The 234,690-nt window shown below is 45.7% G+C and overlaps 2 protein-coding genes, 3 long non-coding RNA genes and 2 other non-coding genes across 18 annotated transcripts; 2 read left to right on the top strand and 5 right to left on the bottom strand.

The window, feature by feature from the left end:
• Positions 1–27,649: 27,649 nt before the first annotated feature.
• LOC113939352 lies at positions 27,650–37,252 on the bottom strand. Its single transcript, XR_003525202.1, has 4 exons — positions 37,119–37,252; positions 36,655–36,829; positions 29,322–29,718; positions 27,650–27,985 (listed from the first exon to the last, which is right to left on the bottom strand). It is a non-coding gene; the product is annotated as an uncharacterized LOC113939352 (long non-coding RNA).
• On the top strand, positions 35,504–138,118 carry TEX2 (testis expressed 2). Of its 5 annotated transcripts, none has more exons than XM_027625273.2 (12): positions 35,504–35,653; positions 77,881–79,537; positions 97,839–98,039; positions 99,108–99,447; positions 100,702–100,949; positions 111,845–111,991; positions 116,559–116,658; positions 124,820–124,952; positions 130,680–130,799; positions 132,378–132,587; positions 134,528–134,648; positions 136,431–138,118. In XM_027625273.2, exons 2-12 carry the CDS (start codon positions 77,906–77,908, stop codon positions 136,551–136,553), a joined length of 3,375 nt encoding a protein of 1,124 aa, XP_027481074.2. In that variant the 5' UTR covers positions 35,504–35,653; positions 77,881–77,905; the 3' UTR covers positions 136,554–138,118. The 5 variants fall into 5 exon arrangements, with proteins under 5 accessions (XP_027481074.2, XP_027481073.2, XP_027481075.1 ...); XM_027625272.2 differs by having other exon boundaries at positions 130,674–130,799; XM_027625274.1 differs by lacking the exons at positions 134,528–134,648; positions 136,431–138,118 and having other exon boundaries at positions 124,820–124,900; positions 130,674–130,799; positions 132,378–132,447.
• On the bottom strand, positions 129,941–139,002 carry LOC113939353. The gene is made up of 3 exons (XR_003525203.2): positions 138,851–139,002; positions 132,656–132,732; positions 129,941–130,270 (listed from the first exon to the last, which is right to left on the bottom strand). It is a non-coding gene; the product is annotated as an uncharacterized LOC113939353 (long non-coding RNA).
• Positions 139,003–139,016: 14 nt separating this feature from the next.
• On the bottom strand, positions 139,017–139,150 carry LOC113908389. Its single transcript, XR_003515463.1, has one exon. It is a non-coding gene; the product is annotated as a small nucleolar RNA SNORA76 (small nucleolar RNA).
• A 28-nt stretch (positions 139,151–139,178) lies between these two features.
• LOC113908141 lies at positions 139,179–139,668 on the bottom strand. The gene is made up of 2 exons (XR_003515364.2): positions 139,482–139,668; positions 139,179–139,268 (listed from the first exon to the last, which is right to left on the bottom strand). It is a non-coding gene; the product is annotated as an uncharacterized LOC113908141 (long non-coding RNA).
• On the bottom strand, positions 139,347–139,416 carry LOC113908365. Its single transcript, XR_003515441.1, has one exon. It is a non-coding gene; the product is annotated as a small nucleolar RNA SNORD104 (small nucleolar RNA).
• Positions 139,669–152,710: 13,042 nt separating the features above from the next.
• Positions 152,711–234,405, top strand: ERN1 (endoplasmic reticulum to nucleus signaling 1). 8 transcript variants are annotated; one of them, XM_027624825.1, is made up of 23 exons: positions 152,711–152,912; positions 178,946–179,066; positions 197,921–197,954; positions 198,958–199,030; positions 203,250–203,322; positions 205,818–205,940; positions 207,136–207,237; positions 208,078–208,339; positions 209,614–209,692; positions 210,501–210,666; positions 214,188–214,306; positions 216,818–217,009; positions 218,450–218,714; positions 219,474–219,564; positions 219,844–220,033; positions 220,829–220,928; positions 221,216–221,415; positions 221,870–222,017; positions 223,254–223,381; positions 225,683–225,806; positions 226,236–226,303; positions 226,844–226,873; positions 234,157–234,405. In XM_027624825.1, the coding sequence occupies exons 1-23, from the start codon at positions 152,856–152,858 to the stop codon at positions 234,259–234,261; spliced, it is 2,850 nt and encodes a 949-aa protein (XP_027480626.1). In that variant the 5' UTR covers positions 152,711–152,855; the 3' UTR covers positions 234,262–234,405. The 8 variants fall into 8 exon arrangements, with proteins under 8 accessions (XP_027480626.1, XP_027480628.1, XP_027480627.1 ...); XM_027624827.1 differs by having other exon boundaries at positions 234,153–234,405; XM_027624826.1 differs by lacking the exon at positions 234,157–234,405 and adding an exon at positions 232,693–232,764.
• The last annotated feature ends 285 nt before the right edge of the window (positions 234,406–234,690 follow it).

The following is a 234,690-nucleotide window of genomic DNA, read 5'->3' as shown; positions in this document are numbered from 1 at the left end:
ACTCAATCTTTGAGAGTCTTCAGGAGAAGCTTTCTGAAAGTTGCTCAGCCAGAACTCAGCTCCTGAGCACAGTTGTTTTTTAAGACTCTCCGTGTGTGTCATTAGCATGTTGAAGACAAAATCTCCGCCATAGACCGAATTCTGCCCTTGCTCACCACTGTGTGGCTCAAACGAAAAGGTGAACTGCAGGGAAATGGAAGCCCAGCTCTTTGAGGATAGTCTCCACAGCTGGGGCCCACAGGGTGGGGGTGGGTAGGATATTGCAGCTGTGAACACCCTGAGAGTAGAGGCAAAAAGTTGTGAGAGTATGCGATTTTCTGGAAGAGAGTCTTAGCTTTTATCAGTTTCTCAGAGACAAGGTCCAAGTTAAGAACTACAAAATAATTAAAAACTTGTGTACGCTCCATATGATTTGATGTCTGTTAAAAACCCCAAAAGAGGGGCGCCTGGGTGTCTCAGTCAGTTAAGCATCTGCCTCTGGCTCAGGTCATGATCCCAGGGTCCTGGGATGGAGACCCTTGTCGGACTCCCCTCCCTCTCCCTCTGACCCTCCCCCCTGCTTGTGCTCTTGCTCTCTCTTTCAAATGAATAAATAAAAAATCTTAAAAAAAAAAAAAAAAGGAAGAAAGAAAACCAAACCAAAAGAGTGGTTAACCCATTTCTTCTCATGAGTCTACTTTGTGGGCAGTTTTAGGTCCAATATCCCCAGAGGAACTTAGCTCACCTTGAGGTAATTGCTCAAAATAAAGAAATAAATGGTGATTTCTGTGTTAGAAAGAGACAGCCCTCATCTCTCAGAAGTAATGAGGTATTAGACTATTTTGGGTTTTTTTTAATTTTGTTTAAAATTTTATTTATTTATTTGTGAGAAAGAGAGAAGGAGAGAGTAGAGAGCACGAGAGGGAAGAGGGTCAGAGAGAGAAGCAGACTCCCTGCTGAGCAGGGAGCCCGATGTGGGACTTGATCCCGGGACTCCAGGATCATGACCTGAGCCGAAGGCAGTCGCTTAACCAACTGAGCCACCCAGGCGCCCTAGACTATTTTGGTAAAGCAAAGAAATAGGCAGTAAATTAATTTAAAAACTTAATAGTCCGTATTTCTAAAGCCTGAATTGTCCCTTCATACAGATTTTAAAATTCAATGGGAAAAAATTTGTATTTCAACATGAACTTTGAGAAGAGAAGAGAAAAATGATTTCCCATGTTTCCAGAGGATGAAGGAAAAGGCAAGTTGCAATAGGAGATTAGCTACCAGTTGACTCTGTGACCTTGGAGATGTCACACATCTTCGGGTTCTTTGCCTACAAAAGAAGGTATATTCATTTTCTAGGGCTCCCATGGCAAATTACCACAAACTCTGACTTCAAATAAGAAAAAATTATTCTCCCACTGCTCTGGAGGCCAGAAGTCCCCAGTCAAGTTGTCCACATACTCCCTCCAAAGGCTCTAGGGAAGACTCCTTCCTTGCCTCTTCTAGCTTTTGGTGGTTGTTGGTAATGGATGGTGACCCTTGGCTTGCAGCTACATCACTAATCCCTGCCTCTGTCACATGAGGCATTTTTCCATATGTATCTGTGTCTGTGTCTTCACATGGCCTTCTCATAGACACCAGTCACTGAGTTGAGAGCCCATCATAATCCAGTAGGACCCAATATTTACTATTTCCAAAGAAACTCACATCCTGAGGTTCCCATAGGTAGGCATGAATTTCGGGGAGACATTATTCAACCCAGTACAGAAGGGATTAGAGAAGATAAGCTCAAATCCTTGCAGGTCTGACTTTCCATGTTTCTAAGATGCTCCTATAAATAGAAAGGTATGGCACCAGTGATTTACCTGAAAACAACATAATCTTCGGAGCCATCTCAGTCTGGTGTTTGCTCACTGTGCTTTGCTCTCTTGTGTTTGGTGTCTCCACCTCTGAAATTATCACTGTATTTCTGTCTCTAACCTTCTTCATGTCCTCACTCTCCTCTCTCATCCTTTCCCTGCCTCTTCTTTCCTTTTCCCCCTCCATTTCATTTTTTCCTCTCTCCCTCATCTGCGATTACTTGGCCATAATACAGAATTGAAGTTTATATATTTCTTTTTTTTTCCTTTCTTATTCCTTTATTTCACTGTGAAAGTTTTCCTTTAAAAAAAAAAACTGAAGTAAGCTGACACACAGTATTACATTAGTTTCAGGTGTACAACATAGTGATTGAACAATTCTGTATATTATGCTGTGCTCACAGCAAGGGAAGCCACCATCTGTCACCATACAACACTATTATCATTGACTAAATTCCCTATGTTGTGCCTTTCATCCCCGTGACTTATTCATTCCATAACTCTAAGCCTGTGCCTCCCACTCCCCTTCACTCATTTTGCCCCTCCCCCCACCCTTTTGCCCTCTGGCAACCATCAGTTTGTTCTCTCTATTTATGGGTCTGTTTCTGCTTTGTTTGTTTTGTTTTTTGGATTCCACATATAAGTGAAATCATATGGTATTTGTCTTTGTCTGACTTATTTTGCTCAGCATAATATCCCCTAGGCCCATCCATATTGTTGCAAATGGCAAGATCTCATTTTTTAAGGCTGAATAATGTTCTACTGTTGACATATAACACATCTTCTTTATCCATTCTTCTATTGATGGACACTTGGGTTGTTTCCATATCTTGCCTATTGCAAATAAACAATTGCTGCAATAAACATAAGGGTGCATATATCTTTTCAAATTAGTGTTTTTGTTTTCTTTGGGTAAATATCCATTAGTGGAATTTCTATTTTTAATTTTATATATATATATTTTTTTTTTCCATACTGGGTGTGGAGCCTGATGTGGAGCTTGAACTCATGACCCTGAGATCAAGACCTGAGCTGAGAGCAAGAGTCAGATGCTTAACCAACTGAGCCACCCAGGTGCCCCTTTCATATATTTCTTATATTTATAGATGAGTTTTATATTCTCATTTATTTTGAGAGTCAATGCATGGAATAGTTTCTATTTTTCTCTCTCTTTAGGAAAAAAAATGCCTCCAAAAGCCTGCAAAGTTGTTTTTGGTTTCTGTCTATATTTGAACCATTGGTGGATTATTTTTCCAAAGGTTTATTGGATTCATTAGGAAAAAGTCCCCAGTTGCTTCCTTACTTCCTCCTGATCCTGGGATGTGCTAGTTTTCCTGGAACCTCTTGGCACAGGAAGACCTGGTTTAGTGCCAGAAACTATTCCATTAGTTTCTGGTACAACTAACACTCTCCTTCTCAGGGCTCGGCCTGTTCAGGCCAGAATCTGCAGCACAAGAAAACCTCTCACTGTTGGGACTTTGAAGGATCCTGGGACTGGGTCCTAGGAAAGGCAAAAAGATGCATCAGACAGACATGGTCTCTGGTACTTGTGATACTTTGCTTAGAGAAGTAATGCTTTTCAGTCACGCTTTTTAGGGGGAAAATGCTAAAATGTCGAATGTTCACAGTAATTATCCCTTTCCAGTGTTAGTGTCTACTCAGGAAGTGGATCCTCAGATCTGGAGAGCTTCGGAGTCATTGCAAAAGGTCCTCAAATGCATAGGGACATATTTATATCAACCTACAAACACTAAAAAGTCAATTAAACTCATGTGGGAGCTTTTGCAAACTTTTTTTTAAAGATTTTATTTATTTGAGAGAGAGAGAATGAGTGAGAGAGAGTGCACATGAGATGGGGGAGGGTCAGAGGGAGAAGCAGTCTCCCTGCTGAGCAGGGAGCCAGATGTGGGACTCGATCCCGGGACTCCAGGATCATGACCTGAGCCGAAGGCAGTCGCTTAACCAACTGAGCCACCCAGGCATCCCCAAACTTTTTTGTGTTAAAGAAGAGTCCTTACACCTGAACAGGTTGGGAGCTATTGGTCTACTGTATTCATCTCCGAGTTTGTCCGAGTTCCCAATGCCATCTTGAGGTGACGTGCTTGTCCAGCTCTGGTAAGTATGAGTGTGCGTGAACACACACACGTGTGCTCACCCATAGGCACACATGCACATGTACAGCACACTAGAGAACAAGGATGCCCCAGCCCTGCCCCTGAACAGATCCTGTGCCAAGACCAACACAGGTGCTTCTCTCTGTTTTGTAGGAAGGTGTTGGCATACGAAAATATGATATTTAAGTCAAAAAGTGAAAATCAAGACAGCCTGACTCCAAACAGTCCACTTATCACTTTTGCTTATCAGATTTTACTCAACAAACACTGAGCATCTGGCTTGTGTGAGACTCTGCATATTCCATGGCTGTGCGGAAGATGCCAAGGTAAGCAGACGCCCCAAAGAAACTGGAGCCCACAAATGGCCAGCACAGACCAGAAGGCTGTTACAGGCCTCCCCAGCCCTCAAAGATGGCACCCCTTACCACACAGCAGGCTCATGACAAACCCAACCAGGTCTTCTTTCAAGATGGAAGCAGCTGATCTATGTAATTGAAGCAGAGGGAAACCAGGCCGTTCAGGCAAAAGCCCAGGGTTTGATCAGTGCAGAACCCAGCACCAGATGATGGCTAAGGCAACTTGACACATTGCAGGTGCAAGCTCTGGGCCCTCTCACAGCCAAGGATTGTTAACATGGTATAACCAATGCCAAGTGGAGAAAGAATATTTTGTGTGTGTGTGTGTGTGATGCATCTGTGATGGGCAGAGGCACAGTGCGGTGGGGACTCAGTTGAAGACGTGGTCACAGTGAATCTTATTTTTAAAAAGCACCAGACAGAAAAAAATGCCTTGGGAAATATATTAAGTATATTAAAATGTTTGTAAATGCTATATCTGATAGGGGACTTATACCCAGAATAGACAGCAAACTTCTAAAAATAATAACAAAAACCAAACAACCTGATTCAAAATGAGCAAAGGAATTGGATTGATAGTTCTCCAAAGAAGATCTATAATTGGCCAATAAGCACATGAAAAGATGCTCAACATCACTGATCGTTAGGGACTGCAAATCAAGATCACAAGGAGATACCTCCCACTCATTAAGATGGCTTCTATCAAAAAAAACCCAGAAGATAAAAGGGTTGGCGAGGATGTGGAGTAATTGGAGCATTTGTGCCCTGTTGGTAGGAACATAAAACAGCGCAACCACTATGAAAAACAATGTGGTAATTCCTAAAAAAAAAAAATTAAAAATAGAATTACCACGTAGTCTAGTAATTCCACATCTGGATATTTACCCAAAAGAATTGAAAGCAGGGTTCAAAGAGATTATCTGTACACCTATATTCATAGCAGCATATTCAATAACTAAAATATAGAAGCAACCCAAGTGTCCACTGATGGATGAATGAATTAAAAAGAAAAAAACATGGTATATACACACAGTGCAATATTATCCAGCTTTTAAAAGGAGAGAAATTCTACAATATGTGACAACATGGATGAAACTTGAGGACAGTATGTGAAATAAACTAGTCACAAGAAGACAAATACTTTAGGATTCCACTGATAGGAGGTACTTAGAATAGTCACAATCGTAGAGACAGAAAGTAGAAGGGTGGTTGCCAAGGGCTTGGGGGAGAATGGAGGGGATTATTGATGGATAGAGAGTTTCAGTTTTACAAGATGAGAAGTGTTATGGCGATGGATGGTGGTGATGGCTGTACAACATTATGAATGGGCTTAATGTCACTGAACTGTACATTTAAAAAGTGGTGAAAGTGGAAACTTTATGTTATGTGTATTTTATCACACATGGTGCACACACATATACACACACACAAATTTTGGGGTGCACGAGGCAGAAAGAAATGCCTTGGGAAAATTTTTAATTTTACGTATTTATTTGAGAGAGAGAGCGTGAGCGGGGAGGAGGGGGAGAAGGAGAAGCAGACTCCCCGATGAGCAGGGAGACTGATGCGGGGCTGGATCCCAGGACCCTGGGACCATGACACTTAACCGATTGAGCCACCCAGGCGCACCCCGGGAAATCTTTAAATTAAAAAAAAAAAAAAAGACCAAAGGTCTATAAGAAAACATGTATTGTTTGTTCATTTGTTCAAATATTTTGGCTAGATTTCATTCCTGGGGTAGTCAGAGGCTTTGTAAAAGAACCGGGTTTTGAAAGCGCATCAGCAGAAAACAGAGCAATTGTCCTTGCTTGGTGATGGGGCACAACTTCCCAGCCCCCAGAAGAGGTGAATTTGCTGTACGTGCGGTCTCTCTCTTTTGGACACATAACAAACCCTAGCAAATATGTTATGCAACTTGGAGAAACAGATGTTGTTTCCTCTCCTGTTCCTCTCTGTCCTAGAGATACTGGGCCTGGGGAGTTCCCTGCGGGGAAGTGAGAAAAGGAAAGAGATGGTTTGTAGGCAGAAACTCAAATATATGTTGAACATGAGAAAATCCAATCCATGAATTGCCCGGGGTTCAATGTTGATCAAAGATTTAAGACATCAGGGGCACCTGGGTGGCTCAGTCGTTAAGCATCTGCCTTTGGCTCAGGTCATGATCTCAGCGTCCTGGGATCGAGCCCCGCATTGGGCTCCCTGCTCCGCGGGAAGCCTGCTTCTCCCTCTCCCACTCCCCCTGCTTGTGTTCCGTCTTCTGCTGTGTCTCTCTCTGTAAAAAAAAAAAAAAAAAAAAAAAAGATTTAAGACATCAGATATTTGTAAAACATGTTCTTGGATGTGTTGAACTCTGCATTCTTCTAGACTCTCCAGTTTCTGTCTTTATTTTCAGCAAGAGCATCAGAATAGAATTCATTTGAGCCGTAAGAGCCAGCATGTGATTTAATGCTATACTCTCAGTCTCCGCAGATGAAGGGCTGGCATTCTTTAACTGTAACTTTGGGTATTTTGTAAACATAGGCCAGCTTGGAGCCCAGTGGATGTCACACGGAGTTCTCCTGTACCAATTCCTCCTGGAAGTGAGTCCCTGCTGAGTGCTCAGGCTTTCTTAGGTCAGACAATGAACACTATGTAGTCCCACGTGCTTCCTGTTTAACTCAGCTGCCAAAGAAGTTAGAGCCAAATCCTGCACCCCATTAGAGTAATTAACTACTGTCAAGTGCCTATTACGTGGACTCCCTTTTCCTTTAGATGGTATCTCTTGCATTTTGATTCCTAACTGTTCCATTTTATATGACCTTTAATCTTGTCTGCCGCTTCAGATCCTTTTTGGAAAAGGCCTAAGACAAATAATAAAAATTAAAAATGTAACTTCAAATTTAACTGATAGAAACAAGTCCTGTTTTTAAATTAGGTTCACTTAGAAGACTAGGGACAATGTCCCTCCAGTCTGTGTGACCACGGGCAAGTCTTTATCTTGCCTAAAGACCCGCAGTTCATTTCTTCACCAGCAAAATGAGGTGCTGGGGCTCTGTTATCTTGAAGGTTCCATGAGAGTGCACATTTTCTTGGGCACCTACTATGTGCCAGACACTGCTTTAGGTGTTTGGGCTATATTGGGGAAGAAAATAGACAATGATTCCTGCCCTTGTGGAACTTAGATTCTAGCAAGGGGAGACAGAAATAAGCAATAAACATAATAAGCAGATTATAGGGTATGGGAGAAGATGGTGAGGGCTCCAGGAAAAAGGACCAAACAGATTGAAAGGTAATGGAAGCAGGGATGGGGGCAGGCGGTGGTATTCAGTAAATATTCAGGGTGGTCTGGGCAAGCCTCATTAAGAAGTGAGATTTGAGGAAAGGCTGGAGGGAACCAAGAGAGTTAGACAAGCAGAAGGACATCTGGGGGAAGAGCATTCCAGGCAGAGAGAAGAGCTAGAGCAAAATCCCTACTGTTTGGAGCAAGAAAGCCAAAGGGCTGGGGTCTAGGCAGGAGGACATGGGAGCAGCTTCCTTGCTGGTTACGGTAAAAAGTAAAAGTTGCCTAATTGTAAATAGATATGTTTGTTCACATGGTTGTTCTAAACCCCTGCTCCTCAAAGTGTGCTCTGCAGACCAGCAGCATCATAGTCATTCCATGGCTTGTTAGAAATGCAGACTCTAGGGACCTACCACAGTCCTGCTGAATCAGAACCCTGATGAACAATATCCCCTGGGGATTATGAATCATATGTGAGAAGTCATGCTCGAAAGAATAGCATCTTTATAAATATGTGGGCATTTTTAACATCATATGTTTTACCAAATAAGAGCCTTATCTGATTGAGACAAAGTGGGTTTGCTTGCCTTAAATTGTCTTTCCACTTGTATGGTCCAAGGGCTGCTGAGAGCGCCACCTGGTGGTGGACTTGGAAAATTTACATTTCTAGGACAAGCATCACATTTAGGATTCAAATACTGTATCATATTTAAAGAAATTGTAGTTTTAAAACAATTGGCTTGGAATTTTCAAAGTCTCCATGTCAGAAAAGACTAAATGTGCGGAGAACTGCTCTAGATTAAAGGAAACTCTTTAGTTTCAGGGAACTGAATGCAACACGTACATGATCCTGGATGGGATCCCAGGCCTAGAAAGAAAAGAAAAGAAAAGAAAGAGAAAGGGAGAAAGAGAAGTAAAGAGAGAGAGAAATAAAGAAAAGAAAAGAAAAAAGCTATTAAGGGAATTAGTGGGCCAATTTGGAAAATATGAATTTGGAATGTGTATTAGTACTAGGGTATTAAATGTTAGGTTTCCCAAGCTTGATAATGTACTGTGGTTATGAAGGCTATCTCTGCTCTTAGGGGATACATACTGAAGTATTAGGAATAAAACCATGATATCTGTACCTAAGTTTCAAATGATTTAGCAAAAATGGAAATTATACGTATATAATTTCCAATTTTGTATGTATATATATACACACACAGGGAGCAAATGGGCAAAATGTTAACAACTAGTATGAATCTAGGTGAAGGACATACACATGTTCATTGTACCATTTCTTGTCACTTTTCTGAAGGCTAGAAATCTTTCAGAATAAGAAAGAGAAACTAGTATCTTTAGACCCACTTCAAGTTGCAAGAAACTACTTGGGCTCCTAGGTGGCTCAGTGGGTTAAGCATCGGACTCGATTTTGGTTCAGGTCATGATCTCAGGGTCCTGGGATCGTGCGCTGGGTGAGGCTCTGCGCTCAGCGTGGAATCTGCATAAGATTCTCTCTCTCTCTCTCTCTCTCTCTCTGCCTCTGCCTCTCCCCCCTCAAATAAATAAATAAATAAATCTAAAAAAAAAAAACACAAAAAACAAACAAACAAAAAGAAACTACTTAAGGAGACCAGGGACCTGTGAATCAGGTACTATGAGCTGGGGTCAACTTGAAGGTCAAGCCCGCGAGCCCACGGAAGGCTGAAGCGATCAGCATCCCACCTCGCTGGGACACGGAAAGAGTAGAAGCAAGACACCGGGCTCAGTCTTGTGTTTTCAGCCCTGCATCTCCATTTCTGCATCTCTCATTCATTTCCTCCAGGGATCATTTCTATAGTTTGTTATTATAAATTACAAATATGATGTGCATTTATTGTGGAAAGACTCAAACAATATAGAAGCACAGAGAGTAAAATAGAAAAATCCCCATTAAAACCATTTCCCCGCTCCTGTACTCCCTGCCTAGAAATAACCAATGTGAACAGCTCCTTCCCATCTTGTGTTTATTTATAAACCCTGGCTATGCACATGTCACGAGGACAGGGGTTTTGTGTCGCTTGCCTTTTTATCCATGGTGCCCGGCCTGGAATAGGTTCTCATTAAATGTTGGTTGAATAAAATAAGTATTTTCTTTTACATAAATGGGATCATTTTGAACATGTTTTTCCTCTGCCTGCTGTTTTCATTTAAAGTAGATAGTCTCCGTGTGTCTGCACAGCTCTGCCTCATTGTCTTTTTTGCCTCATTATTTTTAACTGCCTGGTGCAGCCACCTGGTATCCCATAATAAGGAAGGACCTTCACTGTTTAACCAGTTTGCTCATTAAAGGGCACTTTCCCCCATTGCAAACAGCAGGGACAGTTCTTGCAAATATCATTATGCACGTACTTGAGCATTCCCTGGGATAAAATTTCTGGACTGGAACTACGGGTCAGAGGATGAGCACATTTAGAGTTCAAATGGCTCTCGTCCTCCTTTGGACTCAGTCACAGGTGGTTCCCTTCTGCAAACGTCTCTTCCCTACCACACTGGAGCCCACGAAGACCCTCGGCTCCTTGGGCATAGGGAGGCAGGTTCCATCCTAAGGCAGGAATGAGCTGGCCCAGAGAGGCTTCTGGTGCAGGTGGGCCCAGACTTTGAGAAGCTCCGCCAGCGTTTCTGGAGGCAGAAAGGGGAGAAGCGTGAAATAGGACAACCAAGTTCACTGAGCTTTGAGCTTAGGTGGTGGGCAGCTCCCTTCTCGCCTCTACGGTGGGTATGAGCATCTCAGGTCGAGGAACCTGCCCCTTGGCTGAGTCTCTGGGGAGAAGGAAACTCATCCCTCACACAGAGAGAGAAGCTCTTCTAGGAAAACACACCAGCAGTGTGAGCCCTGGGAGAATGGATGAAGTGACGGGCGCTCGCAACGTGGGCAAAATCACCAACGATGCGCAAGAAGAAAACGGGTCCGTGTGTTCCTAGGCCTGAGTAAACAGTAATTACACCTCAAAAGCTTGCTAAATGTCTCTCTTAAGGAATCAACCCAGCAAGGCAATTTTTCTTTCACATTTAATAGCAACTCTTCCTGTATCCATCCAAAGTGGCCATAATCACGGGTCGTGATAAAGACAGCCACCCTCATAAGCTGTTGGTGGGAGAGGGGAGTAGCACGGTCTTTCTGAAGAGTAACTCCTTCCAAGAGCTTTAAAAACCTTCCCACCCTTTGGCTTAGTGAGGCCATTTCTGGGCATCTATCCTGAGGCAATAAAGAGACCCACAGACAATATTTATCTATGAAGACACTCGTCATAGCTTTGTTTATAGTACAAAAATATTGGAAATCACCTAAGCAGTCACCTTTAATGAGGGCTGTATTTTAGAATCAACTGGAAGTTTACTAAACCCATGTATATATACACACACACACGCACACACGCAAGCACACACATGAACACGCACAATGGGGCAGAAGTCAGGTGGCCTAGCTCCAGGTGGGGCATCTCTATTTTTAACAAGCTCGAGCAGCTCATTCTTATGCGAACACCAGTTTGAGAATCGGTCACCTGGTCCCTCTTGCAGGTTTTTCTTTAAGTTTGTTTTTATTATTATTATTATTAATCTTACAGTGGGCTTGAATTACTTTTATAATGAGGAAAATATATTACGAAAATAGACCAGAAGACAATAGGAAGGCCACCTGGCCAACACCAGTTGTGTCCCGGGCCCCATCCAGGCGTTGGTTCGGAAATAAAGAAAGCACAGTCTGGCCCTTCATGAAGTTCGCAGCCTTCCATGGGAGATAGCCATGGGAAAACAAATATTCTTCAATATACATGGAGAAACGTGATGTACTAGGTAAGTGTGCGGTACACTGCAATCAAGGCAGTAATTAGATCTGGTTACAAGCCCTGGAAAACCACTTCCAGAACAGGAGACATTTCAGCCAGTCCTTGAGGTGCATAGAGGGGAGAGGGAAGGGGAACATCCTTCTCGATTGAGGAAACAGCCCATGCAAAGACACAGAGGCATGAACACCCTCACATATGTGAGAAAATATGAGCAGTGAGGTGTGGCTGGAGCAGAAATCTGCACAAGGCACAGGAGGAGGTGAACTTGGGAGAGGCAAGTAGGGCCAGCTCTGGCGCTTGTGCACTAGGTTAAGGACCTGCAATTTGAGCTGGAGGGCCAGTGGTTCCCAGACTGTGTGCCAAGGAACACCAGTCCTCCTTCAGATTGATGGATAGATGCTCAGTGTGAAGGGTCCCGTGGCAAAATGCCTTTGGAAAACTCTAGGTTAATGTGTTCTTTGACTTCAGTGGCAGGACGCATCAAAGCCTTTAATAGACTAATATGTCAGGGATTCTCCAAGACAAGGCAGCATAGGGAATATGCCTCCGATTTACTTAACTATAGACCCACCACCACCACCACCCCACATATACACACTTCGTTGCTGTTGATATTGTTTTTTAAAGAAAGCTCATAATTAACATCTTACACAGTGGTGTCCCCAGGGGCAGAGTTTAGGAAATTCAGCTGTGATCAGTAGGATGCCCATGAGGAAAATCAGTGAAATGAGAGCAGCACAAACTTAGGAGTCCCACAGACCCGGGTTCAAATCCTTGTTCCCCTGTTTACCAGCTCAGCAACCTTGCCAAGTCATCAAAGCAAGGTGCCTCATCAGTAAAGCAGGAGCAATAAAAACTACCTGGTGGCCTTTTGGAGAGGAAATGAAAGTACAAGCAAGATGGCAGACACTCGATAGGGTCTAAGTAGTTGACGATCACCATTAGGATCTTTCCATCTGTGTTTCAGAAAGATCCCTCAGGTGCTCCGCCAAGTTTAGGTCTGCAGACAAAGGAACTGGCCTTGCTGCTGCCAGGACGGGGCAGTGAGGCCAGGGGGAATATCCCGCCACTGTGAGAGGCAGGAAATCGCAGGACTGGGTGGCCTGATGGAGCCAGAAGGAACTATGGAGGGCACCCCTGAGTCTAGTTCCAGTGGGTCTGGGGGTTGGTGGGAACTGTAACCAGGAGAGCAGCACTTTAGGGAGAAAAAAAAATGAATTGTTGGGTGTGTGAAGACCCCTCTGTTGCACTCAGGCGCTTCTGTATGACTTAAGCCTGGTGCTAAAAGCTTCTCTTTGATTTATTAATTTTTTAGAATTGTAGACACAATGATTACTCCCAGTTTCAAATTGCATTTCGTGTTGCTTCTCTTTGCCAGACTTAGAGGGTTTTTATCATGTCTTTTCCCCAGCCTATAATAACAAAAGAAAGGAGAATACATTTCAGGCGGGGAAATGAGTTGCTCAGCTCTTGCCTGGAGATTGCCACAAATGTGGGTGTCCGGGGGCTGTCCCTGAAGAAGGGTGCTGTAGTACTGCAGCCATGGGGGGGTGGGGGGGAGGGGAAGCGCTGCCCTTTGGATGCCAGGGGCACTTAGATGTTCCCACCCCGAGAGACATCAGCAACCCACTGATGAACCTGTGTGTTCACCAGGAATCCACTGCTCGCTATAAAAGACAAATGGTAATAAGAGGACTCTGCCAGACGTGTTGCAGAAGGCAAATCTGATCCTCGAGACCTCCCAGGAAGATAGCTCAAGGCAGCCCCATTTTGCAGGTGAGGATAATGACGCTTCCCTAGGCTAAGCCACTTGCTCGAGGTCATACAGCTAATTGTGGCAGATCTGAGATTCCAGCTCAGGTCTTTCTGGTTCCAAAAGTGCAAACTCTACTGTTCCGTGTCCTCATGTCTTTGGAGAAGGGCACACATAAAATGCTTGGCACAGTGCCTGGCACGTAGTAGACACGTGGTAAAGGTGAGCTAATCCTATTATCAATATTGTTATTCCTAAAACTCAGAGCAGGGTGGCTGCCAGGCGTAGAATCTGAGAACTACTGCGTCCCCCCACCCCCTAGCCCCATGTTTGTGTTGAGTGTTCTCATCAGTGTTTCCTTTAAGCTGTGTTGCCATTAAGCACTTGGAGCCAGAGGAAAACCTCTTCCTCTACCCAGTGTGGGAGTTTTACAGGCAAGGAAACCAAAAGCTGGGACTTGTCAGTGAGGAAGACAGAGGGGGACCTGAGCTCAGATCTCTTGACTCCCTGGCTGGGACACCATCCACTTCCCTGACTGGGCAGCTTCCCCGTTCCCAGGAGGCCTGCTGTGGACTAAGGCAAAGGCTCCAGAAAGCCTCCTTTAACTTGGCTCTAAACCTACTAATCAGGATGTGGGAGGCTATTTAATTGTACTGATGATCACAGATTATTATCATTATTATTATTTAGAGGGGGAGGGGCAGAAAGGGAGGGAGAAGGAGAGAGAAAATCTCAAGCAGATTCCACATTGAGCAGGGAGCCCAACTCAGGGCTCGATCTCATGACCCTGAGATCATGACCTGAGCCGCAATCAAGAGTCGGATTCTCAACAGCCTGAGCCACCCAGGCACCCTGGATCACAGATAATTATTGCAGATAATTAGAGATGGCTGTTACCTAGCTACTGTAACAAATGGGCACAAACTGTGGCTTAAAGCAACACTTGTTGTTTTTTTTCTCTCTCACGATTCTGAAGCCCAGAAGCCCAAAATCAGTATCACTAAGCAGAAGTCAAGGCATGGGCTGCAGTCCCTCTGGAGACTCTAGAGAAGAATCTGTTCCTTGCCTCTCAAAGCTTCCAGGGGCTGCTGGTTCCTTCACTGTGGCCACGTCACTCCAGGACCAGCATCTTCACATTCACGTCTCCCTCTGTTCTGTCTTCACATTGCCTTCCCCACTGTGTGTCAAATCTCCCTCTGCTTCTATCTCATAAGGATGCCTGTGACGGCATAGAGGGCCCACAGGGATAAAGGAGGAGAACTTTCCCACCTCAAGTTCCTTAATCACATCTGGGAAGATCCTTTTCCCATATAAGGTAACATCCACAGGTTCCAGGGATTAGAATGTAGCTATCTTTTGGAGGGCCATTTTTCTTTTTTTTTTTTAAAGATTTTATTTATTTATTTGACAGAGACAGCGAGAGCAGGAACACAAGCAGGGGGAGTGGGAGAGGGAAAAGCATGCTTCCCGCGGAGCAGGGAGCCCGATGCAGGGCTCGATCCTAGGACCCTGGGATCATGACCTGAGCCGAAGGCAGACTCTTAATGACTAAGCCACCCAGGTGCCCTGGAGGGCCATTTTTCAACAAACCAGAATAGCTAGATAAATTCACCTTATCCGATAGCTAGCCTTGAAGGCCCTGGGGAATGGGAGCTGGAAGGAGAAGGTCAGACAGGGAAAGAAAGGAAGGAAGAGAAAGACAGGGCAGAAGCCTGGGCTGGGCTCATATCTAGTTGGCCACACAGCCCCTCTGAGTTTCAGGGGTGCTGAATAAGCAGTCCGGGTGCTGACAAGATGCTCTCTGGCCAGGGTCAGCAAACTATAGGCCACCACTGGCTGCCTGTTTTTTAAAAAAAAATGTTTTATTGGAATACAGACATGCCCATTTGTTCCATATTGTCTGCCATTGCTTTCAAACACAGTTGAATAGGCAGAGTTGAGCAGTTGCAATAGAAACCATATGGCCCACAAGCCTAACACTATCTGCCCTTTAAGAAAAACGATCCCAATCCCTGAACAGGGAGGTGAGAGAAGCAGGGAAATGACTCTCTGTTCCTTTTTCCCCCCTGTCTTTTTTCACTTTGTGTTTCATTTTGGGTAGTTGCCAATGCTATGTCTTCCAGTTTACTCATCTTTTCTCCCTCAGTGCCTAATCTGAAATTAATACCATCCAGTGTATTTTTTTCCCCCTCAGACATTGTATTGCTTATCTCTAGGAATTTAGTCTGGATCTTTTGTCCTATTTTCTATATCTTTACTAAACACGCTCATTCTCTTCTACCTTCTTGAACATACGGTGTATTGTAGCTGTTTCTGTGTCCTGTCTACCCATTGTACTATCTGCAATTTTTACATCTATTTCTACTGTTTGCCTTTTTTTCTCATTGTGGGTCATATTCTTCTTCTTTTTTGAATACCCGATAATTTTGCAATGGATATCAGACTGTGGCTGTACCAGTTACCAATGTATTCCCTCGCAGCTACAAATGTATTCTTCATCATCCAACCTGGACTCTAAGCATTTCTTCTTTACAGCGAGCACCATATTAAGCTTTGTCAGTAGGGGGCGCTAGAGGGACACTGTAGGCAAAGGGGCTTCTCTTCCTTACTCTAAGGTACATCTGTTGGCTTTTTGTTCCTATTGCATAGGGCTGCCAGCAGAGTATGGGGGACATCGGGGAGCCCACCCCCATCAAATTTTGGCAGCCTCAGGAATTACAAGGTTTTCTACTCTGGCTGGTAGCAACATGGACTATTCCTGGTCCCATATGAGCTCCAAAGTTTGTTCTCTCTGTTCCACTCAGGTGGTCCTTTCTCTGGCTTCTAGTAGTTTCTTCACATGTTTGTGCTGATCAGCACTTAGCTGATGATTTGAGTAGGACCCTGTGCAGATTTCTGGAATTTTCTCTTTGTGAAACTTTCTCCTCCAGGTCTCTACCTTGTAAAATAGCTGCCCTGGCCACCCAGCTCCCCCTCCTCAATTCAGGGAGACTGCCAAATTCCATCTGATTCCCGCTGCCCACACCATGACCTGCAAACCCTCCAGGCAGTTAGTTGGGGCAATTGCAGGGCTCACTTCATCTGTGTCCCATCTCTCAAGGGTCACTGTCCTCTGCTGCCCAATGTCCAATGTTTTGACAACCATTGTCACATATATTTTGTCCAGTTTTTAAGTTGTTTCAGACTGGTCCCTGGTACTCCGTCTTGGTCAGACACGGAAGCCAAATCTCCTAATTTTAAAATATTCATTTATTCATTGCATGCACAGAAAATTACTGAGCACCAGCCATCTGGACGCATCAATGAACAAAACACACAAAAATCTCTGCCCTCCCAGAGCTTACATTCTCATGGCAACTGATTAAGAAAATCTCTAATGCTGTGTGAGCCCACAAAACATGTTCTGGTGTGGACCACCAGTCTGTGAGACCCCCTCCCGATCTCCCAGTCCCTGAGCTGTACTCAACTGCAGCTCTGCCCTCTTTCCTTCTCTCCTCTGTTCAGTCACAGTGCCCACAGCTCCAGACATGGCCCCTCCTTTTCTTTCCCAAGATAATTAATAGAATTCTTCAAACCGCTTTATCTGTGCATGCCTGTGGAAAGCAGCATGATGAATGCCTCCAAAGCCTACAAAGTATAATTTATGTTTTTAATTAGATCTTTCTAGCATCATGGAAGGAGTTTTCTTCCTTCCTATCTCCGCAACATCACACTTGCTCTTTAGTAAATAGATTGAGATCAAAACTTGCCCCTTGTGGGGTCACAGATAACAGGCCTAATCATCACCTGGCATCTGACAGCTAAAAGCCAAGGTCTTATTTATGGGCCCTGTTACATACTAAACCACCCCCCTTCCCTGCCAAGTTCATCTTTTATTATTCTGTTTTAAACTGGGGAGATAGCCAGCACCACATCCATCTTCTTTTGCCATACCGCCCAGGGGGTACAGACTGGGTGATGGCCATAAATATTTATGCATATATATTTAATAACAGCTTGATTGAGATATAATTCACATGCTATAAAACTCATCCCTTTAAAGTGTACAATTCGGTGACTTTTAGTATATTCACAGAATTGCGCCACCATCGCTACCATCAATCTTAGGACATTTTTGTCACCCCCAAAAGAAACCCCACCCCCCGATAGTCACTCCTATTTCCCCTTAACTCCCCTGGCCCTAGGAAACTACCAGTCTACTTTCTATCTCTGTGGATTTGCCTTTTCTGTGTATTTCATATAAATGGTATCAGACAGTATGTGGTCCTTTGTGACTAGCTTCTTTCACTTAGCGTCGTGTTTTTAAGGATCACCAAGTCAGTACTTCATTCCTTTTTATTACCAAATAAGACATCATTGTATTGATGTAGCATATTTTGTTTGTCCATTCATCAGTTGATGGACATTTGGGGGCTCTTATGAATAATGCCGTCAGGCACATCCATGCATGAGTTTTGGGATGGTAGGCATAAATACTTAATGTCAATTTCCATCAGCACTTCCGTTGAGGATGTGCTTGAGACAAAGTCTGTGAAGGTGACCACAAAAGCCAGCCTGTGTTCTGACTGCTGCACCGAAGGAGACTTCAAGGAGAAAGAAGTTAGGCGAACAGGCTGCTTCTTAGCAAATTCAGCCTAGTAAACAAGAGTTGAAGACTTTGCTTTTTGCCAGGCACTGAGCTGGGTGCTGGGGCTGTAGCCTCCTGCCTCCCCTCTCTTCCCCTTATTAGCTTCTACTCTCTGCTGGACTCCAGGGTGCTTAAGGGTCTTCACCTAGAGGGAGAAGCAGGTGCTTGACTTCAGAATAGCTCCTGTCCTGAAACAATAGTAGCCCATGAGAGGGGTGCTCAATCCAGTTCTGGGAAATCAGGGAAGATATCTCAGAGGGGGTGACTTCTGTTCTTCCCATATTATACTCTACAAATTTCTTTTTTTTTTTTAAAGATTTTATTTATTTGACAGAGAGAGACACAGCGAGAGAAGGAACACAAGCAGGGGGAGTGGGAGAGGGAGAAGCAGGCTTCCCGCTGAACAGGGAGCCCGATGTGGGGCTCGATCCCAGGACCCTTGCATCATGACCTGAGCCGAAGGCAGACGCTTAACGACTGAGCCACCCAGGCGCCCCACTCTACAAATTTCTAAACCTACAGAAAGCCTTACATGCTCATTACCTGGGTTTAAGGACTGTTAACATCTTGCCAGATTCTTTTCTGGACAATTTTTTAGGTAAATTTCAGACACTGTGGCAGTTCACCCCTAAATACCTCAGTACAATATTTTTTAATGAGGATACTCTCCTATATACAATACTCTTATCACCACCGAGCATAAGTCATAATATTCCTTTAATATCCAGTTTATATTCAAATTTCTCCAATTATTTAAAAAAGATTATTTATGGTTGCTTTGTTTGAAAGAGGATCCAATTCAGGAGGGGGTCCCCTTTAACCTCCAACATGAAGGGAGGCTGAGGGGGCTCTGTGCACAGAAGCAGGTCCCCAGAAAATTTGCAGGAGGAGTGTGATGTGCCCAGAGCCTGGGGCTGTGAAGAAGGATCCTACTGGTTCTTGCAGTGGCCCCCAGACTTCATGATGTCCCCTCAGGGTGGGAAGAACTTGAAACCTTCCTTCAGCCAGGGGAGAGGTCCATCCATTGATCAGCTGCTCCATCATGGCTCACCTTGTGCTCTCGATGGGGATGGGCCCTACCTGGACTCTCAGGACAGTGCTCTTTCTACTGCCTCATGCTTCTTCCTTCAAGACAGGAGACCTTCCTTCCTTAGACATGCTGGGACGCGAGGACAGTGGCAGATCCTGACTGTATAATGGCCCAGGATGGCACTCTCGCTTCCCCAGATCTCCAGTGGGCTGCTGTGGCACCCCTGGGTGACTCTTCAAATTGTTGTGTTGGTCGTCACACAAGGAGAAGAGAAATAGTGGCAGTCTTTGTTCTGAGCCCTGCCTTTTGAGAACAGCTATGTGCTCCTGATGTGGGCTGGGGGCCACCTTTTGAGAGAGTCATATCCCACTTCCCAGCAGCCACTCACCCATTTCTTCGGAGATGTCGCTTCTTTCTGTGATGGAACCTCATTCAGACTGCTGGCCTTGAGTCCACTGACAGCCCTGGATGTGAGTCCTCCTGGATGCGCCAGAGGGGCACTTAAACTCAGCCAGCAGGGCTGGAGGGCCCCACTGACCAGCTCTGACTGCCCCCAGCACAGCGCTGTGAAGCCCAGGCGTTAGGTGCAGGACTGGGAGGGGTCCTCCTTACTCATCAATAGAGCGTCTTTCCAGGCAGTGCTCCAGCTCAAGCCTTCCCTTCGCCAAAACTTCTCTATCAGCTTACTTCATCAGGCTCACTCATCAAGCCCTCGAAAGCTGGATAAGCAATCCAGGAAGCCACTTCTCTTCACTCATTCATTCAACATATTATGTATTAGCACATTTTGTTTGCCAGGCACTGTTCTTGGGGCCAGGCACATGGGGATGAGAGACAAAAAGTTCCCACCCTTGCAGGATGACATATAGTCCAGTGCATTCATTTGCAGTTAATTGATTTCAACCAAGACACGGAACAGCCAGAGCACTGAGCGCCGGTGTCTGCTGACCCGTGGTGGACAGGGTCAGAACAGTGGTGTGGTCCATGGTCCTAATGACCAAGTGGTCCTTGGACCACCAGAAACATCTTGGGTGCCTGCAGGGATGCCCACTTCAGGAAACCCTGATCCATATCGTCATGCACTAGCCTTAGGACCTAGAGACACAGCCCCTGTCTCGACAATTGGCCTTGCCTGGTCCCCAAATGCCTCAGGCTCCCACTACTCGTCCTTCCCCAGAGAGCATCACCTCTGTAGATGGTGGAGCTTACCCTTGTGCTGGGTGTTCCACCTGGACCCACTCTGGGGGGTGGTTTGAACCCTGTATTTTAACTACACCTCCTAGGTTCTTTTTCAAGATTTCAGGGTTGTATCTTTTTGAAAGCATTATCTCAAGATACCCATCTATATATAATAGTAATGGTGATAACAGTTAAAATAATCACTGCTAATAATAGCTCTTATGTATTTTAAGGGCTCCGGGCTTTGCAGACATAAAAGAATTATAATTAAATTTAAATATAAGTATAATTAAATGATTATAATAAATAATTTAATCTTCACTGCATGATGGCCCTGTGAGGTAGGTATAACATTATTATCTTCATTTCACAGATGAAACTTAGGGTTAGCAAGGTTAAGGGACAGATCCAGGAGGAAATCTTCTATCCGCCTCCAGAGCCCTGTTTTTAACCGCAATGATGTCTGTGTTACTTTTGGATGTGTTTGAAACAACACCGTACCCTGGAGGAAGTTTTCCAGACTCTGCAGGAAGAAGAGAGAGACTGGCAATTCCAGAAGGGACATCATCTGGAGACTCCCAGATCCCTAAACCTGCTGAGGTTTTGTGAATTACAGATTCCCAGCCGCTGCCCTCCCCCCCCCCCCCCCCCCCCGCAGACTGCCTGCATCAGAATTTCTGGGCAAAAGCAACAAAACTCATTATGTCAAAGTTCCCCAAACGACTCGAATGCAGCTGATCCAGGCGGGAACCTCAGGGAAACTCAGGTCTACTCCCTCCACTTCACAGGAGAGGAGGCTTGGCAGCTGGTTTAGCTCCTTACAGAACAGGGGTGACCCGGGAAGGATCTGGTGTGGACCAGCTATAGTGACCAAGGTACAAGTTCCTCCTGGGAAGCTCAGGTGATTTTCTGGTGGGTAGGTGTCAGCTGGGTTTTCTCTGCACTGGCGGTAAACCCTAGGACAGTTGGGCTATTCTGTAAGTTGGACACACATGGTGAACACAAGTTTCCAGAAAGGTTCCGACCGAACACAGAATAGCCATGGGACAGGTGAGTTAGATTTATGCAGGATGTCACATGGAATGACATGAGCCTTGTTTCTCACCTGAGGACAATTACATGAGGTCCCCAGGATTCCCCCCATGCCCACAGACTGAAATGGACCTTGAATTAGAAGTCCCACAGCAGGGGGTACCTGGGTGGCTCAGTTGTTAAGCATCTGCCTTCGGCTCAGGTCATGGTCTCAGGGTCCTCGGATCGAGCCCTGCATGGGGCTCCCTGCTTGGCAGGAAGCCTGCTTCTCCCTCTCCCACTCCCCCTGCCTATGTTCCCTCTATCTGTCAAATGAATAAATAAATAAATAAATAAATAATCTTAAAAGAAGAAGTCCCATGGCAGAAAATTCAGCGTGACTTTTATGCTGCGTATGGAGCTGTATATACCATTGTCCCCTTAATTCCACATCGATTTTTGTCTAAGTAGTTGCTGAGTTTGATCACAAGGTGGCGCTAACGGGCTTGGCGGACGATAGCTGGGGGCGGTTAGGCATTGAGGTCTTTAAAAAGAAACACTCGCGATTGCTCAGCTTCTTAACTGATTAAATCTTACATTTTTTTCCCCTGCTCTGCACTTTCCAGTTGGTGAGGGGGACCCCCAGTCAATGATAAATCGTTATTTTAATATATTAACTCGGACTTTTTTTTTATATGGTTGTGACTATCTGATAATGTAATTGCTTAATCATTTTTAAACTTGATATATTTTTCTGTTACTACAAGTTCTTCATAAACACATTTATTGCTGCACATTAAACAGCGACCATATATTAAGGGTTCACTTGGAACCAGGCAAACATTAGCTGAATGTTTTATGCGCATTTTTACAGAATCTTCTCAACAGTGTCTACCCACTTAGGTGGACACTTATTACCCATATTTTATCTGCGAGTAGAAAGATGCTTAATTGCCTTTCTCTAATCATAGTGCTATTTCATTGGGTTTTACTTAATGATTCACCTAGTGTGTCCATTTCATTTATTGCCAAATTTCATTATTTTAGATAAAGCTTCAGAAAACATCTTTATGCATAAAGCATTTTCTGGATTCAGGAAATATTGCTGGAAGTAAACTTCTCACATCTAAACATTTGTAAGGCTCTTGATAAAGATACAGCACCAAATATGAGAAAATTTTCAGGAAAACAATCTCTGGCTGAATATTTTATGATATTAAAGAATTATTGTTCACTTTTCTAGGTGTGTTAATGGTATTGTGGTTCAAAGAGCCTTTCCTAGGGGCACCTGGCTGGCTCAGTCAGTGGAGCAGGCGACTCTGGATCTCTGTGTCATGAATTCCAGCCCCAGGTTGGGTGTAGAGATTACTTAAATAAGTTAATCTTTAAAAAATAATAATAAAAAGTCTTTCCTAGAGATGCATAGTGAAGTATTTACAAGTGAAATAATATCTAGAATTTAGTAAAAAATAATCCAGTTGAGGGAGGAGTAGGGGATTAATAAAAGCAAAAAATTAAGCATGCGTTGATCATTGATAAAACTCCATTATGGGTACACAGGTGTCAAATATGCTCTTCTTTCCACTTTTGTTTATGTTTGAAAATTTCTATGATAAAAGGTTTAAAATATAACCATAAAAAAATCTTACAATCTATCAGAGACGCCAGACCCATAATTCCTATTCTGCCTAATTCAGTGAGAAAGACAGGGAAAATAGCGTAGCTTTCCAGAATAGTTTGCTCATCTCTCTCTCTCTCTCTCCCCATCAAACAAGAGTTAAGGTGTCCCTAAAACCAAAACATACCAATCACTTTTGCTAAAACTTTTCTTTATTTTTAATAGGATCATAGGGCTGGAAAGGGTCTTTGAGATCTGGTCCTCATTCTTCTAAACGACCTCTTCTGAATTATAATCAATGCTCTATGACAATATTGTGCACCCACCTCCTAATCCTAGCTTGGGGCAGGCTTTAAGTTTCTGGAACTGTCCAGCGTCCCCTGCCTTGGGGGCAACCTCACCTATCATTTTAAATTTAAAAAGCAAAATGTTTTGTGTGTTCTGGAAGAGGGTAAGCATTGAGCATTTGGAGACTCCCTGGGAGAGGTCCCAGCATCACAGTGAAAGAGTTAGTTAAGCCCTTTGTCATTCTGCTTGCACCCCTCCATGGTTTTACTCCTATTCCTCCCTCCTGGCTCTTCTTCCCGGAGCCTGGCACCTTCTATCCACACATCCGCATTCTTGCCCACATATCCTGATATGTGGGTTTCACCTGGCCAGCTCTGCCAGTGCGGGCCCATCACCCAGCACTTGCTCAGTGCAGCTGGTCCCCAGGCGGTAGACCCAGAAGAGGAGGTTGGGAAAGACTGAGAACACCCCTCTCTAGGTCTTATTTTTTCAGTCTTCAAGAGTCCTTATCGGTGGAATCTAAAAAAACAAAACCAACAGAACTCATAGATGCAGAGAACAGATTGGTGGTTGCTAGAGGCAGGGGTTAGGAGGTGGGTGAGATGGGTAAAGGAGGTCAGAAGATATAAACTTCCACTTACAAAACAAATAAGTCCTAAAAATTTTAAAAATAAAAATTAAGTAAGTCCTGGGGATATAATGTACGCCATGGTGACTATAGTTAATAATCCTGTATTGCATATTTGAAAGTTGCCTAGAGAGTAGATCTTAAAAGTTCCCATCACAAGAAAAAGCCCTTTCTGTAACTATGTGTGGTGTTGGATGTTCATCAGTCTTACTGTGGTGATCATTTTGCAATATACACAGAAATCGCATCAGTATGTTGTACACCTGAAAATAATATAATGTTATATGTCAATTACATCTCCATTAAGAGAGGCAAGAAAAAAATACAATAGGCACTTAGTAAATATAAGATGCCTTCAGCTTTTACTAGATGAGTAATTATAAATACGTTTCTTAATATTTGATATTTAATATTAGATATTCTGGGGGGGAAGAGTCCTTAAGGGGAACCAAAATTTAGCACGCCCCTCCCTCTTTTTTTTCCCCTGACTTGGCCAGGGAAACAGGAATTTCTACCTATTCCATGTGATTTAGGAAATAAAATCCTTCAGGGGGAGAGAGTTCACTCTCTCAAACAGTGCTACTCTGGTTTTTATTAGGTTTGGTGGATGTTGGATACAAAGTCATTGGTGTCACTACTCTCTTCCCATCATACAGAGGAAGAATTTGTGTCCTTTTTCCCAGGCCTTGGCGACTCCATCCTATGCATTCAGAGTTTGCGCCTCTTTTCTCTCACGGGGCTGCTTTGTTCCCTCGATGGGACTTGTCAGGGTGAAGCTTCTGAGGCCTAGAAAGAACTGATGTCTGTCCCACCACCGTGGAGTGAGAATGAAAACTCGGGCTCGTCCCAGCAGCCTCTAGCCTAAAAATATCTCGACTGCAGGAACTTTGCCTGTCTGTCCTTCTGGTCGACAAGGCTGGAGGCAGGCAGGACCCTTCCAAGCTCTAGCAGGAGGAACACGTATCTGTAAGAGCCAAGGTGAGGGGAGCTGATGGACGTTTCCCCTGGCCTAATAGTCCCAGAGAGGGCCCTTCTTATGATGGCCTGGTCCTGCAGAAGGAGAGAGACAAGATCTGATCCCTGATCTCCTGGAGCTCACCATCCAGGGGCGGAGATGCCAGTAATGGCTTGAATCACTGTAATGGTCAGTGTCACAGAGGGGATACGCGGCAGCACCAGCGGGACCTAGACCACTCTGATTTACAACCGGGGCCAAAGGAAATGGTCACCAGGGTGACAGGGCTCAATTTCACCTTTAGAAAAGGAAGAGGTCTTGCGAAGAAGGAGGTAGATATTGATGGAAAAGGTTGAACAAGTTGGGATTTGATATTGATAGATCTCTAGAAAGGGAGAAAAGGCAAGGAGGCTTCTTCAAGTTGTTCCCTGGGCACTCCAGCCGCATAAACACTAACCAGAATTGCAGCAGATACACAAATTCTATAGCCAAGCTCTTGAAAAGGTCACTGAGATATAATAACAGCTCTGTGGGAGCCTTGAGGGATGCCAGCCAGGCCCCAGACTGTCATGTCCTTTAATGTTATGGCAAGCGGGTCCCCTCCATGGAGACTGCTGCCCGTCATGGGCGCCTCCTCCCTGGCGCTCTACCCACGGACCAGATCCTTACAGATGAGGGCCAAATCTTCTTATCAGGATTTTATGTTTTTGGCATCAAACTATTCTCTGTTGCCCAAACACCACTGGAACTACAGAATGGAAATAGAGAGGGGTGGAGAAAAGAAACACCAGCCATCCTATCACACTCCCTCATATCAATGCGTTAAAATTTCCATTTCCAGCCCGTGTGCCAGATGAAGAGAACAGGCCCGTGGGGACAGTGTTTGGTGGTCAGAGCAGACATCCCAGGGCCTGCCCTGGCCAAAACACCCCATTCTTACATTTCCCGGCACCAAAGGACAGATCGACGTCCTGCCTGCTGGACAGGAAACAGACCACCAGAAATGTGTGCCCTGACCTGGGTGGCCAAGATTGCGGTCTCCGTCGCAGCCCGGCTTGGAGGAGATGTGAGGAACCAGACTAAGGGAGTGAATTTTGGATGAGGTGAGAGGGAGCCAGCAGACGTTTTGGAAAGGACCGAGTCAGGGTCAAGGAAGACAGAAAAGCGACCTGAGATTTGGCAGAGCGCAGATACCAAGGATTTGACAAGCATGTTTCAGGGGAGCAGTGGAGGCAGAAGCCTCAGGAGCAGGTTAAAGAGGGTGATACAAGAGGAGGAGAATTTTTGGAGAAGTGGTGCCGGAAAGGATGGCAGAGCATGGGACCGCGTGAGGGAGTCTTGGGCCAGAAAGGAGTTTTCAGAAGAGAGCTGCTAGGGCATGTTTGTGTGTTGGCGGGAATGATCTAGTAGAAGGGAAGAACCTGATTATGCCGGAGAAAAGGTGGGGGGGTGACGAGAGCAGCAAACTCCTAGGAAGCCAGCGAGGTTGGCCTTCAAGAGGACCGAGGACAGGAAACAGAGAGTATGGGTGAAGGTACCACAGGTAGACTGTTGCAGAGAAGACTGTGGGCTTTCTGTCTCCCTGGGCTGGAAGAGATGAGGCCAGCAGCTAAGAGGGGGAAGGCGGTGTTGGGCATCGGCAGGGAGAGCAGTCAGCACTGTCCTAGAGAGCGGGAGCATGAACCCACTGGGGAAAGGCAGCGTTGCTGTCTGGCCTGGCCTGCCCATGGCGGGTCAGCAAGGATGGATTTAAGCTGGAAGCACTGAGTGAGCATGAAAGCAGAGTCCCTGTGAGTGCTGCTGGTGGCTCTGGGGAAGGAAAGAAGCAGACACATTGGAGAGTTTGGATGTGTCTGAACCAGGACTTGCTCGTGGACTGGATGTGGCCAGAAGAGGATGGAATCAAGAATAACTCATTGTTCTTGACTCAAGCAAGCAAGTTGGAGGGGGGGGAGGGGGGGGCGTGGACTAAGATGGGGGTGGCAGGGACCAAGAGCTGCATTCGAGGAATTTTAACATGAAATGACTATGAGGCATCCACGGAGACAAGCAGGCAGGTGGGGAAGGCTGGAGAATAAGGGGGAGGGTTTTCTCCTCTGCTCTGCTCCACAGTGTGTGAGAACAATGCATGAGCTGGGTCTGGGTGTGTGGCATCACCGTCCTGACTTGCATGAAGAGGAGGAAAGTCTCCAGCACTAGACTACAAGCTCCAAGCAGGGCCTGCATTTTATTCACTGATGCATCTCTAGCGCCTTTGAGAGCACCTAGAAGGCCCTAAGTTTTAATCAATATTTTCTGTCAAGATAGATAAATAGCATCATGAGCCCCCCCTAGCCTCCAGAAACTGGGTGACTTTGGAAAGTCTGGGACAAATACCTTCATAGCTTCATGAGAGAGGCCTTGCTAATTACAATGATGACAAGGATTTGGGGATGACTTATAGTCAGGGAGGACCAATTGCTCTTCTGAATAATCACTTAAATGGGTCACACCATGATTGCTCAGAGTGACACAGGTGACAAGGTGGATGTAGGGGTTAGGGTGGGGTGGGTGATCAGCAAATGGGAGGAAGGCAAGTTTAATTCCACCAGAGAGCTGGGTTTGCTTTGTGACCTCAGGCTAACTACTTGACTTCTCCCACACTTTTAATTGTTTTGGGGGGGGTTGCTTTTTTTTTTTTAATGGAAGTGATAGAGATCTACCATCCCAAATGGCCATAGGCACCACTAATAAAATTATGGCACCTCTGTGACAAACAAGGGAACCTGAGAAACCAGAAGCTGACAAGAGCTCTCAGAAGCAGAGACATTGTCTCTGCTCTAGGAAACTTAGCCAGGTGCCTGGAGTGTGTGTACGCCACAGGAAGAAAGAAGAAGGAACTGTGTGGGGTAAGGAACAGAGATGCCACGGACAGTGGAGTCTTTCTACAATAGTAAAGTGACCACCTGGCAGGCAGCCAGGTAAACAGCCATAAAACAATAGACAGATGGAAACACGCAGAATGTAGGGCATGGAATGGTCTAACCTCTGTGATTTTATAGGAGACTGAAGCCCAACAAAGGGCATCCATTTGTTCACCAGGCATTTCTCAAGAGCCAATTATGTACCAAGTGCTGGGCCAGTGTTTTGGTTAAATATTGCTGCACAACACATCACCCCAAAACTCAGAGGCTTGAAACAATAGTCATTTTATTATTTCTCACACATCTGTGGGTCAACTGACCTCAGCTGTGTGGTTCTTTTGCTCCATCGGGTGATGGCTGAGGCTCCACGTTATTTGGGGTGAGACTCAGCTAGAACCTTCAAGATGGCTCACTCGCAGAGATGGCAGTTGGTGCCGACCTTTGACTGGGAGATTACCCGGGTCTTTCACCTGGCATGCCTCGGTTGTCTTCTGTATGGCTTCTCCGCCTGGCTTGGGCTTCTCAAAGCATGGTGACTGATTTCCAAGAGCCAGGGAAGTGGAAGCCGTCAGTCCCCTTAATGCCCAGGCTCAGAAGTCCTGGAATTCCACTTCTGCTGCATTCTATTGGGTGAAACCCAGTCATAGTGTATATATTAGTTACCTCCTGTTACATAACAAATAATTCTAAAACTTAGTGGTTAAAAATGATGATAAATATTTATCTCTCTCAGCTTCTGTGGGTTAGTTAGGAAATATGGAGCAGTTTTGCTGGGCAGTTCTGACTTGGGGTATCTCATGAGATTGCAGTCAAAATGTCAGCCAGAGCTGTGCTCATCTGAAGGCTTGACTGGGACTGGAGGATCCATTTCCAAGACGGGTCACTCACTGAGTTGGCAAATTTGGGCTTGCTCTTGGCAAGAGGACTCTGTTCTTCTGGACGGGCCTCTCCACACCTTGTGTGAATATTCTTGTGACGTGGTGGCTGGCTTCCCCAGAGTGAGTGATCCAAAACACCAAGGCAGCCCTTTACAAGCTAGCCTCAAAGGCGGACTTCATCCCCTCTGCATGCTTTTTTGTCACATAGACCACCCCTGATTTGCAGTGAGAGGAGACCATGAAAGGACACAAATGACCAGGAAGTGAGGATCACTGCGACCATCTTGGAGGCTAGCTACCACACAAGGCTAGCCCAAGGTTCCAACGGGCGGAGAAATAGACTCTACCTTTGGATGAGGGGAATGACCAAGACTTTGTGACCATCTTTACTCCTCCAGAGCCAGGCCCTAGGGACTTAGCAGAGGACCAGACAGAAGAGCTTTGTGCTTACAGAACTTACAGTCTAGACCACAGTCTAGCTCCTACAGCCCAGGACCACACAGAAAACTAGTGCCAGAGAATGGACGTGTCTATCATTTTCCTTATACAGATGGCAAGCCTGAGGCTGAAAAAAAAAAAGCCAATAATACGCCCAAAGTCATCTAAGTGGCAGAGCTGAGACTAACACTCAGACCCTTCTGACCCCAAGCCAAGCCCTTCTTTCCCTTATTCTATACTGCTGTTCATTATAGCACAATGTTAAATTTTAAATAGGGAATACAACATTGTGTATAGTATAAAGTAACAGCAATGTAAATCAAACTATGCTTTTAAAAAGAACAGAAGGAAATACAAACAAAATACTGACAGTTTCTAATAAGTGGTAAGAAAATGAGTGAGGGTTTTTTTTTTTCTTCCTTCTTCTAGGTTTCTGGTTTTTTTTTTAATACTCTAAACTGAACTATCACTTTCATTATAGAAAACCCCAAACCATTTCCTGCCGTGGTGGATCACATAGGCCCAGGAGGAGAGAGGGGTGCTGGGGGGGTTGGAGGGGGAGCTGGGCATAGGGGGTGAGGAAGGAGCCCTTCACCTGTGGATTTTGGTTCTTCCTCTGCTGTGTGGCTGTTAATTAGCTCACCTGTGCAAACAAAGCTGAGCCTTCCACTGAGGTGTGGGAGGAAGAACCTTGTCCTAAAGAAGATCTGTGCCTCCCACTCTCCAGGAGTGGGCAGGGCAAAGGAAAGTAGAGGGCTGATGTTTCTCCTTCTTAGTGGGATATATCTATAATGCTGTTTTCTGGTCCAAGATCAAGGTGACTTCCCCTCAAATATGAGCTTACATACTGACAGAATATTTGATATTGATGCTTTCCTGGAAACTCCAAGATAGGTAGTCACTGTAGTTAAAACTAGTTGTTTAAAGTATTGAGTCCTTTTTTTTTTTCCTGCGACCATGTGATCTCTTCTTTCACTTTTATATTTGAGGCTTAAGCATGTCATTCCATTGTCTTCTTCCATGGCCAGAGTGTGTTTTCCCTGGAGTGGAAAACAACAGCTTCCATTAATTGAGCACCTATTACGGAGAGATGCTATATTAAGCACTTATGCACACATTTACTCTTTACAATAGTATATGATGTGGGTATCTCAATTTACAGATGAGAAAACAGGGCCGCAAGGAAATTCAGTATCTTCTCCAAGGCCACATGGCTCGGAAATGACAAAGGCGAAACCTGAGCCCAGGTCCAAATGGCCCCCAAAGCCACTCGCCTAATGCTGATTCCCTAAAAAGAACATTATGACATTAAAAGACATTTGAAAGTTTATATACTGATATCCCAAGATGGCAGTTTGGTAGGGATTGTACAAGGTTCTCTTTTTGAAAATGGACTTTGTAACAGGAACGTCTTAAGCACCACTTGAGAACGTCCAGCCCCGGCTGCAGGGGCCAGTTCGTGGTTATACTCCTTCCAGCTTCCCAAATATTTCCTTTGCCTAAGCACTCCCTCAAATACAGACCATCCTTGTCTTCTGAATTGCAGAGGTGTTGAGTAGAATAGATATGTGGAAATGGCCAGGACTAGCAAGTCCACTTTCATTTCAATTCTAACAACCTGGTCAGGAGCTAACATTTCCCACTGACTCGTGGGAAATATACCAGGGTATATAAATATATAATATATAAATCTCCTTTTCAAGATTTAAAAACCAAAACCAAAAAGCCCAACCTTCCCCTATGTTTGGGTGGATGTATGTGTCGTTAAATGGCCAGCTGAGCCCTCCCATTTCCGCTACTTAAGGGGTGATGTTTTCTGGTGGGGACGAGAGATGCAGGGCTGGGGCAACCCATGTTGGCTGTACTCTTGACCCTCTCATCCCTGGAGTTAGAACTGTGCTCCAGGGTGATTCTGGGCAAGCTGGAGATTGAATTTCCCATGCTGCCGTGGGGCAGTGGGCCCGGTGGTTGGAAGGCAGCAAGGATGGTGGGTGACATCAAGGTTATCGGGAAAGCAGGGGTGTAACTGTTGTACTGTGTATTCGTTCTCTATGAGCCTTTGGGGCGGGGGGAGCTGCTGAGAGGCAAGGCTTAGAGTGGGCAGGGAAAGGGAGGGAAATATCAGTCTTTCTCCCTAGAAATTCCATTCTGGCTGTTCCACATCAACTGGAAGCCACCATTCCCCCAATGACCCTGGGAATGACAGAGCTTTGAGACAATTGTATTTGAGAAACCCAGGTCTCACATGCTAACTAGCAGAGTAAACAATCGACATCACCTTGTTGTTTGCTGCTCCATGATGGCTGGGAATTATTCACAGAGCATCAGCCCACTGATGGAGGCCTCTCTAAAGCCCCCGAAGACTTCCCTCAAGCATCCCTTCCCACAGATGCTCATGTCTTGATGATGGTGTGAGTCCTGATTATTAGCAGGTTTTTATTTCAGAAGGAAAGTCAGATGAGAATAAGTTCTCCCCACTCCCCCCACATCACCAGCGCTGGTGCAGAGTAAACAGAAAGTGCTGGAGGCTGCAAGTGGCTGATCATCCTTCATACGGAACCAAGGGAGGGGAACCCAGGAGTTGACCATCTTCAGAAGTTCCAATTCTGTGGCCACACCTGACCTTGTCATCACTCAGAATCATTCTTCTGTGAAAACCTTGCCCTCAACCATCCCACTCCGAATGAAAGCAAAGCTGGTTCTTCTCATCTCTCCTGCCGCCACGTATTTCCCCCTGCCTATCCCCTCCTCTTTGGATTTCCTTCTATCTCCATCCAACATAGAACCCAGGACCCATCACTTCAAACCCCCTGTTGTCAGTATCCGAGCTGTTTTGTTTCCTTTTTTTAAAAAGATTTTAGTTATTTATTTGATGGGGCAGAGGGGGAGAGAGAGAGCACAAGCAGGGGGAGTGTCAGGCAGAGGGAGAAGCAGGCTCCCCGCTGAGCAAGGAGCCCGATGTGGGACTCGATCCCAGGACCCTGGGATCATGACCTGAGCCCAAGGCAGACACTTAACTGACTGAGCCACCCAGGTGTCCCCAAGCTGTTTTGTTTTCCTCCTGTTCCTGACCCTGTAAATTCATGACTCTGGATTCTCCACACCTGGAGCTGCCTAGCCCTCAGCAGTCCCGGGGCCGCCTCAAGTGCACTGGCCCGCGGGGCTGCCCCGAATTCTCCTTCTCAATCCAGCAGCTCCCTCTTTCATTCCTCTCAGAGGCTTTTCCAGTTCTTCACTGTTTCCTTCAAAACCCTGTTGTCACCTCCCACCTACTCTCAAGAGATGATTTTGCTTCTCACTTTAGAGCTAAAAAAATAGAAGCCAGCAGGCAGGAATTTCCTCAACTTCCTGCCTTCCACCTATGAATGAAGCTGCACCCACACCCATTCTTAGCTGCATGGAGCTTACTGCAGTGGAAGAGTGGACCCCTCTTCCTGCCCCAGGACTGCTCCCTTTCTGGGAGCTCTGGGGGTCCTCTGCATTTCCAGGCCTACCTACACTGCTTTGGTCGGTGACCCAATAACCAGTCTAATTTCCAAATCCCAAGATTCACTCTTCAGACCTCCTCCAACTTGGACCTTCTGAGGCTATGTTGCTATTGACCACTTCCTCCTTCTCCAGTATCTTCTCCCTTGGCTTTGGTGACAACACTCTTTCTTGGGTTTTTATTGCCTTTCTGGTTTCTCTTTTGAATAGCCCTCATCTGGCCACCCCTAAAATGTCATCTGTTCCCCAGGGGTTATTAGTGTTTATTCTGTGCCCCATAGCTCCTGGGCTTATATTCGAGGAAGCCTATCATGGTCTATCAACTTGCTGATCTTTCTCTACTAATCTAGTGCCCAAATTCTACCTTTTTTTTCTTTTAACACTTTTTTATAGTTACCTTTGTCTCCGTCCCCAGTGTACTTACTGAGCTTTCTGTGGCTTGCGGCACAATGGATCCCTAGCCTTTGTTAGGCATACAAGTGGATAAACTTTTTTGTTTTTGTATACGTCACAACCATTTCTCCCTTCAAAAGTGCAATGTAGCATCAAAACACTGAATTAAAATTCTTAGAGCATTTTTTTTTGTTTGTTTGTTTAGAGTTTCAGGAGAAAATAGGGATTATCTTGAAACATCACAATGGGGAATAATTCAAGTATACCAGAACCTAGGTAGGCTTAAGCTGCAGTCCAGGTTGTGAGAGAGATCAGGTTGATGGCTGGGGACAAAGTGGGGGGCAGATGTCAGAATAATATAATAACTTGGGCTTGAATTTCTATGACTTCTACCTCTACTGTGGGTACAAAAATTTATTTTACTTTGTACAGATGTACATTAGAGCAACTATTTGGGGGATAGAGTAAGGAATCTTGTTTGATATCTGAATTTAGCATCACAATTCCTGAACTTTGTCACAGGTCACCATAATGAGTACAGATGCCAAGCTCTAAAATGACTCTTTTCAGGGGTGCCTGGGTGGCTCAGTTGGTTAAGCGACTGCCTTCGGCTCAGGTCATGATCCTGGAGTCCCGGGATCGAGTCCCACATCGGGCTCCCTGCTCAGCGGGGAGTCTGCTTCTCCCTCTGACCCTCCCCCGTCTCATTCTCTCTCTCAAATAAATAAATAAAATCTTTAAAAAAAAATAAAATGACTCTTTTCATTTACAAGTTCAAAGTCCATGTAGATTCATATATATGTTCTTTATTTGACTGGATTTTCATACCAGCCCAAGGAGGCAGAATTTGTTATTGTCCCATTTTATAGATGAGCAATCCAAGGATCAAAGAGACTTACTTATGTAACTTGTTCAAAGTCAAACAGATGTAAGTTAGAGCAATGAAACCTCAACTCCAAGGCAGTGCTTCTATATCACGCTTTTGGGGAAGATTAGTGATATTTGCTTCTTTTTGCCTTTCGAAGTTATCCATCCTGTTTCTGGCAGCAACAAAGGGCATTTTGGCAGGCACTGGAGTAGGAGGATCCTGGTCATTAGGGTCATGAATGCTGGCTCTTTCTTTAGCTAGCCTTGTGATCTTGGACACGTCAGCAATCCTCTCTGGGCTTCAGTTTCTGCATCCGTAAAATGGGGAAAATAGCAATCCGATCTACCACACAGGATTACTCTAAGGTTTCAAAGAATTAATATGTGCAAAGCCCTCAACATAGTACGGCGCATAGTGTCCTCTTCATAGGTTGGAAGTGTTAGATTATTCTGTTATTATATATTCATTTGTCTTTCAAAGCATCCAAATGCCTCACTTTTCAACAAGAAGGCATCCTTCTTAGTGTTCCTGCTAGATCTTATTGGCCTCTAGTTTGAGGTCAGATTGATAAGGTATTAATTAATCTAATATTTATGTAGGGCTTGGAATGGGCACAGAGTGGGGTGGGCACTCTGAGATGCACCTTGCCAACTTCCAAGGACCCTTGCAGCAGTGCAGTTTCAGGGCCTATCCCTCACCAACACCCCACTGAGGAGGGTAGTTTAAGATATGGCCAGAAAGAGTCTGGGGCTATTTCTTGACTGATAATTGCTCTTGTTGCACATTTCCAGATATCCATGAATGGAGCCCTCTCCTGTTGAGACAAGAGTTCCCTTTCCTTTGGGAATGCCAAAAGGATACATGGTAGTACCAAGGAAGTGACATCAGCAACCCAGAGACTTAACACTAACTGACAAGGCTGATCAATGTGTGTGTGGATCTGTCCCTGGCAAACACAGCACCCAGCAGATATTACAGCAAAATATGGGGTGTTCTGTGGAGGCCATTTGCTCCTCATAGGAGGGATCCAGGTGGACGGGGCTGACCTTGAAATTGAAAGCAGTAACTTCTGGGTCAGATGTGTATCTGGGACACGGGGGATGAGGAGAGGAATGTGGCTGGGAGGGTGGGCAGGGCTCAATCCATTGGAAGGAAGCTCCAGAGGGGGAAGGCACCCTCCTGGGCTTATGACTGGGTCTGGGTGTGTTTGCCATTAAGATATCTGAGCACCGTCTCACCAGTCGGAGAACAAGACTGGTTTGTTGCTTCATCCCAGCCCAGTTCCCTTCAAATTCAGTTCTTAGCATGACCCACTCAGGGAACTGCTCTGAGTTTCTTTGTAGGTGACCTCCAGCCCAGCTGGAAAGTCTCCCAGCCATGTTATTGATTTTGAGGATAAAAAAGTGTAGCTTTATTCTTGACAGTTTGAATTTGAATTTCGTCACTATGATGGACTCGAAACATGCACCTGAGCCTGTGTGGATCTTGTTTGTACCACCTACATTAGATTATCTTGGGGGAGGAATGTCGAAAAATGCGTATTTTCCCCAGTCCCATTCCAGAAGTGGGGAATTAGAGACTCAGGTGGGACCTAGAGATCTTATTGTTAAAATCCGCCAGGGTGAGACTGAGAATGTGCCTTTTTAAGTGAATTTCTGGGATTGGACGGGAGGCATGAGGGCCTTCTAAAACCCAAATTTGAATAAATATGCCCCGCGTGGGACCCCTGGTTCTCGTAGCCTCAGTTTCTCCCTCCGACCGGGGCAGGTTCTGTCTCCACTTGTTTGCTAGGCTGCAGGAAGATATAATTAGTAAGTGCAAAGAACTGAAGAAAGCGCGGCAGCCGGGCCGGGAGAGAAGAGAAGCTCTTACCCCTTCCATCCGGACTCTTCCAGGTAATCCTGCCACAGCCCCTCTCTAGCCCCTTGGGCGGCGGTCCCTTTAACAGACCTGACCAATCGAGCGCCCATTTCCGCGGCCGCTCCCCGGAGCGCGGGTAGGGGCTGGATTGGCCGGGCCTGGCGCGCGGCCTGCTCCGCCCCTGCCGCCCTCTGGTTGGCGGCGGCGGCCGCGGGCGCGGGGCGGGTCCGCCGGCGGGGCGGGGCGGCCGGTGCCCGGGGGCGGGCGGGCGGCAGGACAGCGGCCGGAGCCCGAGCCCGAGCCGGAGCTGCGGCGGCCGTGGAGCACGGGCGCCGGCGCAGTACAATGAAGGAGCCAGCGGAGCCGGGGTGAGCGCGACCGGGGCCGGGCGGTGGAAGGAGCGCCCGCGGAGAAGGCCCGGGCTGGGGGCGGCCCGACCCCGCTGGGTCCCGGCTGTGCCGGGGGCTGGCGACCGTTGGTGAGGCGGGGCGCGGTGATCGGGGCCCCCTCAGGGCTCCGCCCCGCTGTCACGGCCCTGTGTGGACGGCGACGCCCACACGCGACGCCCCCGGGCGAACCCCTCTTTCCTTTGGGGTCGGGTGTGGCGGTTTGGGCTTAACCCGGGCCGGAGGCGCCGGCCAGCCCGTCCCCCACCCTCCCCCCACCCCAGCCTGCCGTCCCCAGGCTCCGGGCTCCCGGCTCCCGGCTCAGCCCGGGCCAGGGAGGGCAGTCCACACGCAAACTAAGGGAAAACAGCTTGTAATTTTATGAATGGGGCCCCGGGTTCCTGCCGCCCCCCTCGCCCACGTCACGAAATGCTTGCAAGTCGAGAACCGCGGTTACTTTTTCGCGGATCTGTCAGGGGCTGACTGCGCTCGGGTTGTTTTTCTCCCAATTCCTGGAAATCGCGGGCTACCGTGGGGCGGTTTGCGTGCCTTAGACAGGAGGCAGCGGCGTGCCGAGAGCTGGGGGATCGGAAGGTTAACAAGTGACATTGGGCTGAGGCCTAACGCCAGGTGTCCTGCCAAGGAGCGCGGGTGTGACGGTGGAGGTTGTGGCTGCTGGCCGCTGGCTAGCACGCCAGCGAAACCCAGGGACCGCGAAAAGGAACGCACAGCGACTCCAGTTGCACCATGCACGCTGCCCAAATTGGACGGCCGACGCGGGAGTTGGTGCAGGGGAGTTTTCCCCTTTTGAAAACGGTTTTTGGAAAACTTAGACCCTCAGTGGGTTGATGGTTACTTAACGGTTGTTATGGTTACGGGGCATCAAATGTAAGGGCAAAGTCTGTTTCCACCCTCGCTCTTTCTCCAAAGCTATGAAGTACTTTGTCACTACGTTTTACAGACACTGAACTGGGAGGACATACTTTTTTAGAGTTGAAGGGAAAGCGTGGGCTCCTTGAAGGCAGGGGTGGTACCATATTCCTGTTTGAAGTCCATCATGGCTGCTCTGCACGAGAATTGAAAAGGACCAGCCTTCTGCATGTTTTGATGATCCTCATCAAAGGATTTAAAGGAGTCCTTTCAGGAGCCAGATGTACACTGGAAGAAAAACAATGAGTGACTTTTATATGGAAACCGATAAGGAAAAACAGAGAGGCAAATGATCCTTGAACTCCAGGGTAAGGGGGTATTTGAGGAGTCTAGGTTTGAGGGTTTAGAACTGGGTGACACCATGAAGCTTATCTCATAGGTATTGGAAGAGTGAAAAGGCCATTGCTGTTAGCTCTTCTTTAACCCTTAACCTATTTTGGTATTTCAGATTCTTCCAAGAATGGGTAGTTGGTCTAAACTTATGGAAAACATGTAAGCCTCCTAAGGAGATGGGTACCGAGTGGGTTTTTTGCCAGACAGTTTCTTTCACACAGGCCTCTCCAGGAGTGTCAGTGAAGGCCTCCAGTCAGCATGTGGAGGGCTCTGGGTGTACTGAGCTTGGCCTGCCCATTTATCTGCAGGAACAGGAGCTGTGCCTGAGAGGAAAGAGATTAACAACCCGATTCAAGTCAGAGGATGGTAGTAATGGAGACAACAAACAAGTAACCCAGGGGCTGGGACAGAGGGAGGGAGGGAGGGGAAGTGCAGGAGTTTGCTTGGGCTGAGTTCCTGGGGCTTGGAGGTTTGAAGAGAGTAGAATGCCCACCTGTGAGAGGTTTGGAGATATCACATATACCAAACGTATTGTTTGTTCATTAGAGATTATGTTTTTAGAATACTTCTGGAAAAGCAGCATAAGAGATTAGGCTTTCAGATAGAATAAAGGTACAGAATGTTTTGGAGTTTTCGTCTAAAAGAAATTGCATGTAGTTGAAAAATATTCATTCAGCTAATTTTTATTGAGTCAGTAGTGTGCCAGAAACTGCAAGGCATTGTGGGTTGTGGTGGAAAAAAATCAAAGCAGATGGAGGGTTTGTTTCTACTTGCCATATGATTCGCCTTCCCTCCAAGTCAAAAGCTCTCTTCTGAGGATGTTCTGAAATCCTTGAGGAAAGAAAGGGGAGAAATGCACAGAATATTACTTAATGTAAGAACAAAACAGAACAATGGGAAATTCTTCCCACCGTAGTTCACTTTCGGTATCAAACTGAAACTTTAAAGAGTGGTTTTCTGTGTCAGGTTTGGTATAAGATTATCTGCATCCTCATATCTATTGACCAATATCTTTTCATGGTGTTACTTCCTGTTCTTTCTTTTTTTCCCTTTCTCCTATCAATTTATTGATTCAAAAATTTGGAAGTTCATTAGACAGATACTGTCCTTGGTCTCTAGGTGCTCCCACCTCATTTTCTTCACGCGAGCATCCCTCAGCATCTCCTTTCCTCTGTCTGATCCTTATTCTCCCCGGAGGGTCCCCCTTGGGCATTGTTGAGGTCACAGGGAGTGTTTGTTCTTTGATTCTGTCCCCAAACGGAAGGCAGTTAGTATAGGGGCGCCTGGGTGGCTCAGTCGTTAAGCGTCTGCCTTCGGCTCAGGTCACGGTCTCAGGGTCGTGGGATCGAGCCCCGCATCGGGCTCCCTGCTCTGCGGGAAGCCTGCTTCTCCCTCCCACTCCCCCTGCTTGTGTTCCTTCTCTCACTGTGTCTCTCTCTATCAAATAAAAAAAAATAAAAAGAAGGCAGCTAGTATAGAAAATAGAGCATTTGTTGAATTTCAGCTCTGCTCTGTACTACTTTCTCTCTCTCTCTGTCTCCAGGAGATATCTTTATCAATATTAATGTAGATCTTCTCCAGTCCTTGAGCAACCCTCTATGGGAGATAGATGATGGTAGTCTCATTTTGTGGAAGAGGGAACCGAGGCTCAGAACAGTATAAGTAACTTGTCTAGAGTGATAAGCTGGTTAGATGGTGGAGCAAGAATTTCAGTCTAGGACTTTCTGATTCCAAAACGTGCTTCTTTCATTGTACTGTATTGCTTCTCCCAGAAGAGGAATAGCAGTTCTGGAACAGTGCCTTCTTTGGACATACGAAAGGTCAGGTTCAGAGATGTTCAGAGAATTGCCACAGTTAATGTGCTTATGGTGGACCAAGAGTTATCAACCTGTGTACTGCCTCTCTGCCTGGTACCTTTTTGGGTCATTCATGTGGCTGCCAGGAAATTTGAGTTTACTGCTGTGAAAAGGTGACCCGACTTACTGGGCATATCCCAGTGCTTCCATTTAGCAGCTCGTGACTTTGGGCAAATTATTTTTTCTCTCTCTGTACCTCAGTTTCTTTATTTGTAAAATGGGACAGTATTCACATTCCAGCAATGGTAAAACAAGTACAGTTTGTCTCATCTTAACATTTCTGAAGAAAAATATAGTCTTTTTATAAGATATTAAATATTACAATATAATATATAAGATATTAAATAGAGAATTTAAAAATCTTTCCATTGAAAGGACTGACTAAACAATGATTATTACTCATTCAGTAAATATTTGAGCATCTACTGGAGCCAACCATTGTGCCTGTCGTTGGCAGCGATGTCCATTTTTGGTACATAAAATAATGTTACGTCGTAGTAGTGGGGTCCTAGATTAGATGAACTACAGTAGTGCATTCTTTATTTTTTAAAATATTTGCGAGAGAGAGCCTGTGCATGCATGAGCTGGGGGTTGGGGGCAGAGGAGAGGGAGAAACAAACTCCCCACTGGGCAGGGAGCCTGACACGGGGCTCGATCCCAGTACCCTGAGATCATGACCTGAGCCAAAGGCAGACGCTTAACTGACTGAGCCACCCAGGCGCCCCAGTAGTGCATTCTTTATAGGTAGTCACAGGGATTACATGAAGTCGCTCCTGTGCCTGGCACATAGTGAGCACCCAATATCAGTTGATGGTACTGAATGACAGGGTTAGGGTTAACTGGTGGGTGGCTCTGGCATAAAGCTGGAGAACATCTCATAAGATTTGCCACTTGGAGCCTAGGCAATAATCCATGATCTGTGGGCCGGAGGAAAGTTTTCCATTTTGCCTGGAACTCTGTCCTTTGGCTGACTCTTGTCCCCATGAGAAGCATTAACTTTAGGAGCTAACGAGCCATGCACAGACAGCTCCCTTTGTCCTGCCTATTCATTAAGGTCTTTGTCAACTTTAAATCCCAAGTTAAAAATAAATATCATTATAAGAAGATTGAAAACCTACACTGATGTGAATAGTCTTACATGTGGATTTTAAAGCACCTCAAGGTTATATACAAGATTCTGTGTTTCCCCTTTCAAAACTCCTTTTAATGTCTAATTGCTTTGGGTGAAGTGTCATGAGATGCCATTAACCAGAAGGAGCCTAGGAGGTCATGAGAGTCCAGAAGCCCTTGCCTAGCACTGGGTGAAGTAGAGAGAATTCTGGTGTGGGCATCAGAAGGCCTGCTCCCAGTCCTGGGGCTTTACCTTGTTATTGTGTGTGTTCTTGGGCCCTGGGCGCACGCGTCTGGGTCTTGAGGCTCTCTTTTCAAAATGAGGATTTGTTTTCTCAGTCTCCTCCCCTGACTCCATCCAACACAGTATCAGAGATTATGTGAGTTTATGAACTAAGGATCTGAGAAATTAAATGGCCGAAAGAAGTTCCTTCATTCAGGCCTCCCGAAGTCTCACTTGGGTGTTTGTGATCCTGCTTTGTAAAGCAGAAAACAGTAGTCAGGTGATAACAATATGAGTAACTATCATTTATGGAGAATTGCTGTGTGCCAGGCATTGTCTGCTTTTCAAACTCACATGGCCCTGTGAGTAGGAGAGACCAATGTCAGCCTTATTGTAAAATGAGAACACCGACGTTCAGAGTAGTAAGTACCTTATCCGAGGTCACACAGCAGAGAGGAGGGCTTCTGCCGCTCTCTAGTGCGAGCTTGTGGTTGTTTCAGGTGGACTCTGCCTCGTCTTCGTATCCTCTCAAGCCACGGGCCCTGGAAGTTTTCCAGTTTAAAAGTAGGATTCCTCCTGCTTTGAGGTCACACATCTATCAGGTGCTGACACCTGTTTAAATTTGAGTTCTTGTTCAGGACATCTGCTGTGCATTAGGAGAACTTTGTTCAACCTAAAGAATAGCCCCTGTGGGAGTTGCAGGTGACCTAAGTCCTTGAAAGGCAAGGTTTTTCTTTGGTGAACTGAAGCCACAAGCTGGGTCACTGTGAGCATAAGTGGGACCGTTGAGAGCAGAATCCAGTCCTTCGGTGTGGAAGCTGGTGGGATGGGAAATGTGGGTGGGCTTTGAAACAGATAATCTTTCCCTTTTGGGTTTGCCTGGAGGGTTGGTTCTAAGGGCTTTTCCCTAGGCAGGTTATTGGACCTAACAAATTGAGTGCCCTCCCTGGCTTATCCTATTAGTTGAAAAGGGCACAGGGCGAGCGGAGCCCTCGTCAGTCATGAGCTTATTAGGGATTTGAGATTTAAACCCACCCCTTGGAGCCCTCCTGCAGAATCACAAGAGGCATTTCTGAGTTTCGTTTCTCTGTTGTTTCTTACAGCTGGCGTAAGCTGGCCTGTTTTCTTACACAATTTTAAATTCTTTTTTACATCTGCTGTCTTTTAAACACTGTTCCTAAAGATGGTTATATTTATCATTTGGGGCTTGAAATAGAGAATTTAAAAATCTTTCCATTGAAAGGACTGACTATACAATGATTATTACTCATTCAGTAAATATTTGAGCATCTACCGGAGCCAACCACTGTGCCTGTCGTTGGAAATCCAGCGGGGAGCAAAACAGATGTGGTCTCTGCGGGCACATAGCACATTATCTAGTCCAGGCAATAAACAAGTCAAGAGATGTATACATTGTGTCTATAGATTACATTGTGGTAAGTGGGAAGGCTTCTTCCTCTGAAGGGGAAGAACAGGGCACTGGGAAGGAAGAAAGGGAGGGAGCTAGCACCTGGGAGTGTCCAGGAAAGCATTTCCGGAGAAGCAGCCTGTAGAAAGTATGGATGGGGAGGAGAGGAGGAGGTAGGGGAAGATGAGTCACAGGGAGAACCGTGCAAGGTAGAGATGAAGAGCCCGGGCTCAGGAGGCAGGCACTTCTTCAGGGGACTTGGGGATTTCTTAGGCTCCTGGTGCCTCAATTTCCCACCTCCAAGTGGCCGTTAGGATTGAAGGAGCTGATGTCTGGGAAGTCCTGAGAGCAGTGCCAGGCACGTACAAGAAGGGCTGGGGGTAAGGGTTTGCTGATTCTCACACAGTGGGGATCTTGACCTGGAGCGGATGAGCTTCTGTTCTTGGTCAGCATTTTCCACCATTCCATGTGTAAAGTAACCACAGGGCTGAAGATGAGACGGAGATGGCTAATATGCACATCTGCTGGATGCAATCTAAGGTAGCTTGGTGTTGGATGCTCTGTGATGCGCTAACCATTGAGCACATGTGCTGGGGAGCACCTGCCGTGGAACCTCAGCCCCATCTGCTGTGGGTGCCATGTTCAGCCGGAAGCATTGTTCCTCAGCTCCTTCCTACAGTTGTCTGCTTTGGTGTTTGATATGGAAGGTAGATTTTTAGCCTCCGCCTCCACCCCCCCCATTAAGAGGAGGCAGAGGCCAATGGCCTCATTACCAGGTGATCAAAGGTGACAACTCAGAGTTGCTAAGTGCAGTACCCGCCTGAACTCATGCCCGATGAGATTTGGTGTGGTGCTTTCTTGGGGAAACAGCCACACCTCGGGATCATACAGGAGGAAAACTTCATGAAACGAGTCACTGGCTTTGGTTCTTTGGGCTGGTTTGGGATGTTCAGTAAAATAGTAGAAACCCAGCCATATCAGAGTTTGTAGTTATCCTAGAGTATTTTGTTAGAACTGATCAAATTTGTATATAGTTGCATTAGTTCCTTTAAAAAAAAACTTATTCTGGAAACATTTTTTAAATTTACAAAAGTAGAGAATATATAATGATCCCCATGGATCTATCATTGTTTCAATAATTATCGACATTTGGCTAATCTTGTTCCAAGATAGTTTCAATTTGAAGCATTGTTGGTGGATTTTCTGTCACAGTATAAATGTATCTTTGGAATATAAAATTATATGGTAGATATGGTCCTAGAGGAAAAAAAAATTACTGCATGCTGCCTAATTACAGCACTGGTGTTAGTAGTTGAAATTCAGAATCCTAAATGAACATTTCTTGCAAGCCCACATAGACTTGCTCATGAAAAGTGCGCATCCCTGACTGGACTGCATATGGAAGACTATAACCTTGGGGTCTCAGATTGGAGCCCCATTCTTCCGATGATACACTAAGTGAGAACGATGCCTCCTGAGGCTGGGACAGGAAGCCCATCCACACTAGAGGGCCACCCTTGCAACTTGGCAGGAGAATGCATTTCAAGTCTGGGTCAAAGACACAGAACATGCTTCTTTTGTAAAGACGGGCCTGAACCCACTGGACAGCTCCAAGGATGGAGTCCCATGGACTCCTTTCCTCCTTATTTCCCTTTCTGGATTATTCTACTCTAAAAACTGTTTGATTCCTTCAATGAACCCAAATTTTAAAGAGCATATCTTAAGTTTTCCCTTGTTTTCTACCATGCTTGCATTCATTCCTTCATTCCTTCCTTCATTCATCACCCAACAAACATTTGAGGAGGCTGTGCAGTGGGTCAGATAGTGTGCAGTATACAGCGGTGAGCAAAATTGACAAGGTCCTTGCCCTCCTGGAGGAAGGAGAAAAGCAGAGGTCTACTAAAAAATATGTCCTAAGAAATAGAAGTGCTACAAAGGACAAGTGCAAATGGGAGTGAGGTGAGGGGGTGGAGCTGTTTCCTGAAGAGGCAGCAGGTGGTTCAGTTCCTGAAAGGCCTGGTCCCCTTCCTCCTGGGAACAGAAAGGTGCCTGGAATATAAAAAATACGAGAGAGGTGCGGGCCCAGCTGAGGCAGAAGGCGGGAGGGGCTAGACCATACAGCACTTTTCAGAGCATGGATCTTACTCCATGAGCCACAGGAAGCTCGCATAGGGTTTTGAGCAAGGACGTGGCGTGCTCCTATTAGGATTTTTTTTTTTAATTTTTAAATTTTGTTTTTAAGTAAACTCTGCGCCCAATGTAGGGCTTGAGTGCAAGACCCTGAGATCAGGAGTCTCATGCTTTGCTGACTGAGCCAACCAGGTGCCCCCATATTAGGAATTTTTAAAACCACTTCCACTGCAGCGGGGTGAATAGATGAAGTCACTGTGGGGAGAGCCGTGGGGGGGTTGCTGCTGTCTTCCAAGCAAAAAAGGTGGTCGTTAGGACCAGATTGGTGGCAGCAAGATTGGAGAGAAAGAGACCATTCAGGAGAGGTTTAAAGATAAAAATCACAGCACTTGGTTAAGGACTAGGTAAGGGCCAGCTTGCATTTGCAGTGAAAAGAAATGTAAATTACTTCAGGCAGAAAACATTGGCTGTGCATACTCTGCAACTCACTGGTTCCCTTGGCACCTATTTTTCAGAATTTCTAGATAAATTTAAAGCTGTTCTCCTTACTTGCTCTTAAATCTAGTCTTGAAAACTGTCATCCACTTTTGACATATTCATTGAGCATCTACTATGTGCTGGGGAGAAATAGGTGAGCAAGGCGGCCCAGGCCCTCAGCCCATCTCCTCCGCACCTCTCCGTTCTCCAGGCTGGGGTTGCCTTACCTCCTGAAACCTTCATATGGGCCAGGTTGCAAGGGCTTCCTGTCCCAGCCTCAGGAGGCATCACTCTTGTTGAGTAAGTCATCAGTAGCACAGGGCTCCAAATTGAGGCCTCAAGGTTAGTCTTCCATATGCAGCCCACAGTCAGGGACGTAGTAGTCTTCCTCTCTATCTAGAAGGTAGGGATTGTGCCCCGTTCATATTGGTATCTCCTCCCTCTCACACTCCCCACCCCCTCCAACTCCCATCAGCAAACCAGAGTGCTCCGCCCTTGGAGGTATTCAGCAGGTGTTTGTTCATAACCCCTGGTACTACTCAAGAATAATGCTAGATGGGCCCTAAAGAGGGCTCTGGAGAGCAGGAGGAGGGGAAGAATCTTCCTGATGTTGGGAGAATCCCCATTGGAGAGAACGAAGGCAGTTGTGTTTAGACCTAGCCCTGCAGATGGGCAGACTTGCCCTTGCCTTGAGGCCAATTTCTAGATGAGGGGAGGAGTCTTCCTCCTCAGATCGCCTGTCACGTGGGAGGGAATCATAGGAGACATCTGGGTCTTCACCGGAACTTTGAAGTTCTAAATAGGAAATGTACTTGAGGCAGAGAAGGTGATTAAATTTCCTCTACAACTTTTGTGATTGTGATTCTGAGAGAGAAAACTGATGTGGGATGTCATTAGCTGGTTTCCTAGGTAACTTTTTTTTTTCCCTTTGTTTTGTTTTGAAAGGATGGATTGGGTTCCTAGACCAGGTCCTCTGATAACCAGAGAGGAGGCATTTATTGAAGACAAGAGTGATGTGTTTTCTGGGAGACTTGCAAGTCTGGTTGGGATGGCTTTAAGCTTAATATTAAGGGGATAGAAGAGAAAAGTATAAAAAAAGAGTATGCAGGAAATTTGCAGAACGAAATGACATAGAAACCTCTGTGACTCAGCAGCAATGTGGGCACCAAAGTGGTGCCCAGAAACTCTCAAGTGGAAATTAGCCGCAAAGCTGCTTGAGAACAGCGTGGAGGGAAGGGGTCAGGAATCTGTCAACTCATGCCTGGGGGTGAGCAGCCAATGTCTCCAGGCACTGGAAACCTTAACATCACAGCCAGGTAAATAAGTGATCTGCTGGTGGGTCGGATTGGAATAGAGCAAAGTGGTATGGTACACCTGGCCCCAGAGAAAATCCTAGGAGAGACTTCTCTGTGTGCCTTGACCACAGAAGGCTGGCAGCAGGCCTTCCAGTCATGACGGCAAGAGCAGGTATGTATTGTAGGACTGCCTGTCAGACTGAGGTGGCAGTGATTTTGTTCCATAGGCAGATCTTAAAAGAAGCCCCTGGCAGATGTAGTAGATTGGGAAGACGTTTGTAGGTGAGTGTTATTAGAAGTGGACCACGTGGTAAATTTTAACACTACCTTGCTGATATTTTACCTCTGAGAGCAGGTAGAGGGAAGTGTGTGTGTGTGTGTGTGTGTGTGTGTGTGTGTGTGTGTTGGTGGGGAGGGGTGCTGTTTGGACCTAATGATGACAAATAAGGAAAAGCTGGTTGACGGTGTGGATAGGGTAAAGGGAGCCTGTGACCGTGGCCCAGAAATAAGCACAGAGCTGGGGTTTAGGCAGGCTGGCTCCACAGCCCCTGCTCTTGGAGCATCTCCTACCTCCTGTTTCCTTTGATGAAAAGGTTGGAACTGCTCCCTACATTAGCTGTACAGGAACTGTCTTGGTGTCCTCAAATCCACATGCCTGTTGGAAATGACCTCTCAAGTATCAGGCCATAGCTATGAGTAATTTGATGTGACTCCTCCTTGGTCTCCCATCTGCCTCAACTGCCCCCCCTCCCAACCCTCCCCCCCCCCCCCGCCCCAAGAGTTAAGAGTAGAAACTGTAGTACCTGTCCTAGAAGTCTGAAGGGAGTTGTCCTCAGGGAAAGTTGAGCTGCTTGCCCTGGCTAAGTTCAGAGGCAAGATCCAAGTGGAAAATAATAGAAAACCCATGGGAAAGGAGTTGCTTTTGTTTTAATTTCTCAGGGTAGGCTAATGTCTGTGGGGATATGATGAGTGGTATTCGATCCTGTTGGGGTAGGTTAATAGTAAAGCAGGAACATTAATTTTTTTAAGGCTAAAACTCCTAACAGAAATGACTATTGATCGTACTCTGAGCCAGAGACTAAACTCGTTTGGTCAGTCTAGCTTTTGTCTTAAGGTTTGACTGCGATCAAGAGGGGTGTTGGCAGAGACTTAACAGCCTGAAGCGAATTTTATTTCATGAGGTCTGATTTGTGGTATGAAAGTCTTACGGAAGGAAAAAAACCTATCTTGAGTTTCTGAATTAGGTGATAGAGTTGCTTTGGCAGCAAATGTAGGAAGGGCAGGGCCCAGAATTTTCTGGGGCTGGTGATCAAGAGGTCCTTCCAACTATATGAATTTATAATGCCAGAAGTGTTAATCTCAAATAATAGAATTTTAAACATGTTTAAATTATATGACCCACAGCCTAGAAGTCTTCCAGGAATTTCAGGTTTAGCTATTTCTAAGTCCTAGCTGGACTGTGGCCTAAGAATTTTAGCCATTTTGTGTGATCTGTCAGAGTTGATCCATTAGCTGCAGTTTTCCCTCCCAGAAGCATCCTGCTGCTCCTTCTAGGCTCCCTTGAACAGCACTGCACAGAGGGGGTGGGCACTGTTGGTTGGTAAATGTTCAGTGAGATGGGTACTTTATAGCAAGCTCAGGAAAAAAGTGTGATTTTTTTTTTTTTTGCCATGTTCTTCTATTTTAGGAGTTCATACAGGTGCCCCAATGGGTGTTTAAAGAGGAAATGAGAGGTTTTTGCCACCGTAAAGCAGAGTGGTTACCTGGGTCAGCCCTGTCAGTTTGTATTTCTGCCTGTTGTTGTAAGGTGGGTATCCTTATCTCTCACTGTTGTGATGCTATTGCTTAGGGAGGGAGTGACCTTGCAAGACAAGCAGGAAGCCCTGAAACTAGCTTTGGAACCTTTCATCCAACCAGCTTGATGATTTCAAGACAAATTCTTTGGGGCTTGAAATCATCAAACGGGTTATCCCCACATTGAGTTAACATGGGCTGAGTATCCAGTGATCCCTTGAGCATTCAGCAGATGATGCTGCTCCCAGGACAGTGGCTGTGCTTGGGGACTGTCACGGGGCAGGTCCAGACTCTCTCTGGCAGTGAAAGTCAGTTTTCTGTGAGTCTTTTAAAAGTCTTCACCCACTTTGTCATTCTTTTTAAGGAAGGTCTTGAAGAATCTTAAAGCAAGTATTTGCATAGCATGAAACATGATAAATTTTTAGTTAAGAAATGGTTAATTAGATTTTTTTCTTTCTGATTAATAGCTTAGAAGTCAGTGTGCCAGTTTTTCTTTTTTAACTTAGGCAATCACTTAAGTATATTTTGGAATATTTGCTTTTCAATTTTTCGGTTGTTTGCAGCATGTCTAGAAAGGAACCACCTATTTTCCCATTAAGGTCTTGGCCCAGGAGTAAAAAAAAACCCGTGAAGCTTTGGGAGGCACTAAGGACTGTTGTTTTCTTGAGGCAGGATTTCACCTTGCTCTCTCTCTTGTCCTGCCCAGACTTCTAAAAGACCACACACCCACCATCCAAAGGGTGTACATCAAAACTTTATACTTCTTCCTCAGAATAATGTAATGAGTTCTTTGAATCAGAGTTTTTAACTTTGAGGAAGAGAAGGGAGAAGTCTGTATCTGCTTGCAAATTGAATGTGAACTCTTGCGGGTATTTGTGTACTTATATTTGGTGGTGGTAGGGTCTTATGTTCGTCAGCCTTTCAGACAGCTAAAGTCTCTGTACCTCTCATCTAGAGAGCTCTAAAGCCGGCTTTTTAGAAAGGAGGGACCAATTAACAGTAGGGGAAGAACCTAGAGCACAGACTGTAGCTTCCTGACTGGTGGGAGCCCATGCACACACGCCTGGCTTCTCACTAGTCATACCTGGCTACCCCTGGGTCCCGAGAGCCTCTTTCCTCCCTACTGGCCCCTCTCCCCTCTTCAAATCTGTAAGGTATCCTTTGTTGGGAGAGCACTGGATGAACTTGTCCTACAAGCCAGGTGCCACGTGCCAGGATATTTTGTCTTTGGTTTCTTTAGTCACTTCCTTTTGTTCAATGTCCTAACTGCCTCCTAACTTCTTGTAGGCCTCTCTCCTCATTTTTCTTGGGTTTCTCTCTTATACCACCTTCTCTTCCTCCCCTCCTCCTCCCGCTCCCTTTTTTTTTTCTTTTTTTCCCCTTAATGTGTTCTAAGTTAATCTGTTCCCTGCCATTGGCTTTTCTGTTCGGTCTGGTTAATTCTTGTCTGCAGCCAGAAAGGGTGCACTGAGCTAGACCCTGAGCTAGACAGAGAACCGGGAGGCTGGTCCTCCCAGCCCTGTGGTTCTGGATGGTGGATCCTGCCCCTCCCTGGGATTCCTTGGGGTCCATCCCAGAAGTCCAGCCATCTGCTCTGGCGGCCTCCACCCAGCCAGGAACACACACATGGATTTGCTGTCACAGGCCCCTGCCTTTCCTTGTGGACCTCATATGTATCCTATCATGGTGAGCTCGGTTCATGAAAGTATTTTTTTTTTTTTTTGGTTTTGTTTTATATTCCTTATTCCAGTTGCCAGAGGCAGAAATGACAGAAGTTATTGCTTCCAGAAAGACTGTTCTTCCAGGGGCAGGCCAATATATAAGGGAGCACTGGTGACAAATGTGCATGATTGCAACAGCAGACAGTTAAATTACGGTAAAAGATGGTCATTTTCTTCTACCTTTGGTAGTTTAAGCTTCTTTCCCTCTCCAAATTTCTCCCCATGCTCTGGGGGGCTAGGTGTCTGGCCCTGAAAGGGTTTGGGAGGAAGGTCTCCTTCTCTTGCTGCTTTTGAGGATTCATTAGCCCCTTGGCAGCACTCACCTTCACACGGAGGTGGGCATGTGATCCAGAGGGCTCTGCTTAGGAAACCAGATCTCTTAACTGATAGAGCCATCTCATGAGCTGGTAATGCAAGCTATTGGTAATTACAAAAAACCTACCGTGAAATTCATCTAAAATTAATGAAGAGTCAGCACTGTGGATTTTAAATACAGAGGAAGTTATGGCATCGGCTCTCAGTTATCTGAGTAGCTTATTTCTTGCTTGTCTTTACGCCTTTAGCTGGCTTCCCTTTGCACCCCATTGTGCCCGTGGGCTCCCTTCCCACTCCGCTCTGCTTGGTTCACATTCCTCCCACACGGACCCATTTTAATGGGAAGCTACCGAAAAATACTGTGCCTTCCCACATCAGTTGTTTGGGATTATCCATTCCACTTTTCTCTTCTGTGAACACAGAGAAGTGAAAGGTCCAGTGTATTTAAAAGAAAACAGTAAAAATGTATGGAGAACAAACACATGTGAGTGAAAACCAGCTAGATGAATAGAACGTGTCTCCTTTTCCTGACACTGATTTTTTTTTTTTAAGGAACATTGTTCAGTACTTCATTTTGTGTGTATGTCAACATTTGAAGGTCTCTAGATCAGTAATTACATAGACTGAGGTAAATGGTTAAGGTATTTTGAGGCTAAAATTTGTATTGCTTTGGTGGTATACTTTATAGGTATATCATCCCTTGATTTAATAGGAAGGATCTCTGGTCTATATGTGCTTTTATGTGACTTGAAAAGCAACTATTCCATTTAAACAGATTGCAGTTAGGACAGTGGTTGTGAGACATCTCACAATAGTACCGTTCTCAGACTGTTGAGATAGAATTGTCAAATTATAGCAAATAGTGTTAGAAATAATTTTGCAGTTTTCTCAGCAGATTGTAATTTCTCCTTCTGTACATCTAGTTGTTCTGGAAATAATAGTGTAAAGGTACGTTTTTCCAAAACTGATTATTTTCCAAATACAGTGGTACCTTTTGGTTTAGAAGAAATGATAGAGGAAGATTGTGGTCCAGGAGACAAGCAGAGAACAGGGTTTTTTTTAGCCTTTTTTATTTTATTTTAAATTTTTTATTGTTATGTTAATCACCATACATTACATCATTAGTTTTTGATGTAGGGTTCCATGATTCATTGTTTGTGCATAACACCCAGTGCTCCACGCAGAATGTGCCTTCTTTAATACCCATCACCAGGCTAACCCGTCCCCCCACCCCCCTCCCCTCTAGAACCCTCAGTTTGTTTTTCAGAGTCCATTGTCTCTCATGGTTCGTCTCCCCCTCCGACTTACTCCTCTTCATTCTTCCCCTCCTGCTATCTTCTTTTTCTTTTTTCTTAACATATGTTGCGTTATTTGTTTCAGAAGTACAGGTCTGTGATTCAACAGTCTTGCACAATTCACAGCGCTCACCATAGCACATACCCTCCCCAATGTCTATCACCCAGCCACCCCCTCCCTCCCACCCCCCACCTCTCCAGCAACACTCATTTTGTTTCCTGAGATTAAGAATTCCTCATATCAGTGAGGTCATATGATACATGTCTTTCTCTGATTGACTTATTTCACTCAGCATAACACCCTCCAGTTCCATCCGTGTCGTTGCTAACGGCAAGATCTCATTCCTTTTGATGGCTGCATAATATTCCATTGTGTATATATACCACATCTTTATCCGTTCATCTGTCGATGGACATCTTGGCTCTTTCCACAGTTTTAGCCTTTCTTTTGTTATACCTTTGGCCACATTTTTGAAGAGAGACTAAGAATTGCCATACGTGTGAAAGAAAATTGGTAACTGGGTAGACTTGAAATGAAAGTGAGATTTTCAGAGTAACAAGGTCCACTTTCTTACGTGGCTTGTAGATGAAGGATGTGAGATCACAGTAGGTCTAGCAGCTGGGGTTGGTGGAAGTGGAGAGTTCATGGAATCTGAAGGATATTTAAGTTGGTATGATATTTAAATTTCCAAGTTAGAAAAAGCTCATCGAGAACAATGGTTTGTTAAAACCAAAATAGAAAATAAATTTTTAAAAAATGGAAGGGGGAATGTGCATGTATGCATCTTATAGGATATTGAAAAAAATTTTAAATACCTGGGACACAGTTTGTGGAGGGGGCCAGAGCACAGTGGGAACAGTGCCTTAAGGATTACATTTGATGTAGAAGCACTCAGTCAAGGAAGAAACTTGCCCAGGAGGAAAGTTTCTGTGGAGATGTGCCCTGCATTTTGAGTGAGTGATGTACTGGAGCATTGCAGACTCAACACTGATAGTGATCATTCTTATGAAGCTGGATAAAATAATGTTGTTTCTGAGGACAAAATAGTTGTTCTCATGAAGTGTCAGAGCCCTACAGTGGAAAATGCCAACAGCCAAGAATCCCAAACAAATTCCAGAATCAACATCCTAGGTGCAGACCTCACGCTGACGTACCATCTTGATTTACCTTACTGTGAGGTCCAGTGGGTTCTTGTTGGGCACCCCAGAAATGCACGGGATCCATACCCACCAAACAGGTGTTGCAGCTAGTACTTTGGCTTCCTAGTATTTTTCCTGGGAAAAAGTGTTTGATCTGGAACAGTTCCCAACTGGGTAGAAACCTTGCTCACCAGAGGTGGCTCTGAGAAACTTTGGTTTCAGGCGCCTGGGTGGCTCCGATGGTTAAGCATCTCCCTTGGGTTCTGGTCATGATCTCCAGGTCCTGGGATTAAGCCCCGCATCAGGCTCCTGGCTCAGCGCGGAGTCTGCTTCTCCCTCTGCTTCTCCCTGCTGTTCATGCTCTCTCTCTGTATCTCTCTGTATCAAATGAATAAATAAAAAAACTTAAAAAAAAAAAAAAAGAAACTTTGGTTTCCCAAAATAACGGGTGAAGTTCTGCTACCCCTTAAAAGTGTGGTGTTTTAACTTTTGGAATATATGCCCCTTCGCGCCTCTGAACACTAGAAAACCACACATGTACACACAGACCCAGTTTGGCCCATAGGATGTGAAGAACCCTTGATGTAAAATAGTAAGATGGAAGGTTTTGAAGAGAATGTGAGGAAGGAGTTTGGTGCTGGTACAGAGGCCATTTTCCAGGGGAAGGTAGAGGTGGTCGCTTGGGAGTGTACTTTGTGTGTTGTTGGGCAGTAAGATTTAGCAGGGCTTGAACACGCAGCCAGGCCTGTTTTGAGAGAGTTGTACACTCTGAGAGTAGTGCTTGCAGAAGGTGCAACTCCCTGCTGCCCTCGAGAGCTGGGCCCAGTGTTTGCTGTCAGAGGCTTTTTGGAGAAGGTCTTTGTAAGTGCGGTTATTTTGTATGCGTATATCACAAAGCAGTACCAACTCTGCATTTATTTCCCTTGTTACTCATATCCTTTTCCCCTTAAGAAGACTGATATGGACATTGACCAAGTGGGTTTTAAGAGCCTAAAATTAATTTGTTAGATAATTGCTTGTTATATAAGTTATAAAGGAGGCATTGCATACTTTATTATGCACAACATGATTTCAGAATTCTCCCATTTGAGAATATATATTTTTAAGAAAGTGCTTTATAAGAACTGCATGTATTGGATTTGCATCCTGCTTTCAAATCCTCTGCTCAACTTTCCAGTGGGGCTGGCATATGAGACAAGTTGGGAGTGGGGTGGTTCTGGTCCAGAGGCAGGCCCAGGAGCCACAGGTGGACACCTTAGAGTTCTGTGGGTGGCAACGGCTCTGCGATGTCCACTTCTGAACCCCTGCTAGATGGTGACTTGCAGAGGAGCTCTTATTTATGCCGTCAAGATAGATAGGGCGCCTGGGTGGCTCAGTTGGTTAAGCGTCTGACTTCGGCTTGGGTCATGATCTCTGGGTCCAGGGTTTGAGCTCCCCGTTGGGTTCCCCATTCGGCGGGAAGTCTGCTTGTCCCTCTCCCTCTCCTCTCTACCTCCTGCGCTCCCGCACGCATGCACACATGCTCTCTCTCTCTCTCATATATAAATAAATAAAAAATATTTAAAAAAAAGATCTAGAAGTCACCACCACCCAGAGGTATTCCCTTTTTCTCCCGAAGGATCCTTTTCTTTGACAGCAGCTGGCTTGGAATTTTGGTTTCCTAGAAGAAATGCATCTTCCCGGCAGAGACAACATTATATATACACCGTGGTTCTGTGGGAAAACAGAGTTGGGAAAGGCTTGTGTTCCTGCAAAGGCTACCACCCCGTAGAGATGATCTGGGTATGAAGTTAGATCTCACTTTCTCCTAGCAAGTGTTAGAATATGTTACATTCTGGAGCTAAAACCTGATGTCCAGTTGCTAAAAATATACTGGGCTAAAATGATATATTTATTTTCTACACCATATGGAATTCTCTGAAAAGGACATAAACAGGTTACTTAGGTATTAGGTGCCGTGTTCTTTCATTCATTCAACGAATAAATATTTAAGTGCCTACTCTGTAGGGCGTATGTTCTGTGGGCTGAGAGGTAACAAGTAGGTAGCCATGTAACACAATGTCAGGTAGTAATACCATTCTTTTTTTTTTTTTAAAGATTTTATTTATTTATTTGACAGAGAGAGACACAGTGAGAGAGGGAACACAAGCAGGAGGAGTGGGAGAGGGAGAAGCAAAGCAGGCTTCCCGCAGAGCAGGGAGCCCGATGCGGGGCTCGATCCCAAGACCCTGGGATCATGACCTGAGCCGAAGGCAGACGCTTAACGACTGAGCCACCCAGGTGCCCCGTAGTAATACCATTCTTAAAAATAAGGGGATGGGGAGGCCGTGCTTTTAGGGTAAAGTGGTCAGGAAGGTTTTTTCTGAGGAGAGCTTAGAGCTGAGTTCTGCCATTGTTTTTACTGCAACCAATTTTGGGGAGTAACAGTTGTCTTTGGGGCCATGGAATTCAGTGAGGCTTCTTTGCAGAGATTTTGACCAAGTAATTTGAAGGATCTTTTGAGGAGTTGGGACTTTGGTATCAGTGACCTTTTGAGAGAGTGACTGGCCTTATTCTGGTTGGTACCCTCTTTTCCTTACTGTCAGTTTTCCTGTGGCGGGAACAGGAGAGAGGGTTGCCTCTGGCTGTCATCCTGGCTGTCCAAAGCAGCAGACCAAGCATCTCCCTGCTCTTGGGTTGGCTTCGAGCTTGGCCACTGAACCTTGCTTTCTGACGTTTTGCATGCCCAGCGGTCTTTAAAATGCGCGAACCGACCCTTCCCTTGTTGCTCCACAAGGTCTGACAACCTGAATGCTTTCCCTGGAAGGGTCACCACATCCAGAGGCCGGCTGACCTGAGTTTGGCCCTGAGTCCCAGACACAGAGGCCTGGCTACAGGCTGAAGGGTTACAGCTGTTGACCTAAGGCTATTTTTTTTTTCTCCTCAGTGTCCTTTGTAAGCATTGAATCACAAAATTATAAAACAACCTTTTAGAAAATAGTTTATACTTCTTCCAGTGACGCTATCACTGTCCAAAACCTTTTCTCACACTTGGGTCCTGTTAGTTAGCCCCACGGTTCTTCCCTGTACTCAGTAGTCCCAGGATACATTAATAACCAGTATTTGCATAGGGCTGCGATGGACAGACCCAGGGCCATACCTCTGCCCTTAGTCCTCACAACATCCTGTTGTTATTGCTGCCCCTTTGCAGACCAGGAAACTGACCACACCTGTCAAGGAAGGAAGGGCACTAGTCCTAAGAGGAGAAGCCTATATAAAGGCTAGTGTGGAACCTCTTTCATCCCCACACAGATGCTGTGAGGTACACTTATTTGTCCCCTTCTGTAGATAAAAAACTGAAGCGCAAAAAGATGATGTAACTAGCCTGAGGTCACAAGCTGGTGAGGGGCAGAGCTGGGGTTTGCTCCCCGTCGGATTTGGAAAAGCATGCTCTTACCATCCTGCCAGGCGCCTACCTCACCTGCCTGAGGCCGCCTGTCCCTTGCTCCCTTCTTCCCTTTGTCACTCCTGCTCTGCCCTCCCCTCTTCAGTATCACCTCAGCCACTTTGCCTGGTACCTGAGCAGGCATCCCTGAGTCTATGTCAGGCGGGTGGGCGGTGCCAAGTTGAGCAGTGCTTCTGAGATCCCTGGAGGGCTCACAGACTTTACACATTTGTGGACGAAGAGCTTTATACGCACACAGACATGCGTGTATGTGTATACATATACTTACATACGTGTCTGTGTGGAGATACAGAGGAAAATTAAACTGTCACTCTAGCATATCAGACATTCTTACGTTTCTGAACATTGTGTAAATCAGTGTAGGTACTAGTTTGTGTTTTTTCCTCATTTATCATGATTTTGTTTGCATATTGCCTCATTTCTATATCATGCACATACTTGCTATTTGTTGTTTTTTAAAAGATTTTATTTATTTATTTGAGAGAGAGCGTTGCATGCGCACACGAGCAGGGGGAGGGGCAGAGGGAGAAGCAGACTCCCTGCTGAGCAGGGAGCCCACTGGAGGCTCCATCCCATGACCTCGAGATCATGACCTGAGCCGAAGGCAGATGCTTAACCAACTGAGCCACCCAGGTGCCCCCATACTTACTTTGTAAGGACTATGTGATATTTCCTGTTAACACACCTAGGGTCCTTGGTTGACTGATTGAGTTGTTAAGCTTTGGGGCCTGGCAAGGAATGTACCTGATAGCATTTCTTCTTGGGAAAAAAGTTCTGAGTTTGGCTTAAGAATAAGTCGTTTTGCAAAATTGTTCTGTAAATTAGAGGCAGCTTATTCACCATAATTTCAGTGGATTTTGGTTGGAAACATGTGTAGTAGACATTTGATGAAAAACAAATATTTGTTTTTTCCAGATTGGAGTTTACATTTGGATCCCAATGTTATAAGCAGTCATAACTAAGACTTATAAAGCCTTTTTGGGTGTGATTTACATGCCTAACCAGGCAAAACCCTTTTCAGAAGCTAAAGCAGAGAGGATTGAATTGACAAAGAAAACTTTTTAGAAATTAAGGTTATCTTGAGGCTAAGGATGAAATTGACGGGTGATCACAGAAAACACCTTCCGAAATAAATATCCCAGCGTTTGACTTCTAGAGCAGAGGATTGACATTGAGCAAGTAGCTGCTGTTTCCTTTTCCCTGTGGTGTTGTGCCGTCATTAAAGGGAGTTGCCCAGACCCGTTTGCTTTGCATTTCTGCCCTTACTGGCAATGAGGCCTTAGGCTAGTCTCTCAACTTCTCTGTCTCCTAGTCCTCATTTGAAATGAAAACACAGTTCCTGCCTCTTAGGGCCAAAAGATGGAATGAGGAGTGTCTTCATGTATCTGGGACTTAAATCTTCAATCAGAGTTGTTCTCCGTAACTCAGAACTTCAGATGAATTAGTGCATGCCAAGTGAGCTGCCTGGACGATGCCAGGACTCCCCCCACCCCCCACCCCGCTCCTCATTTTAGGAAACAGTTATTTTTTCTGCTCCAGTTTGAAGTTTCTTGGTTGCTGCCTGGTTTAAATTAGGGTCCCAAAAGTAGAAGAACTGTGTGCGTGCGTGTGTGTGTGTGTGTGTGTGTGTGTGTGTGTGTGTGTGTGTGTGTGTAGAATAGTAGATGGCATTAAATTTCTCTGGAAAGATGTTCCAAAAAAGTTGAATGTAGGCAGACATTTCTGAAATGGTTTTATTGCATATGTTACTTGCACAGAATTGTTAGAGGTTCATGACTTCAAGAAAATACTTTGTCATCCAACAATTTCTCTCTCTACTGTTTGGTTTTTAAAATTTTTTAATTTTTTTTAAAGATTATATTTTAGAGAGGGGGAGAGAGAAGGGGGGAGCACATGTGCAGGAGTGGGGGGAGGTGCAAAGTGAGGGGGAGAGGGAGAGAATCCTCAGGCAGACTCACCACTGAGCACAGAGTCGGACGCCGGGCTCAATCCCAGGACCCTGATATCGTGACCTGAGCTGAAATCAAGAATTGGATGCTTCATTGACTGAGCCACCCAGGTGCCCCTGGTTTTCCATTATTTGTGAGGAACCATTTGTCTCCCTTCCTGGTGGATGTTTAATAGTATCAGTTATTGAATCTGACATCCACCCATGGAGGCCACCAAGTGTCAGACTCTTAACGATGTCCCAAACTGAACCTACTATATTCCCCCTAAACTGATCCTCCTCTTATTCCCGGACTTGATAAATGGGATCGCTGACTACTGTCTTGTAAGCCTAAGGCTTGTCCTTAAAAGTACCTTCTTCCTCGTTCCCTATGCCACCCACAAGTCCGACGCATTTCATCTTCTCTCTCTCAGTGTCTTTCATCTTCACAGCCACCTCCCTTGTCCGAGCTACGGTCACCTCTCACCTAAAATGTAAGAGTGTAACTGACCATTCTGAGTCCTTTCTTGGCCCCTCCCGGTCTGCTTTCACACTGTACCCAGAGTAAGCTTTTCAGAATGTCCATCTGATCACCTGCATATTGCCTCTAGACCACATATGATAACCCTTCAGTTGTTCCTCATTGCTCTTGGGATAAAACCTGTTCCTCAGTGTGGCCTTCAAAGTCCTATATGACTTGGTCCCTGCCCACTTTTCCAGCCTCATGCTGTGTACACTAAACCCACATTCAAGGGTCTTTCTTTGGGTCCCTCCGTTAGGCTGTGCTCCTGCCTCAGGTCCCTTGCTCATGCCATTCTCCCTTGTGGACTGCCCACACTACCATCCTAGCCAACTCTGACTCATCCTTGAAATGTGAGCCCAGTTCCCGCTTGCTTCCATGACCAGTCCTCAAACTGATTGGGTCTCCCCACTGGCTATACTCTCTTGGCACCCTTCATGTTCCTTCATAGCTCTTGCATTGATTATTTGATGGTCTCTGCCCCCTGTCCTTCTCTAAGCTCCCTGAGGGCTGTTCCAATACTGTGCTGCTTTGTGCATTGTAAGGCAGGACGCAAATGGCAAGTACTGAATGCAAAAACGTGTCTCTGCTCTCAGAGCTTAAATTCCACGTGTCCAACTAGAAAGGTTTGGCTGAGATTAAAATGTTTGTGCAAACAAACCTGTACCAGTGCATAAATTGTGAAATCAAGAGAGCCTTAGATCTACGATCAACTCCAACTGCTTGTTTTATATACATAATAGAGAGGAAAAGGAGTATGTCTTTAGGTGTTGTTTTTGAAGTCAGTTTCTGTATGGTAGTACCTTGAGACATTTAGATGAACACTTCATGGAGTGGTTTACATAGGGAAAATCTGTGGTAGCAACTGCCAGAGATGGTTAGTATAAAAGGGAAGGCAGAGACATCAGTAAAGTCACCAGGTAATCAATAATGTGGGTGGAACATTTGCTACAAACAACAGCCTCATCTGATGCCACCTCTCACTGTCTCACTGAATTCCCAGCTAATTGTGACCAACTTCCCTAAGATGGAAATATGTGCCCATAGCACACAAAAAGGGATGTGCAGTATTTTTAGGGTTTTCTTACGATTTTCGTACATACAGTAGAACACTTATATACAGCAGTGATATAGGGGGGTGGGTAGAACAGGTAGTGCTGAGGGCTGATACGGGCCACCTGGATTTCTTTTTGCTGTAAACTGTGGTTTACTATAAGAAGGTCTTCCCAACGTGGAACGTATTTCCTTAATAGGTTGATTATTATCCCAAGCAGGCTTTGTGGGGCCTGTAACAATAGAGTGAAGAATAAAGCATTTTACAGCCGGTTCTGTGAATTACTGGGACTTTTTAAAAAGTACTTTTCATTGCTTTCCTGAGTTGTCTTTAGACTCAGGGTCCACCCTGGAACTGGTCCTCCCCCCCAGACAGTGTGAAGGTCTTTGTCTTTCAGTGATGGGCTTGGCATGCAGCCAGTGCTCAGTAAATGCTGAATGGATGGAAGTCTTTCTTGAAGCACAGAGCACCTGTAGAGAGCTTCTGTTGTCCATGGATTGATTTGTCCTTGGAAATACCTGAATGAGGCAGTTAGTAGGGGTGTAGAGCATGGCCTTGGAGCGTGAGCCCTAGCTCTGCTAGTCAGTGGTTTTGTTGCCTTGGTAGGTTGCCCAGAACACTTTCATCCTTTTTCCTCATCTGCAAAATGTGGGAATAATAATAGCTCCTACCTCACTGAGTCATTAGGCTTCAATGAGATCTTGTTGGTAAGGTCCTGAGGCCTGGCATGTATAAGAGTTATCAGAATCCCTCTGTGATACATCCTCACAAGTCCAGATCGTGTCTGACTTGGATCTCTATGGGCCTCGGCCCTCCTTTCCTCTGAAAAATAATTCCTGCCGCTTTAGGTGACAGGGACATGTACTGCTCAGTACATAAATGGTATTCTTTACCATGGAAATGTAAATGGCTGTCATAAAGTTTTTGAAGGAAAAAAACTTGTATTTTCTGAAGATGACCATGATACATCTTTATTTAAATAGAATAACTGCCAAACAAGGTCTTTTGAGAACAAGTAATAATACCCCTTGGTATACTTCATCCTGTCCACGGGGAGAGAGCATCGTGGTTAATGATAACATTTCTCATGCTGGTGGTGCCCAAACTTCACAATTTATGAAGTGCTGTCCCATTTATTCTTTCTCCCAGCAATTTGAGGGGTGAGTTTTCGCCATCACGCCCCTCATTTGACAGATCAGGAACTGTGGCCCCAGTGAGGCTGCTCCTGAGCTGGGGCTCTTCGCAGTTAGCCTCAGCTGTCCCGGGCTGTGCTTTTGGGTGTTGAGTTATCTCGGTGGGATTTTATGGTATCCTTAATCACACGTGGATAGCCAGAAAATTCTGCTCCTGTTTTGGCATTTTGCTTTGGCAGAGAGTACTCTCTGAGGACCCACATGAGCTGGAAAACAAAGCCCAACAACAAACTGAGCACTGATCATCCGGAAAGGGCAGGACGCTGCTCTTAGGCAGTTGCTGGACCTATGAACGGAAGAACATCAAGATCACAACTTAACAGCGTTCACTCCTTTGAAACGTCAAATGGAGCCCCATAACAGCTGTCAGGTTTATATTGCCTCCAGAATTAGATTAGGCAGTTTGGTTCCAAGCTGTGTACTCGTATTTCTGGTTATGAAATGATCCTTGTGCATATTTTCCCTTGATCTGCCAAGAAATAGCTTTTTCTCGTTACTTTGTGCATCCTAGTTTGTTTATTTCACTTGCCCTTCATTTCTGCCTTCTGTCCTGCTTTGGGCCTTGAGACAGTGATGAAACAGACCTTCAGAAATGGGCAGCTGTGGAGGCCCTGGCTGGGGTCAATTCTATACCGAGGGTCCAGGCTTGCGGGGGGATAGGACCAGCCCCAGGAGATGAGGTCACAACTCAAGGGGCAAACGGTGCAGTCGAGGGTATCAAAGATCAAGAGCAGAATGCAATCCAGTTATGTCCTGTGCCCATGGAAGCAGGGGCCCACCTCTGATTCTTCATCTGAAATATCTGAAGTAGTTTACTGATTAACCTTGATGGAGGTGGGCCTGCCCCCTCCACCTTTTTAATGTAGGTTCAGAGCGGTCACCTCTTACAAAAGAGTTGCCTCTAAGGTAGTGCCTTCTAACGAAGATGTAGACTGGATTAACTAGTTACTAGTTACTGATGCCGAGGAATAACTGACACTGTATCGCCAGCTGAGTTCCTGGTGATCTCATGATTTCATCACATTTTCCCATGTGTGTAAGTTAGTAAGTAAGTATACTGCGTTCCTGATATTCCAAGTTGATTTAGACCAGTGAGCCTCAATTCCGTGGTAGGTATTGGGGCATGTGTGTGCACATACGTAGGCTGTGATTACTGGGGAATTTTTTGCCTTCTAAATCCCCCCTTCTCAATTATGACAGGTCCTGAGATGGGGAGGGGTGGCTGTCTCATCTGCATGAGTACATTTCCTCGGATTTTCTGGTACACCTCCCCTCCGCCCAATCCCAAAATGCACTTGCCCTTTGATTACTAGGGAGAAGGTGCTCAGAGCTGGCTGATCAGCTGTCTCACTGCAGTCTGCCGGGTGTTGCTGATCTAGGCTGGTGTTTCCAACCTGAGATCTACAAAGGAACCCATGGAAGCCAGGGGGCCATTTTCAGTATTTCAAAAGGCTTAATAAAAATTATGCATTTACCCAGGATAAGGACACAAAAGCTACTCAAGTTATCAAGTTTCTTTTCTTCTGTTTGGAATTGCAAGTCTGTATGGTTTCATGCTGATTCCATGTTCTGATTGGCTGTGGATTACTTAAGAACTTCTGAGACAGGATTGGTCTAACTCTAGACATTGTTATTAGAGCTGGTATCATTCCCCAAACTGAATGTTCTTACTGCCTTTAGAATGAGGTTGACCTTGACTATCAAAGTTAAGCAACTGATTGTTTCTTGTTTGCTTAGCAATGTTTATCATCATTACACCTGTGGCAGTGATTTGCTTTCATAATATTATTTAAAACCCTTTATAGGGCACCTGCATAGCTCAGTCAGTTAAGCATCTGCCTTTGTCTCAGGTCATGATCCCAGAGTCCTGGGATCGAGTCCTACATCGGGCTCCCTGCTCAGTGGAGAGTCTGCTTCTCCCTCTCCTTCTGCCCCCTCCCCATCTCCCGTGCGCGTGCGCTCTCTCTCTCTCTTTCTCGCACACACACGCTCTCTCAAATAAATAAACAAAATTAAAATTCTTTATGAATTAGACTATTGGTTAAAATTTGGATCAGCATTGAAATGCAAAAATAGTAAACAGAATTAACCAATTACTATTCAACTACTATTCAACATCGTTTGTTAGAATTTTGGCAAAAACAAGTGACCAAGTGGGGAAGGGAGAGAAAAAAAAGAGGTTGGTGGAACTGCAGATCTCATTCAGTGCCTTTATTTTATTTTTTAAAAGATTTATTTATTTTAGAAAGAGAGAGCATGCACACAAGTGTGGGGAGCGGAGGCGCAGAGGGAGGGGGAGAGGGATTCTCCAGCAGATTCCCTGCTGAGTGAAGTGCCTGATGCTGGGTTTGATCCTGAGACCATGACCCTGAGCCGAAATCAAGAGTCGGACACCCGACCAGCTGAGCCACCCGAGGTGCCCCCAGTGCCTTCATTTTAAAAGTGATTCTTTTAACCAGCTCTGCAGTAAAAGCAAAAAAGACAACTCACAGTAAAGCACCAGCTGTTAATCTTTAGTCTCTGTAGCTTCCGAGGATCCGGTTGGCTGTGCTTTCTTTTTTTTTTTCTCATGCACACCCTCCCAAGTTCCACTTTTTCATGTTGTGCTACAATGTATAGACCTTTCCGTATTTCTCCTTTGCCCCTGTGTTTGTAATTCTTAATGGTCACAGCTGCCTGAGCTAAACCTGAAGCCAGACAGGCTGGACAGTCTAGTTTGGGTGGTTAGAGAAGCCAGGGACAGGCTGTTTGATCCTTGAGAACGTGGCCAGGCGGGGTCAACTCCAGTCTGCATGGATAAAAAAGATGTGCTCTTGCCTGCTGCAAATGCTGATAATAATAATTTACATATGCCAAATGTTGTTTCTTCATTTTCCCAGCAGCCTTTCTGAGGTGGGCACTGTCATCTCTATTTGATTTGTAGAATGAGGAGAAAGAGGCCTTTGGCGATAATTTGTCCAGAGTCCCACGCTGGTCAGCGGTGCAGCTGGGATCTGAAGCTGGGTCAGTTTAACGCCAGCATTTGAATTCTTAACCAGGTTTCTCTGACTTCAGAAAACTCACCACCTTCCACCTTCCTCCTCACAACAAATACATCTGTTGTCTGCATTGAAGTCGCAGAGGCTTGATATTAAAATAAGATGGAGCAAATGCAGGCGAGCAGGAGCCCCGGGAACCTCCTGTCAGCATCAGACCTTTGTTAGTCCTTCTTGGGGCAGAGCGGGGTGAAAAGCCAGCCCACAGGCTTTTCTTTCGTTCCATCCTGTAGTTGGCCTTGAGGTTTCTCAAACTTGCCTGGGCACAACAATGACCGCATGAGGTCACCTGAAGCGTTTATACAGTACTTTGTGGGGTAATCTTGGCTATTGGTAGCTTTTTGCCTTGACCTTAGAACCTAATCCCCACTGATGAGTGGCCACCACGTTCCAAATTAGAAGTTATCTTTGTGCCCTGTTCTGTCCTCCGGACATATTAAAAATGTTCCCATGTTCTCCCTGATGCCTTTTGCCATGGCGATGCTTAGAAGTCATCGAAGCGATTCTCCCGCTTCCTGGAGGGGGCCCAAGAAGAAGCGTTTCCTCTGACTGCCGCCCGGCCCTTATGTGTCTGGGGGCAGGCAGGTCCGATTCCTCTGTTTTTCCAGGGTCTTGCTTCTGTTGAATGAGAAAATTTTACGCATGAATTAAAACAGACTCATGTCCTTGGGCTGGATTGGAAATTGGAGTTCAGACTGTAGAAGTCTGGTTGGGGCAGGTGGGTGAGAAGTGTCTGGGTTTACACTCTGGGCCTTGGGCTTCCTATTCTCTAGAATTGTCTTTTTCTGGAGTGTGGACAGGGGGCCCTAGTTCTAGGGTCCTGGCATTATCTGAATTCAGAATGTGGTTTTGTTTTATGCTCTGTGTGGTTGGAAAGGTGCATCCGTAGCACACTGACATTGTGGATTGCATAAGATTTGTGGGCCCAGGAACCTATTTCCCATGTATTTTCCTTCAGGTTAAATGGATTTTGAATTTCAAACAATTGACTTACTGATGAACTTTTGAGACTCAGTCTAATCTTGGGTGAGAACTCACTTTCTATGATTACTTGTGTGGCATAAATGTTGTAGGAGGTCAGCTGAGAGGCCAGAGTTGTCTAGGAGGAAGGCCTGGGGTTCAGTTCAAGCATCACTAACTTCGTGGAGGATATTACACTTGACGAGGCAGAGGCAAGAGGGGAAGGCATTTCCAATAGAGGGAGCTGCATGCATGGAGGTGGGAAGGAGGATGGTTTTCACATGAACCAGTGGCTCATCAGACCCAGCCAGAATGTTGGGAAAACGTTGGAGAGTAACTGAAAGTAAGGTTGAGTAGATAAAGGGGCCTGGGTTATGTTGGACCCTAAAAGCCAAAGAGATTAGATGAGACAAAAGATAGGTTTTTGAGCAGAAGAGGGACATGATGAGAGTAGTGTTTTAAGAAGGCTAGCCTGGCTGCAGAATGCCATGTGGGCTGGAGGCTGGGGACGAGGGATGATACCAGAAAGAAATGTTGAGCTATGAGGTGACGAAAGAAGAACTCAGTCAACAGGACTTGGGGAACAAAAGAGGTTTGGAGGATAAAGAAGAGGAGAACATCAGAGGTGACCTGTGGGGGTTGGAACCTTGGTGGTTGGAAGATCAGTGGCCCCCTGATGGAGGAGTGGATGAGAGGGAGTTAGTGTGGGGTCCGGTTGGGTGGACAGGAGTGAGGGGACAGATGGGTCCATTTGGTTTAGAATTAGGCCTCTTTAGACCTGGATAGGATCTGTGTGTGGGTGTAGATTAGAGAGGAGCAGCTAGAATTTCTAGTCAAGGGATGGATTTGTGTATATAGTTGGGTATGGGAGACAAGATGGCAACTCCTACCACCTTCCCAGTGAATTAGGGGCAAGGCCATCTGCTTAGTGGGAGAAAAGAGGGAGACAAAATTGGAGGCCTGGATGAGAGAAAGGCCTGGAATCACACCAGTGGGGGATCTGACCAGAAAATCAATGAGCTATTTCAGGAATTTCCTGGAAACAGCAGTGTCCTAGGTCAGGTGGGCATGCTGTAGTCACCTCCTGACTGGGGTCTGGAGCAACCCCTACCCAGCCCTCTCCCCGCACACCCTCCCTAGCTGGGACGGAGACCCCTGGCAGTGGGAGTGACTTGGAGGCCTGGGGGTGGGGGTGTCTCACAGGCAGTAAATAGCAGTGTTAATGATTTAGAGAGGGTGGTACAGATGGTGGTTTCATCTGAAAAACTAGGCCAGCCCCTCTCTTACCTTGCTCTCTTGCCCCATTAAAAAAAAAAAAAACCAGGCAGAGGAGGAGGGGGGATCATCTTTTGTGAGAGGGTATGGGATTGTGTCCCTGTAAGCATAGGTGGGAACCTGGAGGAGGTATAGTTTGAATCCACAAGAGGGTGAAGCTTTGTTGCCACAGCACATGCAAATGCTGGTTATCTGCATCTCATTCTTAGTAGACTTGGCAGACTGTCCACCTATGACCAGAAGTGAGGGATGTTTCTACAGCTGAGCTAAGTAAGACAGGGTCTAGAAGTATTTGTTAATGTGAGATGAACTGTTTCAATATTATTAGAAAAATATTTTGGCTTCATTGCCTTAGGCACATTAATCATTTTAAGTGTATTCTGGTTCCCTTTGCTTGACTTGAGCAATTGCCAAGAATTTCTCTGGGCAAAATGAAAATGTAGGAACTCTAAGCAGGTTTTGTTCCATGAACATTGAATCATAGAACCATAGACGTACAGAATTTAGAGCTTTCTGGAAAACTTCTTGAAGACGAGGAGGGTCCCCTCAGTTTACAGTGAAAGGACCCATGGTCAGGGAGGTGAAGTGGATGAGCTTCATCACTGTCACTTGAGGGTCTTGGTCCCTCTCGGAGCTCCTGGCCCTGCTGCCTCATGGCTTCACTCGGTATGAATTTTCAGTGGCTGATTCTACTACCAACTGAACAATTATCAAAATCTCACACTTGGGTGGAACTGTTGGGCTCGGTCATATCACTGGGCTGCCATCAGCTCAAGTCCTTCCCTGTCACATCCACAATGGTGGTTGAGTAGGTTGGGGGAATGTTACCCGGCGGGGGCGGCGGGGGGTGCGGCTATAGACAAGTAGTCCTCTTCAGAGGGAACCACAGTGTGGCCAGTTGGCCGTCCAGGAGTGTGCCTCTACCAGGAACACAGAACCTCGTTGACCTTGCAGGTCTTGAACATGGCCTTGGGTTTCTTGCCGCCTCCTCTTTTCTCATGGTCTGTCCTTCACTTGGAATGTACTCTCAACCCTGAGTCTTTGTGGTCACCTGTCAAGTCTACAAGGGCTCTGGGGCAACCTTTCTTCAAGTGGTCTTCTCTTACCTCCACCCATCGCTTCCTCTCTCTCAAAGAGTTTTCTCGATTTGTGAAGAATATGAAATACTTTCCTCACATGGAAAAGCTGAGCAGTCAGTTGATACTAATGGATTCAGATATGTAAGCTAGGTTTTCTAGTTTACTAATATGATTTGGAGGGGGAAAAAATCCAATGCTTTCCTGTTTATTGTAGCTAGAAAAATACAGAGAAATGATTGTTCCTGTCAGTTTTTCTAAAGAGTTTGATCCTTGTGTGGGGACCAGAGAACAATATGCATGTTATGTATACCATTGTCTTCGTTTTCTGCAATGATTTCAGAGACTAATGCTCTTAAGCTGATGGAATGAGGAAGGCTTCCTTGTGAAGTGTAAAACCCAGAAACTATAAAGTAAGAGATTGAGAGATTCAACACCTCAAAATCTAAAACTTTGTATATCTAAAAATTAAAAGAGAGGTCAGAGATGGGGAACAGTATTAGACAGTAGAGAAAATGGTAACTGTCCACGACTCATAATGTGAATAAGAAAAACCCTTGAGCAAGAACTATGAATGACCAGTTAACAGAAGAAGGAAAACAGATGGGGAAAAACGTGAAATGATTATTGAAGCATTGAGATGCCTTTTTACCATTGATCAGATGAACAAAAATTAAAAATAATGTTCAGTCTTGACAAAAGTTCAGGGTGGGCACTTCATACACTGTTTAGCAAATCGGGCAAATTCGCAAGATAGTTCCAAAATTGTAAATATGCACTTCCTTTGACCCATCAGTTCCACTTCTAGAAATGTATCCTGCAGATAGACTTGCACTGTACACAAGATTTATATAGAAGGCTTTTCAATATAGCATTGTTTCTAATAATGAAAATGCAAAAAAGTCAAATTTCTATCAAAGGAATGAGTAAGTGGATGATGATATATCTGTACTATGTAGAGAAAGCATGTGTGTATGTATACCTGTCAATTTATCTATATAGGCATACGAAAAAGTCCAAGGAACAGTGAGGGGCGCCTGGGTGGCTCAGTCAGTTACACGTCTGCCTTCAGCTCAGGTCATGATCTTGAGGTCCTGGGATCAAGCCCCGCATTGGGCTCCCTGCTCAGTGGGGAGTCTGCTTCTCCCTTTCCCTCTGCCCCCGCCCTGACTTATGCTGTCTCAAATAAATAAATAAAATCTTAAAAAAAAAAAAAAGAAATAGTAAGTGAAAAACAAACTGCAAAGCAGGATGTAAAAAAAAAAAAGATAAATAGCTTTATGTGTTTGTGTGTATTTATAAATACAAACAAAAGGACTGGGAGGAAGGATACTTTCTTTTTTTCTTTTTTTTAAGGAAAGATACATTCCAAGCAGTTGATTTGAGGGGAGCAGTTTTTTGTTTTTTAAGATTTTATTTATCTGAGAGAGAGAGAGCACACAAGTGGAGGGGCAGAGGGAGAGGATGAAGCTGACTCCCTGCTGAGCCGGGAGCCCGACACGTGGGACTCAATCCTAGGACCCTGGGATCATGACCTGAGCTGAAGGCAGACGCTTAACCGACTGAGCCACCCAGGCGCCCCGGGGAACAGTTTTGGAAGGTTTTTACAATGAGCTTGAAACTGTGTTTAAAAAAAAAGTGCAAATGTATAGATGCTATGTAACCCTATAATTTCATTTCTAAGACCTCGTTTACTGAGGAAATAATCAGAGGCAGTCAAAGGTTATGTACAGAATCATAACACATTGTAGCAGTGTTTGTAATAGCAACAAATTCCAAGGAATATCCTGTGTTGAAAGGGTTATGTTATGGGATATTTATTTTATGTAGCTATTTAAAATCATGTGTAAAAGAATCTCTGTTGACTTGAGGAAATACTTAAAAGCACAGTTAACATGTAGGGAATGCTTGCTTTGTACCAAAGAGCATGCTCAGTGCTTTACATAAATTGTTTTATTTAATCTGAAGTCTTTTGCCATTCCCATTTTACAGATGGAGAAACAGAGGCTTGGTTAGTGTAAATAATTTGCCCGAGGGTCAGACTCCTCCCAGGTTGGTGGAACTGAAGCCAAAGGCCTCCCTGATACCCATATGCTAGATTACTTCACTGTAATCTTGTGTATAAAAACAGATTGCATGCATACATATGGTGTGACTCATTTTGTAAAAATGAATATTTCTGTGCCTTAGTTTACTCATGGGTAACCTGTGGGGGATGGGCAAGTACAATTTTATATCCAAAGATCGTGATTTTATTTTAAAGATGGACATGAATTTACATGTAATTTTTTTCCAGATTATGAAAATATTTGGAAATACCTAAAACTAGAAAATAAAAATTACTGAAAGCAAAACTGACATTAGTGCTGCTGGCCCCCCTCTGTTTTTGCCTGCTGTATGTGTGGAATGAACATCTTTTTTTTTAAGATTTAATTAATTTATTTATTGGAGAGCACACATGGGCGCTTTGCAGGCTTGATCTCACAACCTTGAGATCATGACCTGAGCTGAAATCCAAGAGTCAGACGCTTAACCAGCTGAGCCACCCAGGTGCCCCTGGAATGAACATTATTGAGGAACCTACTGCAAAATTGGTTTCTGGAAAGTTCTTAACCAATTATGTTCCAACCATTAGGGCAGTAGTGGGTTTGTCTCAATGTGCCGTTGACAGCATCCCGCATTATATTTTTTTTAAAGATTTATTGATTTATTTGAGAGAGCGAGAATGAGAGAGAGAGAGTACATGAGAGGGGGGAGGGTCAGAGGGAGAAGCAGGCTCCTCGCTGAGCAGGGAGCCCGATGCGGGACTCGATCCCGGGACTCGGGGATCATGACCTGAGCCGAAGGCAGTCGCTTAACCAACTGAGCCACCCAGGTGCCCTCCGCATTATATTTTAATGATGGAATGATGGCATTTGAGGACCAAAATTGTTTCACTGATTTGTTTCTCAGCTGATGTTTTTAGTGAGTTGACCTTCTTTTGTTTGTTTGTGTATTGGCCATTCGAACTTCTGTGTGAATTGCCTGTTTATGTATCTGTTGGTGATGTATTGGGAATTACCTATTGATGATACCTTCTAAACTTGATCATTTAAGAACTTAGGAAAGACTATCAGAAAGTTCTTATAAGGGGAAGTTTCACTCTCAAGTGGAATGCATTTTTCTTACAGGGATGAATTAGTGGTGTATAGTTAAAACCTGATTTCTTAACCTCTTGGGATTGATCTGGCTTTAAAATTTAAGGAATGAGGGGCACTTGGGTGGCTCGTTTGGTTAAGCATCTGCCTTTGGCTTAGGTTATGATCCTGGGGTCCTGAGATCAAGCCCCTCAGCGGGCTCCCTGCTCAGTGGGGAGTCTGCTTCTCCCTCTGCCTCTGTCCCTCTCCCTGCTCCTGCTCTGTCTTGCTCTCACATGCTCTCTCTCAAATAAATAAAATCTTTTAAAAAATAATAAAATTTAAAGAATGATTGGTGAAAGGTATACGGCATTTCTTTGTATTGCTTTTGCAACTTACTGCAAGCCTCTAATATTTCAAAATCAAGTTTAAAAAAGTTCAAGTTATGGTAAAACTCAGGCTCCCTCCTGTTAGTACTCGTAGCTGGCCTTGATCATTCTGACAGGTAGAGCCAGAGGGAGGTGGGAGGGAGCAACACTGGACAACAGATCCAAAGCCAAACAAGGGCAAGAGCACTGCCTTTTTTGTTTTTTTCAACTTGGAAATTATTTCAAAATTTAAAATGGTTGCAAAAATAAAAACTGAATAAGGAGCACTATGTACTCTTTCCCAGATTTGCCTGTTGTTAACATTTGACCCCATGAACATCAACTGTTGAAGCACGTTTATATATGGTGACCGCAGCCACTAACAACTCTCGTCTCACCCTCCTCCAGATTTCCAGCCCCAGTCTCCTGGGTTCCAGGCATTCATTTACCTGAGCAAAAACATCTACACCCAGTTTCAAACTTCTGAAGAACCTACAGGGGTTCTGTTTCCTAAGATTTAAATATAGATCCAAACGCTTAGCCTTTTAAGGCTTTGAACAACTCAGATATTAACCTTCCTCCGCTACCCCCCAGCACAGCCCTCAGCTGTAGCTAACCCAGCAGTTTAGCCTCCCTCTTGTTTGACCTGTTCCCACCTCAGGTGCCTTGCCATGCGCTGCTCCATATCTGCAATATGTCCGTAGGCCTTGTGCAGTTGTGCTGGAGGTGTGACCTGGTTTTGAAGGGGTTCCTGTGAACTGAACTTGGATTTCATTATTGGGACCAGCTAGCAGTCTATAGAGCAAAATTCTAACTGTGTTGATGCATTTGAACACCTTTTCCTCCACGGATATGGCCCTCTTCCCAGTTGGGCCCTCTTTGTGGCAGGAAGAAGGTCCATGCATTGGCCGAAGAGGGTGGACGTGGGTTGGAGGAGACTTTTTGGGGTGTGGGTCTTGGAACCTAATAACTAATGGGAAAGGCATTCTGAGTTTCTGATAGGGTGCCTTGGGAGGGTTGTCTGTGCCAGAAATACTTTCTTTCCTCTCTTTTCTTTTTTTAAATGAAACTAAGGCCAGAGCTAGTTCATTATCTGTAATGTCAATATTGATTTTGTTCGCGAGGCGGAGTATTAACAGATTAGAATGGCTGCTGGCAATTCTCAGCCGCTTCACTGAATTTAAATGAATCAAGAGACAGCTACTCGAAGGCACTTGAAATTTTTGGGCTCAGTCAGACCTTCCTGTTATGACCGATTTGACCAGATTCAGCTGTTTCCTCTGCAGCCTTAAGGCTTCTTCCTTTAGAAAGATAAGAGGTATTAAACCATCCTCTGCCACACAATGCAGCTTGCCTCTTTTCCCCTGCTAAGAGAAGTTTTTGAATTAAAACTATTGACTGACACAACCCATGCTAGCAGGTGGCACTCATACATCATACGTCCAAGTGCAAGTTTGTTCAGAGGCAGCAAATATCCAACAGGCGGAATTTTACAAAAACAAAGCATTTTAATAATGATCTTGAAGGATTAGTGATGTTTCTGAGAAATGAGACATATTCCAGACAGGCTTGCCTCCTAAGATCTGCTATATTACTGTGTGCTCTTTATCTGGAGATTAGTTCAGTTTTCAGTCAAAATTGTTCTCTTCCCTCCTTGCTTCCGTCCGTTTCTTTTTCCCTCCTCCGGTGCTTCCTCTAATCTAGTATGTTATTTAGAAACCAATAGTAATGATAGTAATGGCCACATCACTATTTGGTGTTTTATTTATTTATTTATTTATTTATTTATTATTTTAGAGAGAAAGAGTGTGGGTATGTGTGAGCAGGGGGAGGGGCACAGGGAGAGGGAGAGACAGAGAGAATCCCAAGCAGACTCCCCTCCAAGCATGGAGCCCAGTGGGGCTCAATCTCAGGACCCTGAGGTCATGACCTGAGCTGAAATACAGAGTTGGACGCTCAACTGACTGAGCCACCCAGGCTCTGCTCACTATTTGTTTCAATGTGGGAGGACCAAGTGAATGAACTGCTGATAAGTGAGTGACCTGGAAGGAACTCTTTTCTCTTTTTTATGGCTCTGTAGGACACCAGGATTGGATTGTTTCAAAGACAGCTGGAGGTAGGAAGGACAATTTTTATTAGAAAATTAGTCCCCCCCCCGAAAAAAAAAATCACCGGAATTCAGGGAGGTTATTATATGAGTTAATAAATGCCAACATTGAATCTTGAAATAGCTTTTCATTTTTCATTATATAGTCTGATTTATTGTTGATTGGTTTTTCATGGCTAATTAATGATAACCTTTTTGAGTGACTAGAAATAAAATAAATTTCATGGATGTTTCATATTCTAACTTTGACTGTACTAAGTTTGAGAGCCTCATGGACTTCATGATAGGGAGGGCAGTTGGCTCCTGGCTTCCTATGTAAGGTCTTTGTTTTTTATGAGTTCAGGTTAGATGGGAGCTGAGGCATTGATTTATTCCTTGTTTTTGGACTGGATAGAATAAAATCCAGCATAAATGCTAGGGAGAGAAGCCCTTCTTTGAGGCTTTCTCAGTCTTATTTATTTATTTTATTTATTTATTTAGAGAGCGAGCACAAGCCTGTGCCTGAGGAGGGGGAGGGGCAGAGGGAGAGAGAGAATCTTAAACAGGCTCCACACTCAGTGCGGCGAAGCCTGATTTGGGGCTCAATCTCACAACCCTGAGATCATGACCTGAGCCACAATCAAGAGTCAGACACTTAACAGACTGAGCCACCCAGGCGCCCTTTATTTATTTATAGAGAGAGGAGGCTTTCTCAGTCTTAATGAGAGCAATGGCCATCTCTACAAGGCATAGGAACTTTAATGGAGAATTGCAGTCAGGATCTTAGGAAAGACCCATCAGCAGAACAGTTTGAAATGTCCTTTTTCCCTGAAACCTACCTGACCAAGGCTAAGGTTCGGGGAGCACTGGGCTCTAAATAGCTTTCTTTTTTGACCTCCAAGAAGTATGAGAGCATATATACAATTACATTTGTTACCTGAGAATGTAACCACATGGCAAAGGCTGAAGATCAATGAGAGCTTTTTGAGTAGAATTGTTTTCATTGGCATGCTAAGTAGCTCAAAGTATTTTATTATTTCATTGTAAAGTTTTTTTTTTTAAAGATTTTATTTATTTATTCATGAGAGACAGAGGAGGAGAGAAAGAGAGGGGGAGAGAGAGAGAGAGAGAAGCAGAGGGAGAAGCAGGCTCCCAAGGAGCAGGGAGCCTGATGCGGGACTCGATCCCAGGACCCTGGGATCATGACCCGAGCCGAGGGCAGACGCTTAACCATCTGAGCCACCCAGGCGCCCTCATTGTAAAGTTTTGAATGAATATTTTTTAAAATATTTTTTAGTTTGAATTTATGGTAAAATATGCATAGCATAATATTTACCACCTTCACTGTTTTTGGGTGTACAATCCAGTAGAGTTAATTAAGTATATCCACATTGTTATGCAACCAATCCCCAGAACGTTTTCATCATATAAAACTGAAAATGTGGACCCACTAAACGACTCCCCATTTCTCCCTCCCCCAGCCCTCAGTAACTGCCATTCTGTGTTCTTTTTATTTGAATTTGACTACTTGAGATACCTCAAGTAAGTGGAATCATTCGGTATTTGTCTTTTTGTGACTGGCGTACTTCGCTTAGTGTAATGTCCTCAAAGTTCTCAAATCTAAGAGGGCCCATTTGTCTCTTGTTCACTTGTTGCTGAGTAGATGTAGCCCTTTGGAGTTCCAGCTCATTGTGGAAGGGTCTTCTGTTAGTGCTCTACCTCGGCCGGCCCTGAACTTGGATTTCTGCTCAGGAGATCATTAAAATTAAAGTTCCAGTTTGCCAGAATCACTCAATGTCTTGAGGGCTAACGTGGCTTTTCTAGAACTCTTCTCTGGGTTCCTGTTTGCCCTAGCCTCAGCCTGGTTATTCCTTTCCCAGTTGTAAAAGCTTGAGTGCTTTCCAGAAGATTTTTTTTTTCTTTTTAATATCGAATTCAGTGTTAGTTATTTTCAGCAGAATGGTGGGCCTGATAATAGAACTTGCCTTCCCAGACGCCTCTGCTACCCCCATCCATTCTGGGGCTGGATGTGATTAATCTTTAAGCCCATTTTGCTCGTGACCAAATCAGACTTTTGCTTAAACGTGCACCTCTGGCAGGAAATCCTCCTCTGTGGCAACATGAGCTATAGGCCCTCCCCCCGCAGGACTCAGGAGCCGGTGTCAAAGCCCAGGGTCCTGTGATCTGCTGGTGGCTTTGGAAGAAGGAGACCTGTTGGGAAGGAAATTTCCTTTTCTGGACTTTCAGTTCCTGAGGGCTTGATAAGGTTGTCTCCTTGTTTGGAGTCCGGTTATAATTGAGTTGGAGTAGAGGGCAGGAGCTAGTTACTTTTTTAAGGTGCTAGATTGTCAGGTGGATAATGAGATGACTCTTAATTTCTCCACACAGCTGGTCACAGGCTGGTGGCTGAGAACTGAGCTTTTAGTCCCTGGGAGACCTGTCTGTGAGGGAGCACAGGGGGTGGGTACCAAGTCCAGGACAAAGCAGTCATAAAGCACATGCATGACATGCTGGAGGAGGCAGCCTGCTGTGGTTAAAAAGGCTTCAGGACATCAGTGTCAAAAGCCCATGTCTAACTATCCCTCCCTTCCCCCTTCTCGGTCAGGTCCGTGGCCTTGGACAAACCACGTTATCTTCCTGGGCAACAGTCAGGTGCTCTTTTCTCTTGACCTTGGTTGTCCTGCAGGGCTGTTACTGTGGGAGGGTCAGTATTGCTGGCCCCAGCAGCCAGCCACTGGAGGACAGAGAGGAGGGAGCTTGCAGTAGTCCCCGGGAGGAGGCAGTGACCCACTTGATGGGTTGTCTAGAACTCAAACCATTGACTCTGGTTCCACCACGTTCAATTATCTAGCAATTTTGGTCCTAGAAGCAGCTTTTCTTCAATCTAATCCCCTCATTTTGCAGATGAGCAAACAGGGCCCTGAGATTTTCTTCTATTTAAACAGTAGTATTGCAGCTGTGGCCTGACAGGGCAGGTTTTATCAATGTTTTATCACATTTTATCAGGTAAAATAGATAAAACACAAACATAAAAATAAGCCTACAAAAAACCCGAATCTGGTGAAGTAGAGCAAGGCTTTGGTCAGTGCGGATGCGGGGGAGAAAGACACTGGATGGTAAGCCAGACTGCCTGCCCTTAGCTGGCTCCCTGGCACCCAGCTCTCCGTGGGGTCCAGCTTGGGCCCTACTGGCTGACACAGGCCTTGAGACAGTCTGATCAGAGAAGAGCAGAGGCCCCTTCAACTGGCAAGTCAGGGGGCCCGACTGTGTGGAGGAAGATTGGGCAAGGAGGCCCCGATGGTGGTCCTTCCTGGGCAGGTGCTTGCTCGTTGTACCGCACGCTCCTGGATACACTACTGTTTTCTGTTTTCTCCCTTTGGCTGCTGCCTGGACCGGACTTTGCCTGCGGATTCCCAGGCCATCCCACCCTCAACTATAGACAGGCCTCTCCACTCTTGCCTTGCCTCCCAGAGGACTGACTCACACTGTTCAGCCCCCAAATCATGCTCTGTCTTTACCCCTGTGCCCGCAGTCATTTTAACTTGTAGCCACTGCTACCCGTGAAGCAGCCTCAGAACAGCAGAGACTTACAGGTCATCCTTTATGTTATTAAAACAATTTAAAGATTTGTATTTATTTATTTGAGAGAGCGAGAGAGAACTAGCAGGAGGAGCAGATGGAGAGGGAGAAAGAATCTCAAGCCAACTCTGCGCTGAGTGGGGAGCCCGACACAGGGCTTGATCTCACGACCCTGAGATCACGACCTGAGCTGAGGCATGGGACGCTTAACTGACTGAGCCACCCAGGTGCCCTGTTATTAAAGCAATTTAAATGAAGCTTATTTTTCAGCCTACTGAGAATTATCAAGTATCAAACTTCTCTTTTTAAATTACCTTTATAATTTTCTTCTTAAATTACACTTATAAAACTAGGTGACAGTTAAATGAAAAACGTGTTGCACTTGGTATTTTTCTTCTTACTAAGCTTACAAACCTGTTGGTTTAAAGGTAACCGGGAAGGATTGTCCTGGACCTGAGGCTGTGTGTCTTTTTAACTTGCCCTCAGCTCCTGGATTTAAATTGCTTTGTCTGCCCATAAAGATCATTCTCTTTTCCTGAATCTGTTGGGGATAGGAAAGCCTGAGGGTCATGGTGAGCATGGGCAAAACTCTGTTGGAAAGTTGCTATGAATATAACTTCTCTTAAGTATTGATGCTAAAAATGTGTAGTTTCAGATGTGTCCATGTTGTGACTGTGCTCTTGAATGGTCGTTCTGGTCATCATTGGGGTATTTTCTGCTCTAGTGACGCAGGATCACTGTTTGCCACCCACACCCCCACCAAAGGTTTACTTTTTCTCTTGTTGGTAGTATGAGGTGCCAGCATTTTGCACATGAATATTTGACAGAAGACTCAAATATAGGAGTTCTTCAAACTAAAGAAACAAGCACGCAATGTAGTGTTGATCATCTCTCGTAGATTACTTGTATAAGTGTGTTATGTTGGGTTGTGTACAATCATCTATAAACATGTAGGATTTTAGATTTGGAAAGAACTCGTGATCCTCCATTTTACAGATGAAGATTCTGAGAACCAGAGAAGTTTTGGCTTGTTCAAGGTCCCACAGAGTCAGCTGGAAAAAGAGCAAGTGCCAGAAGCTCTATTTGCCTGCCAGCACGTATATACCAGCAGCTCCCAAGGCTGCGCTTGCACTCCCCAGGATGCTGCTCCTGTACTGCTGGTCTCCCCCTGCTCCCCAGCACCCACCCACCCTCCTGGAGGTAAAGGCCCATTTGGCAGGACACATCATGCCCATGCTCATCTTACACCTTTTCGCTTCTTTCTAATCATGCCCCTTCTGCCACAACCTGCCCGTCCATTTATTATTTAATTTTAATTTTTTTTTTTTTATTTGAAGTAGGCTCCACGCCTAGAGCCTGGGATCTGAACTCATGACCCTAAGATTAAGAGTCACATGCTCTATTGACCCAGCCAGCCAGGCGCCCCTTCCCCATCAGTTTAAGAGGCTGAGCAGGTATCCTGCTTCCCACACTGGTCTTAGCTTCCTCAGAACACCTGACGTTCATTCCTCAAGTGTGTTTTAGCTCCTTTGATAGGGTCTCTTTCCAGATTGTGGTGTTAATTTCCATTTTGTAGGGTCTGTCATGGTGTGTGGTGTCTAGTAAATGGGCCTTTAGTGAATAGGGAGAGAGGTAATGTACTAGATATCACAGGGTTGGCTTGGTGTCTTCTGTTTTGCTGCCCAGCTTTTCAGGTGTCTGTCTTCTCCCCAGCTGGCCGCTGAGGTCCAGAAGGGCAGAAAGCATAGCTTCCACATCTCTCACCATAGCCCTTAATGGAGTTCTTGGTGGTGATGGGTTACAGCATTGAGACTTAATTTTCCTGCCCTCTGAATCTTGGGTTCAGTTTAAAATATGTTTCCTTTATCCTGAAGCCCCAGAATATGACCATGTCTTCATGGCTACCTAAGTACTCTGCCATTTGGGGAATAAAGGAGCCAACAGGGTGATAGCAATTCATCTAGAGATTTCCCTTTCCACCCTTGGAGACTTTGCTGCTCCTTCTCTGTGGCAAGATAGTATGAGTCCTGGTGGGAGAAGCAAGCCACATAATTGTTAGGATTGCTGGGCAAATAGCACTGGAAGCAGTGATCATCCTGGGTTGGCTTTTTATAGCTAGCAAACAGTGGTGAAGTTTTTGTTCCAAGATCCTCAAAATCCCCAGGCTACTGCATTCTATTCCGTTGGACTTCTGAAGTAATGCTGGTAACATCTATTGTGCAGGTATTTCGAGTGTTGAAATATAGAATAGCTGGTAGAAACAAGCCAGTTAAGAGGGAGGAAACAATTACTCAGCTGTTGTGAAGTCAGACAGATCGTATGGCCTTTATAATACCGGTTTGTAGCTTGCTCATAAAAGAGAATGCCTAACTGGGATTTATCTGGTGAAAATTAAACCATCAAACCCGCTCAGGTGAGCCCCAGTGGCCGTCTGCCAAGTAAAAGCATAATCACCATTTGGAAGGGAGCTGTGCTCCAGTGCGCACACGATAGCCTCTCCTGTGCGGAAACGGCTCTCTGACTTCCAGTTTCCTTGCTCTTTCCGCAGAGCCTGAGCCCTCGCGAAGCCGGCGATGACAAGTCTGAGTGGTCGCCATGCCGAGAAAACCATTGACATGCCAAAACCATCAGCCCCCAGAGTGCACGTGCAGAGGTCCGTGTCCCGAGACACTATCGCCATTCACTTCTCGGCATCCGGGGAGGAGGAGGAGGAGGAAGAGGAGGAGTTCAGGGAGTACCTTGAGGAGGGGCTGGACGACCAAAGCATTGTAACAGCGCTCGAAGCCAAGGAAGACCTCTATCTTGAACCCCAGGGTGGCCATGACTCCTCTGGCCCTGCCGCCCAGCCCATCCTTGCAGATGGACTGTCCGTGTCCCCTGCCATTTTGCCTGTCTCCAAGAACACGGTAAAGCTGCTGGAGTCCCCTCCTCCGGCAGTGCGAGTATTAAGTACGGTGCCATTGGCTCTGTCCCCAGGGTCATCTTCGTCAGTCCCCTTAGCTAGCTCTCCCAGTGTGTCATCCCTTTCTGAGCAGAAAACCGGTTCTTCCTCCCCGCTGTCCTCTCCTTCCAAGTCTCCTGTCCTCTCCTCCAGTGCCTCATCTACCCTGTCCAGCACCAAGCCCTTCATGAGCCTTGTGAAGTCCCTGTCGACCGAGGTTGAGCCAAAAGAACCCCACCACGCCTCGAGGCACAGGCACTTGATGAAGACATTAGTCAAGTCTCTGTCCACAGACACCTCGCGGCAGGAGGCAGACACCGCGTCCTGTAAACCACCCGACTCCAAGCTCAACTTGCACCTGTTCAAGCAGTTCACACAGCCACGCAACACAGGTGGGGACTCCAAAACTGCACCTTCCTCCCCACTGACTTCTCCCTCCGATACGCGCTCCTTTTTCAAAGTGCCCGAGATGGAGGCTAAAATCGAAGACACTAAGCGACGCCTTTCAGAAGTCATATATGAGCCTTTTCAGCTCCTTAGTAAAATTATAGGGGAAGAAAGTGGCAGCCACAGGCCCAAAGCCTTATCTTCAAGTGCTTCAGAGCTCTCCAATCTTTCCAGCCTGAACGGTCACTTGGAAAGCAATAACAACTACAGCATCAAGGAGGAGGAGTGTGATTCCGAGGGAGACGGCTGCGAGAGTGACCCCAGTGTCCCCAGAAGGGACCACCTCAGGGCCTCAGATGAGCCCTCAAGAGAGGTGGAGCCGAGAAGCTCCCACGTGTGCGGCCTGAAGGACTCAGGCCTGAAGACGAGCTCTCTGGTTCTTGAGAAGTGTTCCTTGTCTGCCTTAGTGAGCAAAGAAGATGAAGAGTTCTGCGAACTGTACAGCGAGGACTTTGATTTGGAAGCAGAGGTAGAGAGTACAGTCGATAAACTCCCGGATATCCCTCTCAAGCCCGAGGTGCTGGCGGATGATGGTCCAACTCTTGACAGTGAGGACGAGGCCCACTCAGCCGTGCAGCACCCGGAATTACCAGTGAAGACCCTGGGCTTCTTTATAATGTGTGTCTATGGGTACCTCATCCTCCCCCTCCCCCATTACGTGAGCGGACTCTTTCTGGGAATTGGTCTTGGATTCATGACTGCGGTTTGCATGATTTGGTTTTTTACACCAAGTGCTCATAAATATCACAGATTACATAAAAACCTACAACACTGGAACACAAGATCTCTGGATATCAAAGAACCGGAAATACTAAAGGTAAGTCTCTGCAGCCGCTGGTGAGCACATGCGCTCTCTCCCATACAGCCTGATTTTTAGATCCAACTTCATTTTTTTAGTTGATTGCCATGGGTTTTCACACAAGCAGTGTTTTTGAGGCTTTGGGATCTCTTCATTCTCCGGCCAAGCAAGAGACTTCTCTGGGAAACCTCATTCTAGTTCATGTTCAGCAATTCACCAAGTTTTTCAAGGTCTCCAGGGTGCTAGAGAGTAGCATTTACATCCAGTTCGTATTTCAGTCTCTCTCTAAACTTTCCAGGGATTTGCTACTTGCTGAGGATTTGTTATAGCTGAGTCTGCTAGGATTGCATATTCTTGAGACCCTGGAGGAGGGTTCAGCGCCCCTGGAATGCCAGTGAAGAAAAGGAGGAAGAGAAGGCAAATTGGTGTCATGACTGGCCTTGCTGGCACTCCTCCTTCCTTTGTGCACCATAAGATGGGGGCTGGAGAAAGAGACCTCACTCCCCAGTGTGCAACAGTCTCGGGATTTGGGCCCCCCCTGAGGGTGCTGGGATGATTCATTAGGGTGGTATGTATATACGAGATATAAACTTACAGCTGTAGCTTATATAGTTTGTAAGTCACTGGCACATATACACATTTTATATATATATACATATGATTTTTTAATTGTGGTAAGATGCAAATAACATACAATTGACCATCTTAACCATTTTAAAGTGTACAGTTCAGTACATGAAGTACATTCCCATTGTTGTGCCCTCATCACTACTGTCTGTCCCTTGTACCCCTGAAGCTCCATACCTACTGAACAGTAACTCCTCATTTCTTCCCTCCCTCCAGACCCTAGCAACCATAGTTCCACTCGGTCTTTTTGATTTTGAATACTCCTAGTGTCATATAAGTGGAATCAGACAGTATTTCTTTTTGTGACTGGCTTATTTTACTTAGCATAATCAGAATTAGTCAGAATTTCCTTTTCATTTAAGGCCAAATAATAATTCCATGGTGTGTATATACTCCATTTTCCTTATCCATTCATCCAACAGTGGACACTTGGGTGGCTTCCATGTTTTAGTTATGCTGAATAATGCTGCTATGAACATGGGTGTATAGATAGCTCTTTGAGATCTTGTTTTCAGTTCTTTTGGGTGTATACCCCAAAGTGGGACTGTTGGATCTAATGGTAATTTTGTTTTTAATTTTTCGAGGAATTGCCATACTGTTTTCCACAGTAGCTGTACCATTTCACCTTCCTGCCAGCAGAGCACGAGAGCTCTAATTTCCCCATATCCTTGCCAACACTTGTTTTCTGGGTTTGTTGTTTTGGTTTGGTTTTAGGGTTTTATTTGGTAGTTTTTTTGGTAGTTCAAAGCTGGTTTCATTTCTCTTTTAATAGGGTTTTTCTCCCCTCTGTTTAAGTAAGAATGCTTATAAAAGGGCAGCATCTCTTTCTATTGCAAAAAAATAGAAACAAAAACAAAAAAGCAAAACAAGGGGAAGAATGCTCTAAGGGTCCAAAATACTATTTGTTTTCTAGTTTCATAAACTTTTTATCTTATTCGAAAGAAATACACGGACAATGTTTTTTTTTTTTTGGTTTTGTTTTTTTAAAGATTTTATTTATTTGACAGAGAGAGACATAGCGAGAGAGGGAACACAAGCAGGGGGAGTGGGAGAGGGAGAAGCAGGCTTCCCGCTGAGCAGGGAGCCCGATGCGGGGCTCGATCCCAGGACCCTGAGATCATGACCTGAGCTGAAGGCAGACGCTCAACGACTGAGCCACCCAGGCGGACAGTTTTTAAAAAACTCAGGAAACCCAAAGAAAAAAATTATTTTTTTTTGGTCATACTAGTGGGAAGGAATTAACGATTTTGTTATATATCTTGGTTTTGTTCTTTTTTTAAATTTCTGTGAGTATATATACACCACACGTGTGCATGCTCACTCTTTTTGTTTTGACTTAATGAATCATGTATTTGATTTTTTTTTATTTCTTTCCCATGGCAGTATGTTATGGGACTTTCTTTTTTAAGAGAAGCTGATGCTGAGTCTTGAGGATATGACACATTTAAGCTTAGTATTAATATATGAAGTGGAGTAAGAGTGACTCATTATGGTTGCTATGCTTTTTATAGGGTGGTGCTGTGACTGCCTGAGTTACATGCGCTGTAAGTCAGTTAGTATAACTTTAGCAAAGAAAAATGGTACTTCTGTATTACTCCGATGCCTAACAATCGTGACATTCAGTTTTTTTTTAATTCTTTTTTTAAAGATTTTATTTATTTGACAGAGAGCACAAGCAGGGGGAGCAGAAGAGGGAGAGGGAGAAGCAGGCTCCCCGCTGAGCAAGGAGCCCGATGCGGGACTCGATCCTAGGACACTGGGATCATGACCTGAGCTGAAGGCAGCCGCTTAACTGGCTGAGCCACCCAGGTGCCCCATAACATTCAGTTTAAACTGGTTTGAGCCCTTGACTTGTTTAGGGTGGCTTCATTACTGTTCAGGAAAAGTTATATCTTAGCCTGGGGTCTTCTGTTTGGTGTACTGGGCTGTTTTTAGAAACCTGGCTAAAGGGGTGCCTGGGTGGCTCAGTCATTAAGCATCTGCCTTCGGCTCAGGTCATGGTCCCAGGGTCCTGGGATCGAGCCCCACGTCGGGCTCCCTGCTCCGCGGGAAGCCTGCTTCTCCCTCTCCCACTCCCTCTGCTTGTGTTCCCTTTCTCTCTGTCAAATAAAATCTTAAAAAAAGGAAACCTGGCTAAATACTTTATTTTATAAAAGGAACACTACTACAGATTAGAAGGGTAGGTTGTATGTATATTGTAAGCCAAAGATTTCAAATGCAAATGTTCTTTGGGCTTAATTAATTTTACTGAGTTGGAGATCATACTCTGGGGAACCGTTTAAAAAATATGACACTTTAAACATTTAGCAGTGTTGACGTTAAATTTAGGACTCAATTGTTGTGATAAGAAAAGGAAAGTATAGTGGAGTCTATCTTCAAGCATCTATTTTCTGTTACATTTTCTCATTGGACATTGTGCTTTACTTTCTGTAAGAGGTAGGATAACACTAGCTATTGTAACAAATTACAAGTTTGTTTCTTCCCTGTGGAACAGTCCTGTTTGGGTATTCCTGGTGGGTGGGTGGCCATGCCCACATGTTGATGCAGGGGCCCAAGTTCCTTCCATCTTGTGGCTCAGCAAACTTTCTTAAAAGGCCACATAGTAAATATCTTATGTTTGTGGGTCATAAAGTTTCTGTTGCAATCACTGAACTCTTTATTGTAGCAGGAAAGCAGCCACAGACAATGTGTAAATAAATGGGTGTGGCCCATTTATAGAAACAGGCCTCAGGCTCAGTTTCTTGACCCCTGCCTAGGGTATTAGAGTTCTTTGCATCCAGCTGGCAGGAGAGTGAGAGAGCAAAAGAAGGCCTGCCTTCTGATAATGCCTGGACCTGGAAGTGACACACATCACTTCTACTCAACATTCCATTGTGAGCTAGTCACATGGGTCCTCCAAAATGTCAGGGGTCCTAGGGAATCTGGGACTTGGCTGGTCAACTTCTTCCCAGCAACAGCTATGCACTGTGGAAAGGGGTGCCCAAAGTCTGAGGCACAGCTTGCCTTCTCTGCCTCACTTTCATAGTACTTATAAGATCCCTAGTTATATGTATGTTTATTGCCTATCTCCTCCAGTCCACCATAGGCTTCATGAATGCACAGGCCATGTCCATCGTGTTCATCGTTGTGTCCTCAGCACGTGGCACATAATGGGCACATGATAAGTACTTATTGGATGAATAGGTAGGTAGATGGATGGATGATGAATGAGTGAATGAATGAATGAGGCTTTATCCGGAAATGTAGGTGGTGAGGCAGTATTGACCCTGTCATCTCCTAATGAAGTTGCTTTTTAAAAGAAATCCCTGATACTTAAGGAAAAAATTTAGTTGGGTTGAAAGGGGTGGTCTTTTAAGAAGACAAAAAATAATTACCAAAAAGTACAGGTTATGGAGAGGTTTTTCTTTTCCCACTGCAGTGGAAAAGCCAAGATGGTCCATTTTTGACAGGATTCGGAACTTGATTACTACTTAGAAATCTCTGGCAGCAAATCTGCTCTTCTCTTACCTGTACTGGCCTCCTGAATTCAAAGGGAGAAAAGACTGCTGGCATCTGCCAAGTAGAGCATTAGAGAAATGGGGATAGTGGCAAGTTCTAGATTTCTGCTCTCTAGATTTACGGCTTTAAGAGTGATGCAGGAGATGGGCCTTGGTTTCTTTATAAAACAGATCTGTGAACCTGTTTCTAGGGTCGGAAAAGCCCCTTTTTGAAAATAGGCTTGATTTAGGGAATTAGCTGTTTTGAATTATTTTCTGTGGAGGATGTAATGGTGCAGTTCTTGAGGGCAGGCATGGAAACTTAAAAAAAAATTCACAGACATGGGTTATAAAACCTGCCCGTGATAAAGATCTCTACTATAGAGGCCCAGCATTGACAGTGATCCTCTGTACTTCGTGCCCTCAGTAGACTGTATCTGGGAGCCCCATGAACCAGACAGGCAGGAGGGTTAGTACTCCAGGACTATTTTAGGAGACTGTGTGTCTTTAAACTTCAGAGCCATGTAAGTTCTCAGTGATGGGTCCAGGACTGAGAGTCCTGAGTCCTAAATTGGCTCCATAAACAATTCAGAAAGCATTGCAGTTTTTCTTCAGTGAGACTTCACATGAAGATGAAAGGGAGGAGAAAAGTAAAGCTCTTTTGTAGTTTATCCAGGTGATTTTACTGTTCCATCCACACTGTGGACACTTGTATTTAAAAATGACCCCATTACAGGGGCACCTGGGTGGCTCAGTAGGTTAAGTGCCTGCCCTTGGCTCAGGTCATGATCCCGGAGTTCTGGGATCAAGCCTCGGGTCGGGCTTCCTGCTCAGCGGGGCGTCTGCTTCTCCCTCTCCCTCTGACCCCCCTGCCCATGCTCTCGCTCACTTTCTCTCTCTCTCTCAGATGAATAAACAAAATATTTTTTAAAAAAATGACATTTCTGCAGTGGTGAGTATATGGGTTGGAGAGTCACAAAGACTGTTAGCAGCCAAGTACTAGCTGTTCTCAAAAACTGATATGTGGTTGATTAGGCCTCATGATCCTCCACCATCTCTCACTCGACGCTGCCAGTCAGCAGCTCTCTCGTCTGGGATGGAAGCAGTCAAAACCTCTGGAAGCCCAAAGAGTTGTCACCAAGTCCACAGAACGGCTCTTAGAACCTCCTCCAAAGCCTGCTTGTTCTTAATGTTTGGGGATTCATACATTATGATTTCATACATTCATGCTGCTGATGAGAAGCAGCAAGTAAGAGAAAGGTGGCTACACAGGCACCAAGTGACAAGTCGAACGTGTGAGAGCAGGGGGGAAGATCAAAATGCTAGGAGACACTAATATGACTGAAAGCTTGGCAGTCTGGGTATGTTAGCTCAAGGTAGAGCCTCGTGTGCTGCAGAGTCCCAAGGGCTTCATTTTGAGCAACAACCCCTGTGTGGTAACCTTCTGGGGGTTTTATTTTGGGTCACTAGCTAGATACCCTGAGCTGGGGACCCTGGGAAAGAGTGGGTTTGGGCATCAGAAGAATTGCATTTGGGATGTTTGTTTTTGCTGAGCATTCTTAACAAGTTGGATGCTTCTCTAAGAATGAACTTGTCACAGGAAGCCTGGGTGGCTCAGTCGGCTAGGCGTCTGCCTTCTGCTCAGGTCATGATCCCAGGGTCCTGGAATCGAGCCCCGTATTGGGCTCCCTGCTTGGCAGGAAGCTTGCCTCCCCCTCTGCCTGCCGTTCCCCCTGTTTGTACGCTCACTCTATCTGACAAATAAATAAATAAAATCTTTAAAAAAAAAAAAAAGAATGTACTTGTCACTTGACCAGGAGTGTACTTAATTCAGTGCCATTCCTGTACACTGATGTTTCCACATGTCTGTAATGATAAGCTTCCTGAAGATTTCATAAGGTTCTTAGATGTATGTTTGAGTGTATGACTCATGCAGTTTTAAATTATATTCATGGGTAAATTCTTTATCTCAGACTTACAAACCACCCCACAGAACACAACAGTAGAATGTTGGTTTCCAGAGTGATGATCTGTCTCTCTCTCTTTTTTTTTTCTAAAATTATTTTAATGCAAACATAAAAAAAATCTGTCTCTTTTTAAAAGATATGGCCCATGTCATGGGGCGCCTGGGTGGCTCAGTTGGTTAAGCATCTGCCTTCGGCTCAGGTCATGATCCCAGGACCCTGGGCTTGAGCCCTGCATCAGGCTCCTTTCTCAGTGGGGAGACTGCTTTTCCTTCTCCCTCTGCCATTCCCTCCCCTCCACCCTGCTTGTGCTCTCTGGCTCTCTCTATCTCTCCATTAAATAAATAAATAAAATCTTAAAAAAAAAAAAAGATATGGCCCAAGAAGTTCAACTAAAATTATGTTTCCACCATTGCAAGACTAATAGAAATGAATTTTAGAGAACCTTTTTTCCTTAGGTTATATCACATTTGGATTTTTAGTAAGAGGGATAGATTTTTTATTTATTTTTTTAAAAGATTTTTATTTATTAATTTGACAGAGAGAGAGACAGCGAGAGGGGGGACACAAGCAGGGGGAGCTGGAGAGGGTGAAGCAGTCTTCCCGCCGAGCAGGGAGCCCAATGCGGGACTCGATCCTAGGACCCTAGGATTGTGACCTGAACCAAAGGCAGACACTTAACGACTGAGCCAACCAGGCACCCCGGGGATAGATTTTTTAAATCATTGCAGTCCCTAAATACAGGCTTTGGTTTTGATATGTAAAAATGATTTCGTAAGGAAAACATTATAAATTTTGAGAAGAAATTCAAACTTGTAAATTTAATCTCAATTTCATGCAATTCTTTTAAGAAATTAGAGTGTGCAAATCTTAGAAGAGAACAGCCCCATTACAGCCAAAAGAGACTTGGGTTGCTTTTTGTTGGTGTCTTATAACCCCCAATACAGTGAGTATGAGAAATAAAACATTTCTTTCTACATTATACTGAACTGAAAATATCCTGCTCCCATAATGGGTCACTTGAGTTTTTATGGATGGTTTTTATAAATATGGCTATTTCCTAGTGTCCCTTGTTGCTTGAGTAATACCAGGTGAGATGTTTCAGTGCAGGCAGCCCTCACTTAAAAGCAGGTACCCATGTTTTAAAGTTGGGTGGAGAGTTAATGGTGTAGAAAATGCTTCCTGAATTCCATAGGAACAGTGAGGTTAAGGAAGTCAGGTGACTCCAGAATGATTTTTCTTGAACTTTTACTTTCTAACTTTTTATTGTAGAAAATGTCTAGTATACACAAGAGAATAGTATAATGAAACCCCATGTACCCAAGGCCCAGCCTCAGCTTCAACAATTATTAACATTTTGCCAATTTCCCACTCAACTCTTTAGCTTACAACATGGCTAAACAGTAATTCTAGTTCACTTACATATGACTAAGTTTATAGCATCATTTCCTTGAGAAAACATATTCTGGATTCTGGCTAGCTATTCCAGGACCATGCTTTTTAGTTTTGTTGCAGATTTCATCTATGGAGTGAGGAGAGAGGCTGTGGGCGTAGTGGGTCTGAGAGTTCTCAGTCATGTTTTTTGGGAGAGTAAGGTATTAACCATGAAAAAAAAATCAATGCTAGATATCTTTTCACCTCTAAAATTTATTTTAATATATAAAAAGTACTAAGTTCATCGAAGACTGTTCTTATTGTACAATAAATAATTAGCCTTTGAGGGGGAGGGGCATAGGCAAAGAGAATCTTTTCTTTTTTTTTTTTTTTTTAAAGAGAGAAGGGAGTGTGCGTGTGAGAGGCAGGGAAGGAGAGAGAGAGAATCCCAAGCAGATGCCACACCCAGCTCAGAGCCAAAGCAGGGCTTAATCTCACGACCCTGAGATCATGACCTGAGCTGAAATCAAGAGTTGCAACACTCAAGCAACTGAGCCACCCAAGTGCTCCAGAAGATAGAGAATCTTAAGCTGTATGCTGGGCAGGGAGCCTGATACAGGGCTCAGTCTCACAACCCTGAGATCATGACCTGAGCTGAAATCAAGAGTCAGATGCTTAACCAACTGAGCCACCAGGCACCCCAGTCATTAGCCTTTAAGAAGAAGTTTGCCGTATCCCCCAAGACAAGGAGGTTGCCAACAAGATGGCGCCAGAGCATGAGCCTGTTAGTGTGTTGGTTCCTGAGGCTGCAATTGTGAACTGTTTTCATTCTTTTGCTTCTTTTCAGTGGTCTCCAAGATGGGTTGCTGAAGACACTATTCGAGAAGGAAGAATTAAAAGTTTCTATTTGTATATATTTTTTACTCTAAGAAAGTAATAGCCTTGCTAATATTTGACATACAGATGACCATATGTTGACCTTTGCCGAAATCCTTAGAAGTTACCAACAAGACTATTTGAAATGTGGATTTTATTCTTTATCATTAGTGATGAGCTTCACCCTAAATATATATATTATGCATTGAGGTGTCAGCTGAAGAGAGTACAAAGCTGTTAGCAAGGAAAAGCTAAAAATTAGCAGAAGGCTAATTATTTCGTCTTTTTCTCTTAATTTATATTTTTTACTTTTTATAAAAGCTGTAATAGGGCAACCCTGTTGGGACCCCTCTCACTCTTGAGAGCTTTTTCTGTATCTTCACTTAATAAACTTATATCACTTTACTCACAAAAAAAGCTGTAATATATTAGAACATGTATATAATTTGTAAGTAAATGGATATATTGTGGGTATATACTCAAAATTTTTTAGCTGGTAGGATTGTGATCTAAAAAGTTTGGAGACTACTAATTTATTGGCTTGTTAATCTATTATAATTTCAAAATTTGTTAATATGATTTAATGTTTATCATGTGTTTTTTTTTAAGATTGTATTTATTTGATAGAGAGAGACACAGCAAGAGAGGGAACACAAGCAGGGGGAGTGGGAGAGGGAGAAGCAGGCTTCCCTCTGAGCGGGGAGCCCGATGCGGGGCTCGATCCCAGGAGCCTGGGATCATGACCTGAGCCGAAGGCAGACGCTTAACGACTGAGCCACCCAGGTGCCCCTGTTTATCATGTGTTAACATAAGTCAGACCTTGATTATTTCAGTGGTTCATCTGAGATCATGTTATTTTTCTGTCAAATTTGAATGCTCAGGAGCGCCTGGGTGACTCAGTTGGTTAAGCATCCAACTCTTGATATCGGCTCAGGTCATGATCTCAGAGTCGTGAGATCAAAGCCCACATTGGGCCCTGCACTGGGTGTGGAGTCTGCTGGAGATTCTGTCTCCCTCTGCCCTTACCCTTCCTCCCTCTCTAAGAAAACATTTTTATTTTTGAATGCTCGTTTTCTCTTACTTTTTACTATTTGCCTGTACATTCTAAAACTGTTCTTTGGTCACCTGAATTGGGTAGATGCTGCCCTGAAGGATGGAAAAGCTGAGATAAAGGCCATTTTGCAGAGTCTGTGGCTTTAGCTCTGACCCCAATGCTTCTAGTGATGTGGCCGTGAAGGTGACCTTGGAGCAGTCAGTTGGAGGATGTGGATGGTATTGATGCTGGTGCTCCTCTCCCCAATGGACTTTTTTCCCTTCTTGATGGTTTCTTTGAGTAGCATTTATTTTGAATGTTGACTGTTGGCTTAAGGTTGTCATTCATAGTATGAAGTCTATACGTCTGTAGGTTTTTTTGTCTTTTCTGGGTAAAATCAAATTTGTATCTAAAGTTATATAAATTTAAGTAGACTGTTCCTGCCATAGTCTCTAAGTCCATGATCTGTGAGATCATGTTTTAACTGATGATCCAGTTCTAAACCATTAATCCATCAAAAAGCGTCAAAACCTGCAAAGAGAAAAATCTTGCTTATGCTTTAGTTTGGGAGACAAAAGTCCCCGAGCTTTTTTATGGGCTTCAGAGAGGATTTTCAGCAGGAGGGGCCTCAGGCCCTGGCTCTGTCCTTATGTTTAGGATTTGTTCCTTCCCTGACAGGCTAGATGAAGGAATGATGCCCGGGAGCTGAGTGACAGGCAGCCTCAGATGCCAGCACAGCCATGTGACAGCACAATGTCAGCCCCACGACACTGAAGACAGAGAAAGCCCCATCGCTTCCTCGGGCCAGAGGGCTGGTGCATTGCTCTGGTCAGCACAGCGTCAAGCTGACCAAGAGAGAGCATTGGTCTTGACCTCCTGGCTGGCACTATAACTGAAAGTGAACACAATAGTAGTTCTTCCAGACTTTATTATTTTGCAAAAGGTTAATTGCAGCTTTTAATCTTTCCAAGTATTAAATGAGTCCCTTTATAGATTGTGGTTTATACTTTCAGCCAGACATGGCTTCTAAGCCCAGTGGAGAATTGGAAGAGAAACCCCTGACCTTTTACAGACAGGATCACAGGACCAGTCTGTGAGCCAGGCAGCTGCAGGCCAGCTGACTGTGGTCATTGTCCCCCAGTGCGTGCACTGTCTCCATTTTAACAGCTCCAGCCTCTGAAAGAAACAAGGCTTGTCTGAGCTGCTTTAGTGTGGGTTGAGAGCATCTCTGAGTTTTTAGTTGAGCTGTTGAAATGGAATGAGTTGCTAACTATACACTATATCTCTTTATCCCCACTCCTATGGCCCATAACAAAATAAAATTGGAGAAACATCTTACTTGGTAAAAAATGGAGGGTTAAGAACTGTAGAACAGCTGAGCAGTAGACAGCTAGGCACTATATGGGAAACTGGGGGGAAGGCATTGAAGTTGCTGCATGCTCTCAAGATCTGATATTTGACTGCTTAGGTCTGGAAATTGTTTGCAGCTGAATCCAGGGGGTTGGTCAAGCTACAGGAAAAAGTTGGCCGATTGATGGTATCAAAAAGCAATGGGGTTTGCATTGGGAGATCACTTTCTGCAAGGGCAGCCTGCGTGGTTTGCGGTCAATAGGGTGCATTAGGGGTCAGAAGCAGGAGAATCATGCCTGGTTTCCTCTTGGCCCGAGCCTCCCAATGGCCATCAGTATCCTGGATGCCTGACTGATGCAGGTCAAGTAGCAGCCCCTGTGAGTCTGTCAAGGTTTCCTATCAAAGCTTGTAATGTTCTGGAAGGAGCCCTGCATGGGAGTCAAGAAACCCGAGCACCAGTCACAACACCTACCTCTCTCTGTTACAGAGAAGTGGCTAATTCAGTTTCTGTCCTGAAAAGCTTAAACATCTTTTATTCTAAGATTCTTCCTGTTCTGTGCTATTTTGTGCAATTATAACTTGGTTTTCTCCTTGGGAGCAGTGACCAAGCCTTCTTCAAAGTAACCTCTGCCAGTCTCTGCACTTAATAGAATCTCAGCTCCTTCTGTGCTTCTCTCTGCTTATGCAGGTAGAACAATATTCACAGGCCGTGAAGGGCACACCAGCTTGTCCTGCTCACTTGTGCTTTACATACAGATTTCATGTAATCCTCACGGGTGCCATCTGAATTAGGCTACATTCATGTATTCAGTCAATGAACATTTGTTACAACTCTGATTGTCTTGTGGTGTTTGTACTCAAGTAGACCAGGCAGTTAACAGATACAGTGATAGGAGGAAGGTAATAGAGAACAGAGCCTAGGTGATCAGAGAGGATTCCAGGGAGAAGTGTCACCTTTGCCGTGACGTGGGGGATGACTAGCCAGACCGAAGGTGGGCCATGCCATGGTGGGGAGGTAGGAGCCTGGGCCTCGAAGTCAGGTGGACTTGGCTTAAGTCCTGGATTTGCCACTCTCTGGGCCACTTTTTTTTTGTTTTTAAACCCCTCTTTAGGCAAATCACTTAACCTCTCTCACCATTTTGCTCACTTAGAAAATTTTAGGTAATTGGCAGAAGTAGCTAATGCACCTGAAGTGCCTGGATCATAATATGAGCTCAGATGTCAGCTATTATTACAAATATTAATATCTTAAAAATCTTACGGGTAAGATTTGTTCCTTTTACTATATATGCAAATTGTACCTCAGTAAAGTACTGTTAGCATGGAAAAATTCATCACGGCTGGAGCAGAGGGTAAGGTGGGGACGGGGGAGGCATGAAGCTGGGCAATAAGCCATGTTAGACTTTCTCACTGGCAAGAAGACCAAGGGTCTAAGGATAAGCTTCATCCAACTTGGCAGTTAGCAAGTGGCGAAGCCAGGATTGGAACATAGGCGTGTCAGACTAAGCAGTTCTGCTAATGTTTGTGGGTGGGTTGCAATGTTTTGACCAGCCGTCTGTCATGTATGGTTAAGGGTCGGGCCTCACTAAAGCTAACAAATGATTGTCCACAATAGACATGCAGTTGAAATCCTGATTCGTGGGTTGTATCTATTTGTTGGCAGCCATGGGCTTTAGCCTCTGGTAGCTCCTGAACACAAAGAAAAGAAAATGGTAGAGTAGGAAGCAGGCAATGTGAAGATAAAAGGAAGGAGAAGCCACAGGGCCCTTTGTGTTGTAATGCAGCCACTGGTGATTCTGAGGAGCGTGGGGAGGAGGAAGCTCAAGCCAGCCTTGAACCAGAAGAAGGGAGGTTGGAACCCTGTGGACCTTTCCTGAGGAAAGGCATCTCCTAGATTCTCTTCCTAGGCCTACCCCTGCCTCTCACCAGTGTCCTCTCGTGGGGCAGGTGTGGTGTTTTGTTCCCGAACTGTGTGGGACTTGAAACTCTCTTTTCTCCTCCACATACCTCTAAATCAGGTTGTTCTAATATTTCTGCAGTTTGGTGAGTGGTAGAGGTAACCTGCTTGTTATCTGCCAGAGCAGTCAGCAAAGGATGACCACATATCATCTTGGAACTGTGGCCATGTTGGGATGTCACAGGCTGCAGCCCAGCAAAAACTCCAGAGGGCTGGCTCTCTGGCTTGGGTAGGAGCTCAGGCTGCTGGGTCGAGAGCAAATCCCTGAAGCACTGGAAGTGGTTGCTCTTGTTAACCAGATACAGGGAGTTTACCAGGAATAGTAACCATGCAGCAGTTTGTTAGACTAGTACGAAGTGATGGCTCTTCACCAGGTGATCCTGTAAACAGATGAACTGAAGCAGTCAGTGCTTGTGTCCTAACACGTGTGCCTGTGTGTCCTGTCTTCTTTTCTACTAAAAAACAGATGAATAAGCTAAAAGCTTAATGTTTGTTTGCAAATTGAGCATCTTTTAATGACCTTATAGAACTATAAGAGTTTTCAAAAACTTTAGCCTTTTACTTAGATTACTTTTATTCCTTAGTTTTTAAGATTGCATGTTAGCTTTTTTTTTTAAGTATGTATATATTTTTAGTAATCTCTACACCCAACATGGGGCTTGAACTCATGACCCTGAGATCAAGAGTTGCATGCTCTTCTGACTAAGCCAGCCAGGACCCCACCTGTTAGCTTTTTAAAGTGGTTTTGAATTTCTGAGATTGAATGTTGCATCTGAAGATTACTTAACATTATCTTCTCTCATGTAATTTGGTAAAGCAGCCAGTAAAACACAGCATAAAACTGCATGTGTTGTAAGTATCAGCGAGAAGGGCGCCTGGCTGGCTCAGTTGGTAGAGCATATGACTCTTGATCTCGGGGTCAAGAGTTCGAGCCCCATGTTGGGTATAGAGATTACTTAATATAAAATAAAATTTAGAATCCTGGAAGTGTCAGCTAGAGAGGAGGATTTTGATCATTCTGCTTGAGCCAGGTGTCTAGGTTCGAAAAGCCAGAACCTACGAATTGGATGTGTGGTAATACAGTAGCCACTGGCCACATAGGGCCATTGAGCCCTCGAAATGCAGCTTGTTCAAACTGAGATGTGCTCTAAGTATGAAATATGTGCTGGATTTTGAGGAATTAGTACAAAACAAGGAATGTAAATATAATTAATAATTGTTAATGTTATATGTTGAAATGATAATATTTGGATATACAGTTGACCACTGAACAATGTGGGGGTTAGGGGCACTGACCCCCTGTGCAGTTGAAAATCCTTGTATAACTTTTGACTCCCCCAAAACTTAACTACTAATAGCCTGTTTTTGACCAGGAAGCCTTACCAATAACAGTCGATTAACACATATTTGGACAATATATGTATTGTATACCATTTCTTAAAATAAGCTAAAGAAAATCATAAGGAAGAGAAAGTACATTTATAGTAGTATACTGTATTAATTGAAAAAAAAATCTTCATTTAAGTGAACCTGCACAGTTCAAACCCATGTTGTTCAAGGGTCGACTGTATTGAGTTAAATAAAATACATTGTTAAAATTAATTTCACCTTTTTTCTTTTTATTATGGCTACTAGACAATTTAAAATTATGTATTTTCATGATGCATATTTATGGTTCATATTATATTTCCATTGGACAGTGCTTCCTTGGACAGTTCTGCGTTTTCTGACTTACTAGGAAAGGCAAAACGAAAGCAATTGGAGAGAAACAACCTTTTATTCCCAAATGCCTCTTATTCGTAAATCAGTTAACCTGTACAGTCTCAGGAGTTTCAAAAGCGGAAAATCTTTACAGCTCACATTACTCTATTTCTCAGAGACTGTCCTGTTATTTGAGAATAACTTCATAATATGCTTATCTTTTTTTTTTTTTTCAGCCTTTCTAGTCTGGTGATGATGACAACTGTAATGCAGGGTATTTTGTCCAAAATTCCAGTATCATGTTAATTCTATTGACTTTTTTACATGTCCACTATAATTTTACATAGCCAGAAACAAATGAAAAATCTTTTATATGGAGATATTGTAGAAATGTGTGATTTACATCAAATTATGATTATCAAAACTCAAGAATCAGTGATAAAAGGTTTAACATCTCAGCTAAGATGTAATTATGGATCCCACAGAGGGTATCACACATGCCATGTATCCTCAAATAGCCTCTATTCTAGGCAGGCGATGTACACTCAGAGTGAAATAATTCAAGAAGAGCAATCCCTAGTGGGGACTGTATGGCTAAACGGCTCATAAATGACACTGATAGAAGTTTCTATTTTAATCTCATTGTCATTCCCTGGCCCTAAGAAATTCTTAAGCACCAGCCCTTCCATCCCTCCCTCCACAGATTCTTCTTGGTTTTAGTAGCTCTGCAAGTAAATACAACCTGGCCTTTGAGCATGGCTCTGAAGCAGCCCAGAAAAATCAGATCTGCTTCAAATTCTTTATTAATCTAGTTGCCTTTAGAACTTTAGGCCTAGTAAACCTATTTAGGTAAGAAAGTATTTTCTGCAACCAAATTGGATAAAAAGAAAACTGTGGATTATATGCCAGGAGATCTTTAGCAAAAATGTTGTTTGAAACATTTTAGGCAAACATTGTTTAAAAAGACAAATGTATTTATAGAAAATGCATATTTTTTATAGTGTTCATGGAACATTCACCAGATACACCATATTCTGGGCCATAAAAACTTAACGAAGGTAAAAGAACTGAAATTATAAAAAGCATGTTTTCTGACCGTCATGAAGTTAAACTAAAAATCAGTAACAGAGAGATATCTGGGACATTCCCACACATTTGGAAATTAAACATACTTCTCATTAGCCTGTGAGTCCAAAGATAATCACAGGGAAGAGGAGAAAATATTTTAATCAAATGAAAATACAACATATCACAAATTGCAGCTGATGCAGTGTTTAGAGGGAAATTAATAACATTAAGTGCTTATTTTAGAAGTACAAATTACCAATATTAGGACTAAAAGAATATTGCTAGACTCCACAGACTTAAAAAGCGTAATAGGGAAATATTACAAACAACATTATGCCCAGAGGTTGGGCAACTTAAATGAAATAGACAAATTCTTTATAAGACAGAAACTACCAAAGCTCATTCAAGAAGAAATAGCCTAATTTCCAGTAGAAATTAAAGAGATTGAATTCATAGTTAAAAACCTTTCTACAAAGAAAACTGCAGGCCCAGATGGCTTCCTTGGCAAATTTACCAAGCCTTTAAGGAAGAAATATTTTACACAAACTCTTCCAGAAAATAGAAGGAACACTTCCCAACTCATTTTATGAGGCTAGCTAATATTGAAAGATATTGCAAGAAAACTATTGACCAATTTACCTTATGAACTTAGGGTGACAAATGAACAAAGTATTAGCAAGCCAAATTCTGTAATGTATAAAAAGGATAATAATAGTACTGTGCTGTTAAACTGGCTCTCTGGATCAAGAGGAAGTCCTCTTTGTACCATTCACTGATTTCCATTGTATAAAAACTCCCACAAACTAAACAAAACAAAACCCTCCCACCATGGCCAATTGTAAGCTACCAATGTGAGGTCACTGACAGCAGAATCAGGAAGAGATGTGTAGAATTAGCTCTCCTGAGCTGGTGTGACCCAACTTCAGCACATCATGACCAATACATAATCTTCCCAAGAATGCAAGACTGGTTCAACGTTCAAAAATCCATGAATATACTTCACCATAATAACAGACTAAGGAAAAAGACAAAAAACTATGAACCAAAGAATGTCCTTAGTTCTAAACTTAGCAAAATAAACCTACCCAAACTGATGCTCTGACTGTACAGTCCACTTCAGGCCCCACAGTCTCTTTGTTGCTTGTCCACCTTTTCATTTCATTGCTCTGATCATTGCAACATCTAGATTACACCCTCTTTCTGTGACCACTTGCTTGCCCATTCAAATGACATTTTTAATAGAAGCAGCGATGCATTAGGAGGTGGGAGAGCTACTCCTAACTCATGCAAAACAAAAACAAAAACCTACTAAGATATATAAAACTATATAATTGTCTCATAAATTTCACACACACACCCCATGGCGAAGTATGTTTGTCTGTTTTTACTTACATTATGTAAGTAAAAACATTACTTACATTCAGGGTACTCTTTGTGACGACCTTTTAATGGTTACTCCAGCAGGGTTGTCACATGGTAAAATGAAGACCTAATTCTCTACTGATTTGGGAGCATCCTTGAGTCAAAAATCCTGTCATTTTTTAAATCTTTGTATCGACTCCTGACACATTACTTGGCACATACACTCAGTGCATGTTTTGATGAATGGATAAATAAATAGAATTCTAAGGATTCCTCATTTGCAGAGGCTCTCAGGTCAAGACTTAAGTGTGAGACTCAAGTACTCACTGTGGAAATGGCCATTCTTTGAAAAGAATGACATTCCCAATTGCATTGTGATTTTTAGTACTTCTCTGCTCAATTCAAAAACATTTATAAAATGAGGGGAGTAGAGGGGCGCCTGGGTGGCCCCTTAGTTGGGTAAGCATCTGACTCTTGATTTCTGCTCAGGTCATGATCTCGGGGTCGTGAGATTGAGCTCTGCATTGGTCTCCTCATTCAGTGGGGAGTCTGCTTGAGATTCTCCCTTTCCCTCTCCTGCCCCCCCCACCATGTGCACATGCTTTTTCTCTCTCTCTCAAATAAATAAATCTTAAAAAAAGAAGAAAATGAGGGGCATGGAAGAGAATCAATTAAGATTCCCTAGAGAACTTTTTTTAAAAAGATCTGGGCCACTGTATCATCTGAAAAAGGACTGTGGGGCAGGTAGAGGATTAAATGATGAATATTGATCATTGCTATGAGAGTAGCTTTACCATAATTTTATGTTAGGCTTTTGTACACTGCCCATACACTTTAATATGTGTGCTCTTTTTGAAGATCAATGTATAAGTAAGTACATTTATGTTGTTGGGGGGGGCACCTGGAGCACAATTTTACTCATTTAAGTTACTATATATCTTTGGATTTTGACATACTGTTGATTATAACTATAATTCTTAATGCCTAATTTCTGATCATCTGTGTGATTTAAGTGATCTAGAAATGGCGTGGGAGTGGTAGGTCTCAGTTCTGGAATGATAGCATGAGTTAGTATGATCTGTGAAATTCCAAAGATGTTTTGCAGGTGAGCTGAGAGGAGGGTGAGTTTGGCTAATTTAAGAAGGCCAGACTGGGTAGGATTATTCACCCCTAGAGGAGGTTAGGCTGAAAGACTTGCTCGATTTACATGAATAAAACTTCTGCGTTTCCTGATTTGCTTGTTATCTTTTAAAAAAAGAAAGAAAAGAACATTTTATTTAGAGAAATGGACATTATCATTATCCTCCCAAATCCAGATTTTTAGTTATCAGAAACATAGCAGATTATAGCTCCACACTGATTATCCTTGAAGCTTCGCACCTGTCTTAGCAACTCCTAGTCACCAGTGAATTGATACTTGCATCACAGTCAGGTTTGGTTTCAGTGTCCCGTGTACCTCAGATCTTTGTTTTTGTATCGAATAAGATTTATGTTTATTCTAATTTTACTAATGGAAGTTTTTCTCCATCAGGGATGGATGAATGAGATTTACAACTATGATCCAGAAACTTACCATGCAACTTTGACACATTCAGTCTTTGTCCGACTTGAGGGTGGGACCTTAAGACTTTCAAAGCCCAATAAAAATATATCCAGGAGGGCAAGCTACAATGAAACAAAGCCAGAGGTTACCTACATCAGCCAGAAAATCTACGACCTTTCAGACAGCAAGGTGAGCCTGGCTAATTTGAGAAACTAAAATGAAAGAAAAGCATTTGGAATCTTGGTTGTTTTACTGTGTTTTTCCCCCTCAAAAGGGTGTGTGTGTAGTTGTGTGTGTGTGTGTGTTTGTGTGTAATTTAGGGCACTACCTTTCATGCAAATCACCCAAGCATCTTTTTAAATGTAGATTCTATTTCAGCAGCTCTGAGTGGGGCCTAAGAGTCTGCATTTTTATGAGCTCCCAAGTGATGCTTTTGCTGCTGGTGGTCCATGGACCACACTTTGAGGAGCAAAGGCATAACACACTCATCTGACTTTGAGAGTTAACTCCTAACTTTTCAGTCCAACAAAAAGCTAAGTATAGTGGTGCTAGGGTAATAATGAATGAGGACTCTGTAAATGTGAAAATTATGGATATGCAAAATAATTCCATTTGATAAGTGTTATATACTGCTGTTGTTAAGAAATGTAAATTGTTGGTTATTTCAAAAAGCTATAGGTTTTCTGTTGTTATAACTCATGTGAGTGATCTTTAAATTTACCTCAAAGGACAGAAGTATTTAAAATAGTTTTTGTATAAATTTTCTCCTAACTTGAGACTGATAAACTTGAGCTTCCCATCTAGATCTAGTTTGATAAATTCTTTTTTTTTTTTTTTTTTCAAATTTATGGTTGGTCCAAGGTCATGAAACTTAGTTGATGATAACCTGCTAAATAATTTTTGTGTCACTGTTACCTGAAAATTACAGATATTTAATCATGGAACACTACATCAAAAACTAATGATGTAATGTATGGTGATTAACATAACATAATAATAAAAAAAAAGAAAATTACAGATACTTGTAACTCTTGCAAAATTCTAAACGTCTACTTCTGGAATGAGTTTGAAGAGTAACAAATCACTTCTAAAACTTAATCCCAGTTTCTATAGTCATGTTGTAGACAGGTGGTAATTTTACACTCATTGTTTTAGCAAAAAGGCTATAAAGTTTGCATTTGTGTTCTGCATAATATTAATGCACAGTGTGGCCAGTTCTTAATTTTGTATGTCAGTCATCATTTCCCTTTCCTGTAGATTTATCTTGTACCCAAAAGTTTGGCTCGAAAACGAATCTGGAATAAAAAATACCCCATTTGTATCGAGCTTGGTCGACAAGATGACTTTATGTCTAAGGCCCAGACTGATAAAGAGACTTCTGAAGAAAAGCCTCCAGCTGAGAGAGAGCTGGGAAGCGAGGACCCTAAGAAGCCACCCCATCCTCAGGAGGGAACACGATCTAGCCAGCGAGATCAGATACTCTATCTCTTTGGGAGAACTGGCCGAGACAAAGAGGAGTGGTTTAGGCGATTTATTCTGGCATCTAAACTGAAGTCGGAAAGCAAGAAGCCACCTGGTGTCTCTGGAAGTAAACCAGGTAATGACGTGTGTGCTGAATGCTTAAGTAGTTTTATAGGGTCCATAGGAGAATGGAGAGAGATTCCCAGGTAGAAAGGAAGGAAACCCACCCTGAGCCGATGACCCTCTGCCACCTAAGGAGTGTTCTCAGGACTCACTTACCTTTCAGGCTGGTCATTGCAACCCTTTGCACCAGATCATTTAACCAGTGATGGGACAGCTTGCAGATGTATGATTTTTGCCTTTGTTGGTTCCTTAGGATTATATTTATTTGTACATACTGTGACTCTGAGAGAAGAAACATCAGGAGAACCCTGGTTGTGATAAGGAGGCGGGGAAGTCAGGGCAGCGTATCAGGCTAGTGTTCTCAGGCTCCCGGCCTTGAACACGCTTCTCCAAGCCTCAGATCACCAGAGAAATGCAGAGTCTGTGGCCTCCCGACTCACATTTGTGCTGATAAATGAGCCTCTGCTCATTTCCTGTCCTGCCCCGTGTACCCCAGTTGGGCCCTCACTGAACCTCTCAGTGTCCTCCAGACAGCCTGGGCCCTGTCTTCACTTTTTGCATATGCTCCTCCCTCTACCTGGAATGTTCTTCCCCCACCTGCACCAGGAAAATGCCAACTATTTCTTCAAGAAGCAGCTGAGAGGACTCTACCTGTAAAGTCGCTACTGGGGCTTTCTTGGGCAGAGGTAGTCACCTCCTCCTTTCTGCCCTGAAAGTCCTTCAGTCATGCTTCAGTTGCCATGGTTATTATAGAGAGCCGTAATTTATGTGCCTAGGTGCCCAAATTCAAGGGCAGGGATTATGTCTCATTCTTCTTTTCATGTGGAATTGGCCCAGAGAAGGACTTGATAAAAACCTTTGTTGAATGAAAGATGACAGGTCTGGAATTGCCGTGTGCTGTGGGCGAACAGTTAGCTTGCGGCCCACTTGCCATTTGTCTCTGGGGCTGTGGCAGTTCCATATTTGACCCTCAGTGGTCACCAGGAAAAAAGAACAAGGTACTTAACCACATGGACTTCATGGCTTTCAGTTCCTCCGAATTGTTTTAGAGAAGAAGAAAAACCGTTCTAAAAAATGAGCTATTATTAGAGTGGGAGGTATTTCTCAGGATAGGAAATAGCCTTATAAATATTTTTTTAAACAATCATTTGTTAGCATGTTAGCTGCTTGTCAGCTTAGCCCAGGGCAGTCTGTTCACTGTTGCGTTGACTTTGCAGTCATTTCCTTCCCGCACGTTAACAGCCCAGCCGGCCTCTCTTTGCTGCAGGGGTTTTGCCCTCATACAGCAGACACAACAGCCCCTCGGGGCACCTGACCCACAGCCGCAGCAGCAGCAAAGGCAGTGTGGAGGAGATTATGTCGCAGCCGAAGCAGAAGGAGCTGGTGGGCAGCGTGCGGCAGAAGATGCTTCTGGACTACAGCGTGTATATGGCCAGGTGTGTCCCCCAAGAAAACCGAAGCCCCCAAAGGAGCCCGGTGCAGAGTGCGGAGAGCAGCCCCACGACTGGGAAGAAGGTAAAGCTGGCTGCCCAGGCCGTGGCTTTTCTGCTTTTCTACTCAGACTCATTTCTGCAAATGTAAGCACTTGGAGCGCTTCCTGTGTACCAGGCCCTGCCCTAGGCACTGGGGACACAGTAGTGAATGAGACAGATGCGGGCCTTGCCCTCAGGGAGCTTGTGCTCTTGTCAGGGAGGCAGCAAGAAACAAACAGCTGGTGGTGGCAAGAATTAAAATAAAGCCAAGGCTGGAAGTGGGGAGGGTGGAAAGTGGCCAGGCTGCTATTTTAGAGTGGTGGTCAAGGAGGGCCTCCTTGTGGAGGTGACGTTTGGGCAGAGACCTGACCACAGTGAGGAAGTGAGCTGTGGGATGTGTGTGGGAGGAGCTTCCCTGGTTCGGGGGACCGGCCCCGAAGCAGGGGTATGGTTGGAGTATTCAAGGAACCGTGGTGAGGTCGGTGAGGTGACGGTGAGCAGGGCACAGAGAGGCAGGGCCTCATGGGATCAGTTCTGAGGAAGATGGGAAGCCCTGGGAGGGTTTTGAGCAGGGAGTCATGTTGATCTATTTAAGTTTAAAAGTGGCTGTCCGTGGAGAGTGGGCAGCAGGGGGAAGAGAGTGGGTGGGGGGCGCTTCTAGCTCTGGGGGATGAGGCTGTGATGAGGGACAGCAGCAGGTGCTGAGAACGGCTGTAGTTGGGATCTGTGTTTATAGGGGAGCGGCTGGATTTGCTGATGAATTAGGTGTGGGGCGTGAGAGAACCAGAGGGGCCAAAGATCCCTCCTAACCTTTGACCTGAGCAACTGGGCCATCAGTAGGGAAGTTCTCAGAATCGTTAGTAGTAGAGGTCTGATTCCTCAGTTACCTTTGTAGTCTCAAATTCTCAGACTCATTAGCGATGTCCAGTGCTTTTGAAGATTTGCCACAAGCATTCTTCCCACAGCGTAACAAGCTGGCCATTGACTCAAGATCATCTGCAGTGAGATACTGTAGTAGAATTCCTCTGATCCCTTCAACAGTCTTGCAGACGAGATGGGGTTCTCTCCATTTTAAAGTAGATGGAGAAACAGGTTCACACGAGCTAAGTAGCTTCATTTCACAGTTGCTAAGTGGTGGCGTGTACAAAACCAGATGACACTCCCAGGCCCTCAGCTGCCACCACGGCCATGTTGGTGGCCGTTAGAAAGCTGTGCCGGCCCTACACCACTCACATCCTCAGCACCGCGCCCAGCCTGTGCACACACAGCCTGCTTTCCTCCCGTTCAGTAACCCACGAGGTGTTTGGCCTCTTACAGTGACCGTATCTCTGCTCTTAATGGGAAGCACTTGGTGACGCCTTCTTTGTGTTGTTAGCCAGTCATGGGTTTTGATTCATTCCGTTGATCCTCTCCAGTGGAGAAGAGACCCCTGAACCCTCATCCAGCTGACTTTGGCAGGCCAAAAAAGACCCTGTGCTCTGCTGGCCCCTCACCCACTGCCTCCACCCTCTGACCTGAGTTACCAACTGAGAGTGGGAAGTAGGCCTTCCTCTAGGCTGGAGTTGGGCAATACAAAACTATTCTAGGAATGTCCTGTTTACCACCCGTGAATCCCCCTACCCCAAATTCCTTTTCTCCCTGGGTTGTCAACTGTCTGAACTCTCATCGGATTCAGGGAAATCAGGAGGAGCATTGTATACTAATGTAAGAAAATTACCCCATGAAATGCTTGCTTTTTAAAAGAGTTCCTTAAATTAAAAATACAAAAACAAAACCATGTTTTAGAGCATCGTTTCCTCAGTGTGTGTTGCATGTGTTTGTCGTGTCTTGTCATCGCTGGAGTCTCTGGAAGCCCCAGGAGGTGCTGGGAGGCCCTGATGGCCCCTAACTGAGCCCCCTGACCCAGCATCCCTGTCACCCGGGGGGGCTTCTCTAGTGCAACCGTCCTTTCTGAGTACTTGGCATTTACCTCTTTAAGCACCAAAACGTGTTTTTCCTCTTCTAAGTCTGATGAAAATCTTCAAAAACCACACTGCATTTCCTGGCCCCCTTAGGCAGAGCAGGCAGGGATGATTTCATCTTGATAATTTAAGGGCTTAACAACAAACAGAAATTCAGGCTTGTCGTCATGCAGGCCTGCTTGAGGTCAGAAGCCTTTCACCGCCATCTGAGCCACCCCAGGCTGTTGATTCTGCAGTAGTTTTCTCTCCATTGTCAGTTGGCTGGTGTTGGTATATGGCCTAGCTGCTTCTCCTTGAGTGCTTATCCCCATCTCCCACCCCTCACCCCTAATGCAACGATTCTAGTCTGTGTGGGCTAGGAAACCAGAAAGCCAGAATTGTGTGAACGGGATAACTGTCCTTGGAAAGGGGGCTTTGCAAGAAGGTGCATGGAGTCTAGTGCTGGGTTCCCACATCCCCTTGGCCTCCCTGAAGCACGTGTGGGCCGTGTCCTGGCTCTCAGGGGTGGTCTGCTAGTTAAGACCATCTTGAATAAGGTATGGGCATGTGTTATAGTTAACTATTACTGTGTAACAGCCCTAGAAGTCGTGGCCTAAAACCATAACAGTTACTCATTTTGCTTACCAATTTGTAACTTGACCAGGCTTGGCAATGAAGGCTTCTCTCTACTCCATACAGCATCAGCTGAGGAGGCCCCACTGGGGGCTGGAGGAGCTGCTCCCAAGATGCCTCACTCGCATGGCTGGCACATAGATGCTGGTTGTTGCCTGGGAGCTCACTTCTCCGTGTGGCCTGGGCTTCCTGCAGCTTGGTGACTGGGTTCCAAGGGCAAGTCTCCCTTGAGAAAGAGCCAGGTGGACACCATATCACCTTTTATAACCTTATCTCGGAAGTAAAATAACATCACATCTATCATGCCCTATTGGAGCAGTCAGCACACCTTCCCAGGTTCAAGAAGGGGCAGAGATTGCACTTCTTGCTGAAGAAGTAGCAAATTCTTGGGAGAGCATGTGGGATGAGAAATATCGTGGCACTGTTTTTGGAAAGGAAGATCTGCTAGTTTCCTCTGCTACTTTGATTACTTTTAACGCTTTAAGGCAGTTCTTAACTAGTTTTATTTCTTATTAATTTTGCAGTTTGAGCACACGAGGACCTTCTCCCTCCATTTTTAACTTGTTATGTTTGGTGCCTATGAAACATTAGCATGGTTCCAGAGATCAAAGCTGTACAAAGACCTACTCAGAACAGGGCCGTCTTCCCCACCCTGTTTCTTCTGTTCTTCCATGCTATTCCCACTCACCCCCTCTGAAGTAAGCCAATCTCCTTAGTCTCTGGTTTATCCTTTCTGCCTTTATTTTCCCTTCTTAGTCGAAAGGTAGCATATTATGGATACCCTTTTGAACATTACTTTTCCACTTACTAGTACATTCTGGAAATCACTCCACATCAGTTCATAGATGTCTCTTCCTCCTCTTGTTTTTAAACAGCGCCAAGTACTTGTTCCATCGTACGAATGTTTCATAGTATATTCATTCCCTCTTTTATAAGGGCATATAGGTTTCCAGTATTTTGCAATTACAAACAATGCTGCAGTGAGTAATTTGTGTATTGTGTATTTTTGTGCTGTTCAGGGTGTATCTTCAAGGTGAAATCTTAGAAGTGAGATCGCTAGATCAGAAGGTAAATGCACATGTAGTTTTGTTAGGTATTACCACATTCCCCTCTATAAGGGTTGCCCCAGTGTTCACTCCCACCAGTAGTAAGAGTGCCTGTTTCCCCAAAGGCTCACCAAATGTGGGCCCTTTGGATGTGGTCAGTAGTGTTCATCCTTCCTGCCGAAGACTGGGCCAGGTTATTTCTTAGGGTCCATGTTGCCTCTGATATCATGAGTCCAAGAGAAACTCAAAGGGCTCAGAGATACAAATGAACCTTTGACATCTCTTCGGGTGACACTGTCACATCATCGTCAGGGTCGGCCACCAGCCAGAGCTTACCCAGAGGGAGCTTGGGACACAGCTCCAGCCTTTGCCTCAGCTTCTTCTCTCCCCACTGCCCCCCCTGCTGCTGCCTCTTGTAGGCCATGGCCAGAGCATCTCTTCCCCTGAGGGCTCCACGTCTAATGGCAACTTCCACCCGCTGGGCCTCCTTTCTCACATGGCACCTAGTGCTAAACTAGGTTTGGGGGAGAATGAGGCCACTGGTTCACAGGAGCCAAACCCAGGATACAATTAGTAAATATAGACAAGGTTTGTGTTAAAAAGTGCTGAAATACTTTTGGTGTTTATTCTTACTTATAATAATTAAAAACATATTCAGGGGATTCTGCATATCGAAACCACTTTGGAGCTCAAAATTGGAATTATAAAATCACTATTTTGGAGGAAGGGCCTGGTTCTCTAGATGTTTAGTGGTTAGTGACCAGTCACTGAGCCCTGACTTGCCCTCATGACTGCTTTGTCCCATAGCCACAGACTGTGCAAGCCTCTGAATCTCCAAACCCCTGTGGTGTTGGTGCCATTTTCTCACTGTTCAGGCAACTTAACCTCTAGAATAGTTGTGAGACCATGAGGCTGGCTGAGGAGACTAGAGCTTTATTGTCTTGTCAAGGTAGTGTGCTTGGTTGGAGGAGATTTTAATAGTAATTCAGAAAATAAGAAAATAAAGAGACTCTCTTTTGAAACTAATAATACACTGTATGTTAATTGAATTTAAATAAAATATAATTTTTAAAAAAGGAAACTCTGTTTTTAAAAATGTCTAAAGGTGGCATAGTATTACCCCTGGTGTGGTTACCTCAGAAAGGGAGACTGCACAGGCTGCCTGCAGATTTGCTCAGGGGTGTAGTAAGGCCCGGGAGGCTGCTAGTTCTGTGTGCCCCAAAGTGGCCTGCCTGGGAGAGAGGACCATCAGTGGGGCAGTGCTGTGCCTGTCCTCTAGGCAGGTGCAAGACTCCAGTATTCAAATTGTGTCACACACTTCCACGCTCATTATCCAAGGAAGATCCTAAACGTTTAGAGATAATGTAGGCTTCCCAGGTTTGGAGAGTTCTGTCTTCATTATTACTAGTTGTACTAATTATCTTGTTACCTATAAACTGGATCATGAGATATTACTCCCTGTTTGCAGTTATCAGGAGATGAGAACCCGAAAAAGCAAATAGGAATCAAATAGAAACCAGGAAATCTTAATTGGTGGAGTGGTTTTCCAAGGTTTCCCTTTCCTGCACAAAGTCACCTTTTCAGACATTTAAAAGTAGAATTGAAAAGTGCTCCTCATACAGTGAGTAAAAAATCTGAAGCCATAGAGCCAATTTAAACATAAATTTTAGAAAGGATCCAGAAAAGAGTGCCAAGACAATTCAAGGAATGGGGAAGGGGAGGGAAAGAATAGTCTTCAACAAATGGTGCTGGAACAGCCGGTATCCACATGGCAAAAGAATGAAGTTGGACTCCTACCTCACACCATACACAAAAATTAAAAGGATCATAGACCTCAATGTAAGAGCTAAAACTATAAAAGTCTTAGAAGAAAACATAGGAGTCAATCTCTGTGGTTTGGGGTTAGGTAAAGCTTTCTTAGATAAGACACCCAAAAGTACATGCAACCAAAAAAAAAGATAAACTAGATTTCATCAAAATTAAAAACTTTTGTGCTACAAACAATACCATTAAGATAGTAAAGAGACAACCCACAAAATGGGAAAATATCTGCAAATCATATATCTGATATTCTAGTACCTAGAATAAACAAAGGATTCTTAAAACTGAATAATAAAAAGGTAAATGACCCAATTAAGAAATGGGCAAAGGGGAGCACCTGGGTGGCTCAGTCAGTTAAGCGTCTGCCTTTAGCTCTGGTCATGATCCCAGGGTCCTGGAATCAAGCCCCTCATTGGGCGCCCTGCTCAGCGGGGAGCCTGCTTCTCTTCCTGCTGCTCCCCCTGCTTGTGCGCTCACTCGCTCTCTCTGTCAAATAAATAAAATCTTTTTCTTAATTTTTTTTTTTAAAGATTTTATTTATTTGACAGAGAGAGACACAGCGAGAGAGGGAACACAAGCAGGGGGAACGGGAGAGGGAGAAGCAGGCTCCCCGCAGAGCAGGGAGCCCGATGCGTGGCTCGATCCCAGGAGCCTGGGATCATGACCTGAGCCGAAGGCAGACGCTTAACGACTGAGCTACCCAGGTGCCCCAATAAATAAAATCTTAAAAAAAAAAAAAGAAATGGACAAAGGATTTGAATAGACATTTCTCCAAAGAAGACATATAGATGGCCCATGAGCCTAGAAAAGATACTCAGTCGTTAGTCATCCAGGAAATGCGAATCAAAACCATAATGAGATACCACCTCACAACCACTAGGATGGCTAGAAAGAAAAAGATAGTAGCAAGTATTAGTGAGGATGTGGAGAAAGTGGAACCACTGTATGTTGGTGGTGGGAATGTAGAATGATGCAGCTGCTGAGGAAAACAGTTTGCTTGTTCCTCAGAGTAAACGTACAGCCGTACAATCCAGCAGTTCCACCTCTAGGTATATATCCAAGAGAAATGGAAACCTGTGTGTGCACAAAAACTTGTACACAAATGTTCATGGTGCCATTATTCACAATAATCAAAAGTGGAAGCAACTGAAACTTCCATCATGAGTGGATAAAGTATGGTAGATGCACACAAGAGAATGTTACTCTGCAATAAAAAGGAATAGTGTGCCAATACCTGCTACAGCATGGGTAAATCTTGAGAACATTATGCTTATGAGAGAAGTCAGTCACAAAAGAATACATATTGTATGATTCCATTTATATGGACTGTCTAGAATTAGGTGAATTCCCTGAGAGAATTGCCTGGGGCTGGTGCGGGGGCTGAGGGTGGGGGGGATGGGGCTTGTGGGGACGGTGGTGGCAGGGATGGAGTTGGGGAAGAGTGGCAAGTAACTGCTAAGGGAAACAGGGTTTCTTTGGGGGATAATTAAAATGTTCTAAAGTTGATGGTGGTGATGGCTTCCCAACTCTGTGAATATGCTAAAAACCATAGATTGTACTCTTTATTTTTTTTTTAAGATTTTATTTATTTATTTGCGAGAGAGAGAATGAGAGATAGCACGAGAGGGAAGAGGGTCAGAGGGAGAAGCAGACTCCCCGCTGAGCAGGGAGGGGGGACTTGATCCCGGGACTCCAGGATCATGACCTGAGCCGAAGGCAGTCGCTTAACCAACTGAGCCACCCAGGCGTCCCAGATTGTACTCTTTAAATGGGTGAATTGTGTGTTATGTGAACTATATTTCCATAAAGCTGTAAAAAACTATATTTTATGTGAACTATATTTATATTTATGTGAACTATATTTCCATAAAGCTGTAAAAAAAAAAAAAAGATACAAAACCATGTTAATTTGATCCAATTTTATTTTTTTTTTAAGTTCTGTATCCTAAAAAGTTATATACATTGAAAAAAGACTGATAGTAAATAGAGGAAAAATGTTTTAAATAATTATATTTGTGGGGCGCCTGGGTGGCTTAGTTGGTTCAGTTACTGCCTTCGGTTCAGGTCATGATCCCAGGGTTTTGGGATTAAGCCCCACATCGGGCTCCCTGCTCAGCGGGGAGTCTGCTTCTCCCTCACCCTCTGCCTGCCGCTCTGCCTACTTGTGCTCTCTTTCTATTTCTCTGTCAAATAAATAAATAAAATCTTAAAAAAAAAAAAGCCAGGGGTGGCTTTAAAAAAAAAAAAGAAAGAAAGAAGAAATAAATAATTATATTTGGATAGGGGGATTTTGGGTGTTTTCTGCAATAAATATGTACTGTTTTTATAATTGGGGAAACATCTAACAGACCTGGGGGAAGGGTCTTCCATTGTGCCTTCTCCTGGACCCAGTGGTCCTTTGTGGAACCCTGGTGGCACCAGATTGTGTGTGACCAAACCTTAGGAGCGGACGTACTGAGCTCTCTTTGGAACAAAAATAGGTGGGCTGGCCTTGGCCTCCTGGCCATTTGTTACAGGAAAGATTACACCAAAAAATTAAGTGAATTTGTACTTTCCTCTGGAGGTTAGCTTTTAATAAACTATATCCCAAGAGCTACTCAGATAGTCATAGCCTCCTTCAGCTTCGGACCTTTCTTCGGAAGTCATTTTGAGAAAGGTACCCTATCTGAATGTACCTGTGTAGTTGAAATGGTGAAATGAATATTCTTCTCACATTCCTTCCTGCGGGCACATGGCAATGTTAGGAAACGTATGCATATTTATTCTTCAAGCTCTTAAATTTTTATGACATTCATTGGAAGTGAGTTCTTTCTAGTAGCCCAGTGAATCCAGATTTTGTTCGTAAAGCTGCTTTGATGCATTGTCAGTGTTCTGCTGCTCTTGGATTTTTCTTTGTTCCCAATGAGTCTGTGGAGAGAAGCCTGTAGAAGGAACTGTTGAAAAGAAAAGACAAGCTGCTTGTCAGTTATTTCAGAAATGTGTTTCCACATCATATGCCTTTGACTTGGACATACATTGTGAAATAGCCTTTGTTTCTTGCCATTTTGTGTTAAACCTGTTTGCTCTATCTAGGGCTGTAAAGAAAGGTTAATAGAGGGTAGACTTCCCCACTCGAGAAGGGAAAGTGACCGATTCTCTTGTGTCACCTACAAATCTAAGCAAGACATGCACTGCCTTGTGTGGGCACAGCTTGGCACTGCCGAAATACCTGGGGGAGGAGGGCATTGTCCTTGGTGCGTGTTTACTCGGAAGTCTGTGTAGATAATCTGATATGACTCAAAGACCGTAACCTCAGAAACACTGGACCAGATTCCCTTGGGGGGTGGGGCACAGATGTTCAGGCAGAGAGAAAAGTGATTCTAAGAAACATGTACCACCTGTGGTATGACTCAAATACCCAGTGGTCCCAGACATCTTGCATCCAGGACCTGGAGGTAGAAGTGTCTTGGTGAGGGGCGCCTGGCTAGCTTCATCGGGGGAGCGTGCAACTCTTGATCTCAGGGTTGTGACTTTGAGCTGCACATTGGGTATAGAGATTGCTTAAAAATAAAATCTTAAAAATATGTATATATTACAGCACTAGGAAGTACAGAGGTGCTGTGTAGCCATTGAAACGAATGAGGTAGAGAGCAATGTCTTCTCAAATGGAATGACCAACGTGCATTTTTTAAACCAGAGTTTAATTTTTTTTAAATGAGACTCCCCAACATTCTTAAGGGAGACCTGTGAAAACACTCAAATTTGAAGGACTCCTAGAACATAAAATATTTCCCCTCACACCCAATAACATTAGATTGAAAAACACAGGCAAACTCCCAGACCCCCAAAGAGAGAGACAGCGCATGCTCTGACAACACTAGTGGACCGCTGGGTGCTGGGCAGTCCAGTAGGCCCTGCACAAGCTCAGTGAGCAGTTCAGACCCCCAAACTCCAGGCTTCAGAAAAATCACACGCAGGTACGTGCCATAGACCTTTGGGGGTACTCACAAGTTATCAAATCTCCAAGGGTTGAATCCAGGAGCACTAGGCCACCTGGGTACAGTCCCCCTGGCCTGGGCACACAGGTCGCGCTGGCGTGAGCAAACACATACAACACATGGATATGACAAGGGTGTCTGATGTGTATTATGGCTGCAGGTGGCCTGGGAGGGCAGGGCAGATGCATTTGTACAAACCACAGAGGGAAGAGAAAAGGTAAACAATTCACTGATTTCTGGTTTTCTAGTTTTTTTTGGTCCTTGCTTTCCAAGGCTAATTGTTTCTGTAAGGCTGTAGTCTAATTAGAGACCTCAGCGTAAGGAAATGTCTGTCACAGCAGGTGCCAGTCCCACCACCTTCCTCCCTCAGGACAGAGCAGGTGGAGATCAGGGAGAAGGAGGCTGTGAGTCAGGCTGTGCTGATAAACCAGGGGCCTCAGGCAGGATACTACATGGTTCCAAGTCCCGTTTCCTCCGCCCTAAAATAGAAGTCAAGGTTCCGTCTTTCTGGGGTATCGTAAGACGTAAATGAGCACCCTGAGAAGCAGTCTTATCGCAGGGCCTGGCGCAGGGTCTGCGGCCACAGCAGTGACAACAGGTGGTGGTCAGCAAGTGTTACCCGCGCTGCCGGGTGCCTCGCCACACCCTCAGCGGCGGTCACTGCCCGCTTCTGTCTCCTGCTTCACCCTGCCTGGCCCTCCCCGGGCAAGAGTCCATTGTCTGACAAGTAGCCTGGGAAATCGGAGACTAACTCAGGTTTGCTCTTGTCTTACCTTGCACACTGGCCGTGCTAGATGTTTGAGACAGATTGTACCTGGTGGAGCGGAGGCCCAGGGGATGTCACTGGGCTGAGGTTGGGGAGAACAGCTGTAGGAATTTTCACAGAATTCCTGAGAACGGGCTCCCTCTAATCCAAGCCTGCGGTTCTCAACCTTACCTGTTCATTACATCAGTGAGGGAGCTTCGGGAAGTTGTGATAGCCACCCAGATTAGTATCTGGGCATAGGGCCCAGGCACTAGTATTTGTAAGCACCCCCTGCCCCTCACCCAGGAGGGCTGTGAGTTCCCAGCTCCTGTAAGAGTCCTGGGCACGGGAGGCTTTGGGGCTGCCTCGGGAGGACCAGCCTGACGGTTACGTGTCCAGGGAGCCCCAGTTAGTTGGAAGAAGGGTAGGCAGACATTTGATCAGAGGTGCCATTAAGCAGAAGTGGGTACCGAGCTCATTTGGGACGCAGGGCAACCTGGTTGAGCTAATTGTATGAAATATTAGCTCGTTCACAGGAAGACTGGCGAGAAAAGAAAATAGACAAAGAGGAGTTTTTAATCTGTGATGGTGGCTTTTGTTTCTCCCTTTTTCTATTCACTGACATAATGTGAGACTTGTAATTTGTAGAGAAGAAATACAACTCCCGTGGCCGCCCATCTCTGTGGGGAGGGACCTTCAGTGACTTTGGAAAAATAAGCACCTGTCTTGTTCTCCAGTTGCTTTCCAGCTAATTTTGGTTCCCTTTCTTTTGCCAGTTGCCAGAAGCTCCGCCCTCCGAGGAGGAAGAACAGGAAGCCTGGGTGAATGCCTTGCTCGGAAGAATGTTTTGGGACTTCTTAGGAGAGAAATATTGGTCTGATCTGGTGTCTAAGAAAATCCAAATGAAACTCAGCAAAATAAAGGTATCGTTTTCCACACAAGAGGCTTCCAGTTCCTCACATTTCTTAATTTGGAAGTTTTGTATCGTTATATCCTAAGTGAAAAATAACTTGGTTTAAAGCATATCACATGAGAACAGCAATCTATCTGAGCTGTGACCTTGGCCATATGAGTCACTGTACCTGGGGACTTAGTGAATGTTCCTGTTTACTTTTTCCTTTGTGTTGCCCTCATTGTTATCCATTCTAGGTGATAATCGAGAATTTGGTTTGGGAAAATGTGAGCTTTTGTAGCTGGTTTGTCATGTAGACCTCTAGTATCTTGAAATTAGTAAGGAACTTAAATTGTACTTCAGGAGCCCACCCAGCCTCACGGTCTGGGGGCTGCACCATCTCTGCTGAGGAAAGTGCCAGACTCCAGACCTCTTTCCCAAGTCGTGCTCCCTCTCAAAGCCGGGAAAGTTAGCATTGCACTCTAAATGTGTCTGGGCCTGACCTTTACTTCTGGCCAGATGGTATTTTATTTTGGGCTCTCTCTTTGCTGAAAAACAGCAGTCCTGGTGCTGATCAAGGCCCACTTGGAAGTAAGTTTAAACTGCATAAATATTCCTCACCATTGCCACTAAATGACTCATTTAGCACCACCTCCGCCAACCCAGAGACATCAGTTAGGTTAGGCAGAAGTAAGTTTTTGACCCAGGGAAGACCCAGGTGAGGAAGGGTCCCTTTGGTCCCCAAATGAAGTTCCTCAGTCAGCAGCTTAAATCTGTGGATCTTTCTGGGTCATAGATACCTTTGACACACAGAAACGAATGAATCCTTTCCCTAGAAAAATGCACAGTGATGGCAGAATTTTGCCCATGACTTCGGAGGGTTCAAGGACTCCAGGTTAGGTGAGCTAAGGTAAAATTACATTAGAAGGAAAATGTGGGCATGGAGGAGCTTCGATGTGACTTTTGTCATTCCTTTGGATGACAAACCAAGCCTCTTAGGGCTCAGTCGAGCTCTGGCATACTCTCTGCCGGCTGCAGGCCGGTGTCATCTCTTTCCTAACGCCTGTTGAAGAGGAAAGCCACTGTCTGAGCTGGAAGAGAGGATGTCGAGGCAGAATTTGGGGCAAGGATTTGGGAGGGCTCAGTTGACATGAGTCAGTGTGTTGTTTTTCAGGTAGATTGAGGGTTGAATCCACTCTGCTAGCCAGGTCCAAGGTGGGGAGCAGGAAGCGGCAGTGACCCTCCCATGTTCACAAACAATCAGCCAAGCTGGGGCTCACTCCACCGCCTCCCCCTTTCTGGAAAATGATGGAGAGCTTGCTGAGTTCCTGGTCAAGACACAGAAGTGGGGCTGGCACTCCGCGGGCCCTTCCCTGAGCAGGAGGGCTGGGGTTCCCGGCAGAGGGAGACAGAAAGCAGGGTATGCCTCAACTCCAGATGGGACGCTGCCGTCCCTGTTACACACCTTCCAAAACAGACAGGGCAGCCTCCCCTGCTTCTCTCGGGTGCTGGAAGTCCGTGGAACCTCTGCCATCTGGAGAACGGTGGGTTCTCTCATCCCAGAGGAAGTTGAGGGAAAGTCTTTTATTTTCATCTTCTCCCTTTGCTGGTCACGTGAGCTTTTTCAGTCTGCAGATAAAACTGGGGTCAGAAGTACTAGAAGGTGAGGATGGAGAAAAGTAGCCTGGATCCAGTAGTGGGCTGTGCTCCCTCCATTACCAGCCTCACACCTCCACCCTGCCCTGCGTGCCCTGCGAGACCAGAGGAGACCCTGGATATAATGGAATAAACAGAAAGGCAGCAGGATATTACTCTAGTTCTGAACCTGCCACCACCAAAGTCCATAAAAGGACTTTTATTATCATCAGTAGCCAAATATTCTGGGAAGAATGAAACCTAGTAGTGAGCGTTGGTTAATGGCCAATACCAGAGCCAGAATGGCTGGAGGAGCCTGAGCTGTCCTGTCCGCTGTGACAAAGATCTCTCCTGTCTCCTGGTTTCCCCTGAAGGCCTGACATATGGAGAACTCTTTGCTGGCCTTGCCCTGCAGTCTCAGATTGTCACCCTCACATGTGATAATGACTCATGTTGTGAAAGAGCAGCGCTGTGTTTGTATTTGGTGCCCAGTGATGGTTTAAAACAAGCTGAGTTTCTACCCCAACAGCAAGTACATTCCTGGCCTCCGCCGGCCCCTCCCAATACCACCTTGGGGTCCTCAATCGTCAGGGGCCTCTTTTGCCCGTGTCAGCAAATGTTGTTATTGCAGACAGCTTCCAACAGTTCCTCCCACCAACCTGAGAATGTTCCATACACCTGAATGTCCAGTTGGGTTCACTCAGGAGAGTAAAGAACATGTAGTGGGTTCTCGTCTCACTGTGGTGCCTTTGAAAGGGAAGAAGAGAGTTTCTGGTTGAAAAGAGCAGGAGTGACCTTTTGTTGCCTTTCCCTGCAGAGTAGGAAGGAGGCTGACCGGGCTACGGCCTGGTCCTGAGAGTTTTGATTCAAATCAGTTGTGATTTGGAGGGGAAGGGTGCTTAGAGATGTTCTAGAATCTTGGAGTGGGCACTCAGGTGAATAAGTAGGAAGCAAGGCCCTGCTGAGCCCCTCCTCGTACTACTTGCTGGTGATTAGAGCCCAGCCCAGCCCTGCTGAGTCTTTCCCAGTCCCTGGTCCCTCAGCCCCTTCTTTGTCTCAGGTTCCTCCTCTGCCCTTGCAGGGACCACAGGGTGCAGGGTGGGAGGGCTGGGAGGTTGGACAGGGGACTGGGAATGCCATCTCTGCATTCATTCCCCTTGCTCAGTGTCAGACACATGTTGCCACAGAAACCCAGCATGCCCCTGACTCACTGAGTATTAGAGTGATAATAATAGACAGTCTGGGACAAGGGTGCAAGAATTTGGCTACACATTCTTGGCCAGGTAGCGTTCTGTAGGCTGATTGGGAGGCCAGCCACCACGTAACATTGATGCCTTAGAAAAAGGTTTTCCAAATCCAGCAATCACCAATTCAAAATGCACATTTGAGTACTGTCTTTGGTCACGTTTTGTTCATCACAGACATCATAACTCTCACCGACCCACTCCTGCAGAAAAGCAGAGCAAGAGTTCTCTGCTGATTCATCAAAGTGTATACCTTTGACAACTGAAGAGGTCCAGCCAAAATAGGCATTAAATCCATGCCTGGCTAAATGCTACCTCGTTTTATGGGAAATGTTCAGCATATATTTATTTAAAAAAGCAGTTTGATGCTGGTAGAAAAGCAGGGTGCTCATTACAGGCTCCAGTGTTGTGGGAATCTCACATTTACAGGTGGTGCTACAGGTTAGTGGGGAAGTATTGGTTGTTCAATAAGACGCCAATGAGCCATTGGGGAAAAAAAAAAGGTGGATCGGTAATTTATATCTTATACTGAAATGAGGAATGGACTACAGGTTAAAAAAAAAACAACTATACACATACATAAATTCAGGTGAAAGAAACAGATGAATTAATTCCATAGTCTTGAGGCAAAGTAGGAATTTCTAAGCATGGTATTAGTACTCATGCTATTTCCTTTAGAGTGGATTCCTACTGACTTGGTATGAGTTGGAGTCCCATCAGGAGACAGATGACACACTCAAGTGGCGTCACCTGAGAGGAGAGTTTATTAAGGGAAAGACTTGTAAATATGTGGGCCAATGTAGAGAAACCAAAGGGATAGGGTAGGACCCAAGGCTAGCAGCAGCAGGGAGCTGTCAGCACTCCCTGTAGGGGCAAAAGCGGAGAGCAATTACCAGACCTTGGGGCAGCATGGTTGTGTGGAGAGTTGCCTTTCTCACAGGAGCCGTGGCCTTCAACAGAACGAGGGGACAGCTACCTGACAACACTCTTGCCCCGAGTACCTCCCATCTTCCCTGCCCATTGGTGTTTACCACTGGCCAAATCCAGCCAGAAGCCAGGGGGTGGGGGAGCCCATCCATGTGATTTGCACAGACCAGCCTCTCTGGGAACTCAAATCCAGGCGGGGGGGCAAACAGAAAATGTCCAGCACTGGGTCAAGGGATGTGATTTTCTTTTTTTCCAAGGATTTTAATAAATATTGTGAGTTTGCCTATCAGAAATGCTGTAGCAATTTCTTAACTCCCCACTAGTAATCTGAGAGGGGTCCACTTTCCCACACTCTAGCCAGCTCCAGGCAGTGGTAACCTGACCGGCATGGCTGGAGTCTCCTCCTCAGTCAGGTCTTCGGCCAACGGCACCCTTCACAGAAGCCTTCACCGACTTCCTTGGCCAACATAGCCACCCGCCCTACACCCCAGCTCCCTCTATCCCACACCACTGGTCTTACTGTCTCTGGAACACTAATCACTCTCTCAAGTGATTTGTCTACTTAATTATGTTTCTGCCTCTCCAACGTAAACCCCGTGAGAGCAAGGACCTTGCCTGACTTGTCCGCAGCTGTCTCTGTAGGATGATGCCTAGTATGCGGCATGTGCTCAGTAAATTCCGGTGAAATGAATGTGTCCCCAAAACCTTGGCCTTGACTCCTTCTTGAGGGGATGCTGAATTCTAATGAACAGGTTACTAATGTCTCATTTGTTGTTTACTTCTCTCCTCCAGCTCCCCTACTTTATGAATGAACTAACTCTGACGGAACTTGACATGGGAGTGGCTGTACCAAAAATCCTTCAGGCCTTCAAGCCTTACGTTGATCACCAAGGTAACTGTAGCAGAGAATTGACCATTTGTATGAGGGTCGAAATGTCTCCATCACTGCAGATCGAACACCGAAGCTTGGTGTTGGGAGGGGGTTAGGGACGTTTTAAGCATCTGTCTTACGTTGATTATCTTTTGTTGTGAAAAGTCACAGCCTTCAACTGATGGGGAACAGATCAGGAATAGATCCCCCTCCTAATTCTTCTAGTCTCTCAGGTCCCTGCCGGTCCTGCCCCAGCCCCGAACATGCCCATGTACCCATTGGCGGGGCCTGGACTCGCATGTGATTCAGAAAATAGCACCCCCCCCAACGGCTTCCCGTGTGCCCCCCACAGCCCTCACATCTCACCAGGAACTGCTGCTTCTCCATCTGCCCTCGTGCCTTTGCCCTGCTCCAACTTCTAGGTTGCAGATTCTTTGACCTTCATGTTTCACATCTTGCCTTCCTTCCCACGCCTAGAAGGCGCTCTGTACATGTTGAAAAAAATGAAGACAGATGTTGTCAGCAATATTTTGAGCGTACAGCTTTCAGCTGGGGGAAAGTGCTCAGATTTGATTTTTAAGACACGCTCTTGACACATTATTTACACCTACTCTGCTGGGTTGGGGCAGGAAGAGTTGATTAGGATATATAGAGCTTAAATAAAATTATGACGTCAAGATTTATGCGTGTTTTGTGGCACATGGTTTTAAAAGGACCATGATGGAAAAGTTCGTACACAGGAGTGGGGTGAAAAGAGGCACGAGCCAGGTAGGCCAGAATAGTCCATGAACAGGCAGGAAAAGTCTCCCCACTGTGGAAGCGGTCAACTTCTTTTCTTCAGTATTGCTTTCCACACGCACCTCTTTCCACCTAAACTGGACCGTTATTCCTCAAAAGGCACAGGAACAAGGTAGGGGAGAAAATAATTACAACTTTCCAAGAGTGATATTTGTTTTGAATTAAGTGTTTTGTAAATTTAGGGACTATAATATCTACTTTTGTCCCTGCAGGGCTGTATCAGATGGCTCTTGAATCGTATTTAGTGAAATCATTTTCTGTGTTGTATACATTTGATGTAAATACAGAGATTTTTTTCTAGCCCTATAATTAGCAGCTCTGATTATCTCTTTAACAATATTTCAGCTGACAGCGAGCCCATATTTCCATGTTTTTAGCATTCCATGGATTTCAGAGATAGACCAGAGTGTTATTTGCAAATCCAAAAGTCTACCTAATATTTGCATGTTGAGATCACCTGTAACCCCTTGATCATTTCTATTCTTTGATAAATCTTTGTGCTCCTGGATTTGGCTAATTTCTGGTACACTGAGGGTAAAACTAGAAAAGATAATTTGCAAATGGTTTAGCTAGAGTTCTTTTAACCGCATGTGATATTTTTAAAAGATACATTATGTCTTGAGTACCTAGCTAGGATCTCCACCTCATCTGCGTATGAGGGGTTGCCTGGCTTTCTTCTGGCTCTGGCGGGCTCTGGGCTCCCCTTTGCTCTTTACCTCTTTGGAGATTGACTTGTAACGAGCTGGTAAATGATCAGCTAACATACACCTCCACAGAGTCAGGCTTAAGGAAAGCAAATAATATGTGGACATGCCCTATTTCCTAACGTGTTAGCAGTTTCTTATCTCTGTCCTTTGTTGAATTAGTAGAAATTTCCAGCAAGAAAGAAGCAGGGCCACAGCTGGGCTTTGCCACATCTCAGGAGTGTCCCTGTAGCTTTGAACTCTGCGGCCTCCCAGGGCAGTCTTGTCAGGCTTTGAGGGAAATTCACCAAATGCCTAAGTCTCTTTCCTCTTCTCTGGAGCAAGACATTTCACTACACAGATCAAAGCTTTGCTGGTTTTTAATCCATTTGAGGCTTATTTCACTTGTTTCAGGGCAAGTTTTAGACATCTGCCTGCTTATGTAACAAGGGAAGAAATGTTACAAAAGAAAGGAATGATAAAAGACACAAAGCCTGTGGGTTTTAAAAGTTTGATCATATTACGTTTTTCCTTTTTTTTTAAAGATTTTATTTATTTATTTGAGAGAGAGAATGAGAGATAGAGAGCACGAGAGGGAAGAGGGTCAGAGGGAGAAGCAGACTCCCTGCTGAGCAGGGAGCCCGATGTGGGACTTGATCCTGGGACTCCAGGATCATGACCTGAGCCAAAGGCAGTCGCTTAACCAACTGAGCCACCCAGGCGCCCCCACATTAGGTTTTTCCAAGTCGGCAAAGGATGCATGCGATAGTTAAAACAGAAATAAACTTAAAGGAAATGTGCTGTTTTGGATTCCATTGCTCTAAGGTAAACTTTTCTTTGAAGGAAATGAAAATCAAGGGTGACGGGCTAAAACTGACTCTGGGAAGCAGAGCTCACCTTCCAGGGAAATGCAGGCCAGGTGAACAAGGCTCCCACAGCTCTAAGGAGGGGGCACCTCCGGGGGGAATCCACCCCCCTCCCACACACCTTTTTTTTTTTTTTTCTTTCTTAAACATTTCCTAATTTGTGCTTGTTTGTTGGAGGCACAGGGCTGGGGCGTGGAGGAGGGTGGATATTCGGGCCAGAGCTGGTTGGATCACTCCATCCATGGGATGAGGGATGAGCTGTGGTTCCGAGTGCAGCTCTGGGGCCAGGGCTTCGGGATTCACAACTCTGCGGCCGGGGCGGGGTGCGGTCCATATACCCCGCTAACCACTCTCTCCAGTGGGAAGACTATGAGTCGGTAGGCGAGGCTGGTCTGAGGATCGAGTGAGTCAGTGCGTGAGAGGCGCCTGGAAGGCGAGTGCGGTACGTGCTGGCTGTTCTTACTTACTTACATCAGGATTGGTGCCTTCAATGCTGCTCCTGGAGAGTCTAGAATGTGGGCAGCTGTGGTGCCCAGCTGACCCATTTTACAGGAATAAACGGAAAGAAAGAGGCCATTCTCAGATGTTGTGGCCTTGCCACTAAAAGGAGCGATGTCTGTAGTTCTGAAATCACCTTTTGGCCACCATGGGCCTGTCCCCAAGTCCCAGGACAGTCAGCCAGTTTCTCAGGTGGAATGACCGCCTTTCCCAGGCGTGTCTTCACTCCCCACCAGCGGCAGGTGGCTGGAGAGAGAGCTGTCCCTTGGAAGCTGGCCGCGCCCCTCCCGCCTCCTCTCCGAGCCCGGCCCACTCCATACACACCTCTGACTGGGGGCTGTGTGTGGGGGCACAGCGGGCCCAGACGCCCAGGGGAGGCAGAGCAGTGCCTGCAGCCATGTCAGCCAATGTCAGGATGAACCACGGATGTGGGCTGTGACCCCTCCGGTTCAGATGCATTCATTTAGGCTTCAGGACATCTGGCGCACGTATGTAACTCTGCAGATAGGCACTGAGTGTCCCCCATAGAGTGCCGTACTGCTTACACCCTGTTTCAAGATACCCAAGTAACAGCCCGAGTTTTGACAGAAGGTATTGGATTCTGTGGCAGGAGTACCATGTCCCACAGGAACAGGAACCTTGTCTGCTTTCAGAGAGGCGCTTGGTCATGACCGGTGGTGTCCACCATCAGCGACTTGTCTTCTGGCCCTTAACATTTAGTGCCTGGTGTCTTTATCCAGTGCTGAGACTGAAATTACTTTGCCACCAAGTATTGCAGAAAACTGGAACCAGAGTCCATCTGTGACCTGCCCATTCCTTCCACTGCGCCCTTGTTAAGAGCATAGAGGAGAGGGGCTGAGTACTGACAGGTGTGGCCCCACACACTCTGACCAGATCGTGTGGCAGAAAGGAAAATTACTTTTTTTGTGGAAAGGGAGAAAAATACCGTTTTGTGCAACTTGGTTGGGGTGCAAGAGAGGAGACTCTGATTTGTGACTAGATCAACCTTGAGAGGCGGAGCCGTTTCTGAGAACAGTTACAGGTAGACAGAATGGCATCTGTCCTAAAAGACACATTCACATACACGGAATGCTAGTTTTCTGTGGTGTATGAGTGAGCCATATGGCACCAGGAACAAAACAATCACTGGTATACTTTTCTAAGAACCTATAACTCCAACATCTGTTCTTGGTAATATATTATTAAATGTTCCATTTTAAGAAGTTTGTTCTTTGGATGCCAGTGTTGCCTCTCGAAGTGAAAGTCAGCCAGTAATAGTTACAGTTAGAGAGAAATGGAAGAGCAGATAACATGAGGGCCAAGCTCAGATGAGCAAGGCTTTGGGTTCTTTTACCCCTTCTAAGCGGCAGGTACCCCGTTAAGCCTACTTTAATAGTAATAAAACAGCTGCCGAGTGAAATTACTAGATCTACGGGGCCACAGTTGGACTGTTCCTGAGGCCGTGGCATCTATCAAACAGAACACCAGGGAAGGCTGATGGACCTCTAGTCTAGCTGTCCCTGGCGACATGCACTAAGGCGTGCTCACCTCCCGTGGCGCCACGGTCAGTCTGGCCCAGGTGGCCCTGGCCATCTTTGTTCATCTTCGAGCATCAGGTGCCTGAGGGCGGGGATTTGTCTCAGTGTTGTTAGCCCTGATGTCTTGCACTGAGAACTCGAGGAACATTTTGGGTGGAGCAGGCTGTAACTTTTGCTGCAGTCTCCCCTCTGAGTGGTGGTGATGGTAACTGATGCTGCCCTCAGCTGAAGAGTGGAAAAACTGCCATCTGAGCTTCTCGCAGGTCCTGGCATGAAAACTGACTGAAGTTGCCGTTGTCAGTTTGTTCCCCCATGTTGCCAGGCGATGGGCTGGTTTTATAGGGACCTGTTGGTAATCAGCGGCCAGTCTTCACCACTGGACGTCCTCGTCAATTGAGGACCCCTTGTGTGGGGGGGATCTGTTATGGACTGAACGTTTGTGTCTCCCCTGTCCCCCCACCCCCAAATTCAAATGTTGAAGCCCTAACCTACAATGTGATGATATTTGGGGAAGCAACTAAACTTAGATGAGTTCATGAGGGAGGGGTCGTCATGATGGGATTAATGCCCTTAGGAGCAGAGACCAGCGAGCTAGCTTGCTCTGTCTGCCACGTGAGGACAACACAGTGAGCCGGCGACCTTCTGCAAGCCAGGGAGAGAGCTCTCAGGAGGAACTAAACTGGCCAGCACCTCAGTCTTGGACTTCCAGCCTCCAGAGCTGTGAGAAAAAATGTCTGTTGTTGAAGCCACCCCGTCTGTGGTATTTTGTTATAGCAGCCCAAGCAGACTAACACAACACCCTTCGTTTCCGTGGCCTTTCTGGAGAACGTCTACGAGCACTGACAGTCTTACTCCTATTTAAGGGCTTAAAAAATTATCCTGCTCAACTTCTGGGTTTTGTCCCTGAGCACTACCAAGGGCAGATGGTTGTAGAAAGCAGCATTTTAAATGAAATGCCTCACAAAAGAGTCTTAGCATTTGTTAGGAGCACAAAAGAAAAAGCTCTGCAACCACATTCATCTAGACGAGTAGCATTCAGCTTAGTTAGAGTTAAGACACCCCTCGTGGAACAGTGTGTGTCCCCATCCTTACATTGTTGACGCATTTGTCCCCACAACGGGAAGACAGGCTCCCGAGGAACTGTGAATTTCATCTTTCAGTCACACAAGGCAGAAGTCTCCTGACTCACCCATTACATAACCGCTCGGTCTCAGCTCCAGGTTGTGTGTGCTCCAGGGTTTTCAGGGTGCTCTTGGGCTCGCTGAATCATTGTCACCGAGGCAAGTTTTTCTTTGCACCTAATGTTAAAATAGTCTCCTTACCCTCATCTTAAATGCAAGCATGTCATAGTAATTTGTCGGAATGGTTGCAGTTTGTATCTGTTTTTAAAAGTTCTCAAGCCTTTCTTGACTCCTTCATATTCTCCCTGAGAACCAGGGCTGAACAAGGTGGTGGCGGGGCGTGGGGGGCCTGTTGGGGTATAAATAATGATATAAAAAAACAGACCCCATTTCTCATGCAGAGGCTTGGTCGGAGGTGCATGTTCTGTGCCCTCCCCAGGCCAGACAGGGCTCTCTGCCTGCCCGGTGCCCCCTTGGCCCAGTGACCTCCTCTGGTCTGGTCCCCATCTGCCATGGCAACAGCAGGAAGCACGGCAGGAGCAGAGAGTCCTGGAAGTAAGGAAGTGGGCTGGTGACAGCAGAGAGAGGGAAGAGCCCTGGCTGGGAGGGACCCAGCCCTCCCCTGAAGAGGCATCGCGGTCCCCCTTGTGCAAATGAGGAGGCTGGTGAACAGAGGTCTAGAAACTTCCAGTGGAGCTCAAGCCCTGGTCCAGGTGACAGCACTCCACATGCATCTTCCCTCTGCCTGCCTCCTCTGAGCTCCTGGCAGAGGGAGCACTGGCCCACACGTCCCTGGGTGGGATGTCCCAGTTCTCGGGGTGTAAGCCAGCTGTGCACTAAGCTATAGCCACATCCCCTCATTTAAAAAACAGACAAAACCTTCTACTTTATAAGAAGTAAAATTCTGATGCCTTTTTTAGAACAATCCTCAAAGGCACTACATACTATTAATATTTATTAGAAACCTGACCAGGATTTTCAAAAGAAGTTATTTCTGAGTACATTCAGGAGCCAGGTAGTTGGAGCCTATTGATTCTCTAGTTTCAAAAAAGGTGGAGATGGGGTGCCTGGGTGGCTCATTCGTTAGGTGTCTGCCTTCAGCTCAGGTCATGATCTCGGGGTCCTGGGATTGAGCCCCACATCGGCCTCCCTGCTCCGCAGGAAGCCTGCTTCTCCCTCTCCCACTCCCTCTACTTGTGTTCCCTCTCTTGCTGTGTCTCTCTGTCAAATAAATAAATAAAATCTTAAAAAAAAAAGGTGGCGATATTCTACAGCAATAAATATCTTCTTTATTGATGTTCTATATTGAGTTTAAAGCCTATTCATATCTAGCCTTTGCCCTATTCCCTTTCCACTAGAAGTGATTAATGACTGTCTTCATCAAGTAGATGTCCCCTTTGTTTCCAGTAACAGTACTTTTGAAGAGCAAGCTAATTGATGATTTTTAACTGCTTAATATAAGCAAGAAATAAAGCAGTTTTGTGAGTTGCTACAAACAAGACAATCACAGTTGACCATCACTTAATGTGATTCGTGGAAAACAGTTACCTTCAATTATGAGAAAAAGAATTTGTTGAAAACAAAACGGGAACCATTCCGCCTTTAGTGAAGAATTACACCATTAGTGCTTTTATCTGAAATGGTGGCCAAATACGGGCTAGGTTATTTACTGTAATTGCTTGAAAATGCTGCTGTGTTTCATCGATGCTTTTAGATTAGTTTCCTGCTTCCTTTTAGATGTTGTCATGCATCTTATGAGGATCTATAAAGTTGATTAGCGTTTAAACACCCACTTGAAGGATCCCATTTTGATTGAAAGTCCATGAAGTGTTATGGAACCCTGAGTCTGAAAACTCACAGCATAGCATGTTCTACCCCCAAATCCCAGAATCCTGGTGTGGAAGGTCGGGCGATGATCCCTGATGGCATTTTAGACTTCTGGTCAGTGGCTGCTTCTGTTGGTGGCCCATCCCAGTGAAATTCCACAAAGCTGAAAGCCTCTTACGTATGTATGATCTCACTGACACTGGTGTCTTTTCTAAGGAACAGGGTTTTAAACTAAGGTACCAAGTGGTTACCCCACTTTATCTGGATAATTCTGGGGCTTGAACATTAATTCTTCTGTCCATTACTAAGCAATTTCCAGAAAGAAAAGGATGCTAAAAATGTTTGTCCTGCTCTTTATCATACCGAGCTCAGTCTGAAGCATTTCCACTCCCCCACCAACATGAGATCATCTGAAGGCAGTGGTTCTCACGTGCATCTTTAAAGAATAGCCCAGCATTCAGTGAGGGCTCTGCACCTCTCTTCTGCCTCATAACTGGCTGGGAATCAGCAGACTTTGTCCTGGCTTTGCCCTGGGTCAAGCCATCCTCCTGTTGGGAGTGTATTTTCTTACTAAATGTGAGAATGAATCCAGAGAACAGGACCCCTCCAGCACGGACAGGTGCACTGAGCTCACCGTTTTAATGGATATTCACATGTTGGCAAGTTGACAGACACTTGAACCATTTCCAGGGGCTTTTCTTTTCACGACCTCCTCTTGCCTGCACTGGTAGTACAGGCGATATAAATCTACAGACTTTCAATGTGATAAATACAAATTTTTATACTGTCATCTATAGTCATGTTTTTCTGGGGGGAAAAAAAAACTTCTGTTTTTTTCACCATTTCTCCAGGACTCTGGATCGATTTGGAAATGTCCTACAATGGGTCCTTTCTGATGACTCTCGAGACCAAAATGAATTTGACCAAACTAGGTAAAGAGCCTCTTGTTGAAGCCCTGAAGGTTGGAGAAATTGGCAAAGAAGGGTAAGGGGCCATATGAATTTACTAATCCAACCCTGGGGAACCAAGCTCTCCCTCTAGTCTTTGAGAAGCAGCTTTGATGTGTAGTGAGCTTCCATGCATGTGCTTCCAGACCACAGAGGATTTCAGGGAATGGTTCCCTACTCTCGGCCCCCAAAGACTGTGAGTCCCCACCTCTGCTCAGCGCCTGTGGCCTCAGTGCTCCCAGTGGGGCGCGCACAGCATCAATTACCCAGAAAGCATCACTGACTCGGACTGGTAGGGCAGGCTCATCTGCACAGTAAAATGCTCTGTGTAGAGAATCATCATCCAGAAACTTCCTCCTTCAGCTTGCAGCCACAAACAGCATTGTGTGGGCAAGGCTAAGGTCCCTAGGGGGTCTCTCTGCTTTAATCACAGAGTCTGAATTATTTCTAATAAGACAATTGATTTTTAGCCAAGAGGGTGCTCCTAAAGCGTTTTGAGATGTATTTTCCCTAAATAATACAGTATTGATTTGCTCAGTAGTAAATTCCTCTCTTTGTAGAAGATATTGCATCTGCTGCCCAGAGTTTGTCTGATTTAGTAACTACTTCACATTTGTGAGATAGTTAATGAAGGTTAATTTTTTTCCCCCTTAGATGCCTAGATTGGGTAAGCTGGAACTTTACATTCCCATACACCTTAAAAAAGACTGCTTCTGACCACAAACTTAAATTATATTACTGTTTTTACCAAACTAAAAATGCTGAGTAGAGTCTGTTTCTCACATCTTTATCCCTCTGGCATGGAATGAACAGTATGTTGACAGAAAAACCCCACAAGGAGCCACCTTCTCAGGGTCTAAATATAAGACACACAGACTCAGCTTTTTGCTTAGTTGTGATGCCGACCTAATGCTTATATTCATACATGCGGTCACAGCAAATGGGGGCGGTTGTACATTTGAGAATGTGCTTTTACTTAGATTATTCTGATTTAATGAAATAATTGGAAAATTTCCCCGCGTGTATGAAATCTAACCTGTATCTGCTATTTTCCTTTCGTTTTTCTGCTATTTGTTAAAATGTGTTTGGATTCGGCAATCTGTGGATTGTATTTTCTGGTGAGTGGTGTTTATCAACTCTCCGTGTAGCATTTCATACCCTGTAGGTGCTGAGTCTTGTTTGGTCCCATGTGATGCCACTAGGAAGCTTGTCCTTCCATCATGTTCCTGGACATAAAGGCTCAGTGTGTAGACCTAAGAGGATTGAGGTCAGAGTATTTAAGAGGCTTTCTTGGGAGGGAAAGTCTTGCCAACTTCCCCGATGTGAGTTGCCCAGGTTTTGGTCTAGTTCTGTAATCAGACTCTGTTTCCTGTGCCTGGACGCCCCCACCCCACTGCCAGGCACAGCTGCGCGTCAGCTGCCCGGCCTGTAAGACAAAGCACTGTGGGCGGAAGCGGCCTTGAAAATGAGGTCTAAATACCCAGGAGAAGGACAGAGCAAACTTCAGTCAGAAGGACTCCATTCTGGAAACAGCCCTGTGCCAGCACTGAGCTGCTGGGACTCCATTGGAAAGGGGCGTCTTGGGCAGCAGGTGGGGCCCCGACACAGCCAGGTCCCTGAGATCCTGGCCTTGTAGGCGTTCCACATTCACCCTTACTTGCGTGGCTCTCTTGGCACAATTCCAAGTTCGTGAACCCTGGCTCGTCAGAGGATAGACATGTTTCTGAGAAAGCAATGCTTCTCTAGACTGCATGAAAAAAAAAAATCCTCTGCTTTGGGAATATGATGGTATTATTTTGTCATATACTTCTGAAGTACCATTTTTCTCCTAGTAGAATCTGGTATAAAGTGTTTTGCTTCTTCCTGTGAGGGTGTTACCTTATATGTTGATGGGTAATTGGCTGTCATTTAATTTTAAAAGGAAAGAAAAAAAGCCGTTCCAAAAGTACTTCATTTGGGAGAAAAAGGCCTGGAAAAATGGACCTTTAACTTTTTTTTTTTTTAACATAAAGGACCCCTTTGAGAATCCAAGAGCTCTGGGTCCTTCTCCCTGAAAATGCCTGCACATGTACCGTTTTGTCTCACAATTTCTGGGAGTATTGAGAGCCCCTGAAAGCCCATCCATAACTAAGAACCTAATCCCAGAAGTGATTCTTGAATACACTTCTTCGCTCCCTCAGTGATGAGCATATAGGAATACCCTGAGTCTGAATACCAGGGAGAGAGCAACCCACGTTTTCCTTAACAGTGAATCTCTCCAAAGAGTAGGCTGTGGCAGGGCCTCTGCTTTGTCTCACAGCTTTTTTTCAGTCTCCCTTAAAGTGTGCAAATGATCGTGCCCTGGGGGAGCCTCTAGAAGATACTGCTCAACCTGTGGGAAGCCCCACTTGTAGAAAGTTTGTTCATGTCCTCACGTTATTACCCTGAGAATGATAGTGAGACGTGGCAATCTCTGTTGCTTTAGTCTAGTGAAGTCCCTTCTCTTTGCAATGTGTGTATACTTTTTATTTGTAGACATTTTTCCTTTAATCTTTATTTCCCAAATAGCCGCCCTGTTATATGTTGTAGTTAACATCACTTTGGGGTGATAAGGTGCTCAGAGTGGAATTCAGGTAGCGAGCTGAGCAGTCGTAACTTTAGGAATCGACCCGAAGAGGACCAGAGTGAGGCAGTAAGGGAAATGTTCTACACGCTGTCTGCTCTCTAAAGGAACCGTGGCTTTGGAGGAGGGCATTTCCTGTAAGGCACTTGGCCTGTTCATGCTCTACCACTGCCCCCTAGGTCCAGTGTGCCAGTCCCCACAGGGGGGCCCCTGCGACCTCTGTACTGGGTCACGGGTCCACAGTATACCCCAAACCACCACCACCCTGAAGCTCCTGAGTCTGGGGAGCCAAGTGCCTACAGCCCATGCTATGGCCTGGGCTAGCTCTGCGGGTATACGCACGTGTGTGTCTGTGGTGCCGATTTCACTCAGAGAAAATGCATACATTCTCGTGTGTGGCCACCTCACTGGGCTGTTTCATCTAATTATGCATCCTTCACGTAAAGCATTTTTTGGAGCTCCCTTTTAGAACTGCCTCCAGAGTCTGTGACATTCTTTTAACTATTCTGAGCATCAGTAAGTCATCCTGCTTTGTAGATGGATTGGACCTTGGAGAAGGTGTTAGAAGTTGTTCAGAGGCAATGGAGATTATGAGACCAAGAAATAAAACAGTTGGTCCAAGATAGAGCCTCAGTGATAAAATAATTCACTTTTTCTTATGTGTCTGACTCCAAGCACATGTTCAAAAAGATTTTTAGCAGGGACAGCAAAACTAGAATTAGCTCTTTAAGGTAGCTCTTTGAAAGGATATCATCCTCATCTGGATTCTAAGATGCGTTTTAAAAAAGTAGGCTTATCACGTTCTAGCACACCTTATATAAGAATGTGCAGTGTATCTTTCTCTCAAGTTCATGCTGACATCATGAGATCATTAAATGCATGTTCAGTTATAAAGCTGAGTATCAGCCAAACATTGAGTGACACATTTAATTAGGTAACTATTGGGTGCCATATAGAGGTACCGTTTGGTCAAAATCAGAATTTCATGTCACCTGGTCTACTTTAACTGATATGGCATTGTCTAAATTATTAACTTCAAGCCACACAATTTATCCTGTTCTCTGTCCTGCGGAGGATTAATTCGGGAACCTGAGAGCTCTCTGGAGGCTGCCAGATGACAAATACCAGTGGGGACAGGACGGGATGGTGGCTCAGTTGGTTTCACTGCAGCCCCAGTCTTGAGGCAGCTTGCTGTGCTGCGTGGACGGGGAGCGGGCTACCTGTGCGGTGAGGACACAGACTCGTCGTCGGAGAGCGCCCGGTCTGAGAGCCAGGGAGCCCAGGCACCATGCTGATGGACAGGGAAAATAGATATCTCAGATGGCTGTGTTATCTTTGGGGATTTGCCTCCCTGACTCTCCTTATCTCAAGCTCCAGTTTGGGCTTTCTTGGGAATAATATTTTGCTGGCACATTTTACATAAAAGACCTCTGTGAGGGCTGCCTAACCACGGAAAGTTCTGACATGGCTTTGCGACCAAGGAGCATCCATAAGCATTCCTGGACTAGCCAGGACTCTAACGGAAGGAGGAAGAGTCAGTTAGGTACTGTCCCCATGGCCAGGGACAAGAGGCTTTTGTCTCTGCAGGGGGAGTTTCCCTTTAACTGTACACTCAAGCCTGTTGGCTGAAACGGCTGGCTCTCATGTTTCAGAGCTGGGGTGGAGGAGGGTCCCCGTGCCCTGCCAGGGAGGACACTTGCAAGGTCTGCTTACAGTCGGGCTCCTGTTTCAGGGGTGGAGATTTCAGCCCCACCCTTCTAGGGCTGGGGCCTCTGCTGGGCCTTCGGGTCTGCACTCATGTGTGTACTCTGTCCTTGGGTGCCCTTGGCCCCCATGGGCTAAGAGATGGCTGCCCTTGTGAGCATCAGAGAAGACCCCAAAGGGACTGCACCTGTAGGGACAGGACCTAAGTCCCGCTGCCTTTCCCGGTCCTGATAGTTTTTGTCCTTATCAGAAATACAAGGCTTCACCTCTGCTTTGTGACCATTTGGTTGCTTAGTAGTGTTCAGAGACTACTCTGTCCCTTGGTCACTTCATCCCAATGAAGTCTCTGAGCCTCAGAAATGGACCCTGCCTCTCTGCTTCTCTGAAACAAAACCACCACCCAGGGAGGGAACTGCCTTTTGGGGGGCCAAAGCTCAGCCAAGAACCCCGCCCCACCCCGCCCCGGGCCAGAGAGGGACACTTGCCACTGCTGGTGATCTAGTAACCCCCCTGACTCTGGAAACTGAGTATCCAACCTGGAAGGATTAATGAGGGACTTTGCTCATTGATGAGGCTTTGTAATTACTTATTTATTTTTTTAAGATTTTATTTATTTATTTGACAGAGACACAGCGAGAGAGGGAACACAAGCAGGGGGAGCGGGAGAGGGAGAAGCAGGCTTCCCGCCGAGCAGGGAGCCCGATGTGGGGCTCGATCCCGGGACCCTGGGATCATGACGTGCGCCGAAGGCAGACGCTTAACGACTGAGCCACCCAGGCGCCCCATACTACTTTATTTTTAAAATGGTTTTTAAATTTGTATTTCTCCAGGAAACTTCCTGGGTTCTCCCGTCAGTTGCTTCCCAGAGCCCCTCGAGATTTGTCACTTGTGATCGTTGGCTTTTTCTCTGGCCTTCCGGAGCTAAGGCAGTATGGGATAGGATACGTAGTTTCACTAGGAAGGAGTCTTGAGTCGAAATGAACCTGGAGATGACCAAGGAAGCATCATAGTTGTTGAGCTCAGCCAGTCAAGGGCTTGCCTGAACATCCCTGTCATGGGTGAGAGGAGGTTATGTCACCAACATAAGCTGTCACCTCACCCCTGTAACCATCATTCTTCCCATTCACCCTCCCACTTGGCTAAGTAGCTGCCATGTTGATGAGATCACTGCATTTTGTGTGGACGGCATCACACTCCTGCCACCTGTCCTGACGCATGCACAAAATGGAACTCTTGAGGCCCAAGTCCTCTGTGCTGCTCCCAGGGGCCTTGGCACTGAAGAGTGTCCCGGGCAGCCTGGCCAATCCGAGGACTCTTGGATTGGGCCCCTTCTTTCCTGGGCGGGGTGGGCAGAGTGAGGACATGTTAGTGGTGGTGCTGGTGGAGCATGTGTGTTCTCTTTCTAAGCAGAGCCTGAAGGGCAGGCTACGGTGGTGACTCTGCCCTGATCAGTTGCAGGCCCAGGGCGTACTGTCTGGCGGACAGCGATGAGGAGTCCTCCAGTGCTGGCTCCTCCGAGGAGGATGATGCTCCAGAGCCCAGCGCCGGAGACAAACCACCTCTCCCGGGGGCCGAAGGGTAAGTGGATCCGGTTTCCAGAGGCTCCAGGGGTCAGGGTACCAAGTTGGGAATGAGCTTCCCCCCGCCCTTCCTGGTAATCTTTCTTCTTCCTTCACATTGAGTGAATGGTTTTTGCATTAAGAACCCAAAGTGGCTTAAACTTCCAGGCCCCAGAGCAAGAAAGACCTGCATAGCTTTCCTTAGCTAACAATGTCCCCCATCAGAATGGCTTTCTCAGGCCACTGAAGAAAAGTATTATTTTCTAAAGATTTTATTTAAATTCATATTAGTTGGCATATATTGTATCATTAGTTTCAGGGGTGGAATTTAGTGATTCATCACTTGCATGTAAGAAAATTCTGAATAGAGAATTGAGAGGCGCACTTGTGGCACAGCTTACGCAACACCTCCTCCTCCTGTCGGCAGAGGGCACTGCACCCCCTCGGTCCGGTCGCACTTATGTTGAGCTGCCTGCAAGGCTGGAACACTCCGGGCATTTCTTTGGTGTGTTTTGAAGATGTGGGTCACTTAGCTGATCTTTTGGATCATGAATTTCATTTTTGGGGCTCCCTTTGCCTGTTACTTAGACTATGGCATAATCAGAGTACTTACACAGCTTCTCTGTAAGGATCTTTTAGTTATTTAAAGTGAGTTGAAGAAACGAAGATTATAAAGAAACCAGAGATTCAGAAGCACTGGTAAGAAAATATCAGCCTGTTCACTTTTGAAATCTGACAGAAGGTGGAGAGAATCCAGACATTTGAGGAGTTGATACTGAAGTTTGTGGGCGTTACTTGAAATCTACCCTCTTGACCTTCTTAGGAATGACTGCTTTTCCCTACATACATATACATACTATCCCTGACAGTCTGAAACTGGAGGATTTTAAAAAGCAAATATCCTCTCTTCCTAGGGCAGTCTTATGGTAGATAGGACCTGATAGAAAAGCTTGCTTTCTTGGCCTGCTAGCCTGCCAGCTTGATTAGCAGTTTTCTTTAGAAAGAAGCTCTAACACCTTTGAAAAGTAGTTGCCACTTAAAGTTGATATGACATCACCTAAAAGGCGGTCCGTTAACTACTGTATTTTATGTCCCTGTCGATGCAGCATGATTTCTTATTTGATGTGTAGAGATGGGGAGGTTTCTCTAAGAGGACGCAGGATTTATAAGCAGTAGTTGAGGTGTATTAAGGACAGGTGAGATGCCTTCTCTGCACTGTGAGAACTTTGTCTCTCCACTGGTCAAGACCTGGGCTCTGTCTGATCTCTACACCTTCTCTAAAGTAGTAGTTTCTCAGTTGGAGGTGATTTTGCACCCCCCCCCCCAGTGGACACTTAGCAATGTCTGGAGACATTTTTTATTATCATGACTGGGGGAAGCATGCTATTGACGTCTAGACGATTGAGGCCAGGAATGCTCCTAAACCACCTACAGGATTACACAGGGCAGCCCCGACAACAAAGAATTATCCCATCCAGAATGTCGTTGGTGCTTCGGTTGAGAAACTCTGGTCTAAAGTAAGGTGAACGCCGAGCCACAGAGTTTTTGTGTGTGGAGGAGCAAAGTTTATACTAACACCTGTGTCCCTCATTTAAAGGTATGTTGGAGGTCATCGGACAAGTAAGATTATGAGGTTTGTCGATAAAATTACCAAGTCAAAATACTTCCAAAAAGCAACAGAGACAGAGTTCATTAAAAAGAAGATTGAAGAAGTCTCCAATACACCCCTGCTGCTAACCGTAGAAGTACAAGAATGCCGAGGAACCCTGGCGGTCAACATTCCACCCCCCCCGACTGACCGAATATGGTGCGTATAACCTCTCGTGGGACCATCCATAGCCCAGCCTGCCTACCCCCGCCATTATGGAAAAGTACCTTCTCCTGGGCAGAAGCACTTTCACATGTTCTTCAGGGAACCTTCATGTCCGTTGCAAATCCAATTCTGCTTTTTTCTGTGAATGGTTAAGAATGGTTAATTCACATTGCAAGCTTCATCTTCACATGTATCTCTTCTTGGTCTTCCTCCCCTTCAAAGCCAACTCTTTCCCCCAGTCAGAAGAACCACCATCTGTAGAGCTCTTATTCTCTGCCTGGCCTGGGGTGTAGCTGCTTCCCCTGGCCAGTCCTCACAGCATCCTGAGGAGATAGGTACCACTGTTACCCCACTTTATGGAGGGGGATCATGCATCCAGCAGAGCCCGAGATACTTAGGGAAGACTCCTCGGGTTGGACCTAAATGTTTTAGGAGGCAGAGCCTGTGCACTTGGTAATTGTGGTAGAAGGTCTACCCAAGGAGTTGTCATCGAATGAACCAGTGGTTCTCAACCCTATCTGCATATCACAGTCACCTGGGGACTTGTTAAAAACAAAGATGTACCCAGCCCCCAGGATCCAGGGCATGGGGGACTAAGCCAAGATTGAGAACCACTGGAATAACCTATTATTCATGGGTCCAGCAGAAGAAAATCACTGTCTGTGAACTGCAGTTTAAAATTGTCATTCCAGATCATTTAAAACATATATAAGTGTGTATAGTGATTGCAGGAAACTTCATTGTACCAGAAACTACGTTGGCATGAAAAAGATAGCTCTGTTCTATCCCAGAGTGAAACTATCATGCTGGTGCATACCCCTGGCGTTTAGAAGGGCTTATGAGAATGATCAGAAGACAGTTTTTGAATTGAATAACCATTTGATGATGATACCAGTGTTTCCCAGTAAAAACTTTAAAATACATTTTTAGATTTTATTTTTAGAGAGTAATATTTTCATTGTAAAAAATAAAAATGGGAACAAATGAAAAAAAGTGGAGGGGGAAAAAAAGCCTCTAATCTTACCGCCCACAAATAACCACCGTCCATACCTTATTGTACAGTCTTCCAAACCTAACAAGAAAAAGTTTTTTAATAGTAAGAGTTGATACATTTCTTCACTTTCATGCTTTAAGATGTATCAGTTACAGGTGATGCAAGGCTTCTGGGGTAGTACTACCCGGTGCATTTGTTATGAATCCATAAAGTTAAGTATAGATCTTGAGAGTGTTTAGAAATGCTTATAGCAATTTGACATTTTCGTTGTAATTTTTAAAACATTGATCCATGACAAATGGAAGTTTTTAGGTAATTTGATAGTACACAGTCTGTTGTCTGGATCCTTTACCAACAGTTTTGAATGCCAGTCAGCTCCGCTGGGAAGCCTTAATAAGCGTGCTGTGCGGGATGGAATGAAAAAGCAGGTTATAGAACGTTCTCTATTTACATATACATATTAGGAGTGTGGGGAAAATTGACCCTGCTTCTCTCAGTAGTCCTATCTTGGGGGTAAGATTCAGAGGGAGGCAGTATCTTTCACATTCTGCTTTGTACACATGTATTTTTGGGGGTTTGTAATGTACATATGCTACCTTTATTAAAATAGAAACAAGGAAGATCCTTGCCATTTCAGGAAAAAAAAAAAAAAAACAGAAAACAATGCCCAGGTCAGACTTTTCCAGTGGTGCTTTCTAAAATTCCCAGCTTGTCAGAACTGTTCTCAGATCATCACAGCCCTACACATGGTCCAGGGATGTAGGAGCTCACAATTCCTGTTTGCTGCCTTGAATCATTTTTAGAGGGGATTTTCAGAGTAAGAGAACATTTACATAGGGATGAAGCCCTGAGTAGATGAACAGTGTTTGCTGTTGGTACTTGTCTGCTTCCTCTCTTTGCATCTAAATGTAGTTGTTTACTACTTGTCTTCTTCAAAAAGGTATGGTTTCCAGAAGCCACCATATGTAGAGCTGAAAGCTCGGCCAAAACTTGGAGAGAGAGAAGTGACTTTAGTTCATGTGACAGACTGGATAGAGAAGAAACTGGAACAAGAGTTTCAGGTAAACGTGTGGTGTCACCTGGTGTGCGTTTCACCTGAGTCTCAGAGCTCAGGGCAGAACGGAGGTTCTGAAGTGCATCTGGGTCAGGATGCTCTTTTGAGAATCTAATGAAAGCAATGGGCCCTCATCCCAGGAGTGTACCCATCACGATCAAACGGGCCTAACACTTTAGGTACGGTTTCAGAAACCCTGAACGTCATCCACAGAACCCTGTAAAGTAAGTAGTTCAGAGGAAGCCCCAAAGGTGGGTTCACTAGGCCAGAGCTCATTCTCCAAGCCTGTCCTTCTGCTTTCTGCCACCAAAGCTAATAGCAGTGTAGCGGAGGCCCTGGGATGAACCAGCAGATATTCGAGGCACAGATGTCTTTCTAGGTGTTATGGGTTGGCAAACAGTTTACTTTGTAAATGAGTTTCACCTTTTGAAGGAGACCCCCTATTTTTGCAGTGGTATATTTTGAGCTCTTGTCTTTAAAATTTTATATTTGTATTTAAAAACTATGGATTGGCGCCTGGGTGGCTCAGTTGGTTAAGCGACTGCCTTTGGCTCAGGTCATGATCCTGGAGTCCCGGGATCGAGTCCCGCATCGGGCTCCCTGCTCGGCAGGGAGTCTGCTTCTCCCTCTGACCCTCCCCCCTCTCATGCGCTCTCTCTCTGTCTCTCATTCTCTCTCTCAAATAAGTAAGTAAATAAAGAAAATCTTAAAATAAATAAATAAATAAAATAAAAGCTATGGATTAACATTAACTGAAAACCAATTGCTGGAAAGCTTAGTAATAGCACCAAGTGAAAAAGTACTTTGAGCCTAGCGAGGGGAAAGACAACCTTTAGTTTTTTACTTTTCCCTAGATCCTACAATAGGCATTAGAGTGGGTCATCTCCTTCAGGGATTTTGGGGTACAAGGAACACAAAGGACGAGGGGGCAGAGGTTGGCACCTGGTTTTGTTTTGTTTTTTAGGATGTATTTAGAGAGTGTGGGGAGGGGCAGAGGGAGAGGGAGAGAATCTCAAGCAGACTCCCTCCAGAGTGTGAAGCCCGTCGCAAAGTCCAACTCAGCTCGGTCTCACAGTCCTGAGATCATGACTGGAGTCGAAATCAAGAGTTGGACACTCAGTTGACTTGAGCCACCCACGCACCCTGGCACCTGGTATTTTTGAGGCAAGTTGGGAAGTTGATGGGTAATTGCTACAACCTCCCATAGCCACCTTTTTTTGCTTTTATGTGTGCTTTTGTAAGAGGGCATTACTGGAGACTGAATGCATTGCCAAAACTCACGTGCATAAAATTAGTTTATAAACAGGATAGGCAAAGCACCATTACTATCAATCACTGATTATTCTTTGTGCATTCATTATAGTAAGATTTCTTTCATACATAGCTTTGTCTGGTTCTGGGTGAAAAAAATTAGCTTACATTTTGTTGCTAAGATTTATTTAACTGGATAAATTCACTTGGAATTTGTGTTCTGGACATAGCAATTTGGAAATACTATGAGCCCGTGAAGCCAGTTCTCTTTAAGAAATGGTATTGAGTATTTATGAATTCATGAGTAGTTTTATCATATGTACATGAAGTCAAAGGCTGCTTCTACCCCAGAGCTGACTTAACCGGGTTCTTCTGTTCATGTGCTGATGTGATTCTCAGAGGAACTAGTTTAGAATGTGCACAAGAAGTTGTTTCCCATGTACTTTTAAAACTTCTCCAAAGCCTAAAATGATCAGAACAGAGTAGGGGGACAGCCTGAGAAAAGAACATTCTTCCACATGGCTATTTCTTTCTACAGAAAGTTTTTGTCATGCCAAACATGGATGATGTCTATATCCCCATAATGCACTCAGCCATGGACCCTCGCTCCGCTTCCTGCCTCCACAAAGACCCACTTGTGGAGGCTGCTGATCAGCTGTGATGGGTGAAGATCTGACCTTCCCAGTATTATGAGACCTAGCTCAAGGTATGGGGTTCTCGGCTGCCTTCTGTGCTGTAGCACTGGCATCTCCTCGTGCCACAGCTTCTGCCCTCCGCCTCCTGGCGCCCATTCCACCGCGAGGTGTCATTCCACGCATCCAGGAACTGGTGTCTGGGTTGCCGGCTGCAAAGCTTTGACTCAGCAAAGGAGACTGTGGAAGAATCACCACAGCGGATCCAGAGGCTACAGATGACTCACACCATGGCTTTTTTGAGTCTACCAGTTTTTGTGGCAGCGAAAGAACACAGTAAGAGCAAAGCTGTACAACTGGAAGGCTTTCCCCTTGCCTCGACTCCTCCAAAGCTTTTCCTCAGGCAGCCAGTGCACAATGGGACGTTTTCTCACTTCTACACTTTGTGGGGGATGCAGCCCTCTACACTGCCAGAGAATGTCAGTTCAGGAACATGTGGAGGGTAGGGAGTGGAATTTTGTGAACCATTTCATTGATGATAAAGAGATACGCATAGCAACTTTTTTTCATATCGTGCATTCTGGAAGCAAGTAGCCATAGAACACACACACACGCACGCACGCACATACGATCAGCTGGGGTGGGGACAGCGGGATTTATGTGAACATTAGGCAAAGCCATGAGATCAAACCATCCCAAGCCTTCTGTCAGTGAGATACAATCACCTGATTTCTAACTGATCCCAAATGTTTTCCTGAGGCATGAGCATGTGTGAAAATGTCAAATACTGCACATAATGAGTGGATTGGGGTGTGGAGAAAGCCAGAGCCACAGCTTTCTATCCGGCACTTTCTATGTGCTCTGTGCTTCATATAGGCATCTTAAATGCTTTGTTCATCTAACTGGTTTTGGATATTCTGAGGTTGTGGGCAGTTTCCTCTTCTGACAGCCAAAACGGAGAACTCTCTTAACACCTCTGAGAGTCGAGACCAAGTTTGCTCAACATTAAACACTAATTACATTATCTAAAAATCCATGTGACCTTTAATGTTGCCAACCTTATTTTGTGCATTTGTGTCAGAATCTTTAGTTTACAAGTTTGGGGGCTCTCTAGTTGTATAATTTGCTTTGAGAAGTACTCTTAAAACAATTTTTTATTGTTTAAAGCTGCATTCAACATCAAAACTACCGTGGGTAACTTTTGATAACTTACATCTGCGGACAAAGCTAATAGTGGTTTTTTAAACAGCACCTTGCCTGAACATGACTTTAAAGAAATATATTGAAAAAATATATTTGAACCCTTGATTACTTTAAATGCACCATTAAAACATTTGACTTAAATTATTTGGTCATTCCAGTTGGTGTACTGTTCTAATTTCTCAGTGTGTAGGCCGATTTGCCTGTCAGTCCGCATGTTTTGTTCACTGGTCTATAATTTTTGTGCAATAACTAAAGGCAAGGGACTAGATGCACTACTGTGTAAAGAGATTACACGACTTACCCTATTGCACTTAATCGAATGGTATGTGGGGATTTACAATCGCTTGCGTTGTTTCACAAAATAAATATCTTAATGTCAAATACTAGATAAGCATCCAAGTTATTTCTACTGAATCCTTTTTGGATAATAGGGAGAGAGTAAACTGTGCAGAGATCACTTGGGCACTCAGCTGCCAAAGCAGCTTACATTTCCTGGGTGATCATCAGATGAACTTTCTAATACTGCAAGGTGGTCCTCACCTCAGCCGATTTTAAAACACCCGAGGGACAGTCTGGTTTCTGTGCTGGATCTTATACCCTCAATAGCCTCGTTAATCCTGTGAACTTGGAGCGCCCTGCAGTTACTACACACCAAAGCAGTTTGAACACTGCCCTCGTGCATCCTTGCCCTTCAACAGTGCTGCCTTGTCCTCAGAACTGATACGCCTTTCACCTCAACCCGGGTGAGAGATGGCTAATCACCACCAATCATATGGACTGGGAAGGAGGGTGCATTTACTTAGGTGCCTGATGTGACCAGTAATGGCAGTAATGCATAAAATTTAATTCATCTTTACAACGACCTTCTTTAGGCTAACTGGGCTAATTTGTCCAAAGCCTTTATCCCCATGCTCGCCAGTGTACAAATAAGCAGCTGGCCCTAAATGGTAGTTTCTCTAACTGGGTCGCTGCTACACCTTTTAAATTCATGCAGCATCAAGACTGAAACCAGTTCCTGTTAAGTATATCGGGGCCCTTAAACTGCTCACTTAGCTGCCACCCCCTCAGAGGCCATCCACGCCGCGGTTAACCTGCAGGTCTCGAGATCACGGATAGGACTTACAGGAGAGGTACAGAAACGTGCGGGGCACTGAGTAGCAGGGCCTACGGGATCCCCGACGTCTCTCCAGGGCGCTTCAACCTCGGCTACAAGGACTGAGGCTGGAGTCGTCGCAACCCCCCGCCCCACGCCCCGCGGAAAAACTTCCGCCCCCTGCACCCGGGTGCTGCCGTGTAGCTCGCGGTTAAAAAGGCAGCCGGCGGGGGAACCAGGCGGCCCCAGTTATGCGCAAGCGCGTACTCTGGCGCTGCAGCCTGACCCCTGGCGCCACGCGCAGGCGCAGCAGAGGCTCAAAGGCAGCGCGTCGCGACAAGGAACACCAACACCAGCGTTGGGATCAAACCATTTTATTGAGGGGATTCAGGGAATGGTCCAAGGGGAGGAGGACAGGGAGATGCGACGTCCTCGGCCCGGCCGGAACCTGCAAGAATGAGAGCGGTGGGTTAGCGGGTGTGCGCCCGCAAGCCCGTTCCCTGCCCGCCCCAATCCTGGAGGCCCGGCTCAGATTGTAGTTCGCATCACCCGCATCAGCAGTCTAACACGTGCTTTTTTGGGAGTGTCATCACTTCAGGCCCCCCGCGACCCACGCGGCTCCCGGGCCGACCCACCGGAGCCCAGCACAAACACATCTCACCTTCCCAGCGTCACGGTCCCCGAAAGACTGAACGGCTTCCTCAGGCTTCTACTTAAGGAGCTGACAGGAGGCGGTTGGGCGGGCCTTACCGGCAGTAACCAATAGCAAGGGACACTTCCGGTCACGTGCCTATAAAGTAGCCTAAAGAGCGGCTGCGCTCGCTGAGTCCTCCAGAGTATGGAGTGGTCACGTGCCGACCATAGAGATGGGCGTCAAGGAAAGAGTCTGGATTTCTTGCCGAGTCTAGGTTGGTGGCTTGTAAGTAACCGCATGTCTGTACAGTACACCAAAGGAAAGTTTACAAACAGGACGCAACTGAGTCACTTTGAAATGTTCTGTGCCAGGAGGTAGGCTAGGAGCTGAGCATATAAAGTCGACAATCTAACCTTGTTCCTGAATTGAAAGTAACCTGTTTGGGCAAAAAGAGCCTGTCTTTGAAAGTAGAGGATGTGGGCGCCTGGGTGGCTCAGTTGGTTAAGCGACTGCCTTCGGCTCAGGTCATGATCCCGGAGTCCTGGGATCGAGTCCCACATCGGGCTCCCTGCTCGGCAGGGAGTCTGCTCCTCCCTCTGACCCTCTTCCCTCTCGTGCTCTCTATCTCTCATTCTCTCTCTCTCAAATAAATAAATAAAATCTTTAAAAAAAAAAATAAAAAATAAAAAAAAAGAAAGTAGAGGATGTGCACACACACACACAAAAAGTAGAGGCTGGGCAACCAGATGCTGACTTTGTGACGAATTCGTTGTATGACCCTCAATTTGAGAAAAATAGGAATATCCAAAAAAGTTGTGAAGAAAAAATAAATCATGTCGGTTGCCTGGCACATTCTGAGTAGTAAACAATTAATTGTCTTTTGTTTTTTTTGTTTAAAGATTTCATTTATTTTTTAACGGAGAGACAACGAGAGAGGCAACACAAGCAGGGAGAGTGGGAGAGGGAGAAGCAGGCTTCCCGCGGAGCAGGGAGCCCGATGTGGGGCTCGATCCCAGGATGCTGGGATCATGACCTGAGCTGAAGGCAGACGCTTAACGGCTGAGCCACCCAGGCGCCCAACAAATAAATTTTTTTAAAGGACTGCTGTGGGATGGAAAACTTACGTGAGTGCAGAGCTTTAATAAATGCTAAAATAGAGCTATGAACAACCTACTGTGGAAGCCCCAAGGAGAGAATGCCTAACTTTGGGAAAGTTAAAAGTACTTCTAAGTACCGAACTCTTACCAAGAGTAAGCCAGACACACTCTTCACTACAGTTGACCCTTGAACAAGGAGGGGGGTGAGGGAGGGGTTGGGGCACCCACCACCCAGCGGTGGAAAATTCCTGACTCAGTTTTGACTCCCCCCAGAGCTTAACTACTAGTAACCTACTGTTGACCAGAAGGCTTATGGATAACATAAACAGTCAATGAACTCATATTTTGTGTTATATGTATTATATGCGATATTCTTACAATAAAGTAAGCTAGAAAGAAAATCATAAAGGAGGGGCGCCTGGGTGGCTCAGCAGGTTAAGCATCTGACTCTTGATTTCACCTCAGGTCATGATCTCAGGGTGGTGAGATGTGCCTCACATGGGGCTCTTGCTGAGCGTGGATCCTGCTTGAGATTCTCTCTTTTCCCTCTGCCCCTCCCCCTGATCCTGCACACTCTCTCCCTCTTTCTCTCTCTCTTAAAAAAACAAAAAAACAACACATAAAGGAAGAGAAAATACATTTGCAGTGCTGTATGGTATTTGTTGGAAAAAAAAAAGTGGACCCATGCAGTTCAAACCCATGTTGTTCAAGAGTGAATTGTAATGGAGAATAATATGGCACTGCTCTGTGAGAGCTTGATTTACCAGGAGAGAGAACAGCAACCAGTCACAATATCTGGTTTTCTTTATTTCCTTAATGTTCTCTTTGGGAAATCTTTTCCTTTTTTCCTCCTAATTTAATAAGGAAAATGTAGTAAGAAAAGCATTTCAACCTGACCTTGTAGTAAAATTGTACTCTTATTTTCATTATTTTCTACACAGTCTTTAGTTAAATTTAAAAATTCCTCTATGTCCCAAAGTAATGGTTATTTTGTCAAATGTCTTGTGACATCTATGCAGTTATTTTTATTGCTGTTTAAATTTTTATTATTTTCTACACTTATCACATTGTGGTACAGTTTCTACATTAGGAAATGAATACAAGTTTTCTTTGTGGCCTAGAATATCTATTTTTACAAATGTTCCACAGATTCTCAGGGCACCTGGGTGGCTCAGTCAGTTAAGCATATGACTCTTGGTTTCAGCTCAGGTCATGATTGTGAGATCCAGCCCCAAGTGGGTTCTGTGCTCAGTTCTCTGTGCTCAGCTGGGAGACGGCTTGAGGTTCTGTCTCCCTTTCCCTCTCCCTCCCCATCTGCCTCTCCCTCCCCATGTTTCCTCTATTACTCTCTCTCTCTCTCTCTCTCACACACACACATGCACACTCCCTCTCTCAAATAAATAAATAAAATCTTAAATAAACGTTCCATGGATTCTTGCAACGACGATGTTTTCACTATCATGTACACTGACGTGAAATATTTATTAATTCAACCTTAATTGTGTTGTAATCATATTGTCCAAATGTCTATTTTATACTTGATTGGGAGTATATGTACTGTCGCTGACTGTGATGTGTTAAGATTATGCTTCAAGTATGAAATACTGGGGAGGATGCAAAGCAACAAGAACTTTGCTCCATTACTATTTGGGAAAGCAAAATAGTATATACATTTTGGAAAAGAATTTGGACAGTTTCTTATAAAGTTAACTTACCCAAGAGAAATGAAGTTTTATGTTCACGCAAAATCCTGTACACAAATGTTTATAATATTATTCATAATGCTTCCAAAGTGGAACTACCTAAAAGCCCTTCAATGGGTGGATCTTAAGCAGCTGTGGTACATCCATACCATTGAATGATACTTGGCAATAAAATAGAATGAACTACTGATATATGCAACATTTGGAAGAATCTCAGAGGCATTATGCTGAGTGAAAGAAACCAGACTCAAAAGATGGTATGATTCCATTTATATGATATTCTAGAAAAGAGAAAACTATAGGAACCAAAAACAGATGAAAGATTTTCCAGGAAATGGAGGTGCAGGAGCGTTTGACTACAAAGGTGCGGCATGAGTGCATTTTTGAGGGTGATAGAACTGTTCTGTATCTTGATCGTGATGGTTACATGACTTCAGGTATTTGTCAAAATTCATAGAACTATACCCCCACACGGTTTCATATTACTGTAGGACATGTAAAAATAAAAAAATAAAAAAATTATGCTTCACTTTCCTTGATTATTTCTATTGTTATTTGCTTGGTATATTTTGAGGCTATGCTATTTATCTCATTACACTTTGTAGCTGATAATATTCCGTCACGGATTAAATGTATCTATGTATAAAATAGCACTCATGTTTTTTGCCTTGAGTTCTAATTTGTCTTACATTAACATTGCTACTTGTGTCTTTTTTTGTTTGTTTTTGCTGGTATAACTTTGCCCATCCCTTTATTTTTAACCAATGTTATTTTGTTTTTAGTGTGTCCTTTGTATGAGGCACATGGTTGGCTTATCGTGTTTAGCCCAATGTGACAATATTTGCCTTTTCAAATTTTTAGTATGAAATGTCTCTGCATACAAAAGAGTACATATAAAGTATATGTGTGGTTTGGAGATTATTAATAAATTGAACATTCATATGCTCAACCACTTTTAGAAAAATCACATCATCGATAATTTTAAAGCTCACTTTTTGCCCCTTCTGATTCCATCTCCTTCCCACACTCTCAGAGGAAACCAGCATTCTGAGTTTAGAGTTTGTCTTGTTTCACTTTTTTTTTTAAAGTTTTGCTTCATACATTTATATGTTATTTAGTTTTGTGTGATTTTGAGCTTTATAGAAATAGAATATATGTATGTATCTTCTATGACTTACTCTTTTTATTGCATAATATTGGTGACATTCACGGTGTATGTTTGCAGCCAGTAATTGTACTAATGCAACCAGATTCACTTCTGTGTAGCATCCCAGTGCACAATTACATCACTCTTTACACATCTGTTCTCTTTATGTTGGATGTTTACAATACCTACAGTTTTCGTTATTGCAAACAAAGCCACTCCAAATATTCTTGTGTGTGTGCAAAAAAGTTCCTTTGGGGTATGTAGATTGAAGCACAATTGCTGGGTCGTACGGTAGGCACATTTCCAACTTCCTAGATAATAGCAAATAACTTTCCAAAAGTGGATACTTTGCACTCCCACATTGGCCTCCACCTTCACCAATTCTTGATATTGTCAGACTCTTCATATGTGAGTATAAAATGGTATCTCGGTGTAGTTAAAATTTTAAAGCATTTATTTTCATACAACCATTGACCAATCAGCTGACAATCAGGTTTTCTCTTCTGCAGTTGCTCTTTTAAAATCCAACTTTATAAAAAAATAAAATAAAATTCAACTTTACACACAATAAAAGGCACCCATATTAGGTGTCCATATTCCTGGTTTTTGTTTGTTTGTTTGTTTTTACAAATAGGTACATTTGGGGGCGCCTGGGTGGCTCAGTTGGTTAAGAGGCTGCTTTTGGCTCCGGTCGTGATCCCAGGGTCCTGCTCAGTGGGGAGCCTGCTTCTCCCTCTGCCTGCCGCTCCCCCTGCTTGTGCTCTCTCTCTCTCTGTCAAATAAATAAAATCTTTAAAATAAATAAATGTCTTTAAAAAAAAAAACCAAAAAACAAATAGGTACATTTGTGTGACCTCCCCCACAATCAAGATACAGAAAATTCTCATCGCTCCAAAATTCTTCTCTCTTGCCTCTTTGTAGTCAGTGCCCGCCCCCTTCAATCACTAACTCAGGCAACCACTGATCCATGTTCTGTTATTACAGGATGGCTTTGCCTGTTTTAGATTTTCTTGTAAATGGATTCATGCAGTTTGTACTCTTTCGTGTCTGGCTTCTGTCACTTAAATGAATGTTTTTGAGATTCATCCATATTATCGTTCAGGAATACATGCCTTTGTGTTGCTGAGTAGGATTTCATCGTATGAATATGCCATCGTTTGTTTTTCCATCCACATGTTTACAGAATTTGGGTTTTCAGTTTGGGGCTATGATGAATAAAGCTGTTATGAACATCAGCGTAGAAGTCTTCTTATGGACATTTATTTGCATTCCTTTTAGGAGTGGAATTACTAGATCATGTGATAAGCATATGTCTTTAACCTTATAAGAAACTGCCAATCTATTTTCCAAAGTGATTATACCATTTTACACTCTCACCAGCAATGTATGAGAGTTCTGGTTATTTCAAATCCTAGTCAGCACTTGGTATTGTCACTCATTCTAATGGGATAGCTCATGGTGGTTTTATTTAATTTTTTTAAGTTTTATTTATTTATTTGACAGAGAGAGATATAGTGAGAGAGGGAACACAAGCAGGGGGAATGGGAGAGGGAGAAGCAGGCTTCCCACTGGGCAGGGAGCCCGATTCGGGGCTCGATCCCAGGACCCTGGGACCATGACCTGAGCCGAAGGCAGACGCTTAACAACTGAGCCACCCAGGTGCCCCAGCTCATGGTGGTTTTAATTTGCATTTTTCTGATAACCAAAGATGGTGACCCTCTTTTCATATGACCATTACCATATCGCTTTTTGTAAAGTGTTCAGATCTTTTGCCCACTTTTAAAATTGTTTTCTTACTAATGAGTTATATGAATTCTTTAGATCCTTTTTAACATCTATATATTGTGAATATTTGCCTTTTTATTTTCCGACCGTCTTTCAAAGAAGAGGTGGCATTTTTAACTTTGATGAAATCCAATTTATCATTGATGGGTTTTAAGCAAGAGAGTGACAGTCTGGTGGAGTTCAAGCTCCTTGTGACATTCCACAGCCCAGATTTATCTCCTCCCTTGAGAATAACATGAGCTACTAATAAGGGAGTGCCTACCACAGGCAAGGCACTTGACATATTTTAGCTCTAATTCTTGGGATAGTCCTGAAAGGTAGGGAATGCTATTTCTAGTTTTTAGCTCTAAGTCCCAGAACAATCAGAACCAGGGCTCAGTAAAGATTAAGTAATTTGTTTACATTTGCACGATTAATAGATGGCCAGGCAAAGCTGGGATTTGAATTCACAACAATTTGATTTTAAAGCCTATGCTCTTTGGGGGCACCTGGGTGGCTCAGTCGTTAAGTGTCTGCCTTCGGCTCAGGTCATGGTCCCAGGGTCCTGGGATTGAGCCCCATATCCGGCTCCTTGCTCTGTGGGGAGCCTGCTTCTCTCTCTCCCACTCCCCCTGCTTGTGTTCCCTCTCTCGCTGTCTCTCACCCTCCCTCTGTCAAATAAATAAATTAAAAAAAAAAATCTTAAAAAAAAAAAAAAGCTTATGCTCTTTGATCACTATACCATGCAACCTCCTAAGGGCCACACTTGGTTTTAGTCAAAACTATTCCTTGTTATTTGAGAAGGTTGAGCTCAACCAACGTACATACCTACACACCTCACTTCTGAGGGAGGCTTACTAACCTCCGACCCCATGAACTACCCAGTGAACCCTTGCAAGGGACCAGGAGCAGGGGTGGTGGTGGGGAGTCCTAACTCAGAACAGTAGACGGACCCAGAAGTTATACAGAAGAGCTAAGACCCAAGGCCCTGGGAAGAGAGTCAAGAAGGGCACTGAGTCTGGAGGGGTCTGAGGTGAGTGTGGAGCAGGGCTCCTGGGAAGCGAGAGGGACGCGAGCATGTGGGGATAAAAGATGGAGAAGACAGAGAACGCTGTCTAGAGCTATCAGCCAGCCGGCATTGTGACTTGCTCCTATGGCTGCCATGGGTGTGTGTATGTGGAGGGAGGTGATACGTGGAAGCTGAAAGGGACCCAAATCATCCCATTGTGATTTCCCTCAACTTTCCTGTTCTCTACCTCAACATAACACAACCCTTGAGACCCCTCTCTCTGGTCTCAGAAGATGTGACCTCTCTTTCACTTTCTCTTTCAAGAAACACTTTAAAAGTCTCCCTTCCATGCTTGATCCTGCTCTGGGCATGGGAAATATGAATGTGAAGCAAAGAGTCCCTATCTTCAAGCAGCCCACAGTGTAGTTGAGGGTAAAAAGAAAAGCCCTACATTTTATGCACTTCGTGTCCCTCTTTCAACGTCCTTCAACCAGAGTCTTCTTCAGAGCGCAGGTGTAGGTGGGGAAGAGAAAAGGAGAAAGAAAACTCTGCTTCACTGAAGGTTGGCCCTGGGCCAGGTGTGGTCATCCACATTGTTGATTTAGTCCTAGAAATGCCGAGTCAGCATTTTGATCAGGGTTGCTTGCTTTTGAGTGATGAACCCAACTTGAACTAGCTGAGGTAAATGGGGGAAGGTCTGGTTCAATAGCGGGGGCAGGGCTGGGCAGGCCAATCTCAAGCCAACTCGAATTGGAACGTAAGCTTGTCCAGGGCACCTTGACTGCATCTGTGCATTTCTTGTCAACTTCTTTCTTTTCTATTGGCTTTCTACTGGATGGAGGCAGTTCCTGGGCCTCCTACCTCCTGGCTTGGCCACTAGAAAGGAAATGAGTTTCTTTTCATGACTCTAGTTGGAGTAGGGTCAAGTGAAGGTGGCCAGATGGGTGGCTGTTTTGCTTATCTAATACTGCATACCCAAACTACTCCATAAGTTTTATGGAGTCAGCTGTTTTACTATCTCTTACAAGTGTGTGAGTTAACTAGGCTCAGCTGAGAGGTTCTTCCACTCCATGTGGTGTCCACTGAGGACACCTAGGGGCTTGAACGGGCTGGAACATCCAAGGTGGCTCACCCAGATGGCTGACAGCTGGGGCTGGCTGGCCACGGCGGGCTCAGCGGGAGCTGTTAATTAGAGCAACCTCATTCTCCTCCAGGTGGCCTGTGTGTGGCTTGGGCCTCTCCCAACATAGCAACCAGGTTCCAAGAAGTAGTATCCCCAAAGTGAGAATTCTAAGAGGAAGGAAATGGAAGCTGCCAGTCCTCTTAAACCCAGGCTGGTAAGTTCCTGGATGTCACTTCTGGTCAAGACCAATCATGGAGCCAGTCTAGATTCAAAGGAGGAAAAGCAGCTCTATCTTTTTATTTTTAATTTTTATTTATTTACTTATTTAATTTTAAATTTTTATTTATTTGCTCCCCACCGACCCGTCCTGGCTGCCTTCCCCACCTCATCTCCCACGGCTCCCTGGTGTGGAAACCAAGCGTGAGCTCACCGAGGAGTCAGCTCGGACTTCCATGAAGCCACACAAGGTCATCCCTTCCTCATGCCCCTCCTCTTCCCCTGCCAAATCTGAAAGGACCCAGTGCAGAAACCACTTCTTCCATGAAGCACCCCGCTCCCCGCTCCTGCTCTATCCATCCCACTCCCTTCCTTCTACCTGATCCATATCTCTCTTGAACACCGCAGTTATGTTTCTGAGTTTACTGCTGCTTTCTCGAACTTTTCACAGTCAGCCTTGCATGGTGCTTATTTCAGTGCATGTCCTAACACTTTTGCCAACCTGCAAACTCTGTCATATTCCCTCATGGCACCCATCCTTTGTACTCAGAAGCCCTCGGCAATATTTGTTAAAAGAATGAATGAATGAATGAGTAGTCATCATCCGTGGAGAAGTCAGAGATGAAGTCATCTGCAAAAGGAAGCTGACTAGATTATAACTAAGTCTGCCTCCTGCTCTGAAATCCGGTTATGTCTGTGAATGAGTTCTAAGGAGAAAGGAGAGAGAGTCGGTAAGGTCTACTATTAAGCTATGAGAAGCACAGTCCAGAAGGAGGAAAAAGAGCCAGAAATGGTAATACCCAGAGAGGGAAAGTTCTGAAAGAAGAACTGTTAACACATCTGAAGAGAGGCCCAGGAAAAACTAGATGAAGCATGGCCACTGGGATTTCATAAGAGGAGGAATGTTTATGAGCTGCCTGAAGGAAGTTTCCAGAGAGTTCTGTGGAAATAAGCCAGACCCCGGGGCAGTAGGAGGGACTGGCCAGGGAGGAAGTGGAGGCATTTTGAGAGGACAGCTATTTTCATACTGGTGCTGCTTTGGCTCTTGGAGAATATTCATATCTGATAAACGGTGACACTGTGGACACTTTCCCATGGTGGCATACAGACTTGGTATGACTGGGTGTGAAATATGGCAGCTCACAGGCAAGTGAACAAATAATCAGTCAGGATTAGACTGAATTATCTCACAGGGCAGAACTCCCAGGAGGAAGCTCACTCTTCTCTCCCACATGGCTGCTCTATCACTCACATTCTTTTGCACAACCCCCAGATGAGACCAGGAGGCTTACATGTTGTTTGAGGCAATGCCCCTCATCACCACACATTTGTACGAATTTCTGGTTGCTCTCAGTACTTCAGGGAAACACCAAGCTGGGCACCTAACTATGTTTACAGGTCAGATAATAGTACCTTTTCATCATGCTGTGGGAGAAGCAAGAATAACAAGCAGCGTGTCATAGCCCCTGGGGTTGACCAGATGAACTCTGACATCATGTACGTAGCTGGGTCCTAATCCAGGTCGTGCCTCTTGCTCGCTATGTGTTACCCCCACCAGACTGTAAACCTTTTAACATTTCAATGTGTCATTTGTAAAACGGGGCAAATAACACCTACCTCTGGAACTGCTGTGCAGGTAACGTGAGCTGATCCCATAAAGCGTGTACTTGCACATTCTCAAACAATAGCAAACTGCCAATAACTCTTAACTGCGATAGTGAGGAACACTCCCCTTTGCGGCACAAGAAAGTGTGCATTGGGTTGGATTCTGTGGGAAAGAATTCTTCAGAGCATCATAGTCTTTTCAAATCTGGTCATCCTGGAACAGGACGAGCCAAAGTTCTGTTTGTCTAAACACACTGCTCACAGCGACAGTGGCTTTTCTTAAATTTCCCTTCAAACGGTAGGATGTGAAGGAGATAAAGATTTCACTTGCTACCAGAGACTCTCGCCTCATTGTTTTACTTATCCTGTAACTACCCTACATGTGCTGGAAGGTCAAGTCTGTTTGGAAGCTGCAGCAGCAACACAAAAAAGTCAGTCACCTTATTCTGATAAAGATGCTGTTCCTTTGAGATGTTCCTGGAACTGTCAACCATGGCCTCTCTTTTTGGTTTTATCAGCTTCTTTTCCTTTCAAGATTCCTTCAAGAGAAAGATAAATACCCATATGATCTCACTCATATGTGGAATTTAAGAAACAAAACAAATGAACATAGGGGAAGGGAGGGAAAAATAAGACAAAATCAGAGAGGGAGATGAACCATAAGGTACTCTTGCTGGAGAGGAGGTGGGTGGGGGGATGGGGTAACCAGGTGATGGGCATTAAGGAGAGCACCTGATGTAATGAGCATTGGGTGCTATATGCAACTGATGAATCACTGAATTCTACCTCTGACACCAATAATACACTATATGTTAATCAAACTGATTTTAAATTGAAAGACTCCTTCAAAGGCAGCTACCCTCTCACTAAATAGCTATCTGCAAACCAACCTCATGATCATTTTTTAAATGAAATTTTGAAGGGTTTTAAACAAATGAAGAGGCACCAACTCTTTAAAGACTGAGTCATAATTTATCCCACCAGAGGGCGACATTTGCTAAAATAAACAAAAGGGATTAGAGGCCACAGGAATTAACACCGGACATTATGAGACAGCTGGGGCCCAGGATCTTGGCTGCCCTCAGTCACCTGTGAAAACTGGAAAACACAGGCTCTGGGGTCCACCCCTGGAGATGCTGAATCAGTGGGGGACGAGGGCACGAAAAGGTGTTGGAAATCTGTTTTTTAAACATTCTCCAAGTTTGGGAACCACTGGTTTAGAGAAAAGTGAAAATAAGATTTTGTGAACTCACTTTCTCCCAACCCCCAGCTCCTCAGACGTATTCCGGTCCTGCTGCAGTCCTTGTTGAATCCGATACACATATTTTTCTTGCCTTGGTGAAAAAAGAGGTCTTATCTTCACACCAAGACCATGACCTTTGCCTTGTCTAGTGCATGCTATTTAAAGCGACTTCCAGAAAGGTCACTTACTGCCCGTTTTCAGGTCTTTTATAGGGGCAGGTCCACTTCAAAGGCACCCTACAAAAGTATTTCCGTTTCTGTTTTTATTTATCAGTGATGCCAGCTTTAGCTTTATCATTAAGCAAAAAGCTTTTAAAATAGTACTTAACTTTGGAGCAACCTAATGGGCAATGCTACCATAAATAAAACCAGAGTTTACCATAGGACTTGCCGATCAAGTGGAGAAGTGCATAAAACGTGGGAACTGATTAAGTCTAAGAACAATCTAATTGGTGCATAAGAAATTCAGAGAACCTATAATAGTGCAGTTAAAGCCTGGGGATTTGGTCCAACTGAGTACAAGATGCAAAATATACCTACTCCTTGGGACAGATTTTTTTTTCTTCATTAGATCTTTAAAGCTGATTTATGAGTCAGATGAGTCAGATTCCCCTTTGTGTTTCATCTACTGTTCTTACAAGGTCACAGTGACATTTTGAATTGTCAAAGGGCTGCCAGAGTTCCCGCACAGAAAGTTCCCCTCCTAGACTTACTCTGTTTGAGAAGAAGCACCAGAGAAGGGATGTGAAAGCAGCATTTTCTAGTCAAGCTCCACTTTTAACTCAAACGTGGTCTTGCAGATCCTGTCGTCAGCTTGCAAGCTGGACAGGTAATTATTAAAAAAGCTCCTCCCAGTTTCTGTGTTGTAGGCTCCTCCCTGGACACCTGGCTACACAGCCTAGGAGTGATGGAGCCTCTGCTTCCACACATCTGTCAATCCCAAACCTCTCTACATTGAAACGTGCAGATAACACTTTTCAAAATGTGTCTACCACTTTCACAGTTGCCAAGATTCATCCCACTCTTAAAAATTGGTGTTAGATTCTCTAGCAGTGGTAGAGATTGGTCCCTTGACTTCAATCCAGGCATTGGTGGCTGGGAATAGAGGACTCTGTTTATGGGATTTGGGCTACCAATGAGCATCTATCTGTCTTATACTGGAATAGGGTTGATCCACAGTGTGCACAGACCAGACATTTGGTCAGTAGTCTGCTACTTCTTTGCTGTTTTCTCTAGCATTGCCTACTCCTTTTTCCCCAAACCCTGAAAAATCTCAGGCTGTCAGGTGAGGAAGTCAGGAAAAATTAGAGAAGTTGCTATCCCCTTTTTCTTTTTCTCCAAGGATATGTAAATGCTATGCTTTGAATCTTAGTTTATCTTGTTACAAACAATGTCTTCTCTCTCCACTTCCACCCAAGTGGAGAGCAGCATGGGACCCAGTGACCATATAGGTGCCAGATTTTAAATTCAGGTTAATAGTCCATAATCCTCAAATAGGTCTTGTATGAGTCCTCAACACACCCACTCCCTCCAATGAGTTGTGACACACGTCATCTCTAGCTCCACCAAGTCACATCTACTAAATGCCTCATAAACACACAACGCAAGCCGCTGAAATGGTTTCCTTCTTTGCTTATAATTTTTGGAGAATGACTTGGCTGTAGTTTATTACAAAGGGAAGAGATAGCTGTTGGACGAGATTTGAGGGGAATTCCTGAGGGCAAAGGGAAGAAAAGGGCCTTGGGGCTAGCTGAGAAACAGCAGGAGGACCCTAGAGCTGTGGACTTGCGAGCATGGCAGAACTGTTGTGTTTGCTGGAATCCCTGCCAGCTGCTGACCCTGGCTCCGGAGGTCGCCCATGATTCCACCACGACGGAAAGACGAAGCGGGGGCTCTGGACAACTGGCCAGAGCCAGTCTCCTGGCCTTTCCCGTGATCGAGTCTTCCGAGTCTGAACGCAGCGGGTCTCTCCGCGGGGTTGGCGGGACCGCCTGGGGAAGGCGTGCACCCGCAGGGCGGGATTGCCGACCTCCCTCAGCCCTCGGCAAAGCTCCCTGCCTCAATCGCTCAGCGCCCCTACACGCCGGACACCCAGGCCTGGTCCTTCTCCCCCAGGAGCGGCGGCCGCCTGACACTCGGCCAGCGGGAAGCCAGCACCGCCCCGGCCCCGCCCCTCCCCGCCCCGGCCCCGCCCCTCCAGCACGGCCCCGCCCAGACTCCGCCTCCGGGCCCGGCCCCCGCCCAGTTTCGGGGCCGCCCCTAGGTCGGCCCCGCCCCCGGCCCCGCCCCGACCGGAAGAAGCGCCGACACCCGGCGCTTTATAGGGCTGGGCATGGGGGTGCTGCCACCGCCTAGTCAGCTCTGCGTCCGCTGAAGTCCGGCCGCCGCGGCGCTGTCGTCGCGGCGCCCCCGCCCCGTCCTCAGCCCGCCCGCTCGCCCGCACCGCCCCCCCGGAGCCGGCCGGCTGGGCCGGGAGCCAGGCCCGAGTCCTCGCCATGCCGGCCCGGCTACTGCTGGCGCTGCTGGCGCTGCTGCTGCTGCCTGGCCCCGGGGTGAGTGACCGGGGGAGCGTGGGGTGAGGGACGGCGCGGGGCGGACTGGGGTCCGAGCCGGGAGCGCGGCGGCGGTGGCGGCCCAAGGCCCCGCGCGCCCCAGCGGAGGCTCGGGCAGGGCGTAGGAGACGGCGCCGGGCAGGGAGCGAGCACCTCCGGGCCGGTCTGAGTGGCGGCCGCCGTCGGCCGGGCCGAGGCGCACGCCACCCGAGGGGCCTCGCCGGCCAGCGCGGCTGTCACGGGCAGCGTCTCCTGGGGCCCCGTGCGCTCCCGCACAACTTTGCGGCGTCCCGGCGGCACCTTGGGGCCTCTCGAAGGCCCCGGGCGCTTGGGAGGCCGCCCCACCTGCCGGACCCTTCCCACAGGTGGGCGCCCGCTCTGCCTGGCGGTGGCCTCGGGGCAAGGATGGAAGGGGCCCTACAATCGAGGGGAAGGAATGTCTTGCGTTTATAATCCTTGTTTGAACTTTTAAAAATGCGAGAACTTTGGGAAACGAATGCCACGGGGTGCGGGCAAGCATTTTTACCTGCGAGTGTGATTCTGCTTACCTGCCTTGCAGGTTTCTAAGTATTCAGAGGCAGGAGGCTTCCTTTTGTGCACCAAGACTTCGTGAAGCAAGTTAAACTGTGGGATTTACACTCTTTTTAAAAGATCCCATGTGGGACAGCGGTGAAGCCGCTTCAGAACTTTAAATGAAAGACTTGTCTCCTCACGTAAGAGCACTGTGGAGCGGTATGAAACGTCTTTTCATCTTTTCCTGGAGAGAAGCGCCTGGATTACATTTATTTAACTATTTAAGGCCTTTACTCAGGCTGTGGATTTGGGCCCCGTGGCTGGGGAGGACATTTTGTGGACAGACTTGGCTTTTTTCCTTCTAGTTGAAAAAAACCTAAATTAGTGGGTTTTTTTTTTTTTTTTAAAAACTCCTTGTTCAGGGCGCCTGGGTGGCTCAGTTGGTTAAGCGACTGCCTTCGGCTCAGGTCATGATCCTGGAGTCCCGGGATCGAGTCCCACATCGGGCTCCCTGCTCGGCGGGGAGTCTGTTTCTCCCTCTGACCCTCTTCCCTCTTGTGCTCTCTATCTCTCATTCTCTCTCTCAAATAAATAAAAAAATCTTAAAAAAAAAAACTTGTTCAGGTTGTGGGTATGGTACATTGGTTCAGGTTCTTGTTTAATGACTTCCACTATGTACCTTTTAATATGGTATATCATGTACCAGGTGTCCAGGTGGAGAATTGACATGAGTGTACCTCAGTACCACAGTGTGAAGTCTTCGGAGGTTATGCACTTGGTAAATAATAGTCTGTGCTCTTGGAGTAACAAGAATTTGGAAATAGATGAAGTAAAATATAAGATCACCCTTTTCAAATTTGGGGTTTTTCTAAGGGGAAAATTTGTACACACTTCGCAATAGAACTCATGTAAGGTTTTTTTTTTTTTTTTGAGATTTTATTTATTTTAGAACACAAGCGGGGGAAGGGGGAGGGAGCAGAGGGAGAGGAAGAAGCTGACTCTGGGCTGACCAGGGAGCCCCATGGGGTTTGATCCCAGGACCCTGAGCCCAAGGCAGATGCTTAACAGACTGAGCCACCCAGGTGTTCCAGGTTTTTCTTCTAATTAAAAAAGATAATCCACTTTCACAACTAGGGTCACATTTTGAACTTGAACACTTCACGTTGGTTAACTCTTCCTCGGCATCTATTCATAAATAAGAGTATTAAATAGAATGACCAAACAAATGATATGGAAATCGATCATTTCATATCAGGGCTTAGATATATATGGTTTTCTTTGCCACATCTTTCCATGGGCTGTTATTTCACAGGATTCTAGTATTTTAGTTATTGAGTAACTTAGAGCCAAAAATAACTATTTAGCTTTAGTTGGGACTATAGTTTCAGTTTGTGTAAATATTTCCAAATTGTATTTAGAAATCCAAACTTCTCAAAGTTCATGGTAAAATATTCCAGACCCTTATCAAAAAGTTACATTTTAGTGTAACTGCTTTGTAAGTAAAATGTCAATTTCACTCCCAGAATTATCTACCAGTAAAAATTTTGATCCCCACACATAGAATTATTATTTTAAATTCTAAATGGAACCGATTGCAGAGTTTGCAGTTAAACTAGGCAACAGTGATGTCCTGCAAAACATATTGGGTGTAAAATTGGACAAACCTGAGTTCAAACTGGACACTGGTTAGCTGTGCCCTCAGACGAATTACTTTTTAGAGAGTCTTTCCTGATACATGAAGCAGGGAGAACTAGCACATGTGAGGGCACCTTGCATATCATAGGTAATAAATGTAACCCCCCCATGTTTTTACTGTCATTATTTTTTTTAACGTTATACTATGCCTCTGCAAAGAATATTTTTCAATGCTCTTTTTTTAAGTTTTAAATTTATTTTAAGTAATCTCTACACCCAGTGTGGAGCTCAAACTCATGACCCTGAGATCAAGAGTCGCGTGCTCTACTGACTGAGCCAGCCAGGTGCCCCAGTGCTGTTTCTTTTTGATTGATGAAATAACTAGGGCGTTGGGAGCAGTACTGTGAGTTTCTTTCAAGAGTGTGTGTCTGATTGAGCCAGACATTGACTCATCCTAGGCTGAGATTCGAGACTATCATATCCAAAATGCAGTAACATCGGTGTTACCTACTTCAGGCTGTCTCTTGTTAATCCAAATTGTGCTTATTTAGTGAGTGTTTTCCCTCCTTCCTGGGCCTGGATCTTGTACCCAATGTTGGTTTGTGTTACATCATCGCTGTCCTGTAGTTCTCATTTAATGGTGTTTATGTACCATTTCTGTCAAGTACCAAACAGATTTGTAGCATGTGAGGCAAAATGCTTTCTTCAACTATAATATATACGATTTCTTTTATTCAGCCAGTGTTTTGGTTTTAGAGGAGAATAAACAACGTCACTTAGAACTGAGGACCATGTGTGTACGAAAACACACTGAGGATACCATCTGAGACATGAGTCTTAACTAAAAATGTCCTTTCTTATCATTTGCTCTGATAGTTATCATGCGCAGGAATGATCCTACAAGGCAATATCAAGTATTTATACTGCGGCCGTGAGGAGAATGTTTCATTAAGCTCATATCAGGGCTGCTGATCATGAAATTGGACTGTAGTTGTTCACGTGTGTGTGTGTTTAGGTTCATTAACCTGCCTGCCCATTGGGCTTTCCACAGTAGTTTAGCTTCTCAGAGCACAAGAGAAAATGTGTATGAGAGTTCCTCTTGAGAGTGTTCAACAATAGATCATATTCCTGAACATAAAACCAGTGAGCTACGTAAAGGTTTCTTCTTGTCTGGACAGAATAGTGCCACTTGCATGGTCCTGCGGGGGAGAGAGTTCTTTGCCTGCATCAGATTTTGACTCCATTTTTCAGGTTGAGGAATCTTTGGATAAAGATTTCATTTTCACTGGAAACCTCTCTGGTTTGGGGATCCAAAGTAATCTTTAGGTTCAGTAGTGTCTATGTTTTATAATGATCAAATGTTCTCTCTAAAGAGATGATATAGGTGAGAAAAATGTAATGTATTATTTTAATGGATTCAGTTTTTATTATGCACAAATAACTAGGGGCCTGTAACCTAGCAATATGATTAGAGTGTGATGCTGGCTTAAAAAATAGGGACAGTGAATCATAGTTTGTGAATAATAAACATGCTGGTTGGCTGTATTTCCCAGGGGTTGGGGATTTTTTTTTTTTTTCTATCTTTATCTTCACCTATATCCCCTGTTTGGTTTCAGACTTCCTTGCCTCAGAGCAACACATTCTTAGTGATATTTAAGTGAATGCCACAGACAAGATATGGGCTAGGAAAAGTAGAACTTTTAAAAGTAATCATAAGCTCCCTGCTTGCATTCTTTTTTTTAAAGTTATTTTTAGTTTCTACGTAATTTCTTTCTTTCTTTTTTTTTTAATGTAAGCTCTATGCCCAATATGGGGCTTGAACTCACAACCCTGAGATCAAGAGTCACATGCTCGACTGAACCAGCCAGGCAGCCCTCTGCATCACTTCTGATTATCATATGATCTTTGTTCATGTACAGACACAGCAAATACAGCAGCATAAAAATAATGTGTTCTGTATTTATGTTTAGTTTCACAGAAGTTTTCTGTAACTGTTAGGAAATTTTCTGAGTATGTTATTGAATTTGTCACTTTGACTAGCACCTTGGTAAACCATCATCCATGCCAAAAGCATTTGAGCCTTCTGTGCCCAGCCTGAGGTTGGAGACGGGTCTTACTGACCAGGATCGGTATGGTAATAAACCATGCTTTGCCTAGTGGCCACCCTACTGGGATCATATGGGTTGTTTCTAGTCTTCTTACTATTATAAGGAAAGGTATATTTCCCTTTCTTCAAATCTTCTCTGTTTGGTGCTTTCTGTGTAACATGGGAAGATTTTCAAAAATCCCTCAAAGTAATCCTATTTTTATAGAAATGTGAAAAAGCTTAGATAAGTAAATTAAAACAATAAACCTGTACTATCCAAACATTATCTCTATTAACATTTTTAAGAGCTTTATTGACATAATTCACATATCCTACAGTTCACCCATTTAAAGTATATAATTCAGTGGTTTTTAGTATATTCACAGAACTGTGCAAACATCACAATTTTGTAATATTTTCATCATCCCCAAAAGAAACTCCATACCTATTAGCTGTCACTCCCCATTTCCCACTTACCTCCCAGCCTCTGGCAGCCAGAAATCTTTCTCTATCTATAGATTTGCCCTGGACATTTCATAGAAATAGAATCATGCTGCATATGATCTTTTGTAACTGGCTTCTTTCATTAGCATAATGTTTTCAAGGTTCATTCATGTTGTATTGATGTTTTGTTCTTTTTTTTATTGCTGAATAATAGTCCATTATGTGGATATACCACATTTTGTTTATCCATTCATAAGTTGATGGAGATTTGGGTTTTTTCCCCTTTTTGGCTGTTATGAATAATGCTGCCATGAACATTTGTTTACAGATTTTTGAATGGCCATGTATTTTCATTTTTCTTGAGTATATACCTAGGCGTGAGATTTCTGGGTCATGTGGTAAGTATGTTTAATCTTTTAAGGGACTGGCAAACAATTTTCCAAAGCACCTGTACTAATTGACATTCCTACTTGCAATGTAGGAGGGTTCTAACTTCACATCCTCACCAGCACTTGATATTCTCTTTTTGACTGTAGTCAGCCTAGTGGGTATGAAGTGCTAATTCATTATGGTTTTGATTTGCATTTCCCTGATGGCTGATCTAATGTCTTGATATATATCCTTCCAGACATTTTCTTCTGTGCACATATTTGCATAGATATTTTTCTTCCCCAAACTGGAACATATCCTAGATTTTTCTGTGTCAATAAATTTAATTCTGCAACATTATTCTCACAGTGGCATACTACTTCTCTGAATGGATATACCGTGATTTTTTGGTTTTGTTTTGTTTTTTTGGATGTACCATAATTTGGCCATTCAGCCATTTAGATATTGAGGCTGTTTTTAATTTTCATTACTATAAGCAATGTGATGGGGTGCCTGGGTGGCTCAGTCGGTTAAGTGCCTTTGGCTCAGGTCATAATCTCAGGGTCCTAGGATCAAGCCCCGCATCAGCTCCCAGCTCAGCGGGGAGTCTGCTTCTCCCTCTACTCTGCTCCTTCCCCTGCTCATTCTCTCTCTCTCACTCAAATAAATACAATCTTTTTTTTTAAAGATTGTATTTATTTATTTGAGAGAGAGAATAAGAGATAGCACGAGAGGGAAGAGGGTCAGAGGGAGAAGCAGACTCCCTGCTTCACATCGGGAGCCCGATGTGGGACTCGATCCCTGGACTCCAGGATCATGACCTAAGCCGAAGGCAGTCGCTTAACCAACTGAGCCACCCAGGCGCCCTAAATACAATCTTTTTTAAAAACAAAAAACAACAATGTGATAAACCTCTTGTTGCTAAGTGTATCTTTTTTTCCCTTTTTTTTTTTAAGATTTTATTTATTTATTTGACAGAGAGAGAGAGCAAAGTAGGCAGAGAGACAGGCAGAGGGAGAGGGAGAAGCAGGCTTTGCGCTGAGCAGGGAGCCTGATGGGGGGCTCCATCCAAGGACCCTGAGATCATGACCTGAGCTGAATGAACTGTCTGAGCCTTAACTGACTGAGCCACCCAGGTGCCCCTGTTGCTAAGCATATCTTAACTGCCTAATTATTTCCTTGGAATAAATTCTCAGAACCAGAATTTTCTAATCTTATTTACTCTTGCCCGCTTCCCCAGCCTCCAGGGAATACTCGATGTTTTAAAAAAGCACAAAACTAACCTTTAAATTGGTTTTATAGCAACCGTTTTAAAGTAACCTGTTTTCTTTTAGTAGTGTGGATTTTAGGTCAAGTGAAAATGGAATGTTTAGATCTTGTTTTGTTTATATTTTGAAGATGTAAATAACCTCAGCAGTGTCTTGATGACCCCTTCTATACCTAAAAGCTGCTGAGAAATGTTTTATTCTGATTTGTTAAGTGACTTGTTTGCAGAGTCCTTTGGTCTGCAGTGGTTTCAGATCAGCTTTCTAGCAGATGTGGCTCCCATAAACACCCTGAAATACCTCGGGATAATTCTGCAAGTTTGGTTTTGAGGGTAGCCGACCTTCTGCAGACAAGATTCTTTCTGTAGTTTGTCATGAGGCCATTTAAGTTTTTGCCTCAAGGCTGTTAATAAATCAAGAGTTGGTGCATTGACTGTCCCTTGTAGAGACCATAGTTCTTAAAACATATAGCTTGTCCGGACAGGTGTTTTTCCTGGGAAGATTCAGGTACCACTTGACAATGGAGTGATGCCTTTGGTGGTGTTTTGTCTTTTCCACAAACGTACCTAAACTAACTCATCCAAAAGAATGTTGTGTCTTTCCAAATAATCACCCCTTCAAGGGTCAGGGTTCATGTCGTACAAATCAGTTGGAAAAAAAATTTTTTTTTTTTTTTACTTTTCAATATTTCATTTAGGAATTTTTTAACCCATTTAATAATTCAGGAACCCTAAAAAATATTTACTCTTAAGCCAATGATACACAATTTAAAACCTTTCCCAATTCCTTCTGGTACTTGCTTGAATATAACTTCTACATGGTTCACACTGAAATTTTGATCAAAACTGTTACTCAACTTGATTGTATAATTTATTGAGGACACTTGTATTTGATTTTTGGTTGTCTTTAAAAACCAACTGAACACTTTCTATCACTTAGGGGATTCAAAAGTATATTCTTTAAGGGGATTTCCAAAAAACTCCAGAAATATTGTGAGCAGTGGGAGCATATACAAATAAATGGATAACCTCCCAAGATAACTAGAGTCAGGGTAGAAGGAGTCTTGTTGATCTAGCCCAGTGGCTCTCCGTATTTTCCCCACCCCAAGTAAGGAATAGGACAGTACACATCCATCAGTAACAGTGGGAGCACATTAGAACCTTGGAGGGTGATATTTGGGGCATATACCGTGTCCTCCCCTCCCAAGTTGAACAATAGCTGCTCTGCTGTGCTCCCGAGAGTGGACAGATGAGGAAGCTGACGCCAGAGAGGGCTGGTGACCTGTCCAAGATCATGCTTCAGTGGTGGAACTGAACTTTGAATCTAATCCTCCTGCTTCCCTTTGAAGAGCAGCTCCTACAGTGCTTATGTCCGGTGGGTTTGTTAGAACATCAGTTTACTCCAGTCACACCCTGAGCAGGTGACCGACCATGTTACAAGGAGAGATTGGCTCTAGAGAAGGACTGGGCAGAGAAGAAAGTAGACTTCCTTGGAAGCTTCAGGAACATGCTCAGAAAATGGTCTTGTTCCTCCCATGAAAGTCATGGCCTCTTACCCTTTGTTCCAGTAGTAGAAAGATGCAGCTTTGAGGTGGAAACATTGCCTTCACCTGAGACTCTCCATCAGCGAGAAAGAGCATTTTCAACTCTGGAGCCAAGTGCAGTGATGGTGGATAGAGTGGAGATTCAGAGGCCCTTAAAACCAGGTCATAGTTGAAGCTCATTTCTTCGCTTAGGTCTAATAATAACCAAGCAGGTGCATGTTTTTCAGTAAGATCTTGCCCAGAAATGTTTCTGAAATAGCAAAACTGAAAGTTCATGTCTTAAAAGCCTTTAACCAGAGTTGCTCTTCCATGGTGCAGTTTTTGGTACAGAATCCTGAAAAGCTAGAACCCTCTAATCATCAGGCTGGGCCTGGGGTGTTGACCTTTGCAGAGGCCCTTACCTCCCAAGCGGTTCTGGCACCAGGACGTGGGTCTGTGGTGACAGGAGAGAGAGCGGCCTTGGCCCTTGGACCATAGTGGAGGGACGAAGGTTAGCTTTGGTGGGTCTCGGGAGAGTGTAATGAGGGAGAGAGGAGACCCCCAAGAAGGTGCCCTGGTGGGGCGGGGGGAGGGCTGTTGCTTCTCTTGCTGGTTTGCCCTAGAAGGAAGGGACCTTGTCTTGCTTATCTGTATCCTCTGTGGCATTTAGCATGGTGAGTTGGCCATACCCATTGCAAGGAGCACTCAGCAGATAATGATTAAATATTCCTTTTTGAAGCTCTTTAAGACCAATAAAACAAGGAGCTGTTTTATCGTCAGGCATGTGGGTTGTGGATTTCTTAGGGGGGAGTTGGGGGGGAGGAAGATGTTGCTGTACCCTTTAATGGGATCTCATCAGTCGTGTTCCTACAGCGTGAGAGGGGCTTCCAGGATACTTGGTTGGGTGGGCGTCAACCGTGGTATGTGGGACCCTCTTGATGGGCTCCTCACATCAGTAATGAGATTAATTTTTCCATTGCCAAACCCTGCGAGGTAAATGGTCTGTGATTATTCCGAGTCAGTTTCATTTTTCACTCAGCATGGTGTTTCATTGTTAAAAAATGAACCTTGGTATAGGGTTGTCCTCTTATGTATTAAACATGATTTCCCTAGTTAGTAGACTATAATTATAATTCAAAACCAGCGCTTTCTCCAGTGGATTATTTCCTCACCCCCCATTTCAGATGAGGGAATAATTGTTTGTCTAGGCTGCAGAAGTGTTTGTCAGGGAAACCAGATTTTTTCATACGTTTTGTGAACAAACGGTGCTGTCAGAATCCCTGGATATTGTCATTGATCTACATTTGGGTCATAGGAGTTTGTTGACCAAACTGAACCCGATCTCTTTTCTCTTAAACAACCTGTCACTCCTGAGGGGGCCTTTGGGAGTGAGAGAAACACCTGCCTAGAGGGCCACAGCTGCAACTAGGAATGTGTTACTTGAGGCAGTGCCTCTCAGACCTGGCTGAATTAGTCACCTAGAGTCACCTGGGGTGCTCTTTAAAAACCCTCTGTTCAGGCACCACCCAAGGTGACTGAAATTGGAATCTCTAGGAATGGAGCCCAGCACCCTTTAAAAAAAATTTTTTTTTTCCCCCTAAGCCCCAGATGATTCTAATGTGCTGTCAGGTAATTCTTGTAGTTAATCGTGGACAGAGCAAATGCATCTCCCTGTGCCCTGTCACATCACAGAGCGCTAGACCAGACTGGAGACAGGTTTGGCTCATTCTGTAGAGAAATTGAGATTGATACATTCTGCTAGTTAGTGGCAGAACTAGTAATGGACCAGTTCGCATTGCTTTTTCTAATATATTGTAGTGCCCAACTTTTAATGAACAAGTAATTCCAGGCTGCAAGTACTGACTACTGAAATTCCTTTTTAGGGACGCCTGGGTGGCTCAGTCGGTTAAGCGTCTGCCTTCGGCTCAGGTCATGATCCCAGGGTCCTGGGATCGAGCCCTGCATCGGGCTCCCTGCTCAGCGGGAAGCCTGCTTCTCCCTCTCCCTCTGCCTGCCACCCCGCCTGCTTGTGCTCTCTTTCTCTCTCCCTCTCTATCTCTCCGACAAATAAATAAATAAAATCTTTAAAAAAATTGCTTTTTAAGAAATCAGCTTTAGCTTATAAACTGGCTTTGTATTTTTTTTTAAGATTTTATTTATTCATGAGAAAGAGAGAGCACAAGCAGGGGGAGAGGGAGAGGCCAACTCCCCGCTGAGTTGGGAGCCTGACACTGGGGCTGGATTCCAGGACCTGGAGATCATGACCTGAGCCGAAGGCAGACACCCAGTCATCTGAGCCACCCAGGCGCCCCCAAACTGGCTTTGTATTGAATACACTTAATCATTGAATTATAAGATGTTTAGAATTATTTAAAGTTCTACTTCATTCTTACTTGGTATTTTTGCCTTCTCCATATGTTAAGAGGCCTGAGGAATCAGAATAATTCTGGCTTCCGGGTTCCTTTACAGTACCCTCTCTGAGTTGTTTTTCTTTTAAAGATTTTATTTATTTTTGTGAGAGAATGAGTGAGAGAGCACGCGTGTGCGTGCACAAGTTGGGGAAGGGGCAGAGGGAGAAGCAGACTCCCCATTGAGCAGGGATCCCCATGGGGGCTCGATCCCAGGGCCCTAGGATTGTGACCTGAGCTGAAGGCAGACGCTTCACGGGACTGAGCCACCCAGGCGCCTCCCTCTCTGAGTTAAAAGAGCCTGCTGGAGCCAGAGTGAAGCAGCTAAGGGGAGTGGGTGTGGAAGAAATGTGTGAAAGGAGTAGGTTTGATAAAGTACAAGAATGAAGCATATAAACAAAAAGGAACTATCTTATCAGGGTGAGAATGTGGGTTGGAAGCCAATCGTGGGAGGGTACGGTTTGTGATACTTACCTTCTCCTGGGAGGGCTGGATATCCAGATTATTCATCAGCCCTTGGGGATTTTGCAGCAGGTGCACAGTTGAAGGGACTGACAGTAGAACGCACGTGGGAGCTGGCCAGCTCCTTGTCTCAAGCAACTGGACTAGCCTTGGTTGTTACCCTAGGAATCCAAATGGGTGGTTTAGAAGCAAGGGGAACTTGCTTCTAAGTTTTACGTTGACTGGGCTTGACCAACTCTAACGCCCTGGATTGGGAGGTCACTCTTTGATGACAGCTTCTGCATGGGGCCGCGCATCTGACCTGACAGAGTTGGGTGAACTTCAGGACAGGGGCCATGTTTTCCTGACCGAACTTCATGCTGAAAGCAAATCCCAGTTCTGTACTCCTCAAGTAGACAGATAGGTGTAGTTTGTCATTTTAGCTGTTCTGAAACGTAGTTTTGTAGGCACACTCTCCTGTTTTCATGTGTATTTTGACCCCTATGATACACATGTATTTTTTCAGTGAGCGGGAGATGGGAGGGGAGGGGTTGGGTGCTAGCCAGCAAGGAGACTTTGGACAAATGAGTTATTTCCTTTCTCTTTCCTCATCCATAAAATAAGGCATGAAACTAGAAAATCTAGGCCAGCTATTCCTAAATGTCTTCCCAAATTAGGAACACCATTTAGGTTAAAGTGACTAGCGCCCCCCCCCCCCCGCCCCCGTACAGCTTTACAGCTTTACATCCACCCTTACCTGGGTGGTCGAAGATGGGAAGGCTGCTTTGGGCCTCCCAGCTTCCCTAGCTCCCGAATGTGGTGGATTCCATCTGTTCATTTATTTATTCACCCATTTTATTAGGTATATATTATATGTAAGCACTATTTGAGGTGCTTGGGGCACATTAATGAACACAACAAGACATGCCCTCACGAAAACCTCTACTTGGTAGAGAGTCAAGCCACAATAGCATGATAAATACATAAACCTATTGTGAAAAATTGATAACAGTTTTATGGAAAGAAAGAAAACCTAGAGCAGAGCAAGGGAGATGAGGGCGTGGGAGTTGCCACAACAGTGGGCCGTGGTTTCATCCAGTGTCGCTCACCTGTCCTGTAAGGTGCAGCACAAGCGTGGGGCCTTCCCTGACCACTTGTCCTCCCTTAGACAAGAGCCCTTCCCCTACTCTGAGTGACATCACATCACACAGTGTTGGCATTAATGTATGGGTTTGTACCCTAGTTTGTTTCTAATCTCCTGAAGGACTGGTATTGACAACTCATGTATGTTTGAAAATGCTGAGCAAATATGAGGTATTGAGTGTAACTGTTGCCAATTTTTAATGACAACATAACAAGAGAAAGTTTAAAATTCTATCAAGGAAATCTTAGAAACCCCCACAATTCAGGGAACAGAGCCAGCAATTCTTTGTTTTTTGTGATGGCTCTGCTCCCAAATATACATGTGGTATGTATATATTTTTTACAAACAAAATTAAATAGTTTTTTTCTATTGTAGAAGTATCTATAAGCTCTCTAGCTAAATTCAAATACTGCAACAAAGATGTAAAGCCAGGTTCGGGGAATCTCTGACTTCAAAGGCACCACCTCTCTCTGAACAATCGAGTGACCTTATCCTATAGTTGTGTTAGGGTTCATTTTCCACTTGCTGTGGTCTGGTTTTGCAAAGCAGAAAACGGTTTCCTTTATGCATAGAGATTAAGAACAAGTTTATCTGAAGTTCTGGCACTCAGCTGACTGGGAACCAAACCACAGTTGCTTCGAAAACCAATCCCAGGTCCTCTTGATCTGTTAGTTCAGTACTAGGAAATCTTTAGGGCTTTTGGTGCCAGGGTAAAGTTCAATCACTTATCTGATTTGTGGTTTGGAGAAGACCAAGATCACCCTTTCAGTTTAGGAGGTAGTTGGTTTTAGTATCTATAGCAAGAATGTGCGCATGGGAGTCACCGATTTCCTCCTACATAACATTAGTTTATTTCTATGGTATTTCTTTTCCCCACCCTGAACCTTAAGTGAATCAGATTATTACTAATTTCCAACGTTGAAATATTTCAAGATAAGTGGAGACAGTGGGATGTTGAAAGACCAGGATTGGGAATGACTCTGCTTAAAGGCATCAAGACTTTAAAACTCTTTCAAATTCTTATGTGGGTTTTGGGCTTTTTTTTTTTTTTTTTTTTAAGGAAGTCATGATAATTTATTGTAGATGATGTCTTTCTGGTGTCTCTGGAACATTTTGGGGGATGTTTTGATTGGTTGGGGCTAGAAGAATCTGCAGTAAAGCCTGAGGAGGGATGAAGGCCTGGTAAATCATGGATCATCACATTTCTGAGCTAACAGGCAGATTCAACCCAGTCGTCTTACTTTGTAGAATCAGAAACTGATACCCAGAGAGATTTAATGACTTGCCGAGAGCCCAAACCCCAATTCATACTCCCATGCCCCATCTCCTTTCCTTTCAGCTTCGTTCACCCAGAAGCATATGTTGAGCATGTTCCAGGCTCATGGGGATACCTGAGGAACTTTGAGGTTTTTTAACTTGGAGTTTTGAGGGCATGATTAATGGGCTTTGGAGTTTACAAGAATGCAGACTAGGCCACAGAGTCCAGAAGAAGGCCTGAGCTGGGAAGTATGGGTTCAGAATCTTAGGGAATTGCTCCAGGCACCGGTCTGCTGTCCAGAGGCATGGATGTGGACCTACCATCGTTTCCTTTTTACTACTTCTCTGCCAGATGGTAAACTCCTTGAAGGCAGGAGCTTTATAGGCCTTGGGACTCCAGTGCCTTATGTATGACAGGACCCCTCTTCCTGTATATCTGTAGGATAAAAGAGAGTCCAGCCTGGGGGTGGGGTTGAAATGAGTGAACTAGCAAGTAAATTGGGCATGGAAGAGTCAGCCAACAGGAAGAAGTGTGAAACAGGGAGTGCCTGGAAGAGATTGATAAATACTTCATATCCTTGCCAACCTTCTTGAGTAATGTGGGACTGTGATCTGGTGACTTACCTCATTTTATAAGGTTAGTACCCCCGAGATTTCTGCCTGCAGGACAGAAATGGCCCTGGCACTGACAGGTACTGGGGAGATGGAGCACCCCAGAAGTTTAAGAGAACTTCAGAGGGAGCTTTCTGATCCCACGTGTGGGGAGCTAGACAGAGAAGTCCCTCAGGTGCGGGGTCTTGGAAAGCAAGAGTCCTTATACTGGGATTCGCTCTATAGCCATATTTCACCACAGCAGTGATTTACTGAACCTGCCCATGAAGTTTTGGTGTGTTTTGCTCATACTCAGCGATAAACCAGTTAGGAAACATTAGTCTAAGATTAGGATAAGTTAAAACACCAGAGAAGACTCACCTGGGGTGTGAACACAGATAGTCTGTGTTTGGTATATCAAATATTTCACCTTAGGGGAGGGTTGTTTTCCCCTCTAGATGTGCTTTACACCAATCAGAATAGTATACCTTCCTATTCTTTCTGTGAGCAGCAAGGGTAACAAACACATGAAGAAGGTTCTGATTTTGTGGCTCACTCTGCATGAATGTGCACTTGGGCTTCTGTCTGCTTTCCCGGCCCCACCTTGGCCCATTCCCCCCAGAGGTCTTCACACACAGTAAATTATCTTTAGTCTCAGGACCTTTGCATAGGCTGCTTCCACTCCCCAGGCTGTTCTGCCCTTCCTTACCCCGCCCCCCCATAGATCTTAATTCAAATGTCACTCCTTTAGGAAAACCTTTGGCACTATGCTCCCGGGCACCCCCATCATGAGACCACAGCAACTTCTTCTAGGCTCTCTTGGTTCCCTGTGTCTTTCACAGCACTCACTGCAATTTGTCATTCTGTTTGTGTGATTATTTACTGTGGTCCGTTATTGGACTATAAACGCCACCAGGGCAGGAATAGATCTGTTATGATTAGATCCTATTGCCTTACATAGTTCTTGATTAGTTGTCGTAATAAGAACTGGCACCCACACAGTGCTCACTGTATACCAGGCACGGTTCTAAGAACTTTACATGTACTGACTCATTTAAACCTCCCAACAGCTCTATGAAGTAGGTATTATGACTGTCCCCATTTCCGGGTGAGGAAACCGGAGAGCTGCCCGGGGATGGTCTGGCTCCGGAGTCTGCCCTTCTAGCAGCCACACTGCCAAGCACTATGTTGAAGCATAACAAATGGAAGTTGAATTATCAAGCATCATCAGAGAATGGGGGCTAGGACATGAGTGAGTTTCCAGATAATTCAAATACAGTCCCTGAACTTGAAATGTACCGTTTGGTGAAAATCTCTTCAGCACTTATATTCTCCTTCCTGCTTAAACACCACCAACCAAACATATTTTAACCTTTCCTTAATTATTCAGATTGTCAGCACCGGCTCCTGTCTACTCACTGTCTGCCCACGAGGGTAAATAGGGAGCAGTTGAGCTACTCTGAGACAGAGTAGATAATCAGGTTTTTGAGTGTATTTACTCTCTGATGGCATCTTTGGCTACCACCAATTTCTTTAAATCTTTTTTTTTTTTTTAAGATTTAATTTATTTATTTGACAGAGAGAGACACAGCGAGAGCGGAGAGCAGGAATACAAGCAGGGGGAGCAGGGGAGGGAGAAGCAGGCTTCGCACTGAGCAAGGAGCCTGATGCGGGGCTCGATCCCAGGACCCTGGGACCATGACCTGAGCTGAAGGCAGATGCTTAACGACTGAGCCACCCAGGTGCCCCCACCAATTTCTTTAATAAAACGATCTTCCCTAGTATTTACATAACTCTTGTCTTTGACATTCTTAACATTTATTTTGCTTTCTTAGCATTTAAAGAGATGTTGCTGTTCCTCAGTTTTCAAAAGAAAAAATGGATTTGGGAGCTTTGCCACCTTGCCCCACAATGTGGATGCCCTCGTAAGCCACTTTTCTGACCTGGAGAAATTGGCAGTAAGATTGGATGACCTCCAGATGAGGCAGAAGCCTGACCAGCATGATGACTTTAGGAAGAGGCCTCTGGGAAAACGGAGCCTGTTGGCAGCAGAGTGGCTTTCTCCTCCCATCCCTGGGCCGGATGGTCATTTTTCCTTTGTCAGCAGGGAGTTGTGTTCTTCTTGGTGTCTGGAAGGGCTTCTTCCTTGACCCCAAAGGCTTGGTAACTCCCTGTCGGTAATGCTTTGCTGCTTCTGTTCTCTGCCCACTGCTCAGTAAGCTGGAGAAAGCAGCCTTGTTCCATCCGGGCCAGTCCTCTTGCTTTGCTCTGGTTTCTCAGCCCTCAGTTTTCACACCACAACTCTGTAGACTTGGTTGTGTCAACACAGTCTTCTAAACAGTCTCTTTTGCGTTCCTAGCTCCATCCACATGTGTGAGAATTGCATGGGGTTGTGTACATTTGCCTCTCAGAGAAGCCTAGAACATAGAAACCTGCGCTGAAATTATGGATATCTGGTGACGTCAGATTTTTTTTTTTCCCACACGAAAAACTCAGTATTTCAGATCTGCGTTTCCTTCCCTTTTTTGTGAGCCTCTTATTCCTGCTAAGTGCAGTAGTCACGGCTTCCTACGTGAGGCTCGTCAGCATATGTTTGGTCATTAAAACGGTTCTCACTGTTCAAAGGAGTTGTCCTGTGCTCATCAGTAATGTGTGTTTCCTTGGCACTGGCATTAAAACAATTACTCGCTTCATCAAAGGATTTGGCAGTGGCTACTGTATCATCATCATCATCATCAAAGAGCATTTTTTTTAAACCACTGGAACTGGCCTGGATAAATGTGTATTGCAGGAATTTTTTTATGGTGGCCAAGGCTGTGACCTTTAACTTTTTCTGGTGTTATTCCCACCCACTTAGATCTACAGTGGGATCAGGAATTTTTATCCAGAACATTTTTTAAAGACCCCACCCTACATAATTTGTAGTGCCTTTTGGTATATTGGGTGTCTATGTAGAATCCACAAATTACATTTTGGTCTCATCCAAAAGTTCCAGCCCCCATATCAGAGCAGGATGCTTGCTGATCTTCATCTGCCCCAGCAAAATTCAAAGGGGAGCTCCAGGCCTAAAGTAATTTAAGCTTATGGTTGTCAGAGAACCATGATTTAAAGTAGTGAAATTATAGTGTGGTATAGTGAGCAAAGGACCAGACGGAGAGGCGGATGCCTTGGTTCCAGTCCTATGTCTACGGTTAACTGTCTCTGGTGCCTTGGGCAAGTCACTTCACCTCTCTGGGCCTTGACTTCCTCTCTCTTTTTCATCTCTAAAATGGCCTATCCCAGAAGCCGGAAGCAGTCCCCGCTGTTTGATCTGTGTTGTATGGAACCATATGGGCTTCAATGACTATCCGGCTAATCAGAGAGAAGAACGGGGTGTGGTGCACTGGGCCAGTAGGGAAGTAGATAATCCTCAAATGTACTTGAAACAGTGGGGATTCTGTCTAGGGGAGGACAGACTGGCCAGGTATCTATCTCAACTAGAGGTGCGTTTCATAGTGTTTAACTTCTATTATAAAGCTTGGTAACATCTGGCAAGCTTAGGTGGCAGTTAGGTCATAAATACAGTTGTTTGTAGATCATTTTTATTTCACTAGAGCATTTACCCACTTTCTACTTGACCCCAGTTGTTCCCCTCCCTGCAAAAGAAATCTCTAGCCAGTGTAAAGAGTAAAATTGACAGTTTGAAACTAGTTGCAATTATCAGGACTGAAAAATTTGGTATCTAATGGAGTCCCTCCCCCCCCCCCCCCCGCCTTGGAGTTTTCATAGGGGGGCTTCCTCATGATATATTTAACTGCAGATGAGTATGCAAACTCAAGTAGATGAAATCGGGCTTCCTGTGAGGCTGGTAGTCCCCCAATGCATTGATGGTTGAAGTCAGACCTTTCTTAGTTTAGTTTACCATGCTGCTCCATTAAGGTAAGTGAGCCTCACAGGGCTCTCAGTTTTTACAGAATCCAAACTGCTGCTATTTCCCTTTAGTGAAGGCAACAAAGTAATAGTGGCAATGCCTGCATTCTGAATCTCAGCCACTGAATGATTGTGAAACCTTGGGTTTTAGTTTTCATGTCCATAAAATGCTTTGGGGGCCTTGGGGCTTTGATAGCACCCGAAACAATAAGAGCTTGTTCCCTCGGCCATGGTGTGCTACAGGGTTTCCCGTAGCACCTTTCATGCCCAAATATATCTCCCCCTCCCATGGTGTCAGTATAAGCTGGCGGCAGAGGGACCATGAAGACCAACAGAACTGCCACCTGCTTGAGCCCAGGCAGTTAGCCTGGGGCCCCAGAACCAGTTTGGGGGAAATATATTCACCTGTTGTGAAAGTAACCTATCTTTGGGCTCAGGAATAAGGACTTATGAGGAACCTTTTATGAGAACCATTAGAAGAGTAGCCTAAACTGAAGAATTGTAACTGTCTTGGGTGGTGGTTAATTACACCACACACAAGAATTGCCACAAATGCAGGTTTAACTCTCTTAGTTCCTTGGTTTGGAAACCACACAGGGCTGTTCAGTTAGGCCTTGCCCTTTTCTGCATCCCAGCCAGACACTTGACTCCCATCCAAAGCAAATGTCATGGTTACCTTTATTGACTTAATATCAGGAAACATAACAGCCTGTAGTCTGGTTAGAAGGAACTATATAGTTGATGGATATTGCTGACCTACCTGCAGCTAAACAAAATATAATAGAGTTAGGGATGATTTTGTAGTAGACTGAGATCACTAAAACAGACACAATTAAACCAGAAAGTCTCTTAATATCACTAATGTCTTAATTCTGTTCTTAATCTTTATCCCAAGTCAGCAGGGATAGTCTGCAGACAGGAGACTAAATACAATGAGTTTTGTGTCACTTTGTACACTTGGCTATATAGAAGCCTCCATGATTGGAATGAGTACTTTATTGTTGGATCAGACATATAAGTAGATGGGGGTTGGGGAGCAGAGTATGATTAGAATAAAAATCTTTGTCTCTCTAATCAGACTTTCACATATGATACCTTCACATGTAGGCCTTTAGGATCTGCTAGTTTAGCCCTCCTCTTTCTGATTAATAGGAAGCTTAAATTCATGTGGCTTTTTTTTGGTCAACAAGAGATCTTTATGTAATGGGTGTGCGCTGACATTTACTTGGCACTGATGTCAGTCTTCTGCTGCTTTGGTGAATTCTTGATAGTTTTTTGGCCATCATCCTGCATGGTCTTCTACAATGGGATCAGTGGTGTTAGAATAACAGTACTCTATTGGGTACTTTTATAAAGCAACCAGAATTGCAAATAGCCAGACTTTGTTGAAGTTTATAGTCTGAAGTAGATGATATTGCTGCAAAAAGAATTATAGATACAGATGCCCTTTTCTTGAATATTGTTCAGTGCCTGCCAGGGAACTGTGTCACAGAATACTATTTTAAGGTACTTTGTGCTGAACTGACCTATTACTGCACAGGCTGACATGTGTGCACACGCGTGTGTGCGAGTGAAGCCCTAGAGGGTTGATATCCCATTATGACATGCCAGAAAGTGTCTTACTGATCTCTCTTAAAATCAGCTCATTCATCCTGTAGCTTTCAGCTAATTATGGCCAGCAGAATAATCCAGTCTGTTAGCCATTACCCCTCCCCTCTGCCTTCTTACCCATCAGACACCACCTCCCCTACCACATCCGCACACGCACACACGCAGTCTCTCTTCCCTCCTTTGGCATTGTACATCCCCCACAGAGAATGCCCTTCTCACCTCTGAGCATTATTGCTAAGATTAATAATTATAAGCTCTGATTCCTTAGCACAGTCTAATCCATTCGAAATCCCTTATTTTGCATTTGGTGACATGCAGCTTTATCTGTTCTCAAGATTGCATGTATCCTTAAGTAGTAAGACAAAACACCATGGAAATCTTTCTTATCTAATCCTTTCCTCACTTGGGGACTTGTTTTACATCGTACCCATAAAACTGTAATGTGTATATATTAACCAACCAAAATGAACTCGTAAGTCACTTTACCTTCACTTTACCTCTGTTGCCAGCGCCCAGTGGATTTGAGCCCTGGCAAGGCAGAGCCACTGCACTGCATAAGGCAGACTGGTTGTTGATGGCAGGTTGTAGGTTCCAGGAATTTAGATACACGCTATCTTGTGTAATAATATTTTATTGGAAGCATGCCAGTATCCTTGCTGGAGTAATACAAGTATTGTACTTTTAGTTTGGAGGAATGGTTTTCTTAGCCTTAAAGAAACTAAAGTTTGGGTTATGCAATATAAGAGTAATCCAATGAACACAGAGGAAAAATTAATTTAAAAAAACCCCAACAAAACAAAAAAATAGCCTCTGAACATATCCTGGAAATTGGTGTGGTACTCCTAAAAGAAAAAAAAATCATGTTATTAGCCAGATTATTGTATTCTAATATTATTATGAAGACTGTGGTCTGGTAGAGTGCAAGTAGGAAGTAGAGAAGATTCAGAGAAAAGATTGTAATGATTTTTACTGTTTCTGCTTACCTAAGCTAGTGCTACAGTGTTGCTATATAGATTTAGCTTTTGGAGATGTTCGGTTGCGTTTGACTTGATGGATTTGCACCCACCTGAGAAGTATGTGGCTCTCTTGTTCACAGTGGTGGGTCTTCGAGATGTGTGTGTACACCCCTTTTGTGAGGGTGGGTCATCACCAGTGTTGTAAACAGAACCAGCACTACAACACTTATCATGTACGGATGACTTTGGAAAGCAGTATGAGACACACATGTGCATGGCACCGCTTCTTCCCACTGACTGCAAGATGAAAAGTCTGTGCTATTTTTATTAACTTATTCCAACCCTTGTTATTAGGTAGTCAGTGTGTGTGTGTGGACTGTTTCTTGAAATGTGTGTCTGAAACTTAAGCATTGTGTTTCTTTGGAAAATGCAGCATTTCTGAAAACCCTGATGGGGACCAGTGGGTTCTCCTATGTTCCGAGTCTTGGAGGAGCTTGCGGTATGCTTCCTTGCTGTTCTTCCTCGGGGGGCAGAGGGTGAGTAGAAATGAGCAACCACCTCAGTGGTAGACGTGGCCCCTGAAACCAAGCCCTGGGCTTTGCTGGTTGCTTTCCGGGCACTGGTGAGCTGCCTCCTTGCCTAACCAGTCCCAAGTCCTAGTTCAAGAATGGGTGGGTTTGTAATGTATGGTGATTAACATAACAATAAAAATAAAAAAAAAGAATGGGTGGGTTTTTGGGAAGGGCGGTTTCATTTGTTTTTGTGCTGTTTCATCACATTCCAATCCCTTGTGTCCGATTCTCTTTAAAGACTTTTTTTTTAAGATTTTATTTATTTGAGGGGTGCCTGGGTGGCTCTGTTGTTAAGCATCTGCCTTCGGCTCAGGTCATGATCCCAGGGTCCTGGGATCGAGTCCCACATCAGGCTCCCTGCTCAGGGAGAAGCTTGCTTCTCTCTATCCCTCTGCTGCTCCCCTACTGCTTGTGCTTGCTCACTGTCTCTCTCTCAAGGAAATAAAAAAAATCTTAAAAAAAAAAGATTTTATTTATTTGAGAGAGTGCGCATGAGCGGACGGGGGTGGGGGGAGGAGGGGCAGAGGAAGAGGGAGAAGCAGATTCCCTGCTGAGCAGGGAGCCCGATGTGGACTCAATCCCTGGACTCCGGGATCATGACCTGAGTCGAAGGCGGACACTTAACCAACTGAGCCACCGAGACGCCCCTGGAGACATTTTCTTTCTTTCTTTCTTTTTTTTTTTTTCCTGGATACATTTTCTAAACAAAGTTATTTCAGAACTCATTTTAGGAAAGATATTTTTCCTACCTGAAATATAAGGGGTTGAGTTAATTAATGCAAGAACAACTAACAAGTAGCTGAGTTTAGAATATTAGAATGAAATTCTAATTTTAATCATCTCTATATAAGTTTTGGTAGTTGCTTCCACATCTTGGTAAGTAAAGGCAAAGTGAGTGGTGCGTTTTATGAAATGGTGTAGATGCTGGGCTTTGCTTTACCATCAGAACCTTGAACATGAGGATGCAGTGCCAGTACTGCCTTTGTTTTCATGGGAGGAAGGCTCTTGTTGGAGTCCTGGCTGAGCAGGGCTGCAGTGAGGGCCGTTCTACCACCACTGAATGAACCTGCATGAAATAAGTTGGTGGTACTAGCAGCCCTTTGCCCAGCATCATCTGCCCTGAATTGCCAGGCTTCATACATAGTTCTCCGGCTGGGTGTTTGCAGCACTGTTACCTCCTGGGAGAGAGCGTGTGTGGTCAGGCTTCCATGAGGACCAGCTGGTTGATGGATGTTTAGTGTTAGGTTAGACTAGGTTACCGGCCACTAGCATTCTCCCCCTCCACAGTGTCATTGTGATAACTTCTTAGGAGTCGCCATCAGGGCACCTGGGTGGCTCAGTCAGTTAAGTGTCTGCCTTCTGGCCCGAATCATGATCCCAGGATCCTGGGATCGAGCCCCATATCAGGCTCTCGGCTCTGCAGAGATTTTGCTTCTCCCTCTGCCCCTCACTGGGCTCATGCTCTCTCTCTCTCAAATAAATAAAAATCTTTAAAAAATTAAAAAAAAAAAATCTCCATCAAAGCCGCCAGGAGTACATATCCCACTCGTTGGAAAAATGAGTCAGATGCCAGGTAGTCAACCTGAAGCAGATCTACAGAATCAGCATTTCATTTCCATTTTCAGGATCTCCAGAAATGAGCGTGTGTGATGGTAGGGCCTCCGGCCATTTCATCCATCGTAGAGAGAAGGGAGCCCCGGCCACTAAAATGGCTGGATGAGGTAACATGCAAGGTCATTATTGTGAAGCAGCATTTTTAGATGTTCAGGTACAAATGGTTCTCAGCCATGCTCAGTATCCCAGAAGGCTTCTAGAAGCTTATTTAATTCACCTTAGTAATAGCAACTGTATCTGAAGGCAGGCATTTTCATGCTTTCAAAAATGCTGGCAGAGAAAAGCCAGAAATGTTGTCCTGTTAATTTGCCATGTGAAAGCATAACACTGTTCAGAGTGGTTCCCCGGACATTCTCATTGGGAGCCGTCAGCAGCCTCCAAAGAAGCGAGAAGCCTGTTGTGACAGGGTTTGTGACGTCAGTGTGGACACTGTGATTAACCGTCGGTGCTCTCAGTTGCTAAATTCACCTTCTAGCCAAACCTGGTATTTTTGAGATTTTCAGAAGACTATGTTAGTTATGTGATTAGTGTTTTATTTCGATTCACCAACCAACCATAGACAATTGCTCTTCTGTGGTTTCCAAGATGCTCAGACAAGGCAGGTGGCTTTTGTTTCCACACTAGTAATGAAGCAGCACTGATATGTTTTAGTAAATATTGACCCATTTTAATATTAATACTGTGATAAGATGTATTTGGGGGCATTCAGTTCATTAAAATTATACTCTAGGCTTTAATAACAATGACAAAACTCATCTATTTTTGGATACACACTGTCTTACCGAGGGACCTCTTTGTTTCTAAACTTTTGCTTCTGTGTGGTGGGTATTAATGATTAATGATCAAAGGGGGTTGAATTGTCTGAGAATCCTAATATGGAAAGCGCTTCATCTGGAACTTAAGGGCTTGCTGAAGCTCCTTTAAATTTGAGCTTCCCTCCTACCTGCTAACTTGCCCATCTCCATTGTATTTTATGAAAAATTCATTGCTGATTACACGATATTTTAGAAAATTTAGAAAATATAGGAGGAAAAAAAAACCTGTTGCTATGATTTTGCAGTATTTCCTTCATCTTTTTTCTATATATATATATTTACTTATTATTTTTTAATAGGGGTGTTTGTGTTTCTTTTGGGACAGTTTTGGGTTGTGAGGGACAGAAATCTAGTTCCAAGAAACATAAGCAAAGCGGCAATTTCTTGTAAGGCTTTCTGAGCCCAAGGACGGGAAGTTGGCCTGAGGAAGAGTAGAAGCCAGGGCACATGCTCTCCCTCTGTCAGCTGTGTTTCTTCTCACGCGTCTTTCTCCATTTCAGTCTTTGTCTCTCCCCCATCCAGCAAACATTCACGGAAATCTCCCAAGCTTAATTGCTTACCAGATCAGTGACCCAGAGAGTTCAAAGCAATTCTTGTGTCATCCTAAGACCTATTGTACAAAATGCCTGTTCCTTGGGGAGCCATTTGACAGGTGGAGGGGGGTTCAGCAGGCCTTTCCACCTCTTGGTCCCCAGGTGTGCATACTCTTCCCTTTTTATTTATTCAGTCTTTAGACAGCCCCCACCTGACGTGGTCCCACTGTCCCCCATCAGCTGCAGAGCCATTTGACCTTCTCAGTGGGAGATAGCCCTCAGGCTCACTGAGCTACAGCCCTCAGTGGTCTTGTCCTTGGGCCACTGTTCTGCAGGCCCATGTGCTCTACGCAGTGAGTGTTTCTCTGGTTCAGGTGTGAGCAGGTTCAGATGAAGCGTGTCACCATCTATACCCTATAGGCTAAAAGAATTTCATCCCCAAAACACTGGGTATGCAGGACCTCTGGATTCCCTGCTAGGGCAGGCACCACCCTTGAGGCTTCTGTTTTCCCAGCCAGGTAAAAAGCAGACTCTTCTTCCTCAGACTTGAGGCTTTACACGGAGAATAGACTCAGCAGGCAGTGAGGAAGCTTGCTTTTGGTTCTCCCATTCCAGGTGAGCGGGCCCTGGCTCTGGGCAAAGGAAAGGGTGCAACCTCCTCGCCTCTAGGCCAGGAGCAGGCGAGGGAGGAGAGAGTGAGGTTCTAGCAGCTGCTTTGTCCCCTCTGCCAGTGGGTCTCCACAGTGGAGGAGGAATACAGGGACCAGGTGTTTGTCCTGCTATCTCGGGCTGCTTTGAAGGGAGCCATCGGGTTTTCCTTCTTAAGGGATTAACTAGATGCCATCCTGGTTCTTACCAAGAGTGGGCAGCTTTTTTGGGGTCAGGCTGCCATGCACAAGTAAACCCCCAGTCTTGTTTAGTGCTAAAAGCCAGCCATATTCTTGTATTTTAAAAATTTTGTGCCAAAATCCAAACTCTCACAGTATAAGCAAGTTGTGTTGGCCTGTTTTTAATTTAAGACCCACAGGAACCAGATAATTTGTGGGACTATATGGTGACAAGGAGAAAATCTTACTACAAGGTGGCATTGCTGAATGGGCCCAGACTCAAAGGGGAAACCTTACCAGCTGTCACCTGCACATGTGTGCCTTGCACGGGTGTACATGCATGTGCGCACACAGCTGCTTCCATGGAAACCGCGTGGGTGAGGGTACAGTTCTTAGCAAAGCTGGAGGATAAGCAAACCAAAAAAATCTGCCCAGTAGAATCATCATCACAGTGTACATTGAATTTTGGATTCGATATTTTTCACGTGAAGACCGGTAGAAGCATTTTTGTACCTTGCTGTAAATTTTCCGAAGTGCTATTTTTAATGATTACATAATATTCCACTGAATGTATGTGTCATAATTTATTTCAGTCTTTAAGATATTATTGGAAATTCAGATCTTTCCAGTTTTTGTGTTTGTAAATGGGATACAATGAGCATCATTGTGCACACGACTTTTTCCATATCTGGAACTGTTTCTTTAGGATATAGAAGTGGAATTATAGGATCAAAAATCTGAGCACTTTTATGCTTTCTAGAAAGAGTGCACCAACTTATAATTTTCATTGCCACCAACAATGGATGAGAAAATAAATTTCACCACCTTTGGCTATTTTCTGTAAAGAGAGTGCGTGTTTTAACTCATTAAGCATAAAAGATACATTTTTATTTCAATTATATTTTGATAATGAAGAACAATTTGGGTTATGTTTTTCATATATTTTATAACCTGTCTTTTTTGAAATCTTGGTGTTTTATTGTTACATAAATTTTTTATATAATGAGAGCTGTTTTTTCCTATTTTGCTTTAAATGCTTTCCCCTAATTCTTCGCCTTTTTAAAATTCTGTAAGTGCACGTGGGTATATGCGGGTGTGTTGGCATTCTTCTTTACCATGGAGCCTTGCAAGATGACCAGGTTTTAGAAAGTGAAGTGTAACCAAGAGAAGGAAGTCCATTAGAAAGCTGAGCATACTTTCTTCCTGTTTCAGTGGAGGCTACCCATGGATTATTTCAGAATCCCCATCTTTGTCATACCAGGTTATAAGCCTTTCTGTCTGCAGGAAGGATTGCTTCTTAGATAGTATAAAGAGACCTGGGTCTAGTCCTGACTCGGCTGTTGTCTAGACATGGGCCCTTGGACGTAGGCTCTGTAACCTCGACGTCTTTGTGAGGTAGTGGATTTTAGAAGGATAACTTTTGGCATGTCGTGGGGGTGGGGGTGGGGTCTGTGTGTGGTTGTACATGCCCAAGATGAAGAATCCTATTGAACATGAAGATTCTTCTACATCTCATTGCAGATTTTTGGAAGTCCCAGCACAGTGACACTTCCTGAAACCTTGTTGTTTGTGTCAACTCTGGATGGAAGTTTGCATGCTGTTAGCAAGAGGACAGGCTCGATCAAATGGACTTTAAAAGAAGGTAATTTGGATTTGGTCCTTGGGTGACAAGGGCATTTGCTCAGCTGCTTCCGAGAAAGCATATGCCAGAAAAAGAGAAAAACAGTTACACATTTTTAATAAAATAAAAAAGGATAGTGGAGTCAAGGAGAGGAGAGAGAATTATACTCAGAGGGTACGTTTACAGCTTGAAGGGATCATTCACCAAATGCATCAACTGAAGAGGCAAGCTTTATCTTTTTTTTTTTTTTCTTTCCAGATTTCATGTTTAAGTGGCTCTAGGCTTTTCTATTAATAGTTCTGGCTGGTAGGTCTTTCACAAAGACATACTCCATTAAATTTTTTTAAGTTCTACCTAATGATTAGAATCTTATAATAATTATAAGAACTATCTTCTGTAACCTCAAATTACTCATTTGTTTTTATAGAGGCTGAAATACTTGAGGGCTATAAAATTTGATATTCATCCAAGTTAGCCACTTTATTGGGTCTTTACATTGAAGGAAGTGAAAGACTGAGCTTGTTTTCTCATTTAATCTGCCATACCTCCTTTTTTATGATCAGGTCTTCCTGGTGATAGTTAGCAGAGTGGAGTCCGACAGCTAGGAAATTGTATTTGATTTCCAAAGTAATCTTCGTGGATAAAGCCATGCAAATCCAAGGATTTGGGGCTTTCAGAGTCTCTGTTATTCTGTCCAGTAATAATTCTGATTTGGCTTTAGATAGGGTGTGACCAACATGTTCTCTTTCGTCACTGATCTGTGACTCATTATTTTCATGAGCACAGCAAATGTTTTTCCTTTGATAATAAAATGTTCCAAAACACTGTTTTAGATGGAAAAATATTGGCATATGTCAGAAGGGCACACATCATTTTATTAGTTTGACAGCAAACCTAGTTACCAACCAGAGATAATGGCAGCTGGGGTACCACAGACCACCTGCCTCACCTGTCTGGGTCCTGCTTGGATCAGCAAGAACCATAGGCAGCTGACAGGACCAGCTCTCTCGGGAGTGAGTGGCCACAAGAACACTATAGAGCCGGCATTTGGCATTGCATTACAAGCTCCCGGAATGTTATCCGTACTATCTCTCCTTCATATTTAAGCCTTTTAACATTTTTTATTTAAAAATTTTTTTAAAAATATACTCATTTGAGAGAGAGAGCATGCGCGAGAGCACAAGCAGTGGGGAGGGTCAGAGGAAGAGAGAGAAGCAGACTCCCTGCTGAGCAGGGAGCCCAACATGGGGCTTGATACCAGGACCCCAGGATCATGACCTGAGCCTAAACCTTAAGTGCTTAACCGACTAAGGCACCCAGGCAACCCGCCTTTTAGCGTTTTTAAAACAAAAGCACAGTTCTTTAAATTTGCACAATTTCTGATTTTGTCCAAAGGTGAAATCATCAAATCCTCAACACAAGGACTGAGATAAACATTTTTACTGTTCAATGTTAGGGCTGGGCCCTCAGTCTCAGCATTCCCAGGCAGGGCATTTTTGGCCCAAGCTACTTCATTCTTCTGCTTTGTTTTTCCCTGCATGTATTGTTTTAAATTGATCTTCTCGAAGTCTTAATTTCTACAGGTAGCCTTGACTGTATCTGGCAAAACTGTGTCTCACCTCGTTTGTTACTTAGTCAAACATAAAAATCTGTCTCTTCTCGCCCATACTTTATTTTTTATTTTTTTTAAGATTTTATTTATTTATTTGACAGAGAGCACAAGCGGGGGAGCAGCAGGGAGCCCGATGTGGGGCTCGATCCCAGGACTCCCAGGATCATAACCTGAGCCGAAGGCAGCCGCTTAACCGACTGAGCCACCCGGGCGCCCCTCTTCTCTCCCATACTTTAGAACTTAAAGAATTGTTCTCTCTTTTACTTAATTAACGTGTGTTTAGAGAATCTGGTCTGTGAAGGATACTTTATAGGGCACAGAGAAGAAAAAGCCCATCCTTGCCCTCAAGGAGCCTGCAGCCTGATAGGGGGAAATGACAAGTACCACAACTTGAGCACGGAGCCGGTGTTTGTAAGGGAGGTGGTAGGGGCTACAAGGCCTGCAAAAGGAGCGAGGGAGGCAGCAGGTCTGGGGTGTGGGGACAGGTCCTGTTAAGGAGGAGCTTAAGGATAGAGGTGGTGGGAGAGAAGCTGGAGGGGATGTTGAGCCCTATGGTAGCATCAAGGCTTTTGTATTTGAGTGAACAGGAAGCTGGGACCATTAATGTGACTGAGCAGATGAGTGACTCAACAGGTTTAAACCTTTAATCCTGCAGCAGAGTGTGGGAGTGTGGGCTGGCGACAGGGAGGCCAGGGCTGTAGGGCAGACCTGAAAAGGGGGGCAGGGGGAAGGGAAGAGGAAGAGGTGGGACAGAAATATAATCAGTAGAATCTAGCAACAGATTAGGGAGGCAGAGCAGGGAGATGTTAAAGGACACTTGGAGAACTTGAGAAATCTCAGTAAGGTCTAGTAATTTCAAGTAATTCTTAATATGTTCTAAGTCTCATTGTTTTTCTGAGAATGGACTGGCTTTTTTAGTTCAATTCAGTCCTGGATACCAGTAGCTGTATAAAATACATAATATATATTTCCACACATCTGTGTACTGTGTCTATTACAGTATATATGTATGTATTTCTACACAAAGATTAAAAGTGGTAATGTATAGAGACCCTGAATTTTTAATTTGGTTTTAATCTTGCAGTTGTGACTAAAGATTTCAGAATTGGTATTTCTAAGCCATTAATCTGTAAATCCCCTATAAACGTAACCCCATGCTGTTCTAGGCCCTGAGGATATGGCAAGTGAACAAAACAGACAAAATCCTGCCCTCCTAGAGCTTTCATTCTAGTGGAAAACAGACAAGGAAATAAATTATGTAGTGGTGATAAGAGCGGATTTTATTGAAGAAAAATAAAGCAGGGAAGTGGAATTAGGGAGCACCAGGTGTTGGGGTGGGGAGCTGCAGTTTTAAGCAGGGATGGCCCCACTGAGAAGGCATCATTTGAGCAAGAACTCAAGGTGGCACGGGAGTCTTTAGGCAGAACATAGGGGTGAGGTGGGAGAGTCCTTGGTATGGTGGAGGAAGCACCTTGGCGTGGCTGGAGGGGAGTCAGGAGCAAAGGAGAGGAAGAGTAGTGGGAGATGAGCTCAGAGCACCAGTCACGCAAAGACACAGTGCTGTCTTCACATACTGTTTATTATAAAAATGCCCCCGCTACTGTCCTGGAATGAAATGTATAAGACAGTAACCTACACACACAACTTCAAAAAGAAATGTATGTATTACCCAGCTAGTAATCTAACACTGGGATAATAGAAAAGTAATTTTTACTCACATATATGTGATTTAACACGTAAATGCTCTCACATGGTGACACTCCACTTCTGAGTGAATGTGGTGCCTGCTAATGCAGACTGATCAAAACACCAGGATACTTACGGTGACTGGATTTCCAAGGTGGTGGACTGTTCTTGGTAATGCTCCAAACCAAAGCAGTGTGACCTTAACCTAATTTATACAGTAGTTACATTCTGAGAAGATTAGTTGTATAAAATTATGCAAAAAGTGCTTTTGTGCTTTTATACAAGTGAGGTTATAGGCTCAGGGAGTTATTAAGGGTTTTTGGCCTATGGGAGAGCCTGACAGACATCAGGGCAGTGTATAGATTTGGGATGATCTTTGGCTCTGCAGTGCTATCTGCCCCATCCCCCCCACCCCCAGTCCCTGCAACCACTAAGAAATGCCCTCACAGATTTCCTGAGTACCAGCAAGCTGTGCCCTCCTGATAGAGCTCTAGGGCCTGGTGGCTGGTATGAGGATGTTGGCCTTTTTGAAGCCACCATTGGAGATAGCTGAGCAGAGGAGTGACATGTCCTGGTACTACAGACTGATGTTTGTGCCCCTCCAAAATTTACATGGTGAAGCCTTACCCCACCATGTGATAGTATTTGGAGGTGGAGCTTGGGGGATTTAGCTTAGATGAGGTCACGAGGTCGGGGCCCCCCATGATGGGATTTGACCTTATGAGAAAAGGAAAAGCCCAGAGCTCTTTCTCTCTCCCACCGTATGAGAACACGGCGAGAAGGCTGCCATAAGCAAGCCAGGAACAGGACTCTCACCAGAACCCAACCATGCTGACACCTTGAACTTGGACTTAACAGCCTCCAGGACTGTGAGAAATAAATGTCTGTTGTTGAAGCCACGACGGCTGTGGTATGTTGTTGTGGCAGCCCACGCTGACTAAGACACCTGGCCTCCACTTCACAGGGTCAGCAGGTGCTGTTGAGACTGAGCTGATGAGGCCAGGAGGAAGCTGGACCAGGTGGGGGCTACTGCACCAGTCCAGGCAAGGGAGGCCACGGTTTTGGGCCTGAGTGGCAGTGGGGAATCAGAGTCAAATGGAAGAAACTTGCTAATGCAAACAGAGCCCTGTAACTCCTCAATCTGGGGTTATGCAGAATATATACCTGTTATTCCATTTCATAGTTTCCTGACTGTTTACTCGTTTCAGGGGCCAACAAACTGGGAGAGTTTTGGTCTTTTCTTTCCACAGATTGGTTTTGGCAGGTGCTTTTGTTCTTCGCCCAAACACGTGTTGCTGTTCCCAGAACAGAAGAAATGGAGACTTCTTACACCACAGCAGCAAACTGCACCTAGTGCAGAAAACGGAGTTTTGTTTTCAGAAGCTAATTTGAGTTGTGACATACCAAGTGAGGTGTGATCTTTCTAGGCTGTGATTTTGTGATTGTAGCAACACCAGAAACTGTCTGTCTTTGTCTGAAATTTCACCAGTGAAGACAGTTGAGTGTGTTTCCTTTCTGCACTTTCAGCCCAAATGCAAACAGAAAACATTGCTGCCCTGTTTGGTGTTAGATTGGTTTTCTAAAGCTTGCTTTGGCTTGGTGAGGGCAAAAGGATTTTCTTTGGTGTCTCCAGGGCTGGCTTAAGGCTTCTTGCGTTCACCTTGAAATACTGGTTATTAAAATTAACTAGATAACTAGGATTATTTGAAAGACTAAACTAGACAGAATAGAATAAAAGAAAAACTAGAGTTATAGGGGAAGATTTTCTTCAGATTTCACGTGCATTTGCCTTTCTTACCATGTGCCTCTTCTCATGGTTCCTGCTGGTGCTGACAGCCACGGCCCACCCAGTCTGGAAAGTAGAGTGATGCTTTGCTGCTTGGTCACTGAGTTCTGTCATGTAGACTGAAGTAGTGTCTCTCAAATCTGACTCCTTCTCCCTGCCCTCCTTGCTAGTGCTGTAGCCAGGCTCTCCACATCCCTTTCCTAGATCAGTATAGCAGCATCCTGGCTGTCCTTCAGCCGTCACGCTGCTGTCAGACATGCCCCCTAATGAGACCACGGACCATGCTGCACCCCTGCTGAGATGGCTTTGGTGCCGTCTAAAGCAGTGCTCCAGGTGTGGTCTGCCCACCGGTCTGCCAGCAGCACAGGAGGGATCCTAAGCGTCATCCATGATGGGTTGGAATTTTCAATAGCTGGTCCTTTGCCACAGTTAGAGAAGCACTGGTTTACAGGGTCAAGTTTAAGCTTCTTGGTATACATGCAAGGTCCTTCGCCATCTGGCCCTTACCCACCCCTCTAGGCCTCAGAGACATGGGACCTTTGCTTGTGTTCCCTCCCCACCAGCACCGTGCAGTGTTGGACAGGCTCCTAGTCATCTGTCAAGATCCCCTTCAGAGGCCACCGTTAGGGTGAGCTCCTTCCTCATCTGGATTCTGGGGTACTTTGTGCTTGTGTTGAGAATTTTTGTTTGCATTTGTCTTCCCAATGAATTCTAACTTTTTTAATTTTATTTTTGAGAGAGCGAGAGCACAGGGGTGGGGGAGAGGTAGAGGGAGAGAGACAGTCTTAAGCAGGCTCCCAAGCTTGGCGCAGAGCCTCACACGGGGCTTGATGTCATGACCCTGAGATCATGACCTGAGCTGAAATCAGGAGTCGGATACTTAACTGACTGAGCCTCCCAGGTGCCCCCTAAATTCTAACTTCTTGAGGCTGGGCTCTATAGACGACCATGGATGCTCCGCAAATGTCTCAGCCGCCTAACGCTGACTCGGGTCCCAGATCCCTTCCCACTAAGATGTCTTTTGGAATCCCTGAGAAACAGATGAGACTGGACTCTGCCCCCTTGGGATGTGTTATCTGTCACTTGGACCATTGTCACAGCAGGTTCCAGTTCCGGTTCCTGATCTTGAGTTGCATGTGGCTTTCTGTGATTTTTTGCGGTTGGTTTTCTCTCCTGTCCCTAAGCAGCATGCATGTTCCTCTGAAAGAGTCTGAGATCTGCCTTCAGAGGTGTGACAGAAAAGGAAGAAAGGAATTGTAAGGAAGGACAGCATTCCGTTAATAGTTCTAATCTGTCTTCTCTTTGGAATTTTCTGAGCTTAAGATATGCATTACTGCCTTTGTACCTCCTTGCTTAAGCACAAAAAAAGTGTTTATTGCCCTCCATTGTTTTGGAGGACTGAAAATCAAGTCGTGAGAGGGGGATAAGAGAGAGGCCTGTTTCTACTTTGGAGTATTGCCAGGTTTGATGGCACTCCCACCGCTCACGAATGAATTCTGTGAAGTTCTGACATCTTGAGAGGCGTTTGGGCGCAGGCCGTAGCATTGAGTTGTCTTCTCTTCTCCTTCCGTTCTTTCACTGTTGATTGTAGTGATCAATGTGCACTTTTACATCTGAGTTACTTCTGTCAGGGGGAAAGTGAGTAAGAACATGGTAGAATCTGACTGCCTTTAGAAAGGGAGGTTTTTCAGATTACTTTGGTCCCTCCAAATGATTGTCTTTGTCAAACATGACATTTGGTGACTTGCAGGGGTTCACCTGCAAGAAACTTTGTTATGTCCTCTTGCAGTTCTGGTGAGATTTGGAATTTGAGGATCAGCTTTTGATTAGATGCTTTAAAATGCTCTCCCCTGGGGCCCCTGGGTGGATCAGTCGGTTAAGCGTTTACCCTCAGCTCAGGTTATGATCCTGGAGTCCTGGGATCGAGCCCCACACTGGGCTCCCTGTTCAGAGGGGAGTCCGCTTCTGCCTCTCCCTCTGCTCCTACCCCCACTTGTACACGCATGCTCTCTCTCAAATAAATAAAATCTTGAAAAAAAATAAAATGCTCTCCCTATGAAAGCTGAACTTTGAGGAACATTTGAGACTTGCTCTCTTACACATTGGACCTTACAACTTTAATGGGAACTTAAGGTTTAATGTTTTTTTTTAAGATTTTATTTATTTATTTGACAGCGAGAGAGAGAGAGAGATAGCGAGAGCAGGAACACAAGCAGGGGGGGAGTGGGAGAGGGAGAAGCAGGTTTCCCACTGAGCAGGGAGCCCGATGTGGGACTCGATCCCAGGACCCTGGGATCATGACGTAAGCCGAAGGCAGACGCTTAACTACTGAGCCACCCAGGCGCCCTGGGAACCTAAGGTTTAGATCACAGAAGTACCTTTCCTTTGAGGGAGGAAATGAGCTGCCACTGGGGAGAAATATTCCCTAATTGGTTCACTTGAGTGCATTGAACATATTTGGGAAACTTACCTTTTGACTTAGTGAGGGTGAATGACCTTGTTTCTACTAATAATTTTTATAAGAAAATAGTATTAGAACCTTAAGCATTTTCTTGAGGAGATGCCAGTGGGTTTATTGCATTCAGACCAGCCAATCTAGCTTCACTATCTGCTAGGATTAAATCTCCACGTCCTCTTTAGGTCCTTTTTCCACTGCATTTTTCTGATCAGGAGGCTTTATTGCTACATTTCCCCCTTTTGTTTGGTTCCTGACCAGCCCTCCTGCCGCCCTTCCTGCCATCCTTCCTCCTGCCCCCACACTGGCACAGGCCATCGGACTGGGGTTACTGGGCCGCCTTCCTCACTGTCCTTTGTGCCTCCTTCCCTTTCTCGTTCACTTTGTGCCCTGATGCCTGCCTAACCTTCCTTCTCACTGGCCGCGGATCACGTCCCTCTTTTGCTCAGAAGCCTCCAGTCAGCCCCTGGTTAGTGCCCACCATGTACCACATCACAGAGTTTCAACAACTTTCTGCTCCACGGCCTCTCTGCCTCCTGTCCAGCCTTACTTGCATTGTTCCTCAGAAGGAACACTTGGCACTTGCCAAGCCTGTGTCCTCATTCCCACGAGTGGGGTGATGGTTCTTCACTCATGCTGTCTGGTCATCCCCGCCCTCTGAGTCATCCTTCTTTATGAAATCTGTCTTCCCCGAGTATACTAGCCCTCAGTGGCTTCCCTCACTTGGGAAATCCTGGGGTATGTACCACAGGTTTCGGCAGTTGATCATTCACTCTTCATGTATATCAGCTTTATAAACTCCTTTCTTTATCCCACACAGCATGGAGCAGAGAACCAAGCTGATGGCAGATTCCCAACATTTGCTTTTGAGATGTATGTGGTAAATCTCAACAGATAATTACTAGTAGTTGGGTTGTCATACTCTTTCTCAGAGAGGAAGGGAGGGAGGAAAGGACAAGGAAGGCTCTTGAATATTTGGTATATGAGGAGGCTTCATTTCTGGGTTTTTTGGTCCATAAATACCTTTCAGAAGGGCCAACCCAGAAGAGTTCATATCATTGCTAGAGATATACTTAGAAGGGGCTGGCTTGGAGAATTTCACATGTTCTGTGACATCTTAGTTGTACCCAGAGAAGTCATCTAGTCCGAGAGGAAGATGGTTTTATTTTTATTTATTTATGTATTTATTTATTTAAAGATTTTATTTATGTGAAAGACTGAGAGAGAGCACAAGCAGGGGGTGCGGCAGATGGAGAGGGAGAAGCAGGCTGCCTGCTGAGCAGGGAGCCTCACATGGGGCTTGATCCCAGGACCCCGAGATCAGGACCTGAGCCAAAGTGAGACACTTAACCATCTGAGCCACCCAGGCGCCCCAGGAAGCTGGTGTTAAATGCCAGGTGTGTAGGGGTCAGCTAGATGGTCGTGCTTTGGAAAGAAGAATTGAGGTGAGGCAGAGTGGAAAAACCTGTGCTCATCTAGATCCCGCCAGAGAAGCAGTGTGTTCCAGAAATATCAGTGCTCATCTGAGAAAGAGAAAAGAATGATCTTGTAATGCTCCTTAAGCTCCAGTCAAATGGGCAACCTGTTCTTGTGGCTTCTGTAATCAAAGGAATCTATTCCTTCCTCCATGGAAGAAAGTCTGCCCAGAGCTACCTCCAGGGAGAGGCCATCAGACCTGAGGTCTGTTTTGAAACACTTATTTAAATTTTGGTTGACTTCATCAGGGACATTTTTTGGTTTTGCTGACTTATCACCCCCATGTTTTCCCACACCCTCACCAATTCTGCTAGGCATGTGTTAAGGAAGCCTGCCATGGTGCTGACAAGGTCCTTGCTCTTTGAGTCGGTTTCCCTGCAGTGCCTTCAAACCCTTCAGGCTTCACTTCAGAAAGGGAAGGTTTAGGCCATGGCTGGCTCAGTCAGTAGAGATCTCAGGATCGTGAGTTTGAATTCCATGTTGAGTATAGACATTACTTTTTTTTTTTTTTTTAAGTGAAGGTTTATATTGCAGGTGAATGCAGGAAAAAACAGGCTTTTCTTCTGTACATATCGGAAAGGCTTTTCTTAAATGGCTTCTTTTTTTAAGTTTCTCTCTTTTTAAAAATTTTTTCATTTTATAAAAACTTCAACACACACAAAAGTGTGGAATAGTATCATGAGACCCTCATGCACCCAGCGCCCAGCTTCAGTGGCGATAAGCACATGGCAGTCCCCTTCCTCAGCTCCTTTATTTTATAGCGAGGGTCAGATCATTTTTTCCCCATACATTTAAGTTATTTTTAAATGTGAGTGAACATGGGGCCCCTGGGTGGCTCAGTCAGTTAAGCATCTGCCTTTGGCTCAGGTCATGATCCCAGGGTCCTGGGATCGAGCCCCATGCTGGGCTCTGCATCGGGCTCCTTGCTCAGCAGGAAGCCTGCTTCTCCCTCTCCCCCTGCTTGTGCTCTCTCTGTGTCAAATAAGATCCTAAATGTGAGTGAACAAACTGAAGTGGTGTGGGCCAGCTCTCTTTGGCTTTTATTGTATAGGTTTCTGTGTGGAAAACTCCTTTTCCTTAGAAAAAACTTATTGGAATGACTATATCCCGCATACAGTATTGACTATCTTAAATTCCTGACTTCCTTTCATTCTGCAGACAGCATTGTCTACTAAGTACGAGGGGAGCAGAGGCCCCCTGGGCAGCTACCCCGGACGTCATTCTCTGATTACTCATTAAACTGTACTTAAGCTTTATGCACTTTTCCATGTATATTTCACAGTGTACAACATAGATGGTCTCTGTCCTTCAACCTGCTTCAAATTCAATCCAGCCTCCAGATATTTGAGACCCAGAAGGGCCACCTGCCCCTGGGGGAGCATGATCAGTGCCTCCTAAGAACATACCAAGTGCAATGGACGGTCATTTTCTGATTTCCTGTAGCACAGAGACCAACACGAAAGCATGGGGGTGTTCAGGGAAGAGACGTGATTGAAAGAGAATCCTGGGGAAGAGTTGGGCCCAGGTTTTGCAGAACCTTGAATGCCTAGGCCTCTGGTTCCCAAACCGTGCTGAGGGCCCCCGGGTGCCACAGTAAATTCACAAAGGCACAGCATCTTGTTTTAAATTTTTGAGAGAAGCGTAGCAGTACGCAACAAGTGGCAAACACCATGCTCGAGGTAGTTTCTGGTTTCAGCATTAGGTTGTGCTCTTTTCCTTTCAACAGTATATCTTTGCAAAGCTGAATTTTTGGTGGTTGCTGTAATAAAATTCAAATACCGCGTGATAATCAATGTGGAATGGTAACGAGGGTGGCAGTGTCTAATCGGATTATAAGTTCTGGAATATGTGTGGCACCCAGCAGGCACACATCCCATTAGTAAGTAAGTATGGTTAAGAATGAAATAAATGGTTTTCTTTCCGTTTATGTGTTTTCCTTTTTTTCATGTGGCTTCTAAGTTGCTAGTCCCTAAATACTTAGGTCGTATAGAACTAACTGTTTAATAAATGGAACTGTTAAGTATTTCTTTTGGCCTAGAGTGCTATGAAGAAATTACTGAGACACAAAGGGTGCTGTGAACCAAGAAAGTTTGGGATCCTCTGACTGGAGCCACAGAGATGGAAGGTATTCAGTAGGCAGGGGGGAAGCCATCGTAGGGTTTTTTGTGGAGGAAAGACGTGAACAGATTTGCCTTTGCCGAGCCCTTGCAGGCAGTAGGTAGAATGCCCAACTGAAGGGCAGAGATCCCAGACAGGGAGCTGGTTAGGAGACTGCTGGGCAGACCCAGTGAGAAATGGTGACTGCCTAATTTGGCCATGGTAAAGGAGGACACAGATTTTGAGAAATGTTTACTGGATTGAATCTTACACAACTCAGGATCTAATTGAATGGGAGCGGGTTAGAATTAAGGGGAGAATCAAGGACAACTTTGAGTTTCCGGATTGTACAACGAGGTGGAAGTGAGGCCAGCCAATCTGGGAATGTCGAAGAGGAACAGGTTCTGGGGGGTATGACATCAGGGGTTGAGATACCCTATAAGCAGCTGGAGGTGGGGCTGAATCATGGACTCCACTGGAGAACGTCATAAGCTGCCATGTGGAAACCTAATAGGAAGGATTTGCAAGTGTTTGTTAGATTTGGTCACTAGAACTTGACGGTGGCAGTTCTGGTCTTATTCTGAGGGTAGGGGCTGGAGCGCAGGGAGTTGAGAAGGGCACAGAAGGCGAGAAGGTGAAACAGGGTCCAGAGCAATGGTTTACTAGTTAAAAGCTCTAATTCCCTGGCCTTACCGACAGAATCTGCTTCTTGGGGGGAAGGACCTGGTACCCAGCATTTTAAAAAGACACTTACACGTCGTTGGTGGGAACCTAAAATAGCACAACCACTTTGAAGAGCTGTTTGGCAGCTCCTTGTCGAGTCAAATGTAAACAAGCCTGGCTCCACATTCCAGGTGTTTTCCCAACAGAAAGGAAAAGCTAGGATCCAACAAAACTTGCACACAGATGTTCATAACTGCTTTAGTCATGTTTTTTTAAAATAATTTTTTATTGTTATGTTAATCACCATACATTACATCATTAGCTTTTGATGTAGTGTTCCATGATTCATTGTTTGTGCATAACACCCAGTGTTCCACGCAGAATGTGCCCTCTTTAATACCCATCACCAGGCTAACCCATCCCCCCACCCCCGTCCCCTCTAGAACCCTCAGTTTGTTTTTCAGAGTCCATCGTCTCTAATGGTCCGTCTCCCCCTCCGACTTACTCCCCTTCATTCTTCCCCTCCTGCTATCTTCTTCTTTTTTTTTTCTTAACATATATTGCATTATTTGTTTCAGAAGTACAGATCCGTGATTCATCAGTCTTGCCCAATTCACAGCGCTCACCATAGCACATACCCTCCCCAGTGTCTATCACCCAGCCACCCCATCCCTCCCACCCCCCACCACTCCAGCAACCCAGAGTTTGTTTCCTGAGATTAAGAATTCCTCCTATCAGTGAGGTCATATGATACATGTCTTTCTCTGATTGTTTAGTCATGTTTTTCCAGCCCCAAACTGGAATGACCCAGTGTCCCTCAGCAGATCCATAAACAAATTGTGGCATATCCATACAGTGGAACACTACTTAGCAATATAAAAGGGGAGTTGGTGGTAGGTGCAACAATGTAGCTGAATTTCAGAAACCTGATGCAGAGAGAAGGAAGCCAGACACACAAGAGAAGCTGATGGGTGAACTGTATTTGTGCAGTTTTGGAACAAACACAACGAATCCATGGGTGGTTATATGGGGTGGGAGTTGGGGATATTGAATCCAAAGGGATGCGAGAAAATGCTTTGGGGTGATGGAAACATTTTAGGGCGTGAGGGTGGTTACATGGGTGTGTAGGTTTCTCAAGATTCCTCGAATTGTGCACTTAAAAGGGGCTGCATTAGGAGAGAAAGGAGAGCCCTTTCTCTTTCTTGGGTGTGTTTGTGGGCTGAGGGGAAGCAGTTAGCCAGCCAGAGGACTGGAAGATCCCTGGAGACATGGTACCACCTGGGGGCTGTGCAGTACCTATGAATATTAAGGTGAACACATTGTCCTTTTATAGAGAAGGGAAGGGTAGAATTGGGCAAACCTGAGGAGAAGGGTAGGAAGTTTGGGAGCGCTCACTCTGCGCCCTTTTCCTCCCCCTGTGCCACAGAAGGTTTGAAATACCAGCTGTGAGGAATAGGGAACAGACACCAACCAGGAAGTAGATAAGCGTACCTCCTATGACTTGGGGCCCAGCTGGAGAATGGTTTCTTCAAGAGTGATTTAGTGTTTTCTTCAGCAGCACTCAGAGCCTGGGTGGAGGAAAGGGGATTGCTAGGTAGATTTTGGGTTGAGGGGTGATAGAGCATAGTTGCTGGATTATTAAAGGTAATTAATGATGGGTGTCTGGACTGGGCAGGAATAGATGTAGGAAAGAGACTAACGTGAATTGATTGCTCCATTCAATCAATGTATTGAGCACTCCTCTGTGCCAGGCACTGTTTTAGGTGTTTGGGATATGGCAGACAACAAAAGATAAATCCCAGCCCTTATGTAGTTAACAGTGGCTAGAGTTGTCTTTTTTTTTTTTTTAATAAGTAAAATATACGGTACTTCAGAGGTGGTAAGTGTCGTGGAGAAAAATCAAATAATGAAGAGGGGTAGGGAATCTCTGGGCGGTAGGAGCTGGTCCCGGAAGACCTCTCTGAGATAGTGATATTTGATCAAAAGTATGGGTGGGGGGGGGGCGGCGGCAGCAGATGCAAAGGCCCTGAGTCAGGGGCAAGCTAGACCGTATTTGAGGAATACGAAGAGGCCAGCTTGGCTAGAATAAGCAAGGAGGAAATAGTGGGAGAGCATTAGAGGGTGGGAGGGTGGGATTGTATGGGATTTGTAGGCCACTGTATGACCACTGGCCTTGATGATTGAGATGGGAACCACCAAAAGATTTTGAGTGGTAGAGAAGAATAATCTGACTTCTGCCCTTAAAAGGATCACCATTCTCTGTGTCAAGGCACAGACTTCAAGTCTTGACAAACATTTAGTCCTTATTTAATCCACATAGAGATGCCTTATGAGGTTGGTGTTATTATCTATTTTTTTTCTTTCTTTATTGATGAGGAAATTCAGGCCCAGAGAGATTAGGTAATTTGGCAGTTAGGACTGAAGCATAGACTCATCTGATTCCAAAGGCCACAAAGACCAGAGAAAAAGGAGCCCTTAAAAGGGAAGGGGTTCTGATGATGGAGGGATACTGGGTGTAGGAAACAAACCCTAGAGTTTGGCAGCTGACAGGATGTGTTGGGGAGAAATGAGTGTCAACAGTGTCATTTGGAGCCTGCCCGTCTTCTAAGAGAATAGTGGTACTGTTAATAAAATAGGGTGTCAATAGTAGAAGTAGGTTTGAGCTAAAAGATGGAGGGCATGACTTTGGCGGGTGGTGGCTGAGGTGCTGGTAGGAAATAGTGGAAATGTCTGGTTGATCCAGAAAGAAGAGCTCAGAAGATGATGGGGACCTGGAATCTCCCATCGTGGTTGTGGTTGAAGCTTCAGGGATGGGTGTGCTCTCTCAGAGCACTCAAGGGAGGACCTGGAAATGTCCCTTCCTGTGGGAATAGGGAGGGAGGGAGGGAGCCAAGGAGGGGGCAGAAATCAGGCCGTGAAGGGCCACAGAGCCCAAGAGGTGAGAGACTCAAGGGGCAGGGAGAGCCATGGAACAGGAAGTGGCCGGCTCCTAGTGGGTGGTCAGAGCAGCAGGTACATGGGCTCGCCAGAGTGGCTGGAAGAGCAGCCAAAAGGGTAGGGCTGTTGGTGCTGCTGGATGGAGCCACAAAGACCCATAGCTCAGGATGGAGCAAAGTCAAGAGTCCACATGTGGCCCAGCACAGAGGGAGAGGGCATGAGGTTCCAGAGAGGATGGGATGGAGAATGAAGGTGGAACAGGTATTCGTGGAAAGATGAAAATTCATGTCTTGTGGAAATAAAAATGTTTAGGTTTTCACCCTTGTGAACTTGGGCAAAGGAAGAATGTGACCATCTGTTTAAGGGATTTCTGTCCCTGGTTAAAAAAGAGGCTTCAATGAGCACAACAGTGGCAGTGAGGTCACACAACCTCACCTGGGTCTCTCTGGATGTAAAGATTATGCCATTTCAAGCCTGAGCTGGACCCATTAGGGGAATCGGGTCCAGTCTGGTGGCTGCTCTCTGGGAAGCAGTGAGCAGGTTTGTGTCTGCCCCTGTCAGTTCCTCCTCTGGTAGCCTTACCTTTACCTTGATTAACCCGTTTTCATACTTGCAAAGCAAGCCCCCCTCTGCCCCCACCCCTTTTTTCCCTTCTGAAAGTAAAACAGCTTTGTGAGATGGCTTTTATCAGTCTCCATATAGATAGAGTGGCTTATTTTGTAGCAGTGTTTGTTTATAGCCTTATATTTAGGCCAGGTTTCTTTTCACATGGCTGAATTTTTTTTTTTTTTTTAAGCAAGAACCTTGCCTGATACCAGTTCTCATTATTAAATAAAAACAACCACTTTTCCACGTTGGGCTTTCATTGCACATTTTCAGATGATGCAGTTTGCTTTTATTTTGCTGGCTTTCCAAATATTTTTTTATCTCTAACCTTTTATGTTATGGAGAATTTCAAGCATATGTAGAAGGAATAGCAAAATAACTCCCCAGTGTTACCACTTTCATCTTTAACAGTTATCGGTTGGTTGCCATTTTTCATTTTATCTGCCCTTTTTGTAGTATTTTAAAGATTTTGTTTATTTGAGAGAGAGCGCACGTGCATGCAGGTAGGGGGAGAGGCAGAGGGAGAGGGACAAGCAGATTTTGCGCTGAGCACAGCGCTCAATCTCACCACCCTGAGATCAAGACTGGGTCTTGAAATCAAGAGTTGGACATGTTTTCACCCACTGAGCCCCCCAGGCGCCCCTTTTTTCTAAAGTATTTTAAAGTAGATCACAGATGCAAATGATTGTTTAAGAAAACAAAAATCTAGGGTATAGGTCACCGCTCCCCCTCATAAGCCAAGCAGCACTTTGCTCACCCGTGGGAGCTGACTTAATGGTGGTGCTGTTACATGGCTTCCAGCTCTGCACATGTTCATTCCAGGGACCGTATCTTACTGAGTGGATGGGAATGCTAAGATAACCAGAAGCTCCTCCTGCTGGAGTTCCTGTCCTCCTAAGCCTAGAATTCTAGAAGCACAGTTCTTACACACCCGTATATCTGTCCCACGGGTTGTTTCCTGGCTCCTGCCAGTGGCCTGTGTCTTCCCGGGAACCTCTTGGGTGCAGGACACAAGTTGGGACTTCAGGCCTCGGTGTCAGGTGACCAGCGGATGAGCTCTAGAAAACCAGGAAAACCTGCGCCTGAAGACAGGTGCCCTGAGCGGGCGCAAGCGCTGTCCGGCAAACATGAGCCTCTGACCAGGACTGGAAATCCTGTCGGTCTCTGTGTCTTGCTGCCGGGGAGGAGCGGGAATCCGGCAGCGTCCTCTTCAGCTGTGTTTATCTGCGGTACCTCAAAGCAGCCGAGATGAACAAAAAAAGAGGCCTTCTGACTGCCGTGCTTTGTTCACACCGCATGTGGCATTCTCGCTCCTCCGGGCTTGCACGCCATCCGGGCTGGGTCGCGGGAGCTTGGCTGTGATGGCACCGTGGCCCCTTTCAGCGGGTGAACACCACGCGCTCTTGTTTCCTGTCTCTTGCATCAGTCTGTTTGTGAGAGTGTACTGAGAGGTGACTAATGGGGACGCTAAACAGAGGCTTCCTAACTGAAAGTTCCTCCTGTTTCCTAAAGTGTTTTTGGCTTAATGAATTGTTTGTTTGCTGCCCACAGACCACATGTGCTGTGTGCGCTCCTGTCCCCGTGAACACCGTGTATGCTTTTGCGTAGGAGCTGGGCTTGTAGAGCAGTCAACAGATGCTAAGTCTTGAAAGAGTTCTCTTCATCTGAGGACCCCAGGCGACTGGGAGAATCAGGCAGCCGTCTGTCACGACCGGCACAGCCCCTGGAGCCTGGCACGGTGCATCCAAAACCCTGTGACACTATTTGCCATCCTCAGCCCCGGCTTTGAAGTTGTGGACGCCGTGGCTGTGCGGCCCATGGGGCTTTGGTTGCTGGGAATCGCTCAGGACTGCGCGGTCCTATGCCTGTGGATTTTCACGCTGTGTCGTGTCGGTGCGCCCTCATGCCACCTCCAGGAACCAGGAGCATCCTCTTGCTTCGTGCCTGGGAGAATCTGGGGAGGGAGAAATTCTCCCGGTTTTGACTACTGAAAATATAAAATTGACTTTGAGAAAACGCTTCCCCCCCCAGTTTAAAAAGTAATGCCTGTTTAGATTTTGGGAACTACACAAAAGGTGGGGGAGTTACTTCCAATAAAAATAACTTGGCATTTTTTTTGCCTTTCCATCATTTTTTTTTATGTGCATTGAAGATTTTCTCCTCAGCTGCATTAATACTCTGTATAATGTTATCTTTTCTCCTGAACATCACAATGTAAAGATTTGTACATGTTTTTAAAATTGTATAAGCCCTTTTAGAAGCCTTAATTTTCTGCCAAGTGGACATTCCCTAATTTAACCATATTATTGAATAGTTAATTGTAATTATTGAATAGTCTGTTGTAATGCTACTGTGAGCATCTTTGTACACAAAGCATTTTCTATGTTTCATATTACTTTTATTTTATTTTAAAGATTTTATTTATTTATTTGAGAGAGAAAGAGAGAGAAACAGCATGAGAGGGGAGAAGGTCAGAGGGAGAAGCAGGCTCCCCGCTGAGCCGGGAGCCCGATGTGGGACTCGATCCCAGGACTCCGGGATCATGACCTGAGCCGAAGGCAGTCGCTTCTGAGCCACCCAGGCACTCTGTTTCATATTACTTTTAATCTAGGTTTTTATAGAAAGGGAATAATTTATGGATCAAAGGGAATCAAGGGAAACAAGCCCTTGGAGGCTCTCAGATCGCCATATTGCTGCCCCAGTGGGGTGTATCCATTTACCACCAACCAATTTCTCATCAACAGGAAAATTTATTCTTAAGCCACAGTTTTGTTTTTCCCAATGGGAGTTCCTAGTATCACTCCAGGAATCTGTGACAAGGTGATGGCTTCGGTTTTAAAAGTCCTTGATGTGTCAGAGACACTATGACTCATTGTCCACTGTGGGTTGTGACTGGTTCTTCCTTCGATGTCCATCCCCCAAGTTATGTGCATGTTTCTTTTTTTTTTTTTTTTTTTTAAGATTGATTTATCTATTTTAGAGTGGTGGGGGAGAGGGAGAGAGAGAATCCTCAAGCAGACTCTGCGCTGAGCACGGAGCCTGACATGGGGCTTGATCTCATGATACTGAGATCATGACCTGAGCTGAAATCAGAAGTCAGGTGCTCAACCTACTGAGCCACCCAGGCACCCCTGTGTGCACATTTCTTGACATCAGTTCCATTCTGCTATGTTCTCTAGCCAGTCTCGGTGACAATCTGTGTTTTTGGGTGTGTGTTGTCTTTTTTTTTTTTTTTTTTTTTTTAAGATTTTTGAGAGAGCAAGTACGAGAGGGGGGTAGGAGCAGAGGGAGAGAGAGAGAGGCCAACTCCCCCTGAGCAGGGAGCCCGATGTAGGACTCAATCCCAGGATCCTGGGATCATGACCTGAGCAGAAGGCAGAGGCTTAACTGACTGAGTCACCCAGGCATCCCTGGGTGTGTTTTGCAAAGTGCCTTCATATACATTATCTGGTAAATTTAAGATTTTGATATCACCTGTGAATCTGTCCTGGGGACCTTCTTGGAATCCTGATATTTTATAGTCTGTCTGGTGATGCCTTTGTTGTTCTTTTGCACAGATCCGGTTCTGCAGGTTCCAACACATGTGGAAGAGTAAGTGTTCCCTTTAATTCATTTTCCTTTTTTAAAAAATTCATTTTCTTAATTATTCAATCAATATTTAGGAAGCTAGCTGCTGGGAGTGCATATATGCATACACTTTTATACACTTAAGGTATAATGAGAATGATGGAGACATGAAGTCTTACAGGTGCTATGACCTGTGTTGGGTGGTCAGTTCTTGGGGGGAGGGAGGCAGTGATATTAAAAAGGCTTCCTTGAGATGAAACTCAAGTTGAGTTTTGAGCTTAAGCTGCCAAAGTCCTGCCAGAGGGTTTAGATCTCTCCCTCCTCACTGTGTCGTACCATGGAAAGGAAACATGAACGTGACCTGCTACTAGAGAGTATGTTATGGCCCCTCTAAGAGCTCAAATGATGGGACATCCTAAGCACAGAAAAGATTCAGCAAGGGGTTTTTGAGTTCCTAGTCCTAGTTCAGCCTTCACCAGGTTAACCTTACCAAAGACCACCTCGTATCTACTTCACAGGAAGCCACGGACTGGAGACCATCATCCATCTCCTTGGCATGTTTTCTCTGATGTCAAGCTTTCAGAGTCTGCTTTTATTGCTTCCAGTTTAAAAATAAATGTTTGTTGAACACTAAAGGTAGATTTGTCCTACCTGTTTATGTACTGTTCCATGCTATTAAATATTAATTGTTGAAGTTCTATACACAATTGACTTAGAAACTGAAAAGCAGACTTACTGGGTCCTTTTTCACTTATTTATCATCATCCAGAGTGCTTTGATCAAATGATGATTTACTCTTCTATGTTTTTTTACTTTTTTTTTCTTGCAGGTTGCTTTTTTCTGCTCAAATATAGTCTATCACCATAGGGATATTTTATTTGTGGCTAAAAGTGAAAGAGCGGTGGGTGGAATTGTCTTATACACACACATGCCCCCCTCCCCCCAATCATGACTTTGCATGGCTTTGATATTTTGTTCTGTGCCCTGTTCTATAATTTATTACTAATACTTACTGCTCAACCTCTAGGCCTGCCTTCCTCCCAGATCCCAATGATGGCAGCCTGTATACGCTTGGGGGCAAGAATAATGAAGGCCTGACGGTGAGTGTATTTAGATTCTTTGTGTACTTCAGAGGTTCCAGACCAGTGGTCCTCAACTATTGCACACTGAGATCACCTAAGAGCTTAAAAAAAAAAAAAAAAAAAATTCCTGGAGATTGTGATTCAGGTGGTCTGGAGTGAGATCTGGGCATCAATATCTTTTTTTTTTTAAAGCTTCCCAAGTGAGCTTTAATTTTTTTTATTTTTAAAAATTTTATCTATTTCTTTGAGAGAGAGAGATCACGAGTGGTGGGGAGGGGCAGAGGGAGAGGGAGAAGCAGGCTTCCTGCTGAACAGAGAGCTCGATGTGGGGCTCAATCCCTGGACCTGGGATCATGACCTGAGCCGAAGGCAGACGCTTAACCGACTGGGCCACCCAGGCACCCATCTAAATGAGCTTTTAAATGGCAGCCAGAATTCAGAAACGCTGATCTGGACCAGCAGGTTCCCATGGTCTAGCCAGCACACTGGAGGGGTAGAATACTCCCTTTAACAGCAGGACTTCCTCTAACTAGAGATTCTCAAATTGGGGGTGGAGGGTAGTTTGAAGCATTGCCTACCCCCACCCACCCCAGCAAATGTCCCCTTCTGGCATGAGGAGCTAGTGATATTCCATTCCCATCCCATCGTCATTTGAGAATCTAGACCAGTGGTTCTCAGCCTTAGCTACACATTGTAATACCTGGAGAACTCTAAAAAAAAAAAGTCTAGGTCCCAATCCCAAAAGTTTCCACTTAATTGATCTAGGTCATCAGCAATTTTTAAAAGCTCTCCGGATAAGAGAATTTAGAAACAGGTCCACACATACGGTCACCTGATTTATGACAAGGGTGATGCTGCAGTGCAGTGGGGAAGGGTGGTCTTTCAATAAATGGCATGAGTCAGCTGGGATGTCCATGAAAAAGTATCTTAACTCCTGCCTCACACCAGACACACGAAACTTAGTTTCAGAGAGATGGCATACCTAAGTGTGAAATGTGAAATAAAACTTTAAGAAAAAAAAGTAGCAGAACATCTTCACAACCTTAGAGTAGAAAAGGATTTCTTTCTTTCTTTCTTTCTTTTCTTTTCTTTTTTTTTTTTTTTTTTTGACTCGACTCCACACTGGGCATGGAGCCCAATGCAAGGTTTGAAAACAAAACCGTGAGATCAAGACCTGAGCCCAGACCAAGAGTTGGACACTTAACCAGCTGAGCCACCCAGGTGCCCCAGAAAAGATTTCTTAAGTAGAATGAGATAAACAAAACAGAAACACCCCACACTAACCATAAAGGAAAAAAAACAATATATTGGTTTATATTAAAATTAAGAGTTTTTCTTCATTAAGAGAGGCAGGCCACACTGCACTGGCAATACACATATGACCCCAGCAAAGGATTTGTATTCAGAATATGTGAAGAACTATGGATTATTAAAAAGAGAACCCAACAGAGAAATAGCAGAAGAGGATATCCAAATGGTCATTAAACATACAAAAAGATACTCAGCTTCATTAGTTATTAGGGAAATGCACATAAAAATCACAATGTCCTACTACTACACACTCACTAGAGTGGCTAAGATGAGGAAAATAGACAAAACAGGTGTTGGGGTGGGGAGTGGAGCAACCAGAGCTCTTGGACACTGCTGGAGCAAGGGCAACTTGGCATATCCAGTTTGGAAACCGTTTGGCAGAATCTGTAAAGCTTTATGACCCAGTAAGCCTTCCCAGGTTATTATGTACCCAACAGAAATGCCTGTGTGTGTTCACCAAAGACAGGTACCCAAATGTAGTGCGGCGTTACTGAGAATAACCGAGAGGTGAAAATTGCCCAGACAGCATCAATAGTAGACAGAATAAAGAAATTATGGAACAGTGATACAATTTAATAGTCTATACCTGTGAGAAGCAACAGTCTGCAACTCCACATGGTAACATGGATGAACCTCACCAACCAGAGGTTGGACAAAAGATGACAAACAAGAAAGGCTGCACACTGAATGATTCATTGATATAAAGCTCCAAGACAGGAAAAACTAGTCTATGCTGTTTTGAAGTTAGGATAATGATTACTGTGGAGGGTTACGAGTGGAAGGGAAGGCGAGAAGAGGGCTTCCAGAGTGCTGGAAATGTCCTGCTGCTTCATGTGGATGCTGGCTGTGTGGGTTGGTTCACTTTGCTCAATTTCACTGAGCTGAACTGTACACTTCCGTGTGCCATTTGTATGTTCTGCTTCAATAGAAAGTCTTTTTTTTTTTTTTTAAAGCCTCCAAGTGATTCTAATGTGCAGCCAAGGTTGAGAACCAGTGGTCTAGAATGTAAGTGGCTGTGAGCTCTCATTGGGATTCTTTTTTTTTAAATATTTTATTGATTTATTTGACAGAGAGAGAGAGAGACACAGCAAGAGAGGGAACACAAGCAGGGGGAGTGGGAGAGGGAGAAGCAGGCTTCCGGCCGAGCAGGGAGCCCGATGTGGGGCTCAATCCCAGGGTCCTGGGATCATGACCTGAGCCGAAGGCACACCCTTAATGACTGAGCCACCCAGACGCCCCTAATCAGGATATTTTAACCTTATCTTCTGAATACCCATGACTGGAACCGATGGGAGGATGGCAAGCCTTTCGTACAGGTGTGCTTGCCCCACCGTCAGCATTTCCCTTCATATCCCCAGAGCCTGTTTCTGAGTGCTCTGTTTGCTAGACACTGTGTGCAGCGATTTGTGGAAGTTGTCTCATGTTTCAGCAGCCCTCTGGGATAGAGATGTTATCCTACATAAGAGGCGTGGAAACTTCACCCATAGAGGTGAAGGAATGTGCCCAAGGCCAAAGTGTCAAGTGTTGGAACTTGGGACTTGAGCTCGAACTTCCAAAGGATGCTCTGACCACCACCCCTCACGTCTTCCTGTGTTGTGGGTTAACAGTTCTGTGAGCCATGTGTTTCCCAGCTTGGGCCTTGAACAGGAGGCCTGTAGAAATGCTCAGCAGACTATAGGGCTCCAGACTGGAAGCCTTGCAACGACCTTCTGATTCTCCAAAACATCTGGCAAAAACCCAGTCAGCCATGACAGCCTCCTGTGGCATTTCTCCTTTTAAATGTGGGGATAATGGGAAAATCCAAATGATTGATTATTTCAAGTTCTGTTTATTTTTTTTAAAGCTTTTATTTATTTGAGATATTATTATTTGAGATTATTTGAGAGATTTATTTATTTATTTGAGAGAGAGAGAATGAGAGATAGAGAGCATGAGAGGGAAGAGGGTCAGAGGGAGAAGCAGACTCCCTGCTAAGCAGGGAGCCCGATGCAGGACTTGATCCCAGGACTCCAGGATCATGACCTGAGCCGAAGGCAGTCGCTTAACCAACTGAGCCACCCAGGCGCCCTCAAGTTCTGTTTATTAAAGCTAGAGAGAAATCTTTTCTTTTTTGGAGAAAAAGATGACAGTGTAGTAGAAGCAGGTATCTATAGAATAGTTTCAAGAACACAGAATGTTCCAAAAATAAAGTATACCGAAACGAACATTAACCAAAGGAACTCGTCACATGTCAGCTGTAGACTCAGAAGACTCAGTTTTATGATGAAATGCAGTTGAAACATGTGAATTCTTCTGAGTTTGAGTTTCTTTTTCTGGTACCTACCATAATTTATTTTTAATACCAAAAGGCTTAATTCTCTTGTTTTTTCAGTAGAGCATTATTCAATGAAAACATCAAAGTGACTTTTTCCACCTCAAACTCCTGGGTCACCCACATAATGACTACTTCTCCTTTCCCTTAAAGCTTCAGCTGGGTACTGAGGTTGCTTTTCTTCAGAATTAATCTCATGGCTCATCCACACTCTGAAAAGCATGTCATTCCACCCAGCCTAGCTGGCTGCGGGTCAATTTTCAAAGACAAGAGAATTCTTTCTGCACCCCCCTCCAAATTTCAAAGATTGTATAACTTCTCCATATTTGTATCAGTCTTCTCAGAAAAGGTTTGTGTTTCCCCCAGAAGTGCTCTGGACAAGACACTTTAAGGGGCTTCTGTCGGGGGGAGGATCAGGGAGCTGGAGGCTTGTTCAAAGTGGTTATGGAAGCCTGGGGCGGCCCTTCTCCTTGGTTTCTAGTTAGGAAAACTCCCATCAGCCATCCACACTGCTTCTGTCTTTTTAGCAGAATTGGGTAATAGAAACAGACTGCAGTAAAATTATAATAATTGCACAAGACTTGGTTATTTTTTCCTTTGCCTCCTTTTTTACAGAAACTTCCTTTTACCATCCCAGAGTTGGTACAGGCATCCCCATGCCGAAGTTCAGACGGAATTCTCTACATGGGTAAGAGTTCTTGTTTTCAACACTGAGACTTTGATCTCTTTGGAAATGAGTCCCAGAATCTGGGAAAGTGGCGCGTCAGAGAGAGAGGTGTGCGTTGACTCCCCACCAGCCCTTCTGGGAAAGGTCTTCCTTGCCTCGGTTGTGCTTGTTCACGCCAGGATCAGCTGACCAATTAAGAAAGGTTCCCCCCACTTGGGAGCAGACTTGACACCATTAATATGGTTATTCATTTAACAAGCTTTTAGCTGCTGTGTTGACTTACCCTGTGATTTAAAGATTGCAACATACCCAGAAGCAATTGGAGAAATTTAAAGTGAACACAATAGTCTGAGCCAAGAAAGGGAAGCCAGGTTCTGCCTATTAATTATAGGACTTTCTTAGTATTTCCTGCTATCAGAATATTGGATAAACCAGCACTTAACAGCTTGGCTAGATAAGCTGCTTCATACCTATGGGGTCACCTCTTTGAAAGCATCAGATCCCCTGCTTTTCTTTTACCATGTTGCTGCCAAAATGTCAACAAAAATGCATTTGTAATACAAAGGAGAGCTGTGTTTATCTTGAAATCATAGTAGTAATAATATCCTGTATTTACATAGCAGCTTTCCTTCTGAGGAACTGAAAGTGCTTATTGCCTATTCACGCCTCGGGAGCTTTATGTGTATTTCTGGGCCTCAAGTGCAGGCTGGATTTTAATTTTTTGCCTGGACACAGGGGCTGTTGCTTTCTTCCACACTTTCAGGATGAGGAAGCCCCAAGCCTCAAGGTTCAGAGGAAGTGATCAACATAGGCTTTCCCTCTCTCTCCTGGGCCATCTTCTTTTTTAAGATTTTATTTATTTATTTGAGAGAGAAAGCGAGCACAAGCAGGGGGAGGGACAGAGGGAGAAGCAGGCTCCCCGTTGAGCAGGGAGCCAGACGTGGGCTTGATCCCAGGACCCCAGGATCATGACATGAGCTGAAGGCAGATGCTTAACCAGAGCCACCCAGGCGTCCCATCCTGACCATCTTCTGACTCTCTGTGTCAGTGTTGTCTGTCTGGGCTTCTAGCTTTTACCAGCGGTTCATCACTTACGTTGCATTTAGGATAGTGTGTTTTCTATTATCTTTGTGTGGTGCCCTCTTAAGTGAGTTCATTAAGCATTTTAAAACTGTGGCAATTGCCCAATCCATCCTTTAAGAGGTAGCTGAGTTACGCAGACTGTAATGGTCCTCGAAGTCACCAGAAGGGTGTCATGCCAGATGGAAAGGGATCATGGGCTGTTTGGTGATGTTTTCACTCTCTCTGCAGATCTTTTTCACATTAAGATTTTGTCGTTGAGAACAGAAAGTTATCATCCATGGACAAGTTTCACATATGTAGACTAGGCATGTATGTTACATCTGTTGAACTAAATGTAGCTCCAGCAAATTCTGATGCCCTGTTCTGTGATCTGTGATCACAGACATGTGATCTTCCTGACATCTCTGTACTCTGCTTCCAAGAGTCCCTTGAAATAGGACCCTTGGCCAATAAGTTAGGAAGATCCCAGTGACCAGAGGCCATGCCTTACAAAACAGAAATGCATACCTTATGGGGAATGTGTTGACTTTTAGATGGGAGGCCCATGCTACTGACCCAACATTAGCGGGTTGCTCTGGTGTATGTACCGTAGACGCATATTCATACCTTTTAATCAGCAGACCAAGGTGTGGGGGTGGAGTGTGTGTGCCTGGGGAATAACTTACTGGCTGGAGTCTGGGGCTGAGATAAGTTTGGCCTCATTACCACCAGGTTGCAACCAACTCTACGGCCTAGTCCCAGGCACCAGCTAATTAGAGTTATAAACAGTAACTGTAGATCCTCTTTACATGGGGGCTCCTTAGTAGGGGTGTGGAGATCTATGAATGACGGTTACCAGGGAAGTAAACCCTGGGTGCATTTCTCTATTTATATAGATCCTAGTCTGTGGGAAAAGGGTTGTCCTTCAGAGGCCAGGCTTTTCATATTTAAGGCCACTCATCAAAGCAATGAAATCTGAGTTTTATTAGATTTGAAGACATTTTTAAAGATTTTATTTATTTATTTATTTGACAGAGAGAGACACAGCGAGAGAGGGAACACAAGTAGGGGGAGTGGGAGAGGGAGAAGCAGGCTTCCCGCTGAGCAGGGAGCCCGATGCAGGGCTCGATCCCAGGACCCTGGGATCATGACCTGAGCCGAAGGCAGACGCTTCACGACTGAGCCACCCAGGCACCCCTTGAAGACATTTTTAAACCATCATTAGGCTATTAAGTTATTATAAGACCCAGTGGGCCAAGAAGTTTTATTATCTCTGCAGTAGCATTCACCTTGTCACCCTCGGAGCATCACAGAAATGTCTTCAACACCAGGAGAACTCTGGGCCTCTCAGCACAGAAAACATCTTGGCCTGCTAGTTTGGCAGGGATACATTTTTTTCCATATGGGGTGGGTATGGTGGGTATGGTGGGTCACAAGGACTTGTGACCTTTCAGGTAAAAAGCAGGACATTTGGTACGTTATCGACCTTCTGACCGGGGAGAAGCAGCAGACTCTGTCATCGGCCTTTGCAGACAGCCTCTGCCCATCTACCTCTCTGCTTTATCTCGGGCGAACGGGTAAGAAGGGACCTTCTGTTGTGTACAACCTGCCTGTTTCCAGAAAAGGACGTGACGTAGCCTCTCCCTGGGTCTCTGCTCTGGGCTTCATTCTCTAGAAGGTGGCCAGAGCTGTCTTCTCCAAACACAGATTTTACCACATTGTTCCCCTTTAAAAGCCCCCCTGATGGCTCCCCATGGCCTGAGGGATGAACCCACAGCACCGTAGCCTGCAAAGCCTCCATGATGCAGCTGCGGCCTTTTTTAGCTCCTCCCTGGCTGTTATTTCCCAGACTTAAACATTTTCCAATCAGTTCCCAGAATAAGCATTGCTATTTTTAAAGACGTTCCGCAGTAGGTCCCTCTCCACCAGGTATGCACCTGTTTGGCTTGATTTGATCTTGACCCTGAAGCCTTTTTTACAGTGAGACTCTTCCAGCTGGAGTGTCAGTCCTGACCCCTCTATATTTTCTCTGTATTCAGCTTGAAAACTGAATGGTTTCTTCTTCAGCCCCTCTGTCTCACATTATATCACATGCAGTTAAGAGAAACTGCTTGGCACTTCCTGCGTTCTGCCTGGAGATCTCCTCAGCCAGACCTGCAAGATCCTTAGGTGCTTTCTTGTGCTCTTCCAAGTTACTGTAAGCCATAGTCTTACTAGTAGTGTCACCGTGGTGTAACCTGGGCCACCCCTTTGCAACTTCCAGGAGCAGTTTCCTTACCGTTCCTTCAGTCTCCACGTTGGCCTGCCACCCTCCCCCTGCCACCTTGTCCCGGCCAGTGCCACGCGTCTCCACATGTTGTCGTGGCCCTAGCCCACATCTGGGTGCCAGTTTCTAACATCAGCTAACTGTTGCTGTATACTAAACCACCCGGTCACTTAGGTGGTTTTAAACGACACCGTGATAAATAAAATAGTGATGCGCAATAAAAAAAAAAAAGTAAATAAACACGGTGATATTGATTCTGTGAGTCATGAGTTCAAGGGCACAGCACAAGTGGCTTGTCCCTGCTCCAGTAAACCTGCTGTCGGCCAGGTTTACTCATGTGTCTGGGACTTCGGTTCCCGTCCACATGGCCTTTCTCTTGCCCCATGGATGGCCTGGACACTTTACACACAGTGTAGAGAGGGTCTGTCTGTTGCAATGTAGGTAAGGTCGGCACCTCAGCAGGGGCTGTGGCCCCTGCAGGTAACCGGCTGGTGTGTGTTCTCCAGAGTACACCATCACCATGTACGACACCAAAACCCGTGAGCTCCGGTGGAACGCCACCTACTTTGACTATGCAGCCTCTTTGCCTGAGGACGACGGGGACTATAGTAAGTGCTCCCGGCGGCTCTGCACGGCTGGCTGGGTACGCGTGACCGCTGAGGAAGCCAGACGCTGGGTTTTCTTTTAAGGCACTCTTGGCCACCAGCTTCTGGACTTTCTAAGGCTTCGACAGTCAGTATTGAAGGGGCAGGGGCCTGGGTGAGAAGTGTGGAGGGGAACCTTAGTAGAACGGGTGGGCCATTTAGCCTGAGAGGAGGGAGGATGTGCCTTGTTGAGTCTCTCTGTGTCCCAGAAGGAACGTACCACAAACCCATGGGAAGCAGAACTAAGTACCTGCTGTGATGTGAACAACCCATCCCCTAAATGTGACTCATCCCCTAGTTTATTTCTCTCGTAAACGTTCCCCCAACTCAAATGAAAACTGAAAGCCAGTTTTGCCATCTGAACACTGATACCTGGAAGTTTGACAGAAATCTCCTCTGTGGGGCAGATGTGGGCCGTGTCAGTGGTCAGCTTTGACTTTCCACTCCATCAATTGGTTCAAAATGATTGCTACAAAATATCCAAATCCTAGGCCTCTCCACTGGCTCTTTCTTCCTCACTGTTGACTCGCACTAATTGCATAGAATGCTAAAGAATCTCACCAAGTAAATTGCCTTCCACAGAGTGGTCCTATCTTATGTTTATAAAGCAGGCAGCTCTCACTGTCCTGATGTTGTAGATCCTGCGCGGGTTCATTGGAAACAAGTGAAATTGTCAGGAGGATATCTGAGAATACTCCAGAAGCCTTGTTTCCTCTAGCTGAGTGACTGCCACTTGCCAGGACAGAGAGGATGTGGTCGCAAGATGGGGTGAGACGGCATGCTTTGTTTATTTGATCTGTACAGAGATGTCCCACTTTGTGTCCAACGGCGACGGGCTGGTGGTGACCGTGGACAGTGAATCCGGCGACGTCCTGTGGATCCAAAACTACGCTTCCCCCGTGGTGGCCTTTTATGTCTGGCAGAGGGAGGGTCTGAAGAAGGTGATGCACATCAACGTTGCCGTGGAGACCCTGCGCTACCTGACCTTCATGTCTGGGGAGGTGGGCCGCATCACCAAGTGGAAGTACCCGTTCCCCAAGGAGACAGAGGCCAAGAGCAAGCTGACGTGAGTCAGGGGACCCTGGGCAAAATAGGGCAGCCGTGACCCAGACGTCCCGGTCCTGCTGCAGCGTGGCAGACCATACACAGGATGCCACGGTGCAGGGCACGCCTCTTGGAAGCCACGAGGTGGATAAAGAGCCAGGACTGGCTCAGTCGGAAAGCTTGTAATGCAAAAAGAACCGGGACATCCCTTGACGCGTCAGAGTTCTCAAGTATTGAATAAATCAGAAATATGGACAGGGATAAGAGACTGCTGATTCAGAACCACAGTACAATTTGGATCTATCTCAGCTGATGGGAGGACAAGAGCTATCTTTACCTTTTAACTTTCTAAATTTTCTAAATTTTTTACTGTAAGTTATATTCGTTTCCAAAACCAGGAAAAGAGTATTACCGTGTGTGTGCCGGAGCCTCAGCAGGCTTGTGTTCGCCATCCCCACCTGTTAGCAACCTGTACCTCAGTCCCTTGGCCTTGCCGAATCCCCATTTCCCGCTCTGCAGAGCTGCAGAGAGAGTGGGTGAGACTGGGAGAGTGCTCTAGAAGTTGTACGGCACCTTTCACATGACAGGTATCTGCTGAGAGAGGTTTGAATTTAGTGGACGACCAACCCCAAACTGGCAATGGATGGTAACCACAAGGGGTCTGGAGGTGCAGCCGCTGCCTTTTCATGTTGACCCCCACAGACAAAGCCGGACCCTCCCCCCACCTCACCCCTCGATGCCCTAGGCAGGGACAGCCCACCAGCGGGGGAGCAGAGCCTCACCCAGTTTGGAGCTTTTTGTGTATCCCTTTGCTGTAGTCATCCACCTGAGAGCAGCTAACTATTTCTTAGGGCTTCTGTAGAACCTCTAGACTCCCGAAGAGTCACAATTCAGAATGGCAGCTCGGCTGTCAGAGCGGGCTATGGCCAAGGCCATCTTAGTGGCTCTGCAGTGGCCATGAGCATTCAGTCCTTCCTGGGGGAGCACTGTCCGTCGTTGTCTCTGCAGGCAGGCGTGGGGGTGGTCCGGCGCAGCCCTGCCCGTGGCAGGTGAGGAAAGCAAGGCTTGCAGTTAGGTGACTTGTACGTGCCTCTGGAGGCAGTGACAGTCGGGGCCTGCAGTCCAGGTTCCCAGGACAGTAGCCCTGCCTTCACGTCCCCACTGCCCGACTGCCAGGGGTTAATCTGGTTATTCTTAACGTGGCATTTGGGGCTGGGATACTTCTCTCCAGAAAGGCCCCTTTTGTGGGACACAGAAATTAAATGGCTGGAATGCGTATTTCTGCTTGTCTCCTAGGCCCACCCTGTATGTTGGGAAATACTCTACCAGCCTGTATGCCTCCCCCTCCATGGTTCACGAGGGGGTCGCCGTTGTGGTAAGTCTCCTCTGGGCGGCTCACAGGTGCAGCCTCCTCCCAAGCACTCCTCTTCCATTTTGGCAAAGAATGACTCAATTATATTTGAACATCCTGTGGGTAAAGAATGCAAACACTGGTCTTAGATCCTCAGAAACAGTTTCTGCCCATACCACATTCTACTTCTTGAGGGAAGATGCATGACAAGAGCAGCTTCCTAAGGCAAGGGAGCTTGGTCGTTCCACTTTGCTTTCCTGTTCAAGTCTAAACTGCCCAGGCTGCTGTTCATGCCCTCCTCCATCTCCATCCGGGCCCTCAGGGCCCTTCTGCCGCACTCTGGGGGCTCTGTGGGAGTTGTACAGCCCATCTTCTCCCCAGTTCCAGAAGGTTCCTGTTTGCCTTTCTCCACCTTTGTTCAGGCCGTGCCTCACGCATCAAATGCCCTCCCTTCCTTTTTCCTGCTCAAATCCTTTCCATCCTTTGGTGACTTCTCGAGGCCTCCTCAGACCTTACCAGCCTCTTCCAAGTGCGGAGCCAGCACCGGGCTCCTGGCCGGAGCTTCTTCCACCCCTCACTTGCCGCTGCTTCTCACAGTAGCCTCTGGGAACTCCACATGCATTCTTCCCAGGTCCCAGACAGAAGAACTTAGATGTCCCTGATAAAGGTGTCAGCGCAACAGTGTCACGTGTTGAGGGAGGAGCTGCTGCCATCTGAGGGCCTTTGTGTCTTGCTCTGACCGTCCTGGAGCAGCCCCACGCTAGAAATCCCTCCCCTTGGGTGCGCGTCTACAAGAGCTGCCCCAGACCTCGCTCCTGTGCTTTATTCACAGCCCCGAGGCAGCACTCTTCCTTTGCTGGAAGGCCCCCAGACCGACGGGGTCACCATTGGGGACAAAGGGGAGTGTGTGATCACGCCCAGCACAGACCTCAAGTTTGACCCTGGGCTCAAAGGGAAGAACAAGCTCAACTACCTGAGGAACTACTGGCTTCTAATTGGTAAGAGCGGGTTTTGCATCCGTTCCGGCCGCTGCGTGCTGCCCCCTGATGGGCAAAGGCGGCCTTGCTAGTGACCGTGGCCAACTTGGCACTGGGCTCAGTTCAGGTCCGAGATAGTTTTTCAGACCTGGAGCCGTTTTTACCCCCAAGGAAAAGAAACAGGGTAACTGTGTTACCAAGTCAATTCTCAAAAGCCATTTAATGTTCCAAAACCCAAGTACTGACTTGCGCAGTTCTCTGGCACACTGACCGTCTGTTACGTGCCAGGCACTGGTACTAAGCACTTGAGAACCCACCTCCTCATTTCTGCCAGTAGACACCCTTATTATTCCACTTAGGGGAAACCAGGGCGATTCCTATGGAAGAGTTCCCTGGGGGTGGGGCTGGGGCAGGGGCTGGGGGGAGGGGAGGGTTGGAGACCCAGGAGGGTTGGAAGCCGTGAATAGATCGAGGCTGGACTTGGGTCAAGGAGCCATGGCAGAAGTCCCTGATGTGTGTATGTGGGGGGGGGCGTCCCCCCTTTTCCTTTCGCTTCTGTTGTTGCTGTCCTTGCTAATGGCCCTCAGGGGGAATTGGGGGGTCCCGTCAGCCACAGAGATAAGTTGAGATGACACTCGAAGGCAGTGAGTGTGACAAATGAAGGCAGGGTCACGTGAGAGGAGCTATGTCTCTGGCAAGTGTCCCATGTAATTAGAGCGGGGCAGAGTTTTCTCGAGTTTGATTTGCCTTTGTGTGCCCCGTCTCCCCCAGTTCCGCTGCCTCCCGGCCCCAGAGGTGGTGAGAGGCAGGGATGCGGCCTCGTGAGGGGGGCCAGGAGGCAAGTGGGGGCTGGCTGCTGAGTGGAAGGGGGCAGAGAGAGGGCAGCGCTGGAGGCACCGCGAGGGGAGGGGATGCGGAGCAGCTCAGAAGAGTGTGGGCCCAGGAGGCCTCAGGATCGGCCCCGAGGCAGCACCCGGGCTGGTGGGGGGGTGGTAACTGGGTGTTGCAGACAGGAGCCTGAGCCTCCTGGAGTCCTGATCAGTCCCTTTATGGTTGTCTGGGTCTTGTTCTTCCTGACTCCCTGTAGCCACTTTTTCTCTGCTTCTTATTTCTACCAAATAATGGGCAAAGGAGACAACAGTAATTCTGCCTTTTTTTTTTTTCTTTTTTGAACAGTAGTTTCAAGAGCTTGCGTGAGTGGGCCATGTGAGGGGGAAAATAGCTGTGAGCGGAGGCCATTAAAATTATAAGGTCACATAGTTTTCTGTACCAGTTAAGGGATACATAAATTGCTCACCAGTGGCTAAGAAGTGAAAAAATTATTGGAAACTAAGGAAATGTGTATGTAAGACTATAAAAACTATGGGGGAAAAGTCTTCATGGCTAGGTCGCAAAATGATACCCTTTTAAAGTGGAAAGGTTGTCCAAGTAAGAAAACGAGAGAAACTCAACAAAGTAAGAAGAAGTAGTTAGGGAATCACCCCACACTTCTGAAGTCCCCTGGAGGGACTCCAGAGCTAGTCATTTTTTAGTCAATTTTAAATAAGGAACTACTTGACAATCTTTGCAGAGACTCGGGGCCACAGGTAAAATGACATGCCCTTTTATGTCCAACTGTGTCCTTTGATTTGGTTTTTGGGGAAGACATTAAGGATATCCCCACTTCCACGTTGGTCTTGAAAATAAAATGAGTCCACTTAGCTTGAGCCGTGTGGTCTCTGGGTTTTCCCAGAGCAGTGGCGCTAACCTGGGGTGCTCTTGGCTTCCCCTGGGAGCTTTGTCAGACAAGCATGTATGACCCCTGGAGATCCTGATTCAGTAGATCCAGACATGATGATGATGATAAATAAATCACGAAGTCCAGGTACTGTTTGTACAAAAATGTGTTGGGATCTCCTGATGATGCTTGTGGAACAGTTGGTTCAGCGTGTGTAGCATGATAGCACCAAAGGCCCAGCTGTGGGAGATGCCTGTCTATGAGCAGAAGTACAGCAGGAAGCGAGGATCCGGGCCAATCCTGTCTGTAGTGGTCTGTGGCTAGGTCACTAGCAGGGAGGCAGGACTTGAAACACCGGGAGCAGGCCCTGGGGGTGCGGGTGGGGCAGGCAGGGCTCTGTAGCACAGGTTGACACATGGGAGAGCAACCCGTTTTCTCCTGGGCGGGGGAGAGGGGAGGGTTTCTTGTTAGTGAGCTTCAGAGGTACCCAGAGAAACTCACATTCAGATCCCCGGGCCCCATCAGCAAGGCCGATTCCAGGGTCTGAAGCAGGTAGACCCCACATGAGGACATCATGCTTCCCAACAAAGCATGTCTCACAGTTCTCACAGACAAGGGGAAACTGGTGATGGTTCAAAACAAGATGAGGGTTCCCTTAAAAAACGATCTTGTAGAGGGGCACCTGGGTGGTTCAGTCAGTTAAGCGTTTGCCTTCAGCTCAGGTCATGAACCCAGGGTCCTAGGGTCAAGCCCCATGTCAGGTTCCCTGCTCAGTGGGGAGTCTGCTTCTTCCTCTGTTCTCTCTCTCTCTCTCAAATAAATAAATAAAATCTTTAAAAAAAAAAAAAAGAACGATTTTATAGAGAACTGACCTGAAGATAAAGATTTTTTTCCAGATCAAGAAATGTACATAGTGTGGACTAGTTCTTGTTTATTTTTGTCTTGGAAATATAGACCATAGAATCTCTGATAGGTTTGGGACAGCAGTAGAAAGATCATAGGGTGAGATCCGAATCACAGGGAGAGAACAAAAAGGAAAGTGCGTCCTGGGGCCAACAGCCCAATGAGAGAGAGTTAACTGGCTCTTCTGGGCAGTATAGGAGTCATTTAATGTTAGAGCTAAATAGATTTTCAAGCCATTATCAAATCCCAGTTGCCTATTTTATTCAACTTTGTCTCTCTTACAGTAATATGCACACAGTAGATGCTCAATAAATGTGTAACATATACTAGGTAGTCTTCAAATAGCGTAGAGAACAGTGAGTGAGCGCTGAGAGAACCATGACCCCCTGCTCCGGTAGCAAATGCATCCTGTTTCTTTCTTGTGAATAATTCACCACTTCCCAGGATGGAAGCTCCCATTTAGATAACAGGAATAGAACTCCACCTGAGCAATTTAAATACCAAGGTGGGAATGTGATAGCCTTAGTATAGTGATATTTATAAGGTAGGCCTTCAAGGGAGAACTGCTTGAATTTTTAATGAAGCTTCAAGATGCTTCAGCAGCCCACAAGGTAAATTAGGAATTACCCACAGAAGTCTTGCTCTGAACATATCCCAAAGATCCTGAATCATCTCTCCTGACAAGGACACTTCTTTGCCCCTCATTGTGAGATCCAGAACACTGTATATCTGCCACTGGGTAATAAAATTTCTGTCTTGATGAGATTTTTCTGGTAACTGCCTCTCCTTTTCTCTTGCTTTACAAATGTGGGTGTTTGCACTCTGGGCCCTGACTCAGTGGGGAGCGACTGTTGCCTAAGCTTAGCATGGAGGGCTCCCACTGTGGGGAACTGGTCTCATGGAAATTTGTTTCCTCTCATAGGACACCATGAAACCCCCCTGTCTGCGTCTACCAAGATGCTGGAGAGATTCCCCAACAACCTGCCCAAACATCGGGAAAACGTGATTCCTGCCGATTCAGAGAAGAAGAGCTTTGAGGAAGTGAGTGGGGATGTGAACAGTTAGTTTCTGGCTCCTCGTGTCAGGTGTTGGGGGAAGGCATTTGTCCTTGCCTTTGGAGCTTGCAGTGGACTCAGGAAGGGAGAGGAATGCTGGGGAACCCATAGCAAACATCACCCAGTGAGGGCCTGGTGGGTAGGAAGACAGAGTGCTTAGTGAGGGCCGTGGGAAAGGCAGAGGGACAGGGGAGGGAGTTGGCCTGGTGGGACAGAGGTAGAGGGCACTGGAGGACAGAGAACAGCAGAGTTGAAGGCCTAGAGGTAGGACGAACCCTACGTGTGCAGCTCTGGGGCCAAGACCAGAGCTGAGGCCACCAGGTGGGGGGCATTGGGAAGTGGGACCACGTGCTGCAGAGGAACCATGTTACTGAGCTTTGCTTGCGCCTGGCAGTGGAGCCAACGGTTGATGAGAAGAGGAGGCAGGAGACTGAAGCTTCATGAAGCCACGAGTGGCCCTTTGGAAGCGGCCGGCTTGGCTGCTTGGTCTGGTAGAGGCTTGGTCTGGCAGGGACCCAGCGTGCCCACAGAATGGAGATTTGGGCAGCAGGGAGGCCCACCCAGGTGGTAGCTGCCGTGAGCCTCTGACCTGGGCTGCCCTCCTGCAGCTCTGGAGAGACAGAGTGCCAGGCAGGGTCTCAGCTGGACGCAGATGGCCACCCAGATTAGGATGGTCAGAGGGGAGTTAAGAAAGGGATTATTCGCACAGGTGTGGATAGCCCTAGGGGTTCTTTTAGCATCCTTTAGCCTGAAGTTGGGAGGTGGCAGTGGAAAGCATGGAGATTCAGTTGACATACTCAGCAACCCCAAAGAATTGGACCTCCTTTCCCTCCCCCTGCCCCATCTGCTGGTGTCCCAATCAGGAACCAGAGGGCAGGGAGACTCTGCTGTGCCCATAGGTGGCCGCCTTCTGTGGCACAGAGCAGTTGGAGAAGGTGGGAGGGTGGTTCTGCAGGGGGGGGGGGGGATTCCAGCATGGCCAGTGGGGTGGGGAGGGGGTCCAGAGAAGCCATTTAGACTTGGCAACTCCTGCAACCCTGCAACAGGGGACTCGAGCCTGAGAGGGGCCTGGACTATGGGCAAGGTCTGAGAAAGACGAGGGGGGCTGGCTGATATGGGGACCGAGATCACTGCAAGTTCACTGTAGGGCTCAGATTTTATCCAGAGAGAAAGGGAAGGAAAATTATGTAGCTGTTTAAGACTCTAGAGCGAAACATCTCGAGTTGCCTGTCGTCTTTGGAGGTAGCCAGTTAGAGAAGCACACTGAGTCCTAAGACAGGTATTTTGGAAAACTTTGGTGCCATAAGGTCTTGATCTGATGTTGATCTTATTAAAGTCACTCGTATCTACCACTAAACACATAGAAAATAAAAGTATAGAGAAGAAAATAAGACAGACCCTTAATCTAATGCCCAGAGATAGCCACAGTTAAGATTTTAATAATCATCCAAACTTGAACAGAGCTTTTAAAAACTCCACTATAATACTCTGAGGTGCATTTATATGGCAACAAGACAACCTTTTTAACAAACACTTGACCGAATATAACCAAGTGTTCCTGGTCACATGCTCAGCAGACATTCCTCAGCTGTCTGCTCCCCACCAGCTGTGCCGCCCCCACCCCATACACCATGGGAGTGAGGCAGCCAGAGGGGAGAGAAGCACAGGCAGCAGTCTGGGGGCGGGGGGCAGGGGGGAGGTGTGTGCAGGGCGGGTGATACCAAGGTCTGCGCTTGCCAGGAGGCTGTGTGTTCGCCTCACTGGGCAAACGGTGACGGCACTCCTGGGACACTGGATGTTTGAGAACACATCGATGCATTTTTCGAAACTGTTCTTGGAGTCCTAGAGACTCCCGGAAGCTGAGATGGGAGGTCCGCTTTTATCTGGTTTAATTTTAGGCTTCCAAGCAAAATTGTCTTTAACAAAAGCTTCTGATGCTTTTCAGAAACTTTGAAAAATAGTGGGATATGTGAGAAAAATGATTTTGCTTTTGGAGTTGCCCTGAAAGTTTACAAGCAACAGAAGCAAGCTGCTTTATTGTTCTTCAGCCACATGTGTGCACACGCAGGGTTTTCCTTTTTAATGTGAAATGGTTTTATTAAAGTGACTATCAACCTTTTCACCAGACTTTGTCACCGATGACATCAGAGTTTTCCCAAATATCAAATCTATCCTCAAAGGAGGATGTCTTTGCCTTTAGCGAGGCTTTTCAAAAGAATATAGGATCTGAAGGCCCTTCCAAAAGTACTGCTCTTAGAACTGTTTTTGAGTACTGATAACCTCACGGCAATAAAGCCTGGCCTCTCAAGATAGTCACTTTGATAAAGGCAGTGATTATTTGGCCATGTGATCTCTGGTGAGCTTAAAAAAAAAAAAAAAAACCCAGCACATTCTACAGTATGATCCTTCCCAGTAGTCATGGCTACTCTTGACCATTTGGCTCATTTATATCTGGCCAGAAATTGTTCAGTGACTACATCACTCTGTCCCATACAAGGTTATCAACCTGGTTGACCAGACTTCAGAAAACGCGCCTACCACCGTTTCACAGGATGTGGAAGAGAAATACGAGCATGCCCCTGCCAAGCCCGAGGCCCCCGTGGACTCCATGCTCAAGGACATTGCCACCATCATCCTGAGCACCTTCCTGCTCATCGGCTGGGTGGCCTTCATCATCACCTACCCCTTGGTAAAGCTGTGCCCCTTCACTTTGCCCTCCCGGGTGTTTCTGAACTTCCGTACTGGTCATCTGGTGTCCGTGAGCTCCATGCACAGCGACGCACATGGCAGACAAGCAGATACGTTTCCTTTCACATATCAAAGTTAGTATTTGCTTATCTTCAGAAACATTGTAGTTAAAAAGACACTAGTTTCTCAGGAAAGGACAGTTGTTTTTTTTTAACCTATGTCTTAGAGTTAACTGATTGTAAAAGCTGATTTGTAAACCTTGCTTTTGCAGGTCATTTCGAATAGTCAACTGTATTTTCCTTTTTAAGAATAGGCATGATAGATGAAAATCCACTTACCAGCTAGAGTGAAAAAGGCGGCATTCCTTCCACTTTCTATTGGAAATGAGTCAGCTAAGATTACATAGTTGAATAGGTTGTCAGTTGGATAAAACATTCTAGAATATTCCTTCATCAGGTTGCTCAGAGCACTGAAGTGTCATCACCTTAGAATACTAGTGTCCGGGAAGCTCATGTCCCCTACAGGAATGGGAGTGACTAACTCTTCCATTTGTGCAAATGGGTTCACTTGCATTGTTTTATATTTTACCTCACACAGTTCTATGAAGTCATTATTGCTGTGCCCTACCCACAAATGAAGAAGCTAAGCTCTGGGGAAGTTAAATAACTTTCCCAAGGTTACTCAGCTGGTAGGGGGCATTTCCAGGATTTGAACCCAAGTTCAGAGAAAGAGAGTGTGGGGGTGTACATGAGAGCCAGAAAACTCCCAGGGCGGATTGGCTACACAGCCGTCCCTTCAGTGACCTTCCCACACACAGGCAGTGATAATCACGGATCACTGCTACTTCAAATTATGACAACGAATTTTCCAGAATAGATGAGAGGAGTAGGGGAGGTGGGGAAGGCAGCATGGTGAAATGGGGGGATTGGGACTTGGCCAGGCCACGTGTTTCAGCCACATCCAGGCTGTGAGGCTGTGAGCCCCAGCTGCTTCCTCTGCCTGTCTGGATTGGTGACCATCTGTGTGCCAACCTCTATGGAGTACACAACCGTGGTAGACAGCAAGCCCAGGTCTTCCTGTATCCACCATGCTCTGTTTGGTTCCTTGTTTGTAACAACTCCCAGACTTTCATAGAAGTCCCAGAATTTTAGAATTAAATGGACCCCCCCCCACCCTTCATCTGGCTTAGCCTCCACCTACAGCAGAGTCCTCCCTCTTGCCCCTGCCGGGCCCCTCCAGCAGGGGAACTGGGCTTTCCTGGGAAATACTAACTGGCAAGAACCCATCCTGCCTCCTGTGCCTTTTCACTGGTCTCGGCCCGCCCTGTGGGGTTCCGTAAAGGGTACCTGCTTCTTCTGCCACAGGGAGCCCTCTCTGCTGGCCTGCCTGTGTCCCTGGGGGAGCAGACTGCACTTGTCTGGACGTGTCTCTCTCTTCCCAGAGCATGCATCAGCAGCAGCAGCTCCAGCACCAGCAGTTCCAGAAGGAACTAGAGAAAATCCAGCTCCTGCAACAGCAGCTGCCCTTCCATCCACCTGGAGACATGGCTCAGGATGCTGAGCTCTTGGACTCGTCCGGCCTATACTCCGAGAGCTCGGGTACCAGCAGCCCCAGCACGTCCCCCAGAGCCTCCAACCACTCGCTGCACTCCACTGGCTCGGCCTCCAAGGCTGGCACCAGCCCCTTCCTGGAGCAGGACGATGAGGGTAAAGCAAGTTGCTGTCTTCTCTTTCCTTTGAACACAGTCTGAGAACCATAAAGTACCAGGTCCTCCCGGGGAGTCTGCATGGGATTATGGAGTGCCATTTCTAAGGGTTCACGGTGTTCTCGCCTCATTCCCTGTCACTCTGGCGGCCCCGGGCTTCCATGCCATCCCAGGACCTTTCCCCCTCAGGGGCCCTTTGGGGGACCACCTTGCCCTCCCTCCATCTTGCTCCATGAGGGCTGGCAGTTGCTGCTGGCCAGAGGTCCACTGGGTGTCTGGCTTGAGAGCGTTCCTGATGCCAGCCAGGGGCCCCGTGTGACAGTGCCATTGTTGACCCACATTCCTCTGGGGGGTTGGCTCAGACCGGCCGTCTGGGCAATATTCTGAGGGGATGGATGCAGAGCTCGTGCAAGAGACCTGAGCCCCAGTCTCAAGCTGGAGGCCGCTCCTGGCCTCTTCATTTGCACATCCACTGCTGCTCCCTGAAGGGTTCAGGTGCTAATCATAGGTGCATCTGTGGCGAACCCGTCTCCTGAGAGTAATGCAGAGGCAGGAATGGAGGGCAGGAGGCAGGGGAGGCCGAGGTCCTGGGCGTCAGTCGGGGAGTGGACCCCGCGGGTTCTTGCCTACCGCGGGCTGGGAACATACAGCCTGAGAGGTCCCGTCTCTGAATCTGAGCTCAGGAAGCTCGCACCATTCTGGCCTCAAGGTGTTTTAGATTGTGTTTGTTTAAAACCACTTCTTCCTGTTTTTGTCCCAGATGAGGAAACCAGCATGGTGATAGTTGGGAAGATTTCATTCTGTCCCAAGGACGTGCTGGGTCACGGAGCTGAGGGTACGATTGTGTACCGGTGAGTGGCCCCGGGAGCTCTGTGACTTCACCGCCTGTCCCAGTACCTGTCAGCTTGCGGGTGGCAGGCCAGGCTCCAGGGGTGCAGTGGGGTCACAGCGGTGGTGTGGTGCCAAGACTCAGGAGTTCACCTCCGGGGAGGAAGCGATGGTTGGTCAGGGCTGTGAGGCTCACAAGGCGGCTGCTGGCTCACGGGACAAGGAGCACGGTGGGTCCGTGGGTCTCTCGTCTCCACAGTCTGGCTTGCCCCCCCAACCCAGCCCCTGATCCTTGTCCTCAGGGGCATGTTTGACAACCGTGACGTGGCTGTCAAGAGGATCCTCCCTGAGTGTTTCAGTTTCGCGGACCGCGAAGTCCAGCTACTTCGAGAATCGGATGAGCACCCCAACGTGATCCGTTACTTCTGCACAGAGAGGGACCGGCAGTTCCAGTACATTGCCATCGAGTTGTGTGCGGCCACCCTGCAGGAGGTGGGGGCCCTGGGGGCGGCCTTGCCAGGGCCACTGCAGCCTTCCTCCTCCCGGCGGCAGTGGCTCGAGGGACTGCAATTTCTTTTTCTTTTATTTCTCTATATTTACTTTATTGAGGTTATAACGTAGCCTACTCATTTCAGTGACCAGTTTGGTGCGTTTGACAGGGGCACACGCCCATTTAACCACAAACAATCCAAACAGAGGGCGTTTTCAGCACCTCAGCTTCAGTTGGGTGGGGCAATCTTTGGGTGCAGTTGGTGTCTGTCTCCCTGTGCCTCCAGGAAACCCTGCAGTTGTTCTCACCACTGGTCAGGGCTGGTGTGGGCTTGGAGGATGCTGGTTGAGGAGTCAGGTCTTTGAGATCCTCCAGTGATCTCCTTTTGCTCCGTCACCAGGCTGACTGTGAACCTCTCTTGGTGTTAGCTGGCTGCACGTGCAGGTTTACCTCTATGAGGCCATGAACTTGAATTCCTTGCTCTCTTACCTTTATCACTGTATACTAGTCCGCCAGAACTTCTGGTTTTTTAAGTGAGCCTATAGCTTCAGGAGAAAGTCTGTTGGCACATGTGGATTTGGGCAGAGAATGTTGTCAGTAAAACTTCCCATTTCTTTCTTAAAATAGGAGCAAAGAAAATGAGCTGACCTAATCCCAAATGTTAAAGCAAAAAGCTGCAGGCAGGACTTTTCTAAATAAAATTGAATCACTTGAAAGAAAGAAAGAGCATGCTGTGCAGAGGGGCCCCTCTCTGCAGAGGGGCTTTGTACATGACCTGGCCATGGTGTCTCTTGCAGTACGTGGAGCAGAAGGACTTTGCCCACCTCGGCCTGGAGCCCATCACCTTGCTGCAGCAGACCACCTCAGGCCTGGCCCATCTCCACTCCCTCAACATTGGTGAGAAGCTTCCCTTTCCCAGGCCGCACCCCAGCTGAGGGGGTAGGTTGGGGAGGGTGGCCAACTGCTGGCGTGGTGCATCCCTCTGCTGAGAATCTATGCTTCATCGCTGGCATGCACGTGGGGTTTTTAGGTGGCCTTTTGACAATAAGAATTTGAGGAGGAACCTTTCATAGTCGCAGACCAGAACCCTTAGAGGTGGCAGCAGGCCTGCTGGGAGTCAGAGAAAGTGCCCTCCCTGACACTACTCATGGTAAATATGGGACTGATCTGGAGCGTTCTATTAGTTCATAGAGACCTGAAGCCCCACAACATTCTCCTCTCCATGCCCAACGCGCATGGCAGGACCAAGGCCATGATCTCGGACTTCGGCCTCTGCAAGAAGCTGGCGGTAGGCCGGCACAGTTTCAGCCGCCGCTCAGGAGTGCCGGGCACGGAAGGCTGGATCGCTCCAGAGATGTTGAGCGAAGACTGCAAGGACAACCCGGTGAGCACTGGACACAACTCTCAGCCTCTTGCCTCTTCAGGAGTGACAGCCTCTGAATTTAAGACTTGGGGGCTGTGGCACATGAAGAATGACATTTCTTTGTCAAAGAGCTTCTGTGTGAACAGCATGCTGCTGGCACTTTCCATATGGTCTGCCATTCAGACGAATGAAAGGGACATATATGGGCAATTACTCTCCCCCCCCCCAACTTTTCCAGTCACTTCCAGCCCCAGCCCATCAGCTCTAGAGCCCACGTTCCCCGCTGTGAACGCCAACATGCCCTCAGCCCTTGCCGGGGGCCGGCGCAGCTTTGGGCACTGCCAACATGCTAGACGAGTCTCCCGGGACCCCTTCAAGGTGGGAGAAGCGGCAGCAACACTCCGGTCCTCACTGCTGCTGAGGCTGAGGATGAGAATTCTCCAGAAGGCCTCTCACACCCTGCCTCTCTTTTCAGACCTACACAGTGGACATCTTCTCTGCAGGCTGTGTCTTTTACTATGTGATCTCGGAAGGCAGCCACCCTTTTGGCAAGTCCCTGCAGCGGCAGGCCAACATCCTCCTGGGTGCCTACAGCCTCGACTGCTTGCACCCCGAGAAGCACGGTGAGCGGGCCGCAGGGCGGGAGGGGTCGGGAGCCACCCCAGCTGCCCAGGTGGACCCTTGGCCTGGAAGGGTGCCGGCTCTGTGCCCCCCGAGGCCCTTCTTTCCAACTGCTTGCCCTGTGGGCCTCCGTGAATTGATGACTCATTCCAAAGCTGGTAGAAGGTTGGGTAGGTTGTCTTTGGAGCACCTCCTCCTAAAGCCTGGCAGCTCTGAGGTTCCTTCAGGTCACCCAATGACCTGTGTGATCTGGGCAAGGCCCCCTTTGGGGACCTCTATTTTCCTGCTTGTGACTTGTGAGGGGTTAAGTAACCTGAGGTCCCTTCCTGCACCGACATTCAGGAAAACAGTCCATGCTCTGTAAACTCTTGTGTGCAGGCCAGTGGTCAGTGGGTGTGGTCTGGGCTGGGGACAGACAGGCTGGGTCTTGCTGTCCGGGTGCAGGGGCAACAAGTCTTTCTTCCTGACTTCAGGGTTTCCTGTGTTATAATTGACCCATGACACCCAGTGCCACCTTTTTCAAAAATTAAAACTGGGGCACCTGGGTGGTTCAGTCGGTTAACCGTCTGACTCTTGATTTCGGCTCAGGTCATGATCTCAGGATCATGAGATCGAGCCCCACATCAGGCTCTGCACTCAGCATGGAGTCTGCTTGGGACTCTCTCTCCATCTCCCTCTGACCCTCCCCTGCGCGCATGTGTGTGCACTCTCTCAGTCAAAATCTTTAAAAAAAAATTAAAACTAACTTACTGTTTTGCTCATGGATTAATTTTCCTTATTCCCTGTAGAAACAAAAGGTTAGCATAAAGACCCACAACTCCTTTACACCGTGATGAATTCCTGCTATTAATACCTTTGTGTATCTTATTCCAGTCTTCTAATTAGACAGGGGTGCGTCCTTTTGTAAAACATGGAGGTAAATCGGACATGCCATCGAACCCCTCTCCCTGTTGATCGGTGCTCCACAGGTGCTCCACAGGGCATCATCATTTTAAGAGCACAGCCCAGGGCCTGGAGGCAGCATTACCAGAGCCTCCACTAGTGGGTATCTCCAATTACTTGTTTTCCCAGACCCGACCCCCGCATCAGCTGACGTTTGTTCTTAATTCCATTATTGCAGTGAGCTCCGGTCGGTAGAATCTTGAGTCAAAAGGCACACGTGCTGTTAAGGTTCAGGTATTTCACGGCGACTGTGGGCCAGTGATAATGAGTTCCTTGCTTGTTTTCCTCCTTTGTAGAAGATGTCATTGCCCGGGAATTAATAGAGAAGATGATCGCAATGGATCCTCAGAAACGCCCGTCCGCGAAGCACGTGCTGAAACATCCGTTCTTCTGGAGCCTGGAAAAGCAGCTGCAGTTCTTTCAGGTCAGTCTCTTGGGTTTTTGGTTTTGGGGTATTTTTTTAATCAAAAGCCTTCATTTAACTTCTCCCAGATTTTAAAAAACAGAGCAAAAGACAATGAAACAAATGACTCCTAATCCCATAACCAAGAGATAACCATGGTTGGCGTTTTAACATATTTTCTTCATATAGCTAAAAGTGTGATTAGGGTCAAACTGTATATACAATTTTGTATCCTTTTCTTTTCTCAGTACCTAATATTTTGATACAGTATTTCATTACAGTATTAATAGCATTAGTAGTATTTGCAGTAGTAAATGTAGTTTTTTTTGTTTTGTTTTTTAAAAGATTTTATTTATTTATTTGAGAGAGAGAGAATGAGAGATAGAAAGCACTAGAGGGAAGAGGGTCAGAGGGAGAAGCAGACTCCCTGCTGAGCAGGAAGGCCGATGTGGGACTCGATCCCGGGACTCCAGGATCATGACCTGAGCCGAAGGCAGTCGCTTAACCAACTGAGCCACCCAGGCGCCCCTGTAAATGTAGTGTTTTAACATACTCTTTTTCCATGTTAAAGTTCTAAATTTTTAATGACTCTGGTACTTCATCCTATGGATGTGCCATAAATTAAAAACCTTAGGTTATGGGAACTTTCAAATATACACAAAAGTAGAGGGAATACTATCATGAACTCCCCTTTATCCATTCTCCCGCTCCAGCAATTAATAACTGAACCTCTACTCCCTCCTCGAATCTCCACCTCAGATTACTGTGAAGCAAATCTTAGGCATTATATAATTTCATTCGAGTCTCCTAAATCTAAACATTTACTTACATTGGATTCTTTCTATCCTCTTTTACCTAATCTTTGTCCAGATCTCTTTTTGCTTACGTTGGATTCTGAGACGTGAAATTAATAGGATCAGTAGACATGAGCTCTGTCGGTGGTTTGGCTGTTTCAAGGCTTTGTGGTATTGCCCGCCCAGTGGCTTTTGTAGAAAGGGAACGTGTTTCTCAGAGTCTTCCCCGGTGTCAGTTCAGCATAGCTCGTCAGAACACATCGTACCCAGCACACCAGCTCTGGAAAGCAAGCACACGGGCTCAGTGCTTTTCTTCCCGGGGCTGGGTCAGAGTGAAGCTTGGGTTTAGGAGTGACCATCGCCCTGTCCTGGAATCTGACTAGAGACTTAGCCCCCAGTGTTGAAGCTCCTTGAGGGCAGCAGTGGTTGGCTTCCGGTTCATTGCTGTGTCTGCACTGCCTGGCATGTAGCAGGTGCTTACTAAGTGTTTGGATGGATTGGGAAAGCTAGGGTTTCGTGCCATTTTCCAGGGACATTAGGATTGTTCACTGTGTTCCACGGGTCATAACATTACAGTTCTGAGGTCAGGTGTCCTCAAGGGACTTCTGGAAAGTAGCCAGGTTCCTTTGATGATGACAAGATGTAGAACAAGAATAAAGCTCACACAAAGGGACCTCCAGCCTACCGTGGGTTAAGATTTAAACTCTTCATTTTTCCAAGCCTTCTCTCATGTGAACACACATGTCTCGAGTTGTCTCAACTAGCCACCCCGGCTCTGCAGCAGAAGTGTGTGTCTACAGGGCGTCCAGGGCTTTCCTCTAGCCACTGTAAATTTGAGAGTCAGCCAGTCTGGCTTCATCTTCATCAAAGAAAGAAAAGACTATGGCCAGTGAGTCTGTGCTGCATCAAAACATGTGGGGCTCCTCGCTCCGTTTCCTCAGCTGCCGGACCTCGAGCTCGGCTTGGGCTGTGGCCCTCAGACACAGGGCAGGGTGTGAGGCTAGGGCAGGGCCTCCGGAGCCCACACGCTTGTCAGCAACTTTCTTCCTCTCAAAGAGGCCTTCATCCGTCTTTTCTAACTCTTTGTATGAGGAGTGCGGACCGGCTGTGGATCTGAGCATGTCCTGTTTCCCTGCATTGACAGAAAAGCCCAAGATGCAAATCAAAATTGAGCTGCTGTTGTTGTTCATTGATGAACGTTGATTGCACTACGGCTCCGTGTGAGATGCGGTGTGTGTGCACAGGGGTGAGACGTGGGTGCGGCATTAGGGTTCGTGGAGAGGTGTGACACCTCCCCCTGTCACGGGGTGGTCTGTGTGGGTCTCTCCCCAGTGAGCCACAGACGGGGCTACTCGTGGGGGAGAGGGTGACTGATTGGGAGGGACCGAGGCACAACACTTCCTGTCAGTCCTGAGGCCCGAGGCTCATGTGGCAGTGACCAATCTGTGACTTGTGTGTGTGTGTCGCTCCTCCAGCTTCCGGTCCTCCACACCCTGACCATCATCTGCTGCCCTTGTCACCCTCACAGGACGTGAGTGACCGAATAGAAAAGGAGTCCCTGGACGGCCCGATAGTGAAGCAGCTGGAGCGAGGCGGGAGAGCTGTGGTGAAGATGGATTGGAGGGAGAACATTACCGTCCCCCTGCAAACAGGTGACCACGCCGACGCCCCAGCCATGCATGTTGGCGGAAACGTTTCAAGAGTAGTAGCCATTTCTAAGAAGCTCTGCTGGTAGTTCCAGGCAGTCTGGGCTCCAGATCCTCCTCTCAGGGTTGAGGCTTTTGTGGGTGTGTCCTCTGGGGTTTGTTACACTGATGTGGGTTTCATTTTCGTCTCTTTGAATGACAGGTTAGTGACGGGTGCCGTGCTCTTAATGGTTATTTGTACTTGTGGGTGCAACCCAGAGGTGGCATTCATAGCGCTGCCCTCGGTCAGGCTGACTCTGGGGGACACACTCCTTTAACCCCGAGCGTGGCATAGTTCTGTTGTGTTTCAGTCTGATCGCTCGTCCCCAGGAGCCCTGGGAATTTTTTTTCTTTAGAAATGGGTTTGTTACATTGCATTCCTTGTTTTTTCCCTAGATCTGCGGAAATTCAGAACCTATAAAGGTGGCTCCGTTCGAGACCTCCTCCGAGCCATGAGAAACAAGGTAAGGGGCGTGAACCCCCGGTGGTCCCGGTGACAGGGGTTACAGCCATCTTTCTCCTTTCTGTTCTCTGTGGGTCCTTCCATTCGTACTAGAATTCTGACCTCGCAGGGCCAACTTGTTCCCTTAGACGGGTTTTCTCTTCCGGATGTTGAGGTGAGGAGTTTCGCTCTGGGAAGCGGGCTGTCTGGTGTCATCTGTGGTCTCTGCTGACTTGTGTGTGCCCTGTTCCTGTCTGAGACAGCACGGCATAAACTCCCTTGATGGGGACCTTTCCACATGGATCTGGCCAGTGGGCCACTCTGGTAGGGCAGCTCCTTCCTGCCTCCCCAGCCCTGGGCCTGACTCAGCTCTGAGGCGCCCTCCTGAATGAGGGGAAGCAGGGAATGTAGGCGGATGGACCGTTGAGTATCTGAGTCTTTTCTCTTTGACAGAGAACCAACTGACGTTCTATCTTCCTTGACTAGCGAGAGAATCTTTTACCCATGCTTCCTGGGCTTTCCAGCTGCTAACCCCTGTGTCTGTGTGTCCGCCTGTTTGCAGAAGCACCACTACCGGGAGCTCCCCGCGGAGGTACGGGAGACGCTGGGTTCCCTCCCTGATGACTTCGTGCGCTACTTCACGTCCCGCTTCCCCTACCTCCTCTCCCACACCTACCGGGCCATGGAGCCGTGCAGCCACGAGCGGCTCTTCCAGCCCTACTACTTCCACGAGCCCCCAGAGCCCCGGCCTCCAGTGACTCCAGACACCCTTTGAGCCAGGGTGGTCCTCCGTTCTGGTGGCCCCAGCTGTGACTGTGGGCCTGGTCTCTACAAGCCCGAGCCTGACGCCTCCCAGCTTGGCAAGGAGACCAGGCTCCCCAAACCAAGTGCCTTGAGCTGTCCACAGTGCAGCCAGCAGGGGATGATGCCGACCCCAGGAAGCAGGAACCATGACCCGTTCTGACCTGTAGGGAGCTGGGAAGATGTTGACCACGAAAGTTCAGCAGTCGGGGGTCCTCTGCCAAGGAGGGCCCATTCCAGAGGCAGCAACAGAAGCATCCTCCGCCTTCTCCTGGATGCACTTGCTTCAGACCTACACTTTTTTTTTCAACTTCCTGTTTGATGTCAGCCTGTGGGCCTGTAAGGAAGAGAGAGGAGGGAATCCCATGTTTTGCCTGTGTCCGGGACCAGGAGCATCTCTCTCCCTGGCCAGCGAGCCTAAGAAGCACTAAGCGCAGCTTCTGCTTGAAGTGGGGCTCCAGAGGTGAGGGGTGTTACGGAGGAGGAAGTCGTTCACAGCGTGTCGTTCCTGGGGACCGGAGATGCCTCACTCATCACGAACGCGCCCAGAGTTTCCCAGTTCACTCTGACCAGTGTTCCTTGGGGGCAGCAAGAGTCTTGAGTGTGAGGCGCAGCGTTGGGACAGATGAGCACCACACACTGGAACATGAGGCCGTGTCTGCAGACCTCTTAGAAACGAAGAGGACGCTCTGTCCTGAGTCCACGGTAGCCCAGCACATCGGTGACCTTTGGTGGATTTGGGGGATGTTTAGGAGCATTTGGGGGCAAGAGGTGATAAGTTCCCCATCAAGAAGAACAGCACCCAGGCAGGAACAGGCCTTTGGGACCAGAAGGGAGCAGGCCAAATGGGACACTCACGGCCACCCTGGGGGAGTCCTCGGCCAGCAGGTGGGCAATGAGGCTCCTCCATCCCTGGAGCCAGCAGGACGGCCCAGGGGGTCGGGAGAAGAGGCCAGGGTCACCCCGGGCTCCATGGGCAGACTTTAATGTTTCTCTTGGCAGATTTTAATAACTTTATATTTTGATCATACTGTAGAATGCTATGTTAGCATAAGTAAGCTGAACTTGAAGCTTCCTTGTGAAGAAGATAAATGCAAGATACATAATTCAGTTTTTATTTTGTGGGTACCAAAAGTCTCCACCCCCTCCAGAGAGAGCGTTCACGTTCAGAACATGCTCTGCTGCGGGAGTAAAACAGTATAGCAGGGTTATATACATCCATTAAACAACTTCAAAGTAATATTCCCTAAATTATGTCAATATCTTTTTTTGCTAAAATTAGTGTAGTTTTTAACTTTAGTTTCGGTCAGAAATTCCTGTCTTTTCCTCTACCGAGAGCCTTAGCAGTTAAATGTGAGCAGGCTACAGTGTGGAGGTGTTCCCCGTGTCCTTTGTCCAGCCAGGGGAGTGGGTCCCCGTGCTTCATTCAGGGCTGGGGAGCTTGAAGACTCCACTCGGGAGTGAGGATGTTCCTGACGGACCGAGAACTCACTGTTTCTTCTGTGAAATGCTTCCTGATGGTAGATTGGACTGAGGGCCACTCCTCAAAAGCTCTCCTTCTGTCTTCGTAGAATTCAGTTCCCTTCCTTTCATAATGCCCGGAGTCACTTTTTTCCTTAAATTCACATTATCCTCCATCTGCGTTATCCTCCACCCTCACCGGTTACCTCATCTAGACCTGGGAACCCCAGTGTTCTGGACTGGCATTGTGGTGAGTCTTCTGCCATACCGCCCGTTTTTCAGGAACCCGGCCAGATGCCTGCCCTCTTCCTGCTCTGCTGCATCCATGCCATTGTCCCTGTGGCCCTGTGGTCACTTTGCGGCCAGGCCTGAGTGGCGATGCCCCCCCCCCCCACCAGGCAATCAGGTGGAGAAGGTGCGACAAGTGACAGGCAGGCTGTCGGCTCTCTGTGCTGCTTCTGTCTTGTGGCCGAACGGTGTCGTTGGGGGAGTAGCCAGTCACTTCTGGCTGCCCAGGGTTTGTGTCGTCTCGCTGTTCGGGCCCAGCTTGTCTCCAGGACAACTGTTTTTCACATGCCTTTTCTGCTTCTCTTCATTTCTAGCCACCCACCTTCTCAAATTCATGTATTCGATGTGTTGGATTCTGGGTACTTGTGGGGTGAGCCAGGCTGGATCCGAGGGGCTGGGGACGCAGAGGTGAACAAGATAGGCAAAACCTCTGCTTTTGTGAGAGCGTAGAGGGAGAGAGACGACAAACAGTAAAGATCAGGGCTCCAGGAGAAGCTGTCCTCCATCAGCCTTCTCTCCGTCACTTTTAGGAACCTGGTCACTCCTCAGCCCCTCAGGTGGCTTGAAGAGGTCTCATGTGGACCCCGGTCGTGCAAACTGCTCGGGCATCCTCCGCCACATCTCTCTCTCGTCTCTAGAATCCTGGTTTCCTGTTGTGCTCTGCACAATGAGAAGGTGTCTGTCCTTTGCTAGAACAGGGCTCTGCAGCCTTGTGCATCCTGTCACAGCGGAGCTATTTGATCTTTAGCACGATTCCTGGAAGGCTGTTTTAACTTTTTAGAAGTACACTATCTTCATTGTCATGACAGAATTTAGTCATATATGTTGGGAATCCCAGGGACACTCTCATTAAATCCTGTGTTGAATCTGTCTTTGGCACGCCTGCCGGAATTTCTCCGATTGCTTCTTGAGTCTTTTAACTGCAGTTTATCGAGAGCTCCCACGTCACTAGGCATCAGAGCACTTGCACTTTGGGGGATCATTGGTGTCCGTGGTAAGTCTCTGAAACCCTGGGTGCAGAGGGGCTCTCCCTCAACCCTCCCGCTCCGTGCAGTAGCCGTCCTAGGCTCTTCCCAGTGAGACCTCACTCTGACCCATTACACGGATTAGAAGATCCACAGGTTAGTGGGCCCCGCAAAGTATTTTCTTTCTACCAACTCTAGAAGAAAAGGCCTTGCTCAGAATCAACTTTGGGCAAGGTTTTGTGTGAATGTGATTTGTTGACCATTGCACTTCTTTCACACCACGGTGAAAGATGCAGTGGCTGCTGATCGGCCTCTCGCAGATGTGGGGGGCCTCTGGGTTGTAGGCCTTTCTGTTCTTGGCCGCTGTCTCTTCAGAAGTTGGGCTCCGGCTGGGTTTGGGTTTCCTGAGTGCTTTCGCTCTCCCGCTCTGTGTATTGGGTCCTCAGCCTGGAGGTCCTCGCAGAAGGTAGGCTGGTTCGCCTTCTGCTGCCTTCTGTGCCGCGAGCCCTGGAAGAGCCAGCACAGCACACCTGGACAGAGCCTCTCTACATCCTCTGCTCTTGTAGCGTCTGAACTCCTTCTTCTTCATATATCCCAGTGTCTCTTCCTTGCTGATTCCTTCACCGTCCTGGAGTTGTCCTTGCAGCTGAGTGTGGCCCGGCATTGGCCTTTCCTGGAAGAAAGTCACTGGGTGTCCCATACAGATGAGCCAAAATGCCACCTTCCCAGGTTGGACTATGATCTTTTAAACCAAAGTGTCTCCTCATCCTGTACTTTGTTTTCTTGATGAAACAGTGATTTCCCCCACGAGTAACCCTGGTTCCAGTTTTTTGTATCTGCGCGTAAATCCTTTCTGTATTCATTGGGAAACCACAAAGAGCGCATCTGCAATGAGCCTCCCCCTGGGGCAGCCTTAACCTCCACTTCCGGCCAAAGTCCCCACCCCACTCGCCTCACCCTGTGCTCTGTATGTGTTTGGCGGGTACAGTGTTCCTTTTCAGTATCCCAAAAGCTGTGACGGGGGCATCCCCACTTACCTAGAGAGCATTACCAGTCAACCATGCGGCATTCTCAAATGCAAACCTTACGTAGTGTTCTTTTTGCCAGGACCTATTTATTTAACCTATTTATATTTATTTAATTTTTACTCTGACGTATATCCGGCTATAATTGCACTTGCTTTTAAAGCATATCCGATTTGTTTTGGACAACACACCCCTGACCATTTTAAAACTGGAAAAAGAAAAGTTATACTGTGTCCTTCCATGGGATGGACGCCTCACAGTAGTTTTATCATTAAAGGGTGAGAAATTTGGTCAGTGTAAAAATTTTATTTTTTGAGTGATTTTTTAAAAAAAATTCTGTGCCATTGTGTCTTCTCTGTGGACAGTTGTTTAATGGGTATGTGTTAATTGTGTGATAGAATCCTCTCTGTGAACCTACAATCCTCTTTTTAGCTTTATATTTTATAAACTGCCAGATTGTACAATTTTTATGTGTATTTTTAAAGCTTGATGTGAGGGTAATTATCTAAGTTAAACAGCCTATTTTTGTACCTCCTGTACAGTTTTATAATTCTGCTGATTGATAAAGGCGTCTTACGCAGCGCCAACCACAAATAAAGGTAGTTTTAGACCTGGAAGTCGGCTTCATCTTCTTAAAAACTTGACCCCTACTCTCAGGCCTGGGGTCATTCCTGGCTGTTTTCCTGGCTGTAGGGATGGTGAGGGTGAGCAGCTGACTTGGGGGGTAAGAGGGGTGCAGTTGCCCACCAGTGTCCGAGGCACATTCCAGGGGGCTGGAACGTCCTCCTTGGTGACTACAGGGAAAGGTTCTTTGAAACCCTGCAGGGAGTCCGCAAAAGTATTGGTTTGGGCTGAATTCCAGGAAGCTGGCCAGGTTGGGACCAAAATGCCCCATGGTGAGAATGAGACTCCAGCAGAGTTTGGGGGTGGGGGGTGTAGAGTGAGGAGGAACCGGGACCAAGAAGCCCATGAAGGGGTTAAAACCACTTCAGTAACTCGGCCGGTGCCGTACCGGGAAAGCAGTGACCTGAGTGTGTCAGGGGCACATACTCCATCTACCCACATGCCAAGGAATGAGCCAGCGGACAGTCTGGAATTTAGAATCCTGCCAGTGCGCTTCTTCCTTTCCATCTGGTGAAAAAGCAGAGGAGATTCCTCTCTCTTGGATCACAGGAAGGGACAGCTCACAAAGCCCCAGGACTGGCTCCTTCTGCTCTGCCCGCCAACGTCCCATCCCTCTGGCTCGGCAAGGCCCCAGGAGCGTGCCTGACAACCATGGACACAGGCTCTGAAGCTCTGGATCACGGACACACCCAAACCCAAGGGAGCTGCAGGATGCTGTTGATGCCCACTCACTGCCTCCTGCCACTCAATGGAGCAGCAGAAATAGCTCTTGGAGTCCCCAGAGGGCTGCGAGGCCGGAGCAGGGGCCACATTTGGAATTGGCCCAGGCCAGGGAGGGGGGCCTCTGGTAGCACCCTTAGCTGCCTCTGAGAACAGAGACAGGCGCGGGTCCTCAAGAGGGAGGCCAGCACGTGGTCGAGACACTGGCATGGCCAGGGCGACAGTTCTGGGCCACTGAGGCAGGGTTTGCTGTTTGGCATGCTGAATCGGTGTTGGGCTGCAAAGAGGGTGCTTTTTTCTGAGTGTTGGATACATTTCATTAGGTAAATGTGTATATTTACACAACAGCGTTTCATCAGCAAAGGCACCGACTTGTACTCTTTCTATTATTTGTCCCATCTGTCATTTGTGCTGGGTGCATGCCTGAGCTACAAGAGCTCATGAAAAGAGCCAACTGACAGCCCCACCTGTCTGCCCTTCCCACTGGGCCAGGCACGGTGCCTGACCTTATTCCTCTCCCCCTGCAGACCAGCATTTCCCTTCAGATCAAAAACATACAACATCTCATTTTAGCGAGACACTGACTGGACCCTTCGCCAAGGCCAAAGATCGGGAGATGATCTCGCATCTGGGCCACTTAGCTGGGGGCAGAGGAAGCAGGGCTGGTAAGGATGTGGCAGCCCCTGGGAAACCATAATAAAAGATGGCGGGGGGTAGAGGGAGCAGTTTCCAGAAACAGGAGGGGCTGGGCTGGCGGACAGTAGCTGAGTGAACTTGGCCTCTGAGAGGGTTGGCAGGTGAGCCCAGTAGGTGTTCTTCCCTGCCCTCCCCAACCTTTGCCTCCCCCGGTTCAGCCAGGCCTGCTCAGCAACTTGGATGAAGCCACAGACGTGTGCTCATTGGGTTTGCCTGCCGGCAACACAAACCTGGAAAGGGTTACTAATCACGAATGTGATTCATGACCCAGTCAAAATTCCAGAAGGTTATCAAGAAGCTGGAATGCGGAGCCCAAACCCAAAGGATGATCGGAAGCCCTTTGACATTACAATGGGGTTGGGGGCGGAGGGCAGGGCCGTGAGGGGCTTGGGAACTGCCACAGACACTTGAAAGCAGAGCTGTTGGGGCCTCAGCCATCTGTCATGTGACGAGGGGCTGGCTTTGCCCCTTGTGCCGGAGGGTTTCAGCTAGCCTAGTGGGGAGCAGGGTCCAGGCGGGAGCCTGAGCTGCCCAACAGTGCCAGAGGAGGCTGGGCAAGGGAGGGAGAGCTGGGTCTCTGGAGGAATCCAGCAGAGGGGACAGGTCCCATCCTACATCCCCAGCAGATCAGGAAGAAATTCTTCCTTGGGTCAGAGGTTGCACTCAGGGCCCTTCCAAATAAGCATCTGTGGCTGAGGCCTGCTCCTCACCTCAGTGAGTTCCTGGAAAAGGCTGCCTGGCTGGGTGTGAATCACAGGAAGCTGGGAGGGGGAGGGCCACCTCGAAGGAGCTATTGATGATTGGAGGGGGCTGGGCTGGTGTTCTCTGAGATTCTGCCGGGGGTGTCCGCTGTTCCAGACACAGGTGCTCTAAGTGGTTATATAAGCCGAAGTTGACTCATTTGGGACAAGTGTTCACCTCAGAATGCCAGTTCCAAGGAATACTGCACTTAGGAAAAAGCACTTGATGACCAAATAAACTTGGGAAATGATGGATTAAAGACAGATTTCCTATTGACGGCAACACCATTCAGAGGCTTTTCATATACCAGTAGGAAGGGCGCCTGGCTGGCTCAGTCGGTGGAGTGTGTGACTCTTAATCTCAGGGTCATGAGTTCAAGCCCCACATTGGGTGTGGAGCCTACTTAAAAAAAAAAAAACAAAAACCACCATATACTAATAGGATATCTTGAATTATTGCCTTTAATTCTTCTTCTTTTTTTTAAAGGATGTTTGGAGTGGCAGAGATAATGTTTTCATCAAATCTTATTTTCCTCTTTCTGGATTCCTAGGTAGACAGCATTCCCAGCCTTGCCGGAAGTTAGGTTGAGGCACGTGACTAACTCTGGCCAACAGGCGGGAGGGGAGGTAATCGGTACCTCCAGCTCTCTCTTCCTCTGACGTGGGGACCGGCCATCGTGGAGGCCACAGATGGAGATGACACAAAATGGAAGCCACCTGAATCATGCAGGCACCACACAGAAGGCAGGCTGCCCTGAAAAGTCACCTGATTCAGAACAGACTTCTCATCAGTAAAATAAAGAAACAAACCAACCCTTGTGTTAAGCCACTGAGGCGTCTGGGTTAAACACTGCAGCCCAGCTGAGCCCATCTTGACTAACCGTTTAGGTAGAAAATATCCCAGAAAAAGACTGCTACACGTGCCCTGGAAGGTGAAGGACAGTGCTGGGTCACTGGTGACTTTAACTGGCTAGAAAGTTTGTGCTGTCAACAATCTGAGGGGGCAAAGGAGATGGATTCTCTGCCTGCTGCTCTGTCTTTTGTCCACCCACCTCCCCTCATCACTGAATGCCCCACTTGGCTTCTATG

This window comes from Zalophus californianus, chromosome 16, assembly GCF_009762305.2.
Source record: "Zalophus californianus isolate mZalCal1 chromosome 16, mZalCal1.pri.v2, whole genome shotgun sequence".
NCBI lineage: Eukaryota > Metazoa > Chordata > Mammalia > Carnivora > Otariidae > Zalophus > Zalophus californianus.
This window is presented reverse-complemented; position numbering and strand designations above follow the sequence as displayed.

Coding starts and splice junctions, on each gene's coding strand:
- TEX2 (XM_027625272.2), top strand. CDS start 77,906: ATGACAAGTCTGAGTGGTCGCCATGCCGAGAAAACCATTGACATGCCA. Junction 98,040..99,107: donor ACGACCTTTCAGACAGCAAG/GTGAGCCTGGCT, acceptor CCTTTCCTGTAG/ATTTATCTTGTACCCAAAAG. Junction 134,649..136,430: donor AACTGGAACAAGAGTTTCAG/GTAAACGTGTGG, acceptor TTCTTTCTACAG/AAAGTTTTTGTCATGCCAAA.
- ERN1 (XM_027624823.2), top strand. CDS start 152,856: ATGCCGGCCCGGCTACTGCTGGCGCTGCTGGCGCTGCTGCTGCTGCCT. Junction 152,913..178,945: donor TGCTGCTGCCTGGCCCCGGG/GTGAGTGACCGG, acceptor ATCTCATTGCAG/ATTTTTGGAAGTCCCAGCAC. Junction 223,382..225,682: donor AGCAGCTGCAGTTCTTTCAG/GTCAGTCTCTTG, acceptor TCACCCTCACAG/GACGTGAGTGACCGAATAGA.